This window comes from Acipenser ruthenus, chromosome 3 (genome assembly GCF_902713425.1).
Source record: "Acipenser ruthenus chromosome 3, fAciRut3.2 maternal haplotype, whole genome shotgun sequence".
NCBI classification, from domain to species: Eukaryota; Metazoa; Chordata; class Actinopteri; order Acipenseriformes; family Acipenseridae; genus Acipenser; species Acipenser ruthenus.
The window spans coordinates 79,501,827-79,790,184 of record NC_081191.1 but is presented as its reverse complement, the minus strand read 5'-3'; the positions used below and the strand labels follow the sequence as shown (position 1 = coordinate 79,790,184).

General features: G+C 37.6%; 5 protein-coding genes across 7 annotated transcripts in view; 2 read left to right on the top strand and 3 right to left on the bottom strand.

Annotated features, from left to right (window-relative positions):
- The window catches only part of LOC131731684 (transcription factor 21-like), a 23,282-nt gene extending 21,065 nt beyond the window's left edge, over window positions 1–2,217 (bottom strand). Inside the window, exon 1 of the mRNA XM_059020936.1 lies at window positions 1,765–2,217. Coding sequence (XP_058876919.1) covers window positions 1,765–2,217 — 453 coding nt within the window. The remainder of the gene's footprint in view (window positions 1–1,764) is intronic.
- A 21,063-nt stretch (window positions 2,218–23,280) lies between these two features.
- Window positions 23,281–56,918, bottom strand: LOC117435249 (transient receptor potential cation channel subfamily A member 1-like). The gene is made up of 26 exons (XM_059020926.1): window positions 56,775–56,918; window positions 55,898–56,073; window positions 55,442–55,549; window positions 55,131–55,239; window positions 54,422–54,567; window positions 53,362–53,498; window positions 51,301–51,349; window positions 46,533–46,632; window positions 46,007–46,107; window positions 44,705–44,874; window positions 43,694–43,858; window positions 41,622–41,736; window positions 41,102–41,268; window positions 40,480–40,570; window positions 32,008–32,067; window positions 31,768–31,866; window positions 31,081–31,151; window positions 30,122–30,290; window positions 29,351–29,440; window positions 28,519–28,688; window positions 27,476–27,605; window positions 27,119–27,301; window positions 26,929–26,997; window positions 26,104–26,208; window positions 25,151–25,254; window positions 23,281–23,631 (listed from the first exon to the last, which is right to left on the bottom strand). The coding sequence occupies exons 1-26, from the start codon at window positions 56,890–56,892 to the stop codon at window positions 23,424–23,426; spliced, it is 3,210 nt and encodes a 1,069-aa protein (XP_058876909.1). The 5' UTR covers window positions 56,893–56,918; the 3' UTR covers window positions 23,281–23,423.
- A 74,180-nt stretch (window positions 56,919–131,098) lies between these two features.
- On the top strand, window positions 131,099–228,935 carry LOC117435380 (potassium voltage-gated channel subfamily B member 2-like). Its single transcript, XM_034058480.3, has 3 exons — window positions 131,099–131,420; window positions 133,295–133,980; window positions 223,411–228,935. The coding sequence occupies exons 2-3, from the start codon at window positions 133,402–133,404 to the stop codon at window positions 225,523–225,525; spliced, it is 2,694 nt and encodes an 897-aa protein (XP_033914371.1). The 5' UTR covers window positions 131,099–131,420; window positions 133,295–133,401; the 3' UTR covers window positions 225,526–228,935.
- A 10,095-nt stretch (window positions 228,936–239,030) lies between these two features.
- On the top strand, window positions 239,031–255,215 carry terf1 (telomeric repeat binding factor (NIMA-interacting) 1). Of its 2 annotated transcripts, XM_034059080.3 has the most exons (10): window positions 239,034–239,344; window positions 244,752–244,844; window positions 245,392–245,525; window positions 245,821–245,907; window positions 246,551–246,700; window positions 250,006–250,115; window positions 250,355–250,405; window positions 252,954–253,048; window positions 254,388–254,464; window positions 254,814–255,214. In XM_034059080.3, exons 1-10 carry the CDS (start codon window positions 239,179–239,181, stop codon window positions 254,985–254,987), a joined length of 1,137 nt encoding a protein of 378 aa, XP_033914971.3. In that variant the 5' UTR covers window positions 239,034–239,178; the 3' UTR covers window positions 254,988–255,214. The 2 variants fall into 2 exon arrangements, with proteins under 2 accessions (XP_058873245.1, XP_033914971.3); XM_059017262.1 differs by lacking the exon at window positions 244,752–244,844 and having other exon boundaries at window positions 239,031–239,344; window positions 254,814–255,215.
- Window positions 255,216–256,697: 1,482 nt separating this feature from the next.
- Window positions 256,698–266,492, bottom strand: LOC117394331 (somatomedin-B and thrombospondin type-1 domain-containing protein-like). Of its 2 annotated transcripts, XM_033992474.3 has the most exons (6): window positions 266,349–266,492; window positions 265,786–266,068; window positions 261,775–261,969; window positions 260,217–260,295; window positions 259,585–259,761; window positions 256,698–256,967 (listed from the first exon to the last, which is right to left on the bottom strand). In XM_033992474.3, exons 2-6 carry the CDS (start codon window positions 266,009–266,011, stop codon window positions 256,850–256,852), a joined length of 795 nt encoding a protein of 264 aa, XP_033848365.1. In that variant the 5' UTR covers window positions 266,012–266,068; window positions 266,349–266,492; the 3' UTR covers window positions 256,698–256,849. The 2 variants fall into 2 exon arrangements, with proteins under 2 accessions (XP_033848365.1, XP_033848364.1); XM_033992473.3 differs by having other exon boundaries at window positions 265,786–266,492.
- Window positions 266,493–288,358: the final 21,866 nt, after the last annotated feature.

Below are 288,358 nucleotides of genomic sequence, written 5' to 3'. Positions count from 1 at the left end.
TGAATTGAGTAATCTGCATTGGTATGGATGATTTTGTTTCCTAAATCAGAACTGCATAGCAACGCATTTCCTGAAAAGTACGGCAAACACGTCGTGAGGAAAATTATCTTGACTTGTGTATGTAAACGCAGCCTATGTCTTTGGTTTAGTATTCTATTATACAGTACACTATAAAAGTCTAAAGCTACAGCATGAATGTTGTTCATTTCAAACTATTTTATAACACATCTGCATTTGTCCCATGTCCAAACCCCTGTTATGATCTTAGTTTAAGGCTTCATAAAGTGCTGATAGGTTTCACATATTTGTAAAAAAACAAAAAAAAAACAACTCTCTCAATGGCCTTCTAAAACTCAACCATAATAAGTATTATAAAATAAGTATTATAAAAAAAAAACATTGCAGTAATTGACACAGGAATACATATACAAATGGATACATAATGTACTTTTTAAATTCAAACATTTAATACTGCTTTTAAAATATATATATATATATATATATATATATATATATATATATATATATATATATATATATATATATATATACATACAGTATATATATTCATCATGCCTATATTAGTCCATAGTTACATTCCACATTATCAAAACTTTGAACTTTTTTTAATTTAAATTGTTGCCAGTTTTATTGGTTCTTTGAAGAAGAAGGCAATCCTTGATCTTAATCTTCTGATTTATTGTTAAATAATGAAGTTCCACAGTGCATAAACCTAACTTGCATGTCTTAGAAGCAATTCATGTTTAAGTGCTTGGTCAACTGTCTGCACCACAGTTTTGCATATACTAAGCATAATACAAATTCATAGAAAAATATACATTTGAAAATAATATTTATATAAAAAAAAAGTCTTGCATAGTCCTCTATGCTGTAGCTCCAGGGAGTCTGGATGAAGCAGAAATGTCTTTATTTTCTGAATCTGGTCTTCCTGAAACCACAAATGGCCATGTCTGTAAAAAAATTAAAAATTATATATATATATATATATATATATATATATATATATATATATATATATATATATATATAGACACACACACACACACAGAATAGAGTCAGCAACAGGTAGCAAACCTACCCAGTACTTTACATGCAATGAAACTTGAATTAATTGATCACCAAGAGGTTTGACCATGTGTGACTGCCTAAAACAGGTGGCTTTCATAAGTAGCATTTGCACTTACAAAAACGCACATAAATGAACACTGAAAGCGTATGAAAGAAACCACACATAAATGTACATTTAATATGAAATATAATATTCAAAAGAAATATATTCTTAGCAAGAACGGAGTAAAAGCAATTCATTTAAATGTACATATGACAACATATGATCTGTATTATGTTTCAACACTGTTCTCAGAGTACGAGCTTGTAAGCGCACGTGAACCGTAATGATGTTCTTAATAAGTACACTAGCCTACAGTGTGTATCAAAACGTCTCTGAAATAGATGTTGTTACTTCTGATACATTCTTAACATAATATATGTGTTGCATTTTTTCCAGAATATATCTCATAATTAAAACAAATTCGAAATATCTAAACATATATTCTAAATAATTCGAGATACATTCTGCTATATGTTTATTTTATTATTTTGCTTTGCATAACAAATAGTACTTGAAATTGACACAATGCAGTAGGAACGTTGGGTGCATTCAGCATATTTTCAGTAGAACAATTTAATACTGAAAACAACGGTCTTCTGATGATCTTTAACAGGGAAAGATAACGTTCTTACCAAGTTTACAGGATGCACAAAGCAGTTCTCGTGTCTATCTTCTTGCAGAATCTGCCTGAGGTGTGCGATGTAGTTTGAAGCCAGTCTCAGTGTATCCAGTTTGGAAAGTTTGGTGTCGGGTGGTACCCAGGGCAAGCTGGTTTTTAACCTGGAAAAAGCTTTACTTAAAACTCGCATCCTTGCTCTCTCACGGGAATTGGCAGCATTCCTCTGAGACTGTTTGCATTCCTTGTGTGTTTTGGTTAGGCTCTTACTTGCACCTGATTTGTCTCTCTTTCGCTTGGTTGCACAGTTGCTGCTACCGCTGGATTCTGTGCAAAGCTCGTCTTCTGCGGCAGAATTGTACAAGTCGTTGTCCGTAGCATCCTGCTTTGAGCCATGGTACTGAAAATCAAGTCCCTGTATAACCATCTCTTGAATATCATCAGTATCACTAACTGAGCCTGTTGACATACTGCACTGGCAAATTGTGTAAAAAAAGAAAAGAAACAAAAGACAGAAATGATTAAAAAAAAAAAAACAATTGTGACTTCTTTCATGAAGGGCAAATGCTTTTTATTAGAATATAAGAAAGCTACTTTCCTAGCTTTCATGACTACATATATCTACTTTTAACAGCAGTACAGTATTTATTTTGATCCAACCGACCAAACCATTTTGATTTTATGTGAGGGAAAATACATGCTACCGGTAGTCATTGAAACAACCCCCGCCCCACCCCCGTATAATAGTCACAGTTTTAAATGCTGCAATATTATGATTTAAAATAATAATACAAAAAAGCATATCATTTTTAAAAGTTTCTTATTTTAGAATGGTTTGTTCCAGAGTAGAGATTCAAGTAGGAATTCCATCAAGGTTAACTGTTTAAGAACTGGCGTTATTTAAAATGCGCGCAAAATATAGCACTGGGTTTATTTGACTGTGTTTCTGTTGCACTTTGGTTATGTGTCTCACAACTAGTTCTGCCTGGTTCCTCTTCTGATTACATCAGTTAACACAGCACACCTCAATTTAATATTGGATATAAATTATAACCTTCAAATCTGCAGCTATTGTAAAGTATATAGAATTAATTGTGTTTCAAACGTTTCAAATGGTTATTTTGGGTAGTACAATAATAATATCTCTCTCTCTCTCTCTCTCTCTCTCTCTCTCTCTCTCTCTCTCTCTCTCTCTCTCTCTCTCCCTATATATATATATATATATATATATATATATATATATATATATATATATATATATAGGGATATATATATATATATATATATATATATATATATATATATATATATATATATATATATATATATATATGGGTGTAGTGCTATATTAAGAAGTGAGGGGTCTCTATTATCTACCCTCACCACAACCCCCCGAATATTGAATGGTTTGGTCCAGAATCAGCTAGTCTCACTGCCCTATTGCAGCCGCTTAAGAGCAAATGAGACTGAGGTTCCCTTTCAATTCGAAGACGACCACCAACCAATACTTTTGGGATATGCCTGTCTTAGGTAGCCAGCTGTTTGTTTGCTGTGGTGATTTTATGTCAGAGAGCATCAGTCCGACCAGCTCTTTGTTTGCTATGGTGAAAGGACCCTGGGTCAAGCCCTCTCGATGCAGCGACTGGCCCACTGGATTGTGGACACAGTATCGAATACGTACAATAATGCCGGCCTACCTCCACCTGGGAGGGTGGCCGCGCACTCTACCAGAGGTGTGGCTGCGTCATGGGCTCTCTTTCGAGGTGCCTCATTGACTGACGTTTGTACTGCGGCTAGCTGGGCTACTCCGCATACATTCACCAGGTTCTATCGACTTGTGGTAGATCTCTCTATGCCTTCATTAGACACAAGGGTCCTTGAGGTTGTACCACACACTACCAACACTAGTTGGCGGTAGCGAGGCGTCCCTCGTCTGCTGTCCGCTCACTCTCCCTCGCGACGGCTCTGGTATACTTTCCCAAAAGTATTGGTTGGTGGTCATCTTCAAATTGAAAGGGAATGTTAGGTTGCGTAACCCTGGTTCCCTGTAAGAGAAGACGACCATCAAACCTTGCGAGGTCGCATCACTCGGATTCACGGGTTCGATGCAAAAGAGGAAGTGAGCTCTGCAGAGCGACTATTTATTCCCTTGGCAGGCGGGACTGAGGATGTCACTCCACTGAGGGGCCTATCGGCAGCTCTGACATAAAATGCTCAGCCAATACCTACCTAAGGCAGGCATATCCCAAAAGTATTGGTTGGTGGTCGTCTTCTCCTTCAGGGAACCAGGGTTACGGTAAGTAAACTAACTTCTGAAACAGAAGTTCATCCATTTGCAAAAAAAATGATTTATGTAAGGCCACAGGTACCCTTTATTTGTTTGCTGCGATTTAAGTTTTATCTTTTAAATAAATGTTTAGCTTATTTTATCTACTTGATTTCTGATATATGGGTCTAAAAATAAGAACTGTTCCAATTGATACAGGTTCCCTTCACCTCTCTTACTCATTATTCTAGACCAGGCACGCTATATTAAAAAGTTGTCATTATTTATCGCTCAAAGGTTTCTTACGTCTATTGTATTCTTTGCTTATTTGTATGGGTTATACACATGTATCTCTATCTCCATATATTAATAGCAGCAGAACAGATAAATATTCTACACACGAAGTAAGGAAGCGGTGCTCTCCCTGCCCAAGAGAAGTGGGGGGAGGTGCTCCCCCCGACCCCCCAGCACTACACCCCTATATATATATCTATTCATTCACCATCTGATGAAAACTCAAAGTTGAAGTACGTTGTGGACGTGAATCAGAAATGTTTTAAATTTTTTTTGTTGTTTTTTTGAAGTTTGTTCAACAAAAGAAATAAAATGAATTGAATCTTGGAAAACTTGAATAGTGTGGCAATTTATAAATTAGAAACAGTCTCATTAATGATCCAAATACTTTTATTGCTGTTGGCAAAGGCTTGTAGCTTGATGGTAGACCTTTTAGAGACATAACTTCTTTTTATAAAAGAAACATGACCACTGCAAATTACTTATTAAAACGTATTGGATTTTATTATTTTTAATTCTTACAAGCTGACCTAGTTGCTATGAGAAATGTTGTATTTTGCCTGTGTTTTTCATTTGTATGATTATATATACAGATTTTGTTTTACAATCCAGCCAGATGAGACATGCTTTTAAAATATTCAATTTGCATGAGAGTGAATATTTTTTGAATAGTGGAATTTGCTAATTAAATAAGTATTTAATTAATATAAATAAGGGTTGTTCTTAAATAGTAAACATTATCCACCTCACGAAGACATGATAGTGTTGAAACGCATTGTGGTGCACAGCTATCTGTTTATAGCGGCTTTTGTTTTTAACAATAAAATGCAATAAGTTGTAATAAAGTAATTTGCAGTGGTCATGTTCTTATAAATAGAAGTTATATGATGAGTGTGCAACCAAGACGTCTCTAAAAGGTCTACCATCAAGCTACAAGCCTTTGCTAACAGCGATAAAAATATTTGGATCTTTATTGAGACTTTTTCTAATTTATATATAAGATTACCTTCCAACAAGTTTTATTGTTTATGAAAATATTAGGCACAATAATAGGGTGAAGTGCCCCCAGGGACAGTCGAACCAGGACCCCACACGACTGCAAGATATTTACATTGTTCTGGAAAGATATTTGGCCATCTCTCAATTGTTATGGCTTCTTTCAGCAAAGTTTGTTCTCCATGATGCCCCCTATAGTCACCTCTTGTAAGCCTGGTCTTGTGAGGCAGTACATTGTAAAGACTAGGATACTGAGGCACCTGTTAACCGAGCCCTAACTATCTGTCTACTATCTAAATCAAAATAACATAAATAGCCTAACATAGCAAATAACATAATCTATGTTAGCAATGTCAGTTTATAAGTGAGAAGTTTATTATACTGCAGTGAAGGTTTTTTTATGTTTTGTGTTTTGTTTTGTTTTTACAGCTAATTAAACATATTAGGCAGATGCATAACAAGTTACACTAAATATAAATGTTTTTCAAATTCTCCTTCCATTTAAGAAATAGATAATAGCCTATAATGTAATATATACTTAGTTATTGCTACTGTATTCTGAATTCATGACATAAAATTCCCATGCTCAAAAAAAAAAAGTGTCGTTCTTGGTGCATAGCAGCTCAAATCAAATAACTTTCAAGAAGTCATTATTAATTGTTCAGGCTTGTTACTTTCCTAACAACGCAAATGTAGCCCGCATTGCTTAGGTATCACTCACTTCCACGACACTACCCCCTTTGGAATAGAGCAGCAAACTCTTTTGATGCCTCCTGGCGCCAGAAGAAAGTTCTCATGTAATGGATACCACTTGGTGGTAAAATTGTGATTTTGCTTAGTTTGTCAATCAGCTACTTGGGTTAGAGTGCACTTTTTTCAGTAAAAAATGTAAAAGGGTAATAACTAGGATCGGTAAGGGAAAAAACCCACCTCAGTCATGCATAATTGTTTAGTTGATTGGTATTGTCCAGATGTACATACACAGGATTAATTTACACCCAAGCCAGTGGTTTGGAGTGCATCAATGTTGTCATGTTTAAACAATGGAGTGTAATTGGAATAGTTGTATGCTTTTCACACATTATTATTACTATTATTAGTCGTAGTAGTTGTAGTAGTAGTCCTATTTAACTGTTTGCGTTCAAAAAGAGGATGCTAACAAGGACTGACATCTAACTGATTTAAAATAAAAATCAAATGTTAAGTTGGAAAACTGAAATGTAGGGGATGGTACAGAGCATGCCATTTAGAGCCCCCTGGTTAAAGGCCATCATGTCACCAGCAGACTACGCATGGAGCCCCTGTAGGTACCAGTTAACCTTTTATTTTATTTTTTTAATTTAAGAGTGACCAATTAGTATTTTTATTTATTTTTTCCCCAATTTGAAATGTCCAGTTATGTTTTTTCTCTTCACCACAGTGAGTCCCCACACAGCACGGACGTTCTGAGGGTGTTTGAGCGTCCTCCGATCTCACAAGCCTAAAGCTAGAATCACTTTTATGCAGCGCAATCCAGAGCAGAGTTGGGTGAGCTACTAATCCCGGAAGACAGAGATCAGCCCTGCTTCTTATCCATTCTGAATATGCTCGGTGTCTGGCCAGCAGGGTTCTCTGTTGTGCAAAGTTCAGCATCTTTGCACAGCCTGGACGTGAACCTCTGCCGTCCAAGCTGTGTGACTCATCCTGTGCTCAGCATTTGGAAGAGGCCAACGAACTGCGGCCCACCCCTTGTTCGCTGTATTTTTCACATACCTCTTCATAGTCATGCATACTGATAAATCATCTCCTGATCACTCGTTTTATCACCAAACTCCTCAATAATGCGATCCAAGTCATTATTTTATTACTATAACAAATGTCCGTGATATTCTTTGAGCGCTGGATGCAGAAGCAGGTATCTTGTTTGTTTATGGTCGTGTTATCTCTGTGGTGGCGGGGCTATGTGTATTGCTGAGATCCGGCCCTTTTTTTCGGCTTCTTTCGGCTCCTATCGGTCTCACTCGGCCACTGAATGGGTTTCTCTGCTTTTTCCAGAGAAAAAATTACTAGATACCTGTGTTTTATGTCTTTTTGATGATGTCGGACTGAATCCGACATTGGACCGGAAAGGGAAAATTGTAATGTCGGACCTGGTCCGACATAGGACCGCAAAGGGTTAAACCATCCCTGCCACAATGAATATCGTCCGGTTCGGGACCGTGTCGGACTGGTCTGGGTTGATCACGTCTGCCAGCACAAACTTGAGCCTCAGGTAGGCGGCCTTGGCCACAATTTTGTAGTCTGTGCACAGCAGCAAAACTGGCACCAGTTCTTGAGGCAACGCAGATCTCCTTTCTTGGGCAACAATATAAGCACTGCCCTTCTCATCGAAAGGAGCATCTCTCCAGTCTCGTAGGCTTCCACCAGGACCTGCGCAAAGGCAAGCCCCAGCAATGCCCTGCGATTTTGTTGTAAGGCATCAGACAGAGGGTGTCAGAGCTTGGCCAGGGTCAGTACAAAGATAGGTGATGTTCTTATGGTCTCCCTCCTTTTTCTCCAACGCGTAGAAGTGTGTTTTGCGGACCATCTCCCGAAGGAACTGCGCAAAAAACTCCCCCAGGGACCGCTGGAGCTGCAGGTCCCACAAGATGTTCTTCTCCTTGTACGCACTCTGCATGAGTTGGTCCCCAAGCGCCAGGTGGCTCTCCAGCTCGAGCAGCTCCCTTTCCAGCTGCTCGATCCGTGAGTCCCTCCACCTGCTTGCACTCCTCGTGAAATCCTGTCAGAAGATCTTGATCTGCGCTTTCCCCATGTCCCACCACTGGTGCCACGTGGTGAAGCGAGATTGTCTGCCGTGCCAGACCATCCAGAAGTTGCAAAGTGCTCGTCCTCCAACAAACCATTATTAAAGTGCCAGTAGGCAGCAGCGTGCCTAGCTGGCATTATGGTTAACAAGTTTAGTATATAAACAACATTTTAAATAATATCCTATTCCAAAATGTAATTTAGTAGAAGCTAGAATTTAAAGCCTGGGTGTGAACCAAGGCAACCAGCCATCAAATTAACCAGAGTTCACCTGGATTGCTGTGTGAAAAAGAAAAAAAATGCTTCAATTCAGCATAAGCAGTTACCATTCAGTTGAGGAAGCTGGGCATTTTTTTTATTCACACTTGATGTGGACTATTTAGGTTGTTTGTATTACAATGTCTAGAGTTGAATTGAACATCAATAAAGAAAGGCAAAGTTATGCAACTGAAGTTAAAGAGTTGATGAATAAAAAGGATAAAATATGTGAAATAAAACATTCCAACAGAATGACAGAGAGAAGGCACACGATAGCATACATACATGTTGTTTACTCTTCAACACACAATTAAAAATTAACAATTCCCCAGTCTCCTTATTGGATATTCACTAAAGTGCTCTGCTATCACAGTGTTGTCATTCCTTTACTATCATAGTGTGAAATTAAAATTATTACAGTGGGGACCCTTTGCCAAGAATGATCTAATAGCACAACTGAGATGCATGCTACATTTTACAGTTCAAGTATGCAGAGTTAACAATGTAACATTTTTTGTTAAAATGTTCTACGTTCTTTCTGTACTGCTGTTTAGTTTTGTACAGCACGATATATTGTCTGCTATGGAGTAAGAATAATGAAACTGTATACTGTAGCTAATTTGTATGTGCTGTCATTTACATGTGAAACAAACTATCTGATAAAAATAAATGCCAAATACACATCAATACAGTATCAGGGTCTAATATATACTGTATTATATATTTTGTCTTTTTATTCTGATACCAGCGTCATGAAAAACGAGTTTACAAAGTATACTTACTATTCACTTATATATATATATATATATATATATATATATATATATATATATATATATATATATATATATATACAGTTACATGGACCTTAAACTTCTTAATAATATTTGCAACTGTTGTCACAGGAACATCAAGCTTTGGAGATGGTCTTGTAGCCTTTACCTTTACCATGCTTGTCTATTATTTTCTTTCTGATCTCCTCAGACAACTCTCTCCTTTGCTTTCTCTGGTCCATGTTCAGTGTGGTGCACACAATGATACCAAACAGCACAGTGACTACTTTTCTCCGTTTAAATAGGCTGAATGACTGATTACAAGATTGGAGACATGTGTGATACTAATTAAAGAAACTAATTAGTTTGAAATATCACTATAATCCAATTATTTATTATCTTTTCTAAGGGGTACCAACAAATGTGTCCAGGCCATTTTAGAATATCTTTGTAGAATAAGCAATAATTCATCTCTTTTCACAGCTTCTTTGCTTTATTCTATGACATACCAAAGGCATGCAAGTATACATGATAAAATAGCTTTTAATTTAATCACTTTTCAGGAGGAATGAAGCATTATTTCAATGAGCTGTAAGGGTACCAACAAATTTGAGCACGTCTGTATATATAGATAGATAGATATTAATCTGGACAAGAAATGAACAACACTGCATTTCATTTTTTCTAATATTTCTCAGATTTCTCTTTCTCATTATCTAGGAATGTTCCATAACCCAAGGACACTTTCTCATACATTAATTAATCCAGCAGCTCTAAACTGTTTCACATGAAACTTCAAAATAAGATGGACTTTAGTAATAAAGGATCACCCTTGAGCTTGTCATCTGTTGAGGTATTGAATTGCAGCATCCACTCAATTATGTGATCTTGAAAATGCCACAGTATCCCAATTTCCAGTAAACCTTAGCAAATTGGAAAATACTATTGTAAAAAAAAATATATTTCACAAAATGAGAAAATGTTCTCAGTCATTTTAAGAGGATATACACAGTACAAAAAAGTACATAATAAAATAACATATTTTTGGGGTCAGTGCCCTGTGTTAATTGAATTTGCTGAACTACTGGCACATGGATGCTAGATGCATATTCCAGTTATCCAGGCAGCGATCTGTTTTCACCAAATCACCAGTACCGGTGATATTAGCTGACCCAAGCTTCATAAATCCTCCACCATACATAACTGAAGCTGTGATGCCTTATTTGTCAAATAGCTCCCCTGCCCATTTTAAAATGATCTAAAATGTCTATTCTCAGAAAGTTCAACGTTTCAGTGCTCACCATGATCCAGAGAGCAATATTGCATTTGTATCAGTCTTTGAAAAACACTGAAATGTTTTAGGGACTTTAGGCCTGATAGTTCTTCCCAAAGTTTCTGTTTTCTCCTGCTTGGTATAGAAATTCCACACAATGCTGTGCTTTGATGCCATTGTTATGTATTCACAATACAGAATTTAGCGATCAGGAATGGCACTTTATTGTTACCAAACACACTAACTCTTTTGCGACTGCCATCAAAACCCAGCTGGCTCAATTTACGGTAGCTATTGCCACAGTCCATAAGATGCTTTGAAGAACTGTATTTGTCTTTTTTAACAAATTCGTGGAACCGTTTTTTTTGTCTTTTTCATGTTTTTGTACTTTAAAACAAATCATGCTCAATGAATTTGCTCAAGCCGAGTATTGTCAGTAGGTGGCAGCAATAATAAAACAATGCTAATATAATACATATTGTAATGGTTTGTCAGGTTTTTATGAAGCAGAATTCTCGAATTCACAGTTTATTGAGGTATAAACAAAGAATTCCCGTTCGGGGCCTGAATTCACACCACCAAAAAAAATAATAAACCCTTTCTAACTATTGCTTTCGCTGCAGACTCTGCCCGGTCTCACTCCTCCCACAGGCTCATGCACCCCCTTATATACCCCCTCCTCATTTCCTGCAACTGTCCGGCTCAACCAATCACGGCTAAAGCAGTCGGCTATCTGATGACCAGTGACACAGATAACAATAGGAAGTATAAAGAAGGGCTTCCTTATTTATTTATGTATTTATTGCAAAGGGTTTTTTTTAATTTGTAGTAGCTTCAGTATTTTTCTAACCTTGCTTACAAAACAACTTAACTATAGAGTCAAATGGCAATAATCTGAAATGCTGAATAAATGGTGTACAAATGACCTTAGGTTATAGTATAAAGTTGTGTGAGGTTACGTCACAAATGGGATTTCACTGCTCAAGTCTCGTAAGTATGATGTACGACTTCCGGACATGTTGCCATGCAAAAAAATAAAAAATCAGTTTTTGGTCAATTGTATGCCTTTTTTAACGATTTACCCCAGTCTTACAATGTTTTAGACGCACACTTCCTATAGTGTGTGGAATGTGTTTGGTTTGTGAGTGATACATCACATAAATAATGACTGTGGAGAGAGAGAGAGTATCGACTTTCTAAGCTGCATGGAAACCCGGCCATTGTTATCATTTTTCATATGGTACCAACATATATTTTAAAAGCTGAACAAAAAAGCCATGGCCAGTTAATCAATTGGTTCCTACATGATGTTAATCGTTTGGCCTAGGCACCAAATTGAAGTTCTGGATATATTATTTGAATACACAAATACATAATGTAATTCGCCTTTCAGTAAACTGATCATCAAAACATAATATCTACACTCTCACAGTCAGATTTGAGTTGTGGCAGGTGCAAGCTAATGACATCAGGAACAATTTCTGTTTGCCATGCAGATTTGTTCCCATGGATACTATGCCTGTGCAGCTGTACCACAGGCAAATAAAAGATTTTAAATGCCTTACTAGCACTGTATCGATAAAGGGGCAGTTTGTGTGTGTGTGTGTGTGTGTGTGTTTATATATATATATATATATATACATATATATATATATATATATATATATATATATATATATATATATATATATATATACCATCTGAAATGCCATCTTCCCAGAACCTTTAACTATCTCTTTGGAGAATCACGTCTTTCTTATAATGGGCAAAATTGAAGAAAAGATCAAACTTAAAAGCCAGATTTAAAAGATGTTGTACTGTTGCATTATTTTCAATAATAATAATAATAATATTAGTTGCAGATGCATTTCCTCACCATCACTAAATGCAACAAATGCAACGGGAAGTTTATGAATTGTATGGTAACATTACTCAGACCCCCACAGTTAGATCATTAAAATAGACTCCACTGTCTTTTTCAGATTTGCTAACCACTTCATCGGTTATATTTTCATTTGATGGATCCAATGGATTTGGCAAACCTGTGTGATTTTGATCTTAACAGAGCCTTTACTGTATTGTATTAAGTGTGTGGCAGTTCTAAACAGTACATTTTACATATGTATAGCATGTAAAGTCTGAGAAATTGTGTAAGCATAACAAAAGTTATTTTTACAATACTTCACCTATATCTTGCAAGGATTGTGTGAGAGATTAGTTTTCACTGCTATGGATCAGAAGGCCTCCTATTTACAAGAAAGTACCCTGTCCTCCAGCCCCCGATACGCTAAATACAATATGGTAGATGTTAAATAAATGAAACCAAGTGGAAAGTAAAAAAAATGCCCCAGTGTTTAATGATATAGCATTACTTCCATATTTCATTAAGCTGGGATTAGCAGTAAGAAGAACAAAGGTGAGAAAACAGTGAGTTGTGCTTCAAGATTTAAACCATTTCAAACAATTTGCTCATCAATCAGACATTGAGCTTTGAGAGAAGGAAGCCGCCTTGTTTAACAATAATTTCATCTGGAGCTGATTAGTCTCCAAATTCACTTCACTCTCCAGTTTCTGAGTAACACTCTGCTGGGAAACTAGGCCAGGTGTTCTTTTGCTGCACTTTTTTTTGACCCGAAAAAAGAAACAAGGACCAGGGGTCACAAATGGAGATTAGATAAAGGGGCATTCAGAACAGAAAATAGGAGACACTTTTTTACACAGAGAATTGTGAGGGTCTGGAACCAACTCCTCAGTAATGTTGTTGAAGCTGACACCCTGGGATCCAGGAAGCTGCTTGATAAGATTCTGGGATCAATAAGCTACTAACAACCAAACGAGCAAGATGGACTGAATGGCCTCCTCTCGTTTGTAAACTTTCTTATTTTCTTATGTTCTTATGAGGCAACCATATCTAAGACCTTCAACTGCTGTTTAGGCAATGATAAGTAGTGATTTCCATAACATTAAACTGTGAAAGCATATATTTTGAACAATTGAATATGCAGGGTCTTTTTCGTCTTGCCCTTCTCCAAGTGTCGCCGCATCAGGAAGTGTACCACAGCAGCCACCCTGGCTAATGACAGGTCTCTGCAGGTGTGTGCTTTTATACAGCTCTTAATTACTAGCTTCTACAATGGTTTGCACCTTGTATAAGAGGTGTAAAGTTTTTGGAGGGTCAGCAATTGCCTAAGTGCAAGACAAAATCCTTACATCACATTATAATGTTTGCGCCCGCTTAGTATGCAGATCCCACGTAATTCCATGCTCTTTTCTTCATTTGAATGCATTTCAATATAATTGTAATGGATTAATGATGGCAAAGTGTAAATTTGATAGCGGGTGCAGAACGCCAGGTGAACCCCATTCTTTACATACACCACATTTTTAGGTGCCGGCTAAACACGATATACAGCAGCATTATGGGGGTTTTGCAACCGCAAATCACTAAATCTACCCCCTTGAGTTGGCTCATACAGTAGTATTATTTACTGTGGTCATTATGAATGTCTGAAATGTGTGAAACAATGCAATTTGAATGGTTTTCAATATACTGCTTTCAATATACTGTTTCACTGTGATAGTATTTTGTGTGTCCTCCTTTAGCTTTTATTACGACTTTCAGATTGTTGGTGAAATCTGGGCCCATTCTGTCTTGCATATTTCCTTCAGCTCAGACAGATTGGATACTGGTGGTTAAGAAGGCCAACTTTTATCTTCGTTTTCTTTAATTCCAGAGTTGACTTAGCCGTATATTTTGGGTCGTTGTCGGAAGATAAACTGTCTGCCAATCAGCCTACAAGTAGAGGGTTTCATTGTTCATTGTAGAATGTTTTGATGCATGGCTGCATTCATTCAATCTTCAATCACATCAATGTCTCCAGTCCTTTAACTGCTAAAACACCCCTCATAACATCATTAAACCGCATTTGTGTTTCACTGTTTGTACAAGGTTTTCTTCATTTAAGGCTTTGCCCTTTTTTCTCCAAACATATTATGTATGGTCCATTTTTGGGGAAAAGTTATATTTCAGACTCATTGGACAAGATAATTTTGTTAAAGAATGCTTAAGTTTCCTGTTCATATTTCTTGCCTTATTTAAGACAGTTTGCTTTATGAATTTTCTTTAAAAGTGGTTTGCAAATATGTTTATGTGTATACAACTCTTGTGTTCTTTCATGAGCTATTATGCCTGATGTTTCTAAATCTTTCTTAAAGTCTTTAGGACGATTCTCCTAACTTCTGTACCTGTAATTTTCTTTGGGCGTCCACTCCTTTCAAATGTTTCAGTTAAATTTGTTCCGTGGTACTTCTTGATTATTGCTCGGATTGTGGATTTAGGTATTCCATATTTCTTTGATACTGTTCTGTAGCCCTTTCCTTTGTTGTCATTTGCTACGAGTGCTTTTCTCAAATGTGAAACCAATTGTTTTGTCTTGACCATCACCTGCTGTTTTGCCTAAACGCTCTTCTTCAGCAGATGTTGGAAATAATGTCATTTTTTTCCAGCTGTTGGCTTGATAATGCAGCTTAGTTACATTGTGCAATAGTTTTGAATCAATGAATATATTTTTAAATTAGTTCTATTACATTTTTACAGACTTTTAATTTAAAGGTGCCAATACTTTGAAACTACTAAAGTGCTTTTTTCTTTTTCTTTTTCTTTTTTTACAGATTGTTTGTTAAACTGCCAGAAATTGTGTATTTTGGTCTTTTGTCATATTAATTAGTGTCTGATGTTCACTAAAGGCTTGTATTGAACATGTTTTCTTGAATTATACAAAGTGTAGGGTGCCAATACTTTTGTCTGCAACAGAGGGTGAATTAGTGCCTTAACTGCATTATCTCCTCCAGACTCCTACAGACTTTAAACTGCATACCCATTATGCAAACCCAGTGTGCATTAGGACAATTTAGTTATGAGAATTCTAGTCTAAACCTCATTCTTCCTCTTTTCCCAGTGCAGTTAAAAGGCTGCTGTAACTATTTGGCTGGTAGCTCCAGTAAATCCAATCCTGAATTATTTGCCCATTATTGCTTTTGTTTACCCAAGGGAAAATTAAACACTGTGTCTTGGAACAGTAAGGCCTTCAATACACTAATGCCTATGTTGATCTCTGACAGATGTGGTGACTGGGAAGCCAGTGTTGAAAACCAGTTTCTTTGCAGGTGCACATACTGTTAAATATTATTAGAGTCAAGTGGGAGAAACTCTGAAATATGTCACCAAAACAACCCCCCTACCCCCCACCAGAAAGAGCTTATTTGTTCCATATTACATTACAGTTTGACATTCATAAACCATAGCAGTCCCATACATTTACCAATGATAAGCTGTTATTAGGCCTTGTTCACATAACAGTTTTAAAGAATGTTTTTGCTGAGGACTGTATTTTAAAAAGCTGTTTTAATATATGAAGTTTGCAGTTCATAAAACCCTTTTTCAGCTGTTTTAAAGATAGTTTATTTGTTTATTCACATTTTTTCAAAGCACATTTTAACATCGTAGTAAAAGTTGTTTAATACGGCCAATTATATATCTTTAGCATATTATTCTATTATTCTCTTAACTCCTTTATTTTTTATTTTTTTAATGGAAGTTGAAGGACTGTGTCAATGGTTTATTGCCTTATTAGTTAATAAAAGACAGCAGACTCCAATGATTGCGTGCTGGCAAAACTCACAAGATGGAGGCAGAACCAAAGACTGTGAATAAATGATACTATCAGGGAAATATTGAAGATTGGAGAATTCATGTATAAATACCAATTAGGGCCTATACAAAAACGTGATACATAACAGGGGATATATGATTGTCTGACGTCACAGATTTGTTTGCAGACTGAAGATGGAAACGATGGCAACTCCAGTTTATTATAGGAGTAAGATTAGATTGAGGTTTACTTTATGTGTCCATGGTTAAGGGTTTAATTAGGATAATAATGCAGACACAGTGGTTAGTTCTTACATCAACCATGTGATAAATTATGCATACTTTGAAAATCATTATATACAGAATATGCTTATTGATTGGATGAATTTACTTTTGAAATGTATTATTTTAAACCTATGTCTTAAATATTGTGTTTACTACTTGTGAATTGTTAGTTGGTGTAAAAAAATGCTGCAAACTGCATTGATCATTAAAGTAGTGTTACTACCCTTATAACTATTGCAAATTTACACTGTAATTTTACAGTTTTCAATGGTTATACTATGCATTTACCATAGTTTACTGTGGTTTGACATGCTTTTCAATATGCTTTACCATAACTCTTTGGAATTTACAATGCTTACCTATGCTTTACTAAGGTTTCACTATGCTTTATTACACTTTGCTATGATTATCTATGGAAAAATTTTATAAGTTACTTTGTTTACATCATTCTGGCAAAACTACATTTGCAGTGCAGGTGCACAAAATGATACCCTATACTCTCTAACAGAATCTTTGTGGATAACCTACACCGTGAAATTACCATTAGGGTTGAGCAACAAGCTTTTTGAATATAATGCCTTGTTCATGGGAATTTGATTTAACTTTCTCAAACAACGAGTTGAATTATGTGGATGCTGTAATAAATAAGAATTATGCTTGCTCCCTTAGCCAGCAGAAAAAACATGGACTCAACATTTGCTATAACAGAAACTTGAATCTGGGCTGGAAGCCAACCAGAATTTACATGCTAATTCCTTAATTTACACAGAAACCATCATGCATATTATTGAACAGGCCAAGTAAAACCATTGCATGTAAACCATTTATCATATTCTTTTCTACAAATCAAAAGAGAGGTTCAGATAGCCTTTTATGTATCGTGCAACACATTTTTCATTAATGAATTGGTAGATTTATTTAAATAAGTATGACAATTAGTTAGAAGCCAGCAAGAGCTGGAAGCTGATTGGCTGGTACTGCATAGTTTTCTTATCAATACATAGTTATAAATAGTTTAGAACTTATTTAACACAGAATGAAATGCCTTGAACAGGCTTCTAGGGTTATTTAAAAAAGGTACCACAGTTGAGAAAAACCTGATCAACCTATACCCACTGGGATAACACACACTCCTGGGGTAATCCTGGAATAACTGCAGATGGGTGGTTATTCCAGGGTTAGTGCTGTAAATTGGTCTTAAATCAAATCAACCCTTTACACACAATTCTGAAAGAGTCTGTCTGTTACTGTTTTTTTCTCAATTGTATTCATGTTTTAGTATCAAATTAATGTCCATTTCAGATGTTGGCTCACCCCTGCAACACACTAACTGATCAGGAGGACTGGAGATCAACAGACAACCTCCATTCCCACAGTTAAAAACCAATTGCCCGTTTTCACCCTGAACAGAAGTAATGGATGTTACCAAGCTACTGAGCCCTGGAGGAAAGAGCCCAGGATGTTTTCACCTGTACTTGTGTGCCTGAACAGTACTAGTCGCACAAACGTGAATCCATGTCAGATACATTATTGTACCACTCCATTGTTAACACTTCCCTCAAGGAATATAAAGGTCAGACATTACAATTTAAAGATGTATAAATGAGGGCTTTATTCTTGGGTGATTACATTCAAGATGCTGGTGAGAAAGAGTTCCACGAAAGAAAACAAAAAATTCAATTTCTGGCAAACCCATTTTTTTGTAACCTTTAAGCGTGGTTCAGGGGGGAGGAGCTAGCGCTCCTCCCCTGTTATATCACACCAAAATATCAATCAATCACCCTATTTAATCCCTGGAATTATTCTTTGTCTTGCTTTTTTGTTTTCCTCTGTCCATTCCTCCTCCATTTTGCTCCATCACCTCTGCAACAGTCTCCCTCTGGGGGGAAGTGAAGTTCACTTCCCAACCTTAGTGGCCCAGCCGCGCTGGCCTCGTCCTCAGCCAGGAAGGTTCTCCACGAGCCAGAGGGGACCCCAGCCATATATATCCTAATACTCTTTGTTTTCCCATTCTCTCACCGCTAGGTTCCCTTTGGGGAAAGTATCGGTTACTTCCCAGCCTTGGAGGCTGATCGGTTCAGTTTCACCTCCGTGAAGGCAGCTCTACGTGGTTACTAATTGTCGGTTTCCATCTGTGTCAGTCTCCCTCTCTGGAGACCCACTGTTTGCATGTTTATTTCTTTGGATTTGTTCAGCATTCCAAGTGAAGATCACTACTCAGCCTCACAAGTCTGGTCACGTCGACCTCTATCAGTGTAGGCGACCTTTGTAAGATGGGGAGACTTCAACACTTCTCTTTGGTTCATCCACTAGTTGTACTCCATGCAGCCCTTGCTCCTGTTCCATGAACATGTATTTAAATGGTTGTAGCCTAAAGGTAAGATTTGATTTAGACATAACTACCTTTGTAGATTTGAAGAAACAAATGTCTGCAAACTGTTTAGGCTTCCCATTTCACCCTTTCAGGTAATCGGATTGCTTTTAAATTCATATTTGTTTTAAAGACAAAATAACATTTTGTCACACGTTTTAAAAATATCCAGGAATTTTTTTTTTTTTCACAATACAGCATCAATCAGTTTGGGCAATGTGTTTTTCAAACTGAGGAGAGCATATATATTATACAGTATATATATATATATATATACTGTGTGTGTGTGTGTGTGTGTGTGTGTGTATATATATATATATATGGGTAGGCAGAAAAAAGGCAGAGGGCATGGGGGTCCCATTAAGCCCTCAGCAAAAGCAGAATTTTATTATTGTATTGTGACTGACAACACTTTTCATATTATTATTTTTATGTATTTATTTATTTATTTGGTAGACGCCATTATCCAAGGTGGCCTACAGGTGTTACAAGGCAGAATTGTACAGGGTTACAATGCAAGATTAATATTTAAATACAGTATAGTTTACAGTAAGTGTAAATAATACTACTAAAATACAATATGAACTAGGATGCAACAAGTTAGGATTAAAAGTTATATCTACAATGTCATATTACTAGTGCAATAGTGCAAGGATAGTGCATCAGCTGAGGATCCAGTAACGAGGTGCTTTAGGTCAGGTAAGTCCAGTGCAATAGACACGGTAGATTAAGAGATCTGCAAGCACGGTCTAAACAGGTTTACCCCAATTCGGATGTTAAACACGTTTTCTCCACTAGCCAACAGAGAAACGAAAACAGTAACTCATCATTGTTTATTCTAATAAACTTAACTATTACACACTGCCAGCATATGTTTTTAAATGCACTGTATACAACATGAATATTGCATTTAGATTAGATTAGATTTTGCATACAATAATTTTCTAAACAAAGTTGTTAAGGCAGGAGAAAGGCAGACAAAAAAATCAAGCACATCCTATCGACTTAATTTGCTAAACTTAAATAAATGACCAACAAAATAATTATATACCGACCGTACAAGTGAAAAGAGAGTGAACGGATTTGCCTGCTTGGGGAATAAAATATGGACATACGGACGTGCAGTGTCTTCTGGGAGTAGTAGTTTATCTGATACACGCTGAAAGGTGTTTCCAATCAGCAGAAATGCAGAGAAAAACTACAACTCCCGTAATACCTGCATGTCAACAACGCTGGCTTTGCTTTTTACTTTGGTTTAATGTGGATTAAATAGTCAATGGATTTTCCACGCTATCGAGCAGCGACACAGTTTATTTTTTGTCTACTGTCCCAGATGTTTTTTTTTTTAAATGTTCCTACCGTTATAATGGATTTCTTTTTTTTCTGGTCAAAATCTCCTTTGACTTCAGCAGGGGGTGAGAGGGTTTGAGTTGCTGTTCCAATTAAAACCATTGATCAGACTAGTTTATAACTCCTCCTCTGAGGAGCCAGAACTGCTGTTAGTATAGGACTGTTGAATCTTGGGTTTAGGTTAGGTTAGGCATTTTAGACAATATTTTAGTTTTAGTTTTATTGAACATTATTATATTATAATTAGGGCTTCTGATTTTCGGTTTTAACCGATAAAACCCGATAAAAAAAATGAAATCGGTGGATAGCCAGTAAACACCGGAAAAACTGTGGAAATGATTCATCTATTCACATTGACTACCCTTTTCACATTAAAAAAAATAAAACCTACTACAAAAATAATATTAAATACATTTCCCAGTGCTGCTGGGCAATGTCCCGCCTTCCCGACTTGTATCTATCATTGATTTGTTCTGAATACTTTAAACCCGCCCCAACTACTGAGTGACAGCACATTCCTACATTTCTATTGGAGATTTAAAACGAGATTACAATCAAGATGGAGGATTGTTAGCGGGATTTCAAGCTGTATTACAGTTAAGATACAGAGAGTTAAAAACAGAATCGTGGCGAAATGTACAAAAATGCCTCCACACAAACACCCCAGAAGAATGTGCCCCTGACCACAGGGATTTCGTTGTGGAAGACAGCAAAGGAAAGAAGGTACAACTTAAGTGTGCAAGTACTGTCGAGTTACAATACATATTTTGACACAAAAAAAATGCTGAAGCATTTTGGAAAGTAACTGAAAACACTAATTCCATACAGTATATCAAAAACGAAAGCCCCGAAAAAAACGATTTACATAAAACTCGAAAATAGCTCAAAATAAGCACTGAAAAATACAATTAATAAAACCTGAAAAACAGAAGGCCTAATTATAATGCTACACAACAATATATAAATATATATTTTAAAAACAATTCCATGTTGAAATTTTGAGGAGGTACAGCCTTCCGTGCCTCCTCTAAGAAGCCTCCACTAATATATATACACCCAAGCCTCGTTATATCACCCACCGCTATACTGCGGATTCGGCTATATTGCGGTCCTGGAGTTGGCTACTCATTTTTACAGTCTAACTCTGCATGCCTTAGCTACACTGCACATAGACAATTTCACAAAGAATTACTGTTTGTTTTATTTTGTACTGCAAATCACAAACTAAAATATACAGAACAATTAAAAGCATTAATATCGTACTGTTATCATATACACATGCATTGCACAATAACACAAAGCAAATTAAATGTCTACTTGCTGAAGCGTTTTTTTAAGCAATGCACTAGCAAAAATCACAGGTCAGTGATGTCAGCTCCCTAGCAACAAGCCTCCTGTGTTGGGAATGGATTCTTTCAATGCAGCGGTTTGATAATTTGAGAAAGGAGAGGAAGATTTGTGAAATAATTGTGCTGCTTTTTATACTTAAAATGAGAAAACGCGGGTTGCGTAGAGGATTTATACTGGACCCTGACACCCCTGATAAAACGAGGGAGTGGTTGTACAGTATTTGTTGTTAGCCTATTTGTTTTTCTATGAGTCTCTCGCTATATCGCGGCCCTCGATATATAGCAGATTTGTATTGGACCCCGACACCTGCGATATATCGAGTGGGTGGTGTATCTATATAGTATTAATGAGATTAATATTATTACAGTATATAGATAGATAGATAGATAGATAGAAAGGACAGACATATAGTATTAATGAGCAGCAGTGTGGAGTAGTGGTTAGGGCTCTGGACTCTTGACCGGAGGGTTGTGGGTTCAATCCCCAGTAGGGGACACTGCTGTTGTACCCTTGAGCAAGGTACTTTACCTAGATTGCTCCAGTAAACACCCAACTGTATAAATGGGTAATTGTATGTAAAATAATGTGATATCTGTATAATGTGAAATGATGTACAATGTGGTATCTTGTAACAATTGTAAGTCGCCCTGGATAAGGGCGTCTGCTAAGAAATAAATAATAATAATAATGAGATTAATATTATATTATGGTTACATTACATTACATCATACATCATCAGGGGTGCAAATTTGGCACTATGGCACTAAATTCTAGTGCCAGGGTACCGCTATAGTGCCAGCAACAATAAATTCTGATGCCAATAGAAATGTTTAATTTAAAAAATAAAAAATACATTATTCCTTAGCAACCATAGATGATGATTCTCATTGGGTCTGGACTACTCGCACAACCCACCCACACTCATCCACAAACACAGGAGAGAAGGTTCATGTTATGTGGGAAAGTGGTAGCAATCATGTCTCGTCGCACTTTTACAATTTACAATTGTATCAATTAAATCTTTGTTCAGCAAGTCAAAAAGGTATGTGGGCAGTAGTAGACTTAACAGGTAACAATACATTGTAAAATAATGTTTCATGTTCACAAGCCTCTTCATTGTACTGTGAACGTTAAGCTAAGCTAGTTTATAAACACAGTTAGACCGCAACAGTTCAGTAACGGAACTGACAGTAATAATTAAAAAAAAGGTCCGGAAATGAAACCGTGAGTACTACAAGACACCTCTCTCTGAGTACTACTGAAATTAATACAATTGAAGCCAATAAAGAAGAGAGGAATAATAATAAAGTAACCGCTTGGGCTGTGTCCGTTTTTAATGATTGGTCAGCACAAACAAAAAATAATACGGACTGGAAAACTGCACCTAAGACTGAAATAAACACAGTTTTAAGAAGTTTCTTTGCTGAAGTGAGAACATCAGCTGGCACACAGTATTCTGTTAGCAGTTACACAAGCTTGCGAGCTGGCCTGAATCATTTTTTTTTAATTCTCCCACAGTGGGACGATCTATAAACCTAATTTCAGATACCTACTTTAAAACAGCAAACAGTGTCTTCATTTCTGTCCTGAAAACTTACAGGCGACAACAAAAAGAGAAGTCAGAACATCACCTTGCTGTATCCCAAACAGACTTAAAGAAACTTAAGTCATCGGTACTCAGGGCGCAGATATCTCCCAACCCTAAATAATATTACAGGCTGCTATGAGTCTTGCCATGGATGAGAGAGATGTTGCAGAATTTCCTTTTTTACAAAATATAAAGCAGGTAAACATTATTACAAATATGGGTGTGATATGGTTAGATATGGGGTACATTTTATTAAAAATATTTAATACAACACAAAACATTGAAGGGGGGGTGGGGAGGGGCTCTCTGCTACTAAACTCTCAAAATAGTTCAGCACCAATTTTCAAAATTATTTGCACCCCTGCATAATCAAATTATAACCACATGTTGTGCCCAAATTCTCCACTACGGACCACAGTTATACAATCGTTGATATGTTACAGACTCTTCTGTTGTTTGTCATGCACTGCTTTTATTAAATAATTCCACTTGCTCTTGTGGAGTTGCTGCTGCCTCTTCACATTGCCGTACTGGAATAGTTCAGTGTCATCTTGCTCATCAGCTTCTGACACTATTTCCATTTTTTGAATGATGAGTTTCAGAAGGTTGTGCTGTTTTTCCAAAATCATTGAAATATCCTTCAACCTGCAAAAAAAGAAAAAAAAAAGATTTAAAGCTCATAGAAAAAAGGCTAAATCCATATGGTACAAAAGCCACTAGAGGGCGATATCTGGATGAACAGACACTGGGACCGTTCCGCTGTATAAACCTCAACTTTGTCTGACAACACTTTTTTAAATGCATTTGACCAAAAAGGGGGAAAAAGGCATACAGTACCAGGGGTTTAAAGACCTCTTTATTCAGTATTTTTTTATGTGACACCATTTACTCAACATTTCAAATTATTTCCATTTTACTCATAAAATTATAGTGCTTTATAGTTTAGTTGTTTTATATGCAAAGTTATAAAAAAAAAATACTGAAGCTACTACAAATTTTAAAAAATGCAGTCCTTTGCAATAAATAAATAAATAACAAAGCCCTCTGCAAAGCACATCAACATTTTTTTTTCATCCTTTACACTTTTGTTATCTAGAATTTGATAAGATTCAATTCATTGTACATTAGCTTTACATAGCATCTATCATGGGTACCTACCTAGGACGAAAGAAAGTCACTATGTTTGTACCCCAAAATGTATTAAAATGAGCATAGCTGGGAATTGGAGCCAATGATCTCCTGTATTATTGCTCGGGGTTACTCACAGCACCAGGCTTGAGTGTGAGAAAAAGGTGAGACTTATTTTTCCATGGAAACCCCACCATTCTCAGCTGCTGTGTAATGCATGTACATGACTACACAGTTAGTTTCAAGTGCTGTTTTAACCTTTGCTAATAGTTGGTCATAATACTGTGTGGAAAGTTAGTTAGTGTCTGCTTAAAAAGTGAGTGTGCTTTATTTAAAATAACAAACTTCACACAATCAAAACAAGCACACATTGTATAGCACAGCATTGTGACAACAGAGATGTAATAAACCTAAATTCAATCACATCTTCACATGCATGCTGATCGAAGTTTCAGCTGAATTAGCTTTGGTTGTGCTTAGATTAGTCTCAATCCATCCCATATTCTGAACTGATTCAGCATAGGAGTAAAAGCTTTTCAGCAGTAACAATTGCATAACCACCAGGAACTTCAAACACAGAAAAGATACATAAAGAATTCATACAATTGAATACCGCTAGGCATAGTATATGCAATACTCAGCTGGCAACAATGTTATGTTCTGTAAATATTAACAAGATGCATTTATTGCAGTTAAAGAACATGATCAGGTTTTTAATGTATTTATTTTAATCCAATACGAAATTAATTTTTAGCAGAGATTTATTGAAGTAAATAAAATGTGTATATTTTAACTACTGGAAAACAATTTCTTGTAATCCTTCTAAATGCATCCCAGTGTGAGGCCTGTAGACCGTGTGTATTTATCTATGCAACAATCTACCATTGGCCAGTGCATTACCTGAAAAACCCTACTGTACTAAGCTGTGCAGTTCTGGGCCTAATGTGTCCTTTAATTCCAAGTTGTATTTGTAGAACATGGATGGAACAAAAACATTACCAGGCACAAAACCAGAGTCAACCTGCTCATTACATACCTGTACTTCTGTATCTGCATCTCAGCTTCCAGAGGTGTTGACTGGCAATGGCCTGTGTTCAGCCGGGTTATTGATTCAGGCTTGCCATTCCAGAAGGCAGGAAACTGTTAAGAAATGTCACGAATATTATAAAGTGTGAGTGCATAAATGCATGTATTTTAAAACATGATGAGCCACATGCATAAAAAAACTTACCACATCCTTTATCATAGTTTTTAACATGACAGTATTTCATTGGGCGATTCATGAAAGCCATTTCCCGCCAAAAAACATCACTTATCGCGAAGTTAGAATAACGTGCCCTTGGAGACCAATTTTCTTGTTAACATATTCATCTGATTTTAGATGTATTTATTATTGTGTGTATTGTATTTGAATGAATTGTGCAGGTATTTGCAAACTGAGGGAATACAGTAACAAATAAAATTTAAAAAATCTGCCATTTAACAATGAATTCTATTTTAATGTAACTGTGCAGTCCTGTCTTTCTGTGCTATCATCCTTGGATCATTTTCTGTCAACCAGTAAAATACATATCTGGTGGTTACAGCTCTTTTTCAGGAAGGCATGTGCATATAAGCTGTCATCATATTTCCCCCCCCCCCCCAAAAAAAAAGTGTACACTGCCCCAAACCTAACCTCTCAATCGCATCAACACCTGTGTGAACAAATTATTTAAATTAAATAAGTTTGTTTATTGATAAAGATAGAAATGGTGTATTTTGCTTTTTGATTTATAAAAAAGTGGTTAAAGTTTACTAAATGTTTGTCCTTAATCTGTTACCTTGAATTATGGTATAATAAGCATTGTGTGCAAAAACTTTTGTCAGCAACTGTATGCAAAATGGGTAAGATTTGGGGAATTATTTTGCTACAATTCATTTAAATGTGCTCTAAAAGGAGTTATCGACCCAGTAATTATTCTCTTATGGACTGTAGTATGTTGTACATACCTTTGACCTACAGGCTCTGTTAGGATAGACTATAACTTTGACCTGATCCACTCGTTTCATAAACCAGTATGGCAGCTTTTCCTCCAAGCTAGTATGGAGATCAATCTGTAGATAAAACTTTTTCAATTATTATATTTATCATAATAAATCAATTGTTTAAAGTAGCAGTAATAGTGGTGAGTACAGCATTGCAACATAAACTCTATGGAATGGGTTAGTGCACAGGTCTGTGAGTGCAGTGGCACTCAGCTATCCCCACCCTACTCCAGGCCAGGACTTTGTTTCAGCCAGGTCCTAAATTAATTAAATCAGCCTGCTACTATTTGGGTGTGTAATTATAATTAAGAAAGACAATGCTGTGATTTCCATTGCGTGGTAACACACTGTTTTCAGTCAGACAACACCAATTCCATCATGAAGAAGCTTTGCATTGCCTATTCACTTATATATACTCTATTTACACTACAGAAACAAGTATGTCTGTAACATATATTTAAAATTAGAGCTATAAGTATGACATATATCAACAGTATTACACAATAGTATATAATAAGAATTAATGAAATGTTTAATCAACATTTAATAAGCAATTGTCTAGAAAGATTATTGCAAAGATTTAAAATGTCACACACGCACAGACGGATGATATTCTCAATAACTTGAAACGAAATCATGTTAATACCAAGTTAATAAAGCCAACTGGAGAAATGGTTCTATATGCAATGTGTGTTGATTGAACATTATTTATACACTGTGAATAATCAAATCAAAATTAGTCCTGCAGTGAAGTTTGATTTCTTGTTTGATTACAAGTAAATTACTTACCTGCATAGCAATCCTTTTCAAGCAAGCATTTCTCTGGATCTCAGCAATATCTCCAACAGCTAAACCAATCTAAATATTGAAATATCAACATTTTAGGTGTAACTTTTTATACATTGGCCAGTATGCTTGATACAGTATTTTAGACTGTGAAAAGTCTGACTAAAGTAAAAAAGAAACAAAAAAAACCTACCAGCAAGTTAATGAGGAGGATTGGCATCAGTAGTAAAAACCAGCAGAGAAATACAAAGGTTAAAAATGGAAAAGGTAATCTATTTCTTATGAATGGAGTAAGAAAATTGTCCTGATAACCAATGTCTCCCACCATCATAGCAAAAGTCTGCATTATGGAAAGTGCTGGAGTTGCAAATGTTTGCTGCAAAACAAAATGGTGCCTTTGTTTAATGTTTCAGTACAAAGTAAATACATGCATCGTAACACATTTCCAGTTAGAAAGATAAATTAATGCTTTCACTACATTATATAAATAAATAAATAAATAAATAAAAATAAATAAATAAATAAATAAATAGTTCATAGTTTGTCAAACCTGTTCAAGCATTAGAGCATAAAACGCCAGGGCAAATGCCAAATTCAAGAAAAAGAACAGCAGGATAATACAAACAAGAGTTCGGAGGATCTCCCCAAACATCACTACGTAAATCCCAAAACGTTCAAACCTGTGGGACAGGGACAGAAAAATGATCATATAGAATAATTAATTTATTGATATTTCACTCACCAGAGGAGGCCTTAAGATTTAGAGATATCTTAACTACTACTAAACTGTGTAACAGTGTGTCTTTTTTAGTTCAGTAATAGATTAAAGTACTTGAGGGGCAGGGAAGGAACTAGTTACCTGGCCCTTAATTTGTCAGTGTAGCAGCAGCAGCTAATACAATACATTGTTTAGCAGCAGCAGAGAATACAATCCAGGCTCATACATTTTCATGTATCTATGTATTTATTTTTAGCCTATTTTTGCTTGTAGACTTTAATAAATTGTTTAAATCTTCAGGTATTATAAATGTGTATTTATGTTATAACTAATCATTCAAAGGCTGTTGCCGGTTCGAGTCCAGGCTATTCCACTGCTGACCATGGACGGGAGCTCCCAGGGGGCTTAGGTCGGCCAGGGTGTCCTCGGCTCACTGCGCACCAGCGACCCCTGTAGTCTGGCTGGGCGCCTGCGGGCTTGCCTGTAAGCTGCCCAGAGCTGCGTTGTCCTCCGACGCTGTAGCTCTGAGGTGGCTGCATGGGGGGTCTGCAGTGTGAAAAGAAGGGGTCGGCTGACAGCACACGCTTCGGAGGACAGCATGTGTTCGTCTTTGCCCTCCAGAGTCAGCACGGGGGTGGTAATGGTGAGCTGAGTCTAAAAATAATTGGCTATTCTAAATTGGGAGAAAATGATAAAAAAAACCAATTGGCGACTACTAAAAAAAAAAAAAAAAAAAAAGTACATAATGGCATGTACATACAGTAACATACACTCCCTTGTACATAAATTCATATTACATAGGATCTAAAAATAATTACACAAGATAACCCAGTTATATAGTTTACGGACTTCAAAATATATATATATATATATACCTTTGCATATAAAGGAGAAAGTTGACCCAGGAGTGAAACACGGCGACGGCCCCACATTGCCATGGCCAGTGTTCCTGAGAGTTACACAAGAGGGGAATAGCAAAGAGAAGAGAAGAGACTGCTACACACCAGTCCAAAGAATTGGTGTAGTCAAGTAAGTATCTCCAGCGCTATGAAGAAAATCAGTAAAAATATCAGCAAAAAAAAAAAAAAAAACTACTTTTACTGTTAAGATAAATAGATAGATAGATAGATAGATAGATAGATAGATAGATAGATAGATACCGGTATATTATTATTATTATAATTTTTAGCTATGTTCGTAGACTACCATAAGGATCACAATTGCTGAAGCTACCCACAGTAGCAGCCTTTGAAAAACGGTTAATGATATATCGCACATTGTAATATTAATTGTGTCATTTGAAATTTATGAGACTTATATTCTTATATTCTTGCATGTAAACCAAGCAATTGTATGTGGCTGCTCAAGGCAGGTCTCTATTTCCTTAGCAGTGATATTTTTGGCCTAAGGACACAAGTAACATTGGGCCCAAATATGGAATGTAGGCTATTTAATCAACTAATGTCAAACTTAGAAGTGAGTGAAGTGGGTCATGTGTGGTAACGTCAAAAGTGAACGGACCCCATAACTGGAAGTGGTGAAAAACACATTTCTCACAAACAGCACAGCATTCAGTGTGACTACATTCACTTCTTGTTTTAGCCCCACCATTTCTGAATGTGAATCATGTGCACCCCTAATAAGCAGCAATGCAAACTGATTTTGTCAGTAAAAGGTCATTTTTAAAAGAGTTTTACGGTACATTACCTGCTGGTATATTTGGACCATCTCTTTACCAATTGCATACAGATTCATGACAATAACCAGAATCACGCAGGCTGTATAAAAATAGTTATGCTGCAAGGCAGAAAATGTCAGTTAGGATAGTCAGACATGTGTTTTGTCTTAATATACTGCAAACCCCTTTTATTTTTCTATGTACATTTTAATTGCTACCTTAAATGGTTGCTTATTGCACAATATACTGTATATCATGCAATACAATGGTTTTAGTGTGTGGCCTTCATCACTAAAATGTATGCAGTTTAATTTTCAGTTAAAATTGCTAAAAATTAGAGGCTGCAGATGTAATGGAATTTACAATAATACAAGTATATCATAAAAAGAATATATTTTAGAAATACAGACTTTTCTTTCCTTTAATCGTTTTTACATTGTAAATCAAGTATGAGAAATCAACCAATCACCATTCAGTATTTGTCAAAATTCGTGTACATCTTATGCTGTATATAGATGTCATTCCGTGCATATAACACACTTGTCCAAACTACACAAACATGTCATACATGTTTTATAGTCTCTTAAACCTAATTCATATGGGTAACATTTGTTTCTCACGACAAGTAATACATTTAACAAAACAAAACAAACAAACAGTGGGGGGGTGCATGGTATTGCAGCCTCCCTGCAACTGCAATACTGCACTGTGCTGTGGTGGATCTGAATAATCTTGACATTTTAGCATTCCCAAGAACATAAAACTGTTCTCAGAAGATATATGGTCCATCGCATACATACCTTATCCAGGGCCTCAGTAATGGTCACCTCTCTCACTTCTGTTCCATTGTCTGCTGTTTTATTCACAGATGTTTCTGGTCTCAGATTCACAATGAGGATTGTTAGAGGCACCAGACCAAGACTGTAGATAGCCAGGTTGAGAACATGGGCTTTTAGTCCATAGGCAAGCCTACACAATATAAATATTGCATTTCAATTTATAATACAAGGAAGTCTTTTTTTGTCAGAAAAAGGGATATGTTGTCTATGGTGTAGTATTAACACTGTAGTGTTCTGTATGCAGTAACTTTGCAGTAGTACTGCAGTAAGAGAACGCAATTAACGGCAATAATCAAATTTGAGTAATTTAAGGGAGCAGTCTTTACGCACTGAAATTAACTGATCAATAAATTGTATTGTGTGCGGTGGCAAACTAGGGGGAGGAGGAGAGAAATATAGTTCAGGAGGGGCTAAAGGACTACATCCCCCAGAATGCCACTGGAGACAGGATGAGGGTCACCTGACCCTGAATTTAATGGGTGTCACCTGCTTGTAATGAGCAGCCAAGTATTTACCAAGAAAAAAAAGTTTGTGAAGGCAAGAGGCTGTTGGTAACAGAACAAGGTACTGTGTAAACCTTTTGTGTGGGCAATAACGTGTAAAATGTGTTTTGTGATTGGAAAATGGCTTAGCCGTCCAATGTAATGAGAAACATGAGAAAAAGTGTAGTTAGTACTCTGAGCTTTTGTTTTGTTTTTGACTTTTCTTTCTGTAAATAATATAAATGACACAAAAGTGCTTAAAACTTCAATTTCTGTGTCTGGGTCTATTTAAAAAGGGCAAACGAACCTTGAAAAGAAGTGAAATCCTTCACAGTGCGTAACATGTTGAGAACCTGCACTTTTTGAGTTTTTATAGATAAAAACATATCGTATGTAGTGTATTCTATATTCCCAGTATACAGTATCTTTACGACTTACCATTTCATTTCTAAATATTTCTTGCAGACAGGGTGGGTCAAAAGCTCAACGCGGTTAAACTGTACCATGGCCTGAAAGAACACAGATTATATCATTTATGCATATTTACAGTAGGTTGTTAATATACTATTGGTTGTTTTAATACATCATCTTCAGGATATATATATATAGTAATGAATGATGTGCAGTCTTTTTTTAATTGTCAAGTGTAAAAAAAAAAAGATGCAAGTTATATTTATTTTTTCACTGATTTATTTTCTAGAAATGTTAGCTAAATGTTGACTGGCCAAGTTTAAAAAAAGATTTATAAACTGACTTTAAATGTTGAATTTACAATACGTGTTTTCAACATTTATAAATGACATCAGAAAGTACCATTTTCAAAACATCTAAGAATGTGTTTGTTAACATTTGTGTATTTAGCTAAATCAGGACTTTTGTGGTTAAATCTAAGAATTTTTTTTTACATTAAAACCCTTTAAAACAAACACTTGTTAAAATATGAAGTTGAGGGGGGGGGGGGCACAACAAAATGTATGCTAAGTAAGGGGGGCGGCATATAAAAAGTTTGCGCACCACTGTTCTTTTCTGTGAGAATGTTCATAAACTCTTCAAAAAACTGTTTTAACGGTCTTTCAAACTTTTGTGAAAAGAGCCCAACATTTCCATATTACTGTGACTACTTACATTCAGTGAAATAAGAGGCTTACACTTAAACAGTGTATCTTCTTTTGACAACTTTTTATTCTTCATTGGACACTGAAGATATTGGAAATTGTATTCAATCTGCAGAAATAAATGTATCTTTAATTGGAAATCAAAACAGAAATATATAATAATAATAATAATAATAATAATAATAATAATAATAATAATAATAATAGGATTAAACATTGCTTAGAAATACACATTTGATTTGACACTCACACAGTAGTCTTGACTACTGACATCATCTTCTGATTCTTTCATAGATCTGTCCAAAAGCAACTGTAAGAAATATAAAAATACAGACGTGCTCAAATTTGTTGGTACCCTTACAGCTCATTGAAATAATGCTTCATTCCTCCTGAAAAGTGATTAAATTAAAAGCTATTTTATCATGTATACTTGCATGCCTTTGGTATGTGTGGCAATGTGCCCCGCCCCTGTGTGCAATTGTGTGTTATGTGTTGTATGTTGCGTGTGTAAATGTTGGTGTATAGTCATTGGTACACGGGATATAAACGGGTCTGTGTTTCACGTGTATTTAAAAAGTGTAGATTTGTATTTAGGCACGAGGAGAGCACAAATCACTTCACGTGCTGGTTAAATGTAATATGTGAGCACGGGGTTGCACAGAATTAATTCACGTGCTGGGATTCAAGTGAATAATTAATTAGTAATTGAATCCCAGCACAATAGTATATATAGACGCACATTTCTTACACTCAGGGTTGGGTGTTCGGAAGAGGAGAACGGGTGAGAGAGAGAGGAGTAAAAGTAAAGTAAAATCGTAAAGATAAGTGTTCGTACTCACCGTGTTTGTTTGTCTCCGTGCACCGTTTGTTAAGTGTTTAGTCCGTTTTGTATGTCTATTTATTTTGGCGTGTAGTGCCGTGTCCAGTGTTTTTGTGCTGTGTTTCAAACCTTTTATTTTCTGTGCTGTTTTATTAAATGCTGAGCGAAACCATTCGCTCAGCTCCACCAAACTCCAAGTCTCTGTCTGTTTGTGTTCCTGTTTTCTGGTCTGACGCCACCCACTCTGGCCGTCTTTGTGACACGTGGTGTCCTGCGTGGGATCGACAGCGCCTCCAGGACTCAGGCCAGAGCAGGAACCGCAGTTTTGGATTTAAAAAAAAATATATAAAAAAAAAAATTAAAAAAAAATGGCAGAAGACGCCATCAAAGTGCGGGACTGGATGCTGGAAAATGCTGGGCTGGAGGCCCAGTCTATACCAGTAGTCGTCCAGTTCCTGCAGTTTATGGATAGGGAACGATGGGAGGCTTATGCAAGGGAGCAGACCGTAAGCACCTGGGAGGAAGGTGTGGGTTTGGTCCTCAGCTACCTGGAGGCAATTATAAGTGGAACAGCAGCCCAGGTAGCAGTCCCACCAGCAGAGGAAGAATGCCTGCTGTCCCCGTCTCCACCAGCAGAGGAAGAATGCCTGCTGGTTTTGCCTCCACAGCCCAAGCGGGAGGAGCCTGAGCGTCCCAGCCCAAGCGGGAGGAGCCTGAACGTCCTACGCCTGAGTGGGAGGAGCCCGAACGTCCTACGCCTGAGTGGGAGGAGCCCGAATGTCCTACGCCTGAGTGGGAGGAGCCCGAACGTCCTACGCCTGAGTGGGGGGAGCCCGAACGTCCACAGCCCAAAAGGGAGGAGTCGGTGCGTCCACAGCCCAACAGGGAGGAGTCGGTGCGTCCACAGCCCAACAGGGAGGAGTCGGTGCGTCCACAGCCCAACATGGAGGAGTCGGGGCGTCCACAGCCCAAAAGGGAGGAGTCGGTGCGTCCACAGCCCGAAGAGAGGGAAGTCGGGGCTTCCACAGCCCTAGGACCCAAGCTGGCAGCAGAGGGTGAATACCTGCTGGTCCCACCTCCACCAGCAGAGGGTGAATGCCTGCTGGTTCCACCTCCACCGCAGTGGGAGGACTGCTTGCCCCTCCCACCTCCACCAGCAGAGGGTGAATACCTGCTGGTTCCACCTCCACCGCAGTGGGAGGACTGCTGGCCCCTCCCACCTCCACCAGCAGAGGGTGAATACCTGCTGGTTCCACCACCGCCAGGAGCAGAGGAGCTGGAGCCGCCTCTGCCTCCACCACCGCCAGGAGCAGAGGAGCTGGAGCTGCCTCTGCCTCCACCACCGCCAGGAGCAGAGGAGCTGGAGCTGCCTCTGCCTCCGCCACCGCCCGGAGCAGAGGAGCAGGAGCTGCCTCTGCTGCCCGTACCTCCGCAGGGAGTACGGTGGCCGGAGCCCCAGAAAGGGGAGCTGCCGGCCACGAAGAAGGGGGAGGAGGTCTGGAGACCACCAACCCCAGCAGCAGTTTCGCTGCCGGAGATCGTGGGGGAGGTCAGGAGACCTGCTCCCACTGCAGCAGTTTCGCTGCCGGAGATCGTGGGGGAGGTCCGGAGACCTGCTCCCACTGCAGCTTCTTCGCTGCCGGCAGTACTGTGGTCGGAGCCCCACCAAAGGGAGCTACCGGCTACAAAGAAGGGGGACGAGGTCTGGAGACCACTTTCCCCAGCAGCAGTTTCGCTGCAGGAGTTCTTGTGGCCGTAGCCCCACAGGAGGGAGCTGCCGGCTACGAAGAAGGGGGAGGTCGGGGGACCACCTGCCCCCGCAGCTTTTTCGCTGCAGGACGGGACCAACAGGCTGTCAGCCGTGCCACTACCGGCAGGGGTGCTGACAGCATGGCCAGCCATGGGCCCACTGAAGCCTCCCTTCCCAGCCCGAGACTTTGTCCTGGACTGCTGGATTTTTAAGGGGGGAGGTGGCCGTTGAGGCCATGTGTGCTGCGCACAAGGGGGGGTATATGTGGCAATGTGCCCCGCCCCTGTGTGCAATTGTGTGTTATGTGTTGTATGTTGCGTGTGTAAATGTTGGTGTATAGTCATTGGTACACGGGATATAAACGGGTCTGTGTTTCACGTGTATTTAAAAAGTGTAGATTTGTATTTAGGCACGAGGAGAGCACAAATCACTTCACGTGCTGGTTAAATGTAATATGTGAGCACGGGGTTGCACAGAATTAATTCACGTGCTGGGATTCAAGTGAATAATTAATTAGTAATTGAATCCCAGCACAATAGTATATATAGACGCACATTTCTTGCACTCAGGGTTGGGTGTTCGGAAGAGGAGAACGGGTGAGAGAGAGAGGAGTAAAAGTAAAGTAAAATCGTAAAGATAAGTGTTCGTACTCACCGTGTTTGTTTGTCTCCGTGCACCGTTTGTTAAGTGTTTAGTCCGTTTTGTATGTCTATTTATTTTGGCGTGTAGTGCCGTGTCCAGTGTTTTTGTGCTGTGTTTCAAACCTTTTATTTTCTGTGCTGTTTTATTAAATGCTGAGCGAAACCATTCGCTCAGCTCCACCAAACTCCAAGTCTCTGTCTGTTTGTGTTCCTGTTTTCTGGTCTGACGCCACCCACTCTGGCCGTCTTTGTGACAGTATGTCATAGAATAAAGCAAAGAAGCTGTGAAAAGAGATGAATTATTGCTTATTCTACAAAGATATTCTAAAATGGCCTGGACACATTTGTTGGTACCCCTTAGAAAAGATAATAAAGAATTGGATTATAGTGATATTTCAAACTAATTGGTTTCTTTAATTAGTATCACACATGTCTCCAATCTTGTAATCAGTCATTCAGCCTATTTAAATGGAGAAAAGTAGTCACTGTGCTGTTTGGTATCATTGTGTGCACCACACTGAACATGGACCAGAGAAAGCGAAGGAGAGAGTTGTCTGAGGAGATCAGAAAGAAAATAATAGACAAGAATGGTAAAGGTAAAGGCTACAAGACCATCTCCAAGCAGCTTGATGTTCCTGTGACAACAGTTGCAAATATTATTAAGAAGTTTAAGGTCCATGGAACTGTAGCCAACCTCCCTGGGCGCGGCCACAAGAGGAAAATCAACCCCAGACTGAACAGAAGGATAGTGCGAATGGTAGAAAAAGAACCAAGGATAACTGCCAAAGAGATACAAGCTGAACTCCAAGGTGAAGGTACGTCAGTTTCTGATCGCACCATCCGTCGCTTTTTGAGCGAAAGTGGGCTCCATGGAAGAAGACACGAGGACATAAAGAAAAACATAAAAAAGCCAGACTGGAATTTGCTAAAATGCATATTGACAAGCCACAATCCTTCTGGGAGAATGTCATTTGGACAGATGAGTCAAAACTGGAGCTTTTTGGCAAGTCACTCTATATCAGCTCTATGTTCACAGACGAAAAAATGAAGCTTTCAAAGAAAAGAACACCATACCTACAGTGAAACATGGAGGAGGCTCGGTTATGTTTTGGGGCTGCTTTGCTGCGCCTGACACAGGGTGCCTTGAATCTGTGCAGGGCACAATAAAATCTCAAGACTATCAAGGCATTCTGGAGCGAAACGTACTGCCCAGTGTCAGAAAGCTCTGTCTCAGTCGCAGGTCATGGGTCCTCCAACAGGATAATGACCCAAAACACACAGCTAAAAGCACCCAAGAATGGGTAAGAACAAAACATTGGACTATTCTGAAGTGGCCTTCTATGAGTCCTGATCTGAATCCTATCGAACATCTATGGAAAGAGCTGAAACGTGCAGTCTGGAGAAGGCACCCATCAAACCTGAGACAGCTGGAGCAGTTTGCTCAGGAAGAGTGGGCCAAACTACCTGTTAACAGGTGCAGAAGTCTCATTGAGAGCTACAGAAAACGTTTGATTGCAGTGATTGCCTCTAAAGGTTGTGCAACAAAATATTAGGTTAGCGGTCCCATCATTTTTGTCCATGCCATTTTCATTTGTTTTATTATTTACAACATTATGTTGAATAAAAAATCAAAAGCAAAGTCTGATTTCTATTAAATATGGAATAAACAATGGTGGATGCCAATTACTTTTGTCAGTTTCAAGTTATTTCAGAGAAAATTGTGCATTCTTCGTTTTTTGTGGAGGGGTACCAACAAATTTGAGCACGTCTGTATACTGTATCAGTACAAGTGAGATCCCAATTTGATTACATACTGGCAAACCATCCTAAAGCACAACCTAATAAACATTTGTTTAAAGCCCATTTTGATTAATTAAATTACGTTTTCAGATCATTAGAAGTTTAGAACTGTTCTCGTATTTCAAAGCACTGCATTATCTAATATAATGTTTTTAAGCACTTTAAAAAAATCCCTTTAAACACTTTTTAAAGTGTTTGGAAAAGGTCAACAGTATGAAATGACCCAATTACACTAATAATACAATATGACACTGAAGCTGTTACCTCATTATTTTTTTAAATTCGATTCTATAAAGCTTTTCTGTCAGGAAAAATATATATTTTTAGCAATCTGTTGTGCATTAGAATAATGCAACAAAAAATATAGATCTAAAGCCTTTAATTGTAGGCAAAATACATAAGGGTGCACTGATTCATTGATTTGTACAGTGAACTACTGTTGTTGTCTTGACATTACAAGTTTTGATATAGTGGCCCTGGTGCACAGCGTCATGTAGCTCATCAGCACACAATACGATTTTCTTATTTTCAATTAAATGCAAGACTGCCAACAGAGTTTTAACTGCTTTCAGTTGCAAATGTACAGTTTAAACAGTGCACTTTGTTGAAATATACACTAAAGTCACTAGATGGACAAAGTACGTTAATGATATTAAAAACAATACAGTATCTAAAATTAGTCTTTTACTGTTGCTTTGGTATTTTATTAGGTCGCATTTTCTTGACACTATAATAATTAGGGGTCTACTTAAATCATGGGAAATTTACATATTTTTGCGGGTAGGTTATGGAATAAAATTAGGATTTCGCAGACCTGTTTAAACATTAAATAAACCTAAGTAGACAATATTTCAGAGCATTATAAAAGCCTAAAAATAGTGGTACTTGCTTCCTTATTAAAACAATGCTGTCATTTGTTAAAGGCAAGCATGCAACATCCCCCAGCAGTTGCTGCTGACATTTTCTGTCTGGTGTGGACTTGCCCATACATCGAGACTGCATGTTCTGCATCCACTGAAGTGTAAAACCTAGGACACACATGAGCAGCGCGGCACCGCTAGCGGGGAGCGGCAAAATGCTGCACATATCGCTCACCTTTTATTTCAATTAGAGTGAACACACATTGATGAAAAAATGCGGAAAAGTGCTGCAGTGGCAGAATTTTAGAACAGCAAAATATCGCTCGTCGAGCAATATTTTGCTGCTCAAACATTTTCCCGCAGCGGCAAATCTGGGTCTAGCCAATCAGGTCCATGGTGTGGGATACATCATGTCTTGATGAACTCAAATATCCATCAACATGGGGGGGCTACTGACAGCAGAAGTTTCTTAGCATCCCGAGCTATTTGATTATAAAAATAAGAATTTCAAACACGTTGGTTATGGGTCTATTGAATGATCCAAAACAAATACTAACTGCTTACACCCTGCATTAATCCAGTTACTTGACATCCTGTATCATTTGTCAGATATACACGTCAAGTAATTAACCAGTTGCCAGCCGACTGATTAGTGTGTATACAATTGCAAAGAATGTGATCCCTTTTTTCTTTAATATATACATGTCCCGACGCATAGGAAGAAAGTCCTGATTTTTACACATATAAAAAAAATATGTATTCTGCACAGTAGAGTTAGTGAAAACCACACGCTGTGCTCTTCGTGTGGCTGACACATCTGCTGATCACTATCTTACTGGTATACAAAGGTAAGAATGCTTCATCGTGTCTATGTTTACTGTCCCCCAGGGACGAGTAATTTCCAAATGTTGGCAAGTATGTTAATAATAGCAGCTCCTATACAATGTATAACTACAGATACAGTACCACAGTCCAGTTAAGTGCGGTGCTGGATATATAATAGCTGTTTCTTTGTAGAAAAAGGCTTTCACATTGTATCCCAAAATAAATATCACATTTTACATACATATCCTTAGGTAAATAAAAGGCAAATATTTCTGAGTGGTGTTCTGATATTGGAACTTATAACGTTAGATCCTGGTAAAATTTTTTGGAGATGGACATGGTCGTTCACTCTGGGTTCAAGCATTAAAAGTTCAAGAATGATATACATTTTTGGGGTTGTTGTACAGTGCTGCGAGGTGGTGGGCTGTCTTTCTTTTTTTTATCGCAGCTTCACAACCGTTGATGTGTGTCCACCAAGCAAAGCATTATTGCCGCGTGCCATCATGTGTGTCCTAGGCTTAAGGCAAAGCTTTGCCAGGTTATACAGATGTGGCAATCGAATAGAAACAGTTCCAAAACCCAAGGACATCTGGCATACTTTAATGGAGGCAATATATGCAGCATGTTCGTTGTCACGTTATTTGTCCCATCCAATCATTTATTTTATTAGTACCGAGTCAAAGCAAAGAAAGCGTGCCTATTCGGGTCTAAAATTCTAACTGCGTTTAAAAAGTAAGCAGCAGGTTGTTTGAAGAACAGTGGCTGTGCTAGATCTTACTTGTAGTACTGATTTAACTTGGCTACAACCGAAAGGAATACTTTTTCTCTGCGCTGACTTTCCAGTTTGTTTTCTGATTTATTTTATGTTCTGTTCAGCAGCTTCTGTAGTAGCCATTCGTTTAATGTATGATTTTGAAGCTAAATAGCGATCGATCATATTTTCTCCAAAGACACATTACAAGATGTGCAAAACAATTACCTCCATCTGCATGTACAGGTTCTTTGGGAAATATCTTGACACGATCATCAGCCGAAATATACTTTGCTTGTTTTGCTTTGTCGTCCATTTCTGGTATTTTACCTCCAATGCTGAAAACTAGATTTTAGCAACCTCAATCAAAACAATGCAGCACTGACTTTGTCCCACCCCCTACTGTACAGTACACATCACAGAAAAGCCAGTACAGACGTACTGCTGATTAAAACATAGGTTGTCATTTGAACAGAAAACAAGACCGTTAACCGCTTTGGTGTATTTTTTGTAAATGTTATTTGTCTAAGGACAATGCACACAGGACGGCGAAGGAATAAAAAAAAGCCTATCTACAAAAGGAAGATACATAGTTTACGTCACTTACGTTGTGCAGTAGTTCATTTAAACAAGGTTTCTTTTTTTTTCTTTTTCTCTGGCCCCTAAAAGAGGTGAATTTGCGGTGATCCCTCAATTTCGCCAATAATATCTGCCAACCTCTCTATTTAAAGCCGAAGTCATGCCCTTATTCCATGTCTTGTGTTTTTTGTTTCCCCGATCCTCCCTTTCTCCCCTACTATGCTGCTCCTCTGCAACAGTCTCCCTCTGGGGGCTTGTAAAGCTCACTTCCCAACCTTAGGCCCAGCCGCTCTGGGCATATCCTCCACCAGGAAGGTTCTCTGCGAGCCAGAGGGGACACCTGGACAAATCTATCCTCTCTCTTCTATTTTCCCATTCTCTACTCACTAGGTTCCACTTGGGGGGGGGGGGGGGGTTGGGGGGGAGTAACAGTTGCTTCCCAGCCTTGGAGGCCAAGGGGACACCCTGTACTCCTTTCTGTCCTATTCTCAATTCCTGAGGTTCTTCCTCCACGTAACCCTTGCTCCTGTCCTGTGAAATGGCATATGAATTAATTTAAAACAACCTTGCTTTGGGGAACACAGCAAGACTGAAATATAAAAGCTGTAAATCACCAGGCAATATCGATCATCTTGACCATTATCACTTTTTTTTGTAATTTCAACTGTACTCCAATACAATTATAATTAGGCTTACCTTAAAACTTTCTGGAAGGAATTCAATCATCTCCAGTTCCGGTGCTTTTTTCGTAGATCCCAATTTAAACGTTGTAATTGCTTCATGGCACCTGAAGTACAAAGACTTATGTAAACACTTATCTAGGCCAGTTTCTAAACTGCTATATGATTCCTTTATGCAACCAACAGTTATTATAAATCAGCTTTTTAATATAGATAGGTATAGATAGATATAGATATAGATACAAACCCATTTTAACCCACTTCGTTACATTTCAGTCCGGTGATTAGTAGTTTCTGAAATATATCTCCCATATTTTCAGACCAATGTGGTACATGAAAGGTAGTGGCAACAGTACTCTATCGAATCAAAAAAGCTAAAATACAGTAGATTTCTGTTTTGTTAGAATAATTAATGATTACATTACATAACGATTACTTCACAAAACTTAAGAAAATATTGTTACATTTCAGATTTGAAAGGATAGCTCTAAAAATATTCTTGTTCAATGTATTCTCTGTACAGATTTTTATTATTTTAAAAGCTAAATCTGCAATTTAGTCCAACCTACATTTCTAACATCTATTACAGTACTTCTTCAGATATGCTTGATGTTTTTAGTGCAATTTTTTTAAATTACCTTTCACTATCAATGACGACAAATGCTACTTCCTTTCTCCCTTGATGTATTGCTTCATGAAAGAAAGAAGCCTCGCTTTTGTTGAGAGAAATCTCTGCTCCTTTACTTAACAGAAGGCTTACAGAACTGGCATGTCCTTCCCTTGCAGCTAGATGAAGGGCTGTGTTCTTTATCAAGAAAAAAAAAAGATAAATTTCCAGAAGTCAATATAACTACATTTTAATTCAAGGTAATTGAGTAATTGATATTGGGTATTAATGGGAGAAAGGGCCTTTTTGTGACATTCAGCACTGTGAAAAGCTCTGTCTTATTGATACTGTAGAAGGCAAAAAAAAACTATGGACTGTCCCATGTGAGAGTTAGTTATGTTTTAATACAATTATTATGTACCAGATTTTTTTTTTTTTACCTGAAATAAGGAAAATGTTTTAAGTCGCAAAATGTGAATTTAATCTCAGGGATTCTACCCAAGAGATTTTATATATGCTGATTATTTTAACAGCTAGGAATTGACACATACCCCTTCTTCATCAGCCTTATCTATAAGCTTTATGTTAGTTTCCAAAAGTATTTTCATCGTTTGAGTATAGCCTTCCACTGCAGCATAATGTAAGCATGTCCAGCCTTTATAATCACTAAACAAAAACAAAAAGAACACAACAGAGATCTGTGATTATTTACTGGTGAATTTATGTATTCTACAAATAAAATCAACACTTATATCTTTGGATGTAAAAAACATATATGTAAAGTCTTATTAGAGATGGTGTTAAGCTGTGAATCTGGTTCTGACAGCTACTTTCTGTCTACTGTATACTGAATATAGTCGATATCTGCCACAACTACACCAACAGAAAGGGATGTGTGGTTGATGCATATGAAAAAAGACCTGATACAGAGGGCATTGCCAGGCATTATGGATGGTTCATATTGCCTGGTAATGCCCTATGTGCAGGGTCTTATTGCTTGTATACTTCAATGTTACAGCACAATTAATTGTTATTTATTTTAAATGTATTTGTCATTTTTATGTATCCTTCCACATAAGCACTCTAAAACGAATGTTCTACAAAATATACATTTCATTATATTTTTCTCCAGTGACTTGATGGTGCAGTTTGGATCATCGGGGCACTGTGGCGTTGTGTCCCGCCCCTATGTATTCATTTATTATTATTTGTATTTGTTTGCAGCGCGGATAAAAGCGCAGCGTCTTTTGTTATTGTTTATTATAGTTATATTTAAAAACCCCTTGAGGATGCATGACTGATCAGCTACTGATTATTTAACTAGCTGACAGTCATGCATCCTTACCAAACGCGTGCAGACTGTGGCCGAGGGGTAATAAGATAATTAACAACTAGTTAACCCCTCGGCCAGAGTATAAGAACCTGCAGCTGTCCGTTTTGCGGGGGTGGAGTGTACAGAGGAGAGTACGGGGAACGGAGAGAGCGAGCGAAAAAATAACGACATTTAAAAATGACTGCTAAACAGTATTTGTTTATTCGTTTGGCCCTTGTGCCTTTTTGTTTTGTGTTTTGTTGATTGTTTAAATCTTTTGTTTTGTTTATTTGATTTATTAAACACGCTGAGTGCTGCTGCATTCAGCTTCACCCGCCCATCCATTGTTTTGGTTTCAGTTACTTCCTGGTCCGTGACGTCACCACACCTCACCACTGCGAGCCAGCCTGTCACAGGCACTCATACATTTAATGATTATATTTTGATATGCTGTAAATAAACATTACCCTTTTAAATAACTCCTACGATTTTTTTTCAATCGCTCAATCGGTGCCTTCCATTTTTGACAGGTGGGTATCAGTGAGATATGTTGTTTTTAGAGGTATGTATTGTACAACCAGGTCAACAATTTGCTTTTTTAACAAAACATTGCAGAACACTTTCACTATTTTATTGGAATTGTTACTATATTTTAATATAATCATTTGTAACTATTTAAACTCAAAGTTAGTTCAGCCTGTCCAATAAATCCAAGATGGATGAGCTGATTTTGGCACATTAAAAGGCATTTTTAATGGTTTATTTATGTTTCTGATATTACGTTAAACTGATTAATTAAAACTAATTTACAATTTGTTTCTGTTTAAATGTAAAAATACATGACCACCCTGTTACAGCGTAGTTAGACATCTCCAATGTGCTCGTATTATTTTCCGGGGGAAGTTTTGACTTGCCCATTCCTCAATTAAAAAAAGGTTGAAATGTACTTTAAGTTACATTTTGTTGCAAAGAAAACTGGTAGAGTGATATTGCTTGATTTGTTTTTGTGATGCGGTTACAAACATTCTAAAGGCATATTCTAAGGAGAATATCCCTCTAGCTCAGCATATCAGAGTGCAGGAAATCTTTCCATACAAGTATAAATTATATATTCTTCTGAATGTTTTGTTTGTTCTGCAGTTACACTATATAGTTAATTTAACACAGACATTTATTCTAGGGTTCTAAACTTGTAAAGCTTGTCTTGTCTAATGCTACCCCCCCCCCCCCCCCCGGGCATACTCATTTCAATTTGTTCATATTTTACTAATTTGTTTACTTACAACACTGCACATATAATAATAATCTTACCGAAGGAATAAAGCACCCTTCCTTAGCAACAATTCAACAACCTTGATGTGTCCATTCTGAGCTGCTAGATGGAGTGGGGTCATTCCTTTCTTGTCTCCTTCATTAAGTAGTCTGCTGTCTGTCATGGATTCCAGCAATTGGTGGCAGGTGTTGAAACGCCCAAACCTTTATCAGAAAAACAAAAAAAAAAGACAATTAGGTATCAATTGAGTATTTTGAATTAGTCAATTATAAATGCCTTTATTTTAGAACAGCTGTGACTAATAGATGTAGTCTCAAATCTGTTACGAACGACCACAGTAATTACATCTGAACTTGACACTGTGCATAGGTCAGACACATGGAAAATATACTTGGTTTTAAGGACCATCACAAAAGTTGCTAGACACAGCTTGGTAGCTCAGAGGTTAGGACAAGAACATTTATGTTGGACATTTTGATATCATGTATATTCCAGGTGACCCAGAAGCCGAAGCACAGACTCCAAACCTATTAATTGTATTAATACTTGTACTGTGATTCTTGAAATGTATTTTTGTTTACGACTGTAAGTCGCCCTGGATAAGGGCGTCTGCTAAGAAATAAATAATAATAATAATAATAATAATAATAATAATAATAATAATAATAATAATAATAATAATGAACCGTACAGTGAACTAGCCTCCCTCTAATCACCATACTTCACCTACATACTTTTGAAATTCAATATTTTTGTGTGTGTTATGTTGTGTGTGTGTGAATAAATGGTGGGGGAGGGGATTCTATAGGGCCATTATTTCAAAGGTATTGTATGTCGTTTACAGTGTTGGAGAGGGATAAAAAGTTTCTCTGCAGGATATCTTTCAGTACTGGATTCATGTACAGTAAGCTGTGTTCAGTTAAAAATAATGACAGCAGAGTGGTTCTACAAAACAGACATAACAAACAATAAAGTACATTAATAATAATAATAATAATAATAATAATAATAATAATAATAATAATAGACAAAAAAAGTACAATACTTGCCCAGCTGCGAAATGCAGTGAAGATTTCTTATCCTTTGATTTTAAATGGAGTGATACCTTCAATCCCAGCATGTTAGTTACTGATTCTTGGATTCCTAGTCTGCATGCATAATGAAGAGGAATGCACCCATCGTTGTCTTCATCATTAAGAAGCTCCCTCATGTCCTTGCACTGAATCAAAGCAAAGTCGAGGGTGAAGATACAAATTCTTTAGTGAAACATTTCAGTTAAACTCTACACTGCTGCACATATGGTCATGTTTCCATATTACTCCAAGTCTCTTCTCATTTGACAAACAATGTAGTAATGCAGTAACTGCATACAATTCTCAAAATTGTAAAGAGTGTTGAATAAATCAACCTTGCTACTTGAAACCCTATTCATGTGATTTAGAAAATGTTTATTAATTAATTTGAAAGCACTTTTTTTAACTAAGAAAATGTTAATAACAAATATTTAAAACACTTAGGGCACTTAATATACTGTACATGTTTGTCTTTTAATAAAAACAAACAATAAATAATATAGCTATGCAAAACTATGATGTGGAATGTGCCTTCATTAACTTAAGGGCTGCCCTGAAACAAATTGATTTATATGAAAAAAATACATACATATCGTAATTTATTTCAGACTGTTTATGTTTGTCAGAAATTGTATGAAGCTGGTAAGGATGTCATTCTCTCTACTGTGTGACCTTGGGAGATGTCCTAAAAGTCGTTATTTATACCTAAACTTTAGTGATACTGTGGAAAGTTAAACAAGCCAACAATCCTAAAAAAGGCAATCTTTAGAATTAACAACCCTTGGACACAAAATGACAAATTATACAAAAATGGTATAAAAATACACACAAACAACCAATAAAAAATAAAACGGTAACCTACTATACCTGTCATTGACAGGTTAGTCTGTTAATGACCTTCTGTAAAGATGACTTATACAAATAATATCTACATAGTTGAAATCTAAACACTTCAGCCTTGTGAATGATATATTGGATTAGCACATTTCTAATGATGTATACTGTACACAAAGTTACACAATTTCATCCATTTCCCCCGATCTCTGTGCATTTCATCATCTATTGTACGACCTAACTTACATCCCAGCATGCTATGTCAACAAATAATTTGTAAGTATTCCTCCAAATGCCAGGGGTGTAGTGGGGGTGTCAATAAGGTGTTTTTTTTTTTTTTGTGGTTGTGCTCCAGCGCTTATTTATTACCCAAAGTCAATATTTTATTTTATTATTTGTATTTTATTAAGACAGACACTTGGGAAAAAAAATGGGAAACTTTACTTGTAAAATGTCCTCAGATATATTCTTCAGTCCTTTGGGCTGTTGGACAGCCAAGTGTAGGAAGTTGCAGCCACAAGAGTCTTTTAACTTCACATTTGCTCCTGAAATAAATTAAACATATATATTTTGTATAATACAGTATAACATCTCAGCACATTACAGGTATTTTTAATAAATAATTGGTGAATTCTTAATTAATGTATTTAATTAGAGTTATTTCAATTAAAACATGATTTCTAATAAACTAATAAAGCAGGTGGTATTTATATATTTTACAAATGTTTGTTTCACATTTTGAATTTAGGAACTTAGCTTAGATTTTGCAAATACAGTGTTGTTTCACAGTTCGATAACTCATTCTTTGGCCATGTTGACATGCCTGGGTACATTTACAGCATTAGGACCCTTGACAGATTTCCTGTCTTAATTGTAATTATGTGGACTGAGGAATAAGGAAGGAACACACTTTATTCAGACCTTCACTTTTTCTTGTGTTCATGGAAAATGTAATTTCTTAAAATCCTACCTTTCTGTATTAAAAGCTCAACTGTAAGCCAGGCTCCACAAGTTGTAGCCAGTAGAAGAGGGGAGTGGGACTCACAGTCAAGGCTGTCAATATTGGCACCCTACAAGCACAATACAAAGGGGCAGTTTCAATCTAAATCCTGTACACCTCCTTAGCCAAGACAGGATAAATGTTGTAGTAAAATAAAAATTCACAATGCCGCGCAGTTGCTTGGTAATAAAAATAAATAAATGTAAGGCGTCGCACAATGTGGATTTTGCAGCTTCTGTAATGTGGCGCATTATATCACTTGTTATTCATCTTTTTGACGGTATTGAGATGCACAACAACAACAAAAACTCAGATTATCTGATTATCTGCCATCTAAATTTCAGGAATTAATTGATTTGGTGCTGAGAAACCGCAAACTGTAAAGCCACACAATTTTCGCAGCTTCTCAGAGCGCACATCCGCCTTAGTTTTAGATCTGATCTAGCCCAAGGCTGTAAATTCCTTGTTAATTGAGTCCTGGGAAAACCACTCTATTAGATATAGCTTAAGAGTGGCAGATTTGAATACTGCTGCTGTTATTTTTGCGGAAAGAAATACCGTATAGAGACTAATATGCGCCAGAGTTATAATGATTCACAATTTTTGGTGACTCGAGTCATTGGAACAAAAAGTCTCCACTCGACTCGATCCATAGTCTTTATGATAAAAATAAATGACACAATCAGTTTAATTTTCAATAACCGCAGCCCTTCTTCCGATGTGTACAAGCCCTCTTTATGAGTGAGAGGAACACATGACAACATGGAGACAGAGAAAAGAGTGTCAGCAGCATGGAAGGTAAATCAAGAGTACCTGAATTCGTTGACTTCGCTTTTAAAAACTATGGACTAGACAGGGAGAGAAATAAGAAGTCTGCATCCTGCCAGCACTGACAAATTCCAAACTAGATAAACAAGGTGTCTAAAACTGAAATCGTTTTTGGTCTTTTTTTATTATTTCTTACCAAGTATCAATAAGAAATGACTTATTTGGTGGGTCAATAAATAGATTTTTAATTTAAGTAAGCTGAAAACTTAAATGTGGTAGAAAAATAGGGGTTTAAGTGTTTGTTGTCTGTTTTAATGTATATTGATCTTGATGATTTTATTTAGACAAACAACTGGGATTTTATTGTGCTAAGTATAGGTGGTTAAGGTGGGATGTGTTCTGTGTGAAATATTTTTGCTATTTTTTAAATGTATTAGAGACCCTTTTTTAATCTGAAAATAATGAAAATGACTTATTTTGTAACGTGCATTATTATGCTAAACTCTTGCCTTTCAAGATACATTCTGTAATATTAAGCAAATTAAGCTGAGTTTATTGATTTTGAACTGGAGCATATATCTACGAGTGAGTATGCTAATCTCCTGTAAAACAAATCTGAGTAAATCAAACTGTGTCGAACTGTCAGAACTAACGACTCGATTGACTCGAGCCAGACAGGTGACTTGACTGTACTCAACTCGAGTAAACTCTATGACTCGACTTAACTCGAGTCTTGCCCACCTGTGGCTAAACTCGAGTCCCAATTTTTGTGAATAGAAAGCTGCTTTGGCAGAGGGTCAAGCTTTAGTTCCATATTTTAAAAGTTCACTCATTTTCTACAATATCATTGCATGCTACTCATCTTCAGTATATATTCTACAACCCATCAGTCACTGCATACATAATTGTACCATGTTTAGTTTCCTATCTATGTATCTACTTTATAATGCACAATATATATATTTTTTTCAAGGTTTATGGCAGGGCAAGTTCGCAAACCACATAGAATTCACACAAACAGCTTTAAACAAATGTAATTAAAAATGGTAGCAGATGGGGATCATTTATTGAAATATTAATTTCTGAGCTAATTACACACAGCCAAAACAGTAAGCATACTATAAATAATATCCATGTGTACTTTGTTCATAGATGATATTGATTGCTACGGCATAGCAACAAAATGTAAGCAATACTGAGTAAATATTAGTTCATGTGGAAGAATAATAATATAAAACCTCAGTTTGTATGTGCTTTGTCTGTATATACAGTCACCTCCAAAATTATTGGCACCCTTGATAAAGATGAGCAAAAAAGACTGTATAAAATAAATAATACCAGTACTGAGCTATATTGTAATTTTCCAACATGTGGAATATATTTGACTTTATTAATGATTCAATGGAATCAACCAAATTTACACATTTTTCAAATTATAAATTTATTTCCAAAAAAATGAAGCGTCACAATTATTGGCACCCTTGTTTTCAGTACTTTGTGCACCCTCCCCTTGCAAGGATAACGGCACTGAATCTTTTTCTATAATGTTTAATGAGATTGGAGAACACATTGGGAGGGATCTTAGACCATTCCTCCATAAAGAATCTTTCCAAATCATTGATATCCTTTGGTCTGTGCTTATGGACTGCCCTCTTCAATTGAAACCACAGGTTTTCAATGGGGTTCAAGTCCGGAGACTGAGACGGCCATTGCAAAATGTTGGTTTTGTGGTCAATTAAGCATTTCTTTGTGGATTTTGATGTGTGCTTGGGGTCATTGTCTTGCTGGAAGATCCACTTGCGGCCAAGTTTCAGCCTTCTGGCAGAGGCAACCAGGTTGTTGACTAAAATGTCCTGGTACTGGGTAGAGTTCATGATGCCGTTGACCTTAACAAGGGCCCCAGGACCAGTGGAAGCACAACAGCCCCATAACATCAAAGATCCACCACCATATTTTACAGTAGGTATGAGGTTCTTTTCTGCACACGCATCCTTCTTTCGACACCAAACCCACCGCTGATGTGCGTGGCCAAAGAGCTCTATTTTCATCTCATCTGACCATAGCACCCGGTTCCAATCGAAGTGCCAATGCCGTTTAGCAAACTCCAGGCGCTTGCGTTTGTTGGTTCCTCTCAATAAAGGCTTTTTTCTGGCAACCCTTCCAAATAGCCTATTGGCATGGAGGTGGCGTCTAATTGTAGATTTGGAGACTTGGTGACCCCAAGATGCAACCAAGTTCTGTAATTCTCCAACTGTGGCCCTTGGATTTCCCTTTGCCTCCCGAATCATCTGCCTCACTGTGTGTGGGGGCAAGATACACTTGCGTCCTCTAACAGGCAAGTTTACCACTGTTCGAGTGGTTTTGAACTTCTTAATTATTGCCCTAATAGTGGTAAGTGGTATATTTAGTTTTTTAGCTATTGTTTTGTACCCATTGCCTGATTTATGAAGGTCAACAACCATTTGTCTCTTTTCATTTGTGAGTTCTTTGCCTTTCCCCATGGTGATGGATGACAAATATGTGTGTTACCTCATTTTTATACCCCAGTGAAACAGGAAGCCATGGAAGGCCACAATACAGTTCCTTAAGACTGAGATGAACTTAAAGAAGTAGAATGTTAGTGCAGATTTAATTTAGTTTGATTTTATTTATAAGACTCTTAGGGGTGCCAATAATTCTGACACCTATCTTTTTGAGAAAAAAATGTTATTACTTGTTAATAAAAAACGTTTTCTCTGAGCAATTGTATTAGAATTAAAGAATATGGTTTTCCCATATATTTGAGCATAAAATATACTGTAGCTCATTACCTGTGTTTTTAGTCTTTTTTGCTCATCTTTATCAAGGGTGTCAATAATTTTGGAGGTGACTGTATATATTATTAAATATATAATATGCACACACAAAAGATAGTCACATGCTTCCATACTGGATTTACTAACATTTGCAGCCTCATCAGTCAAACTGTCTTTATATTAACACTAGCACCAAGTGCACTCTTTATTTCCTGCAATACAAAAGGAAACTTGATCCTTACTTCTTCTATAAAGACACTTTGGCTGATCAGCTCCTAAACTCAGAGCTTATATACTATATTATGAAAAGCACCACATGTCAGCATGTTGGCTGTCTTCTACCTTGCGAAATGTATGTTAATAAGGCTAGTTTCTGTTTAATGAGCCTCCATATTGGTGATTAGTATTAATTCACAACTCAGCACCAGGTACAAAACATGACAGGTGTTTACATCACTGTAGCAGGGTGGTAGAAAGCCCTGTACATGTATTTGTTATTTATTATTAGAACGGGGTCTCCCCCTCCGCCCCTGTGTTATTTTATGTTTGTTTTATGATTTATTTATGTATTTATATATGATGGCGAAGCGCGGTGTGTTTTGTTTTTATTTAAAATGTGTTCTGGCAGAGGCGAGGTTGGGTACTCGTCCACTGCCAGGAATAATTAAAAACCTCTGTGGCCGAGGGGTAATGAGATAATTGATAGTTAACCCCTCGGCCATAGTAAATAAAAGTCTGCAGCTCTCTGCACTCAGGGTGGGTGTTCAGAGGAGGAGCGAGCGAGGAGCGAGGGAGAAATTTAATTTGCCCAGCCTGACCTGTATTGGCTGTTTATTTTGTGTTCGTGATTTGTTTTTGTTTACATCTTTTGTTTTGCTCTGTGAGCAGTGTTTTGTGTTTAAATATTTATTTTATTTTTGTATTATTTAAAATAAACGGCACACGCTGCGCCTTTTGCCTGCAGTACTGGTGTCAGTTTGTTTCTGTTCTGGACTCTGGCCTGACGTCACCACAACGTCCATCACACATAAGTTGCATACAAAAAAGAAGGTTATGTTTACACCCCAAAGACTTGTATGAACAACATTTTTGTTCAATTAAATGATAAATCCCTTTCAACCACTGCCATTTTAAAACACATGTTAAATACGGTTAAAACTAGGTATAATATTTACCTTCATCAACAGGTATTCCACCAGTTCAACGTGATCAAACATTGTGGCCCTATTAAAAGAAATAAGTATTCAGATCTGTCATACTGTATTTATAGGTTTCATCAGTGGCGGGGTTTCATTGGAAAATTAAAAAGTCTCGCTCTATTTTGGTAGCACTTTTCAAGTAATTTGGGTTTTCATGTAGTTTTTTATTCAGGAGACCATTTTTTCCTCCAAATGCAAATGATCTATTTATCATTAAAATACGGAGGATGTATTTAAATGTTTCTGTCTGCATTCCAATTTGGCCTTGCGCGAAGACTGATATTGTGCTGCTTACTTAAACTGGGTTTACAAGAAGTTTTTAGGTTGTGCTGAAGAACCACAAATGCAGGCTGCTTGATTTGTCCACCAAAAAATATAATAAAGAAAGGGAAGCAAAACAAAAACCCATACCATAGTGTTACACAAAAAAAATACATACAGATAAATAAAGAATTGCTTGGTACAGCCTTTAGTTATAGTAGAAAGTTCTGCGAGGTTACGTCACAAACGGGATCTTCACTGCCGAAGTCCCGTAAACATAAGGTACGGCTTTTGGACATTTAAAAAAAAAAAAACATTTTTGGTCAATTTTCTTCTTAGCGTGAGAAGGCGATTTACCCACCCTTTTAAGTCGTACAATGTTTTGGCCACACACTTTCTATAACGTGAGGAATGTGTGCGATATGTGCGTGCTACGTCACATTCTCGCGAGAGAGAATTTGGAGTTTCTAAAATGCATGGAAACCCAGCCACTGAACTAGCTAAAATTGAAATAGCCATACTGCTCAGACACAAATATTTTCAACTTTATATGTCCAATAATTAACACATTTATATATAGGATACTATCGGGATTGGGTTTAAGTGTCAGTGTACTTGCATCTTAATAATCTATCAAATGCACTTAGCAAGTGTTACTATTTAACCAGCTCCAAGTACAATTAATGATACAGCTATTGGAGATATATTGTTAAAGTTAAGGGTTAATTGAGAACTTACAAGTGCTTGACATAATTTCAAAACACATAACTAATTACATGAGGAGCATGATTAAGAGAGTTTGTTATAACAGGGAGTAGTTTGAATTGATAGAGAAAAGCTGCCATGTTTGCAATTATTGGTGGGGAGTTTCAGTATATATTTTAACAAATGCATTTGCATTTGTGAAGTCTCGGTTGCATTTGTATTTAAATTAAACTGAGGGGCACGCATTTGTAAGATTTACAAGTGTTTGCATTTGCATTTAAATGCACTTGAGTGCAACTCTAGATACAATATACTGAAGTTTATGTACATAAACCAGTTTGACCAAGTTTGATAAAACATCAGGTTGCCATAAGCCATGGTTTGAAGAATTTGAAAATCCTATTTTTTTTTATAAAACATGCCATCAATATTCATAATTTACTGTATAACCTTTTTAGAAACACTTTACATTAAATATCTCTAACTACACTATAATTAGGGTGGTTACAATGCAACAACATGTTTGAATACACAACTGAAAATACTGGCAGTTGATCATGTTGATCATGTTTACTATGTATCTAAAGATGTAATTACTACACCTGTAATTACAGGCAAGTTTTTGAAGAGTATTTTAGAGGAACAGAAATGTATCAATCTGGAATTAGTTTAATTTCACATATTAAAATAACATATTAAAATCAATATGCATTTTTTTCAATATTTATATTTGTTTTAATGCAAGTCATGTTGTGCTTTTGTTGTGGCATTCATTCATATTATTAAAAAAAACAATGAGGCGTAGAACAAAACTAGGCAAATTAAACGTATAGCCAAGTCAATGTATCCTTTTTGGGAAAATAAACTGAAGTATGTGATGCATTTTAAAGGAATCACTTTATATGAAGTGTATATATTTAAAAAAAAAATGCTTTATGAATGCAATTACCTTTTCATGAGTATTTTTGTGTTATTAGAATGACTCCATTTTTTAATGATTAATTTCAAATTTAACAAAACATTATGAAAACACATGTATAAAATAGCAGGTGAAATGTAATAAAGTCTAACTTATGCAACGGTGTCTGATGAGCTCCGTCGACAATATTGACCACATCCTGTCCTCCGTTGTATGTTGACAGCATTAGTTTGACAGCTTCAGTGGCTCCTTGCATACAAGCAAAATGAAGAGCAGTGGATTTATCACTCTGGAAAGGAAATGTTAAATTCTGGTTTGCTAGTGTTTTTCTTTGTAAATACAATACATCTTTTTTTATAGTTAGAGGAAACTTATGGAAAAAACAGACTTAAACTAGGTATCATAGACTGCTGATGATCTTTCAGCCAATCCGAGCACATGTTTTCCACGAATTCCAACACAGAGAAACCCAATTCATGACATTAACCGTAGCATACTGAGATTTTACCGTGCTTAAATTCTCAATATCGGTACGGTTGACGTCACCTGCTTTTCAAAAGTCAGCTGCAAAGTCAACATTGTCCCTCTTTTCAATGAAAATCACAATGGACTGGGTTGGTCATGAATAGAAAACAAATATAGCTGTTTATTATTTGTATATTTACAAGATACAAATATATATATATATTATATAATACAGTATATAATACATTTATAAAACTATGAGCAGCTATGTGGGTTATATCGACATATTTTGTATCGACATATAAACAAAATTAGCTTGAGTCATGAATTTGGATTCTGTTGGTCTATAATGGCCATGTGAGGTTATTACATATGCCAATTCATGGAACATGGAATTAAAAAAAGATACTGCTATAGAGTTCAATTCCCTAGCTCATATCATTTCCTATTAGTATGCCAAGTTTAATGAAGATACATCTTCATTTATTATATGTTTTGCGTTGTCAATAAGAAGAGCAAGAATGTTTTTTTCCACTTTTTAACTGCCAGAATTTTATTTTTTGAATGGCACTGAAACAGAGAGCTATGGCAATACCCTAGATGTCCTATAAAGTTCAGTCCTGTATGGGTAGTTACAACAGTTTTCCTCCAACCTTTATTCTAACTTAGTGGCATTACTACTGTGACAGCCAATATCAGATCCAATAAATATATTTACAAATACATTGGATAAGTTAAATGTCTTACCTGTTGCAAATCAATTTTTGCACCATTTGATATGCAAAGTTGAATCACTTCAGTGTTCCCACCCTGGACAGCCAAGTGAAGGGGGGTACTACCAGATTTGTCCACGTAGTTAATATGGCGCTCAATTTGATGGCCCATCTCTTCTCCTTTACAAATATAGAATCAAAAATATGTTACATTTTAAAGAACATTCTACAATAGACCCCACCTATCCCCACACAGAAGTAATAGAAAAGTAAACAAAGACATAATGGGAAACAAAAAACTGGTGTGTTCTATTTCCCCCGACAAACTTGAAAAAGCTCTCAACAGCACCTAACAAAATCAACAGCACCTAACAAAATCCTGTGGTGCACAGAAAACTGAGAACATCCAGAACCCTTTGAATTTAGGACTATAGCATAAGAGCAACGAGATTAACTGAAGCACAACCTTTTAACCCAATGCAGATAGGCTGACATCTCACAAGATTACAATTTACAACACCAACAAGATCAAATTGAGTCCCACATGATATTGCTGAAAGAGACCAGGCTTTTTTTGTGGTGTACACTGTAACAACCTTTATTTTTAACAAAATACTTATGACAAAACCTCTGGCATGGGCACTAAAAATGCAAAAAAGCAGCTCTAAGTAAAGAAACTTGTCAATTTAATCCCATCCTAAATTTGAATTAAAATAAATATATAATTGTATGTATAAACCAACCTTTTTTTAGAATTATTTCCATAGATTTTTTTGAACATGAAAAAGCAGCTGCATGGATGGCAAAATGTCCCAGCTTGTTTTGTCTGCACAGATGTGCGCCATGTGTGAGCTAAAAAGTCAAAACAAAACAAATAACTTTTGCTGTATTAATTCTACGCTAATGACATAAATAAAATAATCTGAACAGTGCAAATACTGTAACCTAGCCAAACACCGAAAAAAAGACCCAAGCTACACACTGGGCCAACAGATATATAACTTTTAAATAACAAATAGCTGAGTAGGAAACTTTGGCTAGCGAGTTTACTTGCCAGGAGATTTAACGCCTCATGATTGTCGATAGAACAGGCCAACATAACTGGGGTGTTTCCAAGATCTCCTTCCAGGTTCATGTTTACACTGTTGTGAGACAGTAATACCTAGGAACATATGAACAGAAGTAACTACATAAATACCATACTAACACAAGGGTTGATATTTGAAAATACATTATCAATTTAAAATAAAAATAAAAATATATATATATTGTAATGGATTTATGGTAAAAGAAACATTGATGAAAATGAAAGTCCTTACCAGTTACTAAAAAAATTGAACCAGCATTTTCCTGGTACCTAATCACATCAAGTGCTGTTGGTCACTGATTTGAATGGTGTCCAGAAGTTTTGTAAATAATACCAAAGATTCTGCATCTATAGTCATTTGTTGTTGTTTTTTGTTTTGTTTTGTTTTGTTTTTTTTGAGGGGGGGGGGGGCAGTCAACTTACCTCAACAATATTGTTGTGTCTTAAGTTTACAGCCATGTGCAAAGCAGAGAATTGGTTGGCATTTAGGATGTTTGGGTCCGCTCCCAATTCAAGCAGAGTTCTACAGCTTTCCTTCTGTTTGTATCTGACAGCCAAATGCAGGGGTGTATTCCCTTGGTTATCTGTTACATTTAAACCTGGGTCAAGAATAATTAAATTAAAATTACAAACATTGAAAAAATAAATGTAAACTTTACTCAAGCATTAAATGTCAGCAGTATATGCTGATGCATAACTATTAGTTTAATTCTACTGAGGTAAATCAAAGTATATTAGTTAAAACATGAAATCACCTAACTGGTATTGCCCCAGACACTGTTGAGAATAAATGGATTTTTAGAAAACCCAGGCTAAGCTTTGTGTATGGGCCTGACTATTTTGGACTGTTTATCTGAACCGTGACATAAAAATTAAATACAATTAATAACTACATGGGGAAATATATAATTTGACATATCCACGTAATGTGTGTCTGTTTGATTACTACTCATTTTCTACAGTTCTCATGGGCTGGAGAGGACATTTGTCAGGGAAAGCTATTGGGAAAGTGCCCTACAGGGCAAGGTGGAGACTTCCCAGGCTGGCCCTTGCCTACAGGGCTCAGGAGCTTGCTTACATTCATTGCTTAGGTTCAACAGGTGTGGTTGCTGATTGATCTTTAGTCCTATCGAGTAGTAAGTGGGTTTCAGGAGTGTTGCAAATTGTGCATTTTTAATAAGTAATAAAAACAGGCATACAACTCATCAAAAATGTAAATATTACAAAAAAATAAATAACTATGGCCCTCAATGTCTTTATAAAAGGCTAAAAGCTAAGAGGGATTCAATTGCTATCTCACCGTCAGAGCCAGTTGTGTTTACGATTTCTTTTATCAACTGAATACGTCCACCTCCAGCAGCATCGTGCAAAGGGCTTGAATTGGATGAATCTACACTCCTCAAGCAGTTAGGGTTCATCTTTATCAGAGGTTGTAGCTTGTCTATATTACTATGAGACACCACCTGGTACGCCAAAGAGACATTAGAGATTTAGAAATAGCAAAAGCACATAGTACTGTATATAATACACAATATTATTATCTTTTTAAAATGTTATCCAATGACATACAGTAAATTATTGGTTTTCTAACTGATACAAAATGTCCGTTACCTAAATAGACTACCATTAAACCATTAATCCCATAAAACATCAGACAACTTTCAGGCAACTTTTTTTAACTGTCAATTTTTAAAGAATTTTGCTTTAGGGAATGACTTTAAAATATTAAGTAGCATAAAATTACATTTTCTTTTACATTTGTCTTATGGTTTTATGGTATCTGCAATCATGCTGAGTGGTTCTGCTGCCTTTCATTTCATTTAAAACAATTGACAATCTAAATAGACAGAAAGAAGTGGGGCTGGCAGACTTCACATTGTTATTTGATTTGAAAAGACTGCAGGAGGTTCCAGCACTTCGGTTCTCCAGACAAGCTCAAAGCAAGTTCAAAGCCAGGTGAAGGCAGATTTAGAGAGAATTTGTAATATACACTACCGGTCAAAAGTTTTAGAACACCCCCATTTTTCCAGTTTTTATTGAAATTTAAGCAGTTCAAGTCCAGTGAATAACCTGAAATGGTACAAAGGTAAGCGGTAAACTGCCAGAGGTTTAAAAAAAAAGTTTAGGTTAACAAAAACTGAAAAATAATGTACATTTCAGAGTTATACAAAAAGGCCTTTTTCAGGGAACAAGTAATGGGTTAACAACTTACAGCTGTTCTGCAGCAATGGAAGTAAATTAAGCCTTGAAAGTTGATGCTAACAATTCCTACAGGTGTCCCAACTTTTGTTGATTACTTACAAACCCTCTGTCTGTATAAAAGCAGTGTTGGAACAGACTGTGTTACTACACCCTCTTAATCATTATTTGGACAGTATTGTACTGCAGGACGTAGTATATTGCTCTCATAATGGCGAGAAAAAGGCAATTAACAAAGGAAGACAGACAGACCATTATAACCCTTAAAAGTGTAGGTCTTTCCTTTAGAGAAATTGCAAAGAAAGCCAAGGTGTCAGTGAGTACAGTTTCCTACACCATCAAAGGACACTTGGAAACTGGAGGAAACTGTGACAGGAAGAGGTCTGGCAGACCCAAAGCCACAACAGAATCAGAAGACAAGTTTCTGAGAGTCAACAGCTTGCGTGATAGGCGGCTCACAGGACAACAGCTTCAAGCACAGTTTAACACTGGTCGAAGTAAGCAAGTCTCAGTTTCAACTGTGAAGAGAAGACTTCGAGCTGCAGGTGGCAGTAAGAAAGCCATTGCTAAGATGGCAAAATAAGAAAAAGAGGCTTGCCTGGGCCATGAAGCACTGCCAGTGGACTACTGAAGACTGGAAGAAGGTCTTATGGACCGATGAATCAAAATTTGAAATCTTCGGTTCATCACCAGGGTTTTTGTACGCCGTCGAGTAGGTGAGTGACACCAACTGTCAAACATGGAGGAGGAAGCGTGATGGTCTGGGGCTCTTGCTGGATCCAGAGTCGGTGACTTGCACAGAGTGAGTGGCACCCTGAACTAAAACTGCTACCACAGCATTTTGCAGCACCATGCAATACCCTCTGGTATACGCCTAGTTGGTCAGGGGTTCATCCTACAGCAAGATAATGACCCAAAACATACCTCCAGGCTATGTCAGAACTACCTTAGAAGAAAAGAACAAGACGGTAGGCTTCAAATCATGGAATGGCCAGCACAGTCTCCAGACTTAAACCCCATCGAGCTGGTTTGGGATGAACTGGATAGAAGGGTGAAAGCAAAGCAACCTACAAGTGCAACACATTTGTGGGAATTTCTGCAACAGTGTTGGGAAGAACTTTCCGAACAATATTTGATTTCCATTGTAGAAAGAATGCCACGAGTGTGTTCAGCTGTTATATCTGCAAAAGGTGGCTACTTTGACGAGTCAAAAATTTAGATTAAATTTTGTTAAACAAAACGATTCCATGATTTCTTTTTTTATCTCCAATTGTTTATTTGTTCTATGCTTTAATTTCAGAGTACATTGAGACATTAAACTGCGTAAATTTCAATAAAAACTGGAAAAATGGAGGTGTTCTAAAACTTTTGACAGGTAGTGTATATTTGCAAATTATTTTAATGAACAAGTCATAACTGTAATGGTAATCCATTGTTAATCTTTTACTTCCAATGCAATACTGGCGGGTGGGATGTTTGTTCTTCATTATTCCCCCCAGCACTTTTTGAAAGTCTTGCTTACTAAATGTTTTGTCTATTTTTAGGCAAAACATAAACTGAGCATCAAAAGAAGCTTATCACTTATATTTGACCATCAAAAGAAACTTACCACTTATATTTGGTTAAAATTCGCCAGATGTGATTGAAAAATAACAAACTGTTTTAGAGCAGGGGCAGTGACTTTTTATTGTGCTGATTAACAATTGACATCACGAAGACGCTGCAAAATGATCTGTCGATTTTGGGCAGGTGTTGTGACACTTGGTCTCCCAGTTTGTGGCCTGTCATTGACAGAGTGTGTCTGGTCATACCGTCTCGCCAGGTTTGAAATTGCAGGCTGTGAGCACCCAAGACGGTGAGCCACAGTACACTGCCCTAGTCCAGCCTCCAACATGCCGATTACACGAAGGCGCTGCTCTCTTGACAGACGTGACATATTGTTTTTTTCTGTGATTTTCTTTATTGCTTATATTCAAGCTTGGAACTCAACAGCTGAAATCACTCCATATCCAGTGTCCAATCAACTGTCTCACTAATTAGGGGATTAAGTGCATATGCTTCAGTCATAGTCACTCAAGCGTGTCATGGTCAAGGATGAATGATCGAGTGATTAAAAAGAAACCAAAAACATTCCATCATATATATACCTTATTTTTTTCGAAAATAAATGTGTTATAAAAGTGTTAAGTTTCTTTGGATGCTCGGTATATATCTATCCAGGGATACGAAAATAGAAAACTTACTTGGAATATATCCGCTGAACCATCTTCATTGACAGCACATTCATATAAACAGCTCGGTTTCTTATTTTCATTAAGCAAAGACATTGGTCAGGATCTCACTTGTTTATTTTTTGTAATTCGTCTAAAACAGGAGAAATAATAATGTATGTAAATTTGATTGAAAAGAACATCAGTCATCTCTCTCTTTATGTACTACTGTGATAAAGAGAGAAAGGATCGATGTTGTAAATCTCCCTCCCGATCAGAAAGGACGCTGTGTAAGGACAGTGGTATGCTGCCTCCTAGATGGACTGCCTTGACAGTAGGCGGAAATCGGAAGGTGACCATATTAGGGGGAGCGCATAGTTGCACGTACCCAACTTTATTGCAATCAGCTGCGGGACGGCCCTCTATTGGAGAAACCATGGCGATGGGTTGATTGCAGGGAGGGCTTTGTGGGTACAAAGGGGAAGCAGCTACATCAGTACCTCCCCTTGCGCTGACGTGTACAGACGGCCGGAGTCTGTACTTTTTACCTTTTGTTTTGTAGTTTGTGGTTTTTCCGTTGCAGAGGAGGAGTGAGCCGTGGACTGGCAGACACAAGCACCTCCCTGCACAGCACAGCACAGCACAGCACTGCACCGCACTGCGCCACACTCACTGGCACTACGCTTCCCAGGATCCGAGCGCGCACACTGCCGTGCACGGAGGACGGGGGGGGATGGACAAAGTCCAATTTGTTTATTTTTGTTTGTGGACTGAAAACCTGCCGTGTACCCCCAATACCATTGTTGGTAAAGGAGCGGATTATTTGTGTTATTATTATTTATTATTATTAAATACACAGACTGTTTTGGGAGAAACGCTGTTTGGACATTCTTTTTATTCACTGTACCACTGCACCTGACGACAAGTACTAATATACTATGTGACAAATAGACAGCTATCGAGCATTAATCCATATAGAAACAGTGGGGGGCTCTGGACTCTTGACCGGAGGGTTGTGGGTTCAATCCCTGGTATGGGACACTGCTGCTGTACCCTTGAGCAAGGTACTTTACCTAAATTGCTCCAGTAAAAACCCAACTGTATAAATGGGTAATTGTATGTAAAAATAATGTGATATCTTGTAACAATTGTAAGTCGCCCTGGATAAGGGCGTCTGCTAAGAAATAAATAATAATAATAATATTCCATGCGGGCGAGGGAGGCTTTGGCATCCATATTGGCATGTGAGCGATGGCACCTGTATCTCTATAGTCAAGCCTTTACTCTGAAGACAGATCGCCAGGCTCTCACCGCATGCTGGACACGCAGGGGTCAGGACACAAACCACTTTGGCTCTTCAGATGGGCCGACCACCTCAACCAGTACCACTTCAAGCTGGAGTTCACCCCAGGACGCCACAACACAGTTGCTGATCTCCTGTCGCATGCTGTGGTGTCTCCACCCCCATTAAGTCATGTCACAGACGAGGATCAATTTCTGCCTGGGAGAGACCTTGCTGATGCAGTAGAACTACCTTGTGTCTTGTTGCTGTGCTCAGTCTTGCCATGGTGTATGACTTTTGACAGTAAACTGTCTTCAGCAACCTCACCTTGTTAGCTGAGTTTGGCTGTTCCTCACCCAGTTTTATTCCTCCTACACAGCTGTTTCTGTTTCAGTTAATGATTGTGTTTCAACCTACATATTGAATTGATGATCATTAGCACCTGTTTGGTATAATTGTTTAATCATACACCTGACTATATGCCTACAAAATCCCTGACTTTGTGCAAGTGTACCTAGAAGAATTGATGCTGTTTTGAAGGCAAAGGGTGGTCACACCAAATATGGATTTGATTTAGATTTTTCTTCTGTTCACTCACTTTGCATTTAGTTAATTGATAAATATAATCTATTAACATGTCTATTTTTGAAAGCATTCTTACTTTACAGCATTTTTTCACACCTGCCTAAAACTTTTGCACAGTACTGTATATGTTGATCGGCGAGAGAGAAGCTTTAACGCAAGTTGGTTTAAAACGCGCCCCTGGCTCAAGTATTCCGTAACAAAACATACCTGCTTTTGTTTTCGGGGTAGTAAATTACAAGGATACTGTGTTTATAGTACGTGATTTAACAATTGGAAATCTGCACTTAAACGTGAAAAGGGTTCTCACAAACATGCCATGAGTCATGCTGATTTACAAGCTGTTGCTGTTTGGAGTGTTTAAACACAGACAGGCAATCGGAGAAACAACTGATTCTCTGTTAGGCCCCAAACAAGTGGAGAAAAACAGGTACTATGTTAAAAGCATTGGAGAGATAGTACGTTTTCTTGTAGTCAATGAACTCCCCCTTCGTAGTGACAGTGATAATATAGATGATGTGGACCGTTTTACAACTGGGCTTTTCATAAAGCTATTTGAATACCCTCTACAGAAAGATCCCAAATTAGCAGAGATAGTAAAGACTATACCACAAAATGTAAAGTATACATCAAAAGATATACAAAATGAAGCGATAGAGATATTAAGTAAAATGGTTCTTAATCAAATTAAAGAGAAACATATGCATTCTGATTCTAGTGGGTACTGTATCAAAAGTGATGGGACACGATTTAAGTGCAATGTAGAAAACCTGTTCAGCATGGTAAGATTTGTTACTGATTCAATACCTGAGGAGCATCTGATTGGCTTGCTTGAATTGCATCACTTGGATGCAGAATACATTACAACTTAAAAACTTCAACTTCTGAAGTAGGTTTTAATGCTGACAACCTCATCAGCCAGTGCTACGATGGTGCATCAGTGATGAGTGGGGTTAATGGAGGTGTGCAGGTTTTGCTGCAAATACCATACATACATTGTTACAACCATCAGCTGAACTTAGTAGTAGTGCATGCAATTCAAAGTGAACCATGTGCAAAGAGATTTTTTTGATCTTTGTAGTTCTCTATGCATTCTTTCATTGGCATTACATTACTCAAAAGTACAATGACCCTTCCCTAAAGAGATTGCTATAAATTCGCTGTTGATAATCAGGATCTTATTCTTGATATACTGTCAGAAGTCTCAGAGGATAATATTGCTTCCATAGACTTATGTACAGAAGCATCCAGACTTTTTTCTCAGCTGAAGAGACAGAGCTTCTTTGGTCTTGGAAAGTTCCTAGTTCATAATCTTGGTATTTTAAAGCCAGCCAATGCTGTTCTTCAGTCACAATCTCTTGATCTGTGCTCTGCTGGTGAGGTGATAAATGCATCAGTAGATGCATTAAAAAATCTCCATCAAGATGAAGATTTCTGGAATGAGCCCTGTAGTGTAGCTGTAGATGTGCATTATAACAGAGACAGAGAACCATGAGTAAGCAGCTAGCTGATTCTGTTGTGTTTTCAACACTAGGACATTCAGACTGCAAGTATTGCTAAATCTGACTGCAGTCTAAAATTAAAGAGACCTATGTTAAACATTCTAGATAAAGCAGTGTCAGAGATGGAACACAGATTTTCTCAGAAGGATCTGGATTTAATGAAATCGTTGTCTTGCCTTGTACCCCAATCAAGTACATTTCTTGATGCTACCATGCTAGAACCTCTTCAGATGATAGCTGTTGTTGACAAAAATGACATGGCCAATGAAATTGTTGTAGCTAAACCTATGTTGCTTAAAAATCTCAACAAAGATGCAAACTGTGATGCTGTCTGTAAACTTCTGTATGGATATGCAGATGCACTTCCTTTGCTGCATAAGGAATTGCCTATAAGTCTATATTATAACTGCAACAAAATATTACTTTTAAATGGTGGCCCCTCTAAAAGGTCCCGTTTTCACTGTGTGTAGCTGACATGTTTTTATGGTTGAGAAAACATGTTCGTGTAAGCGCAGATTCAAGGACTGCAGCTCTGACCTCAGTACCCTGGAACCCGAAGATTACAAAGCACAGAGTTATTGAGGTGTATGCGTGTGAATTGCATGTACGTGTAAAGAGCTGTTTAGCAGAATCACAAGTCTGAAGGCAAGAACAGAAAAACAGCACTTTAAAAGACATTGTTGTATTTACCAGGTGTGGTGTGCAAAACAAAGTTTAACAAAAGACAGAAGACAAACATGTTTTCAAAAATAACTTATTAACATGGACATGGTGTTTGCTTAATATTGGCCAACAGGTGGCTCCAGACCCCTTTGAGAAACAAAGGAGGGCTGTACTGCAATTAACTGGCAGTCTTTTCACTTCCCTGTAATAGCCAGTATTCTATACATACAGTACCTGTGGAAGGAAACGGAAGTTAATCCTGGGAATACAAAACACCTAAGGAAATAATTGAATTAGAACTCACCTGTGTGCAATCCCCAGTGGTGAGGTAACAGATTGCAGTATGTCATCAAAACCCAAAAGATCAGTGGATCAACAAAGTAGTTTCGTTTGTGAACATTTGTTTTTGTTTTATTTGAGAGTTGGATTAGCCAACCTCAAATATTAGATAGATCTGAAGAAGTATAGATAGGGCCCCAATGAGTGGGCTAGGCTTTTGTTTTCTTTTAAAGTATTTCTGTTTGTTCTGTTGTAAATAAAAATCACCTTGCTTCGTCACTTTTGCCTCCTGCAGGCCATTTGTACACCACTACAGCCAGACATTCTTATAAACAGAGCAAGCTAGCTCACAACTACTATATACAATATACAAAGCACATCGACAGAATCAGTATTTGAGCAACACTGGCCCATTTTCTTCATTGCAATAAGTGATCATTGTGTAGTTGCTTTTCTTTTGTACAATTTACCTTAATCCCCTGTTTCAGTGGTATACTGTAATACCTGTTCCCCTGCGAATTTTAATACAAGGACTGCACATCAAAACCTCACAAAAGGAAAACCAGCCAAACTCTTTTATAGCAGGTATGTTGCACGATTTTCATAAACGCAAATAAAATGCTGCAGGAATGCAAAAATGTCATATTGCTCACGCTACGTTGTGCCACCCTCCAAATGGTGGAATCTAAAAGTATATGAGGGGCTCTGTGTAAATTGGTTAGAGCAGAGGTCCTCAAACTTTTTTTTAATTGTACCCTAGCCCCACTTGTTCCGCTGCATTAGGCACTGCGACCCACTATTAGCACTCCTTGGGAAAATGCCAAATTAAAAAACATTTTATATGTTTAAACTTGTAATATTATAAATAAACCTAATCTAAACTGTCCTTTATTCATTTGAATAATGGAAATCACATAGAATATGCACAATACAATTTTTTGAAACACTTTTTAATAAATAAAATAAATTGCAAAAACTAAACAGACGTTTTTATCAAACCTTTAAATTAGGTACCTGTGTATAATTGAACATTTTAGAAATGCAGTTATTTTTCTTGGTCATCAAACAAGAAAGTGCATGTCTCTTATTATTCCCATTCATAAATACGCAATCTGTTAGCTCTGCTTTGTGAATTTCTGCTTTGATTGACAGTCCACCAATAACTCCTTTGCTACACTTTATTTCAGCTGCCGCCAGCGCCTGCTTTTCGATATTAATAAAAAAAATTAAAAATAAATACATAGAATGTCATTGCTCTGGGCCGCGGACCACAGTTTCTGAACCCCTGGGTTAGAGCAATAAAAAGTAGGAGGTACTCACTCACCATGGCACCATTTCTTAATACTTTCATTGATTAAATATTTTTGGCATATTTACCTCTTATTACGAAAGTGTTCTGATTTTAAATGTATTTTCTTACAGTATTTCGCAGGCTGCCAACTTCATAAAAAAAATAAAAGCAGAGGCAACCAGGTTGTTGGCTAAAATGTCCTGGTACTGGGTACAGTTCATGATGCCGTTGACCTTAACAAGGGCCCCAGGACCAGTGGAAGCAAAACAGTCCCATAACATCAAAGATCCACCACCATATTTTACAGTAGGTATGAGGTTCTTTTCTGCACACGCATCCTTCTTTCGACGCCAAACCCACCGCTGGTGTGCGTGGCCAAAGAGCTCTATTTTCGTCTCATCTGACCATAGCACCCGGTTCCAATCGAAGTGCCAATGCCGTTTAGCAAACTCCAGGCGCTTGCGTTTGTTGGTTCCTCTCAATAAAGGCTTTTTTCTGGCAACCCTTCCAAATAGCCTATTGGCATGGAGGTGGCGTCTAATTGTAGATTTGGAGACTTGGTGACCCCAAGATGCAACCAAGTTCTGTAATTCTCCAACTGTGGCCCTTGGATTTCCCTTTGCCTCCCGAACCATCTGCCTCACTGTGCGTGGGGGCAAGATACACTTGCGTCCTCTACCAGGCAAGTTTACCACTGTTCAAGTGGTTCTTCTTAATTATTGCGCTAATAGTGGTAAGTGGTATATTTAGTTTTTTTAGCTATTGTTTTGTACCCATTGTTTGATTTATGAAGGTCAAGGTCATTTGTCTCTTTTCATTTGTGAATTATTTGCTTTTCCCCATGGTGATGGATGACAAATGGATTTCATATGCGTGTTACCTCATTTTTTTTAATAAAAAAACTTTTTCTCTGGGCAATTGTATTAGAATAAAAGAATATGGTTTTTCCATATATTTGAGCATACAATATAGCTCATTACCTGTGTTGTTTATTTTATACAGCCCTTTTTGCTCATCTTTATCAAGGATGCCAATAATTTTGGAGGTGACGGTATATATATATATATATATATATATATATATATATATATATAGGAGGCTGTGTGGTCCAGTGGTTAAAGAAAAGGGCTTGTAACCAGGAGGTCCCCGGTTCAAATCCCACCTCAGCCACTGACTCATTGTGTGACCCTAAGCAAGTCACTTAACCTCCTTGCGCTCCGTCTTTCAGGTGAGACGTAGTTGTAAGTGACTGCAGCTGATGCATAGTTCACACACCCTAGTCTCTGTAAGTCGCCTTGGATAAAGGTGTCTGCTAAATAAACAAATAAACCCAAAAGCGGGTTGGGTTCGGGTCAGAATGTGAACTTTTTCGAGGTTTGCGGTTCGGGTGCAGGGTCAAATGCCACCACTCAGCTGCCCCCCAGGAGTAACTTCAGACAGAAACAACTATCTTATAAGCTAACGTACATTCTGTAGCTCATTATGCAGACAACACACAGTCCTATTGTATTAAATACACAGTAATTAAATTACCTCTTTCAAGCAATAGAGGCATGGTTTTACCCACTTGCCTCCACAACATTGTTAATTAAATATAGGTGGTATTGACACAATCAAACTTGGATCTCCTGGTTCAAAGGCAAACTTGCAGCCTGCTGTGCTAAAAGAGCCAGGCTGCATTAATGGAGTAGAGAGACATGTCTTATACTGTAGTTATTACTACTCAACACAGTCAATGTCATTAAAAGGTGTTGACTAGCAATGAAGGAAAAAGACAGGGAAAAACGTGTCACCAAATTCGCATTACAGGACAAAGGCAGTTTGCTTGCATTTGCTCAGAATGTTTTCATCAAAATCAGGAGCAGATATTTTTAGTGCTTGTGTTAGAGGTTTGCTCCGTCATGAAAACCGAGCCCTTGATTTTTTTAAATGCTATTGTAAAAAGGGGCCCAATTAATCAATTACTGCATGTAATATATATATGGAAGCAATAAGACCTGACACAGAGGGCATTACCAGGCATTATGGACACAGGAAACGGTACTCAGATAATAAAGTAAGATAATGAGATCTATTTAAAAGGGTTGTAAATCAAGCAATGGGAATAAATATGTGTTTACTTATTCGATCTAAATTCTAGAATATCTTTATGATTATCAAACCTTATTTTATTACTAAATAACCTGTGAGTATACACTTTGTTGGGCAATACAATTCCACTGAGCTTATTAACATTTCACTGTTTTATCTGTTAATCAGTATTTTGGGTAATTTATAAAAATCTTTCAAATTCATTATCAAGACCATTTAAAATTATTATTTTCTGTTGCTCAACTAAAAACAGCTAGAGAAAATTACGCACAACCCAAATTGAACTTCTGAAACTGTATGAAATCCACTATTTTTTCTTGTTTACAATATTTTTCTATGTTAAACATTTATTTATTTGAGCATACTTCATATATACGGTAATATACCTAATAATACATTGCTTCACTTGCTTCACATCAGATAGCTTGAATATTAAGGTATATTCTATTTTCAAAAATTCACATATACAGAAATTCACATATACTGTAACTTGCTATTTACATTTGAACAATATATTGCTTATCTGCCATACAAATACTGTAGAATGTTAATACAGTTCTGCCCAGAAAGGACTGAAAATTATTTCAAGTGATTTATCTGATAAATAGCATATACACTATTGTTCACAGACTGGTTCTAATAAGTATACAGGATGTAAATTTACAAATACAAAAATCTATATTAAAAAGTGAATGCCACCTACCTTTACTTGATATTTTCTCAACTTATTCACGCTGCATACAAAGTATTGTACACTCTTTGAATACTCATTGGCAAGTGGGTGTTTATATAGTGGCAGTGTTCAGTGATATCCAATTATTATTCAGTGGCTTGAAGAATCAATAATGATGATGCGTTAGTCACAGAGGCAGTATACTCTAGTCACATCACTCTCCCAACAAGTAAATAAAGCATCACACATACCCATCTTTCTTCAGAGAAACAGTTTAAGAATGACATTTCCATTAATCATTTCTTCTTTTGTATTCTACTGAAAGGGCAGTCTGTCTCCATAGAAAAGTCTTACTATAATCCCCATTCATATTTGAAACGTAATGCCAATTCAGTTTAGGTGTGGTCAATATAAAGGCAAACCATAGTCACAAAGCCTGGATAATTTTTTTTTTTTTTTAGCCTCACCGCAACAATTCCCCACACAATTGAGGAGAACTGAAGGTTCAGTGGGTGTCCTCCAATCCCACGACCAAGCCAATTTCCTATTTTACACCCCGGAACTCAAGAGTAAAACTAGGCTGGCAAAGCTTATTTAGTGTTTAAGGTTTTTAAAGGTTTGCTGCCTCCTTATCTGAGTGCTCTGGTAGAAAGGACAAGCATTGGCTACAGTTTACACTCTCAGGATTTTGTTAATTTGATTGTTCCAAGGGTTCAAACACCTATGGGAGAATGATCTTTTGCGCATCAACTCCCAAAGATGTGGAATTGTTTCCATCATAGTATGAAGATGGAATTTGATAATCTTTCTCTCTCTGCTTATAACCTTGTGCCAATGCTTCTCCTTCAGTCCACATTAACAAATCGACACATGCCTTATTTGTTATATCCCTTGATCTTTGTATGATGTGGGTTATGGTTGAACCACACGTTTTTATTGTGTTGTTTGGACTTTGTGATTGTGCTTTTATTGTTTTCCAGGACCCCCATGTACGGGTAAATGAGGCCTTGGTCTCAATGGGTAACTCTCCTGGTTAAATAAATACAGCATAAACTAAATGAGAGTTTTGTTAATGTGCTGTGCTAAAGCTGAGCCATTACTAATTTAATTTATTTTTTAAATACGTTTAGCAATCAGTATCAATAGCTCTTATAACATTTAATCTTCAGTTTCTGATATCAGCAATTATATTACTGATACCAGGTTTTTTTTTTTTTATACCAAAAATAGAATTTTTCATATCAACAGTTCCAAATATTATTTTTGATAAAAATAAATAAATAAATAAATTGTTCATATCAAAAATTATAATTTTTATATAAAAAATGAATGCTAATGAACATCCGGTCTGAATTTTTTATATAAAAAAATCTATACTAATGAACATCTGGTCTGCATAGAGAGCTCAAGGGCTATTTTTCTAACAAGTGACTATGGAGAGGGATCGGATCAAGCTGATTTTGTTTTTAAAATTTTAAAAGCATTGAAGTCTGTTTCACTGTTGCCCAGAGTCCACAGAAGAAATACATTAACCTGGTGAATGATGACATTAATGTAAATGATAAGAAAAATGAACACAGTCCTTCATCAGTGCATGCGCAGTTAGGATCACAGGTTCTCTAGTGCTGTGTAAAAACATTTTGTGATTTCATTATCATATTTACATGTAGCAAAATACTTTATTTACTGCAGTAGTAAACATCCATAAAATCAGCTCAAAGCAGTTCTCTCAACCTCTCTTTATGTCACATAACCCTTTGCACGCAGCGTGGAGGAAGTCCCCATAAAGAATCAGCAGCTGAATATCGTAGCATAATAGAACGTCCTTGGTCTAGCACTTTGAAATTACCCACAATTATGTTTTTTTTTGTTTTGTTTTGTTTTTTTTTGCTTTCGCTGTTTTTTATTATTTCACTATTCCAAATGACACCATGGTGTTGCAGAGCTTAATCCAAGCAAAGTAACCCTCTTAATTTAGCTGTTAAATAAAGGTTTAAATTTACTTTCTTTTTTAACTAAATTATACTTATTACATAAACAGAATACTCCATGATCATTCGTTAAGTGATACCCGTAAACTATCCATTAGACCCCTTTTATATAAACATCCAGGAGCAAAGTGAATTCTTCCTTGCTGCTGGCAGACTGACTAAGGCCACAGACTCTGTTAAAATCAACTTGTTCAGATCAAGCCCTGTTAGTAACTGCAAGCAAAGGCTCCATTAATTGAGCTGCACAGAGACTGCCACTTGATGCTGAAATGTCAGTGTTTTTTTAGCCAAGGCTTTACAGGATGCAGTTGTTGAGGAAACCGGGATTTAAATGGACACTAGAGGTAATTAAACAGGATTATCAGGTTATAGGATATCATTATCTGTGGATTAGAGTATTATTTAAAAATTCATTAGGTCGGTTTTCCTAAACAGTCCCAGTCATCAGCACTATTTGTCCATTGTTATGTGATATGAACTGAGGGTCAAATATCAGCAAACATTGCTGTAAATTACCTTCATACAATAGTACCATATTCAATTATTTGATGTACCTGATGAAGAGTTGAAAAGACAGGGGGTTAGCATACATGGTCTCTATAGAAATCCAAGTCAATCATATAAATGAATCTGTGATTAATGTGGATCGTAATGGCACCGAACGTGAAAATATAAAAAGGCAATGTTGATCTAATTAAAAACATCCAAAGTAGTTAAATTAGGGGATTATATGTCTGTAGTGCACACTGCTATATCTTGTAGACTGGCCTCAGGAACATAGAGCATCTATTTTTGAAGGTAAAATTGCTGTCAAGAAACCATTAATAGCCAGCAAAAACAAACAGACGATGTTCCAGAAAGTTTACAAACGAGAGGAACTAGGCCATCCGGCCTATCATTGCTTGTCCCGTTTCTAGTAGCTGATTGATCTTATAACTTTGCTAAATGTTGTCTAAAAGGATCCCTGTTTCAGTATCAAACATGGCAAGGTAACCCATTCAATACCTTCACTACTCTTTATGTTAAGAAGTATCTTCTTCCCTCTGTCCCACGCCTACTGTGTCCTCTGGTCGTGGTTTCTGTGCTACGCTTTAAGTATTGCTTATGGTTAAATTTGTCTACTTCTTTTTAGATTTTAAAGACTTCAGTCAATCCTCCCCTAACTCTAATGTGGTCTGGGCTAAATAGGTTATGTTTTTCAACCACCTTCATCGCTCATTCCTTTAAACCCTGAGATGCATGAACACATAATTGCGGAAGTGCTGTGGCTAACCCTTGTTTTTACTTTATCAAATGCAATATCGACAACAATACAATACTGTAACTTAATTTTGTTAAGTTAGTTAACAAACAAAAAAAAAAACCCTTTGAATGGTTTTCCACTGTTAAAACTATGGTGGTTAACTAAGGACAGTAGGAAAAAAATTAAAATATGTTATATTGAGATTGTTTATTTTTAACCTGTGCATGTCTTGGGATCAATTGCAGCGTACCAGTGAGTCTGCATCAAGTGGACTAAAGGTCTAGCAAATCCTGCAGCTCTGTACTAAGTTAGTCCTGATTTGCAGCGTACCAAAAAGCTAATCCTGAAAATTGGTTTAGCTGACCTGAACAAGTGGAAGAAGTTAGACCGATAATGAGAACTAACCCATAATAAGCCATTACAAATGCAGATGGAAATTCACAATTTAAAGTGTAAAGACAAACTCTGACATTTACGTGTACATTGTCATTACTAGCATTTGATTTCAGTTTAAATTGAATACATCAAACGTGCTGCTTTTTATTATTTAAATACAAAGTATCTTATTGTGCAGCACTTTATTAAAGTCTGTATAATATTTTAATTTGAAAATGAAACCAATCTCTTCAGAACACTTTTTCTTCAACCATAATAAATAAGACAAAAAGGAAAATGGTGCCACATTGCTCTAGTAGTTTATTTAAACTACCGTACACATTCGCTGTCTACCTAAGAAAAATAATTGCTTAATATAGTATATTAAGGTACATTATATCATTACATAGTGCAATTGTCAATTTTATTAAGGATATTTCTGTGACTCGGTGAGCGAACCTTACTGAATCAAAATGCTTCAAAGGGTTCACTTTTCACTTCACTAGTTTTTAGACGCTGTCTTCGTGTTAATGTGCTGTACAGACGTAGTTCAAGCAAGCATACTAAGTTAGTTTTATACTTCTTATATACTTCTTATAGTACTAAGTTAGTCCTCCTGAACGGGATCATCTCACATCCGATTTGGTACGATGCTGCAATCAGGATCTTGTTTAGTCCGATTTAGCGGATGATCCACCTGTGGTGATTATCTTCTGGTACGCTGCAATCGGGATTAACAAGTGTACTAACTTTAGTCTAAGCTAGTGGTCTAAACCTGCTTAATCCGCTAGTTAGACACATCAAGCGGACTAACTTTGGTACGCTGCAATTGACCCTTAGAAAGTAAGCAATGACCTAACAGCAGGTAAGGATAGCAATTTGTATATGAAATTTAAGTAAAATGCAAATATTTAGATTTCTCATTGTCAGGCTTCATGCTGTTAGCTTGAATATAAATGTCAGAATGACTAATGTGTTTTTTTGTTTTTTTTTTAAACAAAAAATACAAAGCATGCTCATTAAATTCTTATGGCTGAAACATAAACCATTCATATTACGATTGCAGGACTATAATGCAATCTATCTATCTATCTATCTATCTATATATATATATATATATATATATATATATATATATATATATATATATATATACACAGTATATATCTACACACACACACACACACACACATACATTTTCTTTCTACACAGCTGAAGGGCTTTTGTCCAAAGCGCCCTGAAATAAATTACTTTTTATCATTTAAACCTTTTGTAAACATCCAAAGAAAAAAAAGCATACTTTTTTTTAATTTTTTGTACACTAGTGTACATGTACCTCATTTTAGTATTTAGTTTTTTTAGACTTAGTAATGCTTTATTGTCTATTAGGCATGTGTGGCAAAGTAGCTTGCAGTGTGCAGGTGTAGAAGTGATGCAATTATGAAACAGAAGACAGACAACAAAGTTCACGATCCAGATGGGTTTTATTTTTATAATCATGGTCTGGCGACCACAAAGAATAATCCCAGGCAATACACAGCAATGTGTATTGCACTGTTTCTAAATAACGGGTTGCAGTCCCAAAATAATAATACAAGTATTAACACACACAAAGACACACACGATCATAAGTCGAGAGTGAGTGGTTTACGTGCAAGTGGTGAAATACAATTTATTGGTGTACAATGGTGAAGTGTTGTCCGGGTGGGTGCTGGCCTTACAAGCGACAGCTCCCGGTACGTGTTTAGCCGTCTAATAATAACAAACAAGTACAATTAGAATCCGACAAACAAACAAACACTGAACACTCACGGTTACATTATTCTCTGTCCTTTTAGGTTCGTCTCAACCATAAACAAGGAACAGATCACTTAGCCACGTCCCCTTTTGTACCGTCAGTCATGCCCACGGTTGCAACATCACTTCCTTTCTGATGGTGTACCATGGCACCACCCCCTTTCTAGATGGTCGACTTCCACCTTTCCCTGGAATGAATTGTCAGACCATCCAGTCTGGGGCACTCAGTTCCCTTTGCACACCAACCTCGCAGGTCAGGAAGTAGATTTATAACCAAAATTCATTCTCTCTCTGTCACAGCATGTAATTTAACTCGAGAGAACTCTCCTGGAAATGCACTTAAAAACCTCAAAAATCAATACTGTACTAATGAATCATAATTGTCCTTGTTTTGGCCTAAACCCTGATTGTCTGATGCAATAATAACCGAACTTGTTCCCCATTAGAAAAACAAAAACAAAAATAAAAACATGAATAATTGGTTGAAATAGAATCTTCTATTCGCTATGAAGTACTCACATGGTCAGTACTGAAAGAAGCTTATGATACCAATGGAACTGATATTTCCCTATAAAACCCTATTCTCATATCTATGATTACAGGCTACTACTAACGACATTACTATACTGTAATCCCTATTGTGACGACAGTACTATCCTGTAATCGCTATTGTGGTGACAGATCGTGCTGATATTTCTGATTACAGGCACGATCTGACGTAAATGGAATTAACATTTTTTTTAAAACTTTTAAAAATTATCTGGCAGTTTCAAAGTGCCTTGAAAGTTCAAGTAGACAATTTTCAAATAGAAAGCTTATTTGTTAAAAAAAAATGTCCTCTCGATTTCCCGTTGTGTCAGAGGCTGAAAGGCAGAACTTTGTAGCACAGCAGCAAAATACCAACACTATAAGGGAAACTATCTCCGATCTCCCCATCCTCAGATCATACTTGGCAGAGATCAGTAAACTGCGACTGGTAGAAACGATCCCTCCCAAAACAACGAAGATAGTGAAAAAGAAAATAACGATAACGACGCAATCTCTGTTGCAGCGCCACCCAAAGGCCATTCACACAAAACTCTAAGTTACAGCCTCCAGAGCATTTTTGGGCTTAACTGGATTTTTAACAACTCAACTGTCAGCATGAAATTTTAGGAATCTGATGTTAGCCAAAAGAAAAGGCCAAGATACTAACCGACAGCACCCTAATTATTATTATAAAAAAAAAAAAAAAAAATAGTTTGTGATTTTTAGTGAAGAAAAGATTTGTTTAATTTTATCTGTGCGTGTTTCTTTTTTTTCTTTTTGTGCTGGTATTATACAAAATAAAATAAAAGCTACTGTACAGACATAATCAGATAGTAAAAAACCACCTCAGAGTTCCGTGACATCTCAAGATGACCCAACCTGCAGCCTCGTCCTTTGTGATGTCACAGAACTCCTTAGTGGCTTTTTACTATCTGATTATGTACAGTAAGAACATAAGAACATAAAGTTTACAAACAAGAGGAGGCCATTCGGCCAATCTTGCTCGTTTTGTTGTTAGTAGCTTTTTGATCCCAGAATCTCATCAAGCAGCTTCTTGAAGGATCCTAGTGTGTCAGCTTCAACAACATTACTGGGAAGCTGGTTCCAGACCCTCACAATTCTCTGTGTAAAAAAGTGCCTCCTATTGTCTGTTCTGAATGCCCCTTTATCTAATCTACATTTGTGACCCCTGGTCCTTGTTTCTTTTTTCAGGTCGAAAAAGTCCCCTGGGTTGACATTGTCAATACCTTTTAGAATTTTGAATGCTTGAATCAGATCACCGCATAGTCTTCTTTGTTCAAGACTGAATAGATTCAATTCTTTTAGCCTGTCTGCATACGACGTGCCTTTTAAACCCAGGATAATTCTGGTTGCTCTTCTTTGCACTCTTTCTAGACCAGCAATATCCTTTTTGTAACTAGGTGACCAGAACTGAACACAATATTCTAGATGAGGTCTTACTAATGCATTGTAAAATCTTAACATTACTTCCCTTGATTTAAATTCAACACTTTTCACAATATACCCAAGCATCTTGTTGACCTTTTTTATAGATTCCCCACATTGTCTCGATGAAGACATTCCTGAGTCAACATAAACTCCTAGGTCTTCTTCAATTTCAGTATCTCCCATATGATATTTATAATGCACATTTTTATTGCCTGCGTGCAATACCTTACACTTTTCTCTATTAAATGTCATTTGCCATTTGTCTGCCCAGTTCTGAATGCTGTCTGGATCGTTTTGAATGACCTTTGCTGCTGCAACAGTGTTTGTCACTCCTCCTAGTTTTGTGTTGTCTGCAAATTCAACAAGTTTGCTGACTATACCAGAATCTAAATCATTAATGTAGATTAGGAATAGCAGAAGACCTAATACTGATCCTTGTGGTACACCACTGGTTACCTCTCTCCATTTTGAGGTTTCTCCTCTAATCAGTACTTTCTGTTTTCTACATGTTAACCACTCCCTACTCCATGTGCATGCATTTCCTTGAATCCCTACTGCGTTCAGTTTGAGAATTAATCTTTTATGCAGGACTTTGTCAAAAGCTTTCTGGAAATCTAAATAAACCTTGTCGTATGCTTTGCAATTATCCATTGTCGATGTTGCATCCTCAAAAAAATCAAGCAGGTTAGTTAGACATGATCTACCTTTCCTAAAACCATGCTGAATGTCTCCCAGGATACTGTTACCATATAGGTAATTTTCCATTTTGGATCTTATTATAGTTTCCATAAGTTTACATATAATAGAATTCAGGCTTATTGGTCTGTAGTTACCTGGTTGGGTTTTGTCTCCCTTTTTGTGGATTGGTATTATGTTTGCAATTCTCCAGTCTGTCGGTACAACCCCTGTGTGAAGAGACTGTTGCATGATCTTGGTTAGCGGTTTGTAAATGACTTCTTTCATTTCTTTGAGTACTAGTAGCTTGTACTTTATTCTCTATGTTATACCAAACATGTATTATTATTTGAAAACATGAAACCTGGCACGACAATACATTAAAGAAAGTTCTCAGTTAGGGGCTCCCGAGTGGCGCATCCAGGAAAGGCACTCCGCGTGGAGTGCAGGATGCACCCTATAGCCAGTTCAAGTCCAGGCTATTCCACTGCCGAGCATGGACAAGAGTTCCCAAGTGGCGGCACACAACTGGCCGAATGTCGCCCGGGTGGGGAGGGATTAGGTCAGCCAGGGTGTCCTATGCTCACTGCGCACCAGCAAACTCTGTAGTCTGGCCGGGTGCCTGCGGGCTTGCCTGTAAGCTGCCCAGAGCTGCATTGTCCTCCGATGCTGTAGCTCTGAGGTGGCTGTACGACGAGCCTGCAGAGCGGTCGGGTGATGGCACATGTTTCGCAGGACAGCATGTGTTCGTCTTTGTCGCTCCCGAGTCACGCGGGGGTGGTAGCGTTGAGCTGAGCCTAAATAATACAATTGGCTATTTCAAATTGGGAGAAAAATTGAGTAGAAAGGAATTGGTGACTACTAAATTAAAAAAAAAAAATTATCCGTTTGCTTGCCTTTTTTCAGATAGTCTGTTACTGTTTCACTTCTTAGGCAATTATACAGGCACACCAGCCATGTCTTTGGGGTGTACTGACTGCAAAGATGGTTAATAACAGGAAAGAAGGAAAAAGTCATTCTCCAGGTGAAATGACCCAAGAAGTTCAAGGCTACCTAATAGAATACTAGTACCAGATACTGTATATCCATTTCAAAATGAAGGCAAATAAACACAGATGTTCCAGCTGACTAGTAGATAGCAAATGTGGTACTGAAAGTGGAGATAACATGAAACCAGGAAATTAAGGGCACTAATACTATTAATACTTGTACTGTTCTTGAAATGTACTTTTGTTTACGACTGTAAGTCGCCCTGGATAAGGGTGTCTGCTATGAAATAAATAATAATAATAATAATAATAATAAAGGATGATTTCTACATGTATAATAACAATTATAACGCATAGGAAACAGCCAACAGAAATTCAGAAAAGTATGGTCTAACAAACCTCTTAGACTTATTTGAAGAAGTTACTAAGGATAGATACAAAAACAGCTTAGAATTATTATATTTGGGCTTTCAAAAGGCTTTACAGCACTTTCACAAACACCTTTAGTTAAAATCTGTGGGAATACAGTATATGTTTTTTTCATGCAAGTGTGTACTTAACTGGATAATAGTGTATGCAGAAACAGTGGTTTTCAACCTTTTCATCAAGTACCAGTGTTTCCAACAGCGACCACCAGGTGTACCAGTAACTGCAATCTTAAACAGCGGGTGTAAAACCGAGATCTACTCCATTACAACCAGGTTTGTTGTGTCTGTACTCACTTGTTTGTTGCCTCATTCTGCTGAATGGTTAATCTATGCAGCTGATGACTGCAATGAACTCAGCATGTTTATAATTTTAAATAGTTTGCAAATGTAGTGTATTGAATTGGTGACCGCAACTTTAATTGTGTACAGTTATAATATAGGGAATTTTCAGTGTTGGTGAAGTTCTGAAGTTCTGATCTGACAGCTTGTAACACAGACAGCTCGTTTGATTTACATACCGGTACCATTTATTTTTCAGTGAAAACAAGTTTAAATTGCAGTGAGTTTGTTCTGCTATACTTAGCTACATATTAAATACAACACAGCAAGCACATTCTCATACATTTTCACTAGCACAATCTGAGAGCTAAATTTAGTTAATGGCTTTTTTTTTTTACCGCAATCAGGTAAGCTGCCGTACATAGTACACTTCCTAATTACAGTCCCAAGTATTTCTGTGTGTTCTGCTTTCAAATTTTTTAAATGGTCAATTTGAGAAATAAACTTTTGTTTTCCCTGCAACAGCCGACCCTGCTTTAGTACAAAACTCACGCTACATACTGTTGTTTATTATTATTATTATTACATAATGGTAACGGTGCTCTTAGATTACTGTGCCTGCTTCTTTGACTGAAGAGATATTATCAGGCCATCATCTAACTATGGAGTCTTGTGCAATTAAATCATACTTAAACTCCTGACGGTAAACAATGTAACTAAATCTATTATATCAGGGATGCAAGACGCAACAGACGAAACAAATCCATTCGTGTTGACTCAAAACTTTATTTAGGCACTCTACGATTTGACTGGCGAAAGAGAACTGTTTTTTGGAATATACAAAGATAACTTTTTTCAGCATGGTACGGTAACCGTTTCACTTCCTTGTTTGTTTAATTCTTGCGCTTTGTGCTGCGTCATTAATTATTTTCTTTTTTAAAGTTTCCTGGACATTTTGTTAATGGCACGTGTGCACTACACAAACTTTAAGTGTATTTGTATTTGTTGCTGTTCTTGTTCTACGTTTCTTAAATGCAACTTAATTTTAAGCTACTTTTTTAGACAACAGTACTCACACATGTTTCGTCCCCATCACAACTTTTTGCAAGAAACTGGGGTTACCGTATTCTGCTGGTGTTCATACAGAACCTCTCCCCACTTACAAGCATTTTTATTCGATCAAATTGTTACCGTCCTTCTCGCACTTTAATTTATTAAAACATGTGATATGCGTTTTTTGTTTTTATGCAGACCGACGTCATGTCACATTCCTAAATATTGACACTTGCTTTTAAAGGGAGATGCATTATTTTTGTGCCTAAAGCCTAAAAAAAAGCTGGCAAAATGTTTTTTTTGTTTTTGCATTTGTAACCATTTTAGTCGCAGTCTGGAGCCCTGCATCATAATTTCTAATTTCTCTGTGACTCAGTGGTACAAACAGATTGGTACATTACGATGGTGCGACTGAGGGAGCATTAATTTTGGAGGAATCATATCGTCATAAAGAACTGTCGATCCGTACCAGTGGCAAGCCAGTAAAGATACGGGTACCATAGGTTGAAAAACCACTGGACTAGTTAACAAGTAAAATATATCACCATTAGAATTTATTTCCATACACGGCTGACATCATAGAAACCTTATTATTTACTTATTTATTTGTATTACACGAACAGACAGCATATCGTGCACTACATATTAAATTTACATGGAAGACCTGTGGCTGATTGCATGTGCTTTGTTGTTTAACTGCTGTAGGCTATTTGGGATTGACAATCTGCAATTGTTTGTAAATGGAGGTGTGATTTAAAGAAGACAGCTGTGCAGATTGACTGACTGGACCTCAATATAGCCTACATTTCTTTGAGTTCTACATTTCTTTGAGCCAACCTGAAATTTTTAATTAATGTTTCATAAAAAATAAAAATAAAAAGATGATATAAGTAGTGTTCCGCATTTTTGGTTTTTATCTTTAAAAAAAAAAAAATTCTGAGTTTATTTTACATATATTAAAATATGGATAAAAACGGTAATAAATAGTTTTTAATTGAAACATCAGTAAAAATCGGCGGAAAAAATCTCAGTATACACACTTTACATGTGTAATATGATGCGTAGCAGTTCTGGTTTGTGACCAAGTTTAATGTCACTGGCATGTATGATGAAGCAGAATCTGTGCAAGTCGAGGCCACATTTTCCCATGTTAGCTGGTACTTTGCAAACGTTTGGGCAATCGCTGTGCTGACGGAAATTGTATTGACAGAAGGTATGAACATGACATCAGCACAAAACAAGCCATGTTTATTCGTCTTGAAATCATAAAAAGAAAAGAAAAATTGACAGAACTGGGCGGTGCAAGCCATCGGGAGATGCGTCAAACCTTTATTTTATATAGCGCCTTTCATAGTGGACCACGATCACAAAGCGCTTTACAAGATGCAGTAACAACAAGAAAATCCATAATACTTTAAATACAGAGAAATGCATAATACATGCTATACGGTAAAAAAAAAAACATAATATATTAAATCCAATGGAAAGTGCATAATACATGATAGTAACATAATACATGAAATAGTACATTAAATACAGTGGAACGTGCATAATACATGAAATAGTAGCAACAAGAGCAGCTAATAGCAGAGATCAGGCTTGAAGAGCATGGAAAGCAAGAGAGAACAGGTGGGCCTAGAGAGTGGATTTAAAGCGAGCGACAGTGGCAGCATCACGCACTAAAGCTGGGAGAGAAGTCCAAAGAGTCGGAGCCATGAAGCTAAACAAGCATTCTCCAAGTGTGGTGCACTTTTGCTTGGGGATAACAAGAGGAACAGAGTCGGAGGACCTCAGCTTGCGGGCAGGGACATAGCGGGTCAGCAGGTTGAGGAGGTACTCGGTGATGAAGGGCATTGTAGGTGAGCAGGAGAGTTTTGAAAATAATCCTGAACTTTACAGGTATTCAGTGCAGCTGGGCAAGACGGGGTGATGTGATCAAGTTTTTTACATCTGGTAAGGATCCTGGCAGCGACATTCACTAGCTGCAGTCAGTTTATAGTGCATGCATTAACACAGTCATTCTGCGCTCTCTTTTTAATTAAAGCATGGGTAAAAGCTTCATAAACTGATTGCATGTCTCTCAGTTCACTTTATTGTTTAGTTTAATCGACCCACTTCTGTTATTTTTGCTTTTTGTATACTTTGAAACATTTGTTTTCTTTTAAATATTCATAAACTGATTTTTGTTTTCTCCCCATTCCTCATCCACTAAAAATATATTTGTGTATTTCAATTTAGTTTTTAATCAAGCTAGTAGTTATCATGCCCAGCAATTGCCACAATAAATCAGACTTTGATTGGCCAACATAATCAGGTGATGAATTTGTGAAGTGACTGAGAACCATGTCTGAACGTTATTTGATCCTCTGACGTCTAAACGTCTGCAGTATCCTAGGATACAGTGTAGAGCTGCTTATTACAATGTCAGAGTCAAAATAAAACAGCATTTTAATCAGAATATTGTGTATTTCCTAGAAAATAGTAGCGGGAAAATATTGAATAGACATAAATCGGGTATAAATCAGTTTAAACCAACGTCCTTTTAAAAAAAAAAAAATCCTGTAATTTTTCAATAAAATTCGGAATAAACCGGAAACGTGGACAAGTCTATTCAATTGATCTAAATAGAATCTAAGTAAAGCCACTGGTAATGTTTTCTAATTGTCTTTTGTTACCAAGGTTCAAGCATCCAATAGTGAATCAGAGTTTCTTAGGGTATTTTTCTGTCTCTAAAAATATGTAAAATGTTATCTTTGTGATTCAAATGATGGCTTTATTGAGATCCACTGCAATTTAGATGAACAGTTGAACTGACTCCATTGTACATGTCTGCAGTATCTTAGCTTTTCAAGAGACAAAGAAGCTGTGCACTGATCAACACAACACAACGCATCACAGATAATACAATAATACAGCACCTCAACCCCTTCTGAAAACTACTAAGAAGAAACAATTGTCTGTGTGAGAAAATATACAAAACTCTTCCAACAAAAGCCTATGTACATTAAGAAAAATGATGTTTGTCAGCATTATGTACTGTGTTTTTAATATTTACTCTTTTTGGCAAATGGCTCTTGCTTACACCAAAAGATTATTATATAAATGGCACAGGGTATGCTAAGACTTTACACAGGTATGTATTGTATTACAGATTTTAACAATTTTCCCTCTTTTCACCCCACAGTTTTTTTTGACCTCGGACTGACCAAAGAGCGCACAGGAACCACACGGACCAGCAAGTAAAAGTATATTTTCTTTATTACAATGATAAAGTTAACAATAAAACCATGCACAATAAAAAGGATAACATATCACCACTATACAACACCTATCAATGAATATCCTACAAATGTTATAAACCCCTAAACAGCACAGTACACGACTAAACTAAAGTGCACAGATTTTCAGCAGCAAGGGAAGTATTACAGTTCCTACTGAACCAGACTATTAAGTCCTCCAATGTCCCAAACCATATACTTGAAAGGAGAAAGTATATATCCACGATACCGCTATATAATCACCTGACCTTCCACAGCCTCGGAGTGCCCCAATTCCTGCAGTCAAAGTTAACTCTCCTGCAGTCATTCTGAATGCGCTACAAAAAACCCTAAATCCTGGGGTTTAATCGCAAATAATCCTGTGCCCAACCCATTCAGGCTGGCATCGGTATACAGCCAAAATGGTTTAGAGAAGTCGGCATAAGCCAAGACAGGTATTCCAACAAGACTTGTTTCAATTTCTCAAAAGCTTGTTGGCACTCAGGTGTCCATGTTACCGGGCCGTCTTCTTTCCGATGGTTGCCATCCCGACCACCAACCCATGTAATGGAGCTGCTATTTTAGCAAAGGCTGGAATAAATTGTCAATAATATCCCACAAACCCTAAGAATGTACCTGATGTACCATAGCAGGTGGAGGCTGTCTTGAACGTCGACTCATTTCTCTGGATCAGGGGCTGTTGCACTATCACAAACGACATGGCCCATTAGTTGACTTGCCTCTGTAACACTCTGCATTTAGCAGGTTACAGTTTTAAGCCATGGCTCCTGAGTCGCTCAAATACTTGCTCTAAAAAGGAATATAGTCAAACTCAGGGGAATATACAATATTATCATCCAGATATATTAGTAAAGAGTTGGCTACCTGGTCTCCTAAACAACGCTGCATTAGCCGCTGAAAGGTAGCAGAGGCATTACAAAGTCTGAATGGCATCCGGTCAAACTCATAGAGCCCTAGAGGAGTAGTAAACACTGTCTTCTCCTGATCCTGAGGATCCACTGCTGCTTGCCAATATCCACTGGCTAGATCCAGGGTGGAATACCAGGCCACCTTCTTGAGGGTAGTCAGGGATTCTTCAGTTCAGGGTAATGGGTATGCGTCCTTATATGTAACTGCATTAAGCCTTCGGTAATCAACACAGAATCTCCAAGTTCGGTCTTTCTTCTTCACAAGAACAATGGCCAGCCCAAGAGCTAGCGCTTTCTCGAACGACTCTGCCCTCCAATATCTTGGCAAGGAGAGTCCGGAGCTTCTGGTAGAGCACAGGGGGAATGGGACATAACCTTTCTACTGCCTCGGTGCGGCCAAAGTCTTCATTATGGATTGTGAATACTTTTTTCCCCCATTGTGATCTCTTGTCCGGTAGGGGTGTGGACCGTACGAACCTCCACCTTCACTACTTCAGGTTGTTTGGCTGACAGCACCACATCCTTCTCTCCATGGATTCCTTACGGGCCAACCTGACAATTCACTGCTAGAGTACGATGTTGCGCCACTTCTACTGGGTAGGGATTTAAGTTCCGGACCCTCACAGGACACCGACCCTTGGTCACTTGTACAAACGTCTGGGCTACTTGCCATCCCTCACCTTCTGTCACTGCTGACTTTCACCACTCAGGCCCACACTACCATCTCACTCTCTGGGGAAGTCCACACAGGTTCTTGACGGGACGGGTCAGCCGTACTGTCCCCACCGCACAGACTCAGTCCCATTCCCCTCGAGGCAATGGTCTAATAGAGGTAGAAAAACAAGCATTTTGTAATGCTGATTCCTTAAACACGACATTCCAACAGGCTGCAATCATGTTCATCCCCAGAATCCCCTTCCCCTTCACAATCACCACTCCATGGTCTTGAATGAACACTATTATTATTATTATTATTATTATTATTATTATTATTATTATTTATTTCTTAGCAGACGCCCATATCCAGGGCGACTTACAATTGTTACAAGATATCACATTATTTTTACATACAATTACCCATTTATTCAGTTGGGTTTTTACTGGAGCAATCTAGGTAAAGTACCTTGCTCAAGAGTACAGCAGCAGTGTCCTCCACCTGGGCTTGAACCCACGACCCTCTGGTCAAGAGGCCAGAGCCCTAACCTCACTCCACACTAATCCAAAAGTCCATCACTGTATACCCGACATAGGGAATGTCCCACCTGTTGGCAGCCTGTAAGGTCAACCAGTCGATCTCCGTGGCACTCTTCTTCCCTCGATTTCCTAGCCACTTCTGAAAAAAAGTCTCACTAAACAATCTTACTGGAGATCCTGTCTCTAATAAGCACAAAAGTGTAACCCCCCCCCCCCGACATCTACTTCTACCCCGGGGAGTATGGATCCCGATCACCTGCCCTGCAGTGGTCGGGACTCTCCATTTAAAGCCTGGGTAGGCCCTTTGGATCGGGGGCATCCCTGGTCAATGAGTCTGCTCTGACGACACAGCCGACAGATCGGTCTCCCCTGTGCATCCCATTGGTATTCAGTCATTGGCCAATGCAGAGCCCAATATTGTTCCACGGGGGCTGGGTCCCTTCGAAACCGAATCGGTGGGGGTCTACTATCCACAAAAGGGGGCAACTGGGCCTGAATCTTCTAGGTAAGGGACAGAGTGAGTTCTGCTAACTGACCCTGTATCTCAGACCATAATTCAGCAAGTACCTCCTACTTCCAAGTAGCCAAATCTGGTGTTGGTCAGAACAGGGGGGGCCCTTGGATGGCTGCACAACTGGCAATTTCCTAGGGTCGGCCGACTGCCTCCTCTTCAAGCACTCAAGCTTATTGACATGCCTTGGAAAACAGTAGGGTGGGGGTTCGAAGTACCTGACGCTGTAAATCTTATCCCACCGCTCCAGGTTGCAGGCCAAAGATCCATTGGTCCCAGAGGACCACATCTTGCATCCCGGACCCTGCTGGACTCCTCCTCTGGATCCGGTGGAACAGTTCTCACAGCCAAACTGTATAATTATTCACCATCTCTCCCACCGCCTGATTACAGCTGAAGAAGCGGGTTCTCAGCTGGGCTAATGACGCTCTTAAACACTTGAACAGCATTAGCACGTTCCGCTGGCCACACGATCAACATTTCCCTCCTAGTATCCCCTTCCAAAGCATTTATAATTAAATCCACTTGCCGCTCGTCACTTAACGCCTGAGACTGTAACATAGCTTGCGCCCAATTCTGCCATTCTCCGAACTGTACGTCACAGTGCTGCTTGTGTATTCGGGCAGTGACGTCTTTGTTCATCTTTTCTCGGCAGTCAGTCACGTTGCTGTTTGTGTACTCGGGTAGTCATGTCTTTTGTTGGTGATTTTTAGTACACGCATCACGACTGTACTCAAATTTAAGATGCAAAAGTATTAGGGGTGGGTATTGGGACTGAGGATCTGTATTGCAATACTGAAGACAATATTATGATATGTATTGCAATACATATTGGAATTCATTGCCAAATTATGCCATGTTGATTTTTTACTACCAAAATAAATATACATATATAAAAACTGTGCTTTTTTCAATATGCAGAATCTTGACTTAATTGCCTTTTAAGAACATTTACTGATTTGTTATGAAATGCTTATATAGCGCCCGAACGCTCTAATTTCGGTGCCTAGGCATCAATGAAGCAATCTGTTTTCTGTTAGGAAATCAAATTAGTCTTTCCATACACGCACTAGGAACAAAGAAAACCACTGTCTGATTCCCTACATACCAGTTTTGATGGTACTGGCATGTATTTTAAATGTTTGCAAGTTCTGCGCTGGAGATGACCTCATAATCGAAAGGAATAGAAAAAAACACGCATGATTATTCAAAAAATAACCAAACCACCAAAGACAACATTCACCCGCTAGATGCTTTCAAAACAAGCCAAATTTGCCAATCTGGCAGCACTGATCAAGGGGGAAGTAGCCTAAAAGTTGCATGCGAGACACATGCATTACCTATTAAATGTTACCTCAAGTTTAATGTACAAATAAATCATAAATTCATATAATTTGTTTTAGAAAAATCAATATTTTAATTGGCATTCCAGTACTTTAAGATGTAGGACTACACCGCTGTATGTAAGGTTGGTGGTAGTGCCAGCATATTTTACTTCAGCCTTACATAAATTTCACCCGTTCTTTGCTTGAATTGAAAAATAAAGATCGGGAAAAAAAACAGTACATTCTTTCTAAAATAAACATCAATATTAATCATCAATTTGGAACAAAAATAAAAATCGAATAGTAGCAAGCCTCCTTACACTTAACTCCTGCAGAGTAGGGCCTTGCTTATCAGGGTGTCTTTGATCATGCAGTGTCTGCCCTTCCTCCTGGTGCTCCTATGACCTGGGCTGATGTTCAAACCAGAGGGAGAGAGCGGGATACTCTGGAGACAGACAAACAAAACCCAATTCAGTATCCCAGTATTACTTTGAGTCTTACATATCTGTATCCACAATAAACTGCAATTTCTGTACTATACTTTCATATCATAACGGAATGATTGTAAGCCACAACTACTGTACCGACAACGTTCTTCACTGAAGGATCATATATAAACAACAGGCAAGCTCAAAATGAATCTTCTGTTGTATCATTCTCTTTTACTAAATTTCCTTGATGTAGTGAATACTTAGCTTTATTTAGTACTGCGCAGCAGTCTTTCTTCTTCCCAGCCATATTTACAGTCTCATCGGTTTCCTTGGTCCAGGATGATATACTTGCTTCTTCACAGGCAAAATGGCCCCCTGGTGCCTTCCAGTGCTTCCCTCGTCTCTTCTGGCTTCTTTTATGGTGGGAATAATCGATGGTGTCTGATGACATGCACCTGACCATCGTTTCAGGCTGAAAACCTTGCAACCGTGCCTGTGATAAAACAATTAAAACAAAATAACAGCACACGTATTTAATCCAGGTATGTGGGACTCCCTTTGGGTAATTAATATAACAGTTAAAAATCAGACATGTAAAATATAAATAACAATAGTGTTATAAAATACAATAAAACAGTGAACTACTATTATAATAAAGTGTATTATTTTTAGTCACTTGTGACATAAATACTGTACAACTCTGCTTTTTAATATGCCTGTATAATTTGCTTGCATCCTGTGGGCATCACTGGGTTGTGAATTGTAGGGTGCCTCAACTTTATTTTTGTGGTAATAAAACCCTGGTAGCAAAGGGGATTGTTGTACTGTATTTATCTTTGTCCTACTTATACTGGAGGGAGTATATGTCGAACCATAACCTAACCATTCCTAACAATACAGTACCTAAAAACTGGTATTCTCAATTACCATCAGACTTATATTGTTCCAGAAACCTATTTTTTTTTTTCTGATATGCAATTGTAAACATCAAACTTGCAACCGAACATGACACAGGTCAGAGATTGTCAGTAGGTATTATGTTAATTCCCTACCTTCAAAATGTTCATTGTCAATATGCTATTTTTTCTGAAGTCTAAGGTTTAAAACTCACCTCCCTCTCACTGAACATCAGGTTCTTCCAGAAGACTGTCCTTAATATGGCTGACAGAGTACAGGTTGAATTATTTCATTTCAATCTGTTGCTGATGGAAACAAACAGACTCTAAAACGCTTCAAATGAATGATTATAAAAAAATAAATGATTAAACAAACCACAGTTTTTTTTTTATCTTCAAATTCTGTTCAGCAGTGGGTACTCCCTTGCTTCCAATACTTTAGAACACTTAAGTGTGATAATCATGTGCATATTTCATAGTCAGAGGTGAAACTAACTTTAATTTCTTACCAGTACTGTATTATTCTTTAGTCATCCGTCCTGCGCCCGGTAAACGTTTATGTAAGCTACAAGACACTACTAATTTATGGGGACCAAAGCTAATTGGAGAGGGAAGGGCATTTTATTTAAAATAATGGTTTCAAAATCAAAAATTGAAATCAAAATGAATGTTATGATTAATTTTGAATCATTAATTTTGAACCTTAAATATACAGATTACGTTAATATTAACAGTTACAACAACACTTAATAGAAAAAATATATATTTAAGTCTATTTAAGGTTGATTTGAAAAACTATTTAAAGTTTGATTCCATTCCAGTATAGTACCATTGAATTCAAAGAAACTCCCACAGCGGCTGTGGTAGCTCTGATAATCTTGCGACTTTTCTCATCGTTCCATTACTTTTAGAACAGTGTGCAAAACGTTCTCCATTGCCAAGCCATGTTCTTATGTATGGCACAGGATTCCACTCTAAAACGCGTTATTTAGTACACATATTGATTTGGACCAATCAGAATACATTAAATTGTATGTGTTCTAAATGAATGCAAATTAACGATGTATTTTCTACGTAGAGGTTGTTCATTTTATAGTAGTACCTACGTATTGGCTGGTCATTTTACAATAGTACCTACATAGGGGCTGGTCATTTTATAGTCATGCAGCCTAATTACAAGAGTAGCCAATCACCTTCAGGATAACATCTTTTTCATTTTTTTAGACAGGAAAGAATAAGGCAAATTTCAAATCATGGCGGCAAGAGATTTTCTTTTATGGTGTTGCTGACTTCTTGAGACAGAGAGTGTTGGCTGTAATACGGTTCTGTTTATATTAACAATGTACACAATTGTTTTTTTGATTTTTTAATTATATTTATTTCAGTTTTACACTAAAATGTTGAGTTACCATAGCTAATATTAGATTCAAACCGCTGGTTGATGCTCGACTCAGAGAGTCCAGGTCTGTCCATCTTTCACAAGACTTTACCCAATGCCAAGTTCATATACCGCCTTGAATTGGGCGGGAATGGCAGATGTAAGGTGACTTAATTGGACAATTTATTACACATACTATTTTCTTTAAATTAATTGGTTCTCATTTTCAGTGATCTGAGTGGCCAAATTAATATGCATAATAATTAGAATTACAACACGTACTAAAGTCAAATTAGAACGTGTACTAAATATTTGAAACCTGTACAAAATAACACATTTTTGACCCGGGTGGACTTCCATAGAGGTCCAACACTTGAAATGAATAGTTACATCTGCTACATGACGAGCAGGAAGTGTTGTCCTTTTATCCATAGTGATGTTACTCATGACAGCATTGCTCCCTGCAAGAGTATCCACTGCGAGGATTTTTTTTGTTGATGTTTTTAAGAAATGGTTCTTCCTGCACAAAATGTAGCTGAATGTCACGATCTACCCTGTGATGGTTACCGTGGCGATCATCCACTGCGTCATCCTAAGTCACATGAACAACACCTGAGTGACTGCGAGTGATTTTGCTGAAACATCAATAACAATTAGTAACCGGACAACCGAGAAGAAGCTGGGAAGCGGGAAAGGATTTAAAATACAAAGTAAAACTATGTAGCCTAAACATTCGTTTTGATAAGTCGAAATATAAAACGACCTTACTTTCAACTCTGTTCATAGTACTTATAACATACAAATTGTGTGACAAAACATTAATTAAAAGGCTTCATCATCCAACTGTTGAGTAAATAACTAATAACTTGGAATAGCAAATGTTTACCATTTGTTCTCATGGAGAGTCATTACTAGTGAGATTTATAACCATTGCTGGAGAGCCTGGGGTAGCATTTTTCAACACAAAATAGCATACTGCTAAGCCTGCTAAAATCCACAATTAAAGCTTGGTTTTTACAGCTGTTACCAAGCAAAATCGGTGAAGACGTTTGTGTTTGTTAACTGCAGGGGGTATCTGGTCCACTTTCACTCCTCGGGCTGGGAGAAAATCACTAAAGGTCATTCAAAAATGTTGTAGGTGGGGGGAACATGCTGTATAAATGGGACATTTTGGCTGGTATTAAATTCAGCTGACTTTTTACCTTTGACAGTTTTTGAATTGCCATTTTCAGTTTTGCATTTATTCTTTTAATTCCCAAAACATGCAAATAAAGTCTGCTAAAACAGTATCATTTATAGCATCTACAATGTCACTGCAACAACTTGGAGAACAACAAAGAAGGCTTTCTAATCATTTATCATTCTTATATGGCAATAAATTTAAAGTTACCAGTAAACTTTTACGATAAGCATTTGCTATCTCTTAGTTTTAAAACTTAGCTATGGTTCACAACACAACACAGTGGAATGATCACAGTATCATGCAGTAATTGTAGGACAGTATTGCCATGTGTGAAAACTTCAACAATAAAGCCAAAATGAAAATGCTTTATTGGTAGTACAGTATTGCCACGTGTGAAAACTTTAATTTGCTTAGAAATAATTTCAAACTGGTTAATAGACCAGCAAGCACTGGTAAAATCAGCTCAGTTTTATACGGTGCAGCACTCATTTATTTTAACCTTTTGTTTTGTTTATGGACTTGCCATACCTGCACGATGGGTGTCTTCAGTAATAGTAGTATCTACAACGTATCGACAATAACAATCAAACATTTTGTTATAGACTTTCTAACAAGTCTGGTCATAAACAATTTTGGACATTACTTAATTAAATCCAATGAAAAAAAAAAATGCTTAACATAAAAAGAACAGTCCTGCTACAGTAGCAGGCATGGTTTACACTGCCTCTGGTTTGTGATCGCATCAGATCAATTGCACATTTTTTAAATCCACTGATGGAAATGTCCGATCTACTTTTAATGTTGTCAAGCAAATTGGCTTCATCACTGCCATTCTCATATCCACTTTGATATCTGACACATTCGTTCCCTTGTCCAGCGCTTCTTTAACCTGTTCTGCATACCAGTCTACCGAGGGCGGGGTCGCTACGACCCTGTATGCAACCGTCTGATTGGTGGAAGTATTATTATAAAACTGTCTGCAGCAAATTCACGTCTTGACATTTAACTCACAAGTACTGTATTTCTGTGGAAAATCAGTAGTATTTCCTGCCCAACTCACATGATAACTCAGAAAAGCACGGAAACAACACATTTTTCACCAATTCGAGTTGTAACCGATTAGAAAGCCTTCTTTGTTGTTCTCCAAATTGCTGCAGTGCCATTGTAGATGCTATAATGAGTTGTCCATCAACTCAAGTTCTGGGAGAATTCAGGCCAATTCGAGCGCACTCAAATTGGCTGTCCATGGAAATTAGATTTTTTGCACATTCAGACACATTTAGTACATCTTACACTACACGTGTTACACTATACAGTAGCTACATTATTTATTATATGTGTACTACTTCTTGTTATTTTATGCATTTTCTTATTGTCCAAAACAGAGAAATGTGTGTGAAACAATATTGTAATAACATTGTGGAGTCTTGTTACAGAATGTTGCACATACTTTTTTTATTTGTACTGTATATACTTTGTTTTTGTTTCTCTTTGTAGATCATATAGTCTTTGTCATCAGAAATATATTGCAAATGCCATTGATATTATATATTTTAACAGAAATCTAAATTGAATTAAATCTAATCTAATTTGTCTAGCTTTGCCTGGTGGTAACGATCTATCTAAAGCCGGGCTTACACGGCACAATTTTTGCAATCGGGAGACGCAGCGTCACTCACACTAACCGACTGAGCTATGATTTCTCACTGTAGATCGGGGATTGCAAGCTACACACACTACACGAGATATCATGTCGCGGACCGCGCCTATTTTCATTGCAGAATCGTAGACATCATTCGGGAGAATCATGGACTCAAGGGAGGAGGTGATCGCTGTTGTCTGTGCATTGTTTTGCACAGAAAGAAAGAAGAAAACGTGTACTATGTGTGTATAATAGGACTGTGGATATTGCTAATTTCATACCCAAATTCCAGCATGAGAACTTATACTTCAGGGCAATAGACTGCACACATGTTCAATATTGCGATAAAAAAAAAACAAAAAAAAACGTTTATAACAGTTATAACATTATAGCAATGTCAATATTTATTTCCTTGATGTCTGTGATCTGAACCAACTCGAGTCGAGGTGCATCCAAATATATAAAATCTAATCTGTTCAAAAAGCGCAACACTCGCTCGTAGTAGAAAATATTTATTAGATTAAAAGATTGGCGTGGGAGATTGGCCGTCAAGCGATCTTCATCAGAATACCAAATTCTGATGAATAATTTGAAGACTTTTAAACTAATAAATATTTTGTACTACGAGCGAGTGTTGCACTTTTGAACAGACTAGAATACAACTTTACTAGTAGGCTACTACAAGTTTGTCATAGGTTTAAATATGCAACAACGTAATCTACATTCTCTCTATTTCTCACACACACAGACGCGCACCCCTCCTCCTTGTATTTTGATTAAATGAGCAATACAAGAATACAGTAGGGAAATTGAGTAGAAATTGAGTGCCATGAGAGCTCACGCTACCAAACACAGTATCTGCTTTGGCATTAATAAGTTATAACAATTATTTACTTACCAGGTACCTGAAGTTGCAAAGCAATTTCCCTCCATCTTTGTTGCTTCAATGAGCGATCATGATAGAAAATTTCACTTATGTCAAAGAGACACGGGTGTTCCTGCCACATCTCCACCATCCTTTCCTCAGTTTCGAGGCTCCACACCTTGCGGGGCACAACCTTTCTCTTCATCGCCACTGTTGCTAGCTTGTCCTATTGGCTAGGATTCGTCAATAAATCAGCCCGTAGCCCCTCACACATTTCACGAATTGCTTTGTTGGGGACTAAAGTTTTCTGACATGTTAGAAATTTGTCGGGATGTCGTAAGAGCATCGAGAGATCGCAGAAGCCATTATCGGGGCATTGTAGACCCTCTCACACTTACAGACAATTTTGTCCCCGACAACCTCATTTTGTCCCAGATTTTAAGAAATTAGTCGCCGACTCCTCAGCTCGTTGGCGATCAGCAAAAATCGTGCAGTGTAAGCCCGGCTTAACACTTTGAATACACCAGGCACCCATGAAACAAAAGAATTAATCAAACCTGTCTCTTTAAGATTTAATTCCCCCTGTCTAATGGGGGGGGGAAGAAAAAAAACAATGTAGTTTAAATCAACTTAAAGAAAACAGAAGATTTGAAACAATTTAACATCATTATTGATTTAAAATCACTACAAGTACAAGTGTTTTTATTCTTAAATCACCTAGGAAGCACAGAATAACGCAAGTAGAAAACCCCTAAGTAAAGTGAAACTGTTTGTGGTCTCTAACCAAAGCCGCAACCCGACATATTTGGTGTCTAAAGTTATTTCTTATGGTAAAAAGAACATGAATTCAGAGTAAAATCATAATGATTTAGCAAAAGTTATGTATGTTTAAAAGTTTCCCCTTTCTAAATTATGATAATGAACTAATCAGGCAAGAGAAGGGGGGGGGGGGGGGGGGACAATCCAGATTGTAAACCCAGTTCAGGCACAAACTAGCCAATCAGAACGTGCCGCACGAGATTTAAGTGATCTCTTTGTTTGAAAAATATAAAAACTGACTGTAAACATTACAACAGTGCTCTCTGATCTTTGGTTACCTGGTTTCTACTCTGCACTCTCTTGGATTTAAAAAAAGAAAATAAACTACAAGATTGTGCCTGAAGCACTCAGCTTTCAATGTTATTATTATTTATTTGTTTATTTAGCAGACGCCTTTATCCAAGGTGACTTACAGAGACTAGGGTGTGTGAACTATGCATCAGCTGCAGAGTCTCTTACAATTACGTCTCACCCGAAAGACGGAGAACAAGGAGGTTAAGTTGTTCAGGGTCACATAATGAGTCAGTGACTGAGGTGGGATTTGAACCGGGGACCTCCTGGTTACAAGCCCTTTTCTTTAATATAATTTTTATATAGTGCCTTTTGCAACAGGTTGCCACGAAGTGCTTTACAAAGGCAAAAACAATACATATTACTGAACAACAGTAAACATTTTTTAAAAAAAATAACAGAATAAGAACAAAACAGAATATATAAGCTGTATTATAAAAATATGATTTTAATCTAGATAAAAAAATAAATAATAAAATAAATAAAAAACAGTGGGAACAATATGGGGGCAAGAGGATATCCGCTCATCTGGATGAAAATGCCAGGCTATAGAATGAGTTTTTAGTCTAGACTTGAAGACATTGACTGAAGGGGCTTCTCTAATTGTGATGGTACAGATAGTAGGCCAGAATCCAGTGATCGGAGCGGGCGATTGGGAACATAGGGTTCCAAAAGATCTTTAAGGTATGGAGGTGCAAGACCATTTAAAGCCTTATAAGTTAGCAGCAACACCTTAAAATCTATTCTAAAACTAACCGGTAGCCAATGCAAAGATGCAAAGATGTTTAAAACCTTAGTTCTCATTGTAATGCTTTTAATATGATATTAAATGTGTAACTTTTTGTGTGATTTCCAAATGTATTTTGATTGCATGCTTAATAAATACTATCTTTGTAAGAAGAGATTCCCAGTATTGAATCATTCGCTCTTGTTGAACGAACTCGATTTATTGAACTTTGAACAGTATGGAATGCGGTCTATTGTAACGTGTAAATCCACTATCGTTTTCAGAGAGTGATATTGAAAATGGGTTTATACATTATAATAGGACGTGGTTATTGTCTTAAGAATTTTAACCACCTGAACTATAGTGCCTACATCTTGGGGGAAAAAAAACATGAAAGCATAGGCTTATAAGTTGTGACAGTGTTCTCCACAGATCGAAGAGACTGTAGCTGTTGTATTCCGCAGGGAGAGATTGTGCAAACTCTCTGTTTTAAAAGTGCATTCAGCACTGATAGTAATTGACAAAGTGCCAAATGAAATGTTCTAGTTAGAATCCTGCCACTGAAACTATAACATCCCCAGTGATCGTTTCTTGCTTAAGAGAGCCAGACAAGAGTCGGATGAGGTATGTTAGATCTCTAAAAGGCCTAATTTCATGGCAATAAAATACAAAAGGCAAACAAAAAAAAAAAATGTTGTCAGTTGTGCAGCTTTTTAGAGTGAGAAGGCGATTTATCTACCCTTTAAAGTCTTACAATGTTTTAGACGTGCACTCCCTATAGCATGAGGAATGAGCATGTGCTACATCACATAAGTCATGACAGTGGAGAGAGAATTTGGAGTTTCTAAACTTTGTGGAAACCCAGCCAATGTCAGTCATTAAAGACTGAATAATGAGGCAGCCTTAGAAGCCCATGCAGTGTGAACTACAAGAGACTAGCTAGAGAGACAACCCTACTTGCAAATTCTGAAGTTTCTTTTTATTTTTTTATTACTTACTATTTTTTTGCTTTAAATGAAATTCGTGGAACCAACAGTTTTTTTCTTCATGTTTTCTTGCTTCTAGAAGGCTATTTACCCATGCTTTTAAGTTGTACAATGTTTTGGCCGTGCACTTCTTATAGCATAAGGAATGTGTGTGATATGTGCATGCTACATTACATTCTAAACAATGGAGAGAGAATTTGGAGTTTCTGGTAAAAGAGATCGGGGCGTCGCAAAATGCCAGCCTGAGTGGAAGGGAGCTTTTGCGTCCGAGGAAAACATGGGTATTGTTTTGTACTGAAATGCACAAGATTAATCTGGTTGCAACTGCAGATCTTGACTATATGTGAGATAATAAACAAGAAATAGTTAATTAGCATATCCACCACAAAAAGGAAAGGAAGGATTTCTGAGAAACAGCCTGATGTAACCAAAGGTCCCGATTGCACAGATAGATAGAATGATGGAAAACTCAGGCAAGCGAAAAAGTAAACAAACCACAGAAAATGAAAAAGGTACTGTTTGTCAGGCTATAAGGTACATTTCAGAAAGCGAAGGTAAAACAGCTCATGAAAGCTCGGGAACACAACAGCCAAACTAAATGAAAGTACTGGTGAAATTCATGCCTGTGCACGCCTTCAAACCCCTGCATTGGTACCACTGCCTATCAAATATGTTGCTAAGGACATCTGTGACACAGCTTCCGAGACTCCATTAAAAAAGCCCAGCTCCTAAAAGAGAAAAACATAAATCAACATTATCAGAAAGGTAAACCAATATTATTGGGCTCCCAAGTGACGCATCCAGTAAAGGCACTCCGCCTGAAGTGCAGGATACGCCCTACAACTTGGAGATCGGTGGTTCGAATCCAAGCTATGCCAGTGGTGACTGTGGACGGGAGTTCCCAGGGGTGGCACATAATTGGCCAAACGCTGCCCGGGCAGGGAAGAGGTTAGTTTGGCTGGGGAGTACTTGGCTCACTGCATACCAGCGACCCCTGTGGCTGGCCAGGCGCCTGCAGGCCGGCCTGTACGTAATTCAGAACTGCGTGGTCCTCCGACGCTGTAAGTTCTGAATATGGATGCACGGCGTGCTTGCAGAGCAAAAAAAAAGCTGACAGCACTCGTTTCGGAGTGCTCGTTTTTGTCTATCCCAAGTTAGTTCGGGGGTTGCAGCGATGAGCCAGCTTGAAGAAAAATTGTAAAATTAATATATATATATATATATATATATATATATATATATATATATATATAATAAGATTCTCACTACAAAAATCAAAGAAAGAGTGGACAATTTAGAGGAAATGGTCAAACAAACAGTGAGTATTGAGGCTTTGAACAAGTCGTTAGTTCGTGTTCAAACAGATGCAAGAAAAGAAAAATGAACCCAGGAAAGTCAAACAAAAATGCACAGAAAACTAAATGACTTGATCAGGTAAAATTCTATACAGCAAGGATAGTTAATGTGTTTTCAACTAAATCAGCAAAAATAAGCCATTTCATTTTTAATAATTTTTAGTTCCCAACACTCTTAGGTGAAATAAAAAAAGTAAATACCTGTCATACAGTAAGAGAAATAAGTCGCCAAAGTAAGGCACTTTTATCCACGCACATGTATATTACAGGACATCCGAGTTTAATGAAAATTAACTTGTTTTGTCAAGATAGAAATATACTAGGGAACACATTTAAAACATAAGTCTTCAGGGAACCAGGGAGAGAGGCAGATAGATAAGTTCCTGCTTTTTGTAATTGTAACTACTACATTTGGTGACATTGTAAGGTGGTGTTTGAATTGGCTGAGTTTGTGTGTGATTAGTACCAGGTGAGTGGCTAAATTGATTAGCAGTTGATTTTGCTATTTGATTGGTTTCCACACAGTTTAGTTGGTTCTTTTGCCAAGCAGGGGTAACAACATTTATTCAAGCAGCTTATTTTAGCGCCAGCACGAAGCGCCAGCCAACAGAAGAGCCTCAACAAAAGAGCCGGGAGTCTAGCTGTGGGAGTCGACAGGTAACCAGGTAACCAGCATTTGAAGCAAGATAGGTATTTGATCCTGCTCCTAGTAATTTTTCCATTAACTATATAGTATTACCTGGTGTTTCTAATTGGGGAGGAGTGTGTGATTTTATCCCAGGCAGTGTGCTTATTTTGAGTACTTAATTTGTAATTTGTAAATTTGAATCAGGGTGGGTTAACTTGATTAGAGCAGTTTGCATTTGAATTGGTCTCCACACAGCTCCTGCAGTTGTGTGATCCCATCAAAGTGTGTGAAACTATTGTCTCCAGAGCAGTTAGCAGCTAGTTCCCTTGCTAAGTGAAGGGAGTTATTTAAGAGTGGGCATCTGGTAATTAGTTCAGTCTTCAGGGAACCAGGGAGAGAGGCAGATAGATAAGTTCCTGCTTTTTGTAATTGTAACTACTACATTTGGTGACATTGTAAGGTGGTGTTTGAATTGGCTGAGTTTGTGTGTGATTAGTACCAGGTGAGTGGCTAAATTGATTAGCAGTTGATTTTGCTATTTGATTGGTTTCCACACAGTTTAGTTGGTTCTTTTGCCAAGCAGGGGTAACAACATTTATTCAAGCAGCTTATTTTAGCGCCAGCACGAAGCGCCAGCCAACAGAAGCGCCTCAACAAAAGAGCCGGGAGTCTAGCTGTGGGAGTCGACAGGTAACCAGGTAACCAGCATTTGAAGCAAGATAGGTATTTGATCCTGCTCCTAGTAATTTTTCCATTAACTATATAGTATTACCTGGTGTTTCTAATTGGGGAGGAGTGTGTGATTTTATCCCAGGCAGTGTGCTTATTTTGAGTACTTAATTTGTAATTTGTAAATTTGAATCAGGGTGGGTTAACTTGATTAGAGCAGTTTGCATTTGAATTGGTCTCCACACAGCTCCTGCAGTTGTGTGATCCCATCAAAGTGTGTGAAACTATTGTCTCCAGAGCAGTTAGCAGCTAGTTCCCTTGCTAAGTGAAGGGAGTTATTTAAGAGTGGGCATCTGGTAATTAGTTCAGTCTTCAGGGAACCAGGGAGAGAGGCAGATAGATAAGTTCCTGCTTTTTGTAATTGTAACTACTACATTTGGTGACATTGTAAGGTGGTGTTTGAATTGGCTGAGTTTGTGTGTGATTAGTACCAGGTGAGTGGCTAAATTGATTAGCAGTTGATTTTGCTATTTGATTGGTTTCCACACAGTTTAGTTGGTTCTTTTGCCAAGCAGGGGTAACAACATTTATTCAAGCAGCTTATTTTAGCGCCAGCACGAAGCGCCAGCCAACAGAAGAGCCTCAACAAAAGAGCCGGGAGTCTAGCTGTGGGAGTCGACAGGTAACCAGGTAACCAGCATTTGAAGCAAGATAGGTATTTGATCCTGCTCCTAGTAATTTTTCCATTAACTATATAGTATTACCTGGTGTTTCTAATTGGGGAGGAGTGTGTGATTTTATCCCAGGCAGTGTGCTTATTTTGAGTACTTAATTTGTAATTTGTAAATTTGAATCAGGGTGGGTTAACTTGATTAGAGCAGTTTGCATTTGAATTGGTCTCCACACAGCTCCTGCAGTTGTGTGATCCCATCAAAGTGTGTGAAACTATTGTCTCCAGAGCAGTTAGCAGCTAGTTCCCTTGCTAAGTGAAGGGAGTTATTTAAGAGTGGGCATCTGGTAATTAGTTCAGTCTTCAGGGAACCAGGGAGAGAGGCAGATAGATAAGTTCCTGCTTTTTGTAATTGTAACTACTACATTTGGTGACATTGTAAGGTGGTGTTTGAATTGGCTGAGTTTGTGTGTGATTAGTACCAGGTGAGTGGCTAAATTGATTAGCAGTTGATTTTGCTATTTGATTGGTTTCCACACAGTTTAGTTGGTTCTTTTGCCAAGCAGGGGTAACAACATTTATTCAAGCAGCTTATTTTAGCGCCAGCACGAAGCGCCAGCCAACAGAAGCGCCTCAACAAAAGAGCCGGGAGTCTAGCTGTGGGAGTCGACAGGTAACCAGGTAACCAGCATTTGAAGCAAGATAGGTATTTGATCCTGCTCCTAGTAATTTTTCCATTAACTATATAGTATTACCTGGTGTTTCTAATTGGGGAGGAGTGTGTGATTTTATCCCAGGCAGTGTGCTTATTTTGAGTACTTAATTTGTAATTTGTAAATTTGAATCAGGGTGGGTTAACTTGATTAGAGCAGTTTGCATTTGAATTGGTCTCCACACAGCTCCTGCAGTTGTGTGATCCCATCAAAGTGTGTGAAACTATTGTCTCCAGAGCAGTTAGCAGCTAGTTCCCTTGCTAAGTGAAGGGAGTTATTTAAGAGTGGGCATCTGGTAATTAGTTCAGTCTTCAGGGAACCAGGGAGAGAGGCAGATAGATAAGTTCCTGCTTTTTGTAATTGTAACTACTACATTTGGTGACATTGTAAGGTGGTGTTTGAATTGGCTGAGTTTGTGTGTGATTAGTACCAGGTGAGTGGCTAAATTGATTAGCAGTTGATTTTGCTATTTGATTGGTTTCCACACAGTTTAGTTGGTTCTTTTGCCAAGCAGGGGTAACAACATTTATTCAAGCAGCTTATTTTAGCGCCAGCACGAAGCGCCAGCCAACAGAAGAGCCTCAACAAAAGAGCCGGGAGTCTAGCTGTGGGAGTCGACAGGTAACCAGGTAACCAGCATTTGAAGCAAGATAGGTATTTGATCCTGCTCCTAGTAATTTTTCCATTAACTATATAGTATTACCTGGTGTTTCTAATTGGGGAGGAGTGTGTGATTTTATCCCAGGCAGTGTGCTTATTTTGAGTACTTAATTTGTAATTTGTAAATTTGAATCAGGGTGGGTTAACTTGATTAGAGCAGTTTGCATTTGAATTGGTCTCCACACAGCTCCTGCAGTTGTGTGATCCCATCAAAGTGTGTGAAACTATTGTCTCCAGAGCAGTTAGCAGCTAGTTCCCTTGCTAAGTGAAGGGAGTTATTTAAGAGTGGGCATCTGGTAATTAGTTCAGTCTTCAGGGAACCAGGGAGAGAGGCAGATAGATAAGTTCCTGCTTTTTGTAATTGTAACTACTACATTTGGTGACATTGTAAGGTGGTGTTTGAATTGGCTGAGTTTGTGTGTGATTAGTACCAGGTGAGTGGCTAAATTGATTAGCAGTTGATTTTGCTATTTGATTGGTTTCCACACAGTTTAGTTGGTTCTTTTGCCAAGCAGGGGTAACAACATTTATTCAAGCAGCTTATTTTAGCGCCAGCACGAAGCGCCAGCCAACAGAAGAGCCTCAACAAAAGAGCCGGGAGTCTAGCTGTGGGAGTCGACAGGTAACCAGGTAACCAGCATTTGAAGCAAGATAGGTATTTGATCCTGCTCCTAGTAATTTTTCCATTAACTATATAGTATTACCTGGTGTTTCTAATTGGGGAGGAGTGTGTGATTTTATCCCAGGCAGTGTGCTTATTTTGAGTACTTAATTTGTAATTTGTAAATTTGAATCAGGGTGGGTTAACTTGATTAGAGCAGTTTGCATTTGAATTGGTCTCCACACAGCTCCTGCAGTTGTGTGATCCCATCAAAGTGTGTGAAACTATTGTCTCCAGAGCAGTTAGCAGCTAGTTCCCTTGCTAAGTGAAGGGAGTTATTTAAGAGTGGGCATCTGGTAATTAGTTCAGTCTTCAGGGAACCAGGGAGAGAGGCAGATAGATAAGTTCCTGCTTTTTGTAATTGTAACTACTACATTTGGTGACATTGTAAGGTGGTGTTTGAATTGGCTGAGTTTGTGTGTGATTAGTACCAGGTGAGTGGCTAAATTGATTAGCAGTTGATTTTGCTATTTGATTGGTTTCCACACAGTTTAGTTGGTTCTTTTGCCAAGCAGGGGTAACAACATTTATTCAAGCAGCTTATTTTAGCGCCAGCACGAAGCGCCAGCCAACAGAAGAGCCTCAACAAAAGAGCCGGGAGTCTAGCTGTGGGAGTCGACAGGTAACCAGGTAACCAGCATTTGAAGCAAGATAGGTATTTGATCCTGCTCCTAGTAATTTTTCCATTAACTATATAGTATTACCTGGTGTTTCTAATTGGGGAGGAGTGTGTGATTTTATCCCAGGCAGTGTGCTTATTTTGAGTACTTAATTTGTAATTTGTAAATTTGAATCAGGGTGGGTTAACTTGATTAGAGCAGTTTGCATTTGAATTGGTCTCCACACAGCTCCTGCAGTTGTGTGATCCCATCAAAGTGTGTGAAACTATTGTCTCCAGAGCAGTTAGCAGCTAGTTCCCTTGCTAAGTGAAGGGAGTTATTTAAGAGTGGGCATCTGGTAATTAGTTCAGTCTTCAGGGAACCAGGGAGAGAGGCAGATAGATAAGTTCCTGCTTTTTGTAATTGTAACTACTACATTTGGTGACATTGTAAGGTGGTGTTTGAATTGGCTGAGTTTGTGTGTGATTAGTACCAGGTGAGTGGCTAAATTGATTAGCAGTTGATTTTGCTATTTGATTGGTTTCCACACAGTTTAGTTGGTTCTTTTGCCAAGCAGGGGTAACAACATTTATTCAAGCAGCTTATTTTAGCGCCAGCACGAAGCGCCAGCCAACAGAAGAGCCTCAACAAAAGAGCCGGGAGTCTAGCTGTGGGAGTCGACAGGTAACCAGGTAACCAGCATTTGAAGCAAGATAGGTATTTGATCCTGCTCCTAGTAATTTTTCCATTAACTATATAGTATTACCTGGTGTTTCTAATTGGGGAGGAGTGTGTGATTTTATCCCAGGCAGTGTGCTTATTTTGAGTACTTAATTTGTAATTTGTAAATTTGAATCAGGGTGGGTTAACTTGATTAGAGCAGTTTGCATTTGAATTGGTCTCCACACAGCTCCTGCAGTTGTGTGATCCCATCAAAGTGTGTGAAACTATTGTCTCCAGAGCAGTTAGCAGCTAGTTCCCTTGCTAAGTGAAGGGAGTTATTTAAGAGTGGGCATCTGGTAATTAGTTCAGTCTTCAGGGAACCAGGGAGAGAGGCAGATAGATAAGTTCCTGCTTTTTGTAATTGTAACTACTACATTTGGTGACATTGTAAGGTGGTGTTTGAATTGGCTGAGTTTGTGTGTGATTAGTACCAGGTGAGTGGCTAAATTGATTAGCAGTTGATTTTGCTATTTGATTGGTTTCCACACAGTTTAGTTGGTTCTTTTGCCAAGCAGGGGTAACAACATTTATTCAAGCAGCTTATTTTAGCGCCAGCACGAAGCGCCAGCCAACAGAAGAGCCTCAACAAAAGAGCCGGGAGTCTAGCTGTGGGAGTCCAGCGAGGGGAGGCCTGCGCTGAGACGCTGTTCGACTAGATCCGAACCTACCAGCGCTCTGGAAGAAGCCATCTACTAGTCAGGTCTGTATCCTCCACCCCACTGCTCCTACTGTGCCTTTTGTCTTGCTTGTCCTGCTATGACTGTCTCTCACATCCCTGTTCTGTCCTCCCGTCCTCGTCCTCTGCCCTCCCTCCGCTACTGCTCCTCCAACCCCTCTAACCTCATTTCTCTGCCTCTCCCCCCCTCCCGCACACTCTCTGGTGCACTCTGGAACTGTCACTCTTCTGCTAACAAAGCTGATTTCATCTCTGCCTTTGCCTCCCACCTCTCGCTCGATTTCCTTGCTCTCACTGAAACCTGGCTGTCCCCTGATAACACTGTTACTCCTGCTGCCCTGTCCTCTCTCTACGTCCTGTCCCATACCCCGCGTCTCACCGGACGGGGAGGTGGGACGGGTCTTCTCCTCTCTCCCTCCTTACTCTTTTCTGTCCCCTCTGATCTCACCTCCCTCTCTGTCACTACCTTTGAATTTCATGCAGTCCAACTAACCTCTCCCTGTCAACTCCTGCTCATTGTTTTGTACCGCCCCCCTGGGCCTCTCACTCACTTTCTGGATGAACTCGACTATCTACTCTCCTCCCTCCCCTCTCTGTCTACCCCGACTGTCCTGTTGGGTGACTTCAACATCCATCTCTCCAACCCCAGCCACTCTGCTGGATTCCTCCCTCTCCTTCACTCCTTCGACTTCTGTCTCTCTCCGTCCCCTCCTACCCACAAAGCTGGCCGTCAACTGGACCTCACCTTCTCCAGGGCCTGCTGCCCCTCCAACCTCTCTGTCACCCCCCTGGACCTCTCTGATCACTATTTCATCTCTTTTTCTCTGTCTCTCCCCCCTCTCCCTGCTCCTCCTACCCCCACTGTCACCTCTCGCCGTAACCTCCGCTCTCTCTCCCCCTCTGTCCTTGCCTCCACTGCTCTCTCTCACCTCCCTCCTATCGACTCCTTTTCACAACTCTCCGTAGACTCTGCTACCTCCACCCTCTTCTCCTCACTCACCTCCTCCCTCGACTCCCTCTGTCCCCTCACCTCCCGACCCGCTCGCCCCTCCCCTCCCCATCCCTGGCTCTCCTCTGTGCTCCGCTCGGCAAGAATCACACTGCGATCTGCTGAAAAGAAATGGAAGAGAACCAAACTCCCTGCTGCCCTAGACCTTTACCGCACTCTTCTCTCCTCCTTCTCCTCTACTCTCTCCTCTGCTAAATGTGCTTATTTCCAATCTGTAATCCAAGCCTCCACTAACAACCCACGTAAACTATTCTCTACCTTCTCCTCCCTCCTAAACCCTCCCCCCCCTCCTCCTCCCTCCTCTATCTCCCCTGACGACTTTGCCTCCTTCTTCTCTTCTAAAATCTCAGATATCCGCAAACTCTTTAACACCTCTCCCTCCCCCGCACCCCCTCCTGCTCCAACCCCTACACCCATTACATCCCCTACTAACTCGCCCTCCCTCTCCACCTTCTTGCCCCTCTCAGACTCTGACCTCTCCTCCCTGCTCCAGGGTCACAAACCCACCACGTGTGCCTTGGACCCCCTCCCCACTCACCTCTTTCAAGCTGCTGCTCCTGCTCTACTCCCCTTCATCTCCTCCCTCCTCAACACCTCTCTACTTTCTGGCATCTTCCCCTCTGCCTTCAAAAAAGCCTCTATCACTCCCCTCCTCAAAAAACCTACCCTCGACCCCACCTCCCTCCAGAGCTACCGTCCTGTCTCCCTCCTACCCTTCCTCTCCAAAACCCTCGAGCGGACTGTACACCGCCAGCTCTCTGCTTTCCTGTCCAACCACTCTCTGCTTGACCCTCTCCAATCTGGCTTCCGCTCTGCTCACTCCACTGAAACCGCCCTTCTCTCTGTCACCAACTCACTTAAGTGTGCCCGAGCTGCCTCTCTCTCCTCTGTCCTAATTCTCCTCGACCTCTCTGCTGCCTTTGACACTGTTGATCACTCTATTCTACTATCATCTCTTGCTGACCTGGGGATCTCTGGCACTGCTCTGGCCTGGTTCTCCTCCTACCTCTCCAACCGCACTTACCAGGTAACCTGGCGTGGAGCAACCTCCACACCTCACCCTCTCTTGACTGGAGTCCCCCAAGGGTCAGTCTTGGGTCCTCTCCTGTTCTCTCTCTACACCCGCTCCCTGGGCCCCCTCATCGCATCCTATGGTTTCTCATACCATTTCTATGCTGATGATGCTCAGATTTTCCTCTCCTTCCCCACCTCTGACTCCACCATCTCCTCCCGTATCTCTACCTGTCTGTCTGCTATTTCCTCCTGGATGCACTCGCATCACCTCAAACTCAACCTCTCTAAATCTGACCTCCTTTTCTTTCCCTCCTCCTCCCCCTCCTCTGATCTCTCTATCTCTGTTCCTCTGGAATCTACCACACTCTCTCCCTCTTCCTCAGCTAAAAACCTTGGAGTCACCCTGGACCCCTGCCTCTCTTATTCCCAGCACATCTCCACTCTGGCACGCACTTGCAGATTCTTCCTGAGCAACATCCGAAGAATCCGACCCTTCCTCACCAACTATGCTACCCAGCTCCTGGTCCAGGCCCTGGTACTCTCCCGCCTAGACTACTGCAACTCCCTCCTGGCTGGCCTCCCTGCGTCTGCCACCCGTCCGCTCCAGCTCATCCAGAACTCTGCTGCTCGCCTGGTGTTCTCTCTACCTCGCTTCGCCCACGCTACTCCACTACTCCGCTCGCTCCACTGGCTCCCGATCACCGCTCGCATCCAGTTCAAGACTCTTGTACTAGCCTACAGATGCCTTGATCAGACTGCACCCAGCTACCTCCAGACCCTCATCTCTCCCTACACCCCCACTCGATCTCTCCGCTCCGCCTGCACTAGAAGACTGGCTCTACCTCCGCTACGCTCCCCTGCCTCCCGAGCCCGCTCCTTCTCCACCCTTGCTCCGCAGTGGTGGAACGACCTTCCTACAGATGTCAGGACTGCCCAGTCCCTGACCACATTCCGGCGCCTCCTTAAGACTCACCTCTTCAAACAGCACCTGTAGAACTCCTCTGTTGTATCCTGGGACACTATCACCCTTCATTTAAATATGCTTTATTTTGCTCTTATCTGCCCCCTATTTTACTGCATTTAATCCTGTACCTCAGAATATTGTAATCTCCCAAGTGTTTAATCTGTAGTATTTTGTACTTAATCATATCCTGATGTAACTATCACTACTTAATCATATCCTGATGTAACTTTCACTATTATCTGCTGTATTATTGAATTGTGGTTTGTCACACTTGAGAATTATTGTATTTCTTGTTCTATTGTATGACTTATATTGTAACACTTGAATGTATTTGTATTTGCTTGCGATTGTAAGTCGCCCTGGATAAGGGCGTCTGCTAAGAAATAAATAATAATAATAATAATAATAAGAACATAAGAAAGTTTACAAACGAGAGGAGGCCATTCAGCCCATCTTGCTCGTTTGGTTGTTAGTAGCTTATTGATCCCAGAATCTCATCAAGCAGCTTCTTGAAGGATCCTAGGGTGTCAGCTTCAACAACATTACTGGGAAGTTGGTTCCAGACCCTCACAATTCTCTGTGTAAAAAAGTGCCTCCTATTTTCTGTTCTGAATGCCCCTTTATCTAATCTCCATTTGTGACCCCTGGTCCTTCTTTCTTTTTTCAGGTCAAAAAAGTCCCCTGGGTCGACATTATCTATACCTTTTAGGATTTTGAATGCTTGAATCAGCAGCAATATCATTTTTGTAACAAGGTAACTAGAACTGAACACAATATTCTAGGTGAGGTCTTACTAATGCATTGTAAAGTTTTAACATTACTTCCCTTGATTTAAATTCAACACTTCTCACAATATATCCGAGCATCTTGTTGGCCTTTTTTATAGCATCCCCACATTGTCTAGATGAAGACATTTCTGAGTCAACATAAACTCCTAGGTCTTTTTCATAGTTCCCTTCTTCAATTTCAGTATCTCCCTTATGATATTTATAATGCACATTTTTATTGCCTGCGTGCAATACCTTACACTTTTCTCTATTAAATGTCATTTGCCATGTGTCTGCCCAGTTCTGAGTGCTGTCTAGATCATTTTGAATGACCTTTGCTGCTGCAACAGTGTTTGCCACTCCTCCTATTTTTGTGTAATCTGCAAATTTAACAAGTTTGCTGACTATACCAGAATCTAAATCATTAATGTAGATTAGGAATAGCAGAGGACCTAATGCTGATCTTTGTGGTACACCACTGGTTACCTCGCTCCATTTTGAGGTTTCTCCTCTAATCAGTACTTTCTGTTTTCTACATGTTAACCACTCCCTAATCCATGTGCATGCATTAACTTGAATCCCTACTGTGTTCAGTTTGAGAATTAATCTTTTATGTGGTACTTTGTCAAAAGCTTTCTGGAAATCAAAATAAACCATGTCGTATGCTTTGCAATTATCCATTGTCGATGTTGCATCCTCAAATAAATCAAGCAGGTTAGTTAGACACGATCTCCCTTTCCGAAAACCATGCTGAATGTCTCCCAGGATATTGTTCCCATATAGGTAATTTTCCATTTTGGATCTTATTATAGTTTCCATAAGTTTCCATATAATAGAAATCAGGCTTATTGGTCTGTAGTTACCTGGTTGGGTTTTGTCTCCCTTTTTGTTGATCGGTATTACGTTTGCAATTTTCCAGTCTGTCGGTACAACCCCTGTGTCAAGAGACATGCATGCATGATCTTGGTTAGCGGTTTGTAAATAACTTCTTTCATTTCTTTGAGTACTATTGGGAGGATCTCATCCGGCTCAGGGGATTTGTTTATTTTAAGAGCTCCTAGTCCCTTTAACACTTCTGCCTCTGTTATGCTAAAGTTATTTAAAACTGGATAGGAACAGGTCGACATGTGGGGCATGTTGTCCGTATCCTCCTTTGTAAAAACCTGTGAAAAGTAATCATTTAATATATTTGCTATTTTTTTTTCTTCGTCTATGGTTTTGCCATTTGTGTCTCTTAGACACTGAACCTCCTCTTTGAATGTTCTCTTGCAGTTATAATATTAATTATAATTATAAGTTATAATAAAGTTGCTTACACTATGTAACACAATTTTTGTTCCTGGGTAGTAAGTGTTATTTCCTAATTGCTTATGCCTCAAAAGTATAGAAAGTGGCTATTATTCCCCACAAACTTTGCTTTTGTGACCAGGACAGTGATATTTTGAAATTTACCTATTTCCAATGAGAAAACGGGCGAATTTGTGTCTTCTCGTTCACATAAAGTCAGAAAAAAACAACATATGAATCCAAATTAACATGTATTTATACTAAAGTAATACAAAAATGACTACAAAAGATTTAGAAGTGAGTAGTTTTTTGAGATTTACGATTATACTGTAAATCACTTTCACGAATCAGCCCCCAAATGTAGTCTCCCATCATGTTCTCGTTATACTGTCCTTGGTAGCAGCGTTCAAAGTCCAGTATATCCTGGTGGAAGCGCTCGCCTTGCTCCTCCGAGTACGCTCCCATGTTCTCCTTGAATTTATCAAGATGAGCATCAAGGATATGGACTTTGAGGGACATCCTACAGCCCATTGTGCCGTAGTTCTTCACCAGAGTCTCAACCAGCTCCACGTAGTTTTCGGCCTTGTGATTGCCCAAACCACTGCGACAAAGCTGTTCCAAGCCGCTTTCTCCTTACTAGTGAGCTTCTTGGGGAATTCATTGCACTCCAGGATCTTCTTTATCTGTGGTCCGACGAAGACACCAGCTTTGACCTTTGCCTCAGTCAGCTTAGGGAAGAAGTCTTGAAGGTACTTGAAGGCTGCCGACTCCTTATCTAGAGCTCTGACAAATTGTTTCATAAGGCCCAATTTGATGTGCAGTGGTGGCATCAGCACCTTCCGGGGGTCCACCAGTGGCTCCCACTTGACGTTGTTCCTCCCCACAGAGAACTCGGTCCTCTGTGGCCAGTCCCGCCTGTGGTAGTGCGCCTTGGTGTCCCTGCTGTCCCAAAGGCAAAGATAGCAGGGAAACTTGGTAAAACTGCCTTGGAGACCCATCAGGAATGCCACCATTTTGAAGTCTCCTATGACCTCCCAGCCGTACTCATCATACTTCAAGGCGTCCAGCAAGGTCTTGATGTTGTTGTAATCCTCTTTGAGGTGCACCGAGTGAGCCAGGGGAAGAGACGGGTACTTGTTACCATTATGGAGCAGCACGGCTTTGAGGCTCCTGGATGAGCTGTCAATGGAGAGGTGCCACTCATTCTGGTTACAGGCGATTCCGATTGCCTCGAACAGACTGGTCACATTGTGGCAGAAGCAGAGCCCATCTTGACGGGTGAAGAAGCTGGAAAAAGGTTGGTGACGCTTCCTCTGATCTGCGACTTGCACACTTTCATCCAACAAGTTTCACTGCTTGAGCCTAGACATCAAAAGCTCGGCATTGGACTTGGTGAGACCAAGATCTCTAATCAAGTCGTTGAGGTCTTTTTGGTTGGGGTAGTATGGAACTCTCTCCTCAGCTCCACCTCTGAAATTGTCATCTGGATCTACAACGTCTTCCTCGCTCTCTGACTTGCTGCTCTCTTCTAAAGACGGCTGCTCTCTCTCCGGAGGAGTGGGTACAGGGAGCTCATGGTAGTGTGGCACCGGGGCGATGGATGAAGGAAGGTCCGGATACGTGATAGCAGGTGCATTCTTGCCAGTCCGACGTTTGGTCAGTGGGTTCCCGCTAAATTCTTGGGATAGCGAACTTCATGGCTCTCTTTTCCCCTCTGTACCATCCTACAAAAATACATTTATTTCACCCATGACTAATGTGTAAGAGATTCTCGCAACATTTTTCATATACAATATATTTTTTCAATAACATTGAAAATTGTAAAACATTTTAAAATTAAAAACTTTTACAATTTTAAAAATTTTAACAAATTTTATAACATAAAATTACGAGCAACAATTGTCCATCTTACCTTCCAGAGTTTTTTTGCAGTGCTCGCAGGTGAAATGAGGTGCCCAGGGTTTGTCTTGATCCCCGACAGGCATGCCGAAATATGCCTTGTAGGCCTCACACATCTTAGCAGATGCTTCCACGGAGTACTTTTTTGCTCTTGTCTTGATAAATTGGCCGCAGACATAGCAAAATGCGTCTGCCGGATGCTTGCAGCCTCTTGATGCCATCTCAGAAAAATGCAGATATGTATCCACTTAGGCAGCTGGAACTAAACTGAACTGGTGGGCTTAAGGCCCCTGTATTTATACTACTATTTATATTACTGGAAAGTTCTAGAAGTTACTCCAAGTTTACTCAGCACTGAATCTATCTGGAATGTTCTGGAAAATAGGTAAATTTCAAAATATCACTGTCCTGGTCACAAAAGCAAAGTTTGTGGGGAATAATAGCCATTTTCTATACTTTTGAGGCATAAGCAATTAGGAAATAACACTTCCTACCCAGGAACCAAAAAAAAAATATATATTGTTACACGGTGTTATTAGTCCTAGGTCCTGAGAATGTTCCATAAAATTATGAAAGATACATCAATCACAGTAGACCCCACTTTTGCCCCAGCAGACATTAATGGAAGCCATTACTTATATTAACTTATTGAAAACAAAACAGAAACCATTTCGGAAACATTATGATGGTCTGTCTGATTATCCAAAGACAGATATGTTCTCAGGCAGTAATGATGTACAGTATGTTCACTTGACCATCCACTGGGGGATCCTCCTCCCAAGGAGTCCAGCGGAAAGCAATAAATCACTGGTATGCTTGAGTTATTGGGCCGTCAGTGCCACTGCAGACGTATTGGAGCAGCCACAGGAGGATCACTGGCAGGCATAGCAGTGCAAGTTGGTCCAGGACAGTGCAGTGCTCTTGCCTGTTATACAGATACGAGGAGGCAGACTGCCCAGATCAGGAAAAGGAGCCGCTGTCATCCTGAGAGCCGGGAGAGCCACTGCTGCTGCCATCCTAGGAGGAAGAGACACTGCCGCTGCCATCTCAGAGAGGGGAGCCTTCACTGCTATGGTCTGAGAGTGAGGAGCCACCATCACTGCCATTTGAGAGGTAGGAGCCACTGTCGCTGCTGTTTGAGAGGGAGGGACAAGGGCAAGCAGCAGATAACCCTCAGCAGCCACGCTGTTGAGGAAAATAGAAAACTAATTGGAGCCAGGTCTGGAGGAGTCAGAGCTGTCACTGCAGCAGATGGAGGGGCAAGCTCCCAAACATTGCCATTGCCGGGAGCACCCTCCGGAGAAGGGCATCGAGAAGGGACGATGGGGACACAGTGCTGAGGGTTGAACAGGTGCCACCTTGCAGAAGTCCAAGGTCGGGGGTTAAACGGGTACCCCCATAGTAGCCCTGGGGTTATACTGGGGTGTGGCAGAGCAGGGCTCTGCCCTTGGAAATACTGGCAGGGATGGAGTTAAATTCTCCTCCCTGCCCAGGTTGATTGCGTCAGGTGGGAGCAATCAAACAATTAATTATTCAATTAGTCACCAGCCACCTGGCACAAAAGGAGGCCTCAGCCTCCTAGTGAGAGAGTTCTAGAAGGAGAGGAAGCAAGAGTGTTTTTCTGTGTGTGCTGTTTTTTTGTTTAGTTTTGAATCCAGTGAAGGTAATGCCCAACCTGGAAGCCTTATTTTTGTAAGTTTCGTTTTGTGCCTATTGTCTGTGTGTTTGAAACCTTTTTGTTTGGCCCTCGTGCCGGTTTATTTTGTATTTTTGTGTATTAAAAAGCTTTATTTTTGAACTTTTCACACTGCCTCTGAGTCTCAACCTCTGTCATCTTGTCACATGGGGGTTAAACAGACACCCTGTATACAAGCTCAGACCACTACAAAGAGCTCATGTTGGGATGGCAGGGTGCTCAAGGTGCTCAAGTTGGCCTGCTGAGCCCCAACATTAAAAAGACTTGTTTATTTTGGTGAGGGCAGTTTATCGAATAGACCTGGGGGTGCCATTTTGAGTGTGAGGGTATGTGGCAGGGCTGAGGCCCTGCACAGGGACAGTAAAGCATACATTTTCTAGTCACCTGCATGTTCCTTTTTTTCTGTAGCCAGCCTGTATACAGGTACTATATAGTGGTAAAAATAAGTGCTTTTTCACTTGATATAAGGTTCAGAGTCTATAGCACAATCAAAAAACTTTCTATCTCTGTACCGTACATTGTCACAATAATGCCACAGTGCAGTCTGGTGTCTATCAAATAAGAAAAATCTTTTAAAATAGACTTGTCTCCCTGATAAAATTTCCAGTGCTTGATTTAAAAAACAATAACAGAGCGTTGTTTAATAGCTATGTACGCACTGTAGAATAATTGGTTGTACTATAGGTGCATGCATGTTATATATGTACATGTGAGATCCTTTTAATGTGACTGTACGCAACTCATAGAGGATGAAAGTTCCAAAATACAAGATACCAGTCAGTAAATGTTTATCAGACCTCAGATCCACAAAGTACATCTGCCCTGGCTATTTCTACAAACCGTAACACATAATTATCCACCAAACAGAATTTCATTTAAAATGGACCTGCAACAATAAAACCAGCTTCAGAATGAAGTAACAGTAACACGTTTACTATAAGAATCTTAACATAGCATGTCTTTCAAATTGTTCTTTAAGTTGACATTGTTTTACTGTTTCAGGTGCCATTTTAGTTTCAGTGGTAAGTTTGAATGTTCATTTCGAATTTGAGGATTAAGGCCTAAATCAGTTGTGTCAAGTTGGACTGAATTCATGCTCTTAAATTAAAGCAAAAGCAACATTGGAATGGTGCAATTACTGGCAGTGCATCAGATTATATTGCTATAATTACTGCATACTGTATTATTAATATAGTATACCTTTGGTCAAAATAACAAGTGTAAGTTACAAAACGGCATATCTCAATTTCATTCCAGGTTTGAATTTGTCATTTTGTCATTTCAAATGGCAACTTGATCGCAACAATGAAAGCGGGTTACATTATTATAATTATGTATTAAAAATATGAAGTTAATGAGTTAGATACTTTTTTTTTTTTTTAAACCTCCAGTTTCTCCATTTATAAAAGCCATTTCTGTTTAGCACAGAGAGAACTAGAACTTGCACATTCTAACCAGGCCCTAAAGGTAAACAGAATGTTTTGTCATGTGTATTTTATTACTAGTAACTGTTTTTCAGGTGGTTCTTTTTTTATTTTGAAGAACAGATGTGTAGAGGACAAGGAGTGGGAACAACTGAATTACAGTAATATCTGCACATTGTATGTGGTTTTCCTCCACTACTGTCATGCAGTGCTTTTAGGGATTATTTGGAATGAAGACAGCCAGTCACACGAGGGCTAAGATAGCCCAGTTTAGTATACATTTCTTGGATCAATATATTTAATTTACATTACATCCATGTGACAGAAATATAATGAGTTCTGGTTGTAAATCTCCCTCTCGACCTGTGAGGGCACTATGTAGCAAAAGGGAAAGGCTTTGGACAGGTTGGCCTGACAGTTCATTCGCTGCGTCGGGAAGTCAGTCAGCCTGGAAAAAGGCGAGACCAGTGCGGGAACATATTGACCTGGAAAGTAAACGAGGTAGCAGCTGCAGGCAATAGTCAGCTGCAATCGTTTACCAAGGGGTCATGCATAATCGCATAAAAGGGGCCGGAGAATTGTAAATCTTTTCCTTCCCTTGGTTTTTATTGAGAGACTGGAAGGACCGTGAGAGACACCGAGACTTATGTGTTAAAAGAAATATTTGTGAGTGTTTTGTTTTGTTTGTAATTTGTTAGTAACTGTCTGTATTTTTGAACCACCAGACGGCTAACACAAATCCGGAGCTGTCGCCTTGGGCCAGCACCAAACCGGATCACCGTTGCACTAAAACTGTCACGAACTATAGTAAATTGTTATCACCCACCACGAGCACTACTGCACGCACCGGGACGAGTGATTGTGGCAAGTATTATTGTGGGGTAGATAAGGTGTCTATTATTTAGGGCTGCAATCCCTGTTTTCTGTACTCTGGGTTTTACATATTGCTGTGTATTACCGGAGCTTCTTATTTGGTCACCATACCTGGATTATAACAAAAATAAAACAACTATTTTCCATACCGGATTACAAATCTCTGTCTATTTTTCCTGCACTGCATCACCTCTGCACCTGTACATAATCAGCAACCACTTTGCCACACTCCACTAATATGTAATTGTAGATATAACATGTAATCCTAACTTGTTGCTTCCTAGTTCATAATGTATTTTAGTAGTATAATTTGCACTTTCTGTAAACTATACTGTATTTAAATACAAATCTTGCATTGTAACCCTGTACATTCTTTTCTTTATTTATTTCTTAGCAGACACCCTTATCCAGGGCGACTTACAATTGTTACAAGATATCACATTATTTTACATACAATTACCCATTTATACAGTTGGGTTTTTTACTGGAGCAATCTAGGTAAAGTCCCTTGCTCAAGGGTTCAACAGCAGTGTCCCCCACCTGGGATTGAACCCATGCCCCTCTGGTCAAGAGTCCAGAGCCCTAACCACTACTCCACACTGCTGCCCTGTACTGCCCTGTAACATTTGTAAATCGCCTTGGATAAAGGTGTCTGCCAAATATATAATAATAATAATAATAATAATAATAATAATAATAATAATAATAATAATAATAATAATCTCCAGTAAATTCAGACATCTTGTCATCTGGTCCCTTCAATATTGAAAATTTGACCATGTCATGACACGTTAAAAAAAAAAAAAGAATCAGCTTTAAAGAAAATAATATTGTAAGTATGTTAAATAAAAATGAGGGGGGGGGGGGGGGAGCATTATTCTCTTTCAACTCCAAAAAAATCTAAACTATAAAACATATATACATTTACCTGAACAAACATGATATCTAGCATAACACATCTTTACGTAGGATGCCATATAGATCTTTAATGTTTTCAATTCTAAAAATTACGTCACATGACAAAGTCTGATTGCATGCCTCAAAATCAGGAGCAAATGACATTTCCATTAACATTAGGGCCTTGCCCTGTTCTCAGAATTGGGTCCATTGAGAGATATTCAGACATAATTTAATCGGGAAGTAAAATCAATGCAGTAGCATATTTGGGTGTAAGAATGCCTAACGAATGTGAATGTTCACAGGAAACTTTAAATTCATGTCTTTACACTACAGCAGCTTTAATAGGAAAATTGCACTTAATCCTTAACCTCCAAAATGTTAAAGCAGAGTGGATGATTGGAAATGTCAATATACTGTTTTTCCTGCCAGAAAATCCATTAGAGAGACAACTCCACAACAAGAACATGGCAGCTTTGACCTGGTTCACACAAAAGTCACTACAATTTTGCTATAGGCTTTATTTGGTTTTTAAGACTTTCTGGCTCTCATTAATGCTCTGAATCATTCTTTTCTAAATATCACTGATCATGATGGAATCCTGTATCTGCAAATGTATTATTAAAATCTCATAAACTGTAAAATGATGGGGCGGCACGGCGGCGTAGTGGTTAGCGCTGCTGCCTCACAGCGCCAGGGTCCTAATTTCGAATCTGGCCTAGGGTACTGTCTGTGTGGAGTTTGCATGTTCCCCCCGTGTTCGCCTGGGTTTTCTCCGGGTACTGCAGTTTCCTCCCACAGTCCAAAGACATGCTGTCCAGGTTGATTGGTCACTCTAAATTGCCCTCTGTGTGAATGAGTGTGTATGTGGTGACCTGCGATGGACTGGCGTCCTGGCCAGGATGTAGTCTCGCCTTGCGCCCTGTGTATGCCGGGTTAGGCTCCGGCTCACCGCGACCCTGTAAAGGAGTAAACAGTTAATGACAATGGACGGATGGATGTAAAATGATGTTAGGTGAACAATATAACATTATGCCAAAGCAATCACTGCGAGAACATACAGTACTCTCAGTTAGCTCACTAACCCAGTGCTTACATTGAGCTTGATTTAGCCTGTCACCTAGGAGATGCACCCTAACAAAGGATAATACAGATATATTAGTAAACAGGGACCAGTGATCAAAAACTTTCCTGAATGTTGAAAATATAATATAAATCCATAGTATTCAATTTTATTGTACTACGCACAATTGTATTCATTAATCTTGAGCCTGCATAAAACTGAATGTGACAGTTTTCAGAAAGTGATTTATTATCCTTCAAGCACTTTCACTTAGTGTGCATCACTTCTGCATGATTAATCTTTATTGTCATTCTATACATAATTACATGTGGCACCCTGTAGGAGAGACGGAAGCACGTTAAAACACTTTTTTTTTTTAAGGTGCTGCTTCTAGAAGAAAAGCAAACACAAAAATTGTTTTGATGCTAATATATTACTTTGTAATTCTGCAAAGTCAACACTGTGGTAGACCTCTATGTTTTTCGTCAAGTGATAAAGAATGCAGTATCGAGGTCCACTGTGTTTCTTTTTCTTTTGTAGACTTAGGCCCTAACATAGAAATCTACCACAGGTTTGGTGATTCAGCACGAAAGAAGGAATGTTTTGGCATTTGATTATCAAAAAACTGTTTTGGTTGTGGCTTTATTCTGGAAGCAGCATGTTAAAAAAAATACAAAACTGGTTGCAGTTCACCTACGGAAACATACTGTACTATTGATATTTATATAGAGTTTCTCAAAGCTTCAGGTTTCATAACTTCCAAGATGGAGGTGGTGCACTAGATGTAGTTGGCTCCGAACACTCTACAGCCCCTGTGGTCCATGTTGTGAAAAATCCCCCGAAGACCCACCAGCTGCTGCATTTTTCTTTAGAACGTAAAAAAAAAAAAAATCCTTGGACAGACAGTATATGGCGACTGCATCACATTTAATATTACAGTAAATGGCACTAACTCTTCGATCTGAAAAAATAAATCCTAAATGTAACATAAAAGCAACAAAAGATGTAGTCATGCTATGGTTGGAAAACAGAATTGATATTATTCTGGACAAGCTTTTTCATGTGAAAAAAAAGAAGAAAAAAAAATAATTCCAGCTGAAAAACAAAGTTTTCATTAGGTCAGCAATAATGCTACACAGGTAAATGGAATCAGTAAATAGGGACAACTAAAATGTTTGTAGTTTTGTAAGAAGGTTTGATTAAATAAATGAAATATTTATCATATTCATGTTATACAGCATGTTACATTGGTACAATACCTATCATGAGGTCAACTCCATGCTGTAGCATCTAACAAAATGTAAGTCACAGCTTACTACAGTATACTCGTAAAGAATATATATATTGTAAAAGAACTTCACCCACTCGGGTTCGTTACCCCTTTAAAAACAGACCCAACACACTGGAATGGATTTTATTGCGCTGATGCGCTATTTTAATTCACACAAAGATAAAACAAACACAAAATAAACACCTAACTCTTTTGGAGCACTAACTCAACTTTCAGGAACACCCTGACTAACACGGGACAGCTAAGCTGTTTCCCCGTCCTTACAAAACACAAGTTTAACACAGCACTTTTTAAACACTGGCTATTCGGAGACAGAGCACCTTCCTTCTGCCTCCCTCTACTCAGCAACCATGAGCAGACTAGCTGCCTCTCTTAAATACCCTGCACCTGGTACTAATTTAACAATGGCTACCAGGTGCAGGGGATAATTAATAATAAAACAATTAACAAATTCAATTAAACAATAAAGTAAAACAATTAAACTAAACAAATGTGCATTCCGCACATGTTTTCCACGCAGGGAGGCTTTAACCCCCTCCCTGCTGTGTTACAATATATATACACATACAGTGCCTTGCAAAAGTATTCAGACCCCTGACCAATTCTCTCATATTACTGAATTACAAATGGTACATTGAAATTTCGTTCTGTTTGATATTTTATTTTAAAACACTGAAACTCAAAATCAATTATTGTAAGGTGACATTGGTTTTATGTTGGGAAATATTTTTAAGAAAAATAAAAAACTGAAATATTTAGAAAGCTAAGTTTGTACAAAATGTGAGGCTCTGGGGTAGGTGGATGGGGAGATTCTATAGTCTTGTTGATAAGTATAGCCTTAGTAGTTTTCCAAATTCAGATGTTCATGTTGTGGATTCATGCCTCTTTATATTTGTGCACAAAGATCTGCCTAATTATGCAGACACCCTAATTCATAATCTCACTTTTGCAATAGTGATATTTATAGGGTTGATGGCACACAGAAGGTGCAATGTATTTGTCAAACTGAGCTTTCCAGTTTAACACTTTTCACTACCTTTATTTTAGCATGTGAATGGTTCACTACATCCAAAGAATGAAATGATAGCATTTAAATAGATGCTTAAGCAATATTTTTGTTTTGATATGCTTCAGGATTTGTGCAGTTTTTTGGGAAAAACTGTAGAGCTGAAATTCATATACTAAGCAAAAATAAATACATTTAACAACTGGATATACTAATTTCTGTTTCGAGTCTTGTCTTATCCTAGTGCTTTTAATCCTTTATCTCCAAGAGGTTGTGGTGGAATTATAACCAGGAATACAACTATATTTTTAATTGTCACTGCATATTTCATTTTAGCAGAACAGCTGAAGGGGAATCAATCAGACCAATAAGATTAAAAAAATTACCTCTACCTACATTTGCAGAAATGCAGAAGAAAAAGGTTTTCCATGTGTACTGCATGAATACGTTATTGTTTCTTAAGCATTTAATTTGAACAATGCTACAGTATTAATTTTAAAAATGATATACATGTTTTTCCATTAAGTGTTGTTCCTTCAGGTTTAAGGAAGCATCATTTGCACCCCCTTAAATGACTACTGGAAGACATCATCATGATGTCACACAATGGGAGAGCATAAAAGCAGGTACAGTAATACAGCACATAAGCTAAAAGAGCAGACATATAGTGTGATACAAAATAACAAACCCACTTTTCAAATAAAAAGCCACAGATGGCCGACAGTCAGTCACATTAGATCATCTCGAAAATCTAATCAGCACAACTTTAAATACTGTATGCAGGGTCATCACTCAGTAAAATGTGAAATGCATTTGTTCAGTTGTTTTGGAGCAATTGTGATTGCGAGAAAACTCCAAGATTGTTGTCAATGTTACTCAACAAATTTCCAGTTGTTGGAAACCCTAAGAAGCATTCCCACCACTCCAGAGGTGAATACAAAGACCTGCTTCTAGTGTGTGTGTGTGTTTGTCATTAAGCACTGCCCCTAAAGCCCTCAATCTACATTTCAGACTGATCTGTCTGCAGTGCACTTAGAGTATGGATGAGAGACACTCTCTTTTCTCACTCATGTTAAGTATAGCAGCAAAACTTTAAAAAAAAGACTGCTCATGCTGAACAACAGTTGTACACATATTACTTTGCTTAAGCTAGCACTGTTGTATCTTGAAATTAAAATGGGACCGTTTTGGGGAGGCAAAGGTGGACAACTACATCATAGAAGTGCAATTACTCTTTTTAGATTAATGAGTTACAAACAATAATTCACATACTGCTTTCTAAAAGAAATACATTCTGTATCTTATGTATCTGTTTCAAATGAAGTATATCTATATAAGTTATTTTTAAAGAATTGGCATTGCATTTCTGTGTTAGACGGAATATAATTACCGTATTCCTTCAAATTTAAGACATCCTCGAATTTAAGATGCAGCCCAAATTTCTCACCCTCAATTTGAGGAAAAAATAAAACATCAAATAAATATGCATTTACAGATACAACCTCAATTACGCATATGGAGGCAGTTTGCAGCCGTCTGCTATCACATAGAGCATTACAGTTATTTGCTGCTTCTCATTTTCAGTCGTGATTACTCACACATGTTTTTCTCACAATTTGTGAACATGTTGCTTGCAATGTCAAACAATACGGGGGTCTGATCAGCATTTCCAATCTGTCCAAGCTGGTGCTGTTTGTTGGAAACATTGAAATTATAAAAGCTTCTCTTTGAATTCCTCAGGAAGCTAATGCCACTTCTTTGAAAATGGCTGCCTCTATGTCATGGATGATTCGAGATTGGGCAGTGACATCTTTGTTCGTCTTTTCTCGCCAGTCAGTCACGTTGCTGTTTGTGTACTCGGGAAGTCAAACCTTTTGTTGCCGATTTCAATACATGCATCACTATACTGTACTCGAATTTAAGACGCAGGCTATTTTTGAGAAGACAAAAATGGTTTAAAAAGTGCATCTTTGAAGGAATACGGTACTTCATTTTGTTCACTTGTGATTATCTGTTCATCTGTGTGTTATTATTATATGCACATCCAAACTAGTCGGCTCAGCTGCTCGGGTCACGTAACACCTGTTCTAGCATCATTGCATTGACTGCCTGTTAAGAGTAGGATAGATTCTAAAATATAGTTGTTCACATACAAGGCCTTGAATGGTTTCGCTCCAAATTACACTTCACACCTATTAGCTAATTACATTCCTATGCGTAATTTGCAATCTGCAGCCTGTGGACTTTTAAGTGTCCCAAAAACCATGCTCCATTCTATAGGTGATAGGGCTTTTTGCAGTTACGCACCTAGGCTCTGGAATGCATTCCGATGGTAACCAGTGTTGGTATTTTTAGAGCATCACAATATTTTTTATTAAAACTAAAAACAAAGGAAATACTATATTACAGCGTGCAGATTTTTTTTTTTTTTTAACTTTTCAGCTTTACTCTGTGCAGTGACTAAAATGTTCTTTTTAAATCAGATTAAACCTGCATTATGTCAATTGTAATAGCATATGAAAGCCATTATCGGCGTGATCAGCAAGGAATTATGGGAGGCCTCCTGTGAACTTTCCTTCAAACACATGACAGGTCTTTATGTGAAAATCTGTATTTGGCATTGTAAATGACATTTTAATTGTGTCTAAAAATAAAACATGTCTAAAACCAATTGGCCATTGAGTTCATTCATCCCAGATGACACTACTGCACGGGACACCAGGCAGACTGTATCCTAGCAACATGAGCAGTGTCTGTAAAAGATAGCTCAAGGGAACTGTCGAGTTAGAGACTTTTCTTATAAATAATATTTAATTGAAATTTATAAACACAGAGTTAGAGACTATTTCTAACTCTTAATGGTGTATTCGAGAAGTTTCAGTCTGGTTTTTGTGCTGCACATAGCACCGAGACGGCTGTGAATAATCTGCTGATAAGCTCTGACTCTGGCTTTCCATCAGTATTAATTCTTCTTGATCTAAGTGCTGTCTTTGATACTGTAGACCATTCCATCCTACTGAATTGTATTGAAAGCACAGTAGGACTCTGGCCTTGTCCTATCCTGGTTCAAATCTTATCTTTCTGTTCACCTCTGTTGGGGAGATAAAATCTGCATTATTGGAAGTTATCTGTGGTGTTCCATAGGGCTCCATTCTAGGTCCCTTGTTGTTTTCATTATATATGCTACATTTAGATGACATTATCTGCAGATGGAGTGAACTTCCATTGCTATGCTGATGACACCCAGCTAGTTATTTGCTGGAGTTACTGACCCCGTATCTTTCAAACTGCATTCTGAGATCACAGGATGTGGAGCAGCTGGTTATTCCTAGTGTCAACAAAAGCAACACGGGAGGTAGGGCTTTTTCTTGTAGCGCTCCTAAATTATGGAATGCTCTGCCTTCATTTGTCAGGGAAGCTGGGACCGTTACAGTTTTCAAGTCAAGACCAAAAGACCACTCCAGGACCAGGGTTGCCTACCCCCTCTACTATACTCTACTGTCATTGTGAAGCATGGTGTCAATTTTTGTTCAGTTTTATGACTGACATTAGTTCAAAGTGACACTGCAAGATTATATAACGGTTCAAAAACCGTTTTTCTTTGCCTATATTTGTTAAATAAAATGAAGTTTAAACACCATGCATCAGTACTACTATATATTCTGCTGTGTATTATGTGCTTGAGGAAAACAAAATAAGCATGTTCCACCTGCATTTATTCATTCTCTGTGTTATATTTCTGATATTGCTATTGATATATCTATTTTTAGTAACACATCAGGCGTAGATGAATGCTTATTATAATAATTTAACACAGACGTTCCGCCTGCTTTCCTCTGACATGTCAGCTCAGTAATGGCACTTCTTTTCTTTAATTGGGACAGTCCCATTGTACATCATCATTGAGACACTACATTCAATACAGCACATGTCATTTTCTCATGCATTTTGTTCTATATTTGTATTAGAAATGTATTATTTGATTATCACAACAGGGTCTACTACCGCTATGCAAATCCTTAAAATTGGGACCTCCCAGGTGTTTTACATAGTTGTGTATAGAATGAAACACACTCAATAGACACAAATCTATCAAGGAGGAGGCTTGGCACGAACAGGCACCTGTCTTATCCACTACATAAAAGAGCCTGGCTCATCTGCAGGTTTGGTTATAGAGATTTTAACCACAGCCCGTCGACAACGATCCGAATCCATAAAGGCACTGCTGGGGATTGTATCAGGGTTCCTTAACTTCTCAATTAAACTCTCCTCATGAGGCCATGCTATATATTTCATGGAAGTCCCTGATAATCATCTTCACAAGGGGCCAGCCTTTATCTTCTCTTTAATTTATCATGTTTCTATGACAGCCTTTCCAAAACAATTCTAAACAGATTATCTCTCTTTTTCTATGGTTGCATTCTGTACCTCTGTATGGTGCTGTGTGGCTTTTGTTGTGTTTTCTACTTTTGGCCTCTGGCCTTTTTTATAACATCTCCCATCTTTTTAATTTTTAAAACACATTGCTGGATATAGTATATTATTACTTGATGATAATTCCTTAAGAAAACAAAAGGTCTTCTGTGACAGCCATAGCTGTTGCAGTTTACATTGTCATTATTGTTAAAGACAGAAATTGGTTAATTGTAATATTCCCAGCTCAAAATGGGTTAATGCTGAAATGTATAATATTAGCTATTTATAGAATTGACTGGATAATTCAAACCATAACATATCTACTGTCCTGTTTAGAATAAAAATGTTCTAATTGGACAGCATTGGAAAGTAAAGTAATGAGTTTGAGCTTGAGTATGAGTTTCTTGCAAACACTGCAAGGGTTCCAGAACATTTTAAGCAAAATTCTTGTATTATTATTTCTAAGCTACTTCTTGATAACTTTGATAAATTAAAACCGCATTAGGCCAGGATTTATATATATATATTTCAAACTCAATAGAATAGTGCAGATACTGTGATACACTTTGAAAACAGCCTGTGGCAGGTTTTGCTTTGGGTTTATAATAAAATATAGTTTTGTTTTGGTTTAAAACTAAAATGTATTACAATTTTCTAAAAACAAAGTATGTACTAGATATGGCAGGGCTAGAGCCCTCCAGAGCCCTCCCTGCAGAGCCCTCCCTGCCTAATTGAAATGTAATGTGTAGCAATTGGCCAGGTGTCAATTGAATAATTGATTATTAATTATGAATCTCTCCTAAGTTTAGTTAGTTTGTATAGGGAGAAGGTTCCTCCCTTTTTAGTTGGAGCAGCGCTCAGCTCGAGCTTGGCCAGCTTTTGTTTTGTAGCTGTTTTACCCACTGTGTTGTGTTTTGCATTTTTCTATGTATAATTATGTACTCCAATGTGTATGTCCTTCTGCACTAGGGCTACCATTGCTGGTACCCTAATGGCGGCCAGCAACCACTGCAACTGCCTGTGATTTAAATAAAACCTGGACCCGAGCAGCATTTCAATCACAAACCCTCTGTGTCTCGCTCGTCTCTCAGCGGATACCCACACAGTAACAGAAAGCCCCTGTTACACATCCTTCTAAAGATAAAATTGTACAAATAAACAGTTTTTACCTCTTAAAAGGCAATCAGGAAAATTCAAGAATTTTTATTGTAGAAATCACAGAGCCCTGGTGCATTTGTAAAAATATGCCATGCTTTTCACATTAGACTAAAGTTTGTTGTAAAAAAGCAGTTTAAAACAGTCTACACGTCAAAATCAGTACCAGCCAAATTGTGAATGTGGTCCTGAATCATCAACCTTCAAACTGTATCAGGGGTTTTAAGATGGCTTCATGAGCCTTTGACACCCCGACTCATCCAGGAACAATTGAAATGTGCCACCAGTCCTCTTCACTGACGAATCCAGATTCTGTCTTGATTATACTCAGAGGTGTGCCAGGGTCTGGAAACAACGTTTCTTGCCGCAGAATAAGATAGATATGGAGAAGCAACTGTCATGTTATGGGCTGGAATCAGCATACAGGGATGTACAGGCCTTGTCAAAGTGTCATTGTGTCTCGAGGCAGACATACAGTACATGGTCATGATCATGTTCAAACACAGAGGAAGTGGCTCTTTAAAATATGTATCATTATTTTAAAACTTTGTCTGGAGGGTGTGGCACTTCCTGTTGTTACCAGTGTCTAATAAATGTCTTTTATCAACCTTCTTTTTGTTGAGCATATTTTTGAGCATTTGTTTAAACTATATATTAACACAATCACCCATTCAATAAATGTCACAGCATGAATCTTGATCTCTAGCTCAAGTTGAGTAGCATATTTGTCTTCCCTTTAAACATATAGCAGTTTTATTGCATTTTGGCTTTACTTTCTACAGAAGACCACGCATTGTCTTTGCAGTCTTTCAAACCCAATACAAAATTTTAATGTGAATGTGACAGTGAACTATCGTTCTGGTGTCAGCCCAGTTCGGTAAAATAATAACTAATAATTTAATTATCATACTTACCTGCCTGTAAGGAAAATACATTAAAATAAAACATAAACATTACTGACTGCCGTCAGTAGCCACAGCAAGAACATTGAAAATACATAAAAGAGCAACAAATAATGATTAGTGCCTGTGTGCACAGAAAAGAAACTAGCTGTATTCTTTTTGTTGTTGTTTGTATTACTGTTAGTGGTGTTTGTATTATTGTTAATTGTATTATTTACTATCAGTATTATTAGTGCATACCAGTACCGTAACTATATTTAAGATAGCACTATTATTATGTTACAATGGCCATTTAACATTCTATAAATACCAGCTGAGATAAAAAGGGTACCCAACTGTATATTGCTTGACTGATGTTATTGATAAAGGACTGATGTTTATTTGTATGTTTGTTATTTGTGTATTTGACCATGTTTATTATAATTTAAATGTACCTTTAAGAAAGCAATTACACTGGGAAAAGGACAGGGCTAGCAGTGTAAAGTTGGGAGAATCATAGAGTGTGTGGGCAGTCTGTTTTGTTTGTGATCGGAGCAGGTCTAGATAGCTATGTAACTGATAATACTAAATAATAATATTATATATTGTGTCCTACACAAAGTACCAGTTTGTCTGGTTAATTTGAAAATTGGGGCCTCCCACCAAAAGCTCCCGTACAGTAATTTAACTTATCCAAACCTGCAGTTTTCCAAAATGTCTACTTCCATTCAAGAGTGGTCTCGGGTAGTTGTGAGATTCTTTGGAAGTTTCAAATACATTGCAACACCATTGGGAGAACACATGCACACACACACACAATAGTTGCTTAAAAAAAACTTTTTTTGACTCCTCAGCAATGCTGCACTTTATTATAAGACAGACTTTAACACTTTAGACATCCAAGAACACAATATTTATTAAAACAAAAATAACACCCTAAATCCTTAAGTGATATTTAGACCTGACTCATTTGTTAAAGTACATCCTTCTATTTTTTTAATGCCGTTACGATATTGTACCAATGTTTTAATGTACTCATAAACATATCATCCATTAGTTCAGCAGATATTTATAACATTCTACTTTCTCACTTCATATGGGTATTGCCATTCTTAACCCCTTTAGTGACCTCTTGTGAATTTATCTAGCTGGTATGGATAATCTCCTTCCTTCATCTTTAGCTTTGTTTGAAGGCTAAGTGTGACCCAGGCATCCACACCAGCATTGGCAAAAACAAATTTATAGCGAGAGTTCCTCCATATGACATCAGCCACAAAGGATGCATACGTAAATCTTTTGCCACAATGGAAAATCTCCTTGCTTCACCTTTACTTGTGTTTGTAGGTTAAATGTGGCTCCAGGCATTCACAACATAATTTGCAAAAGCAAATTTATAGCTAGAGTACCTCCAGCCACAAAGGATGTGTAAATAAAGCATGTGTTATTAGGTCATCCTCACTTGTATAGCACCACCTGAGGAATTATAAAACAGCTCAGAAAAATAACAACCTCTGATTGGTTATCAGCATCACATGACCATGCTGTAAAAATAGTGCATACGCACGGCTTACGTACTAATGAGCTGCTTCACATGGTTCAAATGATTCACCACATTATAAATTCTATCACAAAATTCCATGAAAATTCCACTGCCATTTAATGTATTTGTTATAAAACCACTGCCACAAAATGAGTTAATTCAATCTCCAGTTTTATAACGCTGAGAGCTGAACTAAATACATTTTTTAACCGTAGATGTTTTAACATCTCTGTTGACAACGAGTTGAAGACTAGCAATAATGTCTACCTGTCAGCCATGAAAACTTTCAGAAAGGCCAGTAAAGACAAGACCACACACCATCCCTGCATTACCGACCTGGATTTGAAATGCCTGTGGGAATCTGAAGCACTTTCACGGTTTCCGCGGCCGAATTGGTATGCAACGTCTGGTTTGATCTTCAGCTTAACTAGGCACAACCTTGTCAATGCAGAAACTAACAGAAAAATAGCAGAAGGATGGTTTACCGAAAAGCACTGTGTGGGATATTATTGACAAACCCTGAAGAACAGCAATTATTGCAACTAGCTCCAAGTGTGGAAGACCAAGAAAGATTTCTGCAAAATCTGGAAGAAGAATCGTTCGAACAGCGTGGCAAAATCCTCGAATTACAGCAAAAGATTTGACACAAGAATTGAGAGAAGATGGTCAAGAAATTCAGGAGCAAACAATTCAGATACCTTAACAAGATGCAAACCTTTGTTAAAAAATTTCAGAAAAGAAAGCGATTGGAGTTTTCCATTGAATACTTGAAGAAGCCTGGTGATTTATTCAACCAAATTTTATGGTCAGACGAATCCAAAATATAACTCGTTTCAAGACGAATCCAAAATATAACTCTTTTCACCAAGAAAGCAACAATATGTATTCTGTTACAGTTCAATTTTCTGTTAGTGTGTGACTGATGGTTATTGCCAATAGTAGGCCCATCCCAGTATATAGTTGTTAATAAGAAAATATATTGTGTCTTCAAAAATTGGTTGTAATTTTTCTTTTTAGTGAGCAAAGGCTAGCATGCATACAACACAGATAATGTATTACTTTTCACATCATTTCTGACTCCTCCATTCCAAAAAGCAGTAACATTCTTTTTCCTGATGGTATTGTCATGAAAAAAAAAAAATCAGACAGTGGTATTCAAACTATCATTTGTAGATATATAGAAATATACTATTAAATAAAATTCTGGTATATCTCCCCTGCCCCGCTGTGAAGCCACTAAATCTATTTATTAATTGTAGGTTTTCTACCTGACTTCCATCTCACCAAACTAAAATTGTATAACTTGCAGCACATATGTAATATATAATTGTAAAACAGCTGCAGATAACAAATAAACATCATTGATTACATAAGAACATAAGAAAGTTTACAAATGAGAGGCCATTCAGTCCTTCTTGCTCGTTTGGTTGTTAGTAGCTTATTGATCCCAAAATCTCATCAAGCAGCTTCTTGAAGGATCCCAGGGTGTCAGCTTCAACAACATTATTGGGGAGTTGGTTCCAGATTACCACAATTCTCTGTGTAAAAAGGTGCCTCCTATTTCCTGTTCTGAAGCCCCTTCATCTAATCTCCATGACCCCTAGTCCTTGTTTCTTCTTTCAGGTCGAAAAAGTCTCCTGGGTCGACACTGTCAATACCTTTTAGAATTTTGAATGCTTGAATCAGATCGTCGCATAGTCTTCTTTGTTCAAGACTGAATAGATTCAATTCTTTAAGCCTGTCTGCATATGACATGCCTTAACTTTACTGAACGTGACTTAAGGTTCCTTTATTATGCTTGGTCAGTCAGTAAATAATATCTGGATAATATAATTTTACACAGTAAAATGTAATGCAGGTAGGCGACATTCCTTGCTATGAATTGTGATTCAATATTGGGATCATGACTGCTTGTTTGGGTATGGTGAAGTGGTGATTATGGACTATTTGGCTGCTGGTCAGAAGGGTGGACCGTGATGAAGCCATGCCCTTCCCCTATAACAAGGGGACTGCCTGCATTAAGGTGTAAATTGGGGAGGTGGAGGGTAGGATTACAAATGGATTGTGATGGCAACGCCCAGGTGAGTTTATCTAAGATTGATAGCATACAAGGGAGTGATCTAATGAGAGCATCATTCAATAATTCTAGTGAGAGAGCAATCATTCAGTAATCCATCCCCCGAACTTCAGCCTAAGATTCTAACAGCAAAACAATGGAACAAGATGTAGCAACTCAAAAGAACACCTGCTAATGTTCGAACGTATTTCTCCCTCACAATATCCAGACAAGCCATATTTGTTTCCACTTAGTAACACTCATTTCACAACAAATCACTTCAGCAGAAAATAAACAAAGCTTGCACTACTGAAGTTAGACATGTATTCATTATTCACTATTCAGACTGTCCAGCTTCACAGTTAAACCAATTATAAAAACTGTCTAACTTCAGGTTGTAACCACCAACTGAATAGTGAATAATGAATAAATGTCTAACTTCAGCTGGGTGATATTGCATATACAGCAGAGATCAATTATCCAAACTAATTGGGACCAATGCTAGTTCGCATAATCGATTTGTATGGATAATCAAACAGGTATTAATAACAATTACTGTACCTTTAATAATGTACAGAATAAAGTTAACATACACAAGTACTTCGTTTAATTGGGACACAGTATTTTCAAATGCTGAACAGAGATCGCTTTTCAGAGCAAGACAGGGTCCCGAAGCACAGAGCAGCGATACGTGACTGCACTGTGATTTGCAAAAATTGCGTAAACCACGTTGTGCTCTTGAAGAAGGAGGAGTCTCCTGTGGTTTCTCAGGTTGCTGTTGCAAAGAAAGTTGGCATGTCAACATCACAGGTGTCTCTCCTTGTGATAAGATGTGATTTCATTATTTTTCATTTCATGTAGAAATAAAAAAACAGTGATTAATTTTGTTTAGGAATAAAAAAATGACTCATATTTTAAATGATGTATTTAACATTTAATCATAATGTGATGCGATTTCATTCTTTTTCATTAAGAAACAAAAAGGTGTGACTAAGGTCATCTCAACTGCCTCTCGTTTAATTGGGACAGCCGCTTACTTATTCAGGATATTTTTCCTTCTTCCGAGGCATGCGGATAAAGCGACCCTGACTGCATACATACCTACTGATGATATACAGCTAGTAACCTATTATATCTCATGAAGTATACAAAATTACAAAGCTTTACACATCATTACATTAATGCAATCCAGTAAAACTTTAACACCTACAGTTAAGGTAATGAAATACTGTAATTAAACTTACCATATACCAAACTTTGAAAATCATCAAAGCATACAATTAATTACAACTTTGACACATTACAGAACTTTAGGATTCATTAAACTTTAAAAATCAGTAAAATGTTTCTATACTTTGATTACAATTTAAATGAATAAAATAAAAATTCTTAGTTGCTCAATAACATAGACAAGACCTCCAACCCTTACTGATGAAATAGAAGAAAACTCAAGAACGAGGTGACTGCTTTAATTTGCTTAACTGCAACAATTTAAAGCACACAATGCTCCAGCTAAGGTTTTGGTGGTCTGAATAATTATGTAACTTTCATTTGCCTCAGTCTGCTGGTCCTTTTTTTGGATCTAGTAGCCATTTTAGCAGCAGAAGCTGTGTGCCTAATACACCACATGTGATTCATCACGTGATTCCAGGTGCCTTCGGTTGATTAGACAGTACGGTTGATCAAAGATCTGATAATTGACTGTACTGTATACTGTCAAGTCTGGCCAGCGGGATTCTGAATTATACTGTTGTTGAACAGCAAATACATTGTCTAAACGTCCACACAACAAGTTGTCTCTTGAACGAAAATATGCAGTTAATATCAGTTAAACGGAACATGTAACAAAGCTACCACAAACAAAAAGAGCTAAGTGAAAAATTAAAAATCAAAGGCAAACCGGTTCAGGCATTCTGAAAAAAAGCCTACTTAAAAGCAACGCGGAGAAAACCTGAACAGCAGCTGAAAGCAGCTGAATCCCGCATGCAGGTACAGTACGAACAAGTAGAACGTCTTCAATGGGAATGGTTTAAACAAGTTTCTGCTAATAAGAGGTAAATATTTTGTTGAGGCATTGATGTGTTTAAAGTTTGACGAGCCATTGTTGTGTTTATTATACTGTGTGGTAATAAAGTTGTTTTTTTTTTTTAAGCATTAAAATTGTTTAGTCATTTGACCTTTTTTTTTTTTTTACATACAGTACAGTATTAAAATTTTTGCAGTAACTCTGTAATCCAGGACACTGTCTAATCCGATTATCCAGCACAATTTTCTGGTACCAAAGCGATGACGGATTGGACAGGTTGTACTGTAAAACTCTTGAAAGTTTTATATGAGGTGGTTTGATTTAACAAATGGCCACTTATTTGATATTAAATATCCCTGTTTAGCAATAGCGCTAAGTATCCTGGGTCAAAGTCATGAAAGGTCAAAGTTCAATTACCTTGCAAAAGGGTCACTTTTGTGGTAACTCAAAAATCCCAATCCCATCCCATTGTAAGTGACTCTGCAGCAGCAGTTATTAATAATAATTTAGACAAATGCAATCAATTAAATGTTTATCTATCTCTCTCTCTCTCTCTCAATCTCTCTCTCTCTCTCTCTCTCTCTCTCACTCTCTCTCTCTCTCTCTCTCTCTCTCTCTCTCTCTCTCTCTCTCTCTCTATATATATATATATATATATATATATATATATTAACATGTTCTTTTCCGTCCCAGAGACTTTATTATTATGAACGATTATGAATGAAAACCTGCAAAATAAATGTGTTTTAAGCAAAAGTAGCATTTATGAATGATCCCTACCCTATTGAGAACGAAGTGGTCTTGCTCTAGTTGATCTGCTGCTGTCCTTGGTGATGTACAGCCCAATCCAATTAGGTTTCACCTCTAGGCTGTGATGCAGTTTGTGAGATTCAGCCCTAGAATTCTCTATCGCTGTGTGTCTCTGCAGTTCACTCCATGGTGTTCTTATCCCCCCCCCCCCCGCCGCCCGCCCCCCAGCTTGCTACACATTCGACATCCGCAGACACCCCATCTTACCACATCACAGCAGTAGATGGAGATTACTGTGGGTTTGATCCTCTTTTCTTACAACACCAGCGGCAAATCAGAGCACTCATTTTATTTTCCTTTTGATGCATATTTGTGAGACGTTGACGTGTTTTGATTCTTCTTCTTATTATTTATTTTTTTTAAAGCAATGTGGGACGTACATTCATTGAGCGAGGCTTCCTCTAAAAGCTTGGGATCTGACTAGACATCAAAAAGGGAATCCCGAAGCTTTACCCTCGTCATCAAAGCGACTGTTTTTATGCAAAAGGTGGTTTATTTGTACAAGGTAAGAACTGTATTTCGCTTCTACTGCGGAACCACCAGTTAAAGTAGTGTCTAAATGCTAGGTGCGTTCTCTGATTTTAGTTTTTAATTTGATGTTGAAAAAATAACTAACCAGTACCATGTATGTAAGTAATGTGTCTGATTTTCATGTGAGAAGTATGAAACTGTTTTAAACTACAATTTCTATAGCGAATTTACTGACTGTGTAAACCGAAATGTTCATGTTTGATTTTTTTTTGTGTTTAATGTTAGCTATGAACACATAAAGTCTGAACACCTGTCCATCATGAATATATCATCAAAATCGTTGTCTTACTCGTCAACCGGATGAGATTTCAATCAATAATTTTTATGCTTTGCATTTATCTTTTCTGGAGCTATATATATATATATTTTTAATAAATTATGTTAGTTGAACCATAGTTAGGAGTACTCTCAAATACCTACTTGAACAAATGCAACACAGTGTGAGTTTTGCCACTGACACAGTTTAGATGTTTTTTTTTTTTAAGTGCGTCAATTCACAGCAATGTATCTGTTGCATAGTGCCAACAGCAATTCTCTGTAAACTGGTCAAAAGTTTTGCATCACCTTATAGAATTAACACATTTTGCTTCATACAATTGAACAAACCCTGCTGAGTAATATACCGCTTTGTAGTTTTCCATAATATATTTAACGGAAAACTGACAACAATTGAAAATTTTGACATTGAAATACTCTTCCGGTAGACTTTTCCGATATCATTTTGTAGTTTCTTTGATTACACGATGTTAAATAAATGATATAAATTATGTTCATATAGTTTATTTATTTATTTTTAATCTCAATCCAGAAATACTAGGTGATGCAAAACTTTTGGCCCAAGCTGTAGATGTGCAGACGAGTTTAAGAATCTTGAGGTTCTGTCGGATATATTCTTAATAGTTAAATGGTATAATTTAATACCACGTTACACTCTCCAAACTGTATGGTACTGTTAATGTTTTCTTTAATTTTTGTTATTCTTCGGGGGGGGGGGGGGGGGGGGGGGGGGTTGCTTCAGCTTTAACAATACAGTTCAGTAATTTCTAAATCTAAAAACAGAATGTCATCCATCAGTTTCTCTGTTGAAACTGTGTCAAGACTTTTTAAAGTATCATTGCTTTAGCTTTCTGTCCACAAAGACTCCCTCTTATATAATGCAATGAAGGTAACATTAAGCAGATAAAACGTGTTTCGAATGATTTATATCGAATGTGGCAGGGTGTTATCTCGTTTATGAACTACAGGTAAAGGTGCTTGAAGAAAATGAGCAATTGTTATAACTATAACAAATCTTTAATGTGTCCATGTAATAATCATCACTATCTTGTAAAGTGCTTTGTGATGGTGGTCCACTATGAAAGGCGTTATATAAAATAAATATTGAATGATTGATTGATTGATTGATTTATTGATAATGTATTTATTTTACACATTGTACTAAGTACACTTAGCGCGGCTATTATAACATTGTGTAGGTATGGTAAATAACTGGCTAAATACTAGGTGGTGGGATTATTGTGATAAACACAAAGCTAAATATATGCAGCCATATTTTAAGATCCCCCTTTTTTTGCAAGGGGCATGACTCTGAACACATATGCACAACTGATGTGAAACAAGTGTTACCCATAACAAAAGTTTCTATAAGATTTAATCATTCATTAAAAGGTAAAGCTAGTCTACTATTTGAGAGTGTATACAAATACAAAATTGACCCTAATCATGAAATTAAAACAACATTTGAAGTGCTTTTTTATTTTTAGAAACATCGTGCATGCACTTTCAACACTATGTTAACAGCCCTTCACTAATCTAGTCTGTTTTTTTATTTTTTTATTTTTTTTACAGTTTCAATCATGGAGGGACTTGTGTAAAAGGGATCCCACGAAATCAGTTTCCATTGAATTGCTATTTTTTGTCTTCCTGGAGAATTTCACACCTTTGCCCTTCAAATCATGGCTGAGAAGGTTGCCTCCGGGATGGCTAAAAGCACATCCCGGTCCACAACCTCCCTTCCACCCGAGCCCATGGAAATCATCAGGACCAAGGCCTGCTCCCGAAGGGTCAGAATCAACGTTGGAGGACTCAACCATGAAGTCCTGTGGAGGACCTTGGACAGACTGCCTCGAACCAGATTAGGGAAGCTGAGAGACTGCAACACCCACGAATCCTTAATGGAGACCTGCGATGATTACAACCTGGGTGAAAACGAGTATTTCTTTGACCGGCACCCTGGGGCTTTTACATCCATTTTGAACTTTTACCGGACGGGGAAGTTACACATGATGGAGGAGATGTGCGCCCTGTCTTTCGGGCAAGAACTTGAATACTGGGGCATCGATGAGATCTACCTGGAATCGTGCTGTCAGGCCAGGTATCACCAGAAGAAAGAGCAGATGAACGAAGAGCTAAAAAGGGAGGCAGAGTCAATAAGAGTGAGGGAAGGGGACGAGTTTGATAACAGCTGTTGTCCAGATAAGACAAAGAAGCTATGGGATCTGCTGGAGAAGCCTAGCTCTTCAGTAGCTGCCAAGGTAAGGTGAAAAATCCAAACTTCTAGATGATAGAACTTTCTAAACAGTAGATCTTTTTCTTCTGAAGTTATTTAGTCCCTTATAACAGAAGCAATATTTATTAGAATATGTAATTAAATTATATTCAACAAGTCCCTGAACAGTTTTTTTTAATGAATATTCTTAATGAGGGGAAGGAGAATTCAGCAGTTCCATATGGTATTTGGCTTGTATGCTATAGAATTCTGATTGTATCAACTCTCTTGCCGACTCTCTTGCATCGTGGTTAAGACGTTCGCCTGCGGTGTATGGAGTTGCTGGTTCTCGCCCAGCCTCCGCCTTGTTACATAATGAATAACAGAACACACTTTCTAGGACTAGTGGCATGTACTGTATTTGTGTTTGAAGAACTAGAAGCTCTGAAGTGAAATAGCTAGAAAATGCTCAACGAAATAAAGAAAGCACATTTTAAAAAGAGGCTTAATAAATGAGCTGAAAAAAAAGCATTGACAATATATTTTGGGTTTAGTTTATTAGGTAGTTCCAAACACGGTTTTAGCTTTGTGATTACATAACTTGTTGGCTTGAGAACATTCAATTCTTCACTCAAATTACTATCAAGACCACTCTTAGCACAAGAGAGTTTTGGCTTTGTTCCACATTTTTTTTACAGAACCAGTTTATTCTACTATCTCCAATGCTAATAGCACTTGGAAACGCCACAGCCTTATTTCTGGTAAAGTCATCATTGTATTTTATATATTTGTCTTTTTTTTATTATGGTGATCGTTACCAAAATCTAATAAAATTTGATAAGTCTACAGGTGTTTCCTCAGTTTCTTCTGGTACTGTTCGTCTGCAGTAAGGGAAATGTTGTTTACAAAATAACCCAATTAACAGGTAAACTGGTACAGTACAGTACAGTTGACCTGTTACAAAATAACTTTCTCATGAAAACAAGAAACTTTGGTAAGCTTGGCGTTCCAGATAAATGAGCATGTTTAGCTGCAGAGCCAGTTCTTGTGTATTTACCTTCATCTGTGGCTCATAAACATCAGGCTGTAACCTAGGTGAAACTTCCTAATGGTGCTGTTTAGAAGAAGGTTTACCGAGACAATAATAGTGCCCAAACAGAGACAGAAAACATTGAAAGAGAACGCAAATTCAACTAATGATGTAGCATTTTTTGATGAAGCATTTTTGTGTCATTGTATAAAAAATTAAAAAAAAAAAAAATATATATATATATATATATATATATATACATTGATGTATACATGTACATTTTTATGTGCATGTATACAGCACTCTAAGTAACATTTGGGGTTACTCTCCAATTTAGACACCATTGACCCTGAATATCAAAGGTTTTCTGACCGTCGGTGAGGGCTTTTGTGGTGGTATTTAAACTTTCCGACTGTTTTTCATGTTCCAAGCAAAAATAAAAAATGGCCAGGAAGGATGAGAACAGTCGCAAAACCCCAGTTCCGACAGTGTGAAGAATGTTATGCAAATTAAGTGGCTTCAAATTTAACATACCCCGTGCAAAAATCTAAAGGGTTTTCCATCTGAAGTGGTTCCACATGTTTCAAAGAGTCCTGATGGAGATGGGAACCTATTTCAAACAGGCTCATTGCTAAAATAAAAATGGTCTGCTGTGGGTGGAGTGACCCTTTGACTATACTGACGGTGATGGTGCCCAATGTGCTGCTAGGGATTGCTGCGATTTTAGAGGATGAAATGGATAAGCAACGATATTGTATTCATGTGATAAACTTAAAGAGAATTTAGAGTCAAGCACCTTGAGGGGTCATGCATTGCCAGTATCACTCACAGCTTTGTCATTCTTTGCCACCGGTTGTTTGTATAATATCTTATTATACACTCACATGTTATTAATTTTCATAAAGTGCAACTGGGTAATGAATAAATAAATGACTAGATAAACAGATCTCTATATATTCATTTATGTATGTCTGTATTTGTTTATGTATTAATTTATTTATTCATGTATTTTTCATTTTGGCATAAAATATCCGATATAACCGGGTACATGAAACAAAATGTAATTAATACAGAACATACATTTACAAAATTAGGCTACATTAAAATGAGCTCTCTAACTTTACTTGTTTTCTCTTTGTCCTGTTGCTATATTATTATGTTCTATTAAATGTATTTTTCTCCATATATCAAACAAAACACGTCTGTTTTGTTTTTCTCAGCCTTACTACCTTTCAATCCCACCTGTCCATTGATTGAAATCCTGAAATGATGTAAAACCGGTTATTTACATCATTAACATATAGGTTTCTCATTTCAATACTGAATAGTTATTCTGACACCTTTATGTAAATTACACCCACTCCACCTGTCGGAAAACATCAGAAAAGTTTTTCATTTTTTGATGGAAATAACATTCGGGATAAGTTGGGTTAAAACAGACGGAGCCAGCAAGTTTTGAACTGTCGGAAGACACTTTTGATATTCAGGGCCCATGTGAGTAAAATGCAGTCATGAGTACAGTAGTGTCCGTGTATAGGAACACTTCCTAAGAGAACACTTTGCCTAAGAGAACACCCTTGTGGTGAAACATATTTTTCCCATTGTAAATGCTCTGCCTAAAGGAACAGGAACTTCGCTTAAAAGAACACTGTTATGGCATAGCTAGCAATTTGTTCACAACTGATACAGTACTGTTCAATCTTTCCAGAACTGCCATCATATCATTGCCTCATTTTGTATTCTGATTTCCACAAGTGCACCTCATTGCTACCAAATGGCATGTAAACAAACTGCAAAATGCGCTGCTGTTTCACTTGCTACAAAAAGTTGAAAATGTTTCGAGCTCCTGAAAAAACCTGAATCAGACACAAGTCCCCGAGCAATTTAGTGTTTTCCGTTCTGGTGAGTTGGTTCACTATTCTGTTAAATAATGTTGTGCGTGTCTTGAATATTGCTCCTGTACAGGTATTCATAATTAATCTAGAGCTACTGCTGCATTTTTAAACGTGTGTAGGGGTGCTGTGTTAATTTAGTTTGACAGTTAATTTATTAATGTCAGTTTGTCTGTTACTTTATAGTTTATTAACATACACTTGCCTATTTCTTTTCTCTTACTTATTCTGTTCATTTCATATGTTGCTGCATGTGCATCATGACAAGTAATAAATATTTATTTATTTATTGATTCATGTTGTGTGTGGTGGTCAACTCTGTCTTAAAGAACACTTCGGCTTAAGAGAACACTTCGCTTGCTTCCCGAGGGGTGTTCTCTTAGCCGTAGACTACTGTGCTTTCAATAAATACTGTACATATGGCTTTCCTTATTTTCCACTTGAAAAATAAAAACAATTTATTTTTCGCAGCCATTAGTCCTGCCTTAATAATATTAAAAATATTATAGTCTGGGAAGTTGCTTCTCATGATGTAGTTAGCTTCTGCTTCACCGAATCTCCTCCCACTAGTACTAGGCTGTTCCAGTTTTTATAGTTGTTTTCTGTAAATCTTCCTTTATCAGTGTCTTGTGCTCTCTCTTTCCAAGTCGACACGCTCTCTAAACATTAGGGGGGAAAAAAATGTCCAGAAAATATTTTTACATTTTTTTACCGATACTACACTAATGCAAGTAAAGAAACGATAATATTGTATTCCTTATTGGAAAAATAAAGAGTGAAAATATCTTAATAGCATAAATGTTTTCAACAATCACAATGCCAGTGGCATCAATAGAAAGTATTTGGGTTGTTGTTTAATAGTTTTAACATGATTGTGATGGATAACATTAAAATAAAGGTGTTTCACAATAATATGGGAAAACTGGCACTTAATACAAATTTGAATGGTTATATTAAATGGATCCCAGGATTATCGAGATTTCGTCATCTTCTGACTTTGACCTTTCAACTATACTCTGTGAAACTGTACAAGCTGAATGAACCAAATGGTTGATAGCTTGCACAATTTTCTCTGAAATAACTTGAAACTGACAAAAGTAATTGGCATCCACCATTGTTTATTCCATATTTAATAGAAATCAGACTTTGCTTTTGATTTTTTATTCAACATAATATTGTAAATAAGAAAACAAATGAAAATGGCATGGACAAAAATGATGGGACCGCTAACCTAATATTTTGTTGCACAACCTTTAGAGGCAATCACTGCAATCAAACGTTTTCTGTAGCTCTCAATGAGACTTCTGCACCTGTAAACAGGTAGTTTGGCCCACTCTTCCTGAGCAAACTGCTCCAGCTGTCTCAGGTTTGATGGGTGCCTTCTCCAGACTGCAAGTTTCAGCTCTTTCCATAGATGTTCGATAGGATTCAGATCAGGACTCATAGAAGGCCACTTCAGAATAGTCCAATGTTTTGTTCTTATCCATTCTTGGGTGCTTTTAGCTGTGTGTTTTGGGTCATTATCCTGTTGGAGGACCCATGACCTGCGACTGAGACAGAGCTTTCTGACACTGGGCAGTACGTTTCGCTCCAGAATGCCTTGATAGTCTTGAGATTTCATTGTGCCTTGCACAGATTCAAGGCACCCTGTGCCAAGCGCAGCAAAGCAGCCCCAAAACATAACCGAGCCTCCTCCATGTTTCACTGTAGGTATGGTGTTCTTTTCTTTGAAAGCTTCATTTTTTCATCTGTGAACATAGAGCTGATGTGACTTGCCAAAAAGCTCCAGTTTGACTCATCTGTCCAAAGGACATTCTCCCAGAAGGATTGTGGTTTGTCAATATGCATTTTAGCAAATTCCAGTCTGGCTTTTTTATGTTTTTCTTTCAAAAGTGGAGTCCTCCTGGGTCTTCTTCCATGGAGCCCACTTTCGCTCAAAAAGCGACGGATGGTGTGATCAGAAACTGACGTACCTTCATCTTGGAGTTCAGCTTGTATCTCTTTGGCAGTTATCCTTGGTTCTTTTTCTATCATTTGCACTATCCTTCTGTTCAATCTGGGGTCGATTTTCCTCTTGCGGCTACGCCCAGGGAGGTTGGCTACAGTTCCATGGACCTTAAACTTCTTAATAATATTTGCAACTGTTGTCACAGGAACATCAAGCTGCTTGAAGATGGTCTTGTAGCCTTTACCTTTACCATGCTTGTCTATTATTTTCTTTCTGATCTCCTCAGACAACTCTCTCCTTTGCTTTCTCTGGTCCATGTTCAGTGTGGTGCACACGATGATACCAAACAGCACAGTGACTACTTTTCTCCATTTAAATAGGCTGAATGACTGATTACAAGATTGGAGACATGTGTGATACTAATTAAAGAAACTAATTAGTTTGAAATATCACTATAATCCAATTATTTATTATCTTTTCTAAGGGGTACCAACAAATGTGTCCAGGCCATTTTAGAATATCTTTGTAGAATAAGCAATAATTCATCTCTTTTCACAGCTTCTTTGCTTTATTCTATGACATACCAAAGGCATGCAAGTATACATGATAAAATAGCTTTTAATTTCATCACTTTTCAGGAGGAATGAAGCATTATTTCAATGAGCTGTAAGGGTACCAACAAATTTGAGCACGTCTGTATATATATATATATATAGTGCTTTATGGTTTGATTCATTGTGGTACAGGAGGTTTATTATACATTTGATTCCTATTTATTTTTTGGGGATCTTCTTACAATTTCCCATTTCCTCACATATTAGGTTATTCATATTTGTCAAACCACCTGTCCAGGTTTGACCCTGGCAGTCCAGTAATTGGCATCTGTGTCTGAGAGTCAGGAATTAACAAACCCGGACGCCCTAATGTCCGGTTTTAAGTGAAACACATAACACCAACCTCCCTTTAATATTTTCCTTGACATGCCGTATAACGGGACATTTTGGAGTGGAATTTATTTTGGCTTTATTGGCTTTTTGGATTGGATCGCCAATAACACTTCCACCAATCAGAGAGTGGCATACAGTGTGTGATCCCGCCCTCTGACAGACTGGTGGTATGCAGCACAGGTTAAAGAAGAACGCACTAGACAAGGGAAAGAGTGTGTCGGCTGTCAAAGTGAATATGAGAGCGGCAGCGAGTGATGAAGCCAATTTGCTTAAAAAATTGAAAGCAGACCGGACATTTCCATCAATGGATTTAGGAAATCTGGAATTTATGATGCGATCTGAAACTCTGAGGCTGTGTAAACTGTGCCTGCTACTGTAGTAGGACTGTTCTTTTTTAGGTAAAGCAGTTTTGTGTTATATTTTTACAAGGGGTTAATTAAGTAGCAGCCAAAATTGTTTATGCCAGACTTGTTAGAAAGTCTGTAACAATGGTGCACATTTGCTTTGGATTGTTAGTGTCAATACGTTGTAGATACATGTACTACTATTAAGACACCCACCGTGCAGGTATCGTAAAGTCCCTAAACAATATGTTAAAATAAATTAGTTTTGCACCGTATAAGAAAAGATGATTTTGCCAGTGCTTTATAGTCTTTTAACCAGTTTTAAATTGAAAGTGTTTTAGTTTCGGCTTTATTGTTAAGGTTTTCACACGTGGCAATGCTCTCCTTCAGTTACTTAATGATACTGTGATCATTCCACTGTGTTATGTTAGTGAACCAAAGTGTACTGCAGTTAGCAATCCTTTCAAATTCCTGTTATCTTAAAATTGAAGAGCCATATAAGAACGATAAATATTGTAGCTCATTTTTAGAAGGCCTTCTTTGTTGTTCTCCAAATGGCTGCAGTGACATTGTAGATGCTATAACTAGTTACTGTAAATGAGATACTGATTTAGCAGACACATTTCATTAAGTAAACATGTATTTGAATGTTTTTTAAATTAAAAGTAGAAATACAAAACTGACCGTTCTTTGTGAACGTGCTAAGTGATAAATGCCAATTCAAAAAAACGTCAAAATCTACCAAAGTAGCAAATCCGTGAATTTAATACCAGCCAAAATGTCCTGTTATATGGTACATTAGTTGCTTAAAGGATTTCCACTATCTTATCAGAAATGTACTGTTTAGCACTGATCTGTACATTCTACTGTGCCCCCAGCATATGAATAATGCTTTACATTACATTGATCTGCTTGTGATTAAATACATAACCAGTAAAATATGGTTTACTTACACCATGTAATGGTAATTAAACCATATATATGCGTGCATGTATGTATAATATTCATATAATATTTAGCGGTAGCCATTAGTAACATTGAAAAAACTAAAACAAATCTGGGTACATTTTGTCTTTTTACTGACACACAGCCGATAGTGCAGTATTTTTTAACGTCTATTAATAACGTTTGTTAATATTTATTATGGTATTACAGTATACTGCTGTTTTGATAGACCTAGGCTGGCTGAGAAATATGTCCGGGTTTGGTCTGTGGAAAAGGTGGCAACCCAAATGGTAATCTTCTCTTTAACAGCATAACATTGAAAGAATGCAAGGCAAAGTCACAGTCACAATCTGACCAAATGATTAATGACTATGACCAGTTTATGGTGAGCAGTGATGGAAACAAAATGAAAGGAAGAAAAAGCAGCACTTGACAGAATTATCAAAATGTCTTCTTAGGGAAAAAACAAAACAAAACAAAGTGCTACGTTTCATTCATCTAAAAATCTTCATAAAATGCTACCCTTGATTAATTAAGTGGCATTATATGTATCATTACAGTTTCAGTCTGCCTTGTTGGGATGTGTGAAAGAAGCCATTTTTTAACATGTGTCACCATAAAGGCTTGCTTTTGTGTTTTTATTTTTATTCTTATTGATTCTAGTACTCGTCACTCCAATGGGGCAGAAGTTTATGTTTAATTAATTAGCTGCAAATAAAGTAAGCAATTGTTTTAAAAGAATACAGACATTATCATCTCAGTGATAGAGTAAGTTTAAGAAAATTTTCCTAAATGCATCTGTACACAACAATTTATACTCCTTATAGATGGTAAATGTTCAAGCATTCTTTGGACAGCTTTATGACTTCCACTGCTCTTGTGGTACTAATAGCTGGGACACCACAGCTGCTAGAAACCAAGAGAGTGGTTGAAAAAAAAAAACAAGAAAACATTAGCTAATGCTTTAATGATTCCATTAGCCAACATGGGATTTGGAAAATATTACAAGAATACATGTTGTTTCTTTTGTTTGTAATGAAGTAGATGGCGGATTAAATCTAAGCTCCTCTGTTATTTGCATCCCTGTTTGGGTGGAATGTTCAATCAGATTTACAAAGGCAAGGCATGTGTTGATATTGGCTTTCCAAATGTATCCTGCACATTTTTGCTAATGTAGTGGCATGTTTGGAATGTGTCTGGAAGTTTCATGGGATAGCACTATAGAACTGGGAAATGACATACATCACTGCATTTTATACTTTTTTTTTAACAATCCATACCATTCATAAATATTGCATTGGTCCTGTTTGCTTTTGTTTACCTTTTAATCATTTTGTTAACTGATGTGTCTGGACTTTGTGTTTTTTTTCATAAATATGACACTTCTATAATGGATTCCTTTTATGAATGTGTCAGTGTTTAGAATGCAAAAAATATTGATCACCATTTATGCTGTACCTAATATTTTCTGAGAGTTCAGACTCTCACTCAAACAGATGTAATTTATCAGCACAAATATCATTAATGAATTTCCACATTTGGATTGCTGGTCCTAAGATGCAAAAGAAATATCTTTGGATTTTTTTACAATACATAACATTGAATGTCGGGACCCACACTTTGATTAATTAGGCTCAATGACATGCTCCTGGAACGTGAATGCCTTTTTAATGCATTGAGGACAGGAAACTGTCAGCCGTGGAGATAAAACCCATTGGTCTTCCAACTGGACAGTTTTCTATTACCTACCTCAGCACCCTACTCGCAACTTGATATGGACAGACCACCATGTGCAGGAGTAAAAAAGGTAGTCCCTGGCCTGTCTTAAACAAAGGTTACTAATGATATGTCTGATAGACGTGAACTTGATGCAGAGATTAGAACTTGAGAACCCGCTCTCATCTCCTAAAGCTGTTTCACTGAAGTAGATTTAAGCTCAGCTCTTGCATATTGGTTTGTTGCACATCATATCTTCGCTGTCATAAATTCATGCAGAGACAACCAAAAATACATTTTTTTCCAGTGTTAACTTCTTTACAGCCAGAATGTTACGTTCAATAAGAACACACAATGTACAGTACCACATGACAACCCATTTTTGAACAGCAATGTGAAAAATGATGGATTTTTACCATGGTTAAAAACAGAGTCAAGGGTGACATGAGGTACAGCGGCCCTGTAGAATTACTGTAGTTGTGTGCCTATTAACAGCCTCCTCAGAAGTTTCTAAAGATGGCCCTGACAGAGCTACCAACTCTGTCACCAGCTGTTTATTGCCTTTGCCGCAATACACAAGATATTATGATCTCATTTAATAGTATATAACTAGATCTTCTATTGTGCTTTTGCCAATTCAACAGTGTGAAGGTCACTATTGAAATCAGGACTTAAAGGATGTGTTGCAGTAAGAATACCTCTGTTAAGAAAGGGGAACACAGAAATTGGTCGATGGAACAATGGTCTAAGGTGCTTTGGACTGTTGATGGATGGACAACTACACCTGTGTCTTATGCCAGTTCTGTTGTCAATTCAATGCTTGTCTTCTTTCTATTCCTTAAGGATATTATCTTCAAGTACTGCTCATCCTTGTTAGACAGCTTTTTGGGTCTTCCAGTCCTGGGTATTGAATCGCGTGTTCTGAATACTGTCAAGGTTTCTTTTTTTCACCTTAGAAATATTGCCAGACTGCGTCCCATGCTTTCTCTACCTGCAGCTGAAAAACTTGTTCATGCTTTTGTTTTCTCCAGGATCGATTACTGTAACGCCCTGCTTGCTGGGGTGTCTAATAGCATCCTCACTAAAATTCAATTTGTCCAAAACTCTGCAGCCAGAATTTTGTCTCGGTCCCGCTCAAGAGATCACATCACTCCTGTCTTGGAGGCCTTGCACTGGCTGCCTATCAGGTTCAGAATTGATTTTAAAATGTTAATGCTGACATATAAGGCTCTTTATGGGCTAGCTCCTACTTATCTGTCAGATCTTTTATCTTTTTACACTCCCACTCGCAACCTCTGCTCTGCTGATCTCAGACTGCTGTGTGTCCTGCCTGTTCGCCTGCGCCTTATGGGTGACAGGGCCTTCTGTTGTTATGCCCCCAAATTATGGAACTCAGTTCCACTAGAGATCAGGGACTCAGCTTCTTTTAGTTTTTAAAGCTAATTTAAAGAATTGTGAAGCGCTCTGAGATGATTGCTTTTAAGGGCGCTATACAAAATAAAGTTTATTATTATATTATTATTATGGGTATTATCAATTACAGATGACGTTTGTCTGTACTTGTTGATTATGCTTCGGATACTACACCTTGAAAATCAAGTGATGCGAGCTATTTCACTCAATGTTTTTCCTTCTTTATGCAAGTCAAAGTTGTTATAATAGTAGAAAACACTAGTGGAGGCTTTGAGTAAATTGTTGATGCTCATAATGCATCAGAGTAGAAAAGTGCAACATGTCTAAGACTTTTGCACAGCAGTCTATATCTTGATTAGTTATAAGTTGCATGCACACATGTAGCATGCAGAATGGATATGATTCTGATTTGTTTTGCTAGATAAAATTAGATGACAGTAAAGGTGAATTATATCATGCTATTAGTCCTGTTTTTTAATATGCTTACAGAGCCTATCAAAGTGATATATATCTCGATTGGTTATAACTTGCATGCATAATGAATACTGTTTTGATATGCTTTGGTTGTTACAGCAAAAGAACATTATATCATCCATTAGTCCTGGATGCTAGATGTGAAAAGCAACCAGAGATTTGTGAAAGGCAATAAAAGGCACTTGCTAAGAAAATAAGGAATAGAGTGCTGTTCCAACAAAATTGCTCTTTTTGAACAAATGGAAAACATACAGTTGCTCCCTGGAGAATTGTAACATATATTTTTTTTCCAGTAAAAGCTCAATTAAATTATGGATCCACTCTTGTCAATGCCCAGAGTCATAAATTGTATATTTGGTCAAAACTTCTGAGGATCAAGAAAATAAATAGCATTTTAATAAGGTGAACATTCTACCTGTCTGACTGAAATAACGTGACTTTTGGCTTGTGTATCAGGACAAATATCCACCAAATGTATACCATATTATACCTTTTTAAACAGCTGAGAATCTGAAGATCATTAAGAAAATAACGTTTTCACTCAATGATGACATATACCCTACAATTAGGTCGTGCACATAACCAGAGTGAGGGAATAGAATGGGATACAATGACAATAGGTCTATAGGTACGTGTACATGTATATATGACTAATTTTGATCAGATTCATAACTTTTTTCCCTTATATTTTATTACAAGTAAATACTGAATAAGTTCAGTAAAAGAAACCAACTTCAATACGTTATACGCTCAATGCAAACAACACTACTCTCTGGCAACACACGATTATGAAAAGTAAAATAATGTATATAACAGCCGACATAAAGTAAGTTATTGTAAGTTATTTTTATATATTTTATTAAACGTATTACATGTAACCCAAAATACTGTATAAGTTCAGAAAAATAAAAGAAACTTGAAATACGTAATGCATTCAATACAAACAACACTATTCTCTGGCAACGCACAATATGAAAAGTAAAATAATATAAAATAATGTATATAACAACTGGCATAAACTAAATTATTGTAATATAGTACAGTTAAACATAAAACATAAACAGGTGTGTACAGTACCTTACTATAGATCTTGTGAATACAACAGAGCAAAAAAAATATTTGATGGAAGTATGAACAGTATTCGGCCGATTAAGCTGATAAACAACTATAAAAATAAAACTGTCATAAGACTGACAACCATTTGCCTTTATGAAGGCTCATAGTGTGCTGAGGCTCGAGAGTTTTACAGACTCAGTTTGGCATTTTCTACGTCTTTCTTGCCGGCTTTTCCCGCTGTCGTGCTGTTGCTATGTGCTCTACGTCACTGCTGTTTCTCAAACATTCTTTTTTAAAAAAAAAAAACACTCGAACGTTGTTTGCATTATGGAATTATCCAAATCAAAATGCAATGTACAATGGACTTTGGGACCGCGCTGCTTTATGCAATTAAGCGAATTATGCATTTAGCTGATTTAACCGTATTATACAATCATAGAAAATGATGCACCAAAAAACGGGACCAGCTGCATGCTATGCAATTAAGCGATTTACCTTAAATCGACTGTACCTTGTCTGGTTTTCATTTTACACCAGACAAGGTACATTCTGGTGTGTAATGTGAAGAAGTTTGCAATGAAATACTGTAGATCTGTCAACTCAGCATCTTCTGTAAAGCAATTTAGTATGCTCTCCAGTAATGCTGCGCTTTAAAAATCATGGTATATACGATAATCGAAAACGAAACCTAAGATACCTCATAATAAAAGTTATCTCTATTGGCCTGGGGCTTTAGTGAAATGTATTTTGATTGGAGAGTCATCCCTGAAATTTGTCCTGTGACTATTTCACTACAATTAATATTTTGTTAATGTATTTTTGGGTTTATAAACATTTTGGATGATTTAGTATGATTTCTGGTGAGCTTGTACTTGTGATTGCCGAATCTCTCGACAATAAATAAATAAATAAATAAATAAATAAATAAATAAAACTCACTCATCCAGCTTTCTATCTATCTAACTTTACATTAATTTTGAAATTATATAAAACCATCCCTGATTGGTTGTTGGAGGTTTTGGAGATGTCAGTCATTTGTTTTAAAAAGGCTTAACATGGGTATCTAACATCACCATTACATCATCGTTCATATATGAAGGATTTCTAGTGGCGCCTGGCGGACGGGTTGAATAGAGTAGCTGTTTTTAAAATAATAATGGGTAAAACTTGGGGCTTTAATAAGATCTGGTATAAAGCATATGCTATGCTAGTTTTATACTAGTAAATAACATTTTGTGTAATAAGAAGTGCATGATAAAAAATAGTGTTAGTACTTGTATTGCAGTATCAGAACCAGTATCAGTGTTTTAAGATATCATTATTATTATTATTATTATTATTATTTATTTCTTAGCAGACGCCCTTATCCAGGGCGACTTACAATCGTAAGCAAAAACATTTCAAGCGTTACAATACAAGTAATACAATAAGAGCAAGAAATACAATAACTTTTGTTCAAGTAAAGTACAAGTTTGACAAACCACAATTCAATAATACAGCAGGTAATAGTGATACGTAATATCAGGATATGATTAAATAGTGATAGTTACATCAGGATGTGATTAAATACAAAGTACTACAGGTTAAAAACTTGGCAGATTACAGTATTCTGAAGTACAGGATTAAATGCAGTAAAATAGGGGCTGATAAGAGCAAAATAAAGCACATTTACATGAAGGGTGATAGTGTCCCAGGATACAAACAGAGGAGTTCTACAGGTGCTCTTTGAAGAGGTGAGTCTTAAGGAGGCGCCGGAATGTGGTCAGGGACTGGGCAGTCCTGACATCTGTAGGAAGGTCATTCCACCACTGCGGAGCAAGGGTGGAGAAGGAGCGGGCTTTGGAGGCAGGGGAGCGTAGCGGTGGTAGAGCTAGTCTTCTAGTGCAGGCGGAGCGGAGAGGTCGAGTGGGGGTGTAGGGAGAGATGAGGGTCTGGAGGTAGCTGGGTGCAGCTATCACAATTGTGAGTCAGAATTCACATTTAGATGTAATGTGATGTGTCTTTAATAAAAGTTGGTCATTGTAACGAGAAGTAGGATTAAAGATATTTTAGATAAGAGTAGCACACTGTGGCTGGGAAGCCAATGCAATCATTTTCAAAACCTTTAAGCAAGCCAACATAAGAGATGAATACAAGGAAAGTATTATTATTATTATTTATTTCTTAGCAGACGCCCTTATCCAGGGCGACTTACAATCGTAAGCAAATACATTTCAAGTCAAAAGATTATCTTTGACGTAAACACATCATGTGACCTGTTCAAAGAAATCTCTTCTGCTAGTCATTTACAAAATCATAACAAAGAAATGAACATCCAGTGGTGCAAACACATAGAAACACCTGTAATATGTTAATTAAACATATCTACTGGTGCCACAATTTAATGTTGCTAGTGCTAGAGTCTAGCGCCATAGTGTCAGATTTGCACCCTTGAAGAAATTACACTTTTGGGCGTGTTACCTGTAGACTTGTTACGTCAAAGCAGTGCCATCTTGGCTATCCATAGAAGCCCTTCTCTTTATTGAGGTATTTCCCTCCTCCCAACTCCCCTAGTATCAAGACCAGATATACAGGCCATTTGGTAAACATAATTATGGTTTATTTGCATAATTACACAAGGTCACTGGAGCTTTTCAGTTTTATGCTTAAGCTGAGAAGGTTATGAAGGCCTGAGACAGGTAGTTTTTTTTTTTTTTTTGTCTTCAAGAATTCTGGTGCTTCTCCCTGAAGGTTCTGTAGTAATTCATGCATAGCTAATTAACATTTATAGATTTTATTCTTCATTATTGTTCAGTTAATTTGCCATGTGTGATAAGGCAAGACAAGTCTAATGAAAGTTATTCTTGACATACATACTTTATGTATAAAATACCACCACAAAAAGTTACCCTGTTTGACAGGGTAACTTTTCTTAACCCAAACAAGTACAGCCTAAAAGTGTAATTTTTATTTTTATCGGGTGTCCATTAAGTTGATTTTCGGGTACAAATTTAAGAAAACAGGCAAACATTTTGTATCTTAGTAAAATAGTGAGTGTTAAATGGCTTTAAATGCATTTAAGAAGTATGTTCCACAAAGCAACCGCAGCTGATCTATGGTACTTGATATGAATGTTTTTCCTTGATTGTTTTCTCAGATTTCAGTGCAGACATATTAATAGATTTCAGGTTAAAATCTCAAGCTCTGTGAATTAAAATCAAGCCATTAAAGTCTCAAGAAGTATTCACTATATCGTGCTATTATTCAATAAGTAATAGCATTTTTTTTTGTTTTAAATGGAGTAATACTTTCAGCTGCAGTTTATAAGTAACTTCAGTTGGAAAGGTGGCCTCTCTCTCTGAAAGTCTCTCAGAACCCAGTGGGACTTAATCTCATTAGATGATTTTACAAAGTCTGGGGACAAAAATATAACTCAAGCAGTGCATTGCCTGCGGTGTGGTGTCAACTAGATACCTTCTCACGTGTTAGTGTAGGCTTGGAATCAATTAGTAGCTTTACGTGCTGTGCAACATCAGCTTAGCCCTGAACTACCCTATTTAACTGATTTGTTCTTTTTGAATGCCTTGAATACATATATAGTATTAAAGGTCAAGGGTGGCTGTATTAAATAGAATTACAGTGTGACATTGTAGAGATTATCATCACATAATCCAATGCAATTAACTTTCTTTGCTCAGCAGAGGCAAGCACTAACTGATCATATAGACTGAATAAATGGGCTGTGAGTACTGAACAGTGGTCACTGCACTGTGGAGTCAGGAGAATCACATGTTCAGAAGTTTTTGTGAGCCCATCTACTCCATTATATATATATAAAAAAAGCAAAATTAATTTACTATCAGCACTGTTTGCTTGCTTTGAATTCCATTATATACCTAATGGCTATGCAGAGCTGCCAACAAAATGATGCAAGGTCATGTATAAGCACCTTTTGAGTGAAAGGTCAAGGTTTTGATCCCTAGCCCCGGTTGATTAAACCTAGAGACAAAAGCCAACAATGAGTATACTGGGTCACAAGGTCAAGAATGAGCTGCTACTGTACATCCCAGGACTCCCTCCTGTAAAACAGACTGTTAATGAATTTTTGAAATGAATGCTGCAGTCATACAGCCTTATGTGGTTATACACTGAAATACTAAAAAAGAAACTTTCCACATGAAGACAGTGATAGAGACTTCCATATATCTTAGGATGTATGTGGATAGTACTGTATTAATAAATAGATTTAATTGTGTATAAAACCCTTCTACTTCACTTCCCTTGCCTTGTATCAGCTGGCACACACTATATTTTCCAGCAGTGCTTTCACTTGTTGCCCCCCTCCCCAGTCTCTATTATTCTTTTGAACTCTGAGTGGCTGGTATATTCTGTGAAGTGGAAGTCACAGAGCTCCATCTGACACCACGTGTAAGATGTCTTAGGTAAATTAGCGAGCAAGTTTTGTGCCTCAGCCTCCCTTAATCTGCAGTAAATATAGAACTCAATTTTGAGCCTTGTTTCCATTGCGGTATGTCAAAGATAGAGCCATACAACCACTGGGCAGGTACCATTTTATCATCCAGTAAGCTTAATCCAGTTTGGTTTGATCAGGGGTAAAACTGTGCTAGTGACTTTATTAAACATGCAAATATCCATGAGTGCATAAGTAAGTAATAAATGATAAACAGATATAAAATGTAATAGTATGCAAATTATGCAGAGGGTATAAAGTATTCCTTTAATTAATTACAATATATTAATAGGAGAACAGAGATGAAACAAGGAACTGTACGGCAAGTAATTTGCCTTTCTGTTGACTTCACTAGCAGGCTGCTGAGATGGGAGGTACTATCATAACTACTGCAAGCCTCCCCACAGGAAATCTCTGAACACATCCACAAAGTGGCAGCTTCCAATGTAGTTATACAGCATATTTATTACTGAAATATTGTAATAGCAATAGTACAATGTTACCACGACTAAAGTTCTTTTTTTGTATGGAAAAATCTAAACAAAATTGAAACATATGCATTCCTAAATGCAAAGGATGTTATTGCTGTATGAAGAACCTTCAGGACATACTAGTCTTTCAATAAAAAAAATATTAGCTAATAATCCTCACAATTACAATATTTAACAGTATAATATATACGGCTACAAATTTCAACATCCAACTTATAAGTACACAGCAATCATATATTATTAAAAATAAGATAATTATTTCTTGTACCAAAATTAGAAACTAAAACAGTAATTTTTATGCAGAAATGATCAATTTCATATGATGGCCTTTTGCAGTGGCAAAATAGTGTACATAATCCTGATGACATCATTGCATGGGGAGGCTTGTGCTGGGACCCTGAGGATGCTGGTTTGAATTCCCTTATGGACGTGTTCATGTTACTTTTATGTAAAGAATACCCTGGTTCTGCTTGCCCTTCTGTTAACAATACAGTTAAATTATATATATATATATATATATATATATATATATATATATATATATATATATATATATATATATATATATATATATATATCACTATTAATACAACAAACCTTGTGCATTATGTAAGGATGGGAATGTGTCAAGCCCCTTCCAAGTTGAATTGCGCGTGTCAGCTGGAACGTCATCTGCTGTGACTGCGCAAAGCTATTTGCAAATGGCTTAAGAGCAAAAATAGCAGACAGGTCATCATAGGATTTTAGAGACAATGTGTCGCTTAATCAGACTTGATGCAATGATGCATCTGTCTTTAACAAAATTACTTGAAAATGTTTACTGTCCTTATTGAATTCCAGAGCTGGTTGAAAAAAATTGCATTTTACCAGATTTTAATCTCTTTACTATGTATACACATTAAATCATTCTGGTGGTTTTATGATGTTTTCTTCCTAATGTATAATTCAATTTTTTTAAGCTTTTTTAATTAAATATCTATGACTGTTCTAGTCATCATCCTCCAGCTCCGTTCTTTGTACTACAGCCATCAAAGAAATCTTTAGGTTACTTACCGTAACCCTGGTTCCCTGAAAGAGAAGACGACCACCAAAACATTACCTACAGGATATGCCTCATACTGGTAGGTATTTACTGAGCTCTTTATATCAGAGCTGCTGATATGCCCTTTCCTGGGGTGACGTCCTCGATCTCGCCTACCAAGGGATTAAACAGTTAGCCCATGGAAGCCATGTTCTCTTTTTGAGGGCGACCTGATGAGGGCTACCGTTGCGACCTCGCTGGTTGGTGGTTGTTCCCTTTCAATTTGAAGATGACCACCAAATCATTACTTATGAGAAAGTATGCCAGAGCCATCGCGAGAGAGAAGGAACGGCAGCATATAAGGGACACATCAGAACCGCATAACCCAAGGTTAGCGGTGCAAGTGTGCAACCTCAAGGACCCTCGTGCCTAATGAAGGCAAGGAGGGATCTATCACATTAAGGCGATAGAACCTGGAGAAAGTATGTGGCGTAGCCCAGCTAGCCGCGGTACAGATATCGGGCAGCGAGGCCCCTCTGAAGAGGGCGCAAGTTGTAGCCAACCCTCTGCTAGAATGCGTGGCTACCCTCCCAGGTGGGGGCAAGCTGGCACTGTCATACGCAGATGAGACTGTGTCCACAATCCAGTGCGTTAGTCACTTTTTTGAGGGGCTGTCCTAGGGTCCGTATCCTGCTCTTGTCCTATCCACGTAACACCTCAACGCCCACACTGGGTAGAGGAAGTTCAATCTCCTATCTTCCTCCAAAGAAAATGGAGGTGGATAGAAAGACTCCAGTTCCACCGCTAAGTACACCTAAGTGAAGAAGGTGACCTACCGGCATCGATAACTGACATAGGACAAGAGACTGGGTCATGACCCTTAGTCAGACACCAGTTCTGAAAATATCTCCATTTGTAGGCATATAACCACCTAGTGGAGCCTGCCCTAGCATTCTGCAATGTACCCACAAACACATCAGATAAACCTAGGGCTGACCAACGGTCCCATTCAGGGACCAGACCCATAATTGGAACCTGCCCGGTTCTAAATGCCAGAGAGTGCCTCTCGCCTGACTTAGGAGATCCAGGTGAAGCCAGGTCATCCTCCACCAGCACAGGGCTGCCGAGCAGGGCTACACGAGCGAGACGCTGTCCGCAGACGGTGTCTGTCGTGCTTCAGATGTAAATGGAACGCATTGAGCCACGCTTGCAGCAGGCACATGCAGAGTAAGCCCAGCTCATACAGCTGCAGCCATCAGACCCAATAGTTTCTGATACAACACCAAGTTAACCTCTTATCCCTGTCGAAACAGGGAGAGGCAACCTCGAATACTGCTACTCTGTCATCTGAGTCCAGCCGGAGCCCCAAGTACGTGCACTGCACCGGTGTAAGACGACTCTTTGCATCGTTGATGGTGAGGCCCAGCCTCGCCAGATGCTCTGTCACAATTGCCGTGTGGGCCACTGCTCCCTCTCGCGACTGGGAACAAATTAACCAGGCGTCGAAATAGTTCCATACTGACCCCCTGCAACCGCAAGGGGGCCAGGATAGCGTCCATGCACTTTGAAAACTTACAAGGAGCTAATGAGAGGCAAAACGGCAGCACAGAAAACTTGTAAACGCTTCTCTGAAAGATGAAGCGGAGGTACTTCCTGTGCTCGAGACGAATGGGAATGTGGAAGTATGTGTCCCGTAAGTCCACGGTGGTAAACCAGTCATCCTTTCGGACGGACTGGAGAAAGTGACGGTGAATCAGCATTTGGAACCTCCTCTCCTTCAAAAACTCATTGAGGAGTCTCAGGTCTAGGATGGGGCGAAAGCCGGCATCCTTCTTGGGTACCAGAAAGTAAAGCCTGGCTACCTGACCTGAACCCGACGGGACCCGACTATATGTGTCGGGTTCGGGTTGGGTCAGGTGTATATTCTCTGTCAAGCATTATTACATTTTAGCTAGTGTTTTTTTCCTCTTGCAAATGTAAATGCCTCCTAAAGTACAGTGCAAATCTTGCAAACATCTACTTAAATATGACAACAAAAAGAAGGGAAATTCATCTTTGCAGCGGCATACTGAAAAAGGATGTACTCACCTTGAAGCAGGGCCAAGTCAGTCATACATAACTTAATTTGTACAGACCGAAAAAACATACCCGCTCACAAGAAATCAGAAATTACAGACAAATGCGTGAGTCTCTGTTGCAAGGATATTCAACCCTTCCAAACCATCTCTGGTGAAGGGTTTGTTCGAGCTAGCACAAGAGTTTATCAATATGGGTGCTATGTACGGTCGAGTATCCGCAGGTAGTGTGCTACTGTGCTACCGAATCCAAGAACAATTTTAAGGAGGTGTCGTGATGTTGCAGAAGAAAAAACAACTAATTTATCAGGTTAGTGATATACTGAAGGATGTGAGCGTGGGAATGACAACTGACATGTGGACAGACGACTACCGTAAAATCCATTATATGTTGATGACTTGTCATTATATCACACCAGACTTTAAAGTCAATGCCAGAGTTTTAACAACAGCAATGTTTCCACTGGAGGACGCCAAAACTGGTGAAAACATCAGGCGTGATTTTTTAAAGCTGCTAGTGAATACTTTTGGATTCAACCCAGCAAATTTAAATAAATTAGTCTGGGTGACAGATCAGGGCGCTAACATAGTACTTGCTCTAAGACCATATCAATGCCTGAATTGTCAGGACCACGTATATAACACGGTCCTTCAACATGCACTTGAGCCAGCGAAATTAGCTTCCGAAGCTCCAGATGTTGGAGAGACTATAAGTCATGCCAAATCCTTGGCAAAATACGTTAAACAGTCTGGCCTTGCAGCACAGTTGTCTAAAACTGTTAATCCAATGGGAGAAACAAGGTACAGCACTGTGTATCTGTCACTGAATTCAATTCAGGAGATTTATCATGAGCTGCACAAGAAACTGGAACAGCGTGGAGAAAACTACAGGCTGGAAAACATCGCCGTGGGTGTGTTGCAGTTTTTGGTTGATTTCCTTCGACCATTTTATGAAGTTCAGAGGGAGACCTGAAAGCAGGTGTAACGGTAGCCACCGGCTCTGGTAGCTGGGCTTTCTTCAGTATGCCGTCCATATAGGCAGTCAGTATGCCCGCCGTATTTGCAAGGCGGGTCACCGGTGCCTCCGCTGCATACGCCTTTTTCAGGTATGTCTCCGTAACCCTGCACTGCAGGTTCGGGCACACAGGGTCCCAGCTTCTCCGTGCCTTCCAAGGAAGCAAGCTGTGCACGCTTGGTGTCGAGGCCGGATGATCCCAAGAGGAGCGTACCTCCTCGATGAAGTTGGGGAAAGCTGGAAAAGGCTACGGGCGGGGAGCTACGGCCTGCGTCCGGAACACAGACCGATGTGGCTCAGCCGCTGTCGTCCAGGGGATGTGCAAAAAGGTTGCAGCATGTCCCATCAGTGCCAACATAGAACTAGAAAGCGGGGGCACACTGGCTTCCGATGCAACCTTGGAACTAGGCTCCACCTCATTAGAGAGTGCAGGCTCCTCTCCTTCCTCCATCTCAGTGGGGAAGGAGCCCTCACCCCAGGAGGCCGCTATAGATGTCATGTCCTCCTCTGCCATCAGTGATGGTGCTTCCCGCTCACTCTTAGCTCCCCTAGGGGAGATAGGGGCTAGTACTGGGGTCGGCGCCGGCGGAGTTGAGGATGTGGCTGGAGCCGCAGGTCCCTGCTGCTTTGACAAAAGCTCTAGGACCAGGGCCATCTGTGCCTGAAGTCCATTATGTCCCTCGCCTGCTTCGAACACTTAACCTGTCTCGCTTGTGGAGATGGGGAGCTGCTACGAGGGGTCGACACCCAAGCCTGCGTGCAGGGGATATCCTGCGAGGGGCTCTGGGACAATAGGAGGAGCGGGGGGACTGAGGCCCCAAGGGCCGCTGATGGTTCGGCCTCAGGGGACTGAGCGTCCATCCACGTGGCCGTATCTAGCCTATTGCGAAGCACCCGGGACTGAAAAGCCATGCAAATGTCACAAAAAGCCTCATCCCCGAGGGCCAAAGTGGCGTGCTGCACACCCAAGCACCACGCACATAGAGTATGCCCATCCTCCTGGGGCATTTTTGCCCCACAGGACGTGCAAGCATGGGACCACTCGCCGTCACTCCTTTAATTTATTTATTTATATTTCACACTACTGCATGCACAGCAACCGGCAGAATCACTCAACAGCGGGGTTACAGCAAGGCCTAGCCCCGGCGAAGGAACACTCTTTTAAAACAATACCGCACAGGCAGTTGCACACATACAACAGACAGTAAGAAAAGGCAGCCTGCAACACAAGCAAAGCAGGCTGCTGAAGAAAAGAGAAAAAGAGGCTTTATTTTAGAGCAGCTGATTCCACGAAAGCGGCAAGCCAGCTTTCAGCACGAATGCAGGGGAACTAACTCTTTTGAAGTACACTCAGTTTCAACACAGAGGTCTTACCTTACCGTCTTGAGAAGCAAAAAGAGAACATGGCTTCCGTGGGCTGACCGTTTAATCCCTCGGTAGGCGGGATCGAGGAATGTCACCCTAGGAAGGGGCCTATCAGCAGCTCTGATATAAAGAGCTCAACTCAATAGGAGGCATATCCCATAAGTAATGTTTTGGTGGTTGTCTTCGAATTGAAAGGGAACTAACGATGCCTGATGTCACATCCTGTGCAGAAAGGAGAAAGATGTACCCTTTAAAAACAGTACACTGAAGTAACTTTTTTTGAAAGGGATCCTATAGGATTCTTGAAGGATTTGTTACTACTTTAAAGTTGTACAAAATGTACCATTGGTTTTATAGGTAACCTGATCCTACAGTTTAGCATCAGAGACTCCATGCTTAATCAAACTCTCACATCATTTAACATTGCAGAATAGCTATTGTAGAAAATCTACAACATTTTCTTTATCAGTCTTTCCATGTCTCCTTACTTTGAAATAGTTTCAGTGTCTTAAACAGAATAATAAATAACAATGGGCATATTAGACTAGTTTACTGGTCTGCTGTTTTTGAACAATGTTTTCTTTCCTCTATGTCTAGAGAGGCCAGCAATTTTGACCTGTATACAGGTCTGCATTATTGATAGTGTGAAATATGGATGAAGTGTACGAGAAGGGCTGGTTCGTTTTTATTTCGGCCCCTTTACCACTCTAGTGAAGTCAGTTATGGCACTGAAATCATTTAGCCATGTGTGTGGATCCAGCCTACCCGGAGGGGCAAAATATACTGAATGTTATACTGTATGTATTACAGTTGGAAGTTCATGTCATGGTGACAGTAAATTCAAACATGTTCTGTGCTTTACTGTGTAAGGAGCCTTTTCTGAATCACTGTCTCATTTTTTCACTTTTTATGTGTAAGTCAAATAACGATGTTTCATTGTGCAATTTTACCAGCACAGGTATCACATTATTGCTGTATAGGGTAAGCTCACAAAGTTTCCTCTCTAAAGTCACTTTGATTTGATTCTGCTGCTCAAGGGGTGCCTGAACCTTGCTGTTTGTTAAGCATTGTTCAAATTGAAATAATGAATGACGCTGAACTACAGCTGCTGTTCAGGAGTGGCTTGGACAGTATGTTGTGACTTTTTATAAGAGGGTATAATATTCCAACTATATAATAATAATAATAATAATAATAATAATAATAATAATAATAATAATAATAATAAACATTCCTTAAAGGATAACTGATGCTTATGGCCGTCTAATACTTTTGTTCTGTTTTGAAAAAATCCTTGCTGTATTTGTTATTTTTACATTTTTGTTAAGAAGTCAGTTTTGCTTATTCTTTTTGAGACAGAAAAGACAATTGTTGGGATTTAACTATGTCTTTTAGCGTTTCTTTTGATAAACGGGAATGAAGCGGTCACTTTTGAAAATAGTACCAGCATTGGTTAAAATAATTGTTATTATGGAGTCTTTAAAACAATAGGAATATAGGAATGTAATCTGTTAGTAATGTTTATTTTACCAGTTAAAACATTGTTTATTTACTGTTTTTGTTGTCACAATTGATTCATTGGTGCTATATAACACAGTGGAAAGAGTTTAGTGTTTGGACCAATGGCTAGGATCCAATTATATATATATATATATATATATATATATATATATATATATATATATATATTGTAACAACAGCGAGGATGGGTTACAGCAGGGAGGGGTTAATAGCCTCCCTGCAGGAAAAACACGTGCTTATGCACAAATTTGTAATTGTTTTATTGTTTGTTATCCCCTGCACCTGGGGGTGATTAAAAATTAGAACCGAGTGCAGGGTATTTAAGATGTGCAGCCTGTCTGTACGGGGCTGCTGAGTAGAAGGAGGCAGATAGTGTGCTCTGTCTCCGAGCAGTCGTACCTAAAGTAAGTGCTGTGCCAAACCGGTGTGGGTTTTTGTGTGTTTGTTTGGCAGGTAAAAGGCTTAGCCGTCCTGCGAGTTAGTCAGGGACTTGCATGTGTAGTCAGCGCTCCAAAAACGGAGTTAGGTGTTTGTTTTTGTTTTGTTTGTTTTGTTTTTGTTAATTAAAAAAATAGCGCAATCGCGCAGAAAAAAATCAATTTGTGTGTGTTGGGTCGTATTTTTAAAGGGGCAACGAACGTGAGTGGTTACAATCTTTTACAATATATATATATATATATATATATATATATATATATATATATATATATATACGCACACTATTACGGTACAGTAAACTTCATAGGCCAGTTCTTGTGTGTTTGTGTTGCTGAGTTCTCAATCAACAAACTACAATATAAATAACTGAAAAGAATATATGCATAGCAAAATCTCTGGCTGGCTGTTAAGCCCTAAGTCAAACACAGTACCTTTGTTGTTTGTTTATTTTATCAATTTGTTATTAAAGAGAAGCACCTTTGGCCCATCTAGTAGCACTAGAAAGGAAAGTATATATCAAAACCTTAATCTTGGCAAACATGAATTTAATATTGTATTTTGTACACCAGAAAGCAGAAACTCATGACAGGCCAAGTTGGAAAAGTATCTTCCAGGTTTAGTAAATATAGTGCAAGTACCTAGCAAATTGGTGTGCTGTGCCTGGTAAATTGATCCCAGGGATGCTGCGCTATAACCTGTGCAGGTACCGTATTCTGGAAAGCGGGGGGAAGCTCCCTGAGGCTTAATTTGTGTTCCCCAGACTGACATTGAATTAAGTGGACCAAAATCATTTGCCATCACTACATTAATGGGCGGAGGAGTAGGGGGTAGGTTGTGTAAATATAGCTGCAGGGGATTACATCACACCAAATTCCTTCTACTTTGGAACACTGGGGCTAATACAACGTGTTGAGTCCAGCACATACACGTTATCTGTACTCTTCAGATATATTCAAGACAGAGCATACAATTGATACTTTAAATCACAAGCACCAATGCCCAGTGTAATGATGTGAATCTCCCTCCCACATTAAAACGGACTGAAATCACATAAAATGGTTAGGATCATTGCGTTACTGATTGGAATATCTTTAACAAATCCTTACACCCTCACTGTGAGTAGTGAATTCAAATAAAACTTGCCAGTACCTCTGTGCCTTATAATGCCCCAGTGCGGACTTACTTGTCCAGGATAATGTATGGTATATTGCTGCTGCATATTGATTTGGCCCTGAGCCCAGCTGGGGTTCATTCAAATATATTTTAATAGATATTCTAAATCAGTTTTCAACCACTTTATTAAATTGCACTTTATGGCTTTTATGCAATTGATTTCCACCTGTCGACTCTGACAGTTCAGAGCAAATCTCCAAACATGGCTTCATAACAGTGACTGTTTAACTATTATTATGTTAGATATTTTTTGTCAGAGAAGTGACAAGGTTGACTTGATGTATGACATTTCATTATTAGAGTGTTATACAGAGTTTCCAGTTAAATTGCTACTGGCAGAACTTCCAAAAAAAAGCACTATTATTATTTTCACTGAATACATTACACTTGTGAGGTATCAGTAGTTAAATAGCATTAAAGGAAGGCAGCAATAGCTAATTTAGGTGCTGTGGATGTATCATGTCTCGTACGGCCATAGCGACTCAGCTGCAGTAAAAGATCTCCAGCGGAGACCTAAGGCAATAAGGGTTATGTCATCTAAATTACAGTTTCCTTGCTGTAGGAACCACATAGCCTGGTTCCTGTTTACAGTGTACCTGTTTGTTTTAAGAAGGGTTAAACAACTTGTTAAAAGTTTTGCCTTTGTACTTCCTTAAAGTTCCATTGTCACGTAGTCATTAAGAAATTTAACATGACAGTGGCCCAGTTTAAATATCTTTATGGTAATATATGACGGAGAGGTGCAAGGGATTACTTTACACCAAATTCCTTAGGCCATCTCATTTAATGTATTTCTAGATGCTTTGATAATGTTATCATCAAAGATCAAACAGTTGCTAATAACTCATGGCACAATATTACAGTTGTAACTGCTTTATAAGTTTCTTATTGCCAACAATTTCATTTAAATGTTTGTTTGTTTTCTTTACGGAGTCTGACATAAACTATAATATAAAGTGCGTTGGTCAAAAGAGTGGCCCTATTTAATATAGGACTGTGGCAAAGTGGTTGCTGATTATGTACAGGTGCAGAGGTGATGCAGTGCAGGAATAAACAGACAGAGATTTGTAATCCGGTATGGAAAATATCTGTTTTATTTTAGTTATAATCCAGGTCTAGTGACCAAATAATAAACTCTGGTTATACACAGCGATGCATAAAACACGGAGAACATTAACAGGGATTGCAGCCCTAAACAATAAACACAGTGTCTCTCCCACAATATACAACCACGGTCACCAGTCCTGGGTGCGTGCTGTAGTGCTCGTGGTGGGTGATACAGTTTAAAGAGTGACAAATAGTGCAGTGCTGTTCAGGGTTCAGTGCTGGCTCTTAGCGACAGATCTGAAACGTGTTAGCCGTCTATAAACACACAAGTAACAATTATAGACAAACAAACAAACACTCACGATACTCTTAATACACAGTGCACGGGTCCTTCCGGGTCTATTTCGAAACCAAAAGCAAAGGAAAAGATTTACAATTCTCCAGCCCCTTTTATGCGATTATGCATGACCCCTTGGTAAACGATTGCAGCTGTTTCTATTGCCTGCAGCTGCTACCTCGTTTACCTTCCAGGTCAATACATTCCCGCATTGGAGTCTCGTCTTTTTCCAGGCTGACTGACTTCCCGACCCAGGGAATGAACTGTCAGGACAACCTGTCCAAAGCCTTTCCCTTTCGCTACTTAGTACCCTCACAGGTCGAGAGGGAGATTTACAACCAGAACTCATTATATTTCTGTCACAAGGACCCTTCCTGACTTTTTACACATTTTTGCAGATATAAATACATTACAAAGACACATTTAGAAGTTTGACTGCCTTGGTAATGCCTGTCTTTTAATTGAGCAAAAACATCACAGCCTGTCCGTTATTTATGTCTCAGCCAAACTGACCTTTATTAAGCGGATGTCTTATTTCAACAGTGTGACCCTTTCTTTTGCACTGAAGTAAAGGAACCCCCTATGAGTCTGTTGATTAGCTGATGGCCTTTTCATGTGTTGTAATCTTACATATAACTTCAGCTACTGGATACATTGTGCTCGTTTCCCATGCACTGCTCTTGTTAATGCTAATTAGTAGTGTAGAGGGTTTAATACTAGAAAATATATCAGAAACAAGCTCTGCTTATTTAAATTGAGCCCTAAATGCAGACTTAAAAAATGGTCAGCAATCAATATAATAAAGTTTGTATTAAACCTACTGTATAAAGGACATCATTGTAGACCTGTATTGGTCAGTCACAAAACCAATAACATTATTGGAAAGGCAAAAGGGGCTTGAAACAGATTAAAGCTTAAACATATTTCAAGCAAAGAGAACATTTAAACAGCATTATGGCTTTTAACTATAATCAATTGTTTTGTAATCCTCAAGTGGGGACCTTTGAATAAATGCACATATATTTGTGCAGCTTTTCAGTGAAAAGAGCTCACATTTGCAGCTGTTGTTTCTGCTTATTATAGTATCATTAAACATAGTGTAATGTTGACAGATTCGAAACGCAGGAAGTTTTAAACTTAGCAGCTAATTAATGGGTTGCAGATTCTGTATGGTATCTTGTTCTGTATGTTTAGGGATGAGCAACTCTAAATTCTTTCACACTCATGCTATCAAGTCAAAATACATAACCCAAACCACTATACCACTGACTGTATGTATTATTATTATTATTATTATTATTATTATTTATTTCTTAGCAGACGCCCTTATCCAGGGCGACTTACAATCGTAAGCAAATACATTTCAAGTGTTACAATACAGGTAATACAATAAGAGCAAGTGTATAGCAGTGGTGTTTGAGTGTATAGTTATTATTATTATTATTATTATTATTATTTATTTCTTAGCAGACGCCCTTATCCAGGGCGACTTACAATTGTTAGCAGATATCACATTATTTTTACATACAATTGCCCATTTATACAGTTGGGTTTTTACTGGAGCAATCTAGGTAAAGTACCTTGCTCAAGGGTACAGCAGCAGTGTCCTCACCAGGGATTGAACCCACAACCCTCCGGTCAAGAGTCCAGAGCCCTAACCACTACTCCACACTGCTGCCCTTTAGTTATAGTTATTTACAGTACATGTTTTCCTTTACAATGGTCTTTTTTTTTATTTAATCCCACTTGTGGGTATGATCAAGACAAAAAAAATGGAATTAAAAACTTGTCAACAGCAGATATGAACATGATTTAAACTTAGAATATGTGGTGTTCGCATGAACTTGGGCCATCATAGCATCTCCTAACTTCTAAAACTAAAGATTTGAAGGATACGAAAGCAACTCTTAAGCGCTTAGTATTGGCAACCCCCCACAGTGCTATGTATACTTGCAGTTACAGCCAAGGTTTCTGTGCTCAATACAAGCCTGTAATCCTATAACGCTAATCATAGTGTGCATGTGCATTAGTGTGCTGCATAGAGATGTTGTGTAACCTAGCAACTTAGGTCTTCGTTCTAACAAGGGACAACATTAATCCTTTAGGTTCTATGAAAGAATACTGTGCCCGATTCTAAATATTGTTTGACATTTGCTTGGGTCACTCTACCTGGATTTTACCAGTGAAGAGATTTCTACTTTGTAAAATAATCTTAACCACTTTATGAATTATTGAGAAAAATAATGTAAAAATGGACATTAAGCAGTCATATACCTTAATCATATGATTATAATGTGCACCCTTTTACTAATTTTAGGAAAATGGCTGTGTGTTATGTACAGGTTGCTCAGTATACTTGGGTAATAGTGTTCTACATAGTGTACTATGGTGCTTTTGATAGGGTAGTATACAGCTGTGCATTATATAAGAGATGCATGATATACAAAAAGTGTGTATTACACAAAAGATGTAACCCAAGGCAGCTTATGCTTGTTATATATGGGGAGAATGCCATATGAAGGGTGATCTTAATAGTAAACCACATGTTATGTTATTTGGTATCTTACAACTAATCTAGCATTGCTTAGTAATGTTTCATAATTCATCTGCATCTTTAAAGTCATAATATCTGAATAAAACTTATAGAACTTTGCCTAGTCCAGGTTTCCTATTTGGTATTGTTTTGTTTCGTGTTGCTCAGTTTACTGTTGTTTAGTATTGGACTAAACTCTTTTAAATTATATTTATCATTCTACATTCAATGTAAAGTTTAGAAGCTAAGTATTTAAAAGAAAATCAAAAATGTATGATTTGTCTCTTTTCTTGGGAAACCTTAATGCGATTTCCCAGGTATCTTGATTTTTATTTCAATAATTCCATTCTAATCTTTTTAAAAATAAATTTAACAGACAAAGAAAAAATGCATCAGAACACAAACCTTTAAATACAAAGAATACAAATACTTTGCAATGCTACTGTGGAAAGAAAAAAAAATAGTTTAAAAGTTACTGTATCCTAAAAATGGAACCCTTCCTAAAATAAATGGTGACTGTATAAGGTAGTTGAATTCATTTAAATCCAGACTGCCAGGTCATTTTGAGTATTTCCTGATTTCAAAGAAATCTCATGATGCTGTGACTTTCTAGAACCTGCCAAGCTGATATCTGCTTCAGTAGAACCAGCAGAGTTGAAAGTTCACTGCATCATGTGATTTCTTTAGAGTAACAGGACTCAGATCCAATACTTGCAGACCCTTTGTGACCCTTGGTACTTTTCCTAGAATCTGGCTGCTTTTCATTTGGTTCATCTTCCTGCCAAGTTCCATTGCTCTGCAGAGAGTTTTGTCCACAACAGCAGTGCAAATTGGTCAGCTGCTATTGGTTTTATTTTTTAATCACCCTGTGTATGCTTTATTACTAAAGTTATTTTCTGATGTAAAAGACATTCAAAAGCGATATTTTTCAACATCATTGTTGGATGATGATTGCCATCGTTTTGAGCTGATAGGATTGATCGAGAATGTAGACATATAACATTACTGTCTGATCTAATGTTCTTGCCAAGGCTTAATTTATGATCATTTCTGATCCTCCTGTGTAAAACACAGCTTCAGAAAACACAATCCCTGCTCTGTTGGATTAAAATACTCTATGCTTAATTTTTCCAAGCTTATTGTATTATAATGTCACTAGCCTAGGGCTTTATACAAGCCCTATTGGCATTCAGAATGTCTCTCTCTTAGATTAGCGTCATCCAAAAAACCTTTAAGAAAAACTCTCCTTTATTTTTAGTACGGCTTTAAGCTTGACCTGTTATTTTCTCTGGAGGTGTGAGGTACTGCAGAGCGTTTGCTATTGTTTTTGTTTGTTTCTCCTAAATAAAGGATGTTTTTTCATAGCACTAAGAATTATTAAGGATCTTGAAGTACACCTCTGTGGCATAAAACTGACTTACATAAAGTGCAAATAAAATGCTGGATATCCATTCTGTGCAGTACTTACCACTAGATGAGACAACAGTGGCAATTAATACGTAATCACTTACTTTAGCATCCATATATTCACAGACATAAACTGTGTTTGCATTGTTTCTTATATGTCAGCCAGATGTACAGTCTGGCTTTATAGGTTAGCAAATACAGTCTTCAATAAACAATGCAAGACATAATATTTACTTGGTGATGAGGTTTGCACAACACACCTCTTAGTAACACAGCTTATAGTAGCATGGATTCTAAGCTATGTGTCCAGTATGTTTTTATCAAATGTGTTTTTTTTTTCAAACATAACCTTTCAAATGAAATATAGAACATAACTGTTGAAAGTGCTACAGTAAATAAGCCTTCAAAAGTAATGGTACAGCTCTGCCAAAGATTGGAATCTATAATTACTGTTAATTTTCAAGTAGATGTGCACATGAAAACAAATAATTCTTCACTGTTTCTAAATATAATATTGAGTTTTCCTACATTTTAATTAAGTTGAATATATATATTGTCTTGATACTATGCTAAATATGATATAAAAAGAAGATTAATTACAATTCAGATATTAGTAGTAAAATATGAGGTTAATTCCATGATGAAAATGTATGGCTTGAGAATTGACTTGGCCTTTATTTCAAAGGGAACTGTGTGCTCTATGTTCTGTGTGCTCTATGTCTTTCCAGTGGAGAAAGCATCATGAGAATCATATGTTCACTGCAATCAGATAACATGTTCAGTTTTCCACTATTCTGATTGGTGTTTGAGCTCTGACCCTTGACCTCCAAATCCCCTGTAAAGTTTGTGTACGATAGATGTTATTCCTTCCATACATTAGCCTTTTAGATACTCTTTGTGTCAACCAAATATATGATCAAATTCTACATCATTACTGCACTGGTCCCCTCCTTTTTTTTTTTTTGGTTCTTTATTTTAACAGTAACTTGTTGTGCAGAGTAAGGGGAGGAGGAGATGTGTTCCAGGACTGTTATTGAATTTGTAAAACTGTGTGTGAAACAGTGTTTTTACAACTGGTAAACGGAGTAGCCGTCTGGTTTATAGTAGGGATTGGGAAGAAAAGTAAAGTTAGCACTCCACGTGGGAGTTAGGTTTTTGATTTTGTTTTCTTTTATTTCTGTAAATAATAGACGTGCACAAAAGTGCTTAAAAAGTACTGTTCTGGGTCTGGGTCTGCTGATTTTAAAGGGCGCAAACGAGCCTTTTGTTTGTTTGTAGAACTGTTAGTAATTGTCTTTTTGTTTTGTAAAATAACACGTCTCCGGAGTTGTCGCCTTGGGACAGCACTACCTGGAACAACAACACTACAGTCACTGTTCTATTTGTTATCACCCACCACAAGCACTATTGCACGCATCCGGACTGGTGACCATGTCAAGTATAATTGTAGGGCAGATAACGTAGCTTTGTACCCTTTGTACTGCCAAACTCCTCCCTGTGATGAGCCAGGCTCCACCCTCTATCCAATTGTTGCGTGCCCCACAGCTGATCACAATGGATTTGTTTAGCAGTTTTTACGTTCTTTCACCAAAATGGCCGACTTCCGGTTCCATCTTACCATCGAGTCGGGCCATCTCTGTGAAATCATACCACCAACCTTAACTAGCACCCGTCCTGGTCGGGAGGTTGACTTGCAGCTCAGATTCCTTCTCTCCTCATCACACCCAAACACAAGAACTGCAGTTTAGAGCTTTTTGCATACTTTTTTACACAGATCACAAATAAAACACTGGAACAAAACAAAACAAAAGCCTAACTCCCTTCTGGTCCGGGGGAACTTTGGTCACAATTTCTGGGTTACCGCTACTGCTGCTGGTGGATATATGACACAGTGACAACAGACATATTGTTAAACAAGGAATACCTGTACATTTATTTGTTTAGCAGGTCACTTTGATAAAGAGCGCAACATAACTGGCAGAAAGCACAGGTGTCGTTGTCCATCCATCAACAGCCCAAAGCACCTTTGACCATTGTTCCATAGTCTAATTTCTGTGTTCTTGTACATATTTTAGCATTTAAGTTGCTCATAATGCTAGAGTAGAAAAATGCAGCATGTCTAAGACTTTTGCACAGCAGTGTATATATCTTCACATCACAACATTGTGAAGACAGCCCTGCTAGGTATTAACACACTAGTGAGTGGTGAGGCTGAATTATGAGAAGCTCTGCTTTGATACCAATCATATTTACAGTGTAAAGCTTAAAGCTTAGATTGGAAATCCATTTGACCTTTCTTTTATGTTTACTTTCCGTATATTTTAATTCTATGTTTTTTTTTCTTCTAAAAGCATGAAAACATTTGTAATTCAAACAGAGGAAGCTATGCCATGATCACTATAGCTTTAATGCAGCATTTCAGTGCAAACACAATGGAAAACTGCCACCATTGTCACTGTAATTGTAATTGCTGAGCATCCACAGGATTCCCTGGGATAGTAACAGAGATTTTAGTTCGGTGTCTTTAGGATACCAGTATTACAACAGGACCAGGGTTTATAATGCTGTTGAAAAGGTGTTTAACCAAGATACAAATGTAGGTTGGGGCACAGTGTTGCTCTTTTAGTGCATTTGAGGCATAGGATATCTTTTTTTTTCTTAAAAGCTTTCAACACAAATGTCACAAGTTTTCAGATAAAACATTTACAAAAATAACTTGTTCAAAACCACATAATTGAGCTGTAGGAAAATACAGCCTGTCAACAAGGAAAAAGTATTTTATTGAGCGATTTAAATCTTTATCATGTAAAAAGTTGTAGTAGTATATTCATCAATCCTTTTTTATTCAGTTTTCTAGTATCCTACACAATATTTCTTAGCTGTAGGACGCATATAAACGCTCCTGTAGCCCATGTTTGTGTCTGTCTTTTGCTAAATATGTAAATAAATCCATTGTCTATATAGCACTTTTCTCTCATTAATTGCTACAGCACATACCAGAATGCATAATTCAGTGCATCATTACATATGCAGTATCTTTGCCTTACATTTCCTTCAATAAAACCTAATACATCTAAATCAAGTGCTATGCCTCAGCTTAGAGAGTGAGCACACACCCATTCTGAAGGGTTTAAAACCTACTGAGTGCACAGTACGAGGCAGTATAACCAAGCTGGGTGGTTGGCTATTGACAGGACCTCTGTAGAGTTTTCGTTGACTAAACTGATGGATTTGTGACATTTTAATGCCTTTGGCCTACAGCTATTGATGGTCAAGGTTATCCCTATATCGATGAGATGGCCTTTATGAAATACCATACAGTACAAGTACATCATCTTTGTTTTGTTCTGTATTCTGAAGATCTGGACACCAAATAATTCAAGCAAGTCACATTGAATAATCATTTCAGATTAATCATAAACAGAAAAAAAAAACATTGAAAACATGTTTTGACTTCTGCCACTCAGTGTGCTTCCTTCATAATGACAATAATATTCACCAATAACCGGCCAATATTGACTGTCAAATAGCCACCTACTTGAGTATAACATCAGCGATAGTGATTTCACACTCAATTATCCTGTTTTTTCACAATATAACTTTTATGTCTTGAACAATAGAGGTAAAGAATCCGTGATCTGGAAAGGCTTTCTGAAGTGTCATTATCACAGAATTTGTTGATAGCTGTATTAATGTTTTATCCCACTCCTGAACATGGTTTTACATGCTTAGTTTGAAGCCTTTCATGCTTACATTTGTGGTTAATATAAACCAGTTTCTTCCTAACAATGAAAATTGCCAGAGGAAATGAGAAGCATGAAAAACAACATTTTGCTAAATATCTCAAGGCGTCTTCTGTTTCTTTCCTAAACAGCTGTACGCTTGTATAATGCAATATGGGTTTATGCAAAATTTAAGTTGATAGTTCGTTTCATCCTAAATGTAAATCCCTTATTCGCAGCCAAATGAGTAAACCAGTATTTATGGCATAGATACTGCTAGCAAGCAAATGCATTTTTGAGGACATAACTGACAGGTGTTTTTAGCTACTTGTTATATACAATTGTATAATTCTATTAGTTCTATGGATATTGTGTTTTTATATTCAAGACATTTACAATTTACAAACAAGTACACACTGGCTGGGATTAGGACATTTATTTTACATTTTATCCCTTACTAAATATTGGTATGCCTAATTGGGTAATCATCTCTTCTTTAAGTGTCATACTTCACAAACCATTTGAGGTGCTGACTTAATTGTATAAACCCTGCATACTTTATGTGTTGAGGACAGTGACATTGACCTGTGGCCTAATATGGCTGCCCATGGAGTTAATGTGACCTTTGAAATTACAGCTACATAGAGAAAGCACACTTTAAAGCACTTCTTAATTTTTGGTCCAGAACTGTAGTCTTTGATTTTTCTCAAGATCCATTACTACTGTTTTCCATAAAAAAATTAACCCATTCACTGCTACATACTTTAACCTTAGAAATCATAAACCATGTATTATTTGCTTTTAGACTGGGGTCCTTACAAGCAGTATTTTATGATTGTCTCAACATTGTTTTCAATCAATGATACAGATTTTCATTTAACTTCATGTTCACAAACCATTCAGTCTGATATGAAATACCTCTGAGATTATTCTACTGGGGATGTTTGGTTTATGTTTACAAAAAACTCCCAATGAGGCTTGATCATTAAAATCCTTTGCATATTTTTAAAAATGAGATGTTTGAGTGATCTGAGTGTGATAAAGGGGGTAATAAATGTCCAACTTCCAGTCAATCTGTTTTAAGGCAGATGGCACCATCATTTTCATCACCAGTTTTTATATTTATATATTCCAAAACATAAAGCAAAATTTAAATGTTCTGTTTTTCTGCATCAAGGGATTGCCTATTACCTGAATGAATGACTCAGATCCTCATTACATTAAGGGTCGGTATAACAGATGTGTCACAACACACTGAAGTCCAATAAAATACAGTATGCAGCACATCACAATACCTAAGACACAATACAGTGCATTGCACTGAAGGTCCCGATGGGCTACTGAAGAGCAAGAGGCATGGAAATAACATTTGAATGGTTTTGCTTAGTTCTGATATTTATAATGATTTCATGCATGCTTGCTTGCTTTCTTGACAATATAGTAATACAGTGACACCGACTTTCCATAACCCAGCTATATTAATTTTCAACCATATCAGTCTGTTGAAAATCTGAAAATCCAAGATGGCAGGGTTTTGGAAGGTTAACCATGTATGGAAAATTAGAACTAATGCAGAAAAAGATTTTAAAATATCAACATAAAAACATCCCTTAATTTAATGTTTAATGATGTATGGGGACAATGCATTCATAACAATAAATTGTAGTTGATAATCACCATATAGAGCCTCCTGGTGGATGAAAACACATATGTGCAAGGATGGCCAGGGTATATATTATTGTTTGGTCTTTTACCCAAGCATGCTATTAGTTTTTCCATATCCTTCAACTCAAGAATACAATTTAATATATAGCAGTAAATACGGTTTTCATGCCACCTGGAAACACCTCCACTTGGGGGAGTTACTAAAAAGTAGACAATATAATTGTTTAATTATAACCAAATAATTGTACAAATTGTACACAAAAGACTTTTTTTTAACATAAATTAAACATGAATTACTCTAAAAGTTTCTAGACTTATGTTAAATAAACCAATAGCAGTCTGAAATAATGTCATTCATTTATCAAATATAAACCACTTCAAAACAGTTTGCTTACTTGTGCCCATCTGCTGTGCAACTCATGACCAGGGGTGCCGTATATGCTAGATATAGCGCCACTCTTGACTGTCAGCCCTTATTCATATTGGCGCCCAGTTTTACTGGCAAAAGGTTAATAAGCGCCTACGCTCTCCAAGTGCCCACCCCCCCCACACCGTTTATTTTTTCAATATCTTAAAATATTTACTTGCAAGTCAAAAACAATGTTTTTCTTATACACAATTAAACTAATCAATTATTATTGACGTATATTTTGTTTAGTGTTTATTTGTACTAACATTTTGCTAATAACATTTTGCCCTGGTGAATCGAACTCACAGGGAACCTTGTCTTCTATGATACATAAAGTCGATGTTTCAGCTTTCCTGTTTCATGACTGAAAACAACAGGTGAGAGGGTTTAAGCTCACAGGAAAGAGCGTTCAGGGAATTAAGTAACCAGTGGTGCAGTTGTATAATTTTTTCTATAGGCAGAACCTTGACTTAAGAATTATCTTAAGAATCTTTGACGATTTGTTATGAAAATGCTTATATGCCACCCAACCGGTCTAATTTTGGTGCTTGGGCACCAATGTAGCGATCTATTTTCCATGGGGAAATCAAATTAGTCTTTCTATTGAATAGGCACTAGGAACAAAAAAAATCTGTGTTCGATTCCCTACATACCAGTTTTGATGGTACACTCCAAATTGGAGTCTCTGATAACCAGCACACATTTTAAATGTTTGCAGAGTCATCGTCAATGGACCCTTGCCTTTCTTGATATCATTTATATGGAACTTTCTACTGCTCGGGTCCAGGGCGCTGGGGAGAGGACTGTGCAGGCCTAGAGATCGGATGTGGACTCCATTAAATCTTTGATTAATCCTTCTTCAGTTTTATCTGATTGATATTAGTTAGGGAGGTCCTTTGTGGGGGGTGGTTTCTGTGGAGGGTGGTTTGTGTGGGGGGCGGGGGTGAAAATGTAAAACTTGGGGAATTATTGCTCCCGATTTTACTGCATTTAATCTTGTACTTTAGAGTACTGTAATCCGTTACAAGTGTTATTTAATCTGTAGTATTTTGTATTTAATTATATCCTGATGTAACTGTCACTGACACTTATCTGCTCCGTTATTGAATCGTATTTTGTCATATACTTGTACTTGCTAGAACCAAAGTCATTGTATTTGATCTTGCTCTTAATTGTATTAATACTTGTACTGTGATTCTTGAAATGTATTTTTGTTTACGACTGTAAGTCGCCCTGGATAAGTGCGTCTGCTAAGAAATAAATAATAATAATTTAAAATGATATGTTTTTGTATTCTCCCCAATAAACATTTGATAAAAAAAAAAAAATGTTCGCAGAGTCAAAATTCACTGTGACAGGGCAGTGTCACGGCCAAGCTGTTACTGGCAGGAAGAGAGACTCAGAGACAGAAGCTGCAGTGAAGCGCTATTGCACACGTTTAATTAACAAAGAAAAAGCACAAGAGTCAAAACAAGCGGTCTACAGAAAAACTCACAGACATTAACAGGACAGCACACAGCAACACGCACCTTCACCAACACCACCATTAACTTCTCTAACACCCGTGATGCCCCTTATTATACACCTGTGGCTGGAGCCTCATTGCCCAGTAATCATTCAGTTATGGCCCCAGCCACATTCCCACGTGTTTTGGCCTCACACACATACACACACACAAACAAACACACCTGTAGCTTCCACCCTGCTACAGTCACACACATCTCTCGCACAATCGTCTGATTGTCTGATGGAATGAAAAGAACATTAGGGACTTCTATTACAAACTTATATTACTACTTTATGAAGGCTAACAGTTTTTTGTAAAAATGCTGACAGAGAAGACCGCAAAAGTGCTTCCTATGACTGTGGCCATAAACAAGCTGCTTTATATATCGGTCAGTGCAGAGACTCAGGGGTTTGGAATGAACGACTGACCTTGCTTTTAAGATTTAATATATATTACAAAAGCATAAATAATTGCTACTCATTTATTTAAAATTGATATACTGGTAAGTAATGTTATAAACTATTTATTTATGTATTTGCTTTGCTTTTTTTCCTCTCACAATTTACAGTACCATAACTGCTTTTTTTTTTTTTTTTTATCATTCTGTCAGTATCCCTGTTCTGGTAAGTCAGTTCCCATATGTTATTAAATCTATATTATTAAATCTATATTATAAATCTATATTGACAGCCTGTTGTAGCCTGTTTAAAATTAAGCATTCACAGCATTCGATGCTATTGATATCAAATGCGAAACCTGCGTGTGAGGCTTGCCTGAGACACTGTTACAAAGCGTTTAACTTTAGGAATGAATTCAATGTGGAGATCAGGATTCAACCACTGTAAAACATTACAGTGAATCATTTAACAAAATACAGTATCCTGGTCATGTAGGCTGCTGTGCGCCTACTCTCAAATAACTGCTCAGGTAAAGAGAAGGTTGAGAAAATAAGCACCCAGCCCAATTTCGAGCAAATACGGTAACCTATAAATAGTGAAATCCATGTTTTTTATTTTAGAAAGTCTGTTATCCTGTTCCTATTGCACTTAAATGAAGTTCATTCTAGGGCTCAGCACCTACAGTATCACCCACCCCCCCCCCCAGAAAGTTTACAGTCTATTCTCTTACTATTGATTCTTTAATTTCTGTAGCTGGTTTCACAGGCCCAAAAAAACACTAATTTTGGACTAGCTTAATCTCATTAGGTTGTTCAATATTAGTGCCAATCGGGGTCTGTGAAACAAGCTAATAAACCTTAACCATAATACAATTATTCAAGTAGAGGATTCATGTCTTACTTAGTTTTAGTTCAAAGTCTCTGATAAAAAATGATCTGATGACCAGGAGACTGTCTAAACCAAAGTGAAGTGCTGGGAGTTAGTTTGCTAATGGGGATCTGTAACAGAGTGCTCAATGATTAGCTTTTGTTAACAGCCTGATTTCAGCCTAAAGCAGCCTTCACCTCAGAAAGATCTGACCTTAGCTAATGAGTCCTCTTCAGAAGCAACCGCAACTAGTGGTGTAATAATGAAAGGTTACTGAATAAAGTGAGCATATAATTGCATCTTTGCTGCAGTGTGATAGAAGGGTAACTGTGGAAAAAGAAAGTCCTCCAGACAGGTTGTTTATCAGACTAAATACTAAATCCACACAAAAGTTAGAGAGAACCCTCAGAGTAAAAATAGCTGTTGAGGGTGAAACAATGCTACATTCAGATCTGTCTGTTTACTATGTTGCTAAAATCTGAATGTAAAATAATAAGTGAAAGGAGCTTGCTTTAAAGGAAGAGCAAGTCTGATCACTTGCCAGCAGAATGGAGACAGTATGTCTGTTACCATATTTAGAAGAACCAGAATGAACTTTCACCAGGGGTTAATCAGTTATTAATTAGGAATGAATCAGTAATGTTGAAATACTGAAGGATAGAATTCTACGTTAGCGTCATGCTGGCTTCGAGCAAAAGGAGCAACCTGTGACTGTTGCATGCAGCAGCTTTGATGATTTATCAGCTTGCATGGGGGGAAAGCAAGTCAAACCAGTAGGTGATACTATACTTATTAGACTTATCATACTAAAGATATACAGATAGAGAGATCTAAAATAGGGGAAATGATAATATTTACTATACTTTGCATAATCTTACAATGACTTTACCCAGTTTAAATATCTATATTGTTGTGTATTAGTCAATTGGGTGACACTCAGGTATAGTGTCATCACTAAGATTTTGTTATTAATGGGGAGTAACACACCAAAGCTTTTGTGGAGTGCATTGTTTCCAAATTTCTTGAGGGGTGAAATAGCATTTTATGGGGTGGTCTGCCCCTGTTAAGGTATAATTTAAAGTTTTACATTATCTAAATAGGAATGTATTATCTCAGTACTTTATGCTAGGAAAATGATTGTTTTCTTTTTTATTATATCAGTATGTACAAGGTGGCATGGATATGTGGGATATAGAGGACTGTGTCGCCCATATGGGGGGAGTCGGATCACATTCAGAGTGGAGGGAGTGGAGTGAAAAACAGCCCACATTACCATTGCAGTGCATATTGTATGTCAACCCTGTCTGCAGTTATGAGTTGTAAGCCAGTTGTATATTATAGTGTTATCTATTTGTAAGCTGGTGCTTCCAGTACTACAATCATCATGAAAAACAGTAGCTGAGATGCATATAGATAGCAAACCATTAAGAAATTTGATGAACAAAAGAGCAGTGGTTCCTTGGGGAACACCAATGTGAAACAGGAAGAGCAGCAGACCTAAGACCTCCATCTCCATTAGCTGCGATCTGTAGGATAAATGCTTTGAAACCTGGAAACAGTCTAATGTGCCAGAACTAAATGCCAGCTGCAGATGAGACTGTCTTGGCTTCAGTATTTGTGATGATGTTATCTGGTAAGTACTATTTGTGCAAAGCCAGATGATTATTGTTCCACTTTCAAATCAGATTTCAAGATTTTTTTTTTCCCTGTTGAATGCTCCTTTGTGCTGTAAATACTTTTTTTGTGAGACAAAAAAACGAATTGCTGCCCATCTGTGCTCTGACTTCGATTGAAGTATTTACGCTAGAGTCAATGTGGAAAAGTGTCAACAGATTGCCATTTAATCAGATACATTTTCATATACAATGCAAACCTTGATAACAAAGCCAAAAAACACATTAAAATTGGCAAATAAAAGGAACAGGATGCAATTTTGGCCTACTTTAAAGTGAACCCAGGAGTGGTACAAATTACTGTTCGAATTCAAATTGTATTATATTACATAATAAAATATATAATTGTGGCGAGGTGCCCCGGTGCGTAGTTTGTGTTATATATTCTATGTGGTGTGTTATTGTTGGTGTATATATATAGGTGCACGGGGTATAAACTGGGCTACGTAGCACGAGTGTTGTAAAAATGTGTATTTGTATTTAGGCACGGGGATTGCACAATCACTTCACGTACAGATAAAATGTGTATTAATATGTGGGCACGGGGATTGCATAAATTAGTTCACGTGCTGGGATTCAAGTGAATGATTAATTAGTAATTGAATCCCGGCACAGCTGTAGATATAGATGCATGGATCACCCACTCGGGGTTGGGTGTTCGGTGAGAGAACGGGAGGGAAAGTCAGGAGTGAACTTTAAAATAGAAATAACAATTGCTAGTCATACTGGAGGACCCGGGCGACTGTCGCAAAGCACTTTATGAATGGGTATACAGTTGTTCAAGAAGGAAAATCCTCCTTTTTGATGACATCATCAGCATTATTAATGTTCCCTGGGTGACGTCAGTAGCTGCTGCAAAAAGAAAAACGGAATCCACCGACAGTAGCCTACTACCGAAACCTGTCTGCAGCTGCCAGTCACGGGCAGTTTGCAAAACCTGATGACGCTGCCCCTATCACATCTGCCAAAAATTCAGCATATGTCATAATTTAGAAAAAAAGTGTTTTTTAAATAAATACTTTGTATTTTCGTTTTGTTTGGCAACGAGTCTGCCGAGGCTGTCGTTAGTTTAGACTTGACTGTAGAACGCGTTCAGTAACTCCTAGTTATCAACCGCATTTTGCTGTCGTTCACTCTTATGAATAGCAGGTTGATGCTCAGGACCAATGAAAACGTTATGCTAATGAGGTCATCATTACCCTTTCGTTGTAAACATGTCTTCATTGACAAAAATCATTGGGGCTTAACAACACATCTGAATTATCTCTTGTGAATAGCAACTGCCGTTAAGTAGGCAGCTGTGGATGAAATCCGATCATCTACTCCTGTTTTCTCATTTCGACAGGCGTTAACCCTTTATGAATAGACCCCCTTTGATCCCAAAAGCATTACGTCTGTTTTATCTGAATTTAACAATAAAAAGTTCAGCGAGGCCGGTAGAATATTTTAACATATTTGAGACAAATATAGTTGAGTATCATCAGCATAACAATGAAAACTGACCTCATGTCTACGGACAATATCGCCCAAGTGCAGCATGTATAGGGAACCCAAAATTGGGCTGAGAACAGAACCCTAGGGGATGCCACATGTAACTTCAATTAAAGACTGGGGTAAACACTTGTACTGTGTATGACCCAAAATATTGTCCATATGTATATTATTTTATACTGAAATGTGCTCCTCCACAAAACCATTAAGCATACTTACATGATATTCTTCATATAAATTATGTTTCGTGCCCTCTGTTACACAATGAGTTATTCTTAGCTGTGGTAGCTCTGGGCAACTGTTGCTATGCATACGTATCCATAGATACGCTGCATGCTATAATTCAGCCTTAGTGAGAAAGTGCTTTACCGGGCAGCACTAAAAGCAATGATCAAATATTAACTTATGGGGTATTGATTCTGTACCTGAACAATCAGACAGATCTCTTGCTCTGTTTGTCTTCCATATCCATTTACATTTCAGATCACCATTTGTATATTACAGCAGGATCTTCTCAGTGTTTTCCTAATGGTGTGTTGTGGGGGAGAGGGGGGTTGCCTTACTCCTGAATAAATACATGTGAATGAAAAGTGATTAGCATAGTGTTTTCTACAAACAAAGGACAAGGTCGGTCTTTGTACACTTGGGATTTGAAGCATAGGTTTGTAATGCTAGCAGGTGTATGAAACAGCAGCAAAGATAATTAAAAGTATCATGTTACTACAGTGTACTTCACATAAATAGTACTGTACCATGTTTTAAATTATTTCTTATTGAAAGGACAATATAACTGTGTTGGTGTATTTCATTCACAGCTACTTTATTGATTTTGTACAATTTTATCTTTTAACGCTCTGTGTTTTGCTTATTGTTTTTGAATTTTTACCGTATTTGACCCACTGCAGTTACCTCTATCCCCAAAGAGCTACTGAAGACAATTTACTGCATTTTACAGCTAATTGCTACTGTAAATTGAATTATTTATAGTAGAAAAGCAATAGCACCCGCTCATTACAAGCTAACTGCACCTGCTGTACCAGATTTATACCACAGGAACTAATCTTTTGTTGGCTTGATATGCACCGTAGAACGATTGCTCAAATGACTGCCACAGTCATGCATAAAGCATTCAAATGTAAGTGATGAAACCAGAAACTAAACTACAATTCCAAGAAATTGCCGTATGACCTCATGGTACGGGGCGTTATTGAAATGTGAGATCGTTGTTGTTGAAACACTCCAGTGAGTAGACAATCTCTCTAGCCACATCACTGTGGATATGTTTGTTGAAAATTGTGTTTAAATTTGTCAATTTGTGCATGTTCATGTTCCATTGTATTTGAAAGGGGTGTTACAAGTTTCCAGCACTGCGTTTGTTATTTATTTTGGTAAACAAATTCCTAAAACGTGAACTCAGATATACAGTTTCATCAAACCATTTGTTAACCCTAATCCTTGCATTGGAAGTCTGGTCTAATATGTGTGGGGTATAGGTGGTATTAAAGTGGGTTTGAGTGGAGCAAATGTAAAATCCCTCTTCCAAACTAATTTAATACCTTTTTTTTAAACGAAATGGTCACAAAGCCATTTTTTACTGGCTAGACAACTAAAGGTTTACTAAGATAAATATCCTGACCATTTTCAGTACACACAATCTTAAAAATAATGTTCATCTTAAGATGTTTTTAAATTACATTCACCGAATATAGCAAATCACCTAATTAACTGACACTTTTGTGTTACCCTAGACAGTTACCGAGGCAAGGCAGACCTATCAGTTCAAGCTCACGTAGCTCTTCAGTCCTCAGCTCTAACGCCTGTCCAGATTGTTTTCAAGGGTATTCATCTAGCGTTTCAGTTTCTTTTTCAGTCATGTCCTTTGAAATTACATTGAATTTCTAATTTCTAAAGAGATTCTGCATAGAAAACACATACACTATTATCTACCTCCTAATAAACCAAAAAAGGTTCTTCAAGCTGCAATGTAAGGCAACCTTAACTGTGATGTTCTTATTTATTAGACTGGTGTTCATTGTAAACCTTCACCAGTATGTGAGAGAGGTATTGAGCCAAGGTTCAGGAACAAGTGGCAGCACGTCTATATTTAGAATCACATGAAAAGAAAACCCCAAAGGATACTTTTTTTAAATAGAACAAGCACCTCAGCCATACATCAGCATGAGTTTGCAGTTAAATAAACTGTGACCTAAATATGCCAAGGTAGCAGGGCCGGTTTGTCTGAGGAGGACAGAAAGTTTCCTTTTGAGAATCAAGCTCAAGAATGTCAGCCGAATTGCTAATTATACCGTTTCTAATTGATTGTCCTTCTTTTTTTTTTTTTTTGTTTTTTTTACAAGGGAAGTAGTTTGTGACTGTCGGATTCTCAATGCAGCTGTCTGCTGAAACAGTAAGGCTTCTGGACACAGTTGCTGTTTGAGCTGTTCTTTGGAAAGCTATGCCTGTGGGTGTCTTTACCAATTAGTGTATTGATACCCCTGCCACACAAGTAGATGTTCTACAAACAGCATCACCTGATGAAGATAAAGCATACATTAACAGCAGACAGAAGTGACATCTCTGTGCCTTGATAAAATGCAAAGAAAATTACATTCTTTAACCCTCATTATTAGCATAAAATTTATGAATGTTGACCTGGACTATAAAGTATATTTTTAAGAAAGGCTCTAATTACATACTCATGGTCCATTGCTTACATTGACATTTTTATAGTGAATATATTTTTATATTTATTTCTTACCTATTTATTATCCCAACTTATTATTCCCTGTTGAGGTTTCTGCACAACTCATTAATTGTGTATTTATTTATTTATTTATTTATTTATTTATTTACCTCTCACCATAGCTGTTTCAATTGTTGAGGTTATATAAACTTACTGCAGTATTTGTGAAGCAGTTGTTTGGAAGAAGACCACCATGACAGTGACAATGAAATGGACCCATCCAGGCGCGCCTCCACACGGTTTCACACGGTACGCACAACTGAACCACACCAACATCCCTTCTCATGCCTGCATCAACATGCTATACCGAGCATCAAAGTAAACTTATCACTATTATAACTGAGCTCCAACAGTCAGATTTGTTGCCCCTTTAAAACACCCAGGACACAGAAATGGAGTTTAAAGCGCGGTTGCGCTATTTTTAATTCACAAACAAAACAGAAAAACAAAATAAACACCTAGCTCTATACGAGCACTAACTAGACCAGGGGTGGGCAATTCTGGTCCTGGGCGGCCTGTGTCCCTCCTGGCTTTTGTTCCAACTGTGCTCTAAATTACTTAATTAGACCAATAATTGGTAATAATTGTTCCAATTAAGTAATTTAGGGCAAAGTTGGAACAAAAGCCCGGAGGGACACAGGCCCTCCAGGACTGGAATTGCCCACCCCTGTACTAGACACACAGAAACCTAACCTATAACAGGACGGCTAAGCGTTTACCTGTAACAAAACTAAAAGCTTTAATACAACCACACAGGTTTACACTTCACACAGTTTCTTTTCGACTGCTCGGAAGCAAAGCACCTCTTCTGCCTCCTTCTACTCAGCAGCCGTGAGCAAACTGACTGCCCTCTTTAAATACCCTGCACCTGGTTCTAATTTAACAATACTACCCAGGTGCAGGGGATAATTAAACAATAAAACAATTAAACTAAACCAAATGTGCATTCGCACTTTTTTTTTTTCACGCAGGGAGGATTAACTCCCTCCTGCTGTGTTACAACATTTATTTTCGAAAAAAAAAAGGTATATAAATGATGGACATTGACGAAATGTTTTTGGTTTCTTTTTAATCACTCGATCATTCATCCTTGACCATAACACGCTTGAGTGACTATGACTGAAGCATATGAACTTAATCACCTAATTAGTGAGACAGTTGATTGGACACTGGATATATGGAGTGATTTCAGCTGTTGAATTGCAAGCTTGAATAAAAGCAATAAAGAAAATCACAGAAAGTAAACATTATGCCATGTCTGTCAAGACAGCAGCGCCTTCGTGCAATCGGCATGTTGGAGGCTGGACTAGGGCAGCGTACTGTGGCTCGCCTTTGTGGGTGCTCACAGCCAGCAATTTCAAACCTGGTGAGACGGTATAACCAGACACACTCTTGTCAATGACAGGCCACAAACTGGGAGACCAAGAGTCACAACATCTGCCCAAGATCGACAAATCATTTTGCAGCATCTTCGTGATGTGAATTGTTAATCAGCACAATAAAAAGTCACTGCACCTGCTGTAAAACAGTGTCATTTTTCGATCACATCTAGTGAATTTTATTCAAATATAAGTAATAAGTTTCTTTTGATGCTCAAATATAAATGATATGTTTCTTTTGATGCTCAAATATAAGTGATACGTTTCTTTTGATGCTCAGTATATAAAGTGTTTCTGCATTTCTGTTCTTTCCTGAGTTTCCCTTTCTAAAAATGAATAAACACAGCACGCTGCCATCGAGACAGAACAGCAACTACAGTGACAGCCAAATAGTCCACAACAACAATAAAAGCTACAAATAAACCTATTTGAAATACAGACTTAAACTAGTGGAAAAACTAGCTCACAAATCTGTTTTGGTGGTTTTTGTTCCCTGAAAGAGAAGATGACTGTCAAAACAATACTTTTGGGATATGCCTGCTTGTCAGGTATTTACTGAGCATTTTAATAAATAGTCACTGCACGGAGACCTCAGTCTATTTTTTGCATTGAACCCGCAAATGCGAGCGATGTGACCTCGCGAGGCTGGCGGTCATCTTCTCTGTCAGGTTTCCTTTCAATTCAAAGATGACCGCCAGATCAATACTTTTGGGAAAGTATACCAAAGCCATCGCTAGGGAGAATGAGCGTGTCAACCCAGGGGACTTCTTTGACCTGAAAAAAGAAACAAGGACCAGGGGTCACAAATGGAGATTAGATAAAGGGGCATTCAGAACAGAAAACAGGAGGCACTTTTTTACACAGAGAATTGTGAGGGTCTGGAACCAACTCCCCAGTAATGCTGTTGAAGCTGACACCCTGGGATCCTTCAAGAAGCTGCTTGATGAGATTCTGGGATCAATAAGCTACTAACAACCAAACAAGCAAGATGGGCTGAATGGCCTCCTCTCGTTTGTAAACTTTCTTATGTTCTTATGTTCTTATGAGCGGACAGCATATGAGGGACATCTCGCTACCGCCATCTAGTGTTGGTGGTGTGAGCGTGCAACCTCAAGGACCCTGGTGCCTATTGAAGGCATAGGGGGATCTGTGACATTAAGTCGGTAAAACCCGGTAAATGTAGGCGGGGTAGTCCAGCTAGTACATATATCGGTCACAGTACATATATCGGTCAACGAGGCACCTCTGAAGAGGGCCCATGATGTAGCCACACCTCTGGTAGAGTGCGCGGCCACCCTCCCAAGTGGGGGTGGGCAGGCATTAGTATACGCAGTCAAAACCATGTCCACAATCCAATGGGTCAGTCGCTGCTTAGAGATGGCTTGACCTCGGGTACGTTCACCATGACAACGAAGAGCTGGTCAGATCGACGCAGCGCTCTTGTTCTATCCACATAGAATCTCAATGCCCGAACTGGACAGAGGGAATTTAATCTCCTCTCCAACTCCTCCGCCAAGGGAGGGAGATGGAAAGCCTCTAGAAACGATGAAACGCTGTAATCACCTTGGGGAGGAAAGCAGGGTTCGTGCACAACGACACCCTGTTTCCATCACCCAAACACGCACACAGGACGGTCGGCGAAGTTTCAGTCGTGAATTGGAGGAGACGTGATTGAACGAGCTATCGGAGGGGGTGGGGCTTAGGGTATTTTAGGGAGACGTGACGCCGTAATCGGTTCCTTTGTTGTGGTTAATGGGAGGAAACAAGGACAGGAACCTTGAATGAAGTGTGGTTCCATTGATAAAAACGCTTGTGTTTGTCTTTGCCAGACGACTGATACGAAGCCGGGAGCTGCAGCGAGAAGCCAGCCCGGACCTGAACGCACAAAAGCACCAGCACTCAGAGCACCGCACCTGCACCAGAGCACACAGTCTGGTGTTACGTGTTTTGTGTTTGAATTATTATTTCGGGACTGCAACCCCTTGTTCTTAGCGCTGGCAATACCCATTGCTGGATAGAGCCAGCTTTATTATTTAAAACCTCATCAAGGATAATAAAGAACCTGACCTGTGAACTTTGTGTTTGTCCTTTGTCTGGGGCACCTTGAATCACATGTACACCGGAGCACTGCAAACCACTTTGCCACAAGCATATATGGGCTCCATTCAGGGAGGACGTCCTTTATAGGAGGACGCAACCACAGAGCACCCTTTAGAAAATGGGTCGCCAGTATATGAGCGCCCAGGGATACTGAGTCAATGGGAACATGGCATGTAGATATGACTGCTAGGTACACTTTCACTGTAGAGGGGGATTTACCCGCCTCTAACAGATCTTGCAGATACTGCAAAATAATCGTTATAGGGCAATAAACGGGATCATGGCCTCCGGCCATGCACCAATTTTGAAAATATTTCCACTTGTAAACGTACAACACTCTTGTGGAAGAAGCCCTAGCATTCTGCAGCGTACCAACTACTGCGTCTGAGAGCCCTAAGGACAGACAGTCCTGTTCAGGGGCCAGACCCACAGCTGGAGTCTGTCCGGTTCTGGGTGCCAGAGGGTGCCTTTTGTCTGGCTGAGGATATCCATGCGCAGCAGGATCTCCCAGGGCTGGCCTCACAGCAGCTGGCAGAGGTTTGAAAACCAGATTCTCCTGGGCAATCTGGGGGCCATCAAGAGAACTGTCGCCTTGTCTCTCCTGACCATCTCGAGGAAGGCAGGGAGCAGCGGTATAGGCGGGAAAGCGTATAAAAGCGCTTTGGGCCATTTGTGTGCTAGGGCTTCCGCAGCTGCGAAGGGAGAACCACAGGGGGCAATGGGTCATTTCTGCCGTGGCAAAGAAGTCGACCTGGGCTTCCCCAAAGCGTTCCCAAATGTGCTGTACCACCTGAGAGTGCAGTCGCCATTCTGATGGGTTCACCACTCCCGGGAGGTGTACTGCCCGGAGGGACAGTAAGTGTCTGTGTGTCCAGATCAGCAGCCGAAAGGCTATGCGGTGTAACCCAGGGGACTGAAGTCATCCTTGGTGGTTCACATATGCAACTACTGACACATTGTCCGTGCGGACAAGGACATGTTTGTTTTTGAGCACAGGGAGGAAATGTTGCAGCGCGAGGTGAACCACTTTCCAGCGACCCGACTAGGATCCACAGACTCCTCTGCCTGCCCAGGCTGCCCCCCAACCGGAGTTGGATGCGTCCATCGTCACCACTTGACAATTGAAAATCACTCCCATTCTTACGCCTTCGCTCAGGTGAGGGGCTTGCCTCCACTAGCATAGTGCATTCCAGCACAGACGAGACACTGTCAGCCGACGGTGTCTGTCATTCTTGGGGTGTAGCCGAAAGGCATTGAGCCATGCTTGAAGCGGGCGCATGTGAAGCCACCCCAGTTGGGTGGCTGACGAAGCTGCGGCCATCAGACACATTAATTTTTGGCACAACACCAATTATTATTTATTTGTTTATTTAGCAGACTCCTTTATCCAAGGCGACTTACAGAGACTAGGGTGTGTGAACTATGCATCAGCTGCAGAGTCACTTACAATTACATCTCACCCGAAAGACGGAGCACAAGGAGGTTAAGTGACTTGCTCAGGGTCACACAATGAGTCAGTGGCTGAGGTGGGATTCGAACCGGGGACCTCCTGCTTACAAGCCCTTTTCTTTAACCACTGGACCACACAGCCACCAATTGCACTGTGGACCCTAGTTGAAACAGGGCCAGACAGTTGTGAATTACAACTACTCTGTCATCCGACAGGTAGCGCATCATGAGGGAATCCAACCGGATACCCAAGTAGACCGTATTCTGCACCGGTATTAATTGGCATTTCAAATCGCTGAGGGTGAGACCCAGGCCTTCAACAGATCTGGTCCTTCAGCAGATCTGGCCCTTCAACTCGGCAATGTCCCTCGCCTGATCCGCATTCCTCGCTCTCTTCCTACCCCTCCAGGGGGATCTGCAGCTTCAAAAATGATAATGTTGTTGAGTTGCTGTACTGGTATTTGATGGATTTTACTGGTATTTGATCCATTTTTTCCAGTTATGCTTTTACTAAAAGTTTTAGTAAATGTATATCACTCAAAATCTTTTTTCTTGTGGCAGCATTTTCCTGATTTTCAACGAACACGTCTCTGTTTTCATCAGTAACATTTTGAAATCTGGTCGTCATTTTTATTAACTGCCAGTTTGTGTGCTGTTGTGAAGTCAGTTTCGGTCTGGGGGTAATTTACCCTCTAATTTTAACAATGAGAGTGTCAAATGTATTTTCAGGGGATAAAACTGCTATATTACCTTGAAGTAATGAGTAATCTCGATAAATACTGTACAATCTTTAATGGTAATGGGGTAGGCATTAAAAAAGAGCATTCCGATTTAACTGAAATAATTTGAACTACTGTACAATAACTTAGTATTAAAATAAAATCAGAGACAACAGCTATTCTTATTCACTTCATTGACCACAACCAATACGACTTGAAGATAAGCACAAAAACAGATCATATGATATATATGAAGATAAGCACAAAAACAGAACTTAAATTTTAACATTCAATTCTTAAACTCCGTGAACATGTTAAAACTTCAATATAAAGCATACAGATAAATAAAATAAGGAAATGCATTAATAAGTTATAAAACAGTTTGTTTAATATTATAGGCACCTTTTTTAGTGGTTGCCTCTGACGATGGTTCCAGTTGGATTTGTAGCTGGACTGGGGTGTTTATGCTTCAACCTGTGTAGCTTCAAATTTCTCTTATTCTTAATGTGATTGGCTGCAACGACAACAGGGCTAGCCAGAGATTGGATAATGTTTTGTTGGGTGGGTTTTTATTGTGCACAGTTTCTTAGTAACTGAAGCCATTGTATTCTGGGAGATGTAGTTGTTAGTGGAAGTTTTAGGGAGGCAGACAAGCTGAGCAGCCTGTGCACATTTGTACGCATTTGTTAAAACTGATTGCGTATTTGGGATTTTTTAATGCGTAAAAGCGGCAGGTACGCAGCTTATCTGAGCAGCTGCATGCGAGTCCACGCTTATGAAGATGACATTTTGCAAATCAAAGGTACGCACAGTGTGTAACGTGCTAATAGACCCATCTGGGTATGGATGAAAAGGATAACCCATGCATGTCTCTGTATGTCCCCTCATAGTATATATTCATTGCAACCTTGAGTCTCAGAAACCCTGATTATCGGAACAAAATGTGTTCCGAAAATTGAGTGTCTAATGTGGTATTCCTGTATTCTAAAGAGCTTGATCTCAACCATGGTTCTGGGTTAAACACCATGAAGGCCTCCAGATTATGTTTTATCACCAACACAGCAGCATTATCTCTTCAAATTACTATTTGAATGTTCTATTGTAGACCTTTAAATCATCAGATGACTGTACAAGACGAATGAACTAATTCAAAATGTTAAACTTGAAAAAAAGGAATTTTGAAACACCCCTGTCTGCCTAATTTGTGCATAATTATTTAATAATAATAAAATATAATGCCTGATTTTAAATCCATAAATGATAATAGATACCTATAGATAGATATGTTTACTGTATTAAAGCAGTTTGTTGCCTTGTTTGTTAAATTACAAACTTACAGATTTTTTTTTTTTTTTCGGTTTCTATCTGAATTTATTTATTTATTTATTTATTTATTTATTTATTTATTTATTAATTGTTCTGTGTTGCAATGGCAGCCATGAAGTAAATTGAAAAGCACTGGAGCTGATAATACCATTACTAGGTTTTGCTTTCCTTTCCCCATAAGATGCTGCTTTACATTAAAGACCGTTGCTAGTTAAAAGAAAACACAAGAGACCATTCCTGTTAGCATCACATATTGTTCTGTTGGATTTCGCAGACATTCTCACTGTGGCATCTCTGTTCTATCCAGTCACACACACAACAGAAGTCTGCTTTGCAGCCTCTCGTTATGGTGATTACTTTAACCCTCAGGGACCTAAGTTTTTTTTTTTTTTTAATGGAAAGGAAAATGTATTAATCACAACTCTAGCCTTCAGGTGTCAACATTAGAATATAATATGTCAGTCTGAGTGAAAGCTGTGCTTGGCAGGGCCAATGTTCTTGTTTCACAAGTCAATCCCATCCTGAGAGGCCTTGATTTATACCAATTGTACCCCAGCAGAGAGAGGACATTGACACTTAATAAACAAAGTCCATTAGCTAAGACAGCAGAAACATTGATTTGAGGGTTAAATGTGGAGATACAAATACATTGGTATTTTTTTCGCTAACAATTTGACAAGTAGGGTTACGTTTCATCTTAAATCTATTTTAATGTCATCTTGTGAACTTTTGTGGCTAATTGTGAAACTTGTTGGGTGAGTCTCATGAAAAAATCTGTCAGAAACATATATTCCCTCCCATGGCTGTAAATTCAAAATTAGAGTTATCAGTATGATGAAAAAGTTAACCATGACATATAGCAACAATATGTACAGAATAGTATAGAATAAAACTTAGCAATGAAATGTTTCATTACAATTTGATACACAATTCTCCAGATTTTGCAAAACTGCATATGATACATATTTACACTCCAGATATCCCCAAAATCTGATACTCTCAAATGCTAAATAATGTTAGTCCAAAGTTTGATGACAATTGGATAAGCAGTTCTCCAGATTTATGGAAAAATGTGTGACATACGTACATACAGCCTCCACTATAGCCCCTTTGCAAGGGTTAATAATTTGTGTTTGTAAGTAGTATAAGATTATATATTTAGCAGGTATGGTATTTACCATGTTCTGTTTGTTTATCAAGTGTGAAATTCACACTGTGAAAGGAAGTGGAACTTTGCAATAACATTAGATTACACTATGTAACACAATTTTTGTTCCTGGGTAGTAAGTGTTATTTCCTAATTGCTTATGCCTCAAAAGTATAGAACATGGCTATTATTCCCCACAAACTTTGCTTTTGTAACCAGGACAGTGATATTTTGAATGTACCTATTTCCAATGAGAAAACGGGCGAATTTGTGTCTTTTCGTTCACATAAAGTCAGAAAAAAACAACATATGAATCCAAATTAACATGTATTTATACTAAAGTAATACAAAAATGACTACAAAAGATTTAGAAGTGAGTAGTCTTTTTGGTTGGGGTAGTATGGGTTTCTCTCCTCAGCTCCACCTCTGAAATTGTCATCTGGATCTACAACGTCTTCCTCGCTCTCTGACTTGCTGCTCTCTTCTAAAGACGGCTGCTCTCTCTCCGGAGGAGTGGGTACGGGGAGCTCATGGTAGTGTGGCACCAGGGCGATGGATGAAGGAAGGTCCGGATACGTGATAGCAGGTGCATTCTTGCCAGTCTGACGTTTGGAAGGGTCCACCTTGCAGAAGTAGCAGTTGCTTGAGTGGTCAGTGGGTTCCCGCTAAATTCTTGGGATAGCGAACTTCATGGCTCTCTTTTCCCCTCTGTACCATCCTACAAAAATACATGTATTTCACCCATGACTAATGTGTAAGAGATTCTCGCAACATTTTTCATATACGATATATTTTTTCAATAACATTGAAAATTGTAAAACATTTTAAAATTAAAAACTTTTACAATTTTAAAAATTTTAACAAATTTTATAACATAAAATTACGAGCAACAATTGTCCATCTTACCTTCCAGAGTTTTTTTGCAGTGCTCGCAGGTGAAATGAGGTGCCCAGGGTTTGTCTTGATCCCCGACAGGCATGCCGAAATATGTCTTGTAGGCCTCACACATCTTAGCAGATGCTTCCACAGTACTTTTTCGCTCTTGTCTTGATAAATTGGCCGCAGACATAGCAAAATGCGTCTGCCGGATGCTTGCAGCCTCTTGATGCCATCTCAGAAAAATGCAGATATGTATCCAGCTGGAACTAAACTGAACTGGTGGGCTTAAGGCCCCTGTATTTATACTACTATTTATATTACTGGAAAGTTCTAGAAAGTTCTAGAAGTTACTCCAAGTTTACTCAGCACTGATTCTATCTGGAATGTTCTGGAAAATAGGTAAATTTCAAAATATCACTGTCCTGGTCACAAAAGCAAAGTTTGTGGGGAATAATAGCCAGTTTCTATACTTTTGAGGCATAAGCAATTAGGAAATAACACTTACTACCCAGGAACAAAAAAAAAAAAAAAAATGTTACACAGTGTTATCAAACACTGTGATGCTTCAACTGCAGTTTGCAGACATGAGGCAGTATTCATAAAACATTAATGTGTCAGTAAATGCATTGCAGTTCTGTGCATTTACTTGCATGTTAATAATTTATGAGTAAGGCTTTTGAAAATATTATTAATTTCTTATGTTAATAACTAGCATTGCTTGTACTCATTACATCAGCCTGTTCATTACACATACTAGATATAGAAGGAAAGGTGGGAGCACTCACACTAAATTAGCTTATTAGCAGTTTGTGTGCTTCTGTCTAACCTGTCCATTAATTGGGTTCTAAGAGTGGTACCTGTTATAACTTAGATGCATTGTTTTCAGATCAGTAAGCGATCTTGAAGAATTCTTCAATAATTCTTGTTTTGTTTTTTGTTTTTTTCAAAATAAGTCATTCCCTTACTACAAGTGGAAAGTCTAATAACTCTGATGTCATTGTTCTAAAAATATTCATATTTATTGGTGAGGGCAGTCTTGGGTTTCTGCTCCGAGTCTGTTCTTCAGCAAAGAGCAACACAAAAACTGTTTTCCAGAAATAATGTAACCTTCATCTTCCCTGTATGTCTATCTAATTATAAACTAGCTCAGATTGAAGGACTTGAATTAGGCCTGATAAAGGACATTGTCTTGCTTTTAAGGTGACAGAAGAATTATATTTTGTTCCATGACATAAACACATTTCATTCATCTAAAGCATTTACAAAGCAGAGGGTTTATTTTAGGTAGCTTCTTATTAGTTTGTTTTGTTTTATGGATATCAGTTATGTTTTACATATCTGGGCAAGTACAGTAACTGTAGATACCAAAATTCCTAACAACAATAGATTTTCATATTAAAATGATCTATTTTTTCATTTTTAATATACAGAGTTGTCATCAAAAGTTTACATACCCCAATGTAAGTTTATAATTTCTAGAATTATAGAAAGAAATGGAAACCTCAGTCCCATTTGCAGCCAATTCACTTTGAATATCTTTGGCAGTCATTCTCGGATTGTTATTAACCTTCCTCACAATTCTTCTACTTGTTCTTGGTGAAAGAACCTTCTTTCTTCCAGACCAAGGGAACGTTGTGACAGTATCATGAGTCTTGTACTTCTTGATAATAGAAATAATAGTTGAAATTGGGATACTCAGATGCTTGGAAATCTTCTTGTATCCTTCTCCAGCTTTATGACAATAAATTATTTTCTGCCTAAGGTCTTCAGATAGCTTATTACTTTTTCCCATATTGACTTATTGGTAATGACAGCAATCATCTTATTCGTAAGCCTTTTATACTCTCTAAGAATGTTCACCTACAATCCAGCATTTTCTGGACTTTAATAGAATTAGGTTCTGCATTATCATTGACATTTCTAGCACCTTATAGACAATACTATCATAGCATCAAAGGGTATGAATACTTTTGAATTAGTATTTTTGGAGTTTTGCTAAAAAATTGCTGAAATAAATAATAGTAGAAATCTATTTCTTGTAACTTTTTTTTTACCTCATCCACAAAAACAAAACTTTTGGTAATTATTTGTTTTTGAGAAATTTCTAGAAATTATAAATGTAAACTTTTGACGACAACTGTATGTGTGTGTGTATATATTGTAAGATAGCGGGTTGTGAGAGACAGCAGGGAGGGGGTTAAAACCTCCCTGCGAGAGAAAAACATGTGAGAATGCACCTTTTGTTAATTGTTGATTGTATTAATTTATTGTTTCATTTAGCTTTCTAATTGTTTTATTGTTTAATTTAATTGTTTAATTGTTTTATTATTAAAGTAGAACAAGGTGCAGGGTATAAAAGACGAGCAGGCAGTCTGCTCGAGGCTGCTGAGGAGAAGGAGGCAGAAAGGTGTGCTCTGCTTCCTGGCAGTCGTGAGTTACAAAGTGCAGTTTCAAACCAGTGTGTTTTGGAAGGACGGGTAAACAGCGTAGCTGTCCGGTGTTAGTCAGGGTGTTCCTGAAAGTTGAGTTAGTGCTCCAAGAGGAGCTAGGGGTTTTTTTGCTTTTGTATTTGTTTTGTTTTGTGTGTTTATTAAAAATTAGTGCAAACACGCAAGAAAATCCATTTCAGTGTCCTGGGTCGTATTTTTAAAGGGGCAACGAAGTGGGTCCAGCTGTGTTACATTTGGTGTCAGAGAGTGTGGGCGCCCCTAAGACCCAGAAATGTGTAAGATAGCGGGTTGTGAGAGACAGCAGGGAGGGGGTTAAAACCTCCCTGCGAGAGGAAAACATGTGAGAATGCACCTTCAACTCTCTGAGCACTGTTCAGCAGTACACACCGGCGGTGCTCCCCACAATCACCCCCGCTGTCCCGCTCCACTTCCCTTTATACCCAGAAACCCCGCCTTCCCTATTAATGCTAGGGTTCCTGGGTTGTATAGTTTTTCAAATGGCGTCACCATTTCTTAAAGGCGACGCCGCTCTTTCTACAATATATATATATATATATATATATATATATATATATATATATATATATATATATATATATATATATACACACACACACACACACACACGCATGCAGAAAATGAGCATAACTGGTTAAATATTGTGCCCACATGTGTAAGAGATTACTAGGAGCAAATGTAAAGTAAAATAAGTGAATATTCTTCATATGTCTGTGTACGAAGCTAAATAATAATAATAATAATAATAATAATAATAATAATAATAATAATAATAATAATAATAATTAAACAATATGATATGATAATAAACTTTAACTTGTATTTTATGCCTCTGACCTTCTAACCGCTGTCCATGGTCCTGCACAATTGTAGCACTCTTTCAGCTTGCCATGAAATGAATATCGGTCATGTAAGTTTAGTATTCTAAAACAAGAATGAAACATATAGGAAAAGATGCCCGGCATATGATTCTAACGCCTTAAAAGTGTGCCTGCATGTTGCTGGTTTGAGATCCTGGTGTAATAAACAGCAAGTCTAAGGTCACCTTGTGAACCAAGGCCATGGAATTGTGTGTCTCCCATGCAGTTGCCCTGTGAGCATGCTTAGGCTTAAAATTACTGTAGATTCATGTAACTAATTTAAAAAAGGGGAGAAATTGTACTTACTAGAATATAGATTTTTAAAGAAAATTAACTTTTCATATGTCATAATGATTTGAAATATAGGGAAAGTGAGTGAAGATGTGGTAATTCAGAGTGCTCCCTGCCTGTTTGAAAAGGGTATTGTGGTGGTATTCGATTGATGTTTTCAGTGTGGTTGTCCCCTATGCAACATCATGAGTAAAGTTCACCAACATCATGAGTAAAGTATCACCTTTGAGCTGGATCATTGATTCACTGGAAGAGCCTCAATAAATCCATACTGCAGTAATTACAATCCAGTGTGCGGTAGAGCACAGGGTTTCCCATGATGTGATATGTGTTTTTCTTGGCTGGGTTTAAATGCTGAAGCAAAAGCCTGGTGTATTTGGCCCCTGTTCAAGGTACAAATCTGACTTGAAAAATTATTCTAAAATGTTTGAAAATGCCTTTAAATGATAGAGACAGTTGAATATCCTAGGCTTTTTATTGTGCAATATATCATTCACATGATATTCATGTTTTGGAAATTTAAAGTAAAAGGTACAATTATATTTATATTTTACAATGGTGGTTTCAGATGTAGAGACACAAGCTTCCTCCCAACTGCTTTCACAACATAGCCTAAAAGAAATTTTCAAAAAATGGGCTCACATTTTTCCAAATGGTGTTTTTGATATAGTGATAACAATTCAATAGAAAGCTGATACATTAATCTTAGCTTTATAAGGTAGACAACAAATTCCATCAGGTCTGAAAATAAACAAACTTGCAGAGTCAAATCATGTGTGTCATGTAAAATTAAATATTATTTGTATAGCGATTTTCGAACAGGAAGACCCACTGTGGAGGATATTAATACTTAAATAAAGTGTGTCCATACCTGAAAATCGGAGTAAAACTAAAGACATTTCTGGGGCTTCCGAGTGGTGCATCCAGTAAAAGCACTCGTGTAGAGTGCAAGATGTGCCCTATAGTCTAGACATCGCCGGTTCAAGTCCAGGCTATTCCTTTGCCGACCGAGGACGGGAGCTGCCAGGGGGTGGCACACAATTGGCCGAGCGCCACCCGAGGGGAGGGAGGGTTAGATCGGCCAGGGTGTTCTCGGCTCACTGCGCATCAGCGACCCCTGTAGTCTGACCGGGTGCCTGTGGGCTTGCATGTAAGCTGCCCAGAGCTGCGTTGTCCTCCGACACTGTAGTTCTGGGCTAGCTGAATGATGAGTCTGCATTGTGAGACGGCACACGCTTCGGAGGACAACGTGTGCTCGTCTACGCCACTCTCGAGTCAGCGTGGTGGTGGTAGCGGTGAGCTAAGCTAAACAAAAATTGGGGAGAAAACAACATAAAAACAAATTGGTGATTACTAAATAAAAAAAAAAAGACAATTCCTAGTCTGGAAGAGAAATATTTGTGATATATATATATATATATATATATATATATATATATATATATATATATATATATATATATATATATATATATACACATTACTGTGCAAAAGTTTTAGGCAGGTGTGAAAAAATGCTGTAAAGTAAGAATGCTTTCAAAAATAGACATGTTGATAGTTTATATTTATCAATTAACAAAATGCAAAGTGAGTGAACAGAAGAAAAATCTACATCAAATCAATATTTGGTGTGACCACCCTTTGCCTTCAAAATAGCATCAATTCTTCTAGGTACACTTGCACACAGTTTTTGAAGGAACTCGGCAGGTAGGTTGGCCCAAACATCTTGGAGAACTAACCACAGTTCTTCTGTGGATTTAGGCAGCCTCAGTTGCTTCTCTCTCTTCATGTAATCCCAGACAGACTCGATGATGTTGAGATCAGGGCTCTGTGGGGGCCATACCATCACTTCCAGGACTCCTTGTTCTTCTTTACGCTGAAGATAGTTCTTAATGACTGTCGCTGTATGTTTGGGGTCGTTGTCATGCTGCAGAATAAATTTGGGGCCAATCAGATGCCTCCCTGATGGTATTGCATGATGGATAAGTATCTGCCTGTACTCAGCATTGAGGAGACCATTAATTCTGACCAAATCCCCAACTCCATTTGCAGAAATGCAGCCCCAAACTTGCAAGGAACCTCCACCATGCTTCACTGTTGCCTGCAGACACTCATTCGTGTACTGCTGTCCAGCCCTTCGGCGAACAAACTGCCTTCTGCTACAGCCAAATATTTCAAATTTTGACTCATCAGTCCAGAGCACCTACTGCCATTTTTCTGCACCCCAGTTCCTGTGTTTTCGTGCATAGTTGAGTCGCTTGGCCTTGTTTCCACGTCGGAGGTATGGCTTTTTGGCCGCAAGTCTTCCATGAAGGCCACTTCTGACCAGACTTCTCCGGACAGTAGATGGGTGTACCAGGGTCCCACTGTTTTCTGCCAATTCTGAGCTGATGGCACTGCTGGACATCTTCTGATTGCGAAGGGAAGTAAGCATGATGTGTCTTTCATCTGCTGCAGTAAGTTTCCTTGACAGACCACTGCGTCTACGGTCCTCAACGTTGCCCGTTTCTTTGTGCTTCTTCAAAAGAACTTGGACAGCACATCTGGAAACCCCTGTCTGCCTTGAAATTTCTGCCTGGGAGAGACCTTGCTGATGCAGTATAAATACCTTGTGTCTTGTTGCTGTGCTCAGTCTTGCCATGGTGTATGACTTTTGACAGTAAACTGTCTTCAGCAACCTCACCTTGTTAGCTGAGTTTGGCTGTTCCCCACCCAGTTTTATTCCTCCTACACAGCTGTTTCTGTTTCAGTTAATGATTGTGTTTCAACCTACATATTGAATTGATGATCATTAGCACCTGTTTGGTATAATTGTTTAATCATACACCTGACTATATGCCTACAAAATCCCTGACTTTGTGCAAGTGTACCTAGAAGAATTGATGCTGTTTTGAAGGCAAAGGGTGGTCACACCAAATATGGATTTGATTTAGATTTTTCTTCTGTTCACTCACTTTGCATTTAGTTAATTGATAAATCTAATCTATTAACATGTCTATTTTTGAAAGCATTCTTACTTTACAGCATTTTTTCACACCTGCCTAAAACTTTTGCACAGTACTATATTATATATATATATATATATATATATATATATATATATATATATATATATATATATATATATACACACACAAACAGCCTCCAATCAACATCTTTACATTTATTGATGAACACATTTTTAATATGCATTATATAATTGAAATAAATTGTCAAATTTTGTTTGGTTCTTATATGGAAGTGTCGGTTAACAGATACTTCATCTCTGCAAAAGCCCTGCTCTTAATGTCACTGATGAATCACAGAATATTTTCTCATTGAGTCATACAAGTATCTTTCTGATTCTATATTTCTATACAATAGAACAGTGAAATGTAAACATGGGGGGGTTCCACCACAGTATTTTATTTGTCAAACAACACAATTAAATTAAAACCTTTGTGACAGATATCAACACTAATAAAAGTTTTATTTAAAAATAATATCGTTATAATGTAGGTCATCTTTTTTTCCATTTAATCAGCTACTTAACAAAAAACACACCTCTGTTCTGTGGTACAATGTTTGTTTTGTTTTTTTAATTAAAAATGGTAGGTATTAGTAGGTATTTTTGAAGAAAAACCATTCAAATTCACAGCAGGCTCTAGGACCTAATTCTACATTTTAATCTCAGAAATCTTATTTTTTTAAATATTGTCTTCCAAACTGAGAAAACAGTCATTGATTTGACCTCTGATTAGTGTTTGGTCCCACCTGGATGAAACCCAGCATGCAGCTGTTGGTTCTGTATTTACCTTCCCCTTCTTCATCATTGATCGACTAGTAAACTTAGCACAGCAGCCGCTAAGCTAAATTAAGAGACATCCAAGTCTTCCAATTAATCTCCTTACCACCCTGCAGCCAGGCTTGAGCACTGACAGCTACGCTTACAAAGACTCATTCCAGCCGACAAATCACCCATCGCCCAAGATTGGAATGCAAGGCATTTACTGAGAAAGAGTAACCCTGTCTGTAAATAAAGTGTTGGCGTTGTGTGTTTTGGTGGTGGTTGGCAGGGATGGGGTTGATTCTTATCCCTGCCAAATACATGTGAGATTTTGGCTGTTCCCAAATGAGATAATTGGTGCTAATTGGGAATAGCCACAGAGTATGAAAATAGAGCCTGAAGCTCCATTAAGGAGAGACTACCAGGGAGCTGGGAACAAAGGAAAGTCTGTATGTGAATCCTGTGAAAGGGCACTGTGTGAACCATAAACTGTGTGTGAAAGAGTGGTTTTGGCTGGTAAATGGCCGTCCAGTGTGCTAGTTAAGGACTGTTAAAAGTTTATTGAAGGCTAGGCTTTTGTTTTGTTTGTTTTGTTTTGTGAAAACAAAAGTCCACTAAAACTGCAAGTTCTGTATATATCTATTTGCGGTTGATTTATGAAAGAAAATTCGTCTTTTTTTTTATTCACACAGATTGTGCTGGGGTTCAACCAGCTCTGCTAGATCTGTTTTGCTGTTTCAAGAATAAGCCCTGCAATTAAATGTACATTTACAGTACAGCCATCTTTAAATGGCAGCCAACCTATGCCAGGTTGCTATGGCACTCAAGGAACCAGTATACTGTTTGTGTCTTGCCCTTGTCAGCTTTTGCTGGTCACCAGCAAATCAGTTTCTGGAAGTAACAGTCAAGTTATTTTGTGGGCTAAATATTGAGTTACTGTTCAAAGTCAATTTTAATACTGTTTTAATGTGGCCTGTTATAATCTCAGTTTAATTACATCTTTGAGCTGCCTATTGTCAACACATACTGTATGTAATTCTTTTTTTTTTCTAAGAGACTGGATTAAATGCATCTTTGCTGTCAATCAATAAAATACAAATTTGGCCAATTTTTCTTGTTGACGCTATCCCTGCCAGCATTCAACCTTGAATTCTCATTAAAAACATGTTTTATCAGTAGGTGGCAGATACGTTATTGTGAAGTTAAACAGTGACATGTATCATTTTGTGTATACAATAAATCTTTTTAAAAAAAACACCTTTAGGAACATGTGTGTTTTTGTTACAATTTTTTTCAATATATACTGTTTATCCTCCTCATTGATCCGTCACTCACATGTATCTGTCGGTCAACACTGTAACAGATTGATTCTATTATAAAATACTGCCTATAACAGTCACATGCGTTTTTTGACTCCTGTCTGGACTTTTTTTTTCACACTGGCACTATATTGATTATTTTATTATTATTAATTATTTTTAACTAATTTATCAGTCCAGTAACTACATAACTGGAAGTATCCTACTTGTTTGTTGCATTGTGTAGGTTTTACTTGTTAAAAAGCTATAAAAAAAATGTATTTAACTGAACTGAACAAAGTAAAAATTTAGAGTGATGTATCGTTGACAATATTGCATTTGATCAAGCGTAAGCATGTGCTAGCTGCCAGCATACTGGTACCGTGCACTTGCGCTTTATATTGTATGTATACAATATTTTTATATATCGTCATTACTGTACCTTTCAGTGTTGTAAGCTGTGTATTAATGTGTTTTTCTAGTGCTGTAACTTAAATAGCAGTATAAACTATATGTATATTATTGTAAGTTTAATATTGTTTGGCAGTTGTATTTTTAGACAAAACTTATGTTTTTAATGTTTTTAGTTATTTCTGGTATAATGGTGTTAGATAAAAAAAAAATTTCTTTCTGGTTCAGCATCGTCATCTAGTGGACGTTTCATAAAACCGTCACTCATTTATCCGTCGGGAATCTGTGACAGGAAGGGTCGGATAAAATAGGTCTGATTGTGTTAACCAATTTATATACTGAAAAGTTTTTAAATGGGGTAATGTTTAGCAAATTGGATATATATATATATATATATATATATGTTTTAATTTATTTTATACCTTGTTACACTGACTATTTTATGCAATACATAGATTAACTACCATAAATTCTACACTGTGACACAAACCATTGCCTGAATTAGGAAAATATGTATTTAGTGACTAAAATGGAAGATCGGATATACAAGTTAGACTGAATGTGGTTTAAACAAAATAAAATACATAGAAAAGTTCAAATAGTCCTAGCACAACAGTGGAATATAACCATACAAAGATGTACATATCTGGCTTATAAATAGAAACTAACATTACAGACCCATATTCGTATTTCCACCATTATAACTGTGCCACTGGAGTTTGCAGCCTCGTTAAGAATAGCAAATTTGTTCTTGACACTAATTATTGCCTCCCAGGAAACCACACAGCAAGACAAATGAGAGGCTGCCATCCACTTATCATTGAAACATGTCAGAATTTCAACTATGTGCAAAAGCAGACAATGCCCCTGGAGCTCTGTGGGCATGTAAAGGGGGAAGGGGGGAGGGGGGAGGGGGGGAGGGGGAGGGGGGAGGGGGGTTTATACACTGATTACTGTAAGTGAGGGAAAATTAGGGTACTGTGACCTTGACTATGCCTGAAGATTATGGATTTAGGCAACACATCTCAAAAATTGTGAAAATCTATATAAGTCATCCCAAATGGGATAAATACCTTTTGAGTGTCCATATACTCCTGTAAAAGAAAAGGTGGAAAATGAAGTTGCAAATAGATTCATTTTGGTGCATTTGGATAGATGCTTGCTCAAGTAATCAGGTAGAAAATGCCTCTAGTTAATGTAAACTGGTTAAGTATGTTAGGACAGTCACTCAATTAAATTTTGATCGGTTAATTTATGGGCATTAGTTGATTAATCAGTAGATTAATTCATGCACATTTTTTTTTCAATTTGGAATTGCCAATTGTTTTTATTATTTTTCTCCTCAATTTGGTATGCCCAATTATTGTTTATTTCAACCCAGCTCACCGCTGCCACCCCCGCGCTGAATCAGGAGGGGTGAAGATGGACATACGCGTCCTCTGAAATGTGTGACGTCAGCCGTCCACTTCTTTTCACTCTGTAGGCCTGCCATGCAGCCACCTCGGAGCTACAGCGTCGGAGCTCTGGGCAATTTGCAGACAGGCCCGCAGGCACCTGGCCAGTCTACAGGGGTCGCCGGTGCGCGGTGAGCCGAAGACACCCTGGCTGACCTAAGCCCTCCCACCCCCCCGGACGGTGCTCAATAATTGTGCGCCGCCCCCTGGGGACTCCCGTCCATGGTTGGCAGTGGAATAGCCTGGACTCGAACCGGCGACCTCCAGGCTATAGGGTGCATCCTGCACTCCATGCGGAGTGTCTTTTACCAGATGCGCCACTCTGGAGCCCCAATGTATGCACATTTGTTATAAAAGTAACCATCTTATAGTGGCTGTCCTGTATAGTAATACTAAAAAATCAATAGAATCTAAAAAAATAAAAGTCCAATGGGAATTTGGTCTTTTTAAAACCATTTTTATTATTATTTTTATTTTAGTAAATGTAACACATTTTCACAGAACAACCATTCTTTCGGGCCACTGTCAGACACATACCTGAAAACACAAGACAGCTGAGCTGTGCTTCCATAGTCAGTTGTTTAATCTACCATTACAACTACCTACTTGGCTTCCTGTACTCTGTTTGTATTCGTTCTGAATCTTCTTAGATGTACCAGAGACTATGGTGGCAATTGACAAGCAATTGCTTAACATAATGTCGTAGTCAGAAATCAAAGAAAGTAATTCCACATAATTATCTCTATTTGAGGAATTGGTGCCTTCATCGTGCCCTCTGAATGCCAGTTCTTGCTTGCCAAGGTAAACAACAGAATCAATCAAGTGTTTAAGAACTTGCTCATTGTTATGTATTGTATCCCTACGTTTCTGCTATCCAGTTGAACATCAATACGGGTTTGTCCAAAAGTGTTAGTGGGTCACAATTGACTTTGGGAATGCTCATGTCTTTGTGCTGACTTCAATAGACATCCTAGATTGCTGTTCCATATCGCCTTTTCTGTACTGAATAAAAGACAGTTCCAGCACTATAATTTTTCTTAAATTGACAGCTACCTATATATATATATATATATAAATGGAATATGGAATTATTAGTTCTCGTTATTTTCTTACAGCAAACTTGACATTTACCAAACCAGCGATTGGACTATGCCTGGTTTTAACCATCAGTCACTCAAGGCACTGTTAGGGGCTTAATTTAAACCAATATAGCAAAAGGCTGTCTGATCTTAAAAGAAGTTAAAGGATAGTCGTAGTTTTTATTCAAAATCCAGGGTTGAAATGGTCTGATTATTGTGTGTGTAAAAGGGGCAGATTTCTTCAATTGAATTTTTTTTTTTTTTTTTTTTTGGATTATAGTATTAAATGTTTCACATTTGTCATGGATTACTGATTCAACCTCACATTATTTGAGGTAGAATTCCAAAGGACAAAGCTGAGTCTGTTCAGGCTATGAAAAATAGGATCAGGATATGCTAAAATGTAATCGATGTAATCCCAAAGAATTGTGGGCCCTAATCATAAAAGTACTTGCCGACTACCGTAATCAAACAAATTTCTTTAAAACTAATGAAAGTCGTCCATATTGCTATTCATGGAATGATCTGAGCAAACGTGTGACTGTCGCAAAGCACTTTATGAATGGGTGTACAGTCGTTCAAGAACAAAAATCCTCCTTTTTGATGACATCATCAGCATTATTAATGTTCCCTGGGTGGTGTCGGTAGCTGTTGCAAAAAGAAACAGAATCCACCGACAGTAGCCTACTACCGAAACCTGTCTGCAGCTGCCAGTCACGGGCAGTTTGCAAAACCTGATTCCGATGCCCCTATCACGTCTGCCAAAAATTCAGGGAATGTCATCATTTAGAAAAAAAAAAGTCTTTGTTAAATAAATACTTTGTATTTTCATTTTGGTTGGCAACACTGGTAAACACATTTCCTTACACACACATAAGATTTCTATTCTTAACTGCAGGACCAAAAAAATAAAATAATAAATAAACAAAAAGCACTGTAGGAGGACGGTTGAATAATAATAATAATAATAATAATAATAATAATAATAATAATAATAATAATAATAATAATAATTATTATTATTATTATTATTATTATTATTATTATTATTATTATTATTAATAACTTTAAATAGTAATCTTACAAATTATCAACATATTATTATTATTATTATTATTATTATTATTAATAATAATAATAATAATAATAATAATAATAATAATTATAATTATAATTATAATTATAATTATAATTATAAACCCTGCTTAAAGCAGGGAATCAATCAGGGGCGAGTTTATGTTTATGAATCAATGAAAGTTTCACATCGTATTGCACACTGTACACAAAATGGGTCGTTTTGTGGTGTGTGAAAAAAAAGACCCCCTTTTGCACACTGATTGAGCCTCGCACTGAGGCTCGATCAATGTTTTTTGCAATACCAAGCAAGACCAAATTTCCCACAGACTGCATCAGCAGCACTGGTATACTGTATATTGTAAAGCTGCATGAAAATAAACAGGCAGTGTTCGTCCAAACCGTTTATTGTGAACACAGGTAAAAGAAATAAAAAGCAAAGGACCGCTCGCAGATGTGGATCATGGCAAATAAATCATAATAATAAAATAATTGTCTATTCTCAGTCTCTCACTTGCTCTCCGCTTCACAACGCTGTTTCAAAATGAATATGCCAGAGAATATGTTCTTGTGTGAGTATATATTTATATTAACCATTTTCCTTCATATAAAGCTACAGTATGTCAAACTGTATACCAGAGCAAGTGTAGTAATAAAATATGTCTTTAAAAAAAGAGTCTGCCGAGGCTGTCGTTAGTTTAGACTTGACTGTAGAACGCGTTCAATAACTCCTAGTTATCAACCGCATTTTGCTGTCGTTCACTCTCATGAATAGCAGGTTGAGGCTCAGGACCAATGAAAACTTTATGCTAATTAGGTAATCGTTAACTTTTCTCTCAGTTCGTTAAAACATGCCTTAATTAATGAAAATTGTTGGGGCTTAACAACGCATCAAAATTATCTCTTATGTATAGCAACTGCCGTTAAATAGGCAGCTATGGACGAAATCCGATCATGTACTCCTGTTTTCTCATTTCGACAGGCGTTAACCCTTTATGAATAGACCCCTGTGTGACATACCAGATTAAAGTTTTTTGGAACTGTAATATTTGTGTTTGTGTGAATGTTAACATGAAGTTCATTGTTGCTCAGGTCACAGAGGACATTTTGTGAGTTATCACCCCCCCCCCCCAACAAAAGTTGAACAAAAGTTATTGTATTTCTTGCTCTTATTGTATTACTTGTATTGTAACGCTTGAAATGTTTTTGCTTACGATTGTAAGTCGCCCTGGATAAGGGCGTCTGCTAAGAAATAAATAATATTAATAATAATAATAATAATAATAATAATAACCAGGAAGTACCATAACAACCTTTATAATCGTACAACAGGCTTAACTCACATAAACAAAAATCAACCTAAACAATGCGACTGACCCAAATCACAAATATTCCAGTTTAAGGATTATACACTGCATATCCCTGCCCCTAAATAATATATTGGGTAGATTGGGGGGGGGGGGGGGGGGGTGAATGACTTGAATGACGTGTGGTGACTTCAGGCTAGGAAGTGTAGCACACAGACAGGATTGTGGTGAATGAATGAATGTGCTGTTAAATAAAAGGTTTTAACAAAACACTGAACAAAACAAAAGGCACGATGGCCAAAACAGACACAAAACACGGCGAACACTAAACACACAAGTATCGTGCTGTGCTAGGTCTGCACAAGTAGCAATTACTTTCTTTCTCTCTCCCATTCTCTCACCCTTTAAAACTATTTATTTTATACATATATGTACATACGTTGATTTACAAGATAAGTGTTATGTGCAAAGGTTAGCAATGGGCAATTAGTAAACTGTATTAAACTGCATTCGGTTGTGATGCTTTCTCAAGCCAAATGGGCTTATCTTTTTAAAACTGACATATACAATACCTAAAAAAATAAAATGTCCGTTTCGTACACATTTATTGAGGATTCGTTGTTAATCAAATAAAACATGAAACCGGTAAATTCTGCAAGTGTTTTTTTTCCTGCAAACACATAATACCAGTATGCAATTTGAGTAAAGTGCATTTGTATTGGATCACTAAAAAGTTATTTGTGACCTTATAATAAATTATAAGCCCACACATTTTATTCAGGATCTCACTGAAGCCTACAGTAAGCTGAAAAAGAATATCATTATATTAAAGCAAAAACAAATAAAGTCAGTAGTAAACTGAGTGGTCCAGTGGTTAAAGAAACGGGCTTGTAACCAGGAGGTCCCCGGTTCAAATCCCACCTCACCCACTGTCTCATTGTGTGATCCTGAGCAACTCCCTGTAGAAATAAAACAATACATCTATATTCTGAGGCCAGTTGTTGGGACCATAGCCTTCGGCATACTGTTGATCATTTCTGACATTTTTCTTAAACATGAGAGTAGGATTTGAGTATTAGTCTGGATATTAGTATCTTATATCACTTTTTATGCCACTTACACAAAACACCTGCTGAACATCAACCTTCACTGCTTTTGGAAAATGTTTAAACATTGGTACAAGTGATATTTCCTACAGAGGAAGTTGTCTGGTCAGCTGGACCATTAACTGGTTAATTACGTGTAGATTTTTTTTTTTTTTTTTTTTTTTTTTTTTTTGCAACTGGATTATTAGCCTAGGTTGTGGAAACAAATCTAAATTGGACTTGGACAGTCAATTTATTGCTTGTACTGTATGTGCAATTTGTCTAACAGGAAAATACAACAGCAAGACATAACCATTAAAAACAGCTCATACTTTATTTATTTATTCATTCATTAACCAGGAAGTTAACCCACTGAGACCAAAGTCTCTTTTACAAGGGTGTCCAGGCACAGAAAAGGCAGCAGTGAATACAACATACATTTTACAAAACAAATAACATCAGGCATACATCAGTGATTCACATAAAGCACAACTTTAAAAATAATAAAACATCAACAACATTCAATGAGGCACCAGAAACATTTACAAATTAATTCATGATATCTACCCTTTAAAATGGACTTTAGCCATTCTACATTTATCTGGTAAATTTTAGCTGCCAATTAGAGGCACAATCGTATCCTTAATACTTTTGTCCAACCAATTCCATTCCATAGGCGCACTATAGCTGAAGGCCGTTTGACCAACACAAGACCTCCCTGTTACTTGATAATTAAGTGGAAGGCTTGATCTTAAATTATACGGCTATATTTGCCTGAAGCATCAAACCTAGATACCCTGGTGATAAGGCTATAATAGTTTTACACACCAATAGTATCCAGTGAAGATGTCTTCTGTAATCTAATGAAATCCACTTTAAGGATGTAAGTAACTGACAGTGATGAGTCTGAGGATGACACCCTAATACAAATCTGGCTGCTTTATTCATTAGCCGATCCAACCTTTTTACTCGTGAAACAGGGGCACTTAAGTACAAGGTATCACCATCATCAAACTAAGGAAAAATACAGCTCATAATAATTCAGTTTCTACTTTTAAGCATGAAGGTATTTTTGCTGTCGATAAAGAAACCCAAGTTTTTGTGGAATTTTCTTTGAAGTAGTGGAAATATGCAAATCAAATTTTAGCAATGGATCTAACCATATCCCCAAATATTTATTTATAACTGTCCACCTCCTCAAGAGGCTCCCCAGTCAGTATACTTTTGAATTTAGATCCAAAGAACATCACCTTGTTTTTTTTTGTTTTTTTTTTGTATTAAGCAGTAGCTTTAAGTTCCAGAATCGGTGTTGTTCAATATTAAATGCCTCTTTAAGTTGTTCTACTACATCTGCCAAAGCGTACAAACACATAAAGTACTGTGTCACCTGCATAAAGATGACAATGAACTCCAATCCCCTGACAGACATTATCAATATACAATGAGAATAATGTTGGGCCCAAAATAGAGCCCTGCGGTACACCTTTTTCAATCTCTAAAATTGAAGTTAATTTACCCCCTCCCTTTACTCGTCGTTTCCTATCATTGAAGTAACCATGGAACGAATTTACACTTTATCAGATAGCCCCAATTCCCCCAGTCTCTCATATAATAACAAGTGGTCTACAGTATTGAAGGCCTTAGACAAGTCAATAAAGACAGCAGCTGCCACCTGCTTTCTATCCAAGGCACTTGCAATATCATTAACCTGGTCACTGTTGTTATTGCCCCATGACCAGATCTAAACTCTGATTGGGTTGGGGACAACAGGTTGTTTGATTGAATAAACAAATTAAGTTGACCCAATACCACTTTCTCCAAGCATTTTGCCAACACACAACAATGATATTGGTCTATAATTAACAACTTCTTTACAAGATCCATCTTTATGTACATGAACAACATGTACCAGTTTCCATAGTGTAGGTAAAGTATCTGTATTTAGGGATAAAGTAAACAAATAGTGCCAAAGGATATGAGATAATATTTCTAGCCAGTTTCAATTAGTATGGTTCCAATTGATCTGCTCCACACCCCATCAAAGTATCCAATCCTTTTAATAGCTCACAAACAGTTGAAGGTAAGACATTACAGAAATCAAAGTGCTGCTGCACCATTAGAAGAAGACGTAGAGGTTAAGATCTCTAGAAGGTCACCCTTACAAGCAACTTCATAAGACTGTATACGTTCTGTTTTACTAACATCAATATTTTTATTATTAAAAAGCTCACAGTTAAATGCAATACTGGCTTGAATGAAGTACCGGTTAAAAGCATTAAGAACATTTTCTAGACCCTGAACTTGTTCAGCTTCAGTATTAAGGTCTGTTTGTATACTGCCTTTAGGAACCGCACCCCCAAGACCCTGAACCGCAGACCGGAACTTCTTTGCATTTTCTAGGTTTTCTTCTAAAAGATTATTAAGGTAAATAGCCTTAGTTATTTTAGTTAACATGGTACACTGGTTTCTAAGTTGCTTAAAAAGCACCCAGTCCTTTTGCTGACCACTTATTCGTGCTGCCTTCCATGCTTGATCTCTATTCTCACACAGAGTAAGTAACTCTGTAGTGATCCATGGAGAGCTCTGACCATGCACCTGACTTTTTTAAAGTGTGCATGTTTGTTAATAACCTCAATAAACATACTGTGAAACAAACCCCAGACCTCCTGTACTGAGGGGACGAGCTCAATTCTATTTCAGCTTAGCATATTCAGATCTTGCAGGAAAGCCTGTTCACTGAAATGCTTAAGTTGCCTCCTCTCAGTTATTCTAGGTTTCAATTTCTGAGCTTTAAGCTTTATGACACACAAATAACCTCATGATCACTCAACTGGCCAGATACCAAGCCTGCTAAGCAGACTTCTTTTATTATTTTTTTATTATTATTTATTTCTTAGTAAACGTCCTTATCCAGGGCAACTTATAATTGTTACAAGATATCAAATTATTTTTATATACAATTACCCATTTATACAGTTGGGTTTTTACTGGAGCAATCAAGGTAAAGTACCTAGATTGAGATTGAACCCACAACCCTCCGGTCAAGAGTCCAGATCCCTAACCACTACTCCACACTGCTGCCCCACTTCTTGGGATGTTTGTCAATATTAAATCAATAGCTGTTGCTATTCTGGGATCTTAGTAGGTACCTAGTAGGTATATTTATGAGTTGACTTAAGCCATGTTCTTCACTCAGTGCTTTAATCTGTTTGGTTTTCCCTGACCCCCAATTCAAGTTAAAATCCCCAATGATAAATAACTCATGTTTAGTTTTAAACTGAGAAATTGTCTCAATTATATTTCCTATTGACAGCATTAGCAGCGATAACAAGCAGCAATAGCAAGCGGTTTTGAATTAGAAAACAAAACTACAATTTAATAATTCATATTGCTTGGTACAAGACAGTTCAACAACAACCACCACCACCACATTTAGACAATCTATCCTTCCTTATCATTACATAGCCAGGTATGAAAACAGTACTATCAGGGGTATTTTCCATGAGCCAAGTTTCAGTCAATATTAAAAAAATCAGGTAGAGTCTGTTCCATCCAAAATGGCTTCTTGAAAATTTATAGATTAAATGATCACAGTATTTTCTTTTTGGAAAACAGATTTTAATTGTATTTCTGGGCTTAATATTGAAACCAATCATGCTTTTTGCCACAAACAATAAATTGTTAAGAAAACAGGAGCATGAATAACAATATACTGTATATCGTAATATAAGAAAGTACTCCATTATCATTTGTTGATCAGGCAAATTCATTGTGGTTGCCATGTCCAACAAAAAAAAAAAAAGTTGTCCAGAAGTTATATATTTTAAATTTTAATTCATGATCCCTTCAAAGCAATCTTACTTACATATAGGTGCTGTCGAGTGAAGTGAAGCCTTTGAAATGGAATTTACCTTGTGTTCGGAAGTTACAACTACTGACTCTTGTTTTCAAAACTGCTGTGACCTTTAATGTCCAAAAAACAAACTGTGCTGTTTTTGCATCTTGTCTAAAGGGCCTGGAATGTGTTAAACATTATTTTTGCAAAGGGATTCCCATTGCAGTCAGTAAGCAGACCCGATAAGCCACATTCAGAAAGAGATCTTAAGGCCTTATTTGTTTTGGGATGGAATCCTTCCTGGAGCTTGATAATAAATCAAGCTATTTTTTTTACAAAATGTACTGGGCAATCCCTCATTTCAGCCAAAGATACAATCTAAATAAATCTGGTTATATGAAACTCACATTTTGTTCAGTGCTTGCTGGGGTTAGATTTCTCTGTCATGATGATTTGTAGTAGGAGTTTGCATTACAATCTCTAGATTTCAGCCCACTGCATGGCACAGCAGTGAGCCATGAGCCTGGTGTAGTAGCTCTCTGAGCCCAGGTGGAAGCACACTTATCTTTATGTTCAAGGACTAGCTCTGATTAAGCGGGAGGAGAATGTAATGGATCTCCTCCTAGCAGCTGATGAGTTAACAATACTGATATCCGCATAAGACCCCTACTTACCTCTAGACTTCAGAGATTGCTCTTTAGTTGAAAGGCAAGAAGGCAGTCCGCTTTTTCTCGTGCATTGCCAGTTGTGCTCAATGCGTTTTTGATGCAAACAGCCAAATACCTATTTTTCTCTAAAAGAAGGATGTACTTACAAGCCTTGAAAACAAATTTCTATGACATTTTTCCCAGTGTGTTGGGGAAACCATGTGCACACATGTGCCGCTAACCCATCCAGCTCATTCTGAGCATCTGTATAGGAATAGGAAACACACCTATTCTATTAATGTGCAGGTGGTTTGTAATTGTGCACAATTTAGCACTGCACCCCTGACTAAATTAAATAAAAACGGACAGTATACATTTGGCTTATAGGCTACTAATGATAATACAAATTAGTGGTAGAATGCAAAATTTGTTGCTGGTCCTTTTGAAATTCATATTAATGAGAATTGACTGTCCTCCTGTAAGTATCATAACTTGTCAATGCGGCACCATGATATGTTTTGTGTTAATTGTCTAGGCCAAGTTAATAATAATAATAATAATAATAATAATAATAATAATAATAATCTGCTAAAATCATTTAGTTTCAATTTAAAGTAATCTTAAATTATACCGGTAGCATACAGGCTAAAGTAAAAAGAAAGTGTGCTTGGTGTTCATTTGATTTTACTACTGTACTGTATACTGTGTAGGCGTACTGTACAGATTTATATTTTTGTTCCTAATGTAATGTGTAGCCTACCCAAAACACATTAGTGTTATTTCAGCACAATGATTTATCCATGTATGTGTGTGCGATTTTATTGTATTTTTTTAAACCCGACACTTCCTAATGTTGGACAAGCATATACATATGAAAAGCTTTTTGATAGAAACACATTTTTATTTGGGAGTGAAGGAGGGGGCCCCACTATAGAATCTGATGGGATTAAACTGCCTTTAATTTATATATACACACACACAGGATGATTAGAAAGTAAGTTTACCATACCATATCAACGCATGTTGATGTGGTAAACTTACTTTCTAATCACCCTGTATATAACAGTATTAAAATAGGTAAAATGAAGACGGAACAGAATGCATTCTTGCACCCTTGCATGTATAGACGTTATCCTTCGGGCACCCTCTGCTGCAGCAAACCACAACTCAACTCCTGCTATTTATTTGAACAATGTCTCACGACTCTTGCAATAGAGATCTCGCTAAGAAGGCGCAACAAATATTTAAACTAGTATATTGCGTCTCTTTCCATTAACACATATTCTCTTAGTACATATGACAAAAAGTGTCGCACTGAAAATTCTAATTGTGGTATGTTTGCACTGCAACTGACTCCAACCTACCCCTTTGTTTTTACAAAATGTAACATTTGTATTTACAATCCAAGAAAAACATATTCTTTACAGGGTCAGGCCTCACCCCTGCCATAAACCCATAGAAGCAGGCATGGAGAGAGAGAGAGAGAGAGAGAGAGAGAGAGAGAGAGAGAGAGAGAGAGAGAGAGAGAGAGAGAGAGAGAGAGAGAGAGAGAGAGAGAGAGAGAGAGAGAGAGAGAGAGAGAGAGAGAGAGAGAGAGAGAGAGAGAGAGAGAGAGAGAGAGATACTTTACATTATATTCTGTCTCAGGACATTTAAGGATAATTATAATAGGATTTGGTTACTATCTATAGAAAGGATATAAAGAAGCTATAAGCAGTTACTCATACTTTCCTAACAGGAAGAATCAGCAAATAATCTGATACTTCTTCACAGACCATTTTAGTAATAAACACCTCCTTGGAAATTTAGGGGCTTAGTCTGTACTTTTGTGATAACATGGCATAGTATGTTATGAAACCAATGGCCTGATTTATATTGCAATCTATTCTATTAACAAACACAGAAAGTACATTCCCTGCCAATACCTACACCCCGAAATGTAGTTATTGTTGTTAGTTATCAGGTTAATTTTTTAAATATTTATACAAGGAAGAAAAGGTTGGTCTTCAAAAGGACATCTGTTTCTTGCTGTAAATACACCCAATATCAATCAAACCCTTTGTGTGTGATAATGGGGCACTGGAAGACACTGTGGAAGTCCGACATTTCTAGGAGCCCCACTGTCTAAAATGCACAGGGGATACCAAATAATACCGCCATAGACTAAGATATTGTTAGCTGTCTAATTTGGTGTCCCCTGTGTTTCTCACCAATCTTGTGTGTGTACTCTATATAAAAGAAATATATAAACAAATACGGTATCTGTAAACAATAACGTTATATCCAATACATTCTGCATTTTTAATATAATTTACACAACTCGTGTTTATTCCAGACAGAACAGCACAAGCCACAGTGCAACAACATTCGTGAAAACTTTCGTGATCATTTACTTTCAACTCTCAAGTTTTGAAATCCAAAAAATATATAAAAAATAGGCTACTTTGAAATCGGCACAATCGTTTATAAACAGGTAGGTCGCATAGTTAATACCTTATGTATTAATTATTTAAAGCTGTGCATGTCAAAGACGTTTTTAATGAAAACAAACTATAACTGATTATACACATCACAAAGAAATGTTAGTAAATGATTGCAAAATGCAGCGTCCACATCTCAGACACGAGCAAAAGAAAAATTCGACGTGCCTGTGTGACAATCTCATTTTACGCATGCGCAATGTGTCAGGGGATACAGGTTTCTGAGGGGGTACTGAATTGGTTACAACACCTGTAAACTCACGATGTAACTCAGAAATGACTTCAGATAAAACCTGCACCTCTGAATTAATCAAAATACTTTGAAGCCACTCTAAAATGTACAAAACGGTATCATCACTGGTATTAGTTTCTAGCATATTTCTTGCTGGAATCATTTTTTGTCGAGCGTAGTTCTGTAGCTGGGTCACTACGTCGGGCCTAGCAGCTTTAGCCATGTGACCTAATAAAATAAAATAAAAACGTGAGTCTTAATAACGTTATTTAATATGCAACTTTTTACATACAAAACAGGTAAAACAACAAGACCCTTTTTAATTTCTACAGACGGCACAAGACAGCTACCATATTTCAGTTTGAAAATCATAGCCTCTAACTGGTTAAACAGGTTAACAAGTAACAAGGAGGAACACCGATGTCTCCGATGTGGGAGGGGTGGGAATGGGCGGGGCGGATGGGATCGATTGACAGATTGCAAGTGCATGCATCGAATGGATAAAAAGCACCTCGAATGGATAAAAGGCATATTGAATGGATAAAGCGCACATCGAATGGTTAAAAGGCACATTGAACATTAATGTTTGATGCTAGTTTTTAACATTCGACTGTTGCATTTAACATTCGATGGTAGTATTCAATGCTTGCATTTACTATTCAATGTTGAATTTATTATTTGATATTAAAATTTAACATTTGATACATGAATTTAATATTTAATGCTAGTATTTATTATTTGATTCTAAAATTCAATATTCGATACTTGCTTAAATTTAACATTTAATGAATTGTCATTCATTATTTAATTTTTGTTACTTTCACACACACCCTGTACATTTATGGGCTACTTCAACACTGGAACCGCCGCGGTTATACTCATGCCTACAACCAGCGGTACATTTAAAACGAAAGAAAAATGATCAGATACAGCACAAAAGTTTTATTCAAGCACATCATATCAAACATCTGCACAGCCGAAACTCTTTATTTAAATAAACAATTAAACATAAAAGGGTTTATTTTCTAACTTACCACATATAAAGCACTACATCAAAAAATGAAAAACTATAATAAAATAAACATTTCAAAAGAAACTAGTGTGTAAACAAGTATATGCACATACAAAACTGTAAAAACAAAAGTAGTTTTTAATCTTAGGGCAGCAGTGTGGAGTAGTGGTTAGGGCTCTGGACTCTTGACCAGAGGGTCGTGGGTTCAGTCCGAGGTGGGGGGCACTGCTACTGTACCCTTGAGCAAGGTACTTTACCTAGATTGCTCCAGTAAAAACCCAACTGTATAAATGGGTAATTGTATGTAAAAATAATGTAATATATTGTAACAATTGTAAGTCGCCCTGGATAAGGGAGTCTGCTAATAAATAAATAATAATAATAATAATCTAAAACGAAAGTAACAAATGATTTATCTTGCCTGTGTGTCACTTGCAGCACAGAATCCAGGTTGAGCTGCTGCAGCCTGCAGCTTTGCAATTTTCTGATTGAAATGTTTCTGCTGAAGCGCTGTGGCTAGCTTCAAGATGAAATCTCTCCTACCGTGTACAAAACGAACGAAATGATGGCTGCCAGCTCCAGTAGAGATAACAACAGGCTTGTGTGTGTGTATATATATATATATATATATATATATATATATATATATATATATATATATATATATATATATATATATATATATATATACACACATACTCACAGTATATATACAGTATATATATATAGACCACACTCTCTCCCTCTTCCTCCGCTAAGAACCTCTGAGTCACCCTGGACCCCTGCCTCTCTTATTCCCAGCACATCTCCACTCTGGCACGCACTTGCCGATTCTTCCTGAGCAACATACGAAGAATCTGACCCTTCCTCACCAACTGCACCACCCAGCTCCTGGTCCAGGCCTTGGTACTCTCCTGCCTAGACTACTGCAACTCCCTCCTGGCTGGCCTCCCTGCGTCCGCCACCCGTCCGCTCCAGCTCATTCAGAACTCCGCTGCCCGTCTGGTGTTCTCTCTGCCTCGCTTCTCCCACGCTACTCCACTACTCCGCACACTCCACTGGCTCCCGATCACCGCTCGCATCCAGTTCAAGACTCTTGTACTAGCCTACAGATGCCTTGACCAGACTGCACCCAGCTACCTCCAGACCCTCATCTCTCCCTACACCCCCACTCGACCTCTCCGCTCCTCCTGCACTTGAAGACTGGCTCTACCTCCTCTACGCTCCCCTGCCTCCAGAGCCCGCTCCTTCTCCACCCTCGCCCAGGCACTGAAATTAGAGCAGCTGTGTGCCATTTAAGCATACACATCGGTAAAGATTCTTTAATTCTTTAGAGTTCATTCTTAAGTCAAGGATCTGCCTATAGAAAAAAGTACCGGAGGATTTGCTGTGCACAATTATGATCACTACCCTACACATTAGATACCCATTTTATAGTAGTTAAGGAACGCAATATGATACTGTACAAATAAGGTACAATGAAAATACGATGTGTTTTAAGTAACCTGAATATCCTGTATCAATTGTTATTTATAATAATAATAATAATAATAATAATCTTTATTTATAGACGCCTTTCATACCACAAGGTTCAAGGCGCTGCACAAAAAACAAAAAAGAAGGTAACAGAACACAAAGATTAAAATCAAAGTTAATAAAACGGCATAAATTGATGAATAAGTTAAACAGTTACAGTTAAAAAAAAAAAAAAAAAAAAAACATATCGCAAAAAGAGAAAAGACACAATTTAAAACAACTAAAAACAACAATATATAAAATCAATAAGCTAAATTATAAAAATAGGTCTTAAGCCTAGATTTAAAAGTAGCTACTGTAGGTGAACCTCTGACATGGTCGGGGAGAGAGTTCCACAGCTGCGGAGCATGAACACAAAAAGCAACCTCTCCTTTCCTCCTGAGCCTCACCCTCGGAATACAGAGGAGGCCACTATTAGTCGACCTCAATGCACGCCGAGGCTGATAAAGAGACCACAACTCTGAGAGGTAATCTGGTGCCATTCCATTTAGTGCTTTAAATGTAAGCAATAGAATTTTAAAATCAATTCGATATTTCACTGGAAGCCAGTGCAGAGAAGCAAGTACAGGAGTTATATGTGCTCTCCTTTTGGTTTTGGTAAGGACCCTTGCAGCTGCATTTTGCACAAGCTGCAGCCTTAATAAAGCTTGGCTAGTAAGTCCATAAAAAAGAGCATTACAGTAGTCCAGTCTACATGAAATAAAAGCATGGATTACTTTTTCAGCATCAGATGAAGACAGAAATGATCTAATTTTGGCAATGTTTCTTAGATGATAAAAACATACTTTTGTAATCATTTTAGACTCGAAACTTAAAGTAGAATCAAAAATAACACCCAAATTTCTCACTTCAGACTTCAAATTAGGAGTTAAGTCCCCCAAATGTATTTTTTGATAAATCAATTTGTTGCTGAGAGCCTACTATCAACACTTCTGTCTTATCAGAGTTTAATTGCAGAAAATTTAAGGACATCCAAGTTTTGATGTCAGTGATACACTCAAATAAGGCTGATGTTGTGCTAATGTCACCAGGTTTCACAGAGATGTATAACTGTGTATCATCAGCATAGCAGTGGAAATTTACAGCATGTTTATGAATAATCTGGCCTAGAGGTAACATGTATAAAGAGAATAATATCGGACCAAGAATCGAACCCTGAGGGACACCACAGGTAATATTTGCTAATCCCAACACAGACTCCCCCAGTGAAACAAAGAACTGTCTGTTTGTAAGGTAGGATCTAAACCAGTTTAGTACTTTACCATCTAGGCCCACCCATCCCTTAAGATGATTAATTAAGATGGAATGATCCACAGTATCAAACGCTGCACTAAGGTCCAAAAGAACAAGAATGGATATAGCATTTGAATCTGCACTCATTAATAAGTCATTTGTTACTCTTACCAGGACAGTTTCTGTACTGTGATTTGAACAAAACCCAGACTGAAACATTTCAAACATATTATTAGTAATCAGGAAGCCATTAAGTTGTTTAAGCACTACCTTTTCAAGAACTTTTGCTAGAAAAGGGAGATTTGAAATGGGTCTGAAGTTACTCAGAAGTGAACTGTCTAAGTTGGGTTTTTTAAGTAGGGGCTTAACCAGGGCAATTTTGAAAGAAGCCGGAACTATTCCATTTTCCAGCGAACTATTCATAATGGCAAGAATATCATTACACAAGTAACTAAGGACATCCTTCAGAAACCTTGTTGGAATGGGATCTAACATACAAGTTGTGGATTTCATGTGCATGACAATCATGTTTAGTTCCTGTGCAGTAATACAAGAAAATGATTCCATCACTGTTTTCCCCAGTCTATCTGAAATAATTAAATTAGAACCATAAGATTGAATCTGTTCCCTAATAGTCTTTATTTTATTTTCAAAGTAGTTGAGAAATTCTTCACACTTGGACGAGGACACTTCTATGTTGCAGATGGGTGAGAATGAAGGATTTATCAATTCATCTATTGTTGAGAAAAGCACCCTGGAGTTATTTTTATTTTCCTCAATCAATTTGGAGAAATATGCACATCTTGCAGATCTTATAGCTTCATTGTACCTCGATAAGAGTTAATTTATAACTCTAAGCTCATGCATGGTGGTAGAATCTATTGATCATAAATATTATCATTGCAGAGCTGACAGTAGATGTCACTACCGTTTGTAACCAAAGTGATTGATGATTGTATATAGTTTTGTGACGATGTAAAAAATAAAAAATAAAACATAATCTGGTGTACAATAATTTGTTTATACGTTGATATAGATAGATAAAATTTTAAAAAAGAGTGAGAAGGGAGGGCGGCAAAATTTCGTTTGCCTAGGGCATCAAAAATCCTTACACCGGCCCTGCTGTGAACCAATGATGAAATACTGAAAGGCTAAACTGAGATCTACCCAATTTCTTGTGTACATCTCAAGAAGTTTTGACAACTGAAAGGCACATTGACTTGAGATTCAAACATGTAACTTTTGTGTCCTTCTTCAGACCTTCTCAGAATCTGTGTTGAAACAATGGAATCAAATGCAGGTCGTTTTAGATGGGAAAACGCTGAGCCTCCTAAAACAGACAACAAGCAAAGAAGAAAACCCTCTCAAATATCTGTTAATATTTAATAGGGGAAAGCTAATTGGTGTGTTTAAACCAGACTAGACTGATCATTTTCTAATATTATACCGACTGTCATTTGGTTGGCTTTATTTAACCCCCCCCCCCCCCCCGCTTAGATCCAATATCAGAAATCTTGCGCTTCTCTCCAGCTCCATAAATAGCTTGCTAATTTGGTCTTTGTATTGCTGGGATGTTTTATTATTTTTTCTAAAAATAACATGCATCAATATTCTTGATTAGGAAGAGGACTTGCACTGAACATGGGGTGGTTTATTTCCATCAAGGTTAATGGCTACGGTTCACACATGACATTGAAGATTGCACATAATTAGTTCCTTTTTCTGTGACTTGCCTAGTCATTTAGATGTTTTCTCTTACCACGTGTATTTTCAAGGTTGTCTGATGCTCTTCAGTTTATTTTTGGAGGTCCCCTGCAAAGAATAGGGCATTGCAATAAAGAACAGCCAAACAGTTGTCCTGTTTTTGACATAACATGAGAGTTGGAGGCACCAATCAGTTTTGGGAGTGATAGCCCCGAGGAAAAGGTCGAGGTGGGGGTTGTACTCTTACACAATTCATTATCTACAGGTAGTGGACAAAAAAATGGAAACACCTGGGTAAATTAGGGACACCAAGTATATTGAAAGCAAGGGCTTCCACACAGGTGTGGCTTGTGTGTTAATTAAGCAAATAACATCCCAGCATGCTTAGGGCCATGTATAAAAATGCTGGACAGGCCTGGTTGCCTATAATTATGACTAGCATGGCTGCAAGAGGAGACCTCAGTGACTTTGAAAGAGGGGTGATTGTTGGGGCGCGTTTGGCAGGAGCTTCAGTGACCAAGACAGCTCAACTTGCTGATGTTTTACGAGCAACGGTGTCTAAGGTGATGTTGGCATGGAACTCCGAGGGAAAGACATCATCAGCAAAGGGCAACAGTGGGTGGAAGCGCATACTCCAGGATCATGATATCCATGCATTAATTCGAAGTGCAAGGCAAAACAGGTGAGCAACTGCAGATCAATTGACAGCAAATTTCAACCTGGGGCGCGAGCAGCCAGTTTCATCAAAAACGGTCCGCCGAGAACTCCACAGAGCGGGATACCATAGTGGCCCAACGCCCTATTAAGTGACTTTACATTGGTGTTTCCATTTTTTTGTCCACTACCTGTATATTATTAATTTTAGTAAATCTCAGTTGATAAGTGAGAGATCTGTTTCGATTGTCATGACCATGGGTTCAGAGAAACAAGGAGGTTCAATAGAAAGGATGGACAAAAACAGGCTTTCTAATTATTCCCTGGTAATAAACAGGTAAGGATGTGATGTCTGAATTATAGCCATTGTAGTGATAACTACAATCTTTAGCAATGATACACATTTTTTGTCCACAAATGTTGTCGCAGCCTAAATCACATAAGCAGTATATTGTGATGTAATCAAAATAGAAAATGTATTCCAATGTTTTACCACACAAGAAATGGAAGACTTCAGAGAAGGTCATCATGAGTTTTAGTTTATAACACTGTAAAAAAAAAAAAAAAAAAAAACCTGCCTTGTCACGTTTAATTTAGTAATAGATTACGTACATACAAAGATTTTCAGCAATCTGTGGGGAATGGTACAATTTTATTTACGTCTATTGCATATACATATATCTGTGGCTCTTTTCAAAATAGCCTGGCTAATGCACTCCCTCCTAGTGACCAGCTTTTAATAACCAGCTCTACTAAAACCTGCTCTGTGTTAGGACTATTTTAGTCTCTTTGTATTTTACTCAGTCTCTTTGTATTTTACTCACTCTTTGTATTTTACTCAGACTCTTTGTATTTTACTCAGTCCCTTTGCATTTTACTCAGACTCTTTGTATTTTACTCAGTCCCTTTGTATTTTACTCAGACTCTGTATTTTACTAGGTCTCTTAGTGTTTTACTCAGTCCCTTTGTATTTTACTCAGACTCTTTGTATTTTACTCAGACTCTTTGTATTTTACTCAGTCCCTTTGTATTTTACTCAGTCCCTTTGTATTTTACTCAGTCTCTTTGTATTTTATTCAGTCCCTTCAGTGGTACTATGTTACAGTTCTTGACCTTGTATAGCAGGCTTCGGTAAATGGACTACAGTGGCTGCTAACAGGGATTCCAGTGCCTTTATGTCTTCTGCAAGATGTCTTAGAGGTGCTACAGATATACACCAAAAGAGAATATAGATAAAACTCATGAGCAGTGCTCTGTGAACTATGGAACCAGATATTTATGTCATAGACTGTTTCTATAGATACCTCTTGTTGTAAGTCATCTCAGCTGCACAGCCCCAGCTGACAGAAAATAGGAAATGCAGTTTGGTTTTTTCATCCTTGCAAAGTCAAGTTTTCCCACTAAGACTATGGAATGTCACTCTTATCAAAATAACAAAAATAACTCCAGTCAAATACTCCCTGTGCCAACACAAGTCTAAATCATTCTGTAACATTTCTCAGTTAATACAGTGCTTATTTTTAGACCAGAGGCCATATTGGGCTTGTTATCCTCTGTGTACAAGGAGCCTTGCTTTGAAAGAGCTGCAGGAAATAGTGGAGAAATCTGGAAAAACACTCTCCATTTTGACATTTCTGGTTTAGCATACCATAACTTTAGAGTTCTTATAAAACACTGGAGGTCATGTATTATAGAACTAGCTGAACAAGGGTTAACACCATAGCTCCCAGATTTACAAGTTATTTCTTACCACTGCATGATGAATATTTCACAATATTTGTTTATTTTACAGAACAAGTTTCTAGTTGTCACTGATCTTGGGACCTTTCTAATTCACAGCTACAAATAAACCTCCTCAAAGTATACAAAGACTGCACACAGCATTTTTGGAAACATTCAGAATGGGGTAACCTTTTTAAGTAAAGTGATTAAAGCTAACAAAATAATTGTGTACATTTTCCAGCACTTGTACAAATGGAGCAGCATTGCTATAAAATGCTTTGAAACAAAGCATTAACCAGGAAATGTGCGACCTTTGAGTAAAACACAGTGTTTCAGTTCTGCAGTTGTAACAGCATTTAAAAGGATTTGACACTCACATATGTTAATACGAGTATACTCTATAAATAACATCCTGCTGTGTTTTTGCACACATTGTTTGGGAAGCACTCGCATACTGACATAAATGAATGGTATTTGTTTTATGCAGCCTATTGTTTCGTAACTAGCAGCATTTCTCTTAATCTGACATGCAGAAAGAACATGTCTTCTGTTGATATCACCTTTTCTAACATTGCAGTGTTGCCATTACTATCTGTAATTCACAAAGGAGCAGTTGACAGGCTTGAAAAATGACACAGTGTGTATTACAGCGGTACATTCATACAAATGCAGCAGTAACAGAGAACTGAAGTTATTGAAGCACAGTCCTAATTAGTATAATACAATGTTTTAAATAGGTGCCCTTGAGCCTTCAAAAAGCTTGAACTCATGGTTTATTTAAGAAGTCTGTTATGGATGGATTAAATAAAGTTTGATATCCATTGAACTGTTCACAGCTGTTGCTGATACCTTTTAACAACTACAAAAGAAACGTCTACAACTTTATTTTAATCATCCAAATAGATATTCTTATAATAACTCAGACTTTAACTTCAGTGCAGATTTACCACATAAATGTATTCTATATTACAGACTAATACAGTAGGTTTTGAGATTCACTTTTTATTCAATAAAAACATGCTTACATGATTATTACTAGCCTTTACTCTTCCTAATTCACACCTGTTCTCAAAATTCTCATGTAATGTTTGCATAGACTTTGTGAAGATGTGCTTTATACTGCATTCAAATCCTATTAGGTCCAAACTGCAAAATACAGGTTGTTACTTTAAATTCACTTCCCTTATTATAATAATCTGGTAGTTTTATTTTTTTTTAATGATTATTATTATTATTTATTTCTTAGCAGACGCCCTTATCCAGGGCGACTTACAATTGTTACAAGATACCACATTATTTGTACATACAATTACCCATTTATACAGTTGGGTTTTTACTGGAGCAATCTAGGTAAAGTACCTTGCTCAAGGATACAACAGCAGTGTCCCCACCAGGGATTGAACCCACGACCCTCCGGTCAAGAGTCCAGAGCCCTAACCACTACTCTACACTGCTGTACCTAACTTTTATTTGTAAATTAATGCAGGCAGTCAGGAAGATAAATAAAAGTTGTCAGCAGCAGCTACTGGCCCTGATTTAGAGTCAGACAGATATTTTAAATTACAAACCAGCGCAGTGCAAAATGGGTGAATGATGTGTAGTATCCCAGACATTTAAGATTACTGTAATTCGATTTCATTTAATTATTGAACAGATTATACTCTGGTGGCTGTCTTTACACAGTGTCCATCTTTATCATGCATTGTTTTACATTAAGCGTAGTTAATAGAGCTGTCAGGTGACAGCACTCTAAAAGCTGATTCAAAATGTCTGCCCGTCATAATTTATTAGCAAAAAAAGGCATGACAGATTAGAAGCATCCAGAATCATTACTAGGTAATATTCAGTGCCTCCTGGAGGCATTATAAGATAGAACAAACCCATCCAATCCTGTCTCCCCGTATGATAGTGCCGCCGTAAGTCGAGAGATGGACCATAAACCTACCTTTATGAAGATACGTTAATTGTATACCTCAAAATAGCTACTTTGATTTAGTCTTAGCTATCAAAACGCTTCAAAATCTGTTTTCATTCCAAAATGTAATCTGACAAACTAATAGGCTTTAAACTGCTAGTTAGCACTGAATAATATACATGGAGGGTGTCTGGTTTTCTGTGTTTTCGTCGTGTTTAACTACTTTCTTTTGAAAATGACTCTGAGCCCTGTTTAATGTGTTTTGGTTTCTGAATTAAAACTGAGAAATGTGTTAATTGTGAAATTAATTCATAAAGGAGAGGCGAAAAGTCGGACGAAAACATAGAAAACCAGAAGCCCTAATGTAAAGTGTGTGTAACTCGACACGGAGGAGAGGGAGAAGGTCTCTCGGAGAAAATTAGAGGTAGTCCATTTTTATTTATTTATTTTTTAAAGAAAAATAAAAACTTCCAACTGAATGTACATTTAAAAAAAAAATGCCAAAGCACCACAGATCTAAAGATCAGTCTATACATTTTTCCAAAAAACACTGTACAATACTGCCTCCCTGTTCTTCCACTCTTCAAAGTTCTGCGCATGTGCAGTTAGCAAAAAGACACTATCATACAGGTAGGCAGTATTGGGTACAACACCATCTTACTCTTACCATAGTTGCTTAAAATAGAAAATACAAATACAAAGCTTTTACATTTTCTGTTGGGATAACAGCATTTGTCAATAACACACAGCACAGTAGGTTTAAAGGTGTTTTATTTTGTGTTTCTGTTTTATATGGATGAAATATTAATTATGATCTAAATATACATTAGCAATACCCACATTTTGACATGTGTGATGCTGCAGGTATGTACTGGGTGATTTCATGGTCAGTGAAGTTATAACTGGTTTTTGAAGAACACTGAAAAAAGAAATCTCAGAAGTTGTCATCAGCATCATAAAAATATAAAATAATCCTTTAATGCTATACTTTAAGGGGGTTAGAAAAGGAGGGACAATGCATGCACGTCTTGTAAAGATTCATTACAATAGGGTCTATTCAATTTAACTAAACACAGGCTGATCCAAATATCTTCTTCAATAGCAATTGGACCCATGGTAACAGAGAAGCAATTAAAACAGCAGGACAGGTGCCATATCCATGCGACTGGGAATCTTGTATTATAATTTTAAAAAATTCTCTATCTTAATAGGAGCAGAAGAATAACTTAATTTCCTGGGGTAAACATTCAGCACATATGCACAAGGAATGGGATAAACAAAGATAATTTATTGACCAAAAGGGGATGCCCAAGTACTGTAGAATTCATTTAAGATTATAGGTTGTGTGCTTAAAATAAAGTGATGCTTAAGGTTAATATCCTGGATTTACCAGGGTGTCTATAATTCATATTTACACGACTCTGATTGCTAAATTCGTTTATGATTTTAGTAGCTTGAGGTATTCTGAGTGTTTAGAAGTTATTTTGGTGATGTCACAACAGTCGATAAAGACCCACACAAATTCACTTGTAATAATTTGGTTTAACAAAAGGTGTGTGTGAGATTTGAAAAAAAAAAATACTGTTAATTATGGGCAAAAAAGTGCTTCTCTTTCAGCGCCATTAAAATCAAAACAATAAAACATGTACCATATTCTACAGCATGTCCCTGCAAATGAGGTGCTTATATCTCAGTGGACAACTCCTGAATAAATAACTTACAATAAAAAGTTTATATATTTTTTTTATTTAGTCTACAGGGATTTTACATTTCATTTATAGGTGCATATGAATAGAAAAAAGTAGCCACTGCAATATTTTGACAAAATATGCATGCAAGATTATTCTGATATAATATAGCACAAGGCTATAGTAACATGTTATGTTGCATGAACTCTGACAGTCCGATAGCGGGTTTGTTGTACTGTTTTATATACAAAGTTTGTACAATGGAGGAGGAAAATATCCTTCTGTAAAGGATAAACAACGATACATGTTTATCCCCTACGGTAAAAATAATTCACTGTTTTGAGTGCAGTTAGGCATGAAAAACTGTGGATTATTTTCTTACCGATTCAACACGGAGTTGTTTATGCCACTTAAAAAAACATTTCTTCCTAATTGATACTTGTTCGATAAGGAGATTGTCTGTTGTAAGGGAAGACAGTAGTGAGGACTGTGTTTTAGATGTAGAGCATGAAGGATAGAAATGCAAAAAACAAAGGAATGTGAACCGGGAACAGAGAGTGATTGGTTTTCAAGAAGTGCTGTAAAATGTATGTGGGCTGTAAGCTTGTTTGAACAGTGGTTAAAGCCAGGAACAAAATGCAAAACTGAATTTAAAATCTAACGTCCTTGCAATTGATGGAGATTTACTAAGTGATGAACTAAGCATTGCTGTTGTTCCAGATCCTGTCCAGAAGATATGTGAAACAAAAATTAAAAGGGGGGGTGTTTATATTAATTTGTAATTATGAAACCTTTTTTGTGACATTATGCTAATATGTAATTGTATTACTTTTAACAAACAATATGAAATACTAAACTGAAATCAGAACACCTTTGTATAATACTATAATTAACTAATTGTTGCATAATAAAATAGTGTTCACTTTTCTGTTCAATTGTTCTGAATGTGGTTTTCTTGACGAATCGACAGTTATCTGTGGATTCATTAAATCAACAATATATCCGCCCTGCACTTCCCTTCTCTTCAAAGCCACATAGCTGCTTTTAGTTAGAAAATTCTTAGAATGAATCAATCAAAAGATCAAAGGGTGACATCACAGAAATGTTTCAAGTACAGCTATTCAGACTCGCTGTTAATAAATAAGTATGGTTTAAAGAAACTCGCTTCCATTTACAGCATCTTCGCTCCAGTCGCCTTGCTGGATTGATTCCGTGTTCTATTTCTTTTGAATGTAATAGCGGAAGATTCAAATAAAGTGAAATTATGAAACCAGCCATTTCATGCAATTCATAGAACTTTTAAGTCACCAAAAATGGTTAATATGACTAAATCCAATAAAATAACTTTAAAACTGATGGCAATTTAAGTTGCTGTTTACCAAACAATAAGTATGTGTGTATTGTTTGAGATGAGCTGTCACTACCTGATGGTTTTCATGCACTATAGTAAAAAGTTATGTTCATTATATACAATATAACTACAATTCATACACATGTCTTAGTCCATTATCCAGTCTTGTAAATTTTCTTTTTTTTTTTTTTTTTTTTTTTTTTTTTACCAGCAACAATTTTCTGATGGGACTGTTCTTTCTTTCTCTTCTCTCTCTTTGCAGATTTTGGCTATAATATCCATCCTGTTCATCATCCTGTCCACTATTGCACTATCCCTGAATACACTACCTGAACTTCAAGTAATAGATGAGTTTGGACAATCCAATGACAATCCACAGCTAGCACACGTGGAAGCTGTGTGCATTGCATGGTTTACAATGGAGTACCTCTTGCGTTTCATGTCATCACCCAACAAGTGGAAGTTCTTTAAAGGACCCTTAAACGTAATTGACTTGTTGGCTATTTTGCCCTATTACATCACAATTTTCCTGACTGAGTCTAACAAGAGCGTGCTCCAGTTCCAGAACGTCAGGCGCGTTGTCCAGATATTTCGTATCATGAGGATATTGAGGATTCTCAAACTAGCCAGGCACTCCACAGGACTCCAGTCTCTGGGATTCACTCTCAGGCGGAGCTACAATGAACTAGGCCTGCTTATTTTGTTCTTGGCAATGGGAATAATGATATTCTCAAGCTTGGTATTCTTTGCTGAGAAGGATGAGGATGCTACAAAGTTTACCAGCATACCTGCATCGTTCTGGTGGGCTACCATTACCATGACAACTGTTGGCTATGGCGATATTTATCCCAAAACACTTCTAGGAAAAATAGTTGGTGGGCTGTGTTGTATTGCAGGGGTTTTAGTGATAGCCCTGCCTATACCAATCATTGTGAACAACTTCTCAGAATTCTACAAAGAACAAAAGAGACAAGAAAAGGCTGTCAAGAGGAGAGAAGCTCTTGAAAGGGCAAAGAGGAATGGAAGTATCATCTCCATGAACCTGAAAGATGCTTTTGCTCGTAGCATGGAACTGATGGACATTGTAGTGGAAAAAAATGGAGACAATAAAAAGTCTCAAGACAATCACCTCTCACCAAGCAGATGGAATTTGACAAAGAGCACATTGTCTGAGACCAGCTCCAACAAGTCCTTTGAAACAAAGTACCAGGAGGTTGTACAGCTTGGATCACAAGAACACATTAACAACCCAAAAGCCAGTCAACAACATCTGAACGTACAGAACCTGGAGGAAATGTACAACCAAATGACTAAAACACAGTCAAATCCTAACCTGAATATCCCTCACATTGATCAGCCTAACAAGCCAGCAGCAAGAGAGAAGGAACTTGAAATGAAGGAAGTCCCAAGCCCGACTGATCCATTATTAATGGAACACAGAGCAGCAGCAGTGACTGATATGAGGAGCATATCAAGCATTGACAGCTTTGCTAGTTGTGCCACTGATTTAACTGAAACTGAAAGGTCTCCTCTTCCTCCAGATACAACCGGTTTGTTACAGATGAGGATCCCTAGCATCTCCTCTCCCCTGGAAGGGATTCAACCTGTCCTCCATGTTGATGTGAAAGAGACCCAAGGGATTAACATGAAGGAGGGCATGTATGAATTTGCTGTGGCAGATATTGTGCCATACAATCAAGGTGACAGTACATTTTCACCAGGGCAAGGTTGCAGTGACTTTGACAGTGTTGTGGACAGCATCAGAAGCTCTTTGAAAAGCAGTAACCCGATAAAAACCAGAGATCTCAAAGTGAATTTTATTGAAAAGCCAGGTAGCGCACCACAGACACCACCGAGCACTGCCAGACCATTGCCAGTCACAATGACGGATCTAGCAACATCTCCTCAACATATTAGCACCATTCTTCAGGAAGACAATTCACCTCAGGGAGACAGACCTTCACTCAGCTCTGATATATCAGCACTCCAGCAAGTTGCTTACAAGGAATCACCCCAATTTGCAAAGCAAGGTCGCTTTTCTTTCTCCTCCAAAGGGAGGAAGAGCTGCATCGATGCAAACAGTGAGGAAGAAGATGAAGAGGTCAAGTGGCGCAACAACAGTGAGCAGGAAATGGGACAGAATTCTTCCAAAGAAAACCACAAGGAAGGTAATCATGTTGAAGATGTGACCATTGTAGGAACTTCTCCTAAAACTTCTGGGCATAATTGCACTCCAGGCGGTCTTCATGCTGTAGGTGAAGGAAAGAATGACAATAACCAAAGTGGACTCAAAGTGGAAAACCACATGTTTACACCAGAAATTCATATAAGGCCAAGGGATGGAGGTTTCTCACCCATATGTGAAACTAGCATGTGACTATGGACAAGAACGATATGAACAGATGAGCTGCAGAAATGCTTAAGCCAGTTCAAAATAACAAACGTGCACAAGAATGTGGTGAAAGAAAGATATGTTTGCATGGCATGATGAATCCTTTTAATTAAGTCACTGTATATCTCAAGATATAAGAGACTGCTGTGTTTTTGCAGACAACTGGCTTGAGAACAGAGGGTATAAACAAAAGGCTTGATTTAGCGCACATGTATTACAGTTTGGAGAAATTCTTAATCCTGGTGTAAATGTTATCATCTTACTCTTTTTTTGTTAGAAAATTGAAGGAAATGCAAAAAGTACGACAATTCTAAAAACGCATGCATTTAAAAAATATAATTCAAAGGTGCTTAGTTTGGGGGGATTGTAATGGCAATGCAATATGAGGTACTGGAACAGCATTCTTTGGTGCAGGTATTTCTTTCATATAGTACTGTACATAGCAGGAGGAGTTGTACATAACTTGCATATCATTACTTTCTTTGGAAAAGCTTATGTGTTCCATTAAGAAGTTATCACTTGAGACTAAATGTTTTCATTTAAGATATATATTATAAGAAATTGGGCCAGATTCACTAGTCATTTACTCAAGTACAAAGTTTTCCCCATTTCATCCGAAAAAGCAAGAAACAACTTTGGTTTGTGTAGGATCTAAATGTTAAATGAGTAAACTATGCACAGGAAAAACTTTTAGTGAATGTAACTCATTATGTTTGGTTCGCATTACAGCAATGTATTTTCTACATAGATGTTTAAATATAACTAGATTTAATGACCAGGAATAGATAGTATGACCAGATATTTTGTGTTACAGTTCTGTATACAATATTCTGCACTTATAGTTGCCTAATACTAATTTGATAAGGAAATTGAAGATCTCACCAGTCACTATATACTATTCACTAACATTTGAACAACATATAGAAAGAAGCGAAAAAAAAAAAACTAATTCAATAGACATGCTTAACAATTTTACATGTGGGGGCATAATGGACATTCCATTTTCTTTTGTTCAGTACATTATATAAAAATCGAATTTTCAATATAGTATATGGGAATCTCAAAACAGTATATAGAAAATGTATTTACACGCAATTACATGGATATTGGTAGCAAGTTCAACACACAGGCTTGTAGTGGAAAAGAAAGTTCTAATTCTGGCAACATTTCTTTATATTAGTTCAATTTGTCTGGTCATTAACTCTTAAACAGGTTGATTCGGTTGTGTAAACAGACACAAAAACTGCTTTTTCCACAATTTCACATATGTTTTTGTTATCATTTCAGCTGATTGTATGCATCATGTAAACAGCCCATAAATGTAAAAAAAGTTTTACCTTACAGACTCTTTGATGTATAACACTGACATAACCCATTGCATCTTGTTAACAGACCCTTTTATTAGTTTTGTTCTGTATATTTTGTATGATCCATTCTTTTACAAGCTAGTTGAGTTTTGCTTTGATATTTTGCACAGATATTTGTATTGGCAGGCTGTTGATACAAATGTGTTGTACAATTTTTTTAGAGTTACGTTAATCTAAATATTAATTTATATTAAGTTGATATTCAGAACCCTAAATATTATGTTATGTTTCCTCCCAGTCATGCTAAAATTATGAGTGCATTGGAATCTATGCAGGGAAGCTTTTGAATTATGGAAAACTGCACAAGCAGTTTTGATTTCGATTTTCAAAAGGTTTAAATCAGAAATAAATATACAGGAAAATATTTTTTCAGTGTCCAAGAGAAGTTGAAACAATGTTTATTCAATATCAAAGTGACCTAGTTGCAAATACTCACAAAGTATAGGCATGAAAGCATTCTAACAGCAACCTATTCTATCCACAAGGGGCTACTTCACTATTCATCATGTATAATGGCCACATGTAACCTTATAAATAAATTATATAAATAATATAATTTTCTAAAAAATAAATAAAGTAATAAACAATTTCCTGCCAAATGGTGGTTGAAATTATGTGTGCCTTTTCATAAATAGTTATTTATGAGAAGGCTAAAAGCCTTTTTGGCTTTATTCATATAGCGTTGTACAGAAAATACTACTTTTTTATAGGTTGACATCATGTCTTTAAGAAATAGATACAAACTATTAATGAGTTCTTGGGTTGTGTATAAATCACTGAAGTTCAAATGCACATTTTGAATAGCATAATTTGGTTTTTGTTTTTAATTTATAGTAAATGGCAACTAGTATTCTTTTGTTGTTGTTAAAATAACTCATTATTGTATAATATCAAGACAAACAAAGGATCCACTAATAAAGTACTGTATTTAGCCCATAAAAATTCAGTTTACCTTGATCCTTTTCAGACTGTTAGGGGACAGTTTGCTGTTTTTGAAAAGCGGCCATTTTTGTTCCACAGTTTGTTGTTTTACGGTATTTGGCTCAAATGAGCCTAATAAAAGTATAGTCAGTGAAAACAGTATTCTGATTGCCATACTGAATGGGGATTTATTTTCTAAATTAAAAAAAAAAATCTTTTCATTTTACAGGCCACGGTGTCCAGTAAATTCAGCTGCTACGCCTAAAAAAAGAGCAGTACATTAAAGAACATCTGCTTTTTTTTCCCCCACACTGTTTTTACCCTCTGGTTTGTGCTCTGGTTACCCAGACTTCCTCACTGCAGAATGTTTGCCCTTATCTCACTTGTCAAGACTGCTTTGCTATCATCCCTTGGTCTTGGTTACTAGTAGGTTGACTAAGACCTGATGATGCTTGTGATTGTTTTGAATATCAATACTCTTTGTTGGAAATGTCATCCTTCGCAAATGGCTTCAACCAAGTCACATTATTGCCATTTATTATTAAAGAGTTTGTATGTGTGTGCATGTGGTTTTTATTAAAAACATTTTTTGGAAGAATTTAGGCAGAAAACAAAGCATTTAATATATATATGTGTCTGGTCTCCTATTATTTCCCTGTTCAGCTTTCTGTGGGAATGTTGGGATTACAATCTAATAGCAGAGGAACTGTCAAAAATGATATTCTCTAAGGGATCGGAGAAATCTCGTATGTAACCTTAAATATTTAAAGTAAGAAAAATGTTTGTTCATTTAGCATTGGAAGGTTTTTTTCACCATGTCATTCATCCATTAGGATAAATTAGCTGCTGTTTGTTCTCATGTCTCCATATCTTTTGCATATTATTTGTTAAGAAGAATTATATCATGTAATTTTGGTATCAGTAGATGTTGCTGAACTACATACTGTTTCTGTACTATTCAGCATTTTTGTATGCATGTAGCAGTCTGTAAAATTATGTGACCACAGAATACTTGTTTATTTTATGTCAAAATGTCTGTAAAGATTAACCGCATTGTTCCCCATTAATTTTATTAGCATATGCAGGATAACAAATAAATGTGTATATAAATCACATATGTCTCATGTCAGTGTTCAACATTTACTCATCTCCATTAAACCTAAAATAACCATATCTTCATAAAGGTTAACCTACAAATATCATAAAAATCGAAACAGATGTGTGTGGGTTATCCAAGGTAATAAACTTAAACAATATCACATTCGTTGCCATAGAAGCAAATACAACCAACCGTTTTATGTTAATGTGTCTCACTGTTCAAAGAAATTAGATACTGCACATCATATTTGTATAAGACAGTGACTCACTGATAAATAAAAACAAAAAGGCAGTTTTGATAACTGAACCAATTTGGAATACATTTTTGTTAAGCAATTACAAATGTAAATGGCTTTGCAGTCAGTCAGTGCAGCACCGTGCCTAATTGTTTTTGATCAGCCAAGTACCTTGTTGGATTCAGTGCACTAAGACTGTTTAATGGATACAATTTAAATTTAATTCACATATCAATAACATTCCCATTAAATAGTCTACTGTAGTCTGTTTTCACATGCCTGAAACACTGCTCATAAGTGCCAGTCTGTTACCCATTGAAACCTCCATTTGAAGTGGGGTGTAGAAGGGGTCCGGGTCTGAGGGATGGTCAAGAATGGAGACAATATGGGACAGGTCCAGTACATATGGATGAGGGAAGCATTTCAGTTTTGTTGTTCATTTGAAGCAAAATTATTCCCAATATACAAGCTTTTTAACAGCAAATGGTGGGGAAAAGTTCAAACTACAGCTATGGACAAAAGTTTCACCTAGAATTTTAGGATTGAGACATCATTTAAAAAAAAAAAAAAAAGATATGAACATTATTTAGGTATTTTATTTAACATCATGTAAGTGTACCGAAAACCATAATAGTATACAGTATTTTATGTTAGATTTCGAAATGTCACATTTTTAAATATTTGTCATTTTTTAGTTAAGTATATGAAAAACTACAAAGCGGTATGTAATTCAATAGGTCAACGTAACATTATTCAGCAGGTTTCATTCGACTTTATGAAGCAAAATTTGTTAATTCGATAGGGTGATCCAAAACCAGCTGTACAGTAAAGCCCAACCTCAGCAACCCAAACTCTACAGCAGTCTGTATCTTGACCTGAGTAAAGGCATCAGGTTGGTGAATAATGGCTTTCATTCCCTTTATTATAAATTAAAATGATATAAAATAAAACTAAAATTCTGTGGCAAAAACCATTATAAAAAATATACTGGTTCCTAAAAAAAATGTTTTTGGTTTAATTGCTCTAGTTGGACAAAGAAACAGTTGTTCAGCAGATTTGCTGGAAATTGTTAGGTTGGGGTTAGAAACAGATCAACCCCCAGGTCCCAAGTCATCATTTACAAGCAGCTAAAACCATCAGGGAAAACTGAACAACAACAATAACACCTGAACTATTTTAAACACTTCGAAAAGAAAGATACCAAGACATCAATCTTCCTGCTGCACACTATAAATCACATACTGGGAAGATTAAATACCTGTAGGTCCATAAAATCATCTAGATTTAATAAATGCATTTTTTTATCAGGAGAACACTCAAGGTGCCAGCCAGCCAGTGCTGTGCCCACAAGCACTAAATTGACCACAATAAATAACATAATTCATTAATTAACTGAAACAAATATACAGTACTAATTTAAGATTTTCATGAAGTAGACACCATTAGGATATTTTCAAGAGTTTTCAGCTGGTGTATGGCTATCAGCTCTTTTAGTAATACAAATAAGATAAGAACATGACGGAGGTCACAATTAAACTAATTATCAAATTCCTTAGTAACGATGGCCTGTGGGGTTATGTACCAGATTCTAAAAAAAACAACAAAAAAAACCTACATGATTAATTACTGTGGGTACGTGTGTGAAGAATTTGTGTTTGGCAAAAACCTTAGGGAATGCGGACAGTCCAATTTATGAGAGATGCTGACAAAGATTAAAAAGAGAACTCAAAAAAAATATTGTAAACCTCTCGTTCACATCCTCATAAACTAAAAATGGTCCCAAACTCAACAGACAATGGGACACAGTAACACAACTTAATCTGATGTTTCAATCAATTAAATTGGAGATTACTTGTCATTTCAAATAACTCTCTAAACATACAAAAGGCCACTTGAAAAAGCATCCACCCAAGCAGCCACATATGCCAATTCCCTTGATTAATTTATGTTTCATGATATTTATAATGAAATGGATATGTGGCACATCTGGAGCTATATTTACAATTAAACCTTTAAAGAGAAATTGGATCCCAACTACTTACAAAACCAATCCTATGCTCTTTTTAACATTCCCCAATAAACAATGCAGTGCAATGCCCTGCCTCCTGCTGACTGATTACAAAAGTAAATACAGTTGCTATTGACATCAGTTATGACAGTTGGAAGAGCGGTCCATGTAAAGAACCATGTAAAGTAATTCCACAACATCACTAGCATTCCACTTTTCAAGCAGAACATTTACAATATATTATTTTTTTATTCAATGGCAGATGGCATTAATTAACTCAAGATGGAGCAAATCCACTAGTTTACAAAAAGGAGAATCAATAATACTTTTAATAATATTCCAGATGGTCTCCATAAAGCAGCATAAATGCAATCAATACCTGCAATGCTTGCTGGAAAGCCTGTGATGTTTATAAAAAACAACATATTTTTCACTTCATGTAGCTGTAGTATAACGTGTGAAGTAATTACAGCCGTTCTTAATATTGTCAGTGGTTTAGCAGCATTTACTATAATTGGGCCAGTTTACACAGCACAACATAATTTAATGATCACAGGTTTGCAAGCACTTTATCAAGCCATTAAGAGTAAAGGTGAAATATGACAAAGGCTATCCAATCTTCAAAGATCTATGGGCCCTTATCACAAAACTACCTTACATAATGCAGAGAGTCACTCCCGGCACAGGACAGGACAAGTTACACTGCAGGAAGTATCCAGGTTAAATGACCAACACTTTACTACCTCTCATTCAGAAGGTACCCGATCCTTGTAATAACCATTTTCATTATTGTACTCAAATTGGCGGCCAGCCCAAGACCTCTTTCCAGCCCGCGGTTTAAATGACCTTCAATCCAGCACCCTTCAGTGCAGCAGTGTGCCAACATGTGCACGTCATGCAATGTAACGGGTGACGATGGAAAAAAAACCCAGAGTTTAACATTTTAAACCTAGAAGAAATGAGCAGATATTGTACATTTTCCTCTTTGCAAGCTTTTCCCACATCTGCACCTTTGCTGTGTGGTTATTCACACAACTCGTATTAAAAAAATGATAAGTGTACGTGGCAAAGTGATGAGTGAATACAGGTGCGTGCAGTGCAGAGTGGATACAAAACAAACAGACAACGATTTCCAGGTACAAGGGTGTTTATTGATTTAATTAACAATGTCCAGAGCCTTATGGCGAACACCTGTAAATAATAATGATGGAATGATACAGCGGCGTGTATCACTCAGTATTTATAAATTCCCTGGTTTGTCCCGAAACCAAAAGTCCAGTTTTACACACCAACACGAAACACAAAACACAAACACAGTTCCTACTGATAGTGAATAAGTGCAAGTGGAGTATTACAGTTCTCTGTGAAATGCAGAGGTGAAAGTGATGTCCGGGTTTATGCTGGCTTCTGCTACAGCTCCGGATCGTGTTATAGGTAGTCTAGTTCCCTCCCATTTCCGCATCCTTCTCTCTTTATTTGTTTTTCTCGGGCAGAACAGAGGAGAAAACATTTCAGTTTGAAAGGGAAACACATTACCAATCATTTCCCTTTCGTCTTTCTCTACCACGTTTACGTGTGCAGTCGGGACTGCCATTAATTTCACCAATTCTCTATAGTTTGGCCAGTCTCGACCCAGAATAATTGGGTGTGGTAACCTTTCCGCCACCCCTATATCAGGTGACGTTTTATCGGACCGACCGATAAGTATACTTTGACTGCGGGGTATGTAGCCGTGTCTCCATGGATACAGGAGATAGCCACCTGACTTTGTGGCTGCCACAACACACCGCCCAAGAGAGACGTTCTAATTAAGGTCTGACCACACCCTGTGTCCACTAATGCATGGGTTTTCACATTTCCCAAAATTACATTAACAATACAAGGCCCCTCTCGACCATTTTTCCCTCGCTTACCCGCTTGCATGCGACCACGTCACACTCCATCGCAGATGGCTATGACTTGGCCTGATGACCCAGCTGGTGGCACCTAAAACAGGTAAGGGGAAAGGAGGGCACTGAGGTTAGATATCAGTCCCGCTGCTGGTATGGCAACTGGGCAGGGGGCAGCACCTCTACCTCAGCTGGGGGTCAACCTTGGTCTCCATGGGGGAGAGGCAAGGTTGCCCATTGGAGCCGGCGGTCTAGGAGGTCGTTGAGCCGGTCCCGGTGGTGGGGGTGGAGGTGCAGAGAGAGGGGGTGGTGCTCGGATGCTCCACGGTGTTGGAGCGGTGAGTAGCCCGGACTAGACTGACACCAGGGAGTCCTCAAAGTTCTATGCGAGTTTGACTGCCTGGTCCAGGGTGTATGGGTTGTGCCGCCGACCACGTGGCAAAACTGCTCGATGACAGTGGCCTCACCCATCTGCGCACTTGTTTTCAGTGCCGGGGTGAGCCAGTGTACCATGTGGTCACAGAGCTGTTGCGCCACCACCCTGGGACGTGTATTCGGGGACCTCTTGTGCTCACTGAGCCTCACTCGTGGGTTTCCTCCGTGATGTTCAGACAGCAGAGGATGGCTAGCTTCACCAGGTCATATTGAGCAGTGGCGTCATCCGACATAGCCTGGTAAGCTGTGTGTGCCTCTCCAATTAGGCAGGGTCCCAATTGGCTTCCCCAGAACTCTCTGGGCCAGGACGCAGTGTTAGTCAACCTTCTGGGTCATCCTCCACCATCATCTTGTGCGTCCTCGCCTTTGGGCCGTCATGACGGGTGCTGCTGTTGTCTGTGCTCCCAATCCAACCCTCTCAATTAGCGCCGTCTTTCCTCAGCGTTCCGTCTGCTGTCCATCTGCTCCAGCAGCGCCGCCGACAGTGCAAAGTGGTGAGTGAATACAGATGCGTGCAGAGTGGCTACAAAACAAACAGACAATAATTTCAAGGTGCAAGGGTGCTAATTGATTTAATTAACAATGTCCAGAGCCTTATAGCGAACACCTGTAAATAATAATGATGGAGTGATACAGCGGCGTGTATCACTCGGTATTTGTAAATCCCCGGGTTTGACCCGCAACCAAAAGTCCAGTTTTACACACCAACACTAAACACAAAACACAAACACAGTTCCTACTGATAGTGAATAAGTGCAAGTGGGGCATTACAGTTCTCTGTGAAATGCAGGGTTTAAAGTGATGTCCGGGTTTATGCTGGCTTCTGCTACAGCTCAGGATCGTATAGGTAGTCTAGTTTAAAACAAACATACAGTTATAACAAACACTAACAGACAAAACAAACTCACGGTTTACGGTAACACAGGATCCATGTAGGTTGTCTCTAACAGATCACATATGCTATGTCCCCAATTTATATCCTCGCTCATGACCCCTAAAATAATGAGCGCATCCGCTCCTGCAATCCTCGGATCCCACACCGTTTACCGGCTGGGTCATTGAGTTTGGATATTGTAGCTCCGTCCCTTTCCTAAATGAGCGACTTCCACCTACCCTATGGAATAAATTGTCGTGCCATTTAATTAAGGGTACTCTGTTCCTGTATATAACTAGCAAGTAGCAAAAACTACAAAACAAAAAAGGGGAAATGTATATATTATGTAAGGGGTGCAAGATCTCACGAAGAAGAAAGTTACCCAGACCAGACTGCTCCTACTGTGTCTTTTGTCCTGCCTGTCCTGCTATGACTGTCTCTCACATCCCTGTTCTGTCCTCCTGTCCTCGTCCTCTGCTCTCCCTCCGCTGCTGCTCCTCCAACCCCTCTAACTTCATTTCTCTGCCTCTCCCCCCCCTCCCGCACACTCTCTGGTGCACACTGGAACTGTCACTCTTCTGCTAACAAAGCTAATTTCATATCTGCCTTTGCCTCCCACCTCTCGCTCGATTTCCTTGCTCTCACTGAAACCTGGCTGTCCCCTGATAACACTGTTACTCCTGCTGCCCTGTCCTCTCTCTACGTCCTGTCCCATACCCAGTGTCTCACTGGACAGGGAGGTGGGACGGGTCTTCTCCTCTCTCCCTCCTTACTCTTCTCTGTCCCCTCCGATCTCTCCTCACTCTCTGTCAATACCTTTGAATTTCATGCAGTCCAACTAACTTCTCCCTGTCAACTCCTGCTCATTGTTCTGTATCGCCCCCCTGGGCCTCTCACTCATTTTCTGGATGAACTCGACTATCTACTCTCCTCCCTCCCCTCTCTGTCTACCCCGACTGTCCTGTTGGGTGACTTCAACATCCATCTCTCCAACCCCAGCCACTCTGCTGGATTCCTCCCTCTCCTCCACTCCTTCGACTTCTGTCTCTCTCCGTCCCCTCCTACCCACAAAGCTGGCCGTCAACTGGACCTCACCTTCTCCAGGGCCTGCTGCCCCTCCACCCTCTCTGTCACCCCCCTGGACCTCTCTGATCACTATTTCATCTCTTTTTCTCTGTCTCTCCCCCCTCCTCCTACCCCCACTGTCGCCTCTCGCTGTAACCTCCGATCTCTCTCCCCCTCTGTCCTTGCCTCCACTGCTCTCTCTCACCTCCCTCCTATCGACTCCTTTTCACAACTCTCCGTAGACTCTGCTACCTCCACCCTCTTCTCCTCACTCACCTCCTCCCTTGACTCCCTCTGTCCCCTCCCCTCCCCATCCCTGGCTCTCCTTTGCGCTCCGCTCGGCAAGAATCACACTGCGATCTGCTGAAAAGAAATGGAAGAGAACCAAACTCCCTGCTGCCCTAGACCTTTACCGCACTCTCCTCTCCTCCTTCTCCTCTACTCTCTCCTCTGCTAAATGTGCTTATTTCCAATCTGTAATCCAAGCCTCCACTAACAACCCACGTAAACTATTCTCTACCTTCTCCTCCCTCCTAAACCCTCCCCCCCCTCCTCCTCCTCCTCCTCCTCCTCTATCTCCCCTGATGACTTCACCTCCTTCTTCTCTTCTAAAATCTCAGATATCCGCAATCTCTTTAACACCTCTCCCTCCCCCGCACCCCCTCCTGCTCCAACTCCTACACCCACTACATCCCCTACTAACTCGCCCTCCTTCTCCACCTTCTTGCCCCTCTCAAACTCTGACCTCTCCTCCCTGCTCCAGGGTCACAAACCCACCACGTGTGCCTCCCCACTCACCTCTTTCAAGCTGCTGCTCCTGCTCTACTCCCCTTCATCTCCTCCCTCCTCAACACCTCTCTACTTTCTGGTATCTTTCCCTCTGCCTTCAAAAAAGCCTCTATCACTCCCCTCCTCAAAAAACCTACCCTCGACCCCACCTCCCTCCAGAGCTACCGTCCTGTCTCCCTCCTACCCTTCCTCTCCAAAACCCTCGAGCGGACTGTACAACCACTCTCTGCTTGACCCTCTCCAATCTGGCTTCCGCTCTGCTCACTCCACTGAAACAGCCCTCCTGTCTGTCACCAACTCACTAAAGTGTGCCCGAGCTGCCTCTCTCTCCTCTGTCCTTATTCTCCTCGACCTCTCTGCTGCCTTTGACACTGTTGATCACTCTATTCTACTATCATCTCTCGCTGACCTGGGGATCTCTGGCACTGCTCTGGCCTGGTTCTCCTCCTACCTCTCCAACCGCACTTACCAGGTAACCTGGCGTGGAGCAACCTCCACACCTCACCCTCTCTTAACTGGAGTCCCCCAAGGGTCAGTCTTGGGCCCTCTCCTATTCTCTCTCTACACTCGCTCCCTGGGCCCCCTCATCGCATCCTATGGTTTCTCATACCATTTCTATGCTGATGATGCTCAGATTTTCCTCTCCTTCCCCACCTCTGACTCCACCATCTCCTCCCGTATCTCTACCTGTCTGTCTGCTATTTCCTCCTGGATGCACTCGCATCACCTCAAACTCAACCTCTCTAAATCTGACCTCCTTTTCTTTCCCTCCTCCTCCCCCTCCTCTGATCTCTCTAACTCTGTTCCTCTGGAATCTACCACACTCTCTCCCTCTTCCTCCGCTAAGAACCTCTGAGTCACCCTGGACCCCTGCCTCTCTTATTCCCAGCACATCTCCACTCTGGCATGCACTTGCCGATTCTTCCTGAGCAACATCCGAAGAATCTGACCCTTCCTCACCAACTACGCTACCCAGCTCCTGGTCCAGGCCCTGGTACTCTCCCGCCTAGACTACTGCAACTCCCTCCTGGCTGGCCTCCCTGCGTCTGCCACCCGTCCGCTCCAGCTCATCCAGAACTCTGCTGCCCGCCTGGTGTTCTCTCTGCCTCGCTTCGCCCACGCTACTCCACTACTCCGCTCACTCCACTGGCTCCCGATCACCGCTCGCATCCAATTCAAGACTCTTGTACTAGCCTACAGATGTCTTGACCAGACTGCACCCAGCTACCTCCAGACCCTCATCTCTCCCTACACCCCCACTCGAACTCTCCGCTCCGCCTGCACTAGAAGACTGGCTCTACCTCCGCTACGCTCCCCTGCTTCCAGAGCCCGCTCCTTCTCCACCCTTGCTCCGCAGTGGTGGAATGACCTTCCTATAGATGTCAAGACTGCCCAGTCCCTGACCACATTCCAGTGCCTCCTTAAGACTCACCTCTTCAAACAGCACCTGTAGAACTCCTCTGTTTGTATCCTGGGACACTATCACCCTTCATTTAAATGTGCTTTATTTTGCTCTTATCTGCCCCCTATTTTACTGCATTTAATCCTGTACTTCAGAATACTGTAATCTGCCAAGTGTTTAACCTGTAGTATTTTGTATTTAATCCTATCCTGATGTAACTGTCACTATTATCTGCTGTATTATTGAATTGTGGTTTGTCACACTTGTACTTTGCTTGAACAAAAGTTATTGTATTTCTTGCTCTTATTGTATTACTTGTATTGTAACACTTAATGTATTTGCTTACGATTGTAAGTTGCCCTGGATAAGGGCGTCTGCTAAGAAATAAATAATAATAATAATAATATGTTAGTCACCACATACATATTATCTGTTTATTTATTTATTTATTTTTCAAAGGCTCTACCACCAGTAGGTATCGGGGCGCTGTATAGATAAAATGCTCTTACACTTTGAGTACACAATAATATACAGAAAACAAATATCAATACGTGCTAGACCTGCAAATATACATCTACATTTAAAAACAGCATACATTTATAAACAATTACAGCTGTCGATAACAGAAATTCAATCAAGTGCTCTTTGAAAAAGCAACCATGTGATGACATAATTATATGTACACACACAGTATTTGCTTTATTTATTTATTTATTTACTATGGTTATTATTCTACTGTACATGTGTTTACTGTAGGCTCTGTTGGCGATGGATGTGCTTGGCTAAACGGGCAACTCATCTTCAATCTGTCTCCTTGTTATAAAGACATACGCGTGCATGTCTGCGTGAACACATTGAAAATTAAGACCCACAAGCATCTACACAATCTCAAAATATCAGAGTCCATCTCTGAAAAAACAAATAACAGAAACATACGCCCACACCACCAGCGCTTCACAATAAACAACAAACTATTGCACTACAATCAGCACACGTTGGTTTGCTGTGGGAAGCAAGGTACACGTGTTTAATAGCATAAAAGGAATATCACGTTTACCATTTAAACGCAGAATATGAAAGAAATAACACAATTCTGCCTGCATCTATACAGAGCATTCAGAATATTCTAGTATTACAAATACGTAATATTCTGAATACTTGTGCCATGTAAACATACTGAATGACTAATTTATAATAGTTGGTGCTGGCAGTGCTGTTATTTCTGCGCATGTGCCACATACGGGCATGTACTCAGAATTTAAATAATATAAATAAGTACTGTCATGTTGCCGTTTTGTTCAAGAGGCCTTGTGCAAAAGTGAAATTTACTTCAAAAGTTTGATGCATGTTTTTTTTTTTTTTAACACAGCAAAATCTGAAACCGTTCAATTGACTCTCTAAAGAAACACTTCTCCCGAACTCTGTGTTATCCCATAACCCTGCGCGCAGCGTGACGGAAGTAAAGAGGGGGGTGGGGGTACAGTAACTTTAGCAGCGTCGGCTGATCTCGATTGGCGCGCGATTCATTTTGAAAATAGAAAGTGTTACAGAAAAATGGAGATTGAAAAAGGCACTCAGGAGAAAGAGGAGTTTGTGGCTTTTAAAGAAGTAGCAAGTGTTGCCAGGGACTGGGTGGTGGATTTTATGTTTCGATCTCTTTGTTATTACTTCACAAACGACCAATACAAGGATTTTGCACACACGAGGGACGTCTTGCAAGGTTTGCTTTTATCCCTTCTAATTAATTACGCAATATTGTTTTCATTAGTTTACAGTTCGGCCGCTTAAAATCATAAATTCATAACCCAATGAGTATATTTGTTTTAATTGGACGGCTGCTGTGCAGACAATGTATCTATCAAATAATAACCGAGTAAGTTAAACAAATAAGACATTATTACAGTATTTACTTAGGACTCTTAGCTTTGTATCAACTTTAACTGCATGTTACAAAACACTAAAGTCTTAATAAAGAGAACCTTCAACAAGTCAAGAAAGCAGGTTTGTCGATAACTACTAGTAAATAAATGAGTGTTTATTGGCCTTTTATATGAAATAGCCTACTTTATAACAATAACAACAGAGAAGTTAGGTTATTTTTCGGGTTGTACAGATTGGGGTTTTTGGCTGCAATGAATCCTCCAAACTCTAGATGGCAGTGTAAATATAAAAATCTATCATGCAATAGTGGAACAAACCAAATACTGTTAATAAACTGTTTTAAAGGGAAGATAGCTTTTAAAATATTGTGTGTGAGCAAAAACACTACTTTTAATTATTCAGAATAATGGTTTCAAAATTTTTAAAAGTTAAAAGATGTCTTAAAGCTGGGAAGATGGCCACAAAAGAAACACTAGCTACTCGGATCACTGTTTCATCCGTTGTTGTTACTGGGAAGGTGGGTATTAAACGTCTTTATGATAAAAGGGCAAATAAACAGTGTTGTAACTAGGATGTGTATTATAATTGTGTTTGAGGGAATATAGCACAGAAACACTGTCAATCGACACAGATCACTGTTTTCCATGTGGTTTTACTGAGAACATTGGTATTTAGAACCGTTTTTGAGGTGTTTTTTTTTTTGTTTGTTTTTACAGGGGAGATGGGTATTCTAAACATTAAACAAATTGTTTTACTTTGCCATCTTCTAAACCTGCACTGAAATATGTTGATTCTGATCAATCACACAAACAGTTTTAAGGTTAAAAAAAAAAAAAAAAAACACCACCACCACCCACTGATATTAACTTTTTCTTAAATTGAGGCTTGCTAATCAAGAAAGGTGGAATAGTTATCTGGTGGATCGGGGTTCTCAAGTGTGGGGCCGACAGCAGTTATTATTTTATGTATTAAAAAAAAAGTCTGTCACTACACCTCATCGGTTCAGCGTGAATCAGCAGGTCCGTCCAAAAAATGAGTTTTTGTTTACAAGAGTAGAAGACACGTGTATTTGCCTGATATGTGGTGCGGGAGTTTCAGTTGGAAAAAAATAGCAATGTTGAGTGGCACCAGGCAACAGAACACAAGATTTTGAAAAACATTTTCTGCAGGAAGCAATTTCTGAGTCAAAAAAAGTGAACTAAAGCCGACTTTGCAGAAACAGCAGTCTTCTTTTTTTTTTTTTTTACCAAAACCGTGAAAAAAGCAAATGCTGTAACAAAGCCTCTTTCCAAGTTGCTTACTTTATAGTAAAAAATAAGACGGCGTTTACAGATGGTGCATTGGTAAAGGGCTCAACGACTGTCATGGCCAAATCGTTCTTCAAAGATTTAAAATGCAAGTCAGAAATAATGTCTGCTGACGTGAAACTAGGAGCTAACACTGTAGCAAGGGGAGTATCGTTGTTATCCGAAGATGTCTGTAATAGTTGTCAGTGATTTATGTTGTCCGTGGTTTTCAATGCAGTGTGATGAATCTGTGACACTGCTAAGCTGGCGGTATTTGTTCGAATGGTGTTTGAGGACTTTAGCGTGAAAGAATAGTTTTTGACATTATTGCAATTACAAGCTAAAAACCAGAGGGGTAGATATCTATAATGAGGTTAAAATTATTTTGTAGAAAAAACATATCGCTCGAAAAGCTTGTGTCAATAACAATAGCTGGAGCCCCCGCAGTGACTGAATGTCACGTGGGCTTCATAGCATATATTGCAAGACAGGCACCAATGTTCCCCGTTTCCCTCAAATACCACTATTTTACGTCAACAGGCACTTAGCGGCACAGTAATGGGATTTGACTACGTTATGACTTCTGTTGTAAAAATAGTTAACTCAATTCGAGCTAGAGGCGTACGACACCGTCAGTTTCAAACACTACTCCATGAAGTTTCCGCTGAGTATGCCGATCTTTTGCTTCATCCTGAATATGGTGGCTTAGCAGAGGGAGAGTACTTCGCGTATTTCTTGATTTTGTGTCAGAAATTACAACTTTCATGGAGTCAATCCAGCATTTTCCGGTTTTGCAAGAAACGTTGGAGGGAAATGAAGCCGTGCAGAACTTTTGGACACAAGTAAATACTGCGATCTCTTGACCAGACCCAGTAAATACTGAGATCTCTTGACCAGTCTTGGGCAAGAATTTAATGACAGTTAATGGTTTTCAGCAGCTGGAACCTTGTGTAATGTTTGTTTTGAGTCCCTTTTATAGATGTGGATGTAAGTAACATTTCTGAACAAGTGGGGTCATTGTTTAATCTGGATTGTGTTGAACTGGAGATGTAGATTCTTAATCTTCAAATCAGTTGAAATCAAGATGCCCAGTGTCTGACTTCTGGACTTTAGTGGACAAGGACAAGTACAGAAATCTCTGCACAGCAGCAATTAAAGCAGCGTCCTTATTTGGTCCCACTTTTCAGACATTAACTTTATCAAATCCAAATTTTGAACCTGCCTGAGTGACGAGCACCTGAATGACTCCATCAGGGTTGTGCTTTCTAATTACAAGCCAGATTTTGCTGGGCTGGTAGACCGCATGCAGTGTCAAGCCTCAAATTGAAATCTAGGTAAGAATAACATTTCTTTATTTTTAGCTTGGAGTTCTTTGAAGAGTGGCTCAAATGGTTTTGGAAATCAGAAGTAGCTCTTCATAGTAAAGGTTGGAGACCCCTGCTCTGGAGGGTAGTGGATTGCGTCACTAACACATTTTTTAGAAAGGATATACAAAAAAAAGAGAGAACCTAGAGCACTGAACTGGTAGAAATCAAGACCGAAACTTATCCAAATGCATCATCGTCATCCATTTAAAAATATTTAGTCCTTTTGAAAAGCAATCTTCCCCATACAACCATGCAATACACTGTTCTGGTTACAAGAGCAGCCTTTCCTTCCTATGTAGACACATCTTCCCAGTTAAAATAGACAGAAAACAGTGTTTTGAGTAGCTAGACAGTTGTTACCTTGGCACCTTCCCTTATAAATACATTTCAAATACCTATCTTCCCAGTAAAAACACATGGACATCAATGAGCTGTATAGGTAGACAGTATTTCTTTGCCATCTTCCTACAAAAAACTCTTGCTAATACCAGTCTTCCAAATAAAATATCGACAGAACAGCAATCCTGGTAAGTGTTGCTTTGCCGCATTGCCCCACATCAACCATCTTCCAAGTAATAATGGGCAGAAAACATTGTTCTTTATAGTTTCTTGTCATTTTCACATTGCATAGACTAAACAATATTCCTCCTAGAAAAGTGGATGTAACTGCTAGGGGTGAGACAATTCATCATGTATAGATGCATCGCGACACTTCACAATACAATATACTTCTGTGTATCGTGATACAAGCTTGACATTAGTAGCAAATATGCCACATTTATTAAACTGTAAATCATGAAAGAAATTGTTTTGTTTTTTTTTAAAACGTAAACTCCATTGATCCTAGACATATCCCATTGTGCAATGAGTCGGCCAGACACTAACGAAATTTAAGCAGGAGTAGAGGAAACTATTTATTTATTTTTTTCCTCTCCCCTGTATTCCATTGCTAACAAGCAGGGACACTGTACTAAATGTTTTAGAACAGGCTGCTGAAACGCTGCCTGGCCAGGGTCAGTTGAGACAGCTGTGATTCTGGCCAATGGGAGTGTAGAGGAGGCGGAGAAAGCCTGCCTTGTTTGTTGTGGACAAGCTGGCGATCGGTGCAATCCATCGCCTAATACTATATTTGTGCCGGCTGCTTTATTAAAAAAATATTAAGATTATTTTCTGGTTTTATCATTCAGTCCATTTGTTGTATTATTGTACTGTAAGGTGATATATAGTACTTAATAGCTATACATATGCAACAACAAAAAAAAAGCATATTCCTCTTGTTGAGATAGTGTAAAACCCAGGTGCTTGTGAGAGATATTGGGGGTTCATGTATAGAGGCTGTACGCCTTTAAAAAGAAAGGTGTGATGGGGTATCAGCTGTCAGCTATCAACACTTGTCAGCTGACATACAAATGCTTAAGTGCAGAGGTGCTGGATTATTACACTACGGTTTCATGCAACAGTTATGATGGTGACCAAACGTGTGTGAGTACTGTTGTGTAAAAAAAAAAAAAAAAAAAAATGGTTAATGAACAGTTGCATTCAAAAAATGTAGAACAGTGACAAACAAAAATAAATGTGCATTAACAAAATGCCCTGAAAACTTAACATAAAGAAAACAATTTAAATGAAGCAATAAGCTCAATAATTAAGCTAAAAGGAAGTGCAAAAGTTACTTTGTGTGTGTGTGTGTGTGTGTGTGTGTGTGTGTGTGTGAACTCCAATAAACCTACGTTATCTTCCCCCAGTCAAATCGTAGAGTGCCTAAATAAGCATGGTAATTTACCATAATAAAAAACAGTAATGAAAAATGTAGAACATAAAGAGCAACCAGATATAGTCAACGAAAGACAACACATTATTCCAATTCTTTTGTCATAATATATTTAAGGTAAGGCAAGTTTATTTTTCCATTAAAAGTGCGCCCAGCTATAATGTTCTGCTGCCCGGCTGTACAGAATTCCTGGGGAGAACCCTGGTATTGATCTGAAATATTTAAGTCCGTGAAGCAGAGATTAGTTTTTCTTGATACGAATCGTATCGTGGCTTGTGTTTTGTGATGCATATCATGACCTTGGTGTATTGTCTCACCCCTAATAACTGCATTTTCAAGATTTTTTTTTTCACACCTCTGCTTACTAAAAAGCAGAACATACTTTCCAAACAACATTTAGGAGGAATAAAACACTTTTTTTTGTAGTGCCATCTAGTGTCTGTCATATGTATTGCAGGCAATAATCCCAGTCATCCAATCCTCCATTTTATTTAGTATGACCCTATTTTTCTGCTCTTTGTGATTAGTACTGTAAACCTGTGAAAAGAGCTAGTATCAGTAAAAGTTAAAATAAGGCATTGACCACCACCAGACAGTAAATTAATTCCCTGTGCAACTGATATTTTGACCCCACCTGAAATCCTATTTTAATATCTGTTTCACCCCACCTTTTATGATGATTGCAGTCATTTTCAAAGGTCCTAGTTATGTTGGTTCAGTATTTTTTCAGTATTAAAGAAATGTAAAAAAAAAAAAAAAGTCTTTGTATGAATGTAAAAACTGTAACTTTTTTTTTTTTTGGTAATGCTTTTTTTTTTTTAGCTATAGGATTAGATTCCAGCCTCAAGTCTGATCAAAATAAGAAGTTTCAAGCATGTCTCTTTCTGTCACGAATTGTGGAAGGGAAAAATTTGGGTAAACTTTTTTTTAATGCTTTTTACTTTCTTTTTCCATAAAGCAGAGAAGCGCACAAACTGATTTTTGAAAAATGTGAATGTGGGAAATTTAATATACAAAGCATTGGGAGAAAGTCTTTAAAATGTATATATTTAATGTACCTGTATTCTAAAATGTATTGAACTATTACTATATTTAAACATAGATTTTCAGCTGACAACAGTAGCAATGTAAAAACATGGAATATAAAATAAAATACATTTAAAATAAAATGATACACATTGGACATGTATAGCAGGACCAAACCCATTGCAGTCTGGATTTAGGGTTCAAGGATATTAATGTTTTCCAAATTTAATCAGATATTAGTATAGTGTACAATATTCAGAATCTACATATCCTGCTTCTAAATTACCAAATGAAATTCCAGTTCAGAATATATCCTATTGGATTTGTCATCTAAACATTTCAATTACTGTAACATTGCAGAACAACCTCAAAAGAAAGTACTAATATTCTGAATTAGCAGGGTAATTCTGTGTTTTTTTTCTTATATAAATCCAAGATTGCCAGTTTGAAGAAGATGACAAAATTACACCATTAGAGTCTGCATTGTCTCTCTGGAGTTTAATGGAAAATAAACCAGAGGGCAGAAAAGAGGGTCTATATGAAGAAATCAGAATGCTGATATTTGTTCAGGTCTGGTTCACTCTACTTTTCATTGTTTCTCAGATTTTCTTAGAGTAAAGATTAAAATCATGACATGTTTGACAATTGACTTTTGCAAAACTAGAGTTTCTGCTAACAGTTGCTTCCATAGTTGTTTTAATTAGCTTGTCCGATACAATAAAGCATGTATGTAATACGAATACACATGCTGTAACATTTCAGTCTTAAGTACCGGCACTATTGGTATTTCATTTTAGTTAACATATATTTTTCTTATGAGTTGGCCACCACAAAATGAGCCCAGTGTTTCATTTGTTTTGTTTAGGCTGTAGCAGTTTCAATGGAAAAAGGCCAGTATAAAAAAGCTTCCCAGGTCCTTGACAGGCTTTCTGAAAAACATGCAATGCAAGAGGTAGGACCTAATATTTTACAACAAACAATATGTTTAATATATTGCTCAGTACTCAATACAGTAAGTGCTTTAATACTTTTGTTTTTCATGTATCTCTTAAGCTAAAATAACAAACAGGCTGTTTCAGTTTCTGGGAAAATCCCCCTGCTCATGCAATGTAGCTGCCAGATGTACTGTAGTTGGGTTTGGGCTTGACTTTGGCAGTGCTTAGATTATGCAAGATGCGCTACATGGAGTTTAGAGCAGGTGAAAAGGCATGCCTTGGAAGTAAAAGCAGTGGAGGTATATTACAAGTGTGCCTTTAGGCCCACATCAGTTTTCTTTTGGGGGTAGTCTTAAGATTAGTGTTAATCAAGCCTGTGAAATCAGCCTATAATGGAACATTCCGATCATTATGGAGCCTGTGGACATTCATCACTGGAGGAGCTGCAACGCCACAAAAAAAACAGCGATATTTAACAAAAAAATAACATCCAGTGATTGACACTTCAGAATTTTTATCTATTTGGGCAATTGTGTTCTATTGAATCTAATTGTATTCATAATGTTAAAGCTGAAATATGTTCCATGACTAAATGTATCTTAGTTTTGAAAGGATAATTTCAGTTTGTTTGTTTATTTGTTTTTGTCCCATCCCAAACAGTCCTTAAAAATGAAGCTATCCCTCATTGTTACCAAGAAGGACACGTATCATCAGTTTCTCATGGCTTTCAGTTTTGACGCCTTGCTAAAGAAAGTCAAGATATTTATAGATTCTTTTTTAAAAGATCACCCTTCAGACTTCCTCCTAAAGGTAGGTAACCAACTCCCTCCACCTCTAGCAAGTATGGCACGGTAGTATGTTCAGTGCTTTGGTTCAGAACTTGTAGATAAATACTCTGAAGCAGGGCTTGGAATGAACTTTTCCATGCACTAGCCACCATGGCTAGTGGATGGAAAAATCCACCAGCCACACAGACATTTTACCGGCCAATCATCGTTCCAGGGGGTGATGACGTCAAAAGAAAATGCAAAAACAAGCAACGTTTATGAGCATTTAATCATATCCTGATGTAACTATCACTATTTAATCATATCCTGATGTAACTATCACTATTATCTGCTGTATTATTGAATTGTGGTTTGTCACACTTGAACAAAAGTTATTGTATTTCTTGCTCTTATTGTATTACTTGTATTGTAACACTTGAAATGTATTTGCTTACGATTGTAAGTCGCCCTGGTTAAGGGCGTCTGCTAAGAAATAAATAATAATAATAATAATAATAATGAGCAGTCTCAACGGGGTCTGAAACAATCTGCCTCATGAGTGAAGATATAGCTTCTGAGATATGTAGGGCATCTGCCGTCTCCACAGACTTCATGCTCACAAACTGCACAGTCACCAGCCCTTTCTGGCAGAATCATACATATACTAGCTCCTCTTCTATGACAGCGCTTTCGGTTGAACCATCTGACATCACTGACAGGAACTTTGCACCTTTTATTTTCTCTTGCAGCTGCCTTCTTTCTACCTCAGCAATATAGTGCATAAATCTTGCTTGTTTGTCATTCCTAGATTTAGCCTGTTCTGTTCATCAACCCTATATTTAAAAAAAAAAGCTATTTTCTATTATCACACTTTCTGACTGAGGATCTGCTAAGCATTAACTTACTATGTTTTTTAAAGCTTTAAAACAAGTCAGTTCAAGATACAGTTGATTTCAGTAAATAGTAAATTCACCAAAATTCATCTTAAATGCCAAATAAGAGTTTACTTTATTTAATGTGGTTGCAGTATAGCTTACTAGCAATCATTTGATCAATTTTTCAGAATATGTAGCACGTAAAATAATATTTATTATTATTATTATTATTATTATTATTACAGAAAATATTGGACGTGCTATGCTGTATTTAAATTTGTAGCACAGTAATAATAATGACAATGTGTTGAACCTGGGGTACTTTGTAATTTACAAAGTGTTTAAAAGCAGTTGCTGTATTAAAATTAAAACTTCACCGGTTACACTTTCAGTGAGGTTAAAATACTCACAAGTTGATTGCATTTGTTCAGCAATTGATACCCATGCGTTTGCCGGTATAAACTGCACGGCGACACGACAGCGATGATCGCAGGTCGCCTTGCTCTTCAACGACAGTCGAGCGATGGAATAACAACCGGCCTTAACACTTTGAATGCCACATTGTTTTCCCATAGAATGTTGTCTTTCACCATCATTCCACATGATTTAGTGAGGTTTTTTTTATATCCTTGAATATCTAAAAGAAAAAAAAGATACAACAAAAGTACAAAAGATAATACTCCCTACTTTGCAGGCTATGAAATGGTTGGTTGTAAAGGTATGCATTTTGTTATTTGATTGGAAAACTGGGTACAAATCAGTACAATATAGGTAAATCTGAAATAATTTCCTAATAAATATATATACAGTACTTTATACACTGTCTTCAGGAGAGGATAGTGTTTGAAAACTACTATATACTATTTTTTAATCGTTTTAATTCACAAAACAACAATAAATATTTCAACAGTGCAAGTTCAAATTAATATATAGGGAGACCATAGATGCATATTTAAAAGTGAATTTTTTTTTTACATGTATAATTTAACTACTGTATATACAATAAATACAATGTTTTCACTGTACAACTGAAAAACTACCTCATCTTTTTCTGTCTCGCTAGCTAAACTGTCCTGAGGATCACAACTTTCGGGCTCACTGTCTTGGTCGGCACATAGAAGACCCACAGCCTGCAGTAATTCAAGACATAAATAGACAACACTGCCAGGGCAATCTAATTTTCTTCAGCGAAAATAATTTTCAGCATTTTCACCATCTTTTTCTAAACTGTTTTTGCTGTTCTCTGGTAGCATTTTTATTTGTAAAAAGTAATCCCAGAGAGAAGGCCGTACAGCCCAACACGTCTTTGAGGGTTGTTTTTTATTTATTTTTTTAACCTGTGTAAGTTTCCCACGGTGCTCAATCTGACAAGCTGCCTGCTATGCCCTTCAGACACTGAAAGTTGTTTTCTTGATCGGTCATCCAGCAAAATATTTCCCACACATTTAAATAATATTTGCATTTATTGTAAATCAATTAGAAAAAAAAAAACATGTAAACATTACTTCAATTAATTTAGCAGTAATCATTTTTTTTTTAGCAGTAAGCATTTACAGGTTCTAAAAAGAATGACATACAATAATATTTATACTAGCTTATTAACTGAAGCCGTTTATAAAAATCCTTTTAGATTTAATTAAGTAAATGTCAGAAACTAACCTCAATTCTTAAACGAGAGAGAGAGAGATGCTGACGGACTGTATGGAAAACTAGTCTTATCACTTCACAGCGCAAGCACCGCCTCCTTCTGCCTTGTTTGGTTGTCAGCAACATCACTTTTTGGGAAAAAAAAAAAAAAAAAAAAACAACTTGAATGACCGCATATATTAAATAGACCAACCGAAAACAGAAGTTGTGGTGCTTATTGTAGTGACAATTTTTTTTCAAGTTACTTTTGTTGTTTTAGCCAACAGCTTCTGTTTTATTTTTATTTATTTATTTATTTATTTATTTATTTTTAATTTAGTCGGCTGTGGGATAGCCTGGACTCGAACCGGCGACGTCCAGGCTATAGAGCGCATCCTGCACTCTAGCGAGTGCTTTTACTGAATGCGCCACTCGGGAGCCCTGCTTCTGTTTATTAACGGTACAGTGGTCTGTCACAAATTCACACCACTGGCACAGAGCCGCTGGCATTCAATGTGTTAAGTGTACAAAAACGTATCCGCCGTAATTGGCTGGTGTTAATTTCGAACCCTGCTGAAGTAATTTTAATGCTTGTGTTAAAGCCTGTTTTTTTGGGGGGGGTTTTGCATGCTGTAGATATCTCAATTTCATTCTTGCTGTCACCAGTTACTCAAAGTAATGTTGGTATAATGATTGTTCTCAGGAAATTCTGTGTTAATGGACAGAAGCCTGTTTAACCACTGGACTTTCAGAACTGTTACTATAACTGGTTGGAGAGGTTATCTAATACATGATGGAAAAGTACTGGACACTTGTGAAGGTTAATCTAAATCTGCTTTATCTCAAGGCAGCAACAAAAGTGGTGATGGTCTGTAATGAAAATGGAATAGAAACGCAGCAGTCCAAAGAGAGTGAGGAATGTAGAACCCCACCGCTGGAGAGCCAAAAACCTGAAAGGTACCGAGACCAGGACCTGAATACCTATTCTATCATTGACCCTTCGCACCTCCCGCACCTCATTAAAGCTTGCTTTTAATTTAACAAATATTCCAATGCAACTTAAATAGTTACTGTTTTTACAATTGCTTCCTCTTATAGAAAACACCCAACAGTACATTGTAATCTTTTCAGTTTTTTTTTTCCAGTAACTCCTTTTACAAATAATACATTTGATGATGATAAATTACTTTTCTTAGCAACGAAGAAACACAACAGTCTACATTGCCAAAAGCCACGGATGAAAATGGGTATGTATTTATTTTTTGTCTGTTTTTAATGAATCCCCATGAGGGGAGGCTTTATGACTGGAAATCTGCTGCTGCTGCTTCAGCTGCTTATATCTTGTAAACCATTTCATATGTGGACTTCATATTTTCAGTGTTCTGGAAACCACAGACAGTACCTTTCACTTTGCCCTAAAATTTTACAACGCTGCAGTCACCGGTGTCATATGCCAGAAACCATATTAGTCGTATTTGCAGGGTTATATAGAACCCGCATGCTGAATTTGTTTGGTGACCATAACTAAGGCTGTATTATTATTTTTTTTTTTTTTTATGGTTCACAGATTTGAGTGAAATTTACCCATTGCCATGTAATATGTAGTTGCTTGTGAAAATTCCAATTTCTGTTAGAATTATATATATATACAGACGTGCTCAAATTTGTTGGTACCCTTACAGCTCATTGAAATAATGCTTCATTCCTCCTGAAAAGTGATGAAATTAAAAGCTATTTTATCATGTATACTTGCATGCCTTTGGTATGTCATAGAATAAAGCAAAGAACCTGTGAAAAAGAGATGAATTATGGCTTATTCTACAAAGATATTCTAAAATGGCCTGGACACATTTGTTGGTACCCCTTAGAAAAGATAATAAATATTTGGATTATAGTGATATTTCAAACTAATTCGTTTCTTTAATTAGTATCACACATGTCTCCAATCTTGTAGTCAGTCATTCAGCCTATTTAAATGGAGAAAAGTAGTCACTGTGCTGTTTGGTACCATTGTGTGCACCACACTGAACATGGACCAGAGAAAGCAAAGGAGAGAGTTGTCTGAGGAGATCAGAAAGAAAATAATAGACAAGCATGGTAAAGGTAAAGGCTACAAGACCATCTCCAAGCAGCTTGATGTTCCTGTGACAACAGTTGCAAATATTATTAAGAAGTTTAAGGTCCATGGAACTGTAGCCAACCTCCCTGGGCACGGCCGCAAGAGGAAAATCGACCCCAGATTGAACAGAAGGATAGTGCGAATGGTAGAAAAAGAACCAAGGATAACTGCCAAAGAGATACAAGCTGAACTCCAAGGTGAAGGTACGTCAGTTTCTGATCGCACCATCCGTCGCTTTTTGAGCGAAAGTGGGCTCCATGGAAGAAGACCCAGGAGGACTCCACTTTTGAAAGAAAAACATAAAAAAGCCAGACTGGAATTTGCTAAAATGCATATTGACAAGCCACAATCCTTCTGGGAGAATGTCCTTTGGACAGATGAGTCAAAACTGGAGCTTTTTGGCAAGTCACTCTATATCAGCTCTATGTTCACAGACGAAAAAATGAAGCTTTCAAAGAAAAGAACACCATACCTACAGTGAAACATGGAGGAGGCTCGGTTATGTTTTGGGGCTGCTTTGCTGCGCCTGGCACAGGGTGCCTTGAATCTGTGCAGGGCACAATGAAATCTCAAGACTATCAAGGCATTCTGGAGCGAAACGTATTGCCCTGTGTCAGAAAGCTCTGTCTCAGTCGCAGGTCATGGGTCCTCCAACAGGATAATGACCCAAAACACACAGCTAAAAGCACCCAAGAATGGATAAGAACAAAACATTGGACTATTCTGAAGTGGCCTTCTATGAGTCCTGATCTGAATCCTATCGAACATCTATGGAAAGAGCTGAAACTTGCAGTCTGGAGAAGGCACCCATCAAACCTGAGACAGCTGGAGCAGTTTGCTCAGGAAGAGTGGGCCAAACTACCTGTTAACAGGTGCAGAAGTCTCATTGAGAGCTACAGAAAACGTTTGATTGCAGTGATTGCCTCTAAAGGTTGTGCAGCAAAATATTAGGTTAGCGGTCCCATCATTTTTGTCCATGCCATTTTCATTTGTTTTCTTATTTACAATATTATGTTGAATAAAAAATCAAAAGCAAAGTCTGATTTCTATTAAATATGGAATAAACAATGGTGGATGCCAATTACTTTTGTCAGTTTCAAGTTATTTCAGAGAAAAGTGTGCATTCTTCGTTTTTTGTGGAGGGGTACCAACAGATTTGAGCACGTCTGTGTAATATATATAATAATAATGTTGCACTCAGTCTGGATTTGGTCAGTCACCAAAAATAATTACCATTTTGCGGTTTTGAGTATTTACAAATGATCAAAGAACGAAATGAAAAGTTATTTCGTCAGACGTGTTTTTACTGTGTATTTGCGTAATGTATATCTTCAGGATATAAATGACAACTGTTTTCACATCCCGGATAAGTTATTTCACAGTTTGGGAGCTAAACTACAGTACAAAGACTACTACTGTACTATATCTAGTACTGAAGTGTACTGTAATTATCTCCATTTAATAACTACAGTATTCTATTCATGTTTTTAGAGTATATTATATACTGGACTAGATGTTACGATACCAACAGTACTCCTTCGTTCCTTTTACAAAACAAAAAAATGAGGTTGAATCTTGCTTTAGATTGTTTATCTACTGAGTTAGTTGAAACAGGTTCAGATTTTACATTTCAAGCCTTTTAAACCTTGATTTAAACATCTTGTTTTCTTCTGTAGGCCTAAAAGAAAACTCTTTTCAATGCAGGAAGCTAATCCCTGGAAACCCAGAAGTACAAGAAAAGCAGTTGCCAATATTTCATATCAATTAAAACGTATGTTTTTTAATCTGTGTGATGGTTGCATGTTCCATTTTGTTATTTTATTATATGTAGTTGTGGGGGTGATGTTTTAACGTCATCAAATACTGTAATGATTCTACCATGTTTCAATAAAAACATAGGCCAGTGAACCCTACATCAACTTAAGGATTTGTTCTGTTAACTTAATGAAAGGCAATGAATCCACTTTGTTTGTACAGTACAAATGTATGTATTCACAAAGATGGATATTTGAGTGGCTGCTGTTGAGGTCCGATGGTGCTGCATTGAGAGCAGAGTTACAAAATTTAACAGGATCAGGACAATCTTTATTATGACGACCTATACACTTTCAAGCATTGGAACCCTCAAACAGCAGCATCACCAAAACAAAAAATCCATGTTTTTTTGGAACTCAAGTTTTCCTTAAATTAGCATGTTAAACTGCTCTGTGTGTGCATCTACACACCCCCGTGAAAAGCAATGCACTTTTTTAGAAGTTCTGCGCTAGGGCTGTGATTTCTGCAACAGAAATGATTGAATTCTGTGATAGTTTCTTTGTGCATTTTTATCTTTTTATGGGCTGTTCAAAGTTTCACAGTACATGCTGAAGTATATAGCAGATTAAATACACTAGAACATTGAAGCTTTACTAACTTGTATTCATTCCCAGAACAAACATCTGAGGCCACTGTCTGCTGGGAGACAGGAAGTAAAAACAAAACTGCATTAAGACCAGTATTTATTATCTGCCTTGTTGCAGCTTCCTTTGCTTTAGCTGAATTTCAGAGACGGGGGAATTACACACCAAATGATCATCAATTGTTGACTTTCTCTGATGTGCAAGAACGATATTGTACACTTGACAAAAAGTCTTCATACAAATGTCATAAGTGCTTCCGAGCACGATCAGCTGCTGTTTTACTGCATAAGTGGATTCTGCCTCCAGACACATACTTTGTACAAATTATATTTTAAATCTGTTTTTACTATGCATTTGCATGTGTTGCTCCCTAGATACTTGAGTCTGGCAATCAAGTCTTTTGATGGGCTCATGTACTGTGATGAGTTTGGAGCTAGTCTTATTCAAGATATAAATTGTTGTCATATGCAGAATAAGTTGTTTCACAGTTTGGGAGCTAAATTACACAAATTATAAACGATTCACCTTTTTTTTTTTTTTAATCCTGGCATGGCGACAAAAACTTGTGTGACCCAGGCAAAGGGATATCTTGTCTGTACACGTGTACTTTTAATCTAGCTGTTGTCACTGGAATATTAGTTTAAGGTTGTTGTTTTGTTTTTTTTTAGATTTTGTGCACATGGACAACTTTTTTTAAATCTGTTTTTACAGGTAAGCAGTCATCATTGCCAGTGGTCTCAAATGACAGAGAATCCAAGATATGTCAAAGAGAACCAAGAAGAAAACAGGTGAGTCTTATTGATACTTAGCACATATATACACTGTATAAACTCAACATGAGTATAAAGGGTTAGGCTGAAATGATTTCCTGATACCTGATCTACAGTCTCCATCAGATATAAACCACAGTTAAGTATTACAGTATTAAACTCAAAACTGTTAAATGTGAGCATTTATGTACTATATACAAATGTAATGGATTTTTGTACTGAAGAAAAAAAAATCAATTTCTACTCACTATATGTATTTTTGAATTGAGGTCAATTAAAAGGCCAAGGGAGAATTTGGCCAATAGATGGGCTAAATACTGTTGCAGTCTTGTATTCTTAGCAAGGCATTCTTTTTTTGTTCCTAAAGCCATGGTTATGGGAAGAAGACATGGAGCTGAAAGTGGGAGTGAAGCAGTTTGGGGAAGGACACTGGAGTAAGATTCTGCAGCATTACAACTTTAAGGGTCGTACTAGTGTCATGCTTAAGGATAGGTGGAGAACAATGAAGAAGCTGGACTTGGTCATTGCTGAAAGTGAATGACTTTAGGTGAACAATTCAGACTTTCCATTTCAGTGTTATTTTTAATACCATTGCAAAAAAAATGAGTTTTTACTCCATTGAATACAAATAATAGAAACCTAAAACTGAGATTCTTGCTGTTTGTGTGGAGAAAGGCAGAGTTCTGCACTTCAGTAAGAATGATAATTACTGCCAGTTATAACTTGCTTGAATATAGTGTGTGTGTCATATATATATATATATATATATATATATATATATATATATATATATATATATATATATATATATATATATATATATATATATATATATATATATATATATATATATATATATATATATATATATATATATATATATATATATATATAATTATACATTTTCAAATTTGAAACATTAAGCAAAAGTCATTTAGGATAACTGAACCAACATACAAGGATATTCAGCTACTAATGATATCCAGCTTTTCTCAACAAAGAGATCTGTTGGTATAGATTTATTTAGTTCTTTCCTTACATATGCATATAAGAAGTAAAACTTTGTACTTTATTGGCACAATGAGACCCTGCTTAATATAGTCTGTGTTTGCATCTATGCAAAGTTGTTTCAGAACATTTCCACTAGGTGGCAATGTAATGCAAAAAAAAAAAGAAAACTGTTCTTTCCATTGTTTTTAGTTATGCTTTACCCCATTTTCATGCAGTTTCTGTATGGCCACAGTGAGTGAGTTTTGTATGCGTCTTACTGGCAACATGTATAAGAATTAGGGGTTAGACCCGAATAGTAAATCTTAAATTAACATGCCTTAAAGATGTGGTTCATAGTCATTGCTGCGGTCACTCTTCAGTTTGTCTTTCTTTTGGCTGCAGAAATATTTTGTACGGTACACTATGGGGCTCTGTTACATGTAATGTCACCATTGTTGGAACTGGAATCCACTTTTTGTATTGTTGCTTGTAAAAGGGTTGTTGCTTTGAAAATCTAGCTGGCAGTCCAGTATAATAAGCAATGTATACAAATAACAAATGAAACAATGTACCTGAAAGTTGGCACCAACCAGCAGACACTTTAGAGTACAAAGCAGCATTTATACAAAGCTGACAGGTGGGAGCTAGGATGTCCTGCTCTTACCTGTTCAGGTACTGCAGGTCAAAAATTGATTTTATGGAACACGTCTTCTGTGACGTGTTTCTTCTAGAACTTCACATTTGAGACCTGTGTTGCTAATTGATATGCATGTTGGTTAGTTCGCTACAACCACTTTAATAGCTGTGGTACAAGAAACAGCCATTATCCTCTTACTTCCTCAATCTGTTGCAAAAACATGCTTGTAAATATGGAATGTAAATACACATTTAACACAAGGTATTTGTTCTCATCAGAAAATAAAGTTTCTTTAACATTTAAATCATGTATGCTTTTAATTTATTTGTCTTAATGGTTTTTAGCAAGCTATAGTATTTATACTACTGTTGATACTTTATCCCCAATATAAATGATTTGTAGGATCATTGAAGTAGTCCACTGTCTCAGTGTCAGTCTTTCACAAACCTCAAAAAAGTACAAAAAAGAAAGGAATTCCTGTGGTCTTGCATGTGATATTTAGTCTCAAATGTCAGCTACTTGAATGATAATCAATGCATCATTTCATACCCTGCATACATTCAGTGAAAAATGAATTGGGTTTTTTGTTCGGGTAATGAAGATGTCAGGACACAAGAATGAATATTAATATCACATTTTTTATTTAACAATACTGTAGCGTTTTCACCGGCCAATCTTGTTACATATATACAGATTTTTTTTTTTTAATGAAAAAAAAAAAGTATACAGTGGTAACCAACAGCAGGAATGTGTTTAGGTTGGTGTTCCAGAAGTATTCAAGTAAAAACAAAACTATGTACAACTGGGCAAGAGCACTGCTCCACTCTTTGGACTTTCTTCCATGTTCCCCTGCATCGAGAGTTGCCAACCGCTTGCCAGTGAAGGATTTTATTTCTGCAACAAAAATGAAGAAAACTGCATTAGTACTTGATGAATGCCCAGTGTAATTGATAGCACCTTCACAGGGCACTCTTGGGAGAGTGTAAAATTTCAGTTTGAGGTGATATTTTTATAAATGCACTCCCACTAGGGAATGTATCACTAGAACTCATGTAAATTTAGAGCATTAGGATTGGTGTGTATTCTTCCAACCGTAAGCCAAGTACACCTGAGGTTCTTAAAGGTGTGTTAGTTAGCGTTTTCCCAAGCCTTTCTTGGCTTTTAGTATTGTTTTCCCTTATTTTCCAGTTATTGTGGCGGTAATATTTCTTTCTTTGAAAGATATTTGATACGATAGTGGAAAACTTGTAAATAAGACTAGAATGGTCATGTTAACAGAAAAAAAAAAACTGGAATGGTACACTGTTAACATTTTGATTTAACTGCTGATGTGGGCGCCATTGTATTTTAATTGGTGTTGCTAGGCTAATATTACTGAAGTCATTCTGCTGACAATCTTTCATTTCCTGTGCTAATTGTATTTGTTTATTAAAAAGAAGGGAACTGAACCCATATCTACTGTTTTTTTAGTGGTAAAATAACCAAACCTATTGTCTCTTGAATGCACAACATTATATGAGAAGACCGCTTGTGTGATAATCTTTACACTAGTCTCTATGGGATCTTATGAAATCTGATATAGATGTACCTAGAGGCAGATTTACAAAAAGTGTACAGCTCAGTAGAACTGAAGGTCAGTGAGCATCCTCCAATCCCAATGACTCCTCTAAGTCAATTGCCTCATTACTCGAGAGCAGATGTCGGCAGGCTACCAGCCTCTGTAGGTGTTCACTTGAGTTCATCAGGCGCCTGACCAGTAAGGTCCACAGTAGCGTGATGAGGAGAAACAGTACCTGCCAGATGAAGACCGGTCACTTTGCACAGTCAAGATGTGAACCTGCACTCCCTTGACTTTATGGTCCACCCTGCACACCAGGTGGCCGTGTTTATACCAGGTGAGACACTCAGACCCTTATCTTCTGTTTTTTTCTACGTTGTTATATTCTGTCTATTGTACTATCACGCTGTTAACATTTTGGTAAAACAATTTTCAGTCAGGACTTTATGCCTGGCCACTTATGTTTCAAGAAAATGGTTGATTCCTGTTTGTAAGCGAGAGTTACACAGAAGAAAGCTAATAAACGATCTACTATCTGACAACACCTTACTGGTGTGTTTGTATGCATTTAAATGATAATTGCTTACCAATAGGGTCCAAAATGGCCAATTAAGCTATTTTGTTTTTCGGGGGGGATTTAGTGTTTCTTTTATAATACATTTTATTAAATAAACTAACTCTGCATTACATTTTCTCAACGAGAAAAAAAAAGCTGAATTGACCATTTTGGACCCTAATAGTAAGCAATTACCATTTCAATGCATACAAACACACCAGTAGGTGTTTGAAAAACATGTGACCTGCGCCTTTAAGACAAGTCTGATATTATATTTTGGAATGAGCTTTATTTGTGTTGCAGTTATATACAGTAAATATTTTTTTATAGTTGTCACGCCAATATAATGTAATGGTACTGAATGCTGTTTTATGAAGCCAACATAGACTGGAACGTGCTTTCGGTGCGTACCACTCTTTTATAAAATGTGTAACAACATGAAGTCAAGGAAAGAGAATATACCGGTCTGTCTAACAAAGTAATTGTAAACATAGCCAATGTGAACACAATTACAGTTAGCAAGTCTTTTTATGCATTGATGAAACTTTTGCTTCTGAGAGTAGTGGTGTTTTCATGCTGATATGCAACACCCAAAATAGCTTGGCAATGTCCTATGTTAGACTTGGCTTGGAATTTAGACAGAACATGTAAGGTGTTTTATCCATAGATATCAATCACTGTTCTAGAAATTATCATTACTCCTACATATCAAACTACATGTGTAATCACCATTGTATTAATAGTAAGTAGGTTGTGATTTTTATGATAATAAACATGTATTAGCAATAATACACAATACAAATAGTTAAAAAAATAAATAAATAAAAAATAAGTAAGGTTTTTTGGTTTTCAGGTCCAAACAAAAAAACCAAAATTAAGAAAGCTAACCATTTTTACAATACTTTAGAGCATACAGGACTAAACAGGAAAATGGTGTAACTTTGTGCCCATAAAAATCTGTGTAAATGAATAGAGTATGCTCTTTGTCAAGTTATTTGATCAAAGAAAGAAGTACTTTCATAAGATTTTTGTGTGGGTTCTGAAATATTTTGTTGTGTTTTTTGTGCTATTTCTTCCCAGTTCACAAAACAGCATAATTATGTGGCTTGGGGGATTCTTTACTCAACCGATCAGTTGTACTTTTTTACAAAAAAAGTCAGAATAAAATGAATGCATAACTTACAAATGCTATAAAACATTATCATTGATGAATCATAATTAATCTGAGATGCTTCTAAGTGGTTGTTGTAATATTGCTGTATCAATCTTGCTTTGATGTAGTGCTAACGGTTCTGTTTGTTTTCAGATTTCCTTTGCCTAAGACTGCCTCGCTGACTGCAATTTTTAGAAAATGTTAAACATGGACTTATTAACATTAATTACCTAACATTAATTACCTATCAAAGTCTGTGCCATCTCCTTGGCAGCTGTGGCTGTCCCTGTTCATAGCTGGTGGTTGACAAATTACACATACTGTATAGCCCTCTCGTAGATACTGCATCCATCGCGCGTAGGGCCGGGTCTCCATGGTGCACTGCTGGGAAAGGGATTCCAGCTTAAATTCCATACAATACCTGATAAAGAAATACAACAGAAAGGGTTAAAGGAATTCATGTATCGCTTGACTTGATTCACTAGTGTGTTCTTGGTGAAAATAAATAACTTGTTTTGTGTCACAAGGAATACCGTTAAAATCTTTAACACTCAAATTATGCAGTGGTTTGCAACTTGCCATATGGAAAGAATATACTGTTTGGTTGTAAAAGTCTTACTTTAATTTTGTTGTCTTAAGTTTCTTCTAGATATAAATCTGCAGTTCCTCTGTAGATCAACACTACTTTACCTTTGGGACAAAAAAAATGGAAGCTGACTGCTTAACACCTGTGCAGCATTTATCTAGTTTGTTGGAGTTCATTATTGATAGAAAATACAGGCTGTAAAAAAGGAAGTTGTTCAAATGTCTTAAAAGATTACAAACTGTTTTACCACATGCTGTCAATTACAGTACAAAAAGATTCAGATACTGTACCCAGCAGCATCTGATTCGGTGGACAGATCTCGTTTTCTTCTTTCTTTATTGTATTCCAAGGTTGTAATAAAAGCAGGCCCTGAAAAGAATACTGGTATGTAACAGACTGGTACATTTACAGGTCACAGTATTTATGCCTAATAATGTTCATAGTTGATACAGCAGTCTAGGACTAAAATTGTAATTCTTAACTTTTTTTTTTTTTTTTTTTTGCCTGTGTCATTTGCAATAATGTCAAATTGTAAAATAAACAATCCAATTGAAATATCTGGTATGTTTAATTTCTAATTTTGTAACTATTGTTTTGTAATTTAGACTTTTTAGTTAAAAATAAATAAATACATTTCAAAGTCGCTGCCAATTTGGAAACAATAAGAAGTCCTGTTTCTAGAGTACAGAATGTGGTCCGCAGCCAGAAATGCCTCCCAGCTATTCAGTCTGACAGATGGGGAAGGAGCTTTTGTGGATGGTATCTGCTTTAAAGGCCCCGCTGGCAAGGAAACACCTCTAAATCTGTGTAATAAGTCACTGTATAATGTATGACCTTATATAGTATATTGTTTAAAAAAATGGAATGCTTGTAGACTGGTTAAAAAACATGTATTGGACAGGCTAGCAAAAGAGTTTAGCCTGGACCAGCAGCACAGTTTTGATTCCAGCCCAGGCAGGTAGTAATTCTAAGTCATATTCCATCTGTTGGGTATAAGGGATCCTGTATAAAATGACTCCTGCAGAACAGCATGATATTAAATCTATTATTACCACACCCCCAAGTGACAAGTGACTTTTTGAGTGAAACTTGGTATAGGTGTTTCTTTGCACAAATTCTTGAGGGAATAGAATGGTCAATGGTCAGGATAAATAACTAAAGAATTGAGTCCTCCTGGTATGGAACAGTTTTTAAAGCTGAATTATTAAAAAAAAAAGCACAGGTAGATGCTGAGAAGAAATAAAGTGTAAAAAAAAATTCTATTCAAGTTTGGTTTTTCTTTCTGATTTTAGTTCTGCCTTTTTGGTGGTTTTGCCCAAGTTCCCAGTAAACTCCAGTCCTCAGGGGCCCTGTGGCAGGGTGGAAGCCCTGCCAGTGCACGGGTGTGTGGGAAATCTTGGGTGGCAGGGAGGGGGTTAAATTCCTCCCTGCAAAAACACGTGGGAATGTGGCTGGAGCTGTAAATTAAATAAGCGATTAATTAGGCTCCAGATACAGGTGTACAGAAAGGGTGATCGTGGGTGTTAGGAGTGCTGGTGAAGGCACAGTGCGATGCTGGTTAGTTGTGTGTTTAATTGTTATGGATTGCTGTAAATAAACGTATGGGTGCATCAACTATAAAGTTCTGGTCTCTGAGTCTCCTTACCTACCCTACCCGGTCACAGGCCCATACATTCCAGGATTTATAGCAATCACTAAATAGTGATCGCTGTAAACCTGGATTGAGGTTTAATTGGTTCAATTACAAGATATAAAGACACTGGGCAGGCAAACGCAGCTGGAGTGTGCTTGTCAAAGTTAGTATTGGTAGGGCTAGTGTAATAGTGCAACTACTGATAACTGTCTTACCATGTGTATGTGCACAGTACTGCCCTTGGTAGTTGATGTATTCCAGGCAGCCAGCTTTTTCCTCCAGGGCTGGACAAGGATCCCCTCCATTCTTGGGCTCTCTCTCAATGCTTCGTATGCGGACCCGGTAGGTAGGTTTGCATTGCAGGGCACAGCCACTCCAGGGACTCCACTCGCTAACTGTGCAGGACTGGGCTACAAACAAAAGACTCATTACAATCTTTTATTTGCTCATTCATTAAAATATTGTTTTGATTAGGATCATTGGTCCTTTGTAAATGTCTAGTTAGCCCCCTGGTTGTCTACTATGGTGTGGATTACTTATTTCTAGGTGGCATGGTGTTGAAACATGCTTTTATCATTTAAAATTAAGCATACATCGTATAACCAGGAAGCAAAAAAAAAAACATGGCAAAACAAAACAAGCATACAAGCAAAATGGCAGCCAATTAAATAAGCCAAAAAAAAAAAAAACTTCAGTATTAGAGCAACAGCACTCCGAACCATTGAGAATAATTGCAAACATTTTAAAAAGGGAAGAGAAGTGACGAATCATGATCTGCATTGGGCAAATAAAGCTTATTTTAAAATGTATTAAAAGTACAATGCTTTCAAAAAAAGCAGTTTTAACTAAGTTTAAATAGAAAACCTTATGTGTTCTCAAGCACTGGGACCGAAATCTCAAAATCTAGCTATGTGTCAGCATTTAATCTTTCTGAAATGTATGTCTCTGTTTACATTTTGTTACATACAGGGGCTGCAGGTAAATGTGCTTTTAATGATTTTGTATATGTGAATATTTGCTTGCACCCTATTATAGCTTTATTATTAGGCTTCCAAGGTGGCTTGGGAAGCCTATTGTTATTGTAAAGGGTTTTTTTTTTTTTGTATTTTTTTTGTTGATTTTCCTCCCAAAATTTTAAACTGCTCCTGTTCACACGTGGTGTAACCAATCAACATGAAACTTGGCAGGTATTGTCCCGTGTAGATTACAGTTCAGATGCAAAAAAAATTGATCTCATGCATCAACCAAGATGACGGCCTGAAGCATTCTTTTGGAAAAACCTTTCAAAATCTTCTTGGGAACCAGTGAACCAATTGATCTGAAACTTTGCATGTGCCATCAGCAACCAAACCCGCTTCAAGTTTGCGAAGCAGAAGTTGCTGTGATAAATTTTACCATCAAAATGGCTGCCAAAAAACTCACCCAAACATCAAACTGCTTCTGTTTGCAAACCGTTTAACCAACTAACTCTTAACTTGGTAGGCATCATCCTGGGGACAATGGAATTCAAATAGGGAAAATGGTGTTCTTTCGTAAAACAAGATGACAGCCAGACCTATGTTTCGTTCTTAAATTTAAAACCGCTTCAGTTGAACATGGTTTACTTGATTAACTCCAGAGTTGACAAGCATCATCCCTATGACAGTACAATTGACTTTTTCAAAAATTGTGTTTGTGTGTAAAGCAAGATGGCCGCCTGATGCATTAATTTAAAAACCTTTCAAAATCTTTGGTCAAATGTAAAACTAGCTTATTAACTCCTTACAAAGTCCAGATAGGTTAATGGTTACTATGGAACACATATATGAAACCATATGTGCTCTATCCAACAATAACCTTGCCTGCGACCTTTGACCTCTCAAGTTAAAATGTAAAGCTAGCTTATAACTCCTTACAGAGTGTATATAGTTTAATGGTTACTATGGAACACAGATAGGAACCCATATATGCTCTATCCAAAAACCACCTTGCCTTTGACCTCTCTAAGGTCAAATCTAAAACTAGCTTATAACTCCTTACAGTGCACATAGGGTTATGGTTACTATACAACACATTTAGGAAACCATATATGCTAGATTATAAAAAATTGCCTTGATTGTGACCTTTGACCTCTCCTTAAGGTTAAATGTAAAATTAGCTTATAACTCCTTACAGTGTGTAGACTGTAGTGTGTGCAGTATCATGGTTACTATGGTGTTTAAAGTTATAAAGCATTATGAGATAATGAACTAATGCAGTATGTTGAATTGAAACTGCTCCATAAAACTGATCTGTTGCTGACACTTGTGCTGCAATGCTACAGCTTGTCAAAATGTCCAACTGGTACTGAGCTTGGAAGCCGTAAAACTGCCTGGCAGTTCTAGTTATTGTTATTATTATTATTATTATTATTATTATTATTATTATTATTACTGGTTCCACTTTTTTATTGTGCTTATTATCTTTTAGCTCTTTACCTTTTTATGTTGCAAATACACTGCTGCATCCTGATAGCTGCTGTAGTTCACATGGTCTGATTGCAGCCTTTGGAATATCTCCATATTCCAAATGTTAGTAAGAAATACAAGCACATAACCAAAAGTTCTTCATTAAATGGAGACCAGTGTAATGACTTAAATAGCATACAAGTATGTTTAATCCAAAATAACCTGTATTACCAGCTACTGCCAGCAGAGGCTGTTACTGTTCAGAAAGATGACAATCCATCTATTCTCAGTCTGGTATCTGGTCCATTATATACTATTTTGCAATAGTTAAAAATCCATCCTCAGTTTTCATAAACAAATAAACTATGAAATCGGTTTAATTTTTATGCATATCAATCTTTATTGTATTATATACAGTATATAGAAAAAAATAACTCTTGGTCAAAAGCTTTTAAAAAATGATTAATTAAAAATAATAATAATAATAATTAGGTTTAACGAGGCCCAGCAATACTAAAACAAAACAAACTTTAAAAACAAAAAAAATGTTTTTAAAGGAGATATGTAAATTGTGTGGACAACAATATATTTCGAAGTTGCTGTCGGTCTTTTTGTTTGATATTGCGCTGCTAGCTTATTTGAGCTATTAAAGTAGCAAACAAAACTGTACTTTGTGAAAGCCATGTCATGGGCAGCCCAGCACAATAGCTGCCAATATTCATTGTGCTTGAAAAGCAGTTTCAATGGCACCCTGGTGAGTCATAGCACTTTGCTGTCATTTTCACTCAGGTCCTTGTATTCACAGGAAAACATACATGTTAATGACAGCTGGAGCCCAACCCTTGACATCACCAGCAAAGCATTGCACAATCTCTATAATCCCTAGCTTGCATATTGTAACCAGTGTAATCTTTCCATATTAAAAAAATGCCTTTGCACTCTTAATCCTGACATCACATTAATTTTCATTTTTCTGAATAGAATTAATGAAAGTACTAGAAAGCTTTGAAGTTTGGTATGCTTTTAAACTACACTGTGTAAAGCATGTCGCTTTGCATAGCTTCCTTGGGTTTCATTGTGTAGGTAATTGGAAGTAGTTTGTTTACTTTAGAATACTCATTCAAAAAATGCAATTAATCATTAAAAACGATCCATTCTCGGCACAATTGAAAAAGAAAACCCTCCATTTTTAGTTATCCCTCCCTCAACTTCCAATGAAACGTTCAAATTAAAAAGAGCCAGATGTGATGTGAGCCCTCAACTCATAAAACATCACAAACAGCAAGTAAAAAGTGAATATTTTAAATGACTCACTTTGGCTATATTCTAATTATATTTCAAAACTGTCAAATTACAAGTACGTACATATATGTATGTTAAACATTAGCAGTAAATATCATTATGTTAATGCTTATTTGTAATTGTCTTTTGATTTCATATCAGTAGCAAACAGGTGATTAATCGATCAGATTATTATTCAATCACAAGTTTTAAATTTTAGAAATAGGTTTTATATAGAAATGGTTTCTATATCTGTTTTCTATAGTACACACTTCAAACAATAAATAAAGATAACTAATCAGCTTCATAATAATACAATTCATTACCAGTACTTCAATTTCAGTGATTGTTTAGCTAAATTTTACAGTAGCAGTTTAAACCAAAGGTATATAACTAGACCCTTTCTGTTTTTATAAATCCGATTTTGGCAAACCAGGATCCTGTATTTCAAACACTGCCGACACTTGAGTTTATTAAAGGGAGTGCTGTATTATTCTGCTGGAGAGATGCATTGCTTACCTGGACACTCTTGTGTGTAACCATAGCAGCAATCCCCTATGAGTTTGCAGGTTTCGTCACAGAAGCAGGTCCCAAAGACCCGGTCCATCCTCCAGTCTGTGCTACTGCAGGTCGGGTCTCTGCCTTTACAGCACTTTGCAGAGCACCCTCCTTCAGCCAGATTGGACAGCCACAGGAGAGCAGCCAGCAGCACCAAACAGCCTCCCTTAACGTCCAGTCCACTCATGTTTAACAGGAATTATCAAAATCCAAACAACCCTTTAGGACGTATTCAGAAAAGAACCTTTAAAAAAAAAAAAAAGCTTTTATTACTTATACTTTTTAAAGGAAAGCACAATTCTCATTCTCTTCTGTCTTTAGTATATTCTGAAGTCATTTCCACTGTTCTAATCCTTGTGTCCTAAAAATTCCACTTGGCATAGATATTTAATGGACATGTAAAACAAGTTTACAGAATACTCTTTGTGAAGAAAAGACCCATTCTTAGTTTTTTTTTTCTAATTAAGGCTGCAAATTCTATTGGGTCTGCAGAGCCAAGATGTTTTCTGGAAGCAGTCACCCACAGTGTCCCCTCTTCACCGCTGCAGAATGCGCTGAGTAAGATTGAACGTTTTTTTCACTCGTCTTTGACTGTTCTGCACTGGAGTCAGATCAGAGAGTTGTTCCCAGCCTGCTTTTACACCAAGCTCTCACAGTGCAGAGAGGAATGTGAGCATTTGGCTCTACTCCAGATAAGAGGTATGTAAATCAACCCCTCTGTCATCATATTATTTCGCCTGGTAATGATCCCTTCAAACAGGCGTGTCCCAGGTATATAGCCACCACAAATAATCCTTTACCTGGTGTTTGTGTTTTGCCTGGTTTGTAATTCTTCTGAAGTAGCACTGATACTGATGAGTTGTTGACAGGCCACTGTGTCCCTGTGCAGGCTTCAGCCACTGTACAGTCTTATTCATATGGTACCATGGTATCACTGAATTCAGAGTGACAATCTTACTGTTGTGGTGCCGAAATATATGTTGGGCTACATAGCTATATAAAAGAAAAATAATGAATAGCTAACAATTTCCATTGAAGAAAAAACACACATATAGTTTAACAATATGCCAGGATTTATGTTAACCGAGTGATGTAAATGTAGCAATGAGATATATAAGATAGTTGAAGTAAGGCATCAAAGAGTGAGTCTACTTTTTTTGAGGGTCGTTTCTGATGTTGCCAGCGGAATCAAGACAGTCTGGAATGTCATCACTGTCATTTCCTCCTCTGTGTGTTTCTTCTCTAAATAGCACTTAATTGGGCTACATTATCATTATTTTTACTCCAAAATGGAATATGCTTATTTTTTGGTTTAAGTAAATTAAAAATAGTAATGTTATAAAAACAAGTAATATACAGGTCCAAAGTACACAAAAGTGTGCTTTGTTTTTTTAATGATAGTTATTTAACATTAGCCATTGTATTATTATTTCACAAAAATAAATGTTTAAGGTGATTATTATGCTGAAATCCTGGGTATAGTGAGTCTGCTTCTAAGTCATACTGTTTATTTATTTATTTATTTGTTATTTAGTGTGCCCAATTATTTTTCCCATCACTGCAGCGATTCTCCAAACAGCTCAGGAGAACTGAAGGTTTAGTAAGAGTACTCTGATCCCACGACCAGGTCAGCTTCTTTTTTTACACCCAGGAACTCGAGAGCGGATGTCAGCGAGCCTTCGGCCTCTGGAGGATAAAGGCCAGCCTTGCATGTGTCTGCCTGGGTTCACTTGGCGCCTGACCAGCAGGGTTTGCTGTAGCATCATGCAGAGAAATAATCCCTGCTGGTTTTGCCTCCCTAACCCACAAGAGCGCCAGAGCCAATGCGATGCTCCCTTCCCAGGATGTGAACCTGCACTCCCCTAACTGTATGACTCACCTTGCGCACCACATGGCTGTTCTTTTACCAGGTGAGCCCACTCAGGGAGCCCTTTATTCTGTTAATCTTAACCAGATCTACAAATTCAGAGCTGAAAGGAGCTCATAAGTTTCCAAGAAATGCCAAGTTTATGAATGGAATGTTTATTTTGTACATTAGCTCACATTTTATTTTCACCTTTGTCCTTTTTCAAGATACTGTATGTCATCTGACTAATCACTTTATACCAACCTGTCTGTTTGTCTAAATGATTATATACAGAAAGATCATTTTGCGTCTTAAACTAATTGTGCGTATTAAACATAACCAAGTATAAATACATTAGCAATTAATTCAATAAAGCAGTAGCTCTATTCCGGTATTTTCAAAAGACCAGTTTTAACATCTAGACATACACTGACAAGCCAGTGGGATGGAATCTATAATTAGAATGAGCAATTGAAGTAAATGAAGTAAAAGCATTCCAGTGTCCGTAACTGTCATCTTTAATTTTGCCCCCAAAAAATCACTTAAATGATCTAATTGTATACAGAGTACAACACGCAGAGTGCCTTTTTTCTTGTTATTCTCATGTTCTGTTTAGAATGTACAGTTTTACAGTAGGCCTTATTTAAACCAATGTAACTTAATTCACACAAGCTAACATTTTTCAGAGTTCTTACATTTTATTTTGTTTTAATTGGCTCAAACTATGTGTAAGGCATGTTGAAATTAATGAGTCCTCTGCAGGAGGTATGGTAAATGCCAGAAAGGAATGTATATTTGTGCATCTGTTACAACTTTGTACTACACCGTTTTTTTTTAATATAAATTATGTTGAGTAGAAGTATTTTGCAGCAACAACCTGGGAAATGTGGTTTTATTTACTAACACAGGAGTAGTAAAAAGACGTTTATTTTATTCTTATACCAATAAATGCTTTTTGTTGAAATATTTTTTTCTAATTCTTATTTTGTAACTTAAAATATACAGTGAAACCTTGTTGTTAGGTCCCGTCAGTAAAAAGATCACTTTGCAAAAAAAAAAAAAAAGAAAAAAAAAGTCATTTACAGACTCAATTTCTCCATCAAAACTACTTAAAAAAATAAATGTAAACTCTGAAAACTTGCATTATTATTTGATTCCAATAAAATAAGCTAAAACAGTAACATCTATTCCTAATAAAATCTTGAATGGTTAAACTGTTCAATAACATTAAATACATTGGCTAGACTAAGAGCGTTTCATTGGGTACAATGAATTCTATTTAATTCAGTGGTTAGGTCACGCCCCATATACAGGCTACATTTTTTGTTGGTCTTTTGACAGGCCTTAAGTTTTACTGTAAAACAACTGTTTGGTTGAGGTGGTCCAGTGAGCTATATTAGATGTGTATTGCATGCATGTGGTTATAATTGCTTATCCTATAAAATAAATAAATAAATAAATAAGAACATTAACAACTCAAATTCTTAACAGATCTATTCATCGTCACTAAAGTATATTCCATCAATTAATAATTTCTAACAATTCAAACTTAATTAACTGTTATATAATTGTGAATATTAATATATATATATATTGTTATCCCTGTGGATTTAGGACATACTATGGTTGTTCACTTCTTACTGTAAAACAGTTTCTTGAATGTTTTGTTTGTTTGTTTTTAAATCAACATATCCTAAATGTGATTATGTAAGTTTGAAGTCTGAAAATATGTTCTCTTCTTCTTCCAACTGACTTTTACTTTTGCTTGGGTGGTTCCTTCAGTCTTATGTGCAATTTTCAATCTTGAAATATTGGACATAATTTTCACTTTGCTCTATAATTTGTTCTTGTTCAAAGAACATAATGAGACCTACATCTAGGACCAGTCCTAGTTATTACGGAACTCAACGTCAAACATGTCAAATTCTATGTTACGCTGCCCTTCACTGGGCATTTGAATCATTGCAAGACATTTAAACAGTTCTTGGGGATATATTTCTAGCGCGCTGCGATTCTTAATCATACACTCACCACCTGTTTTTTGATTTATGAAGGCCAACAGTCTTTATAATTGAATTAACCAGGCAACCTAGATTTTAATGTCTGAAAGTGATATTGTCAAGAGTTAAATTGATCATAAAATGACTACACTGCCCTCTGAATACAAGACAAAGTATAGTGAATCTTAACATCCACACGTGTAATAATATTCGACAGATCAGTATTTTTTTTCCAAAGAAAAAACTTTTAATGGTTGATTAAACAAATATAAAGTGAAAAAAAAATCCAGAGACAAAGTGAAAACATACCTGTTTTCCTAATTTCCTGAGATCAGCAGCCGGAGAAATCAAGCCAGTTGGTAGCAAAAGTGGAAATAGACGGCACATCTTTGTGCCCTTTTCCAGTATCATCGATTGGCTCTGACAAGAGCAACTGGGTTCTTGTTAACAACTGGGTTTTAAATCATATTGGAAGTAATATGAATGATAAGAAATTAGACTGCTATCATACCTAAATATAATCACTTATTCATTCAAAAAATATATATGACAATACTTTTTTCTAAAACAAACAAAAAAAAATAATAAAACTAAATGTTGATATTTACAAGTTTCAAATGAATTCAGGAAGTTAAATTATGCACCATAGGTGGTATGGCTTTACAATAAATGTAAAGCCATACCATCTTATACAATACAGTCACACACTTGAAGTTAGGACAACCCATTAAGGTGACTTGTGGTTCACTGCCAATGCATCAGTTTCTAATGAGCAAAATGTGACTATATTTTGTGTATTTACTGGACTGTTATAATAAGCTTAAACACAAATGTCTTTTTTTATGCTTGGTACTGCTGCGATTACTCTTCCTGCAGAAGCAGCTGTCATTCAGTGCTGTAACCAACTCCCCAGTAATGTTGTTGAAGCTGACACCCTGGGATCCTTCAAGAAGCTGCTTGTTGAGATTCTGGGATCAATAAGCTACTAACAACCAAACAAGCAAGATGGGCCCAATGGCCTCCTCTCGTTTGTAAACTTTCTTATGTAATCTGGTGTACTTTTGCAACTGTGTTGGAAACACCAAACTGGTTCTCTCATACTGTATCTGAATGATTTAGAAAGTGACTAAGCCCAAAATATTTCAGTGGTAAATACTATTTTTTTTTTTTTTTGTTACATTCTCATGACCTCATAACTCTTTCCCACTTCTGCCTTTAATGCACTTTAACTTGCACTTATCTGATCCCTATTTTACTGTATTTAATCCTGCACTTAACCGAATCTGTAGTATCTTGTATTTCACTTGCACTTGTATTTAACCCTGATGTAACTATCAACACTGTTATCTGCTCTTGAACTGCCCCGATATCAAATCGTGTTTCCTCTTATTAGGACTGAAGTCATTGTATTTTGTATCTTGCTCTTAATCGTACTGTCATTCTTGATATGTATTTTTTGTATACATCTGTAAGTTGCCCTGGTTAAGGGCTTCTGCTAAGAAATAAATAATAATAATAATAATAATAATAATAATAATAATAATAATAATAATAATAATAATAATAATAATCTCCTTTTTTTATAATTTCTGTTTACATTATAAATCTCCTAATTTAAAAACACTCCTTGTCTTAATTGTGTTCTCATGGCCATATCGAAATTCACTGGTAGACACGTATTACTGGGCTTTGCAGCAGTTACAGTTATATTAACTGCAGTATATTGCAGTTATATGTTTTATATGCAATAAAAAAAAAATCTGTTTGACTATGATTCATTACATGTTAAAGTAAAAGCTTGACGTGTGTTTGTCACTGTTTGATGTAGCTCAACAGAGGCACACAGTGCTCCGGTAAATGTCGTTTGGTTGCAATTGTGCTATTTGAGAGCAGTTGTTTTACATTTAATTTGCAGATGTTTATTTGCAGTTCCAAGTCTGAAGTCAAATGTATTCCTCTTATCAACAACTATGTAAGTGGCAATGGTACTGCAAGCTGTCTTCGTCACAAAAAGAAGAAAGCTATACATGGAATCTGCCTGCACTACACCCCTGTAATATTTACGCAGGTCCCCTTCAAAGCCATTTAGCCTTTTGGGTTGTCTTATGGGGTTTAGAGTTTTTTTAGTGTGCTGAATGCCCTTTGGAATACAATTAGCATATGTTGCCCTGTAAACTCCTGCATTGCCCAGTAAATAAAAAATATACTTGGGTTAGGCAGTTCCTGGACTGTTGCATTGAAACATTAGCTGCGTTCGCATGCCAATACTAGCCCATGGTCTGCTATGGATACCCTATAGTGCAGTACATATAAATTCCTTGTTACTGCTGTGTGTAAATCTAAAATACATTGAATCCAATGTATTTTAAAATACATTAAAATACATTGTGGCTGTTTGTGGTTTTCTGCTGTTCAAGCCTCAGCATGTCTTGTTTTTTTCAGATACCAGTTATTTTTGGGGGGATGTATAAATCAAAAACATTTAATATAGCAGAATGAGAAGTTTAAGTTTGTTAGTGAACTCAAAACCATATAGCAAACCATAATGCAAAATAAAGTTAAGCAGTAGTCATATTGCCTATTGCATTCTTTTGTTTTTATTAAACCTTCTGAAATATAGACTAGGGCTATTTGCAGAGTAGCTCTGAAACAGCCCCACAGCAAACGTTTGTTTTACAGTGAGATCATGCCCTGAAGTTCTGGTAAGAGTGGTTCTTCCAGACAAGCCTTTTTGCAAAAGGTTTACCTGGGGTGTGGGTGAGAGGGTTCAATAAAATATGATTGGAATAAGCTGTTGCTGATGTTACATTTTGCTTTATCGGTCCCTGAGGCGATTAAGAATTGTCAGTATTCTGTAGCTCTTTTAAAGGCTGCATCCAGGATAGTCATATTGGCCAGATGCCTTGAATGTTTGATTCACATCCTGTGTCGTGCTAACTGATTTTGATACTGAAAGGGGGCGAGTATACAGCTTTCATTTTGGCTACCTGTATTGAATCTACATCCAATGTGCTAGATAGGCTTAATAGTTATACTGTTCTGTTCTAAAAGTGATATAAAATGCATAATTAAATGCCTGTGAAAGGTGGATAAAATGTATGACCTATGGACTAATGTTTGTAGAAATAATATTAATATATAATAGACAAACATCTTGCAACTAATATTCTGGCAATGTTTTTACAATTCAGTTCTCTGATTTAATACTAATTTATTTTTATTTTTTTAAATTTAGTAATCACCAATTGATTTTACCCCATTTTTCTTCCAATTTGAAATGTCCAATTGTATTTTTTAGGTTCAGCTCACCCCTGCGCTGACTCGGGAGCAGCGAAGACAAACACACGCTGTCCTCTGAAGCATGTGCCGTCAGCCGACCGCTTCTTTTTACTCTGCAGGCCTGACATGCAGCCCACGCAGCTCTGGGCAGCTTACAGGCAAGCCCGCAGGCGCTCGGCCAGTCTACAGGTGGTGCTAGCTTGGCCAATTGTACGCCGCCTCCTGGGAGCTCCTGTCCACGGTCAGCAGTGAAATAGCCTGGACTCAAACTGGCGACCTCCAGGCTATAGGGCGCATCCTGCACTCCATGCGGAGCACCTTTACCAGATGCGCCACTTGGGAGCCCCTTAAATACTAATTACATTTATATTGCTTATATTGGCATACCAATTGATGAGCATTCTCCTATACCTGTAACAGAGAATTACCTACTGGTCAAAAAAACTACTTTAAAAGAAATATAGTAAAGAGATTTTGTCTTACTGTTTCTGTTATTTTGTATTACCATTTAACCCTGCCAGAGCTCCAATTGTCTTTAACTTATATAATCTCTATGGGATACTATAGTACAGTAAACAGTCACTCAAGAATCATATTTTAGCATAACATTTTAGCACATCTAGGCAGCATAAAACAATATATCACTGTTTATTAAATCCCACAATTTGGTAAGCCATTCTTAGTAGTGACTTGTTAAATGGTTATTGCATTATTTTCTTTTAAAGGGGTAAAAAAATGTTTTTTAAAAAGTATTTAACAACAGAAAGCCTTAATCTAAAGGTATAATTTTCAGGTCTTGCCTGTCTAGTTTACTTAATTAGGAATTTAGGTAATGTTTATGTACTGGCATCCTTTCAGCATTTCAATCTCCCTGATTTTTTTCCCATTCAATTGTTTAGTGATAAAAACAACTTTTTACTTAAGTAGTGATAACATTTTGTATTGTAAACACATGAGAACTCAGAAGCTCCCCGTGACTTTTCAGTATTCCTCTGGTCTATTAGATATTGAAGTTCCTTTTTTGTAGTGTGCTCAATACCTTGTGTCAGCGTTTGCCCTTTGATAAGCTCAACTCGAAGGATGTTAGTTGGAAAGACAAACCTGTGCTTCATCTGAATTAAAATAAAGTTATTCTAAAATATTGATTATTATTTTATTTGTACTTTCAGGAGTTCAATTTAAGATGCATCGCAATTTTTTTTTTTTTTTTGTAAGATACATTGCCTAGCTAGAATTAGTATGTGTTTGTTCAGCTTTTTTTGATTATATAACTATTACGGTTCATACAGCAGCATAGCTTCTACTGGGAAAAATATAAATAATTATAGTTCAATCTACTCCAAGTTCCTGTCGTGACAGCTTTACATTTAGAGCCATTACATTTAATGCCTACGGTGCAAGTTCAATTACACAACAAGTTATATAATTTGTGGTTTGAGGATTTGTCACAGGAAATAATTTGTACTGTGCTGTTGTATTTGAGACACTTGGAATGTATAGAATTGTGCTAACTTGCAATGCGTTTTTAGTAGTGACAGAACTGTATTTACAGAGAAATTAATCGTTCTACAGAAGACATTATATTAGCTTTCTGCATTTACACAGGATTATAATGTGTGAAAGCTTGTTGCTACTTGCTTACATTTTGGCACGGATTGATCATTCACAGATGTAAGGTTTATGTTTAGCACATAATCTGGATTTTGTGTGGAGGGCATAGAATAACATGCACTAATACAGTAAGCACATTTTTTAAAATTTGTTTTACTTTTTCAATACTGTGTTCTGTTACAAGACAGTTTAAAACATAATAACATTTGAAACGTTACAAACCACCACTTTGTATCCACTCAACTTCCAAATGTGTAACAGTTCCTAGGTCTGTTCTGAGTTTGACTGAAGGTGCTATTTCGATCAAGACTTCTCTAACCTTCCCATATAACTCCCATATCTCAGCCCTGGAGTTGGTCTAGTGGCTCTTCCCTGAAATCTTTTGGACGACATCGTCATTTTTTGTTGTTTTAATACCACATCCATCCATCTGATATATCCGATGATAGATTAGGAGAAAGAAGCAGTCAGAAGGGAACACAATCGTCTTGTCCTTCTAGTGCTTCTTGTTCTATCTGTTCTCTTTGCTGAAGACGCAAAACAAGCATGAAGATGGATCTTGATGAAACTTGCCATATTTGTAGAGATTAAATTTAGTAGGGAGTTTGTTTCAACTTTTTTCCAATATAATTTCAGTGTTTTTTTAATTGAATGTTTACCCCCATGAATTTTATTGGATTATGAGGTGGCAGCATCCAAATTGGTCATCCAAATTTGTATGAAATAAAGCAGAAATGTGGGTGTTTAGAATTTGTTTTACATTTAAAATTGTTAACATGTACAAGTTTTACAAGAATTGCAACAAAGAACAAAGAATTGATTAAAAAAAGAAGGGATATTGACCAAAACATTTCTTTAAAAAAAAACAAAAACAGGGTTTGGCGGTTTTTTTATCATGTTGCACAAGTAGTTTCTGTCGCACTAGAAACTGGGCGTGGCCAAGTTAAAACATTGCCCATTTGTAGATGCTATTACACACCTTTATTCTAACTTGGTTGTTTCTGTACATGTGAAATGTTTTTGGTCAGAAGTTTAATAGAGAATATTTACACCATATAAACTGCACTGCATGTCATTTATTTGCTTTTAATTAGCCTGCCCAGTATTATGCACTTGAGATATATGCAAAACACTAAACTGTCTTCCTGATTCTTTCTCCACAGCAAGCAAAATGAACAAGTTTGCACTCCAACTCTTATTTGTTTAAATAAAAGCTTTAATAATTACTCCTCATCGTGCAGGGGTTATTTACCATTTAAGGAAATGTAAGAAGCTGCCACTGTTCACCAGTAAAGGCTGCCAAGCATGTGTCCTCTGAGTACTGTAAGTATAACCAGCAGCTTTACAGATAGTAAATACATACTTGGAAACTGCCTAAGTGAAATGATCCAGCAAGTAAAAGGGTAACAGATTTACTGGAAGGAAATGTAAGCAAACAACATTTCTATCAAAACTGCACATATTGTGTGTGGAAGTGCAGGACAGGTAAGACTTAGACCCCGGAGCTGCTGCCATCCACCGCCGCTGTTGTATTTGGTAAATGCCAAGTTGTCATAAAATATTTGAACCACTGACATTTTTTTTTAAACAATACCAGTTGATATGTTGCTTGTAATTTCCAGATTGATTTTAAAATGTTTAACAACCATTTCAGACAATAAATCTCGTTTAAGTTTCCCCATGTGTGATTTTTTTAATACTGTAATTAATACTGTAATTTCAGGATATTTTAGCACTGGTGCAAGGTTGCATCATAGTCCATTATAGGGGAACAGAGTCTGCAGCAAGGTAAACTCTCCTGTGCGTGGGAAGCATGGTTGCAGACTGTGCAACTTAGCTTTGCAAAGCGGCATAGTTCAGTGCAAGCACAGTTCAAGCACAGACACACACAAAGTCCAAGCGCCAGCCCTTTGTTACAATATAGTAGAATCTCTTTTAGTATACCAATGAAAACAAATAGAATAATTATGTTTTTTATGTGCAATACAATAATTTGTGTGCAATGATGTCACAGCACTAGACCAGGCTAGCTAGTAAGTACCGGTATGTAGACACAATTAAAAATAATTCATAATACATTCACATGTGTTGTGCTGTTTATTTTTGTGGCATTGTTATATCCAAGTTGAAAAGGCCCATTGAAAATCTTCAGCTAAGTTGAAGTTGTATTTTTTCAGATAGTCAGATTAGCCAGTCACAATTTCTTCAATTCAGTCGTACAACTAAATTAAACTGACTCCAGGGTCTAGTAAGAATTATTTTGTTAGCTACAACTATTTTAAGCTCTGTCATAGGTCAGGAAGCAAGTCATTATACAGATGCCATATTACAGGAAACACCTATATAACTAATAGAGTATGTTCACAATGGGTGTAAATGGCAGCAAACTGTTTTTTGGTTTTTTTTTTACAATCTAGGTTGCTAGTGTTTTCTCAAATTTTTGTTTTGTGATTGCAGATATGCTTTCCTGAGAAATTATCTGGCCTTTCAACTTACTAAACCGCCTGGAATGTCAAAAATCCTGGCTTCGACTGCAAATATGTCAGCTTGATCATAAACCTCAAGGCAAGATCATGTGAAGGATAAAAAATGCAACGTGACATTGTTCTCTTTGCATGAATAAGGATTTAATCTGTGGCACCAGTTTTGCTTAAATGGGTACTGTTCTCTTAATGCCCAGTGTAGATCACTGTCAGTCAGTTTCTTTTGATTTGGTTTCTTGGCATCATCAACACTTGCTGGCAGTGGAACGGTATGCATTCAGATAGCTGATTGGGTCTAATTTAGTAATAAGTATAGAACAGGTTCCCTACCTATGGTTCTGGATTCTGGGGATTATTGCTTTTTAGTATTCTGGCTAGTACAAGGAGAGGGTGTTTTTTTTTAACTGTGTTTTTACTCTTTTTGACTACACTTTGCTACGCTCCTGGAATACCACATTAAAATTACTAATATAAAATGGTATCACTCGTGACTTTATGATGAACCTACTCAACTCTTGGTATCTCTGGCACTTTAAGCATTCAACAACTAAAAAATAAATACGCACTTGTTATTCACTGATAATTTTCATATAACACTTCATTTAGCAAATCACAATTATCATTTTTATTAAAAAAAGTAAAACCTGTTCACAGACACAGTGCAGAGATGCAGAGACTCTGTAATGGGACAGGCTCATCAGTGAGAAACACATACACATTAACAAAACATTGAATGCCCGTGAATGAATTTATAGACCTCTATGAAACTCTATTTTTCATGTGGCGTTGCACAAAAGGCTTCTTTGTTTTTTACAGTATGTATTTGTTTGCCTAAACTTGAAAGGCAGGTTAAAAGCACCAGCTGGGGAAACACAAAAAGAAAGAAACATGTTTATTGCTTGCCAGCGTGCAACTGAAAATGAAATGTGTCTATATCAGGGCAAATAAAAAAAAATAAAAAATAAATGCCCCTACCGTTTCTAATAGGCATGCATGCTGTTCCATCCACTATTTAAATCAATCAGTAAAAATAAGTCTGCTTCGTTTTTATAGTGTGCACTGAAAATCCGAAGTGGCTTAATAGCTGTATTCAATATTTTTAAAGATTCCGGAGTATGTCCTTATTTCTGTGTGTTTTTCACAAATTAAAAGTAAAAAATGTAAACAATTTAAGCATCAGCAATAAACCATACTAATAGAAAGGTTTGATCAATAACATTCTCTTGATATGGTGTATATATTAATTCAGCAACTGTATTATTATTTGATGAACTCTTAAAGTTATGGCTTTCATACCACTGTATCAGGTCAATGAGCCCCTCCACTGTATCAGGTCAATAAGCCCCTCCACTGTATCAGGTCAATGAGCCCCTCTACTGTGTTATGCAATGAGGCAGAGTTGTGCCTTTTAAACTTTTGTAAACCCTTCAACAGATTCTGGAGTCTCTTTAACACACCTGTTTTTGGGGAAATGATTCCTCATGCAATTTTAGCTACCGTCATGGGGCACAGCCATTGGCTTCCTAGTTAATTCGATGAGGGTACACATTACAATTTTTAGGTTTTGCCCAGTTATACCTTACAGATTATCAGTTTGATGTATTCAAATTAGAAACCAGTTACTTCAGTACAATCTTATACTACCATAGCTTCTGGGAATCAAACTGTGCCAAATACAACTGCTTCACTTTAATTGTATGCAATGCCATGCATTTGGTTTACATGAAGGGTGTATAGAAATCGATATAACAATCACGTTACAATGTACTGTAAATCTAAACAAATTTAAAATGTGAATTTTGTATTAACAGTAATGCTGTAAATAGTAGTAGCTGCACTTTGCCGTGCTTGTAGGTCATTCTTCTTAAATAAAGAATTAGTTTTAAAATAGAGGCGTCTTGTTGTGTCTTGTGTTTGACAGGTTAAGATGTCTGTTAGAAATGCAGTTGGCAGCGCTGTTATATTAGTTTGGCAAGGAAGAGTTAACCATAAAACAACCACTGGCAAAAGCTGAGTGTGACTGGGCAAATATTCATTCAGGAAGCCTAGGTACCAGTGGAACCATCCAATTGATTGTATACCATGAAAGGTTCCCTAAGGTATCTCTTCTCTATCTATTTATATTTAAATATTTATTTCTTCAGTTTGGACGAACACTAAGACCTTCCTGCAAGATATTCAATGGTCTTAAAAGGGTTCATTTCATATCCTCCAAGAGCAGGCTCAGTGTCACCCAGCATGGTCCCCAACCACCTTTTCCGCAGCAGCCTCTTACATAGTTCCCTATCCTTAAATGGAAATTAGCAAGGGTGGAGCATGTCTCTGTGTAACACACTTTCATGCTCCTCCCCTTGTTTAGGCAGAACAACATTGGGGTTTACAATTCGGTTGTCACCCAGCTTTAGTTCCGATGCATCTATTGGTATTGCAGTACTTACACATTTTATACCTATAGTTCTACGTCTCACTTCTACGTTTTGTTCTGTGGAAAACATAAAGGCTGTTAGTTAGCATATTAGGGGCCTAGCAGCTCTTGTGTTTTCCCTGTCCAGTAATAACTTTAGATTTATATAGCGCTTTTTATAGCCAAGGCCATCTCAAATACTACACAGCTTGACTTCCAAAGTCTTTCATGAACAGCGCCTGCAAGGCACTGTAAAACAAGATCTGGTTAAAAGCATCTGAAAATCCAAGCCAAACATTACTGTTGTTTTAACCTAGACCTGAAATTATAATAATACTAACATTAAGTGAGGATAAGCAGGTATGTTTTTAACCCAGACTTGAATTATTGATAAGCATTAGATTTATTGCTGCCCATGAATGGATTTTCTAAATGTAAGCACATAGTGTCGCTCAAAAATGTGCCTTGTCATCTGAAGTTTTCAAATAAATAAATAGGAACAATAAGAAAACTAGTATCCACTGATCACAAGACATAAAAAAGGTCTCACAGTGCTATTGCACCAAGTCTTGTTTGGAAAAGCACTAAATTAATAACAAGCAGTTGCTAATCACTTATGGATTTGATACAACACCATTTATTGCTGGTGAAGTCCAACCATGAAGTCATTGGTTAATTCTGAAATGCAGGTGCTTTACGTGGGGCCATATTTATATGGTAATAATATTCCAAATCTGTTAGTGAATTTGAATATGCTTGTTTCACACTGTCTCTCCTTACAATATATTATCACTGTGTCACAGTATGTAAATCCTGTTATGATCACTAGCAAACACTAAATTCCTGAATTCCTAGCAAGTGAAATAAAAAGCATTTTCTTATTAATTGACAACCTCTGTCCTCTACAGGGATGAAAATATGAATCCTATTGCATAGCAATTTGACACATTCCGGGTTTTACTATGAGCTTGATTAGCCACACAGTGTATAGGTAACAAGCTCAGGTGTGTCTTATTAAACCAGCAATGAAACAAACTGCTATGCAATAGGAGTCTTATTCCCATCCCTGCCTCTCCAAAGAGCAACATTCACATAATGACACTTTAAAACCTGGTAGAAAGTAGCATTTTAAAACATGCTGAATTCATATTGGTTTCCATTTAAAGCTAGTCATAACTTGTTCTACCAGCATCATTTTCTTGCTGAAACTAAAATGGGTACTGGGAAAGTATCTAACCTACAGTATATAGGAAAAAGCTGTTTAGAGGGAAAGAAAATTGACACATCAAACAGAGAATGTGGCAAATGTATTCTTTTGGTTTGAATAACAGTTTGATTGATATTAAAATAAAATTGACACCAGCTAAAAGTTCATTTTAATTAGGCCCTATGTGTGGTATATTATTGGTTGTGTAAATAAAGTTATATTTTTTAATGGTCTGAACTGGTATAGGTCAGTAAAATAGGAATATACTTTACAGAAATGATGCAAAAGTAAAATGTATTTACCTACTGTATGCATGTATTGTTAAGTGAAATCAACCAAGGCATATTTGAAAGCCATTTGGATTCCATGAGAGGATGGAGATTAACAGAGCCATAAAAGGGTATTTCAATTTGTTTACAACCGATACAATTACAGAATGATCCTTTGTGTTTATAAAGAAACAGGGGTACAAAAGGTTTGCTTTTATGAGAGTAAAGTGAACTTTAAAACCAAAAACTGATCTCTAAGCTGTTCTTTTTTAATAGGGTGGGAAAAATACAAAAATGCCCACAAAGAGCAAATCATGATCAAGTTTTGTCAGTTTGCCAAAAGAGCAGATATATTCACTATGATAATAACATGTATAAAAATGGAAAATAAAATGGGCTTGAATTGACTTGGCTAATTGATTCTATAGCATACTTTTTTATTACACAACTTTTAAAAAATAGTTCCCTGAAATAATTTAAATGCAAAATACTGAATAAAGCCTTAAGCTTCATCCCTCTTTCATGCTGATCAGCTTCGCCCTGAGTTAGTATTGTGATGCTGCATACTGGAGCTGTTTTTACCATGACTAGCAAGGTTTGATAAAAGATTGTACACCTAGACCTGTGACCTGACACTAAACTTTAGCTACCAGACAATCACAATTGTGATAAAAGTGGCCTAAATAAAATGTATTGTGCATTCCTGGCTGTGCTCCTCTTAGTCGTCTTATCCCCAATGCTAAAATACCAAGTTTCTGGCTTTGTTAAATAATCACTCAAAATTCAGGAGACAGGGCAATGGCGATGATGGGTTCACGCAAACATTGAAGTTACTGTTGCTTTGTAAAACACTCAAAAGTACAAAATATATAACAATACTTTTTTCATGCTGCAGCATCCTCTTTTAAAATCAGGGTGTAGTTAATGTCCCCTGACATACTCCCAACCTCTGTGGATATTTTGGCTCTCCTTTTGAGTTCTGCATATTTGCCTGTAATAATAGGCAGTGGGAAAGTTTTCTACAATGACTTTCCTAGTGATTCCATAAACAGAAAAGGTCAGTCAGGCATGTCAGATGGCATCAACTAGGGATTCAACAATAATCCTTTGTAGGACTTGCCTGAAAGCAATTGATTTTATTCCAAAAATAACATTATACTTTTTATTTGGAAACATTTCATTGGCATAACTTAGCTTTTGGCAGATGATTGAGATAAAGATATGATCAAGAAACAGAAGCTTGCTCCAGTATTTTAGAACACTTTTGAGCCTTCTTTTAGATATTATACATACTGTATTATGCACAATTTAATTGGCATCAGTGTTATACATTGCATGATGTATAATGCACCAAAAAGGCAAAATGTTGGGGGAGAACACCTAATAGCCAGTTAAATAAAACTATTAGTATGTTTAAAATCCAGACAAGACTATTAAATGCAATTGGAAAAGATTTTTTTGTGCAGAACAGAACAAAACTTTCATACTAAGACTACAAACAGCAGTGTTTATAATATGTGTTTGTCATTATAATTACTGTAAAAGCACTATAATATAATGGGGGGTAATATCTGCTGCCATTGTGGTCCAAGCCAATTCATGAGACAAAGAAAACCATTCTTCTTGCCAACTTCTTAATATCATTTCGATAGCACTCCAGACAACTGGCGCTCTGAGTATTCACATAAAGTACAATAAAAGAACAAAGCAAAGCATATAAAGAAAACAGGTGACACTGCTGATAAAGAGAGACCACATAAAAGTATACATCCGTACTGTTTTTTTCTTAAATTTAATACATATAACATATTCAATCTTATATATATATATATATATATATATATATATATATATATATATATATATATATATATATATATATATATTAAAACTACCTTGAAGAAAAAACATGAATTGCAGATATTTCTTTACATGGTAATGTATTTACAGTATGTGCCAGTGGGATGCTATATGGAATCTGGAGAGCATCTGTTCAGAAATAGAAAAATAAGGACAGGAGAACAGCTTGCAAATATTTATTTTTTTTATTAAACACAACTGAACATGAAGTATTGAATTAAATACAAAGACATTATAGGGAAGTAGATTATTGAGTCTGATTAGCAATCACATGGCTTATAAAGAAGTTTTGGCTTCTTGGTATTCTCCCCCTGGTAGACTAAATCTACCCTCAGTCACTGCAACGATTGCATGTTGATCTTCAGTTATCCAGATCGGTAGTTGGGTTGCAGCAGTAAGAAAAATATTAGTATATAGGAACCTATAATTGGTTATATTTTTATAAACATGACACAAAACAACATGTGGTTATTTAATTAGTGCAGAAATTAATTAAAGTAACACAACATCATTCCACTTATGTCAAAAAACGAAATTGGGTTAAAATCCATGTATGTTGTAAAATATGTTTGATAACTAATTTCTAATTATTATTAGGTTTTTTTGCAACAGATGTTAGTAACTGGGACTTAGGTCAAAAGTAATGTTAAAATGTGATACTTTGGAAAAGTCTTATTTTCTAGACAAAACTGTTTGGAAAAAAAAAAAAAAAAATCTAAAAACTTCTTCTCTACAGGCTCAGTCTCCAGAATGTCAGTGTCAAGGTCATGTTTCAATTTTGCCTGATTGCCTGATATGATATTAACCTACGCAGGAATATGCAGTCCTTTAAAGTATAACAGTAAATATTTCACATTGTATGGGAAGGGTTTGAACTCAAAGGCTGATTGGCTAAAATAACTTTCGTAACTTACCCGAGACAACAATAAAAATCTGGAATTAGACACAGATTAGCATTTACTGTCATTCTGTTCCACAATGTACAGTAATAAGTTAAGTGTTTAAAAGTATTTGGAGCTAGTCAGTTTATTTCTATATTAATACTATTTATTTCATCTTTCATGTTGCTGCTCCTCCTGCTTTTTAAAGTTGTGAAATATAGCTTTCCAGTCTACCTGCAGCAACACAGTCTGGGCTTCATTTACATCCTGTAACACAGCTTATCTAACATACACAGAAACCCTGCAACACCACCGGTCTCACTCTGGTCCAGTCACACAGGTCAACGGCTTTGCACACCTGTAATATTACACATATATTCTATTATATATTCTAAGGGTATAAGACTATAGGCCAGTCTTCCAGAAGAGTGTTATCTGAACATCGTTAAGAAGATTTGTAGCTGGGAAATGATGGTCTCAGTAACTGACTTTTGTTTGACAGCAGAATTTAATTAAACTCTGTGTGAACCACCTAACTTTTAATAAGTAAACATTGCCTTTTGAATGCAACAAATCAATTGTATTTATTTACCTTTATGGTCAGCAAATGTTAATTCTTATTATATTAATGCATGTGTAATGTTCAAATTAAAGATCAGAATGTTAATATCTTTTTAGTCAAACTCTCTTACACAGACATAAACACCATAAAACCTCTGCACAAATTATTTCAAATTCTTAGCAATTAATTAAAAGGTCTAATTTATGGGACCGTAGCAGGCAATGTACAACAAACTGTCTCTATCACCTACAGACCTGATTTAATTAGATTTCACCCTGTGCAGATAAACAAAGTATAACAGGCATTCTAATATCCTAAGCCTCATGTGGTTTATTAAGTCTCCTTACACAACATAAGTAACATCCTTTCATTTGTTGTATTCTGACTAACGATTTGGCTAATCATGCTTCTTCCAGGTTAATTGAAAACATATACTCAAGGTATATTTTACATGCTGTGTATTTAGGTCACTTATTTATACAACTGACATTTGTAATGCATTCACATATACGTGATGGGAGATATGCATGGTATTATACCTAGTTAAATTAATTTCAATAATACTCAACACAAAAATTAAACCTTAATATTAAGGATTCTGATGCCATCCCATCCTCTCACATCAGCTCACTGGCTTTGTTCAGCTGAACTGAAGTATGTTGTTGTTATTATTATTATTATTATTATTATTATTATTATTATTATTATTATTATTATTATTATTATTATTATTATTTATTTCTTGGTAAACACCCTTATCCAGGGCAACTTACAATTGTTACAAGATATCACATTATTTTTACATACAATTACCCATTTATACAGTTTTTTTTTTTTTTTTTACTGGAGCAATCTAGGTAAAGTCAGTATTACAGTGTGACACACCTTCACTATAGCTTGACATCATGGATTTTGCAGAGACTCTTACTTTACCACAGTATTTTTGTAGTTTTACCATGCATTTCCATGTTTATTAATATGGTTTATAATACCTTGCTATTTTTATAATGTTAACATATGCTTTTACTACAGGAGTGTGTTACAAAGGTAACAACAGAGGAAATGTTCATATCAGCACTACCTATTAGCGCAAGGTCAAAGCTTGCTTCTGTTACGGCCATTTGGTCTTGCAGAGGTCATCTGCAGGTAGCCTAGGTACCCAAAGGAGGACTGAAACACCATCCTTTATTGTGAAGTTAATCTCTGATCAGGGGGCATCAAGACACCAAGATCAGAGTTTATGAAAAGTCCATTCATGTTATTTTAATCTTAGAATTCTGTTACAGTACATAAACTGCTGCAGCTTTAAACAATACGATGAAGATGTATTACCCATATACAACCTTCTTTAATGAATACTGATATGGGAAGTTGTAGAATCTTAATCAACACCATTGTATATTCTGGCAAAACAGAGTAATAGTTTTGATTGCTGTAAAACTTGTGACAGGGAATTGTAGCCTCCTTATGGTTTTCTATTTTTTATACAGCATGTTTATGACTCCTGTTTCTTGTTCTTCTTCAGCTTCTTCGTCTTCTTCGTCATTTTCTAGTGAAAGTATTTCTGACAGCCTCTGAATGAAAGGAGTCGAAGCTCCACTGACAGGGTCTGCATAGGCACAAGCTATAAGGTGATGTTAACCAAAATAGATTCCATTACATATCATATTACTCTTTAGTTTAAAATCAATATACTGAATTAGTATTTGTACATGTTTTCAATATTGTTGTAATAATCTGTATATTTAAACAATCATAGGCAGCATCTTTATTCAGGAACCCAGCATGTGCTACCTGCAAGTCCTATTTTCTCAGAATGATAATCATTAATTCTAGTTATGTATAATATTTATCGTCCTATGGATGAGATGTAAAACCGAGGTCCTGTTGTAAGTGACTCTGCAGCACTGTACAATACTGTAATAGAAGGTTTGAAACATGTTTACTTACATTTTTGTTTACCAGGAATTGAATATAAACTGTATGTTCTATTGCTTGATCTAATAATAAGAAATAATCATTAGATAGATAAAAAAAATAAAAATAAATAAATGGATGGATGGTCTATTGGTTAGTATACAAAATATGTTCAATTTACAGCTATATAAATCAGCAAAAAAAATCTATGTCATAGGAATGAATACAAGATTTATTACAACTTGTATACCTCAAATCAGACACACACACTTAAGAACATAAGAAAGTTTACAAACGAGAGGAGGCCATTCAGCCCATCTTGCTCGTTTGGTTGTTAGTAGCTTATTGATCCCAGAATCTCATCAAGCAGCTTCTTGAAGGATCCCAGGGTGTCAGCTTCAACAACATTACTGGGGAGTTGGTTCCAGACCCTCACAATTCTCTGTGTAAAAAAGTGCCTCCTATTTTCTGTTCTGAATGCCCCTTTATCTAATCTCCATTTGTGACCCCTGGTCCTTGTTTCTTTTTTCAGGTCAAAGAAGTCCCCTGGGTTGACATTGTGAACTCAATGGTGTATACATTAGTATACAGTTAATTAAATACATTTAAAACAATGACCTAGATTGTTAAACAATCAATGGACTTCAAAATGTTAGTAAATGTAACTTTTCAAACCAATTAACAATGAAAGTCCAATCTTTTAAATTAAACTCCTGATTCAAATCTGTATCATTTACTTGTTTTTGTGTTTATCCACAGTTAAGTGCTGTGTTTCACTAATTGCTGGGGTACAATGTGATACGAAAACTGCTGGCTCAGAAGTCAGGTGAAATCCTTCATAAGAACTAAAATATAAAAGTTTTGTTTTTTTGTTGTTGTTTTACTGTACTGTGACTACATTACAGTGTTAGCAAAGCCAAACATTCATCAAGTACAAAGTGATTGTTTTAAATTGATAACAATTTAACTACCTTACTATCTGAACAATGAAAGAGGTAGTACTCTAAACACCTTCTGTCATTTAACCAGAGATGCAAACATTAAAAGGAGTGAAAACCAAGGTTTTAAATTCAATTTTCTTACATACTACCAGCATTAAATCAAGAAAGTTGCTTATATATATATATCTTTGTATATTGTTAAATTTGTATTTTATTTAGTGTTCACAAAAGATGATCTGCAATAAACAAGTTGAAAATGACTTTTCAGAAATTTCTGAGAAAATAAAATACACCCTGTCTTTTATTATGACATGTTTACAACAAAGTTCAAAGACTTTAATTACAGTATGATGATAACAACATTCTCGAAGAAGTTTGTTTCATTCTGGGAGCCAAAAGTTGTTGTAAACATAGCCAATAAGAAGGACAGTTAATTTTACATATGAAACAAGGCAATACATTTTTATTGAAATGTATGCCTGACTATATAGAGGGAAAACAAAATCTGGTATGAAAGGACAACTGTAATCATGTTTAATAAATGCATATGTTAGCATTCTAACAGATTTACTTCGGTGTGAGTACTGCACTTCATGGTAGTGTGCAATTACACATTTTCAGAACACAGAATATTTGTTGTTAACAGACCTGGGTTACAGGAAACTTATGAGAATCTTGGTGTAATTTACCAGTGCGGCTTTTGCCTTTTAAAACACTATTGACTGCTTTTCAATGTCAACAGCGCCCTCTATTGAAGTCTAATTGTTATCGCTTCACTGTTTCCTTTTTACCATGAGATCAGGGGCACGGGAATTAGGGGTGCGGCAGCACCCCCTGGCTTGAAGTACAAGGGGTGCTGTGCACCTGCAAGTGCAATGATAAATCCGACTAGTTTCGTGAATCTTAAGATCTGTGTGTGCAAAGCACTGCGTCTTTTTACATTGCTTGGGAACACAAACGAGACCAATCAGTCACAAATCACGCTGTTGCAATCTCACAAGAGTCGATTAGTAGTTGGAACTCATAGAAGTTAGTGAGTACAGTAGAATGCTTATTGAAAATGTCCCAATAAAGAATATCAGCTTTTTTTTCTTTTTTCTTATGACTACAAAATAGTTAATCAGCTTCATGTTTTTCTTGTCCTCATTTCCTCCACTCAGTCAAGAATAAAACTGACTGAGGGATGCAGAGGTGATGACGCTACCAAAACGTGCCAATAAAAAAAAAATGCAATAGAAAATGCAATAAAAAACGCAATAAAAAACGCAGGTTCC

Excerpts from the sequence above, each read along its gene's own strand:
- LOC117435380 (XM_034058480.3), top strand. The coding sequence starts at position 133,402 with ATGGCTGAGAAGGTTGCCTCCGGGATGGCTAAAAGCACATCCCGGTCC. Across the intron at positions 133,981-223,410 it reads GCTCTTCAGTAGCTGCCAAG|ATTTTGGCTATAATATCCAT; the intron begins GTAAGGTGAAAA and ends CTCTCTTTGCAG.
- LOC117435249 (XM_059020926.1), bottom strand. The coding sequence starts at position 56,892 with ATGAACCCTAACTGCTTGAGGAGTGTAGATTCATCCAATTCAAGCCCT. Across the intron at positions 29,441-30,121 it reads TTACTGAGGCCCTGGATAAG|CATAACTATTTTTATACAGC; the intron begins GTATGTATGCGA and ends TCTGCCTTGCAG. Across the intron at positions 27,606-28,518 it reads TTTCTCCTTTATATGCAAAG|GTTTGAACGTTTTGGGATTT; the intron begins GTATATATATAT and ends CCTGTCCCACAG.
- LOC117394331 (XM_033992473.3), bottom strand. The coding sequence starts at position 266,011 with ATGAGTGGACTGGACGTTAAGGGAGGCTGTTTGGTGCTGCTGGCTGCT. Across the intron at positions 259,762-260,216 it reads ACCGAATCAGATGCTGCTGG|GTATTGTATGGAATTTAAGC; the intron begins GTACAGTATCTG and ends TTTCTTTATCAG. Across the intron at positions 256,968-259,584 it reads GATGGCACAGACTTTGATAG|AAATAAAATCCTTCACTGGC; the intron begins GTAATTAATGTT and ends TTTTTGTTGCAG.
- terf1 (XM_034059080.3), top strand. The coding sequence starts at position 239,179 with ATGGAGATTGAAAAAGGCACTCAGGAGAAAGAGGAGTTTGTGGCTTTT. Across the intron at positions 245,526-245,820 it reads GAATGCTGATATTTGTTCAG|GCTGTAGCAGTTTCAATGGA; the intron begins GTCTGGTTCACT and ends TGTTTTGTTTAG. Across the intron at positions 246,701-250,005 it reads CTTCAGACTTCCTCCTAAAG|GCAGCAACAAAAGTGGTGAT; the intron begins GTAGGTAACCAA and ends CTTTATCTCAAG.